This window comes from Meles meles, chromosome 5, assembly GCF_922984935.1.
Source record: "Meles meles chromosome 5, mMelMel3.1 paternal haplotype, whole genome shotgun sequence".
Lineage (NCBI taxonomy): Eukaryota > Metazoa > Chordata > Mammalia > Carnivora > Mustelidae > Meles > Meles meles.
In genome coordinates this window covers 26830859-27103725 of record NC_060070.1, presented here as the reverse complement: position 1 = coordinate 27103725, position 272867 = coordinate 26830859, and the positions used below count along the sequence as shown (strand labels likewise).

General features: G+C 41.3%; 1 protein-coding gene across 2 annotated transcripts; it reads right to left on the bottom strand.

The window, feature by feature from the left end:
* Positions 1 to 82294: 82294 nt before the first annotated feature.
* On the bottom strand, positions 82295 to 194864 carry LOC123942290 (prolyl endopeptidase). 2 transcript variants are annotated; one of them, XM_046006137.1, is made up of 15 exons: positions 194542 to 194864; positions 189329 to 189403; positions 170954 to 171087; positions 169695 to 169825; positions 167061 to 167270; positions 161805 to 161926; positions 144795 to 144900; positions 131845 to 132036; positions 127836 to 128033; positions 121939 to 122042; positions 94312 to 94448; positions 91570 to 91664; positions 88471 to 88602; positions 85911 to 86067; positions 82295 to 83194 (listed from the first exon to the last, which is right to left on the bottom strand). In XM_046006137.1, the coding sequence occupies exons 1-15, from the start codon at positions 194584 to 194586 to the stop codon at positions 82900 to 82902; spliced, it is 2133 nt and encodes a 710-aa protein (XP_045862093.1). In that variant the 5' UTR covers positions 194587 to 194864; the 3' UTR covers positions 82295 to 82899. The 2 variants fall into 2 exon arrangements, with proteins under 2 accessions (XP_045862093.1, XP_045862094.1); XM_046006138.1 differs by lacking the exons at positions 189329 to 189403; positions 194542 to 194864 and adding an exon at positions 173006 to 173100 and having other exon boundaries at positions 82298 to 83194.
* Positions 194865 to 272867: the final 78003 nt, after the last annotated feature.

The following is a 272867-nucleotide window of genomic DNA, read 5'->3' as shown; positions in this document are numbered from 1 at the left end:
CTTTTCATCTGGTTGTCTGTTTTACATCTGTTCATTCTTTTCTCATACAAGATGCACAAACTACTTCTATTTTCTATGGCTTTTTAAGATCTGGTACAAAATAGTGTATTTTTCCCCATGACATTTCTACTGACTGAAGACATCAGAAACTATTTGATTTAGGAGGATTCCCTCATTTCTATTTACATTATTTCTTTGCATTTTGTGGTATTTCATCTTTTCCCAAACCCCTCAAGGAAAGCAGCCCCTGCACTGACCTCTCGAGCTGATGCTCTCAAGCCTTCCTTCTCTGAGAGTATGCAGGCCTCAAGTTTCCTCAGGGCAGAGATTACCTGTTTTTATTTATCAGCTAATCCATAGGTAAACCAGGTGATTCTCTTATGGTAGGATGACATAGATAAGAATTCGTATACAAGGCCAAAAAACCAAAATAACAAAACAAAACAAAACAAAACCAAAAAACCACAACAAAACAAAACAAAAAAACCCCAAAACCCCACAAAACTTGTATAGTCTTAAGACAGGATGTTAGGAGAAACTTACTGTTCAAAACTGTATCTTTTCTCAAGACTCGGTTATTTCTGAGGTGAATGTGAATCATAATTTTTTACTTTAAAATTAGACTGAAGACAGCAGCTATTGTTAAAATCTTGTATGGACATCCTCACACCGCCAGCTACGTCCCTTTAGTCATATCATAATAACCATGATATCAACGATATAACCTAATATTCCTTTGCATTTTGGGTTATGTTCTGACAGTGGTTTTTATTTGTCTTTTCTAATAGAAAAGAGATTGATATGGGGTCCCCCCCCCCCAGGCAAGCATTTGAAGGCTATTACTGGTATGTTTCAAGACCAGGGTTTCTATTGTCATTGACGTAAACAATAAAATTATAAGACACACTTCTAAGTACTTTCGAACTGTGTGTCTGCAATTCATACGTCTGAGATTTCCTATTTTTAGTATATGTGCTGCTGAAGCGAGCACCATACGTCTGAGATTTCCTGGGGAGCTTTATTTTCTCTGTTCTTTCTCTTTCCCTGTTTCTCCAACTTTTCTTTTAAATGTCAGTGTTCCCAGGGTTCCATCCTTGGTCCTTTCTCTTCTCATGTCACACACTGTCCTTGCGCCTGCAGTTATCACCACCACCCACGTCCTCCAACTCCCACACCTCCATTCCCATCGTGAGCCTCACTTACAAACCTTCTTTTCTCCATATCCAACTGATTCTTAGTCCCGGAAGATGTTGCCCCTCTGATCTCAGTAGGAATTAGTGGTTCTCTGGAGCCATTGACTTGGTTTTAATTGAGGGTCTCAATGAAACATAGGGTTGATTGTTCCTCCCTCTGCTTTGCAACTGGGAAGTTCAGGGAAAATTTGTTGGCCTCTCTGTAGTTGTTGTTTAAATTCTGTGTGTTAACCTCACCTCTGGCTCAATTCTCTTCACCTCAGTTTTTCATCCATTTATTTATTTCCATCCTGACTTCATGTGCGTATTTATATAGTCTTGATTTGGAATAGGTATGAATCTAAGTAATTGACACATCACACAGAAGTTTATATCATGTATGTATTCCCCTTCTGAATAACTCTATCCTGTTGATCCATGTGGTTATACCTTAATTTCAACATGGTGGAAATGTATCCTCTTCCGAAAGTTCTCTGTCATGAGCTAATCTGACTAGTCTCCCAAACTAGTAATCATCTTAACTTACTCTTGGACTCCTTTCTCCCTTACCCACCATCACATCTAATCTTGTCATCATATCCTTCCAGTTTATTGTGGGCTTTCCTCTACATTCCCACTGTCACTATTCCGAGTGGACTATGGCAGCTGTTTTCCAGTAAGTCTCACTTAATTCTGTAGTCTGCTTCCAGAACAGCTTTCTCAAATATATATCAGATCTCATTAATGTCCTAGTTAAAACATTCCCTGCCCCTCATTGCCATGAAATAAGTTCCAAACAACTTTGTGATGAGCAAGGCTCTTTGTGACTTGAACAGTGAGCTCTTTTCTCTAATGGGAGCGTATTCTCCCTTCTAGTGGCCAACCATTTTCCTCAGTTGCCATTTGTTCCAACGTTGGTTTTCCTTGGAAGCAGACTCTGAGACAAACAGAGATTGGAGTCCAAGAGTTTGTTCAGGACATGGTCTTGGCATCCATACCTGTAGATAAAAAGGAAAAAAAGCAGAAAGGTACTGAGAGAGAAGTTGGGCTGTGACAAGTGGTATGTTAGAACTAGTGTGCACAGAAATTGGCAAATGTTATAAATCAGCACCCCCCCCACCCAGTGTCCAGAGAGCCCAGTTAACTTCTGGCTGCAGTGCAGTCTCAGGGAAGACCTCAGCTAAATCTACGAATTGTTTGAGAGCTGGATGGCCCTTCAGAGTTGTCCCCGAATTTGACGTGAGGAAGCCGGGCATCTATAGTCCTTTGTCATCAGTCTCTGGATGTAGACTTCTGCTGGAAGGGGGCGTGACCTTGTCCAAGGTCATGCCCCCTTTTAGCTGAGGTAATTCGAAAAGAGGGCTGACAGCTGAACGCTGTCTGTAGGCTCCCCCCAGGCCCAGAAGCTGGAGAAGCAAGTCCTTCAAGAGAAGCTTGCCTCAAGTTCCATATGGCTTCCCATTGGCAACATTCTGAGCACCACTGTCTCTGCTTTGGGAGCCACACGACAGAGTGAGGCTCAAGTTTAAGACTGACCTTTGGCTCTCATAGCCTGGCAGCTGTGACTGGGAAAGGAGTCTTCTGGTAGTCAGGTGGAGTCCCTGGTCTTCTCTCCAACCCTTGAACTAAAAATATAAGAATTATGGATTTTCATTCTCCTTTATCTCCTTTATCAAGTTATCCACCCGAGTCCCTTAATTCATCAGCTTTGCCATGCTCTTTTATGATAGTGGCTCTCAACTGGGGACGATTTTGCCCCCGAGGGGACAATTGGCAATGCCAGGAGACATTTTTGGTTGTCACAGCTGGGGGAGGGGTTACTACTGGCATCTTGCGGCAGACCCAGGGATGCTAAACAGCCTACGGTGCACACACAGGACAGCCCTCCCAACAAAGAATGATCCAGCCCAGAATGTCAGTAGAACGAAAGCTGAGAAACTGGTCCGTGGCAATAGTCCCTCAGTGGGCACTTCATTCCTGATGACCATGGGGAAATAATGAAATGTCTTGTTTCACAACTCTGCAGGTGCTAAGAGGGTCAGCGTTGTCCCGACCCCGAATCCTTCAGTCATAGCTGAATTGTCATTGCCTTTTACCTTGGCCAGGTCAAGTAATCAGTTTCAGATTCTGCCCTATTTCTCTGGGATTCTATTGCCTGCAGCCATCCCCATAGCAGTTAGGATGCTGTTGTAAGAAAAACCAACTCACCTTGACTTAAACAGAAAAGAAATGTATTGGGAAGATATGGAATAACTCACAGAAATACCAAGAGGGCTGGATTGTGGTATCCCCACTGAAACCAGGCAGCCCAATTCATCTGAATCCTAGGCATCTAAAATTATACCACAAAGTCAGTCCAGTGAGGACACTGCCCCTGGCGCTCTGATCATTGACTTGTACAGACTGTGGATTAGACAGGCTGCTCCACCTGTGGGGACAGTCTGCTGTTGCCCCTTGGGACTCGGAGTCCTTGATACTCTGGCTGCCGCTACTACTAGAGAAAATCCCCTACTGTTCCTGCTTTTCTGTGTCCCCTGTCAAAGTCTGCTGCAGGGGTATTGAGATGAGAGTGACAATCTGGCAGTTTTAGCTTGCATGCTAGGAGGTGGCCATGACCTGTGACCAGAACTTTTAAGGAGGGGAATTCCCCAGACACAAAAAGTTTGGATGGTAGGGCGCAAAACAGTGATAACTTACAGGTGAAAAGGGTGTTAATTCTTTCAGACTTTTGTGTACATTTCAGGCCGTTTTATTGTAAACGTCTCCAACACTAAAAGCTTGGATATATAGGTCTACTTTTCCAGTGTGTCATCTCAGGTTAACTTATGGGTTTCCGACTCTTTCATAACTTCTCTTTACTTTGTTACACACACACACACACACACACATACACACACACCCTCATACTTTGCTGTGATAGCCTACCTTCCTCAGTATAAAAATAGGTATGTCTCCTAAAGATCTTACCCTTTATTATTCAAATTCATTTCAACACGTCTTAGCAGTGCCAAAATAAACAATGCTGGAAATAGTTTCCTAATGCAATAAAGCTAGACAGCATGACTTTTCATTTCTGTCTTTGATTAATTGTGTGCTTTTCCCTTTATGAAAGATAAATCTACATGTAGCGCTCCATCAAGGCAGAAAAACAAAGAGACTCTTTTGAAAAGTTCTTGGTTTTAGTGCGACATTTTTATATATATTTTTTCTTAGTGTCACTTGATGAATCTTTCCACTCACCTTTTCTGACAACAGCTGAGGTGAAACGTTTTGTGCTTCATCAATGAGCTGATGATACCCTGAGACGAGGGCTCTGCGAGAGTTTCTGGTTAGCCTGTCTTATAAAATACTGACTTGTCTGGGAGACTCAGAAATTGCCAGGAAGGTAAGGCAATTTTTTTTAAGTGAATTTAATGAGGCATTCAGAAGGAAGGATCCAATCCAGGTCTACTTTGACTTTCATGTAAAGACCAGGGACAGCTAACCTGCCCATCACTGTTGGTGATGTTTTGGCACATTGGTAAGAACCCAATGTTACAGCTGAACATACCCAAACAGAGGAGTGCTTTTTCCTTCTTGCTCAAGGTGTCCTTCCCTACTGCTATCTGTCACCACTCCAGTTTTATAGGTGGAGAAACTGACTTGTAAGAAAAGCACACCACAGACTCAGAATTAGAAGTCAAATATTAAGAAACAAATGATCACATAAAAACCCAATGCTTTTCCATTTATAAAGACCAGTGGAGGGGGGCACCTGGGTGGCTCAGTGGGTTAAAGCCTCTGCCTTCGGCTCAGGTCATGATCCCAGGGTCCTGGGATCGAGCCCCGAATCGGGTTCTCTGCTCAGCAGGGAGCCTGCTTCCTCCTCTCTCTCTCTCTCTGCCTGCCTCTATGCCTACTTGTGATTTCTGTCTGTCAAATAAATGAATAAAATCTTAAAAAAAAAAAAAAAACCAGTGGAGGATGGAAGAAGGGAAATTCTTATCAGTCAGAAGCTGGAGATTACCCCAATTAACTCATCAGAATGGCAAACTTTCTTCTTTTTAAATAAACTTTTTTTTTAAGATTTTATTTATTTATTTGACAGAGAGAGATCACAAGTAGGCAGAGAGGCAGGCAAAGAGAGTGAGAGGGAAGCAGAGAGCCGGACGTGGGACTCGATCCCAGGACCCTGAGATCATGACCTGAGCCGAAGGCAGCGGCTTAAACCACTGAGCCACTCAGGCGCCCCAAATAAACTTTTTATTTTAGAATAGTTTTAGCTTTATAGAAAAGTTGCAAAGATGGCACATAGAATTCTTATATACCCCGCACCTAGTTTCCCTTGATGTTAACATCTAAAAATAGTATGGCATACTTGTCACGATTGATGAGCCACTATTAATATCTTGTTATTAATCAATACCTGTATAGTTTATTCAGATTTCCCTTGTTTTTAAGATTTGAAATATAACCGACATGTAAGATTATATTAAGTTCAGGTGTATAGTGTAATGATTTGGTATTTGTATATATTGTGAAATGATTGCCATAATAAGTTGTGTTAACACCATTAACACACATAGATGCAAATCTTTTTTCCTGTGATAAGAAATTTTAAGATCTACTCTCTTAGCAGCTTTGACATACAGTATTATTAACTATAGTCACTATGCTGCACAGTATATGCCCATGACATTTATTTTTGACGAGCTTCACCCATTCCTCCCTCTCCCTTCCCCCCGGATCCCTGCCTCTGGCATCCATCAATCTGTCCTCCTAGATCTATGAATATCCATCAATCTGTCTTCTTATATCTACAAATATGGTTTTGTTTTTGTTTTTGTTTTAGATTCCATGTGTAAATGATACATATGGTATTTGTTTTTTTTTTTTTTTCCTGTCTGATTTATTTCACTTAGTGTAATGCTCTCCATCCATGTGGTCACAAATGGCAGGATTTTCTTCTGTTTTAATGGCTGAATAATAGCCCGTTGTGTATGCGTATGCATGTATGTATATATCTGCCTGTCTGCTTTTCTTACAAGTTGGTTTCTCTGTCTATAAAACTGGAGTGATGATAGATGGGAGTATGGAAAGACACCCTGAGTAATGCCAAAAAACCAACCCTGGGCCTGTGTATATATGTATACACAACATTTTCTTTATTCATCTGTCAGTAGATTCTTAGTTTTCTCCTATGTCTTGGGTTTTGTAAGTAATGCTTCAGTAAACACAGGGTGTGGAGGGGAAGGAGCAAATCTTTAGTGTTTTTGTTTCCTTCAGATAAATACCCAGAAGTGAAATTTCTGGATCCAATGGTAGTTCTATTTTAAATTTTTTAGTTTCATTTAGTCCCACTGTTTTATTCTTGTTTTTTTTTTTTTGCTTTTGGTTTCAAATCTAAAAACTCATCACCAAGACTAACATCGAGGAACTTACTGCCTATCTTTTCTTCTAGGGGTCTTATGGTTTCAGGTCTTAATTTTTTATATGGTTTAAGAAAGTCATCCAGTTTCATTCTTTTGCAAGTGGCTGTCCAGTTTTCCCAGCACCATTGTATATTCCTGGTCATAAATTAATTGACCATATGTGTGTGGGCTTATTTCTGGTCTCTCTATTTTGTTTCACTGATCCGCTCGTCTGTATTTATGCCACGACTGTACTGTTTTTATTACTACTGTCTTGTAATAGAGTTTGAAATCAAGAAGCATGATGTCTCTAGCTTCTTTCTTCTTTTTCAAGATTGCCATGGCTATTCAGGGTCTTTTGTGGTTTCATACAGATTTTAGGATTTTATGTACTACTTCTGTAAAATGCCATTGGAATTTGATAGAAATTACATTGCATCTGTATATTGCTTTGGGTAGTATGGACATTTTAACAATATTAATTCTTCAAATCCATGAGCATAGAATATCTTCTATTTATTTGTGTCTTCAGTTTCTTTCATTACTGCTTATAGTTTTCATTGTGCAGAGGTCTTTCACCTTTTCAGTTACAACTAGTTATTTTATTCATTCTGATGTGTTTATAAATGAGATTGTTTCCTTATTTCTCTTTCTAATTGTTTGTTATTAATGGCATAAATGCTACAGAGTTTTGTATATTGATTTTGTATCCTGCAGCTTTACCGAATTCATTTGTTAGTTCTAATACTTTTTTTGGTGGAATCTCTAGGGTTTTGTTATATATAGTATCATGTCATCTGTAAATAGTAACAGTTTTACTTCTTACTGATTTGGATGCCTTTTGTTTCATTTTCTTGCTTAATTGCTATGGGCAGGACTTCTAATAGCATGTTGAATAAAAGTGGCAGGAGTAAGCATTATTGTCTTGTTCCTTTCATTGTTGAGTATGATGTTAGGTGTGGGTTTGTCATGTACAGCCTTTATTATGTTGAGGTACGTTTCCTCTCTACCCACTTTGCTGAGGGTTTTTATCCTAAATGGGTGTTGAATTTTGTGAAATTCTTTTTCTACATTTATGGACACTTTTTAACCATTTTGTTAATGTAGTGTATCACTTTGATTCATTTGCAAATACTGAATGAACCATCCTTATGTCTGTGGAATAAATCCCATTTAATCATGGTGTCTGATTCTTTCTATGTATTGTTGAATTTGTTTGCTAGTATTTTGTTGAGGATTTTCACATCTGCATGTTCACTGGGGATATGGCCTATGTTTTTATTTTGTTGTAGCGTCCTTGTTTGGTTTTGGTATCGGTAAAGCTGGCCTTGTACAATGAGTTTGGAAGTGCTCCCTCCTCTTCTGTTTTTTGGAAGAGTTTGAGAAGGAATGTATTTATTCTTTCTTAAATGATTGGTAAAATTCACAGGGAAGCCATGTGGTCTTGGACTTTGTTTGTTGGGAGATTTTAAATTACTGATTTAATCCCCTTACTGTTAACTGGTCTGTTCTGATTCTTTAGTTTTTATCTAACATTCTTTTTCTGCTCCAGGATCCTACCTGGGACATCATATTACGTTTAGTCATCATGTTCTCTTAGGCATCTCTTGGTTGTGATTGTTTCTCCCCTTGTTTTCGACGACGTTGACACTTTTGAGGAGTACTCGTAGGTATTTTGCAGAATGTCCCTCAACTGGGAATTGTCTGATGGTGTACTCTCATGAGTACATGCTAAGATCCCCTCCAAAAATTGACTTGGGTCAGTAGGGAGGAGGGATCTCCATGTGTTCAGGACAGGGAGAGGATACCTCCCATTCTTTATTCCCCAGTAGAGGAGGGGATGTATTAAGTTAGCAAACTCCAAAAAGACCATTTGAAGGGAAGACTGATAACCAACTTTGATAGTTGATGGTGTTTATAGATACTCATAATCTATAAGGGCAGCAGTATTTATCTTGGAATAATATTCAATGTCTCATTGTTGCTTAAGCTTTAGTTTTTAGAGCATCTGATGAAGTTCTATTGGTTGTGGGGGCCTGTTTCCCCTCATCAGTAGAGACTCAGAGCAAAGTGGTGACTTGCCATGGTCACACTTAAATACAAAGGAAAGACTCTGTGACTCCCAAGGAATATTTAATTAGAGACATGGATCTGAAGATCTATAAAATGAGGCCAATATTCAGGAAACATGAAATACACAAAGCTAATCCACAAGGATTTTCCTTTTTGATGTGGGGAAGAAGAAGCAAATATCAGGGCCTTATTCAACTACCAGCCAGGTGAAGTCTAGTGATACAAAGAACAAAGGTAAAGATAAAGGGAAAATGTGTTCAATATAAAAGATATATGTACTTATTTCCCTCTATACAGTAAGAAACACCTTCTTAACATTGTTGATTCATTGTGCATTGCTATTATACGACTCACGCAAGGTATTTTCCCTAAGAAATGTATACAACAATTTCTGTGCTGGAGTTCCCATATCACACCTAGAATGAGAGAGAAATTTCTAGAAAATGTAAATTCAAGAGGCAGGCTTTCTTTGAAGAAAGAAAAGAGTCTTTGCTATAAAGAAGGGATTTAAAAATGAAATTTTGAAATTCATATCTAAGTAGAGATATTGAAGAATCTGATTGAACAGTATTTGTAGATAAATATTTATCTTTTTCTTTTTGATGGTGTAGTCCTAACCCTTTAGGTTTTTATAATTAAGGTACATAAGCATAATTTTGAGTAAGAATTTGAAACATTTTGCCATGATGAATACTACAGTCCTCAGACAAAAACAAAACCAGTTTTGAGAGATGTTGGGGGAAATGCTTTGCAAAAGAGCTTGGTAATGGGTGCAGGTCTTAATTTCCTACTACCTATTCTCTTTACTTCAAAAGTTAAAAGAAAGCTCCTTACATTGATGTCATTATCCCAATCAGTTGACTAGATTTCTGGGTTCCATATTAGACTTAAAAAGAATTTCAGGGGGCACCTGGGTGGCTCAGTGGGGTTAGTCCCTGCCTTTGGCTCAGGTCATGATCCCAGGGTCCTAGGATCCCCATATCAGGCTCTCTGCTCGGTGGGGAGCCTGCTTCCTCCTCTCTCTCTGCCTGCCTCTCTGCCTACTTGCAACCTCTCTCTCTCTCTGTCAAATAAATAAATAAAATCTTCAAAAAAAAAAAAAATTTTCAGGAAATACCTGCACTAGCAGTTTAAAATTGTCTCCTTGGGGGACTGGGTGGCTCAGTGGGTTAAAGCCTCTGCCTTCACCTCAGGTCATGATCCCAGGATCCTGGGATCGAGCCCCGCATCGGGCTCTCTGCTCCACAGGGAGCCTGCTTCCTCCTCTCTCTCTGCCTGCCTCTCTGCCTACTTGTGATCTCTGTCTGTCAAATAAATAAATAAAATCTTAAAAAAAAAAAAAGATTTAAAATTGTCTCCTTAACAGAGACTACTCACAAAGCTTGAACTTTGTCAACCTCCTGGACTCTGTGGGTTAATGTTTTTAAAAATTTCAGCCCCTGCTTCTCCCAATATCCCTCCACTCTTCTCACCTCTCCTGTGACTCCAATCAAATGCATGCTAAGTCTTCAAACACGGCCGCTGTACTTCTTACCCTCTCTTTTTTTATTTGCCACTTTTCTGTTTCTCTGTGCTTCACTCCAGACAGTTTCTTTGAAATTCTTTTGCATTTCACGGATTGTTTCTTCAGCTACCTATCTATTGTTTCCTCTATTTCAACTATTATATATACTTTTTTTTTTTTTTTTTTTAGTTCTACACTTTCCACTTGGTTATTTCAAACTGCAATATTCCTTTTAAATTTCCAGCACCTTGGCAGCATTTCCAAGGTTGGCCCTTATCACCACGCTTGTGATAAGCAAAACTATGTGATAGTTTGTGTCTGGTAATTCCACTGTTTGGAGTTCCCTCCCATCGGCCTCTTCAGGCCTTCTGTTAATGTCTGTTATGTCTGTGGTTCACGTTGTTTTTTCTCTTCATGTATCTAACTATTGTTTTATTTTTGCTTGGCTTTGGACCTAAGCTGATGTTTTATTCCTGCAGAAAGCATCTTTTCTGCCAGCCCCTGAGGGTGCCAGTGGTCCATGGCCTGCAAACCATAGACTTGTAGACTTGCTTCCATGGTGCCGCCCTTTGGAGCCCCAGCCCAGGACTTAGCGGAGGAGCTCAGCAGCTTCCAACCCTGGTAGGTACTGGACTCTGATTTTTTTTATTCTCCTCCACACCATTTCCCTGCTCTCCCCAAATCATCTTTTGACGGTTTCCTCCAGACTGAGGATAGAAAAAGGTTCCACTTTCCTCTTCAAAGTTAGCCCTCATAAATCTATCTTTTATCTCTATGATGCTTTTAAGATTAGAAAAAAGTTCCAGATTTTATTGTTGTCTTCAGTGGAAGAATTGGTCCAAATGACCTCAGGGGGCTATTCCCAGCTGGAAGTAACTCTTTGCCCTTTTCATGACAACCCTCTGCTTCCTGGGTCCACACCAGCAAACTATCCTTCACTGAGGAAGTTATGTTCTTTTCAATTATTTGGAGAAGCCATGGTTCAGATCTGATTGGACCATAGTTGCTAAGAATCATGTCTACCACAGTCAGAAATGAACTGGCTCTGCCCTTCCCTGTCTGTCTTTTCTCCCCCAGGTCCTCACACAGCTCCCACCTCCCTCTTCTGTCTGTCCTCGCAGAGCCCTCCCCTGCTCACCCCACCTGAAACGGCCCCTGCCATCCTCTACCCCCTGACCCTGCTTTATGGTTCTTCATAACATTTATTCGCTTATAACATTATTAAATAAATGTTTTAAAGATCTTAACTGTCTGCTGCTGCCTCCCTGACCCCTGAGCTAGAGCGTGAGCCCAGTGGGGGGCAGGAATCTGTCTGCTAAGCTCACCATATTATCACGGAGTCTCTGTTTACTCAACTGAAATGTTTTGTCTCATTTTTGCAAAATATACCACCAGTGATTTGGTAGCACAAACCGCTTTTCACCTTTATTTTCATGAGAAGAAATTCAAGAGAGCTTTATTCTAGCTCTTTTTTTGTACTAATTTTTTGTTGGAGACTTCTTCTTATATCTAAGCTTTAAGCATTAAGCATTAAACTAACTGACAAACACACAAGACAGATATCTGAGTTTCTCAGGGCTTGGGATTTGGAATTTTTTTTCTTCCTCATATTTTTTGTCTTATTTCTCTTTTTTTAATGACTTTTTAAAATTTTTAAGTAATCTTTACACCCAATGTCAGGCTTGAACTTACAACCCTAAGATCAAGAGTCACACGCTCTACTGACCTGTGACTCTTTTCATGTCACATGGCATTCCAGGCAACACGTGCCCCTGTTTTATTTCTCATTTTGTTTTATGTTTCAAATATTTATTTGAACACTTAAATCTTATAAATATCAAAAACATTCACTGTTTAAAGTAATTATGTAAAAAATCCACTGTTTCCAAGGAACATGAAAGGATCATGCCAACTTGTGAAGGGCAGAGAATAAAAAGCCAGAAGGTGATATGAAGATGATTTCTTACTCACCATATACAAAAAAGAATGAATATTGCTTAAATATAAAAGAAAGCTTATCTGATCAGAGAAATGAAGGATGACTTTTCCAAAAAGGAAAACTATTTAAACCATGTACCTACCATAATAGTGGAAATGTAATACTGACCCTGATGATTGTACCATGTTCATTCTTTACTAAATTCTTTAAGCGTTTGGATGTCATTTTTTCGTATTAGTTTAACCAAAAGCACGGTCAGTCCAACCATCTGGACATTTTCATAGTGATGACACTTGGATGCCTCTCATCAAAATTAATAAAGTAAAAAATACCAAGTTCACTACATTACATTACAAGTCAAAAACAATTGGTCCAACAAGTTATGCCCAAGGGGGAACAACTTGACAAGAAAAAGGAACTACTTTTTCATGCAAAAACATGGATGAATCTTGAAAACATTAAGCTAAGCAAAAAAAGGTGGTCCCATACTATACCTATATATGGTGCCATTCATTTGAAATCCAGAAAAGGCAAAAAAAAAAAAAAAATCTGTAGTGGCAGAAATCAGATATTCGTTCCCCAGGGCAGGAGGAAGGGGATCTGAATGCAAAAGGGCACAAGAAATCTTTTTGGGTGCTAGCAATGTTTTATGTCTCAGTTGTGGTGATGAGCACATGGGTGTATACATGTGTGAAACATTTAGTATATATAAGTTAACAAAAGTTGATTGAAAAAAGATACTAAAGTCCATTTTCTCCCCAACTTTTACTCTATGTACTTCTCTCATCAAAACAATCCCAAGACTCATTTGATATAATGATTATTGCATTACCTATTAAAAATGTGTCCCTAATTTATTGTGTGTGTTAACACTCCCAATAATGATAATAATATTATTAGTCATGTTTTATTAAACTGCTGTTGATGTTATTTAGTAAACATCTTCCTTAGGATCTACCTGATATGAACATTCATGCCTGAACATGTGCTCCTTCAGGCTTCCAGCTAAAATTTCTCATTGGTTTCTTCTTTTTTTTTTTTTTTTAAGTTTTTATTTTAATCACCCAGTGCTCATCGTAGGTGCCCTCCTTAATCCCCATAACTTTTTTCACTTATCCCCCCACTCACCTCCCTTCTGGTAACCATCATTTTCTTCCCTAGTTAAGAGTCTCTTTCTTGGTTTGTCTCCCTCTTTTTTCCCTTTGCTCATTTGTTTTGTATCTTAATTTCCACATATGAGTGAAATCATGTGGTATCTTTCTCTGATTGACTTATTTCACTTAACATTATACTATCTAGCTCCATCCATATTGTTGCAAATGGCAAGATTTCATTCTTTACATGGCTGAATAATATTCCAGTGTAGGTGTACACACACACACACACACACACACACACACACACCTTCTTTAGCCATTCATGAATCGATGGACACTTGGGCTGTGTCCATATCTTGGCTATTGTAAAAAATGCTGCTGTAAACACAGGGGTATGTGTATTCCTTTGAATTAGTGTTTTTGTACTATTTGGGTAAATACCTAGTAGGGCGATTGCTGAATCATAAGGTAGTTCTATTTTTAACTTTCTCAGGAAACTCCATACTGTTTTCCACAGTGGCTTCACCAGTTTGCATTCCCACCAACAGTGCAAGAGGGTTCCTTTTTCTCCACATCCTCACCAACACCTGTTGTTTTTTGTGTTTTTGATTTTAGCCATTCTGACAGGTGTGAGGTGGTATCTCACTGTAGTTTTGCTTTGCATTTCCCTGATGATGAGTGATGTTGAGCATCTTTTCATGTGTCTGTTGGTCATCTGGATGTCTACTTTGGAAAAATGTCTGTTCATCTCTTCTACCCATTTGTTTTTTGGTGTTGAGTTTTATGAGTTCTTTGTATATTTTGGATACTAACCCTTTACTGCATATATCATTTGCAAATATCTCCTCCCATTCCATAGGCTGCCTTTTAGTTTTGTTGATTATTTCCTTTGCTGTGTGGAAACCTTTTATTCTGATGATGTCCCAATAGTTTATTTTTGCTTTTGTTTCCCTAGCTTTAGGGGATTCTCTCAAAAAAAGTTGCTATGGGTAATGTCAGAGAAATTATTGCCTGTGCTCTCTTCTCGGATTTTTATGGAATCATGTTTCACATTTAGGTCTTTAATCCATTTTGAGTTTATTTTTGTATGGTGTAAGAAAGTGGTCCAGTTTCATTCTTTTGCATGTAGCTGTCCAGTTTTCTCGGTACCATTTGTTGAAGAGACTGTCTTTCCCCCATTGGATATTCTTTCCTGCTTTGTTGAAGACTAATTGACCAGGGGTTTATTTATGCATTTTCTATTCTGTTCCATTGATGTATGTGTCTGTTTTTGTGCCAGTACCAAACTGTTTTGATTACTACAGCTTTGTAATATAACTTAAAGTCGGGACATGTGTGATGCCTTCAGCTTTGCTTTTCTTTTTCAAGATCACTTTCGCTGTTCTGGGTCTTTTGTGGTTCTATACAAATTTTCACTTTTAAAAAAAAGATTTTATTTATTTATTTGGCAGAGAGAGAGAGAGAGCACAAGCAGGGGAAGTGGAAGGCAGAGGGAGAGGGAGAAGCAGGCTCCTTGCAGAGCAGGGAAAGCCCAGTATGGGACTTGATCTCAGGACTGTAGGATCATGACCTGAGCTGAAGGCAGTAGCTTAACCAACTGAGCCACCCAGACAACCCAAATTTTAACATTTTTAAAAGGTTTTTATTTTTAAGTAATCTCTCCACCCAACATGAGGCTCAGACTCACAATCCTGAGATCAAGAGTCACGTGCCGAACCAACTGAGCCATCCAGGTACCCCCATGCAAATTTCAGGATTGTTTGTTCTATTTCTGTGAGAAATGCTTTTGGTATTTGATAGGGATTGTATTAAATGTGTAGGTTGCTTCGAGTGGTATAGACAGTTTAACAGTATTTGTTCTTCCAATCCATGACCATAGAATATGTTTCCGTTTCTTTGTGTCTTCTTCAATTTCTTTCATCAGTGTTTTATAGTTTTCAGAGTACAGATCTGTCACCTTTTTGGTTAGATTTATATCTTTTTGATGCAATTGTGAATGGGACTGTTTTCTTAATTTCTCTTTTTTTTTTAAAGATTTTATTCATTTATTTGACAGACAGAAATCCCAAGTACGCAGAGAAACAGGCAGAAAGAGAGAGGAGGAAGCAGGCTCCCTGCCGAGCAGAGAGCCCGATGCGGGGCTGGATCCCAGGACCCTGGGATCATGACCTGAGCTGAAGGCAGAGGCTTTAACCTGCTGAGCCACCCAGGCGCCCTTTCTTAATTTCTCTTACTGATGCTTCAGTATTAGTGTATAGAGATGCAGCAGATGGCTGCACATTGATTTTGTAGCCTGTGGTTTTACTGAATTCATTTTTCAGTTCTAGCAGGTTTTTTTTTTTTTTACTTGACAGACAGAGATCACAAGTAGGCAGAGAGGCAGGCAGAGAGAGAGAGGGAGCAGGGTAGAAGCAGGCTCCCCACTGAGCAGAGAGCCCGATGCGGGACTCGATCCCAGGACCCTAGGATCATGACCTGAGCCGAAGGCAGCGGCTTAACCTACTGAGCCACCCAGGCGCCCCTCTAGCAGTTTTTTGATGGAGTCTTTCAGGTTTTCTCTCTATATAGTATCATATCATCTGTAAATAGTGGAAGTTTTACTTCTTTGTTATTGATTTGGATGCCATTTTTTTCTTTTTATTGTCTGATTGCTGTGGCTATGACTTTCAGTACTACGTTGAATAAAAGTGGTGAGAGTGAACATCCTTGTCTTGCTCCTGACCTTAGGGGAAAGGCTCTCCATTTTTCCCCATTGGGAATGATGTTAGAGGTGGATTTTTCAGAATCTCTGGTTTATTCTTGTCCACTAAGAAATAATAGAAGGATGTGATGAGTTTCACAATTTTAACATAGTATGAAATCTATAATGTATATTTAAACGTGCACCAAAAGAGTATGGCAGATTGGCAAATGCTGATTTCCATTTAGTCTCTTTGGTTAGTTATCATTACAAGTAATCACTTATTGGGCATAAGTCCTTTTTCTCCTTACAGCTAGGAATTGGAATTACATTAAAAGAATAATAGACTAACAAGGGAAAAAGTAGATAGAAAAAACTCAAATGAAATTAATTTATACTGTGAATCTCAGAGTAAGAAACAAAGAATAAAACAAACTGGGCACTTCTGAGAAGTCTTAGAAATCACAGTCCGTGCGGGCTGGTTCTGTTGCTGCTTGTTAATAAGCAGGCCATTTTCTGCACTCTGATTGATAAAGTCATTATTTTTCTCTGTTGGTTGTAATTCTGCTGATGCCGGTACTCTTATTATAGCAGTCCTGTAACTCAGTTGGCTGGGTCTGATTTGTAGACTCTGGGTCTTTACTGATGACCTTTACTGACCTTGTCAGATTCACAGATCCTCATTATGGCCAAAGTCCAAAGTGTTTCATGAAACAAAATGTTTTGGCACAAGCATGTGATTCTGTGGACGCTGGCCCAAAGAGAGGTTGCTCTGTAATGAGAGATCATTGCTACCTAAACCAACAATTTCCCTTAAAAAGCCCAGTGTAAAATATGCACATATGTGTGCTTGTTTCTTCTCCAGTAGGGCACCTCTAGCTCCCTATTGCATCCTTTGTACTCCAAGGAAATTAGAGCATGCGTTGAATTCTGATAATGCCCACATCGACACACAAAAAACACTAAATCCTATCCATCTCTGTGCTGACATAGACTGAGGTCTTTTCCAGCCTTCACGGCAAAATTGAATTCCCGCATAAAAGAATTGTTTCATGCAATAAGATATAATCTCTTAAACCTTTTACCATTGGTTTCTTATCATTGAATTTGGAGAATTATGTTTGGAAAATATGAATGTGTTAGTGAAGAAAATGATGTTTTGAAACCCAGAGAAGCAGCTTTTTATTGGTATTCATAAAAACCAAATCCTCATTTCCTGGAAGAGCAAAGCAAATGACGACCTTCCCTGCAGTAACTTCATCAATTCGTTGATACATTTCCTTGAGTGTCCACCCACGGTGTGTAGAAGCCTGCTTTGCATGCTCTGGAGCATTAGGAGAAAAATACTGGAGGAGGTCTTCTGCCCCTAAGGAATGTAATTTTAATTAATATTAAATGAGAGACATGTAACAATACAATGTATGTGTATACATATGCATACATATCTACAGTATCTGTCTTCATTATCATCATCACTGTTGATCTTCCGCCGCTGAATACAGAGATAGACTAGGGGTGGTTGTTGTGTTTAGAACAAAGGGGAAGTAAGTGGATTAGAAAGTGCAGTTAACATAATTTAAAAAAAAAGTCTCTGTAGTACTGTCAGAGTCCTCCACTTCTTCCTCCTCAAGCCAATGCCTTAGTCTGACCATGTATTAGACTTTGTTTTTTTTTCCCCCAAAAGAAAAAAATATTAAAAAAAAAACAAACCACTTGACCAAGCAGTTAAAAGATCTGTACACTGAAAACTGAAAAATATTGTTGAAAGAAATGAAAGATGACACAAATAAGTAGAAGGACATCTCGTGTTCATTAAATGGAAAATTAAATGTTTTTTAAATGTCCATACTACCAAAAACACTTCCAATTCAATGTTATTGCCATCAGAAGCTCAGTGGCATTTTTTATAGAGTTCTTTTTTTTAACTAGCAATCAGAGTATTTATTATATAAAATAATCGAAAGCCAAAATTATTAGGTAGACTTTGAATAGACATGGGTGACTCTCCTACAACAAGGGTATAGAATGAGCTTGCGACATGACAGGAATGAAGGACTCACTTGGACCTTCACTATTCCCTACCAACCTTTCCATTATAGGAAGAACTGTAGTCTGCAGTGGACATTGGCAGAAGTTATGATGTCTTTCAGCGTACCCATTTGTTTTTTCCAAAGCAAAAGTCTGAAGACCAAGCCACTGTCTCAAGGAGGACCTCTGACACTTGGTGCAGAAGCCACCCCTATCTTTATAGGACTGTCCTATAGGAGACTTGTAGCTCTTCCCTGCCACGTGGCCTTTATGAGGAACATCCTAGTCTATCTGTACGTGTTTCCAAAAATCTTGAACCTTGAAAAAATAGGATTGAGGTCTCAATCTTTTCCTTCCAGAAGGCTTCTTGTCTTCTTATCACAGTAACCACCCATTTTCAAAAAACTTTAAGTTCTGTGTAATAAAAGCAGTGGAGGTGTATGTGATGCCTTCAGACTCACCAAGCCCTTACTAAATCAGAGTCATGTTCAACCTGCTTACCTACATCCTCTCCACCTCCCTCAGACAAGGAGTGTGACTCAGGGAAGTTTAGGATCAAATTTAAAGCTGCCTGCTACATGTTTTACCTGCAAAAATTATGCAAGATATGTACTCTCGTGTGTATATGTGTGTGTGTATATATTTAACGTCAAAATACTCTTTAAAATTTTGTTTAATGTCTCAAATACTTAAGTAAAATGACATCTTAGGAAAGGTCCCATGTTTACCCTGTGGTTTTGCCTAAATCCTGGTCTGTTGTCCATGTGGGTGTAAATTCTTCAGTTTGAAAAGGATGGAAGTAATCATTAACTTGCAAAAATTACAAAATAAGTGCTTTAGAGACTGTTGGGAGGAAAGAACATCACCTCTAATTGGAAATTATTCAAGGAAAACTTGATCAAGGAAAGTTTATTTTCAACTGGGGCATCACTGGCATAAACTTGAGTCCCCCTTGGGCAAGGATCTTTGATCTGTGCAATGCTTCTCCCTTCCCAGTCCTTCTGCACACATTTCAAGATGGCAGTTTGTATGGAATTTTCAAAGAAGGTCAAAGAATGGATATGACGGCATGATCTTAAAAAAGTGCAGGTTATATTTGTAGAAAGGATAGACTATGTTGGCTGAAGTGTGTCAGGCTTATGGTGTCAGGTTAGAGAGGTGAGGTTCACGTATGAAGGACACAAGCGATAGGAACTCTCTGATCATATAAGTCTTTGTGAGAAGAAAGACTCTCTCTCCCACCACAGAAATCATAGTACAGACTTCTCACCTTGCATCCATTAGGGTTTTTATTTTTAAAAAAGATTTTATTTATTTGAGAGAGAGAGAAAGCGAGAGAGAGAGCATGAGCTGGGGCAGGGGGAGGGGCAGAGGGAGAGGGAGAAGCAGATTCCCCGCTGAGCAGGGAACCCAACACTTACACCAGACTTGATCCCAGGACCCTGGGATCATGACCTGAGCTGAAGGCAAATGCTTCACCAACTGAGCCACCCAGGTGCCCCTCCATTAGGGTTTTAAATTTTGTTTTATTTTTTAGGAGGGTAAGCATATCATTACAAATCCATGGATTTTTTAAAAACTTAGTATAGCCATTGATAGGTATAAAATATCTTATTTTATAAGACAGCAAAATGGTGATATTCTAGTCTATCATGTCTTTGTCATGTAGTAACTTACATAATCCCAATTTTGTTTTTCACTCCTTCGTCCATTTGGTCACCCTGTGAATTAACTAAGTTCCCTAGAAACCAAAATTTGAAGCAAAGTTTGCATGCTAAAGTTTTATTGGGAGATGCAACTCAAGGACAGCATGAGTGAGAGAAAAAGGGAAGCAAGGCAGGGAAGGAGGAAAAGCAAATGCAAACAGGTATTTTACTGAGCTGGTATAGCTTCACAGAAATACACAACTAGTTGTTTGGTCACACAGGACAGCTTCTGGAGTTGCTGACACGCTACCTGTTGGAATAGTCCAAAATGGAGGAGGGAAGGGAAATCTATCTGCTGATGATTTCTCATATCCTGTCTCTCATTGGTCAAAATTCGAAGTTCACTTCAAAAGCTGTCAACTCCTGTAACCTTCCGGGTCGAACTCTCAGACTACCCAAGGCAGCGTTTGGGGATGCCGGAACCCAAGTCCTAATGTTTAAGACTATTATCTGGGCCCACAAGCACTTGGAGGAGGCAGCATGTTTCTGCTAGTGCTCTCAGGTTGGACCTGGGCACTAGAGCTCCTGGTGCCCCCCAGCAGCAGGAATGGCCGCCGCATGCTCAAAGCCCAGCTCTTACCTCAGGGGAGGCTGAGACAGCTGCTGTGTTAGAGCAGGTGACAGTGGTAGCGATGGGGATGTCCGCTGAAGAAGAGGCCACGCCTCAGGGGCAGGTGAGGCTGTGCAGATATGGGAAGGTGCTTGAACTCAGTTTTACCTTCTCTGGAGTATACGTCATACAAAAAAGGGTAGAATAATGCTTGGCTTTTCCCTTTCAAACTATTTTTTAGACTAGCGAATCAGTTCCAGAGAGCCTATGATTAGTGAGGTAATCAACGAGGGTTCTTAATTTTGTTTTGTTTTGTTTTAAGGGTGGGCATGGCATTACAAACCATGGATATTTAAAAAAAACTTCATTGATTTATTCCAATCCATTGAAATTTATATTTATCTTAAATACGTATTTTATAAATGTCCAAATTTTCCCGTTTTGGCAAGTGAAACCCACTGCAAGTTGCTTCCTGATTCCAGCAGACGTGTTTCTAGAAGTCTTTGAGAGCACTCTTATTTTTTGGTGTGATAAAGTATCTTACACATTTCCTGCCTCAGGCCTGGAATCAGCCATTTCTGGTGGGAGCCCTGGTTCATTGTGGTGCAAATGGTGTTGGGAACCAAGATCTGGGCACTAAGGGTAAAGTAGGAGAAAAGTGAAGGTAAACCCAAGCGTTGGGAGGATTCTTTTAAATACAAAGTTTCAAAAAATAGAAAAAACAAATTCTCAATAGGAAAATTAAAATTTTGACAAAGGCATAGAATGGAAATGTGTATATATTTTAAATCCAGCAGAAAATTCAAATTTTTACTTGAGTGAGACTCCTATTTAAAAACTCTTTAAAGAAAACCTTTTATTAAGTTGATCAACGGACATTATTTTGGTACCTTCTCTTTGCACATTTTTTAGGCTCTTCAAGTACTTACAGGTTCTTTAAAAGTGTACATGCGTCCTAAGAATGGAAGCTTGCAAACAGCCAGGAATCTGTGTACATACAGTTTACAAAGGAAGCTCAGTTAATTAGAACAGTAAAGCATGAATGGGCCCAGGGCGAATGCGGTGGAAGAGAAAATTTATTTAGCAAACAGTCCTTTACCTTCCCTGTGGCTGGGCTCTGCCATGAAGAATTCAGAGGTGAATGTATCTAGCTATCCATCTATCTATTTATTTTCATTAAATTTTTATTTTAATTCCAGTATAGTTAGCATACAATGTAATATTAGTTTCAGGTGTATAATGTGGTGATTCAACACTTCCGTACGACACCTGGTGCTCATCCCAGGTGCATTCCTTAATCCCCATCACCTATTTCACCCATCCCCTCACCCACCTCCCCTCTGGTAGCCATCAGTTTGTTCTCTATAGTTAAGAGTCTGTTTCTTGGTTTGTCTTTCTTTCTTCTTCTTCTTTTTTTTTTCTTGGCTCATTTGTTTTGTTTCTTAAAGATGAACTTAAATACGAAGTTCATCCCTCTAAGTATTTCTGGATAATTTGAAAGTAAGAGAAGAAAACAGAAAAGAAAAGAAAAATGTCTTTTGAGTTACCAGCTGCTGTAGACAGAAGAGGGAGAGCCTTAGAGCCACCGTGGAACCAGGGTAAGCCTTCTGGGAGAAAGAAGCGTTACATTTGGTCTTGAGGAATGAAGACTGAGGAATGAAGACTCTCCCAGGTAGAGAAAGGCTGTTGTTCTGGAAATCAGAGTACTTAAGCTATAGGAACAAGCGCATGTAAAGCCAAAGAGAAGGGAAAGGGAATGGCCCAAAGGAATGGCAAGTGTTTTGTGTGGGGTACGTGGAGCAGGCCTGTGATGAGGAGGAGAGGAAGGGTGGGAAGCTGGAGAGGCAGTAAGTCGTCAAACCGAGGACCAGGTCACATGTGCTGAGCCATTAGAGAATTAAATGAGATTGAGTTCATGTGGAAAATACCATTTACAAATATAATTTTGCCATTTCCTTCATAGATAAGATGTTGACCTTAAAATAATTTGGGGGCAAAGATGGATAGGGCCAAGACCCCCATGTTCTGAACAAGCCAGTGGACACTGGGAGGACAGGGGTTCAGGCTGGGGGTGTGGGACAGTAGCTGCTCCAGAGCCGTGAGGGTCCCAGAGCTTTCTTTACGGTAGCTCTCATTTCACCTAGTTCAGTTCCTCTCGACTTCCAGGCTGGACTCTGTCGTGACTTTTCACTAGGAATTCTCTTTCTGAGCTCCTGACTTCGCTGATGAGATTTGAGGGGCTGAAGCTTTTAGGGCAAGGATCCCTAGTCACTCGTGTCAGCTGTCTTTGGGTCCAGAACTCTCACCTGGTAGAGCTTTAAGCTGAGAAGAATCTGGGCTTACGGCAGGCTGTTAAGACTGATCTGTTTGGGGTGCCTGGGTGGCTCAGTGGGTTAAGCTGCTGCCTTTAGCTCAGGTCATTATCTCAGGGTCCTGGGATCGAGTCCCACATCGGGCTCTCTGCTCAGCGGAGAGCCTGCTTCCCTTCCTCTCTCTCTGCCTGCCTCTCTTGTGATTTCTCTGTCAAATAAATAAATAAAATCTTTAAAAAAAAAAAAAAGACTGATCTGTTTGGGGATAAGAACTCCCATAGGAAATTTAATTTAAGGTCTGACCAATAAGACCTTGTGGACGGTGTCACACTGTTTGTATTAGGATACATCTAGGCTTCATCATAAAGACACTCCAAAATAGCAGGACGTTAATAACAACCACATCAATAATAATAATAGTTTTGTTTTTTTTTTTAAGTTTCTTTCTCTCACGTAGTAGTTTCAGAGTGAGTGTGGTAGGTCAGTGTGGTAGCTTTGTTCACATGAGGACCCAGTTTGGCTCCAAGTCATGGCTCTACCCTCTCCTGAAGCCTCAAACTTCGATGTGCCTAGGAATTCCTCAGGGATTTTGTTAAAATGCAGATTCTATTAAATAAATAAATAAATAAATAAAATTCAGAGTCTATTTTAGAAGATTTGGGGCAGGGGGTTCCTAGGTGGCTCAGTCGGTTAAGCATCTGCCTTCAGCTCAGGTCATGATCCCGGAGTCCTGGGATGAAGCCCCTCATTGGACTCCTTGCTCAGCGGGGAGCCTGCTTCTCTACCCCTGCTCCTTCCCATTCTGCTTGTGTGTTTTTTTTAATCTCTCTCTCTCTCTCAAATAAATAAATAAATAAATAAAACCTTCTTAAAAAAAGAAGAAGAAGAAGGTCTGGGGAGGGACCCGAGATTCTGCATTTCTCACAGTTCCTTGATGAGGCAATGCTGCCGTTCCCAGACCTCACCAGGATAGCAAGACCCTCGGGCTTCTTATTGCATTGTCTAAGCTGAGCCCCACCTTCAGGGTCTGATCTGTAGGAAAGGGAAAGGGGGGGTGTCAGAGGCCCTTTTGATGACTCGGAGGTGGCACATATCCCTTCTCCCATTCCTTGGGCGAAATTTTCGCTCCGCGGCCGCCCATCACTGCAAGAACGTTGGGGAAATGTAATCATGCCAGGCAGCCATGGATACAGCTACAGTTTCATTACTTTTGAACAGTGGGGAGCAGACGTCCACAGACAACTCCCAGTCCCAGTCACCTCACTCTATCCAAAGTTCCCTCACGCACCTCCCGAGGCCTCTGGTGATCACCCAAGGAGGGGAGGCCTCCCCACAGAAGTGTCCAGGACGCTTTCCAGACCCCCAGGTCACAGCATTCTTTCCTTCCACACCTTCTTGAAAAATGCTGCCCCTGGAATTTCCTGAGTGCAGAGGAGAGAAGGCATGAGCAGATTCTCTTTCTCCCTCCGTGACTTTGAAAGTGAACAAAAGGACCAGATTATACCTTCTCAGGATTGACTTGTTTAATGCTTCCTGTTTGGGTGAGAATAAATTGATGCTTCAAGCCCAGTATCACATCATTCCAGCAGAGACGGTCTTGCGGGCCTGGAGCAACGGTGCTGCGGGTTTTCCCATCCAGCGAGTGAGATAAAATAATAAACGAGTCCAGGCCGTTGGCAAGATGCACAGGCAGCCTGAGAATGAATCATAATCACAGTGCATTTGCAATAAAGCCCCTGTTTATATGCAGACAGACAGCAACATGAGATGGCCCAGTAGCTCAAGGATGAAAATGAAAATTGAATGAGAAACTTATCGTTCATGAGGGATGATATGTGTCCTACTATTTTTATTTACCTGATTGAAAAGTGTCCGGCTTATCCGCTGAAGGAAAATTTCATTTTCTGATACTCTTCTCAATACTCAAGCAAATGAAATAGAATTAACTAAAAATGGAATGATATAATCTGCTTTAGCCAAAAGGCTAGAAGGGCAAGGAACAATCGAGTAAGCATTCCGTGGTTGCTCTAATAGGTCCTGAATAAATGAATGTGTAGGGAGAGATACTAAGCTGTTCCCTGAAAAAAAAAAAATTAAATATGTATATTATCCCCTCAAAATACAGACCTAGGGAACAATGAGTCTTTAGTTGGATTTTCTCCCCAGCATGGTATTTCTTTGCTGTCTTTCATTGAAATGAAAAATCTCAAAATAAGAAGAAACCCTGAAATATTATTTATGAAATCAAATAAGGCTACAGCGTTCTTCCATTAGCCCCAACAGTTGCTTCCAATTACTGTGACCAAATTTTCTCATCTATGTCTTTCAGAGAAACAATATTTGTATTTCAGGAGGAAAGCTGAGAATTGACTCATTTTCTGTGGCTGCTTGGGCCTGCAGCGGCACTCTTACAAGAGAAGGACGAATTCTTCCTGGATTCTGAGTCAAGAGCTGCAGGCTTAAATCCCAGCCACTTAGTTTGCAAATAAACATGATAACGATGACAATAGTGACGAAGCTGCTGCTGCTGATGGCAGGAGACAGCATCAGAGGAACACTGATGGAGGACACGCACTGTTCAAAAGCTGTGTCCTACAAAGGACACACAGGAGCCTTCGTTCTCCTACAGGCTCTTTGAGGCAGGTGATAGTAGGTTCCCGACTTTACAGATGAGAGGAAATAAGGCACAGAGATGTGAAATATCTCTCCTGCGGTCAGACAGCTAGGAGAGCAGACTGCATTCACCCGAAACCCGTTTCTTCTTTCTGGGCACGAATCCAGCTTACATTTCCCAGCCTCTTTTGTGGAAAGAGTAGCACTGGACTAAGTACCAGCTGATGGCACATGAGAGCCGTGTGCCATTTCTAGAAGCTGGAGTGCCCCTTCCGTGCATTTTTGCCGGCTAGATGAAGATGAGGACGAGGCACTGGCGGGGTGCAGAGCCAAAAGTGGAAGGAGTCTGGGTCCTCGAATCATTCCCATCAATCAGGAACAGCCTCCTTGGGGTATCACACAGATGAAAAACAAACTTCTCCTTTGTCTGAACTATTACACTTTTGGGGGGGTTCCTTGTTACCACAGGCTGGCCAGCACTGGCTAACACCCCAGGAAGTGAGGGAATCTGAATTTGAACCTAGACAGTCTGGCTGCAGAGTTCACCTTGGTTGTAATCACTTAACCTACTTCCTAATTTGGAAAAAATGAGAGTGACTGTTACAACCTGTCTCTCCAGGCTTCCAAGCTAATGTCCTGAGGTCTCCAGAAAAAGACTGCTTTCTGGATAGTTTCTGAGACAATTTGGGAAAGGGTTAGAAGTTAGAGGTATTGTGCTTGGTTTTTGGTTAATATTCTCCCCTGGATCAGAGACTTGCCATAGCTAGGGCCATGATACCTTCTCTCTCTGGGGACCATGGTCATCAGCTGGGTTCTCCACAGGCTCCATGATGCTCTTTCTGCCATTCCCCAACTCCAGATGAGATGTCTTCTGGCCCAGATGCAGTCCATCCCTTCTCTGTAATGAGTGCCACGGTCTTCCCTCTGGGGGGGGGGGGGGGTTGTCTATAAAAGTGCCAGTTCTCCTAAATCTAGTCTCTTCCATGATAGCTTTTTCCGATTTCCCCCTTGTCTGCTGCTGAGATCCCAGTGTGACATAAGCCAGCTTGCCTGACTTTTCACCTTCATGGTATTTGTCCTGCCCATACAGGGTTATTATAAGGATGATTTTAGGTATATAAAAGTATGTTGCAAATGTACAGTATAAAATTAGTTATTAGCATGTTTAAATTTTTAAATCTCGTGTAAAAGAGGAAACTTTATTTTGTTCAAATAGATATTAGTTGAGGAAATGACCCAAGTGCTTTTTAAATGATAGTTTCTAAAATTTGATTTTGCAGGTAAAATTAATTCAAACGCCCTGCATATCACATAAGTGTTTTCGAAAGAATTGAAGTGAGTGTGCTTGCGTGGCTTGGTCGGTTAAGTGTCCAACTCTTGATTTCCGCTCGGGTCGTGATCTTAGGGTTGTGAGATGGAGCCTGGCGATGGGCTCTGCCCTGGGTGTGGAGCCTGCCCAAGATTCTCTCTCTCCCTCTGCCCCTCCTCCCCGCACTGGCCAAAAAAAAAAAAAAAGAGAAAGAATTGAAGCGAAAACTGAAGATGATGTTGAAGTATAGAAGTAATTACCAAGGATCCCAACTGAAAAGTGTTAATAACTGCAAATAACACTTCCACTGGCAATTCTTAATGGCAAAGACTGCTGGTTCCTTTGTGGTTTCTTTTATGCTGAATTAAGGCATGGACGCAAACTGTTAATTACAAAAGGCTGAGATGAAGCCTTCTTGACACAGACCTTTAATTCTTATTCGCTCAACTTTGGCGAATGCTGTTCTGGCACATCATAGGCTCTAGCCATAGGGTTGAAAGAACTCCTGTATACCATTTTAGTTCCTGAGGAGAAAGCTCTTCTCTATATCCATTCTTTCTGGTTGATTTTAAGAAATCAGGTTTCAGCTTCCAGGCAAAGCAAATTCAGAATAAATAGAATAGAAACACCAGGATGGAGAGGATACTTTTATGTGCTTGAGTCAGTGCTCGGTACATAATATGTGGATTTGAATATATATATTTATTAAATATATTTATACATAAATATATACAAATATAAATATATATTAAATATATAAGATACATTTATAAAGATACATTTAATAAATATAAATAAATATATAGTTATTAAGTATATATTTATTAAATTTATTTATTATATAATAATTATATGTTGTCCCATCAGAACTTTAAATAAATTATTATATAATGTTATAATAATTTATTATATAATAAATGTATTAAGTATATTAACTATATCAAATATATCTTTATTAAATATATACTAAATATATGAATACACTTATTTATTCATTCATTTATATTTAAAGCTCTTTATGTTGGAGCAATTCTTGGTTTATAGAAAATTGCAAATATAGAACAATGAGTTCCTATATACTCTTCATTAACTTCCCCTACTTAACATCTTACAAAATCTATGATATATTTGTCAAATTAAGGAATCAACATTGGAATATTACCAACAAAACTGTAGACTTTATTCAGATTTAACTACTTTCCCACTACTATCCCTTTTCTGGTCCAGGCTCCTATCGAGGATGTCCCATTGCGTATAGTTGTTGTGTCTTCTTAATCTCCTCTGGTTTGTGACAGTTTCTCAGTCTTTCTTTATCAAGACCTTGATAGTTTTAAAGAGTACTACCCAGGTAGTTTCTAGATTGTCACTCAATTTTTGATTTGTCTGTGTATTCTCATAACTAGACTGAGGCTTCCAGGGATGAATACTGGGGAGGGAAAGTGCCATTCTCATCGCATTGTATCAAAGAATACACATGATGAATTTGGCTCATCATGGGTGATGTTAACATTTTTTGTCACCTGGCTAGGGTAATGTTTGCTAGATTGCTTCACCATAAACTTACTTCTCCCCCTTGCCTCGTCTGTCTTTTGAAAGTAGTCAAGGTGTGAGCAGGGGTAGGGGGAGAGGATTAAGCTTCACCTACTTGAGGGTAGAGTATCTACATACATTACCTTCCTTCCTCTGTAAGGAAGATCTGTCTGTTCTACATTTATTTCTTCAATCATTTATTTCTATCAGTATGGACCCGTGGGTATTTGTGTTGTGCTCTGGGTGATAATCCAATGCTATGTTAATTTCATTGCTCAGATTGTTCCAGCTTTGTCCACTGGGAGCTCTTTCAGATTCATCTTGAGTCCTTTCAAGGTACTCCCTCCTTTCACATTTGTATTTATTTTTTTGAGCTCTTCCTTCCTTGCTGGCATGAAAAGATGCTTCCAGTTTATCTTGGATTTTTGTGACCTAAAATCAGCTGTTCTTTCAAGAAAACCTTTACTGTTTCTTTACTGGAGAATTATACCTTATATTATATTATACCTTAAGTTATACCTTATATTTAATACTGGTTCCGTTTACTGGAGAATTATACCTTATATTTAATACTACTCTAGAAGCTTCAGCAGTGTCCTTTACAGAGAAAACTTTGGCACAAAGTGGATCCACATTGGCCCCAGACTGGGAGTTAAAGCACAGTACTGTCAAATGGCCTTACCAGGGGCTTCTGGGTGTGGATCTACAGGATTTGCATTATGTGTGAAGTACCAGAGACACCTCTTCTTGGCCTTTTAGAATTGGTATAGAGAAATGCAAATCCTTTTGCCTGAGCTCTCAACAGGAATTGAGATGTCAAAGTCAGATATGCCTTTGTGGTTGTTATCAATGATTGTTAGTCTTCCAGAATTAATCTTAATGCTGCCATCCCAATAGTTGCTTCAGTTAGAAATCTCTCTTCTCAGACATAAATTGTTGGAAGTGTATGTGCATGTTACAAACAAAATAGACTGGAGATGTCCTGCTGAGATTGTATATTAGAGAAAGGCTGAGTAACAGTGATTTGTCTGCTCCTAGCAGAGAGATGATACGGAAGAAAAATTGCTGACTGTTCTTAATAAGTAAATGACTTTGGTCAGAATGTTCCTTAATAAAAGTCAAGTTTACTATTTTTGTAGAAGGATAATCTATTGATATATTATTTTATGCTTTATTCATACTGTTACAGAAGATTCATATAAAGGATTAATTCCTACTCACTCTCCCTGATTTTGTGATATGATAAGAAATATATACTTGGTCTTTGTCTCCAGTTTCTGGCACAGAGCTCCTAAAGTCCTTGGAATTTCCTGAGTGATAGGGGTGAGAGGAGCATCTTTCTTTTCATAATAAGCCCCCTTCAGCCATACTTAATTTTATACTAAGAGATGACTCCTTGAGGGTGAGGGCTGGTTGTGGGAGGAGCCGCCCATGTCCTTAGAGGGTTAGAACCTTCAGCTGCACCCCTGACCTCTAGGGGGAGCTGGAGAGCAACCAATCACCAACGGTCAATGATTTCGTCAATCGCGTTTACCTAATGAAGTTTCCATTAAAACTCTAAATGATGGAGTTCAGAGAGCTTCCTGGTCAGTGGACACATCCATGTGCTAAGAGGTTGACACATCCCAACTTCACAGGTATAGAAGCTGCTTCACCCAGGACCCGTCTGGACCTTGCTGTTGTACCTCTTCACTTGGCTATTTATCTATATATTCTTTATAATATAATCAGTAATATAATATAATCAGTAATACCAGTAATACAGTAAATTAAGTAATGCCGAGTAAAACATTTCCCTAATTTCTGTGAGTCATTGTATAGCAAATTATCTAACCGTATAAACCTCTGATTTGTAGCCAAGTCAGCCAGAAGTCTGGAGGTGTGGGATTTGTGAACAGCATCTGGTAGGGGTGGCCCTGTTGTAGGGTTGAGCCTTCAACATGGATGGTCTGATGTTAAATCTCCCAGTCAGTGTCAGAATTGAATCACATTTTAAGACACCCAGTTAGGGGGCGCCTGGGTGGCTCAGTGGGTTAAGCCGCTGCCTTCGGCTCAGGTCATGATCTCAGGGTCCTGGGATCGAGTCCCGCATTGGGCTCTCTGCTCAGCAGGGAGCCTGCTTCCCTCTCTCTCTCTCTGCCTGCCTCTCTATCTACTTGTGATCTCTCTCTGTCAAATAAATAAATAAAATATTTAAAACAAACAAACAAACAAAAAAAAACACCCAGTTAGTGTCCAGAGATTTGAAAAATTGGCTGGTGGTAAATGTCCCACACATTTGGTGTCAAATGTGTTGTGAATAGAAAAATAGTTTTTTTTTGTTTTTTTTTTTACTATCCCACCCCTTATTCTCCCTCTGCTTCCTAAACACAGACACACACACATCCTCACCCCCATACATTAGATATTAGATTGTGCTCTGGTGCTCTGGGATCCATAGTCCCTGGAAGGAATGAAGGTATTAGGAACTGGGGACCAGACACTGAGGAGCAAGGATTTCAGCTAATTGTCTGAAAGAAGGAGAAAGAAGGGACTGGGAAGGAATCTCCAGGGAATTATATCATCCTTGAGTTGTCTGAACTGTGACACAGGGCATGTGCGGGGGTGGTGTGGGATGTCCATATCTTAGCTCGTGGACAGCAGGAAGCACCACTGAAAGGAACACCACTGAAGAGTGCCTGAGCCCCAAGACAGGAAGCAATAGCCACAGAATGAGAGCTTCTTGTGGGGCTCCTCCATAATTCTAGGGAGAGCGAGGAACCTTGACAATGATGACAGTATATATCAGCCTTGGTGAATGATGGATGTGGGCCACAATTGCTTTGATTAGAAAAGTAAAGACAAATTTCAGCATCTGAATGGGAAGAATGGCTGTCATGACTCATAGGATTCAGCTCATAGATGTACTCACAACTATGATTTACTACAGAGAAAGGATAGCAAACACAATCAACAGAGAGGAAAAGTGTGTAGGGAAAAATCCAAGAAGACCGGGTACAAGATTCCTAGGGTCCTTTCCCAGTGGAGCCACATAACATGACCTTAATTCTCCCAACAATGTGATGGACGACAGTGTGAATGTTGCCAACCACGGAGGCTCTTTAGAGATTCAGCATCCAGGGTTTTTACTGGGGACACCCTCTGCCTGGCAGATGCCCAAATCCACACTCCCAGAAGGAAAATATGTGTTTATCATAAACCACATTGTTTGTACAAATAGTTCAGACAGAGTGAGACATTCTTATCAGCTAATGGTGGGAGCCCTTCTAAAATCAAATGTCCCAGACAACAGCCAAGGGCCAAATTAGTAAGCAGGCCTTTCAAGAAAATAGCATCAGGCATAATATATTAACTTCCGTATGCACAGCGTGGTTTTAATTCTGTTTTGGCAGAACAAGTTGATAGAAGAACCTTTGCATAACTTTTCCTCCTCTTTGCAATGCATGGATAACACTGGTGGTTTTGACTGGCCTTTTGACTCAGTTATCCCCTCAGAACTTTTAATTTAGGGAAATCCCACAGAAAGGCTAATGCCATTGAAAGAATTTTTTCTCACAGTTCCTAAAAGAAGGGGGTAGAAGGGCATGCCATGCCCCACAAGTCCATATGGGGAAGCACCCAGTAGGGTTGAGAGGCAGAAGGCGTGGCCCAGAGCCTTTTGTTTTGTTTTGTTTTGTTTCCTGCGGGAAAGGCAAGGTAGGGTGGGAGGAATGGTTTAGAAGTAGCTAGTGTGGATAATCTCAGTGGGCCCTGGGCTGTAATAATGGTGGCCTGTGGTTTTCTGATACCTAGCCCTGGGTTGATTTAGGACAGGGGAAATACTGGCTTCGTGTGTGAGTTAGATGAAGGGCGTGTTTGGGGATATGGACTTGTGATTGATTGGTTTGTATATTAAAGGCATGTTTGGAGGTGAGATACTTATTATCTCTAGGAATTAGCCCTAGGAGCAACATTGTCTTCCTAGCCAACAAGGCCTTTAAGATGTCCAAACATCATAAAATAAAAAGGCCATGATTATTATACCCTTATTCCAAGTTCTTACTTGTATAATGACTACATGGACATTTAGAGTTAGCTCCAAGTATCTCTGCAATAGATCCATTTACAAAGATCAAGAGCATTTTTGGTACAGTTAGTGAAAAACAGGAATTGTCATAAACTCTTAAAAGGAAAATGATTTATGAACATTCAATGAAATGTTTTAGGAACATTTGAGAAGATGGCTGGAAAGAGAGGAACAGAAGCATTCTAACGAGGTAGTAAAGGTCTGTTTTATGAGAGTAAATAAGACCTATGTGAATACTGGCTAAATATTTGGGCTGAATGAACCAGAATATAGACTGAGTTGAGTTAGTGCAGAGGGAAGGAGAGTATGTCCCTGATTGTTCTTGGATGTGTACATTGAGATGCATCTGGGAATTACATTTTGCTTTGGAAGATGAAGTGTTCAAAATGATGTGGGAGAAAGAGGAGTCTTGTATCTTAAAGTGACAGAATGAGAATGACTAAAGAAGCCTAATGTGTAGGTAAGGTCAGTAATGAGGTTTATAGTGAAACAAGCCAGGAACAAATAGGGGCTGACTGTTAAGAATAAAGGAAGGGAAGACAATCCTTCATCCTAGGCAATGTGACGAACGCATGGCAAAAAGATAGAAACGAGGGGCGCCTGGGTGGCTCAGTGGGTTAAAGCCTCTGCCTTTTGCTCAGGTCATGATTCCAGGGTCCTGGGATCGAGCCCTGCGTTGGGCTCTCTGCTTGGCAGGGAGCCTGCTTCCTCCTCTCTCTCTCTCTGCCTGCCTCTCTCCCTACTTGTGATCTCTCTCTGTCAAATAAATAAATAAAATCTTAAAAAAAAAAAAAAAGATAGAAACGACCCAAACATCCAACAGTGAATGGATAAACAAAATGTGGCATATACCTACAATGGAATATTATTCAGCCATAAAAAGGAGTGAAATCTGGTAAGTTCATGGATAAACCTTGAAGACATTATGCTAAGTGAAATAAGTCAGACATAAAATGACAAAAACTGTATGATGCACTTATATGAACTACCTAGAATAGACAAGTTTACAGAGATAGAAAGTAGAATAGTGATTACCATGGGGCTGTTGGTGAGGAGGGAATAGGGAGTTATTTTTAATGGGTACAGAATTTCTGTTTGGGATGATTAAAAACTTCTGGACAGAGATAGTGATGGTAGTTACACAACATATGAATATATTGATGACATGAAATTATACACTTAAAATGGTAAATTTTAGGTTATGTATATTTTACCACAATAAAAACAAAAGTAAGAAAAAGAAGACTACAAATTGGATAACCCAGAAGAAATAGATACATTCCTAAGAACTTACAATCTTCCAAAACTGAATCATAAAGAAATAGAACATTTGAACAGACTAATTACTAGAATGAAACTGAATTGGTAATCAAAAAACTACCAAAAGATAAAACTCCAGGACCAGATGGGTTCACAGGTGAATTCTATCAAACATTTAAAAAGGAACTAATAACTATTCTCCTCAAACTATTTAAAAAAAAATAGTAGAGGTATGAAAGCTTCCAAAGTTCTTTTATAAGGCCAGCATTACCCTGATACTAAAACCAGACAAAGACCCTACAAAAAAAAAAAACAGAGAACTACCGGCCAGTACCCCTGATGACATAGATGTACAAATCCTCAACATTCAACAATACATTAAAAGGATCATTCATCAAAATCAAGTGGGATTTATTCTGGGGATACAAATCAATCAACATCATACACCACATTAACAAAACAAAGGGTAAGAATCATACATGCATGCATCAGTACATACAGAAAAAGCATTTGACAAAATTCAACATCCATTCATGATGAAAACTCTCAACAAAGTAGGTTTAGAGAAAACATACCTTAATATAATAAAAGGCCACATATTAAAAACCCACAGCCAACATCATGTTCAATGGTGAACACCTGAGAACTTTATTTTCTAAGATCAGGAACATGACAAGGATGGCCATTCTCAAACTTATTCCATAGTACTAGAAGTCCCAATTTCTTTTTTCTGAAAAGAAAGAAAGGAAAGGGGAAAAAAAAAAAAGAAACACACTTGGATGAATGGCCATCAAACATTGACTTTGAGATGAAAAGCAGGGAGAACAAGATGGGTTGTGGTGACTCAGAGATATGGGAATTTGATGGTTGGTAAAGCTGGTATCAAGGTCATAGACTGTTTATATGGACATGTCACCTTTCTTTAGTGCTTGGGCTTTCCGGATGGAATTAAGATGACAGAGGAGTAAGGGGACCTAAGTTTGTCTGGTCCCTTGAATATAGCTAGATAGTTACCAAATCAGTCTGAACACCTGTGAAATCAACTGGAGACCTGAGAAAGGAAATGCTACAATTCTACAAAAAGAAAAGCAACCACTTTTTGGAAGGTAGGAAGTACGGAGCCTTGAATCTGGGTGTCACATCTGAGAATATGGTGGAGGGGAAGGAGCTTGCATAAGGAGGCTACTGCAAAATGTTATAAACAGTGGAGCACAAAATTGAAACTTTTAGGAGTCTACTACTGTGAAGTACATCCCTGGATTAAAGGTATTCAGGTGACATAGTAGGACGGAATCACAGGTAGGGACAGCATGGTCTCAGGACCCCTGGAGTCGCAGGAAGAATGGGGGTGTTGAGTGTGGCAGAGTTCCCAGCACTGGAACAGGGAAGTGGGCTCCAAACAGTGAGTCTAGGTGCTGACTTTCTGCACGGTGTTGCCCTAAACCATGAATCGCTACACTATTGGGTGACCGCTCTCCAGGCAGGGGTCCAGCAAAAGGCAGAGGTATGGTGAGATCCCCCTCTCCCTCCAGCATGGGTCTGTGCTGCAGGAGTCTATAAAGTTTGTAGATTCAAAATGGAGTCATGTGCCCGAGATCAAAATGCTCAGTCACAGGATGGGTGAACACAGAGTTGGGAGGGAAACTGAGGAGACAAGAGTGATTGACTGCTTTTATGTGAGGGCTCACTGAAGAGTGGAGGGTGAGAACTTTTCAGATCCAGGGCTAGAGAGCCGGGTGCCACCATATTCATCCCACCCATAGTGCTAAAAACCTTCAGGGAGCAAAACAGCACTACATAGTGCAAGCCGGGGCCACTTACACTGAGCCTGGAACCCTGGCAAGGGGGATAGAATACTGCCCAGGCAAAGACACCTGAGAATCAGTGCAACAGGCCCCTCCCCCAGAAGACCAGCAGGAACAACCGGCTTGCACCAATTTATGGATCATAGAGGGCTGCAAAGCTTCAGCTCTTGGGAAAACAATATGTAGCATTTACTATTTTTTTCTTCAGTGTTTCAGTATTTTTTTTAGTTATTATTTTTTCAACTCCTTTTTCATTCTTTTTAAATTTTCACTTTTAAATATACATTATATACATGTTTTATTTTTGTTGCTTTTCATTGTATTTTATTTCATTTTCTTTTTGTATGTATATGTTTTTCTTTCTTATTTTGAGATCTAGTTTCTTTTAACAAGCAGACTAAAACACATCCAGGAACTAGTTTTTTGTTTTGCTTCTTGTTTTTTTTTTTTTTTTCCTTGTTCTGTTTTTTGTTTTTTTGTGTTGTCACTGTTGTTGTTGTTGCTTTTTCGCTTTCTTTATTCTGTCCTTTGCTGGACAACATGGTGAGATGGAGAAATTCACGCCAAAAGAGAGAATAGGAGGTAGTACTCACTTCCAGAGATTTAATCAATAGGGTATAATCAATTTAATCAATAGGTGTCTGAACTAGAATTTAAAAAAACAATTATAAAGATAATAGCTGAGCTTGAAAAAAGCATAGAATCCCTTACTTAGAAATAAAACAACTAAAATCCAGTGAGACTGAAATAAAAAATGCTCTTGCCAAGATGCAGTCCCAAATGGAGTCTATAAAAATGAGGATGAACGAGGCTGAAGAGTGAGTCAGTGCAATCGAAGACAAAATGATGGAAAAATAAGAAAGCTGAACAGTGCTTTGGCGCTGACTGTTTCATTAGCCCTAGTTAAGTACTGTGCGAATGCATAGTTTGGGTCTAAAGAAGATGGGAGGGAGTATTGATAGAATAATACAACTTCATCATTGCTTCTGAAATATAAAGCAAATGCCTTGTGACAATGGATCAGGAGATTGATGGGGGGTGTATGTGTGTGTGTGTGTAACAGGAAGACTGTTCACTTAATGGTAGTAATAAAACCACTGGGTATAACTGTAAGAACAATAAATCAAAGGACTAGCTGTTTTTGCAGAAAGAGTTCTAGATTAGGCATCCAGATGTGTGAGCACTAGTTTTCTGTCTTACCTACTTGACCTTGGACAAGTCATTTTGCCTCTGTTTCGTAAATTGTCCTTCATTTCAAGTCAAAATAAGGAAGTTATTCACTTTATTTCTATTTTTTAGTAGTTATCCTTAAATTTTAAAATTCATACCTGTTAATTTTGTCCAAGATTAATCAGTATCTCTACTTTGGGGGCTGGTAATGTTGATACCCAATCCAAAGGCTAATCTTCAGACTTTCCCACTAAAGTGTTGGAAATACCAGATGCTCACTTTGCCGGATCTATCTACCATCAAGGACACAAGTATGTTACAGAATCATCACGCATGGCCCTGAGAGGAAGCCTGCTGGTTGGGAAAGGGCTCCCGCCTGGAAACAAGAGACATATAAGGAGCAATGCTTCTTATAAACAAGAAACAAGAGACATATAAGGAGCAATATTCTTCCTCTATGCCTCTCTTCTTCCACAAGATACTCTTATGTTTGGAGCAGCCATCTTGCAATCATGAAGGGACAAGTTGGAGAACCCAACTTGAGGACTACAAATGGAAATTCAGTAAGAGCCTGGATCCTTGGAGTCATCCCTGAGCTACAGAAAAAAAAAAAACCTTGGACTGGTCTACTTTGGAATTTCTTATAATGATCCCATTATTTAAGCCACTTTTGTTTGGATATGTTGCTTTTTCCAGCCAAAAATATTCTACATGAGGGGTGCCTGGGTGTCTCTGTGGGTTAAGCTTCTGCCTTTGGCTCAGGTCATGATCCCAGGATCCTGGGATCGAGCCCCGCATTGGGTCCTCTGCTCAGCAGGGAGCCTGCTTCCTTTCCTCTCTCTCTGCCTGACTCTCTGCCTACTTGTGATCTCTGTCTGTCAAATAAATAAATAAACTCTTAAAAAAATATTCTACATGAAAAAAAAAAAAACATTCTACACGAGACAATCCACTTCCTGAAAAATATAAGAACCTTATAAAATAGAAGCAATTCAAAAGTGACTTCAACACACCTCCATTATATCTGCTTCCTAATCTGCTCTCCTGTGGACCTACAACTGCTTCCCTTCTGTTATGGTGGATGACTGGCCATGCTCCCGTATGAAGGCTACCCCTCCATTTGTGCATCAATGCCATCAGTTTCTGCTTACTCAAGGACATCAGTCTCCTTCCTCACTGTCAGTTTTTTCTTCACTTCTGATTATTCTGATCATCATACAAATAGAGGGTAATATCTCCATTCAAAACAGAACAGAACAAAACAACAAAAGTCTGCTTGACTTCATCTGCCATTGTAGTCACTCTACCATTTCCTCACTTACCATTGCACCAAAATCCTTTGAAATATCCATCTATAACTCACATTCTCCACTTACTTTCTCCCTTTCTGAGCCCTCTCCATGCAGGCTTTTTTCTTGGCCACTCTTCAAAGATGCTTATCAAAGTCACCAATGACTTCCATGTTACCAAATCCAATAACTAATTCTCAGTTCACATTTTTTAACCTACCAGGAACATTTGACATATCGTTACTTTCTCTTTGAAACAATTTATTCATGTGACTAACTTTACCCACCTCTTCTGTCTTCCTACATACTAGGGCCCCTCTTCAATCTCCTTTGAGAATTCCTTTCAACTTCCTGACCACTAAATGTTGGAGTGCCTCAGGCTCAGTATTCAGAGTTCTTCTGGTCTCCGTCTACATTACCCAGGTGATTTTATTTAATTATATTCCATTACTACAATGTGCATCCAAATATCTTGACTCAGAATGACAGCTCAGTATATCCAACTGTCTAGTAGACACCTAGGTTTGGTTGTCTAAAGGGCATTTCAAATTTAACATTGTTTAAAACTATACTCTTTATTTTCCTCTTCAAACTGCTTTTCTCATTCCTTGTCCTCAGTAGATGGTCTGGCCAAAACCTTAGAGTCATCCTTGATGATTTTTTTCTTTTTAAACTTTATTTTTTAATTTTTAAAAAGATTTAATTTATTTATTTGAGAGAGAAAGAGAGAGAGAACAAGCAGAGGGAGGGGCAGTGGGAGAGGGGGAAGCAGGCTCCCTGCTAAGCAGAGAGCCCAATATGGGGCTCAATCCCAGGACCCTGGGATTATGACCTGAGATGAAGGCGGATGCTTAGCCCACAGAGCCACACAGCCGCACTGCCTTTTTTTTTTTTTTTAAAGATTTCATTTATTAGAGAGAGGTGGGAGAGGGGCACAAGGAGAGGGAGAGTGAGAATCCTAAGCAGACTCCCCACTGAGTGTGGAGCCTGCCTGGGGCCTTGACACGGGGCTTGATTGCACAACCCAGAGATCACTACCTGAGCTGAAATCAAGAGTCAGACGCTTAACTCGCTAAGCCACCCAGGGGCCCCTGCTTTTTTTTTTTTTTCCTCCACTCTCTATCAGGTCAACTAGCAAATGCCTCTTGGTTCCACTTCTACTGCTGTCATCCTTATCCGAACCCCGATGACTTCTCACCCATCTCACTGCAACAGATTCTTAATCAGTTAAAGATGGTATCTGGTTATGGATAAATTGTTCACTAAAGTACTTTTTCTTGGGCTAGAATTGTTCAGGTAGTACAGGGTACTTAATGCCACAAATAAGTAATGCAGCCAGCTGGATGCAAGCTCTCTTTCCTAGTGGAGTCGCAAGGACTCGTGATGGCTTCTCTTTCCTGACACTGTTGTTCTTCCCCGCTTTTGTGAATAAGGGCAATAAATGTGTGGCCTCCACTTTGGTTTTCCTGAAAGATTGCTCCTAATTCTTAACAGTCCTTCACTAGGACAGGCATGTGCCCTCCCATTTTTCTTTCCATGGATACAGCACCACAGATGATGTGCTGAAGATGGTCTTGGTTTGACCTTGATTTCTCCCACCTTTAATAAACCTGAGGGAATCGGAAATTGCAGAGGGAGCAGCAGGCAGCCATAACCTGACCCTTGCTCGGCCCTTCACAGAGGAAAATACTGTGGCGCTCATTAAATATTCAGCAATCTATTCCCAGTTTAAAACAAACAGAGGTGATCTTTTCAGACCATCTAGTGGGTCTGCATTACAACTGAAGAATGACTTTCCTGCTTCATTAAACATTTAGGCTACTTCTTGGCTTGGTGCAGCTGCCTGTACTCGTGACAGCATATTGAGTGTGGCAGTGTAGACTCTTGTTTTAATGCAAGGAAACTTCAATTGTATCCTCACTGATGATCTTTGGCAAAGATGACAGGAGGGGAGACAGAAGCGTCAGAAAGATCGCTAAGTACAGAAAACGACCCAGAAAATTGACATGTGTTCTCAAGAAACAAACGTTAGAGCTATCTAATATGTCGGATGTATCTAATATGTATCTAATATGTAGGATGTTTGGTGTAAATGTTATTGCCATTTATTTGTTTTGAAATGCATTCTCTCTTGCTCCGTAGTTTGGATGAAAGCACAAGAGATTTCTAAGCCCTCAGCTAAAAGCCCAAGAGACTTCTAAGAGCTTACTTTAAACCATTCATAAACTTGTGCTAATATTCATGCTAATGATGACCTCAGATACTAAAAATTTCAGCTCTTCTAGGACCTTCAACTTGTTCCTTTGCATTTAGTGTCATCTGGCCCTCCATCAATAAAGATTTTTATTTTGCCATATTTATCGTTTTAAGAGCCCATCTATGGAGCACCTGGTTAAGCATCTGCCTTCAGCTCAGGTCATGATCTCCAGGTCCTGGGATCAAGCCCTATGTCAGGCCCCCTACTCAGTGGGGAGTCTGCTTCTCCCTCTCTCACTGCCTCTCCACCTGCTTGTGCTCTCTCTGTCTCTTTCTCAAATGAATAAAAAAAAATCTTAAAAAAAAAAAAGAGCCCATCTATAATGGTGGTGGTCAACTGCTGCTTTTAACATGTGTTTGAATGTCCCCCAAGGAAGTGCTGAGTGCACTGGAAGTCAGAGCGCCTGTGTTCCCACTGAACTAGTTATGATAAAAATAGGAATTCCTGTGTATTTGTGAAGAGCTTTAAAGTTGTGCTTATAATTTTTTAAAATTATAAAACAACTTTGCATTTCTTCTTCTAGTCCCCAACCAATGACAATTTAAAAGATATTAAATGTGAACTCATTGTAAATATAAGATAAAAAAAAAAGTTTTGTTTCCTTATACTTTCTCTCTCATCCATCAGTCTTCTTGTGCATTTGTAGCCTCCTTCTCATGCCGCCAGAGAACAGACTTCAAAAAGTCTTTGTTGCATAAATCCCACGGTGCTCCATATTTTACTCAAACTCCACCTTGGAACGGGGACTTTGTATTGGTTTTAATGTAGTTTGTCATAGAAGACATTTCATGGGTAACTCTGCCATGCTCTAATTCTTCTGTATTCTGCTGATCCCCACATATCATTTAGTAATGAAATTTCAAGCTGAATCTGACCTCAGAGATTGTCTAATCTAACTTACTCATTTTATCGATGTGAGTCTAAGGTCTAGATAGGCAACAAGCACAGCCAGAGGATTGTTTCAACTCCTGAGTTTTCTCCATCTACTTTCACCCAACTGGATAGGATTTTCCTATTTGTCCTCAGACCCCTCGCCTTTGTGATGCTTCACTTTGTTTCCTTAACAAGACCTCTTTCAGGGCACCCCTGTCTGGGTTGTACACATCTTTCTCCCATTCTGTTGTATCTCTCCGGGGCCATCAAATTGTGTGTATTTGTATGGGGGTGGAGTTTGATCCTTGACACCCAGATCTTGTAGTCATCTGCCTTAAACACATTTGTTAAACTGAGAGGAAACCATGTATAAATAATGCCCCACTTCCTCTGATGGCAGAGTCAAGAAATGTGCTGAGTCTTTGTCCTTGCCTCATAAGGCTGGCTACAAAGTTTTCTATCCATCAGATCTCCATACTTTGTTTCTATGCGCCATATGTAACTAACAATCAGAAAGTTGATACCAAGAAATGGCTTAAGTTTTGTCCTGCTTCCTTCCTTTCATGTCCAGATTTGCCATTTGGATTTTATTCTTTCTACTGAATTTTCGTGTCACAGATTTTTTTCACATTCTATTTAAAGTATGTGGCAAAAAGTAAATAATAATAAATAAAGTATGTAGCAAGAGTATTTGCTGGCTTCACTCCCAAGCATACACCTTCGGTAAAGGCCCATTTTCCCACTTTCTTTTGTGGTTTTGCATTTTGCTTTGTAGACTCTTGCTTCAGATGCTCTTGGTTAAGATCCAAATGGCAAGCCAGAACACCATTTTTTTTCATTTAGGTGGAGATGTAAAAATGGCCAGAATCAGCATCCCTTTCACTATACAGAGTTGGCTAACCCTCACACACCTGGCCCCTCGAGTAACACTTTTTTAAGACTTCAGCCTCAGCAGCAATTTCCTAAGCACATTACTCTCGCTGTCAGATTATAGGACAAGGGAGTAAAGTACATTAGCCACATTCCAGGCCCAGAGTGGTGTACCCTGGTCATCATCACAGGGCTTTGGCAGTTCCCAGCACATGATGTGAAGTGAGAGACCCTTAGGTATTTATTTAAGTGGACCTATTTTAATTTCTGATGTACTAGCAACATTTTCCCAATGAATATTTGGGTTGCTTATTTACATTTTGCTTGATTTCTTCCCCATTATATTTACCAACTTCCCTCCAATGGTGTCTTTTCTAGTTGTTGACTCCCTTAGCTGCTTCATTAAAAGAGTTATTCTGAATTTATCAAATACACAGCAGCTCCTGGATCCAGCATTTAGGAATGTCCATGGTCTTCAGTTTTGAATATGCTTCCTACTCGCCTTCATAGCGAACCCTTGCCACCTCTCTTTGTTTCATTGTGCTCTTCTGCTTCTTTGTAGACCTCTCTCTGCCTTCCATCTGGATGAAAATTCTGAGGATAGAGTGTGGTCTCAAGTTTCATGGCACAAAAGCAACCTTACCTTCCACTTATCTGGTTTCCAAAGCACATGTCTGTTCTCAGTCAGCAGCTTAGAACATCACATAGACCTGCTGCCAATTTCTACACCAACCACTGGAGTCTCCCACCCAGCTGCTAACAAAGCTTGCCGTAGGAAAGTGCCAGGTAGTCTGAGGCCCTTGCTGGTGCTTCAGTCTTGTCCTCTTGATCAGAAGCTAATGGCTGTGGAATACCTGTGTGGCTCAGTCAGTTGATCATCTGCCTTCAGGTCAGGTCATGATCCCAGGGTCCTGGGGTCTAGTCCCACATCTGGCTCCTTGCTCAGTGGGAAGCCTGCTTCTCCCGATGCCTGCTACTGCCATGCTTGCTTTCACTCTCTCTCTCTCTGACAAATAAATAAATAAATAAATAAATAAAACCCTTGAAGGAGGAGGAGGAGGAGAAGGAGAATGAGAATGACGAGAAGAAGAAGCTGCCAATGGATTTGGACCATGATGGTTGGCTCAAAGTGGTTTTATTGATGGTCATTATGAGAAGTCAATGTCAGGGAGCATTTCCCAGCACATGACTCAGGATTGTCTCTATGAGATGACACGTGAGAACTGTCCTTTAGGATCCACTCTTAGCACTTCTGTTGCATTTTGTTTTCCATTGTTTTGCAGCTAATTAAGGAGTTGTTCATCTCTCCTCTTGTGCCCTCACTAGGTTGTAAATTCCAGCCATGCATGCCCTGACTTACTCATCTCCACAGCCTCCTGCCCACAGCATCGTGCCCTGGGAGGAGTGGAATAAAATATCTGCAAAAGGAATTTCATAGAACCATGAATAAGAATGTACAGCCTCTTTCAGGGCTGGTCATGAATTGTTGGGGGTAGCAAAAGACCTTTCTGTAGCTGGGAGAGTTTTGAAAATCTGTTCTCAAGTTCTTAGAGCAGGGGATGCATCATCTTCTGAAAAAGGATTTAAAGGAAAGGAGATGGTGGGTTTTGATGGAGTCGTCTGAGGATATACACATGTTGGAAAGGCAGGAGTTGATGTGGCAAAGCCAGAAGCCCCTGTCTTGCTTCATCCTCAGCTAGCCCCTCTTTCCCTGTTATCCCTCAAGTTCCCAGTCTACGCTAATCTTTTTGGGGGACTCTTTAGCCTCGTTAATCAGGAGACAGGAAATGTGAGGCGGAGAGAGAAATTTACAGGAAGAGATGTGACATTCTGAAAAATGTGTGTGTATTGAAATATATTCAAATACGGATTTGCCTTTTCGGACTGGGAGTAACTAGGTTGTGTGGAGGAAGATTAAGAGTGTCAGAGCAGCGAGGCAAAGAGAGTCAACATCCAGCCTTTGACATCTAGAGGAGGACTTCTGGGTCTGCAGAAAAGCATTTGTTTGAAAGTCAAGCTTTGTGGCGAGAGAATTTCTTTAGCACCTGTCAAGAGCTGTCCTGTGGACCAGATCATAAGAAAAGGCAGGGATAAAGAGAAGTACGTGTATGACAGAGGGTAGGTGGCATGTGTGAATGAGGAGAGAAAACGAGGGGAAGTAGTCAGGGAGACCCAGGTGTCCTAACCACCCCTCTTTGGGCCAATGTCCAACAGTCAAGGTCAGTTGGTGGAGGCAACAGCAAAGGGCTTTGTGCCCTGAACTTCTGGATCCCTGGGAGGTTGGTAACATCCACTGGCTGGCACATGGACCATGGCACATCCCTGAAGGAGAAGTTGTCATGACAGATGGGCCCAACACAGCCCCCAGATCTCCACAGCCCACGGGGAGTTTGTGGGGGAGCCAGAGGTCTCCAAGAGGCCCACTGAGGAAATTCAGAGATTTGGGGAGAACTACCTGGAGCTTAAGAGTAAGAGCAAGTGGCCTGCACTCTGGAACCTGGTGGCAGATGACAGAATGCTGTCCCCGGGGGCAGGTCAATGAGCCTGTTGAGTCTCCAGAGTTAACCAGTGTAGGGCACGGAGCAGAGCTTCACTGTGATTAAGGACTGGCCCCTAGAAGGAAGGTGAGAGACCAGCTAGAGAAGAAGAGCTGCCCTCGGCCAAGTCATTCAATCCTTGAATCCATGTGGGATGTATTAGTCCTTTGGGGTAAATAGTATTTTTATTTTGTGGCTGAAGAAGCTGTAGCTTCAGAAGTTGAGAGTAATTTACCCAAATGCATCTGAGAGCCAGCAGCCTCAGAGCACAATTCAACCCTCAGCTCCTACGGTCCATCCAGGTGCTTACCATCACTCTCGGCTCCGTGGAAGGTTCTTATCCATATCTGGTTTCTACTCTGAGATGTCTTGCTTTGTTGTGAAAGAGGCCCAGAATTCTTCCAAGGTACATACTCCCAAGAGATAAAAGGCAATGTGGCCTGGTACTGTGGTAATGACTCAATCATTGACCTTTTAATAAAAATGCTGCTGTGTTCCTAAATGGAAAACGCCACACAGGATGAGACTGGCATTTGGGGAAACCCCTGATGAGTTGTCTCAGTTGATTCTATGACTCACTTATTGGGCGCTTCTTGGATTTATAGTTCATACTCCAAACTAAAGAGGAAATAGTTAAACATAGTCGAATGGAATCTTCCCACGTCATGCATTTTCCATTTTTCTCTGTTTTGCATATGCTCAGAGTCTGTGATAAAGACCTATCTCAGTACCTATAGTTTTCTCATTAACTAATCAGAGCAGAAAAACCATTGCTTCATCAAGATTTTGCCATGTTTTACATTTCAAGTGTTTCTTGGGAGTTAAAAAAATATATACACTTGTCCCCAGACATAACCAACATAGGCAGGCGTGGCAAAGGAGTCAATGCCTGGCCTGAAGAGGAAGTGCGCATGGTCTGACTGAGGACAGGGAAGCTTAGAGAACCAGGTAGTTAGAACCCACCATGGGTCAGTTCACGGACCCCCTGCTCCCCATCTCCTCTCTACCAGCATTTCCCCAGCAAATTTAACTGCAAAACACCTAAGTCCAGAAGTGGAGGGAGGTGTGTATTGACTATAATAAGTCTGATTAAATGCCACTTCTTTTATTCTGTTGGGAGACAAAATGGCTGCCGACTTCATCTGTTTAAATTGAACTTTAAATGTCATTGGTGTCCTATGTATTTTGCTTAAAATGAGGCTGAGGGTTACTGTGTGGAATTATACCAAGGCTTACATAAGTCAGACATAGAGGTTCTGGAATGTCTTGACCCCTATTAAAAGATAATAAACTTGACATAAATAATTTCTCACTGGGTTTTTTTTTTTTTAAATTGCTTTACTTTTATTTAGATTTGAAAATATTGGGAATGACTAAAACGGCATATTTAGCACTGGACTGACTGTATTTGTCTTTTGGGTGCCCACATGACACGTAACATTTCCTGCATCCCTGACCAGGCACAGTGCCCAGCCTGGGTTTTAAAAGATGAGGAGCAGAGCTTGGCAAATGCCTGTGCTGGATACTGGCAGTCATTGGGATCTTTAAAATAGGACATAAGACTTCATATCATGATTTCCAAAAGGTTGTATCCACACCACGAGGGACTTAAATTTAATGAGTCTTAGAAAATAAAATGATCACTTGGCTTAAGAAAAATTATAACATCCTTATCATATATGCAAATTCCACAGAACTTAGAATATACCAAGACTTCTCATTTAGCTGATTTTTTATTTAATGTAATTTTAAATAAATTAAGGTCCACTTAATAATTATAGTCGGATGGCTATACCGAAGTTGAGAATTATAGCATTATGAATTAGGAGACTAGAGAAAAAAAGTTCCCCCTCAGATTGAACAGCATTTTGGGATGTTAACCAGGGATTCCTCAGCTGACCTCCACATCAGAATCACCTGGAAAGCTTGTTACAGCGCAGATCTCACAGTCCTTCTCGGAGTCAGACCCCTGCAAATTTGTATTTTGAATGAGCTCCCCAGCTGATTCTGATTTGTAACGGAGATTAGTGTGTTCAGCTGCTCAGGGGATCATTTTATCACCAGTTCAACTGCAGGGCTCATTCCAGGCTTTGCTGCATAGATCACCTCTGCCTGAAGGCAGTGGGAAGCCACTGACGGATCCAAGCGGTAGGTGACCCAACCTCACGAGCTTTTTTTTTTTTTTTAAGATTTTATTTATTTATCTGACAGAGAGAGACACAGCGAGAGAGGGAACACAAGCAGGGGGAGTGGGAGAGGGAGAAGCAGACTTCTTGCTGAGCAGGGAGCCCGATGCGGGGCTCAATCCCAGGGCTCTGGGATCATGATCTGAGCCAAAGAGAGACACTTAACTACTGAGTCACCTATGCATCCCCTTACTTGCTTTTTAAAGCTTATTATGGTATTAGTTCATAGATAGAATATGAGGGGAGCCAGACTTGGATTTAGGGGGATGCATTATGAAACATGGTGAGGCTGGAGGGAAGTGGACACAGCTGAGGCATAATTAGAAGAGAGATTTGGTAGAAACGATGATGACTGGATTTTACAAGGAAATAGCAAGACTTCTTCCAGGCTCAGGGAATGGTATAGATGGTAAGGACTTTTCATTGAGATAGGACACAAAAGAACTTTATTTGTATACATCTTTCATTATGATTTGTCTCGAGTACTTTTCCAAAAGGTGGTGTTTAAATCATGTATCTAATTGAGGCAAAATATGACTATCAGAGTGTAGTGAAATATTCCAGAGGGAAAAGTAACTTTACAGTGGAGCAATCAGGCTGACTTCACCTTAACTACATGATCCAGATTAATGTTACCAGGGATAAGGCATCTCCACACCATGTACCTCTGATACGATGCAATGAGACGGGCACATCATTCCATCTGGGGTATTGTTACCAAAAATGCATAGCCTCATTCCAGTAATGAGAAAACACCACACAAACTAAAAATGAAGGACATTGTACAAAATAACAAGCCAGTCTTCTTCACATAGGGCAAGGAAAGAAGAAAAAAGAGGCACCGTCATAAATGGAAGACTACAGAGACATGCCAACCAAATCAAATGTGGGACCTGGGGCAGAAGAAGGACATTTAGTGGGGAAACTGGCAAAATCTGAGTACGAGTGTAGGTTATTTAATAGTACTATAGCCTGTGCTGGTTTCCAGGTTCTGATAATGATACTATCTATGGATAGTATCTATCCACTATGGAAGATATTACAATTATGGAAATCTGAGCAAAGGGCATATGGGTTCTCTCTGTACAGTTTAGCAACTTTTCTGCACATCTAAATTACAAAGTTAAAAAATTACAAACAACAATCATTTTTGCAGCACCTAAAGGTATTAGTAAAAGCTTTTAAAGGCTATATGGCTTCTGTGAGAAAATCACTGGTGGTTCAAACAATGTGTGTGTAAGTTACAAAATCTTTGTGAACTGGTTCTGGTTCCTGGGCATTTAATAATTTTCCTTCTTCACCAGTTTAGGCTGGTTTAGGCTGCAAAACCTCTGTATTTCTGCTGTCTTCATCCCTGCTCTCTGCTGAAGTTGCTGATCTCGTGGGACTGCTGGGGATAAATTCCTCATGACAGGTGAGGCCAGACAACTGCACTCCGAGGCTGAACCATTGAGAGCAAGAGTGAGAGGCAAACTGTCTGCGGGATCTGTTTTCTACCTTCCCCTCTGGAATCAATCACCTCTTCCCAGAACTGCCTCCCCACTCTGACCATTCTCTTCCTCCCCAAGTAAAATCTGAAACCCACTTTAACCCATTAAAAAAAATTTTTTTTTAATTTAATTTTTTTTTTAATCCCTAGGAGCTTTGTTATCACTTGGAACCAGCAAAATCAACTCAAGAAGTTCAGGAGTTAACAAGAGATGAAGCCCCTTCTAGTCCCCCCACCCCATCCACCCCCATCACCCCTCAAAGATACTGGCGTTTAGCCACTACCTGGGGTGAACTGGAGGGAATTTTAAGCAAGAGCAGAACAGTGTGGAGCTAGGAGCTACGGAGTTCCTGGTGTTTGTGGAGACCTGCAGGTACGTGCAGCTTCTGGGGGCTAAGTTTGCAGGGAACCTTGCTCTCTGGAACGGGCCAGTTGCTGGGACCAATGCCCGAGGGTCCCAGGAGAAGTCCCACGGGGTTCAGGTCCATTGTTTCCCTCAGAATTGAGGGTTGTTCTGTCTTGACACCGACTTTGTTTTCAGGTTGACCTCTGACTCCCTCTTCAAAATGGCCGGAAGCTCTTGCTTTGATACCAACACCATTAATATTTTGGAACCGGAGAAGAACATTGATTTCATTGCCAACCCAAATGTAAGTCACCTTCTAAATCACGTATTAGCATGAAGGCAGTTTGTTTACAGTGCCTGGGGTGATTTGGCATTAATCACTCCCACAAAGGGCCACCAGGACGGTTTCCCTTGTCTTCCACAGAAAGTGATGGCTTTCTTCGTAGCTCCCCCAGCGTTAAGGGGAGCCTGCTTGCTTCTGTGGACTCCTGCCTGCCTTCAGCGGATACAGTAACGAGTCTGCAGGAGGCCTTAAGTTTCTCAGCAGAGAGAAGCCTGGGATGTGGATTCAGGGCATTATTGGCAGGACATGGTATAAGCATGGCTTATAGGAGCCGAGTCAGGAGAGAGAGCGCTGTGCCCCAAGAGGTGAACTCTGACTTAAGGACCAGTGCTCAAAATAGTCCTCCTAGTCCTCGTCCTCCCAGCCCAAACCTGATAAACAAACTTTAATCTCAATTGCTCCCTGTCATTTTACTTGACATTGAGACTCTCCAGGTGGCTATTCCTGGATGTTGCTTATCCAAAGATTCATTTGCTCCTTTTTATTTCACTGCCAGAGTTAATTTTGATTTTACATTTATTTTTAAAGCTTTTTAAAAGCTTTAAAAGCTTTTTAAAGCTATTACTTATTTTTTTAAATATTTTATTTATTTATTTGAGAGGTAGAGAGAGACAATGAAAGTGAGAGAGCATGAGAGGAGAGAGGTCATTGGGAGAAGCAGACTTCCTGCTGAGCAGGGAGCCCGATGTGGGATTCAATCCCAGGACTCCAGGATCATGACCTGAGCCAAAGGCAGTTGCCCAACCAACTGAGCCACCCAGGTGCCCCAAAGCTATTACTTATTTGAGAGAAAGAAGGTGAATGGGGTGGTAGGGGGAGAGGGAGAAGCAGACTCGGGGCTCGATCCCAGGACCCTAAGATCATGACCTGAGGCAAAGGCAGACGCCCAACTGACTAAGCCACCCAGGTGCCCCAATTTTGACTTTATTGAAGTATACATACCGTAAAACTCACCGATTTCAAGTGTGCAACTCAAGGACTTCTCTGTAAAAATAAAAACTTCTTTTACTGGGTTGTGCGTCCATTACTGTAATCCAATTTTAGAACATTTTCATTGTTCTAATAAAATCTTTCATGCCCGTTAAGCCCCATAACCACCCACCCAACTCCAGGCAACCTCTTATCTATATTCTTGTGTGTTAATACAGACTTTTTTTGCATTTCGTATAAATGGAATCCTAGAGTACGTGGTCATTTGTGTCTGGCTTCTTTAACTTAGCATAATGTATTTGAGTTCATCCAGGAGGTAGTAGGTCAGTGCTATTTTTGTAAGGGTGGATTCCTACCATCCCAACCTCCAAATAACTTAAAAATGCTAAGACCACTTGTTCATTAAATGATCCTCACGCTTGTTTTCCTCTTCTGCTGGAGTCAGTTTTCCACCTTATTGGGTCTGACCTTGTTCCTGTCCCTGCTACCCAAAGCAATCTGACCGCAGACTGCTTTGGGTAGCATGGACATTTCAATAGTATTCTTCCAATCCACAAGTATTGGATACTTGTAAAATAAATGAGTAATAACTCATTTATTTGCATTGTATTCAATTTCTTTCATCAGCATTTTATAGTTTTCAGAGTACATTTTTTTTTTACCACCTTAGTTATTAAGTTTATTCCTAGGATTTTTATTCTCTGGTGGCATTGAAAATGGGATTCTTTTCTTAATTTCTTGGTTACTTCATTATTAGTGTATAGAAAAGGTATAGATTTCTGCACACTAATTTTGTATCCTGTAAGTTTACTGAACTAAACTATCAGTTATAATGGGGTTTTTTTGTAGAGTCTTTAGGGTTTTCTATGTATGGTATTATGTCATCTGCAAACAGTGACAATTTTGCTTCTTCTTTACCAGTTTGGATCACTTGTTTCTCCTAAGTGCTGCAGCTAGGACTTTCAGTTCTATGTTGAATAAAAGTGGTGAGACTGGACATCTTTGTCTTATTCCTGATCATAGAGGAAAAAGCTCTCAGTTTTTCATCATCGAGTATAATGGTAACTGTGGGTTTTCCACATTTGACTTTTATTATGTTGAAATATGTTTCCTCTAAACCCACTCTGTTGAATTTTTATCACAAAAAGATGTTGTATTTTGTGAAATGCTTTTTCTTCATCTGCTGAGGTTATCATATAATTTTTATCCTTTTTTTGTTAATGTAATGTATCATATTTTATGAATATCGACCCTCCCTTGCATTCCTGGAATTAATCCTGGAGTTTCATCATGGTGGAATTGGATCATGGTAAATGTTCCTCTTAACGTATTGTTGAATATGGTTTGCTAAGATTTTGTTGAGGATTTTTACATCCATATTTGTCAGGGTAATGGCCTGTAGTTCTCTTTTTTGTAATGTCTTTGTCTGGTTTCGGTATCAGGATAATGTTGGCCTCATAGAATGAATGTAGAAGTTTTCCTTCCTCTATTTTTTGGAAGAGTTTGAGGAAAAATAGGTATTAATTCTTTAAAAGTTTGGTAGAACTCACTTGTGAACCTATCTAGTCCTGGACTTCAGTTTGTTGGGAGTTTTTTCATTACTGACCAATTTCATTACTAGGAATCCATCTATTCAAATTTTGTCTCTTCCTGATTCAATTTTGGAAGATTATATGTTTCTAGAAATTTATTCATTTCTACTAGGTTGTCCAATTTGTTGCCATACAATTTTTTATAGTATTCTCTTTATAACTTTTAAAAAATTAACATATAATGTATTATTTGTTTCAGGGGTACAGGTCTGTGATTCATCAGGGTTCACCATAGCACATCCCCTCCCCAATGTCCAACCCCCCCACCACCCTATCCCTCCTACCTCCCTCCCCTCCTGCAACCCTCAGTTTGTTTCCTGAGATTGAGTCTCTCTCTTTTTTTTTTTTTTAAGATTTTATTTACTTATTTGACAGACAGAGATCACAGGTAGGCAGAGAGGCAGCCAGAGAGAGAGGAAGGGAAGTAGACTCCCTGCTGAGCAGAGAGCCTGATGCAGGGCTCGATCCCAGGGACCTGAGCCTAAGGCAGAGGCTTTAACCCACTGAGCTACCCAGGCGCCCTGAGATTGAGTCTCTTATGGTTTGTATCCCTCTCTGGTTTTGACTTTTTGTATTTCTGTGGTGTCAGCTGTTATTTCCTCTTCATGTCTGATTTTGAAACCTCTTTTTTTTCCCTGCTGAGTCTGACTTAGGGTTTATCAATTTCATTGTGTCAAAATTCCATCTCTGGTTTCATTGATCTTTTCCATTTTTATAGTCTCTATTTCATTTATTTCTGTTCTCATTTTTATTTTCTTCTTTTTACTTGTTCTGGGATTTATTTTTCTAACTTGTAAGTATAAGGTTAGGTGGTTTATTTGAGATTTTTCTTGTTCCTTGAGGTAGGCCTGATTGTTTTAAACTTCTCTCATAGAACTGCTTCTGCTGTGTCCCAAATACTTTGGGGCCATTGTGTTTCATGTGTTTTTTATTTTTTATTTATTTTTTACAGATTTTATTTATTTATTTGACAGAGATCACAAGTAGGCAGAGAGACAGGCAGAGAGAGAGGAAGGGAAGCAGGCTCCCTGCTGAGCAGAGAGCCTGATGTGGGGCTCGATCCCAGGACCCTGGGATCATGACCTGAGCCGAAGGTAGACACTTTAACCCACTGAACTACCCAGGCACCCCTGTCTACCTGTATTTTTTAATTTCCTCCTTGATTTCTTGGTTTTATTCATTGCTTAGTAGCATACTGTTTAGCCTCCACGTCTTTGTGTTCTTTCCAGATTGGTATCGCTGCTTTCACTTTTTGTGTCAAATCCCCCCAAAAATAATCCTCAAGGGTTATGAGGAGGAGCTTACCACCTTTGTTTTCTTTTATGAGTTTTGCGGATTCAGATTTTATGTTAAACCCTTTAATTTATTATAAGTTAATTTCTGTGTAAGGTATAAGGTCGTGGTCCAGTCTTATTTTTTGCACGTGGCTGTCCTGTTTTCCCAACACTTTATATTGAAGAGACTGTTTTTTCCCCATTGTATATTCTTTGTCATAAATTATTCGGACAAATATGTGTGGGTTTATTTCTGGGCTTCCCAGTTCTGTTCTGCTGATCTGTGTTTCTTTTTATGCTAATACCATACCACTTTGATTATTATAGCTTTGTAATACAGCTTGAAATCAGGGCACATGATGCCTCCAGACTTTTTTTCTCAAGATTGCTTTAGCTCTTTGGAGTCTTTTGTGCTTCCATAAAAATTTTAAGATTTTTCTTTTTTGTGTGTGTGTGAAAAATACCATTGGACAAGCACAGAGAGTCAATTATCATATGGTTTCACTTACTTGTGGAGCATAACATGGAGGACATTGGGAGATGGAGAGGAGAAGTGAGTTGGGGGAAATTGGAGGGGGAGACAAACCATGAGAGACTGTGGACTCTAAGAAACAAACTGAGGGTTTTGGAGGGGAGGGGGGTGGAGGGATGGGTGAGCCTGGTGGTGGGTATTATGGAGGGCACGTATTGCATGGAGCACTGGGTGTGTGGCATAAAAAAATATGATTGGAATTTTGATAGGGATTGCGTTGAATCTTTTGGGTATTGGATTCTTTGGATAGTGTGGACACTTAAAAAATATTAATTCTTCCAATCCAGAAGCATGGACTATCTTTCCATTTATTTGTGTCATCTTTAATTTCTTTCATTACTATCTTATAGTTGTCAGTGTACACATCTTTCACCTCTGGTTTTACCTTATTCCTAGGTATCTTATTCTTTTTGATGCAATTATGGGATTGTTTTCTTGATATCCCTTTCTGATATTATTACTGTATTATTTGTATATTATTATTATGTATAATATGTATATTATATATTAGTATATTATTATGTATTATTAGTATATTAGTGTATTACTGACATTATTAGTGTATAGAAATATAACAGATTTTTGTATATTGATTTTGTACCCTTTAACTTGACTAAATTTGTTAATTAGTTTTAATAGTTTTTTTGGTGGAATCTTTAGGGATTTTCGCTATATAATATGTCATCTGCAAATAATGGTTTTCTTTCTTTCTCCTTCAATTTGGATGCCTTCTTATATCTTTTTCTTATATAATTTCTCTAGCCAGTACTTCCAATACCATGTTTAACAAAAGTGGCAAGAGAGGGCATTTTTGTCTTGTTCCTTTTTTTTGTTTCTCATTGTTAAATATGATGTTAACTATGAGTCTGTTGTATAATGGCCTTTATATTGAGGTATGTTCCCTCTATACACATTTTGCTGATAATTTTTAAAATCATAAATGGATGTTAAATTTTGTCAAATGTTCTTTTTGCATCTATTGAGATATGTTTCTCTTTCATTTTGCTAATGTGGTGTATCGTGTTGATTGATTTGCATATATTGAGCTATACTGGCATCCTTGGAATAAATCCCACTTGATCATAACATATGATTTTTATAATGTAATGTTGAATTTGGCTGACTAATATTTTGTTGAGAATTTTGACACCTGTGTTCATCAGGGATATTGACCTGTAAATTTGTTTTTTTGTGGTGCCTTGTCTGGTTTTGTTATCAGGGTAATGCTGATCTTGTGAAGTAAGTTTGTAAGCACTGCCACATCTTCCAATTTTTTGGAGGAGTTTGAGAAGTGTAGGTAATAAATCTTTTGAGTATTTGGTAGGAGTCATCAGTAAAGACATCTGGTCCTGAACTTTGGTTGGGAGGTTTCAATTACTGGTTCAATCTCCTTGCTAGTACTGGGCCTATTCAGATATTCTATATCTTCATGACTAAATTTGGAAGACTGTATGTTTCTAGGAATGTATTAGTTTTTTTCTATGTTGCCCAATTTGTTGGCATATAATTGTTCACTGTAGTTTCTTACAATCCTTTGTATATCTTTGGTATCGGTTGTAACTTCTTTTGTTTCTGATTTTATTTATTTGAGCCTCCTCTTAGTCTAGCTAAATATTATTCAGTTGTTTTATCTTTTCAAGGACCAGTTCTTAGTTTCCTTGATCTTTTCTATTGTGTTTTCAGTCTCCTTCATTTCTTTCTGTTTGGATTTTTTTTTTTTTTTAGATTTTATTTATTTATTTGATATAGAAAGACACAACAAGAGAGGGAACACAAGCAGGGGGAGTGGGAGAGGGAGAAACAGGCTTCCCGATGAGCAGGGAGCCTGATACGGGGCTCAATCCCAGGACCCTGAGATCAAGACCTGAGCCAAAGGCAAACACTTAATGACTGAGCCACCCAAGCGCTCCTGGATGATTTTTTTTTAAATTTTTTTTAAAGATTTTATTTATTTATTTGACAGACAGAGATCACAGAGAAGCAGGGAGAGAGAGAGGAGGAAGCAGGCTCCCCACTGAGCAGAGAGCCAGATGCGGGGCTTGATCCCTGTGTCCTGGGATCATGATCTGAGCTGAAGGCAGAGGCTTTAACCCACTGAGCCACCCAGGCGCCCCGATGATTTTTTTTTTTTTTTGAGGATTTATTTTTTTAGAGATAAGGCACAGACAGGAGGGGCAAAGGGAGGAAGAATCTCAAGCAGACTCTGTGCGGAGTGCAGAGCCTGACAAGGGGCTTGACCTCATGACCTGAGATCACAACCTGAGCCAAAACCAAGAGTCAGATGCTTAAGCAGCTATGCCACCCAGACGCCCTGCTGCTCTGATGTTTATTATTTCCTTCCTTCTACCGATTTTGAGCTTCATTTGTTCTTTTTCTTGTTCCCTTAGGTGTAAAGTTAGATTGAGATTTTTCTTGTTCTTTGAGGTAGACCCCTATTGCTATGCTATGAATTTTGGTCTCTGAACTTCTTAGAACTGCTTTTCTATATCCCATGGATTTGGGTGTATTTTCTTTCTTTTTGTTTTAAATTATTTATTAAAAAAAAAGATTTTGTTTACTTATTTGAGAGAGAATGAGAGAGACAGCATGAGGGGGGGTTCAGAGGAAGAAGCAGACTTCTTGCTGAGCAGGGGGCCTGATGTGGGGCCTGATGTGGGACTTGATCCCGGGACTCCAGAATGGTGACCTGAACTGAAGGCAGTCGCTTAAACAACTGAGCCACTCAGGTGCTTAGGATGTTATATTTGCATTTTCATTTGTCTTGAGGTTTGTTGTTGTTGTTGTTTTTTAACTTGTAAATTTTAATTCCAGTGTAGATAACATACAGTGTGGTTTTTTTTAAATTAGTTTCAGATATATAATACAGTGATTCAGCAGTTCCATATATTAGCGTTCATCAAGATAAGTGTATACTTTATCCCTCAAGGTATTTTTTGATTTTCCCTTTGATTTCTTCATGCAGCTATTGGTTATTCAGTAGTATGTTGTTTAAAATTCACATATTTGTGATTTTTAAGATTCTTTATGATTTCAGGTTTTTTTTTTTAAAGATTTTATTTATTTGTCAGAGAGAGAGAGAGAGAGATTGAGAGAGGAAACACAGGCAGGCAGAGTGGCAGCAGAGGCAGAGGGAGAAGCAGGCTCCCCGCCGAGCAAGGATCCTGATGTGGGACTTGATCCCAGGACGCTGGGATCATGACCTGAGCCAAAGGCAGCTGCTCAACCAACTGAGCCACCCAGGTGTCCCTATGATTTCAGTTTTATATCACTGTAGTCTCAAATGATGGTTGATCCAGTTTTAATCTTTTTAAATATATCAAAACCTGTTTTGTGACCTAATAAATGATGTATTCTTGAAAAAGAATAGTGTATTTGAAAATAATGTGTGTTCTTCTGCTTTTGGATGGAATGTATTTATATATATATATATATATATATATAAATTATATATATAATATATTTTGGTTTATATATATTTGGTTTATATATATTTGGTTTATATATTTATATATACTATATATATACTATATATATAATATATATAATAATATAACAATATTATATATATAAAATATATATTTATATATATTTTATATATATTATATATATTATATATATTTTAATATATATTATATATATAAAATATATATATAATATATATATATATAAATATAATTTTTATATATATATAATATATATAAACCAAATGGACTTTATATATATAAAGTCCATTTGGTTTAATGTGTCAGTCAAGGCCAGGGTTTCCTTCTTTTCTTTTTTTTTTTTTAAGGATTTTTTTTATTTATTTGACAGACAGAGATCACAGTAGGCAGAGAGGCAGGCAGAGAAAGAGAGGGAGAAGCAAGCTCTCTGGTGAGCAGAGAGCCCAATGCAGGGTTCGATCCCAGGACCCTGAGATCATGACCTGAGCCGAAGGCAGAGGCTTAACTCACTGAGCCACCCAGGTGCCCCCAGGGTTTCCTTATTTTCATCTGGATGATCTATCCATTGATGTAAGTGGGGTTTGAAAATCTCCTATTACTGTATTACTATTGTTAATTTCTCTGTTTAGGTGTGCTCATATTTCCATTATACATTTAGGTGCTCCTATGTGGGCTATGTAGTTCATTAAAGGGTTTAGTATTGTTGTAACTAGTAGAATCCTGTATTCACCTATTTTTAAAATTAACATATAAGGTATTATTTGTTTCAGGGGTACAGATCTGTGATTCATCAGCCTTACACAATTCACAGCACTCACCATAGCATATACCCTCCCCAGTGTACATCACTCAGCCACCCCATCCAACCCACACCCCTCCACTCCAGCAGCCTTTAGTTTCTTTCCTGAGATTAAGAGTCTCTTGTGGTTTGTCTCCCTCTCTGGTTTTATCTTGTTTCATTTTTTCCTCCCTTCCCCTATGAACTCTGTCTTATTTCTCAAACACCTCATGTCAGCGAGATCATATGATAATTGTCTTTCTCTGTTTTGACTTATTTTGCTTAGCATAATAGCCTCTAGTTCCATCCATATCACTGCAAATGGTAAGATTTTGTTTTTTTGATGGCTGTATAATATTCGTGTGTGTGTGTGTGTGTGTGTGTGTGTGTATGTATGTATCACATCATCTTTATTCATCTGTTGATGGACATCTAGGTTCTTTCCATAGTTTGGCTATTGTGGACATTGCTGCTGTAAACATTGGGGAGCACATGCCCCTTTGGATCACTACATTTGCATCTTTGGAGTAAATACCCAGTTGTGCAATTCCTGGGTCATAGGGTAGTTCTGTTTTCAATTTTTTAAAAAAAATTTTAAAGGATTTTATTTATTATTTAACAGAGAGAAAAAGAGAGATCACAAGTAGGCAGAGAGGCAGGCAGAGAGAGAGAGGAGGAAGCAGACTCCCCTCCGAGCAGAGAGCCCAATGCCGGACTCGATCCCAGGACCCTGAGATCATGACCTGAGTGGAAGGCAGAGGCTTAACCCACTGAGCCACCCAGGCACTTCCTGTTTTCAACTTTTTGAGGAACCTCAATATTGTTTTCCAGAGCAGTTGCACCAGCTTGCATTCCCACCAGCAGTGTAGGAGGATTCTCCTTTATCTGCATCCTCACCAACACCTGTTGTTTCCTGACTTGTTAATTTTAGCCATTCTGACTGGTGTGAGGTGGTATCTCTCTATAGTTTTGATTTGTATTTTCCTGGTGCCGAGTGATGTTGAGCCTTTTTCATGTGTCTGTTGGCCATCTGGATGTCTTCTTTGCATAAATGTCTGTCCACGTCATCTGCCCATTTCTTGATTGGATTATTTGTTCTTCCTCTGGTGTTGCGTTTGATAAGTTCTTTATAGATTTTGGATACTAGCCCTTTATCTGATAAGTTATTTGCAAATATCTTCTCCCATTCTGTCCGTTGTCTTTTAGTTTTCTTGACTGTTTCCTTTGTTGTGCACAAGCTTTTGATCTTGATGAAATCCCAATAGTGCATTTTTGCCCTTGCTTCTCTTGCCTTTGGCATGTTTCTAGGAAGAAGTTGCTGCAGCTCAGGTCGAAGAGGTTGCTGCCTCTGTTCTCCTCAAGGATTTTGATGGATTCCTGTCTCACACTGAGGTCTTTCATCCATTTTGAGTCTATGTTTGTGTGTGGTATAAGGAAATGGTCCAGTTTCATTCTTCTGCATGTGGCTGTCCAATTTTCCAACACCATTTGTTGAAGAGACTGTCTTTTTTCCATTGGATATTTTTTTCCTGCTTTGTCAAAGATTAGTTGACCATAGAGTTGAGGGTCCATTTCTGGGCTCTCTACTCTGTTGCTTTGATCTATGTGTCTGTTTTTGTGTCAGTACCATACTGCTTAATGATGACAGCTTTGTAATAGAGCTTGAAGTCTGGAATTGTGATGCTGCCAGCTATGGTTTTCTTTTTCAAACATACCTCTGGCTATTTGGGGTCTTTTCTGGTTCCATATAAATTTTAGGATTATTTGTTCCATTTCTTTGAAAAAAGTTGGTGGAATTTTGACAGGGATTGCATTAAATGTGTAGATTGCTCTAGGTAGCAAAGACATTTTCACAATATTTGTTCTTCTAATCCATGACCATGGAAGGTTTTTCCATTTCTTTTGTCTTCCTCAATTTCTTTCATGAGTATTTTATAGTTTTCTGAGTACAGATTCTTTGTCTCTGGTTAGATTTATTCCTAGGTATCTTATGGTTTTGGGTGGAATTGTAAATGGGATCAACTCCCTAATTTTTCTTTCTTCTGTCTTGTTGGTGTATAGAAATGCAACAGATTTCAGTGCATTGATTTTATATCCTGACACTTTACTGAATTTCTGTATGAGTTCTAGCAGTTTTTGGGGTGGAGTCGTTTGGGTTTTCCGCATAAAGTATCATATCTTCTGCAAAGAGTGTTTGAATTCTTCTTTGCTGATTTGGATGCCTTTTATTTCTTTTTGTTGTCTGATTGCTGAGGCTAGGACTTCTAGTACTATGTTGAAAGCAGTGATGATAGTGGACATCCCTGCCATGTTCGTGACCATAGGGGAAAAGCTCTCAGTTTTTCTCCATTGAGAATGATCTTCGCTGTGGGTTTTTCATAGAAGTACCACTTCAAGTACCATGTAACCAGCAATACTGTCTTCTATGTGTGCTTTTGGCAGTCAGAGGTATAGCCTATAAGGGTGTATTTTTACTATGAACACTGTTATGCATGAAAATCACAGGAAAATGTTAGATCAGGAGTTGGACACTGATCAGCCTCTGTACTAACTTAAGAAATTGGGGGCACCTGGGCAGCTCAGTGGGTTAAGCTGCTGCCTTCGGCTCAGGTCATGATCTCAGGGTCCTGGGATCGAGTCCCGCCTCAGGCTCTCTGCTCAGCAGGGAGGCTGCTTCCCTCTCTCTCTCTCTCTGTCTACTTGTGATCTCTCTCAAATAAATAAATAAAATCTTTAAAAAAAAGGAAATTGAATGACTCTATGAGGTTTTGCTTGTAGATTAATGAAATGAGAAGTGGGAGTGACCCTACTAAAGTATAAAATGGGAACTAGAGCCCCTCATTTAATCATTCTGTTTGATTCCCTCACTGGGTGATAATAATTATGGTTGGTACTAGTGTGGCTTCAAATAGGATATATAGTAAAATTCTATGGCAATGAATGTTATGATTAAGAATATTTATAGGGATGCCTGGGTGGCTCAGTTGGTTAAGCAAATCCCTTTGGTTCAGGTCATGATCCCAGGGTCCTGGGATCGAGCCCCATGTTGGGTTCCTTGCTCAGCAGGGGAGCCTGCTTTTCCCTCTTCCTCCACCTGCTACTCTGCCTGCCTCTCTCTGTGTGTTAAATAAATAAATAAAATTTAAAAATATATTTGTAATAGAATTAGTATTATACAGCTTTTTCTGTTAGGGCTTCCATTGATAGATGAAATTGGCTAGCTATAAGTATTAGTGACAGAAGTTATGTTAGTGCCAATAGGGGTCCCAATAGGGAGTCAGAGAAGAACAGTAATTAAAAGTTGAGGTTGTTGTTAAGTTGATTTAGGAATATGAGGCCAATAAGGTTATTTAATCGGCTATAGGCTGTTTTGTTAACTTAAATTATATTGGTTTTTTGATAATCACGTCAGTAGTAGCAGTATAATGGTTAGAATGATTTCTAGCATTGCAGGAGGTTAAGGTTTTGTACATAGTACTGTAAGTACTAGACACCATGACTAGTAGAAATAATCATAGTGCAGCCTCACAGGCCGTGAATACTAAGAAGATAATAGGTTTTGTGCTAGCTAATGTAAAGTGGGTATTTAGAATTATTATGGTTACTATAATGAATGGTGAATGAATATACCCTTTAAACAAGGAAATGATATTAAATGAAATCAGTATATTAATAGTTCCATGAAGGATACAATGATTGGTAGAATAATGTTGATATAGGCAAGAGACGTTTGATAATTATGAAATCAGCCATAATTTAATGAGCTGTAATCATTGGTTTTAGTTTAAACGAATTATCATTTGGTTTCATTCTTTCTGGGTGCATTCATGGGTGAGACTTATGGCTGGTAATGAGATTGATATTAATGCCATGATAAGGATGGTTTTTAGACTGTTTGAGACAGTGAAGGTAGAGGTAGAAGAACAGCATTTCTAGGTCAAATAACAGAAATGTAATAGCTACCAGAAAAAATTTTATGGAGAAGCATTAGATGTGCTGATCCTATGGGGCCGAATCCACATTCATATGAGCTTTTTTTTTTATCCCTTCATGTGGATGTTAGTTGGGGAAGTCAGAATACAATGAATACAAGCAATGAGTTTAGTAGTGTGCTAATTGATAGGGTTACTATTTATTATTTTCCTCAGATATACTGAAACTGATTCAATGGAATTGTACTGTTTAATACTAAAAGAATAGGACCCTCATCAATAAATGGAGACCTATAGGAATAGTCCTACTACATCTACAAAATGTGAATATCAAGTAACTGCTTCAAATTCAAAGTGATAATTAGATGCGAAATGAAATTTTAGTTGTAGCGGGAGACAGATGATGAGGAAGATAGAGCCAGTAATTGCATGCAGTCCATGAAAACCTGTAGCCATAAAAAATGTCTATTCATAAACTCCATCTGAGATTGTAAATGATGTTTCATAGTATTCAAAGGCTTGTAATAAGGTAAAATAAATTCCTAGAGAGACTGTAATGAATAGGGCCTGAAGTTGTGTTTGTGATTTCCTCCAGTAAGGCTGTAGTGGGCTTAGGTGACAGATATACTCCAGAGCTGACACGATAAAGGTATTGAGAAGCAGTACTTCTAGAGGATTTAGGGGATGGATGCCAGTGTGTGGTCAGCAACCACCTAGTTTAGGTGTTGGAGGTAGACTTAAATGGTAAAAGCCCAGAGGAAGCTAGTAAAAAAGATTTCTGAAATAATGGAAGAATTACTCCATACTGAAACCCTTTTTGAACAATTGGTGTGTGGTGACCTTGGAATGTACTTTTTCAAATAATGTCTCCTCATCAATGATACATCATCAAGATATTAGTTGTTCATGCCTAGAGATAATAGGAAGATTGAGTTAAAGTAAAACCAATGGACCCAGTGTTATAAGGAGAGCTGATAGAGTGCCTATAAATGGTTGGGAGCAGGAGTTTACTATATAGTATGTGTGGGTTTGGTGGGTCATTAGATTTTAGCATGAAAGGTGAAGGATAACTAGTAGAGTGAATACATAAGCTTGAATTAAGCCCACAGTGAATTCAAGGATAGTAGAATTAAGAGTGATGAAGGTAATGAGAGCTATAGTGGGGCTAATGTTTATTAACGCAAGGCTTCCTCCTACAATTAAATGAATGAGTAGGTGTTCAGCAGTGATACTGGCAGTTAGCCATATAGCTAGTACTCTTCGTTGGATGAAAAGGCTAATGGTTTTGATAATTGCTAGTATTGGAATGGGTGGGATGGTTATTTGGGATAGAAGTTGGGCCTGACAAAAGCCATTAATTATTATCTCTGCTCAAGGTGGAATGGCTATTCCTAGATTCACTGAGAGTTGTGTGGTAGGTGTAACTGAGTGTGGTAGTAGGACCAGTAGGCTTGCTAAGCCAATAAATAGAATGAGTAAGAGGAGTATTAGGGTTCAGTTTTGTCCTTGATTGTGTCCTATGATTATGGATAGTTAATAGTTTTGATGTTAACTGAATTAGTCATTTGTTGATAGCAATTAGATTGTTGTTGATTAGTTGGATAGGTTGTAGGGAATATAGTAATTGAAATTACGATAGGTAACTCTCATTACTAGAATAATGAAAGAGGCAAATAGATTTTCACTTACTTTTTCTCTCAAGGGGTAAAGTACTACAGTGTCTTTGTTTTTAATTTGGGTTTGATGGGTCATAGTGATTTGAATTTTTTAGCTGAAATACAACATATAGGGTTATAATTACTGATATGAAGGTGAGAAATTACATTGATGTGTCTAGTTGTGGCATATCATTAAGGAGAAGCTTAAACTCTGTCTTTAACCTTTTAAAGGTTAATACTACTTAGCTTCTTTTTAAACTTTTTTTAATTTTAATTTTAATTTTTTAGTGGTGAGGGGCATAAGGAGATGGAGAGAGAGAATCTTAAGTAGGCTCCTGGAGGCTGATGTGGGGTTTAGTCTCATGAGCCTGAGATCGTGACCTGAGCCAAAATCAAGAATCAGACACTTATCTGACCAAGCCACCCAAGTACCCCAATACTACTTAGCTTCTTAATGACATTACAGTACAGTTGTGCATAATTTTTCTAAATGTTTAAGTGGGATTAATTCAAGAATGACTGGTATAAAACTTATTTGACCCACAAATTTCTGAGCACTGCCCATAATATAGGCTTGGATGTGTAGGTATTAAGGTTGTTTGATTTAATTGTCTGGAGATAGCTCATGAGTGCAAGATATCTGCTAATGAGATTAATATTTGGATTGTTATTTCTATGGGTAAGATAACTTGGCTGTCAACCTTTACTAGTTGTAGATCTCTTGGTTTTAGGTTGTGTGTGGATCAAATTTAAGCCAAAGAAATCAGGAAGTGGAAATCAAAGTTTAAATCTTTGTAATGCATATATTCATAGTCTCAGGATCATTGATGGCTTAGTTTTTCCAGTTAGGGATTGTTGAGCTTATCTATTATATTAATAATTTATAATGATGGCAAAGCAATTAGGGCTAGGATAATGAGTAGTAAGGTAGTTCATATGGTTTCTACTTCTTGCACACCTATTGTATTTGTGTGGGTAAATTTAGCTGTTAATACTAGTGAAATGATATAAGGAACTAGAGAGTTGATTAAGAAGATGATTATGTATGGTCATGAAAGTGTAGGAGTTCTTCTGTAATGGGAGATTTTGCACCTTGAAAACCTTGTTGAGTGGATATGCCATGGAGATATAAAGGACTTAAACCCATAATTTAACTTTGGCAAAGTTATGTAATATTTGCTAATATTTCACTATTGAGAAAGACATAATGGTTACGGTATTGGCTTGAAACCATTTTTAGAGGGTTTGATTCCTTTCTTATTTTAGGCTTATGTAAGAGGATTCTTCAAATATATGATATGGTGGAAGGCATCCATGTAGTCATTCAAGATTAGTGTTAGTTAATTCCACTATTGCTACTTCTTATTTGGATGCAAATACTTCTCAAATTATGAAGATAATATTACTGCTGTTAAGGAGATGAATGATCCTGTAAATGACATAGTGTTTCATGTTGTGTATGCTTCTGGATAGTCAATGTCAGGGCATTCCTGAAAGGCCGAGTGGGAAGAAAGTTAACTCCAATTCCTGATTGTAAAGAGGATTTTTGCCCAACTACAGTTGACTGTGTAGCTTGTAGAAAATAATGGGAACAGTGAACAAATCTTTCTATGATGGTGAAAATGTTTCTTTTGATAATATGTAGTAAAAATGTACTACCATATACTATTGTCCTGGAGAACAATGTCTAGGGATGAGTTGGTTAAAACAATTCCTGCTAGACCTCCTACTGTGAATAGGAAGATAAAAGCTGGGGCTCATCTTATGGCTAGTGATCATGTTGCCTCCATCAAGGGTTGCTAGTTATCTAAATACTTCTACTGCTGTCGGGGTGGCAAAATTCTAGTAGCTGATGTAGAATGTTCTCATATGTCAACATCTGTGCCTACTGTTAATATGCTGGGCTCATACAATAAAACCTAGGAATCCAATAGATATTATGGCCCAAACTATTCCTATATATCCAAAAGGTTCTTTTTTTTCCTTGAATAATATGTAATAATACATAAAATTATTCCAAATCCAGGGAAGATAAGAATATAAATTTGGGGATATCTGGAGACTCAAAATCAAAATAAGCATTGGTATCAGTGGGTTTCTTCTCCTACAGGATCAAAGAATATGGTGTTTTAGGTTATGGTCTCTTAGTAATACAGTAATTCTGGCTGCTAAGACCGGATGTGATAGTAGCAACAGGATGACTGTGGTTAAGAGGGATCCATTGAATAAAGGTGTTTAGTATTGAGATACAGCTGGTGGTTTTATTTTACTGATTGTGGTAATATGATTGATAGCCCCTAAAATTGAGGATACACACATATATGGGGAGAGAAGATGGTTAAATTGACTGATGCTTCTCATGAGCTAGGTTGCAGACTGGGGTGTGTTCACTCTTGACATGGTTCCTGTACCTGCTCCAACTGTCGATGATGTTAGAGCAGAAATGATAGTGGTAATAGTCAGAGACTCATGTTATTTGGGGGAATACTATATCAGGTGCTCTGATAATTAAGGGGACTGAACAGTTTCCAAATTGTCTAATTATAATAGGTGATACTATAAAGGAAATGATCATGAATGCCTGCGCAATTATGGTTACATTATAAATTAGGTTATCTCCCAGTAAACTTCCGGGCTGGCCAATTTCTACATGGATTAAAAGGCTTCAGACAGGGGCACCTGGGTGACTCTGTTGGTTAAGCGTCAGACTCCTGGTTTTAGCTCAGGTCATGATCTCAGGGTCTTGAGATTGAGCAGCCCTGTGTGGGGCCTATGCTCAGTGTGGAGTCCGCTTGTCCCTGTCCCTCTGCTCCTCCCCCTGCACTCTTGTGCTGTTAAATAAAATAAATAAATAAATAAATAATCTAAAAAAAAAAAAAGGCTTCAGGCAGTTACTATTTTATTTCATCAGTTCTATTCTAGTTCATGCACCAAATAGTAGGTATAGAGTGCTGGTATCTTTAGGGTTTGTTGAGAATAGTAAGCAGGTTATAAATATAAGTAAAATGGCTAAGTAAGCATTAACGTCTAAAGACAGAGGTTGAGTCATCTTTTTGCCAAGCTCTGTGGTGAATATCATACTGAATTATAAATTCAAAGAAGCAGCTTCAACTCTGCTGGGGCTTCTTCAGTTTTTTTTCCCCCTAGATGGTGGGAGAAGTAAATTAAAGCTAATTGATTCGGTTACTTAGCCATTAACTAAAATTTCATGGGGTGGAAACCCAACAATCTAGTAAGGTTTTAACTTAATTAAAGAATTTGATTTGTGTTCAATTGATGTAGGATAAAGTCTGGGCACTCCTTGTACTTTTTAGGAATTAAATGAATACACTTTCTTACGGCTTTGAAGGCTCTTGGTCTTGTCTTTTCTTTCTTTCTTTCTTTTTTTTTTTTTGGTCTTCTTTCTTTCTCTCCCTCTTTTTTTTTCTTGGTCTTTTCTAACCTAAATTCCTGCTCCAAGATTGATAGTATTGGTGTTAGTGGGAGGATTGTTACTGTTATAATTAGTAGTGTTAAAAGAGGTAACCATTTTGTATTTTCAAATTGTCCTTTTATTTGTATGTTGTTTATTGATGGAAATATAATTAGTGATGTGAAGTTAATTGCATGTAAAAGTACAGATTGAGTAGTGCTATAAAGGCTATTAATGTTGTTATAATAAGATCATTTTTTTGTCGGTTCCTGGATAGTTATCCATTTGGGCAGGAATCCAGAGAGAAAGGGGAAGGCCTATTGATAGTATGGTGGTAAAGATTAATGTGGTGATTAGGGATATTTTGTTTCAAATATATGAGATGATAGGGTTGTGGTGGATGAATTACACATAATAATATGAATGTGGTGAGTGTCATCATGATGTAGATTAATAGATTTTGGGTTATTATATTTGGGTTATAAATTGTGATAGGTGTTATTCACTTTGTGTGGGCAGCTGATGAATAGGCTGTGATTTTTTTCATATATGCATTTTGGTTAAGTCCACCTCATCTTCCAATTAGAATTGATGTAATAGCTATGGTTAGAATTAAGTTTGGATTAATGGATGATGAGATTTGGTATAAGATTGATATTGATGCAAGTTTTTGTCATGTTAATAAAATTAGGCCTGAGGATAATAGAATTCCTTGTATTACTTTAGGTACTCAGAAGTGGAAAGGGGAAAGTCCAAGTTTTATAATGAGAGCTATTGTTACAATGGCAGAAGGAAGGATGTTGTTGGATTAAACATTTTTATAATTATTCATTGTCTAGAGTATATTAAGTTAATAATAGCCATTATAAGAAGTATTGATGTGGTTGCTTGTATTAGGAAATACTTAGTAGATGCTTCTGTGGCTCAAGGGTTAAATTTTTTTTTCGTATTAAAGCTGGGATAATAGCTAGTATATTTATTTAAAGCCAGTTTAGATAGTGTCAGTGAGAGACTGTTATTACAATTATAGTTCCTGAGATAAGGTTATTATAATAATGGTAAAAATGAGCATAGGAAGATATTAACCAGTATTGGCAGGAAGAGTCCAATTGCTTATTTAGCTGACTTTATTATAGAATATTCTATAATTTTTAATTTTTTCAATTCCTAGGGGTATGTTTGATTCCTGTCATTCTAGGAATTAAAGAAATAAGATATTAAAATGTATATTAAAATTATATAATAATAATCACATTTAAATATCTATTATTTACTCTATCAAAGTAACTCTTTGTCAGAGGTATTTTTTTTTTTTTTAAGATTGTGGTATAGCACCTGATCTAAAGATAGGCAAGGATAAGTGTGACATACAAAGGGCTAGTGATAGTGATAATCTAGTGATAGAAAGTTTTTTCACAAGAGGTATATTAGTTATATTGGAATTGTGGGTAAGATGCCCAAATTCATGGAAAGGTAATGGTTAGTAGGTGAGTTTTGACAATGAAATTAATTAATTCTGGCATGTGGGGGCTATGAAATGCTTCTAGGAATATGATTGTTGTGAAAATGTTTATTAGGAGGATTTTGGCCTATTCTGCTAGGAAAAATAGGGGAAATGGGCCTGTTGTAATCCAGTGTTGAAGCCAGTGACTAGTTCTCTTTCTCCTTCTGTTAGGTTAAATGCTGCTCAGTTGGCTTCTGCTAGGATTGAAATTAATCCCATCATGGCTAATAGTCATGATGGAAAAATTAATCCTAAGTATTCTTGAGTAATGATTAATATTGATAGTGTAAACAATCCATTTATTAGTAGTACTGATAGTAAGATAATTGCTAGAGTTACTTCATATGAAATTCTCTGTGCTACATCCCAGATAGCTCCAAGTAATGCATATTTGAATTTGAGGGCAGTCCAGATCAGAGGATGGAAATTATAACTCAGCCTGATATAGCTAGCATGAATAGTACTCCTAGGTTTATATTGATCGGTGGATATGGTATAGGCAACAGAATTTATATTGTAGGGTTATGGTGAGGGCTAAGATTGGTTCAGTGATGGATACAGATATAGATGAAGTTAGTGTTTCATTGGTTCTTTAATGAATAGCTTAACTGCATCAGCAATGGGTTGTAAGAGACCACGAGGGCCAACAATGTTTGGTCTTTTGCAAAGTTGTATATATCCTAGAACTTTTCATTTGATTGGTGTGAGGAATGCTATGACGAGTGGGGTGGGGATAATCAATGAGATAATGTTGATTATAAATATTTTGTTAGGAATAGAAATTGAACTGAGTATAAAGGCTTAAGTTTTACACAGTTACTGAGCTCTGCCATCCTAACAAACCCTGATCTTGGGCAGGGTGGATATAAATTAAGATTATATAATCTATTAGTTTGAGGATGTCTCAAACTAATGAAGTGAGCTTCATTTTTCTTGTCCTTTCATATTGGGCAAAGTCCATAATAGAAAGAAATTAACCTAAATTACTTTTGGTCTGTACTCAGATCGTGTAGGATTTTAGTTATTGAACAAATGAATCATTAATAGTGGTTGCACCTTGGGCTGTCCTGATACAACACTGAGGTAGTAAACCCTATTGTTGATATGAATTCTGGAATTCAGTGTTATTTGATTGCAGTGTTATCTGAAGATAACTTGTTCTGTTGATCAATATCTTGCATCATTAAGTGATAAAATGTTTTGACTAGTAAGTCCGGATTTTAATCACTCAGAGGTTATTTTGTTCCTTAAGGTCACCCTAACCAAAATTGCTAGTCCACTTAAAGTCTTACTATCACTTATTACCTGATGTTGTTCTATAGGTCCCTTAAGTAATTTTTCACTTTTTAAAATTCTTTTTCTTTTTGCTGATCTGTTTGTATGAGTTTCACTGCCATGTCTTCCAGGTCACTGATTCTTTTTTCTGCTTCATCTAGTCTGCTACTGAACCCCTCTAGTGTATTATTCAGTTATTGTATTCTTCAGCTTTATGACTGTTTGGTACTTTCTAATATTTTCTATCTCTTTTTTAAAGTACTCTCTATGTTCATCTATTCTTCTGTCCAGATTGGTGAGCACTTTTGTGACCATTACTTTGAACTCTTCATCATGCAAATTACTTATCTTTGTTTCATTAAGGTTTTATTCTGGGATTTTATCTTTTTCTTTTTTTTCCTTTGGAGCATATGTCTTTGTTTCCTCATTTTGCTGGACTCTACTTGCTTCTAGTATGAGATGAAAGAGCTCTCTCTCCCAGTCTTGAAGGAGTGGTACAGGAAGACTGGAGATGTGTTTCAGTCTGCTCTCGGTGCAGTCAGTGTCCTGGGGGTGGAAGCCTACCAAGAACTGCCTCCCCAATTGTTTCAGCCACATGGGGCTCAGAAACACAAGCCCTCCACCCCTGGCCACAAGAGTCCGGTATTCAAGGGGCATCCTCTGTAGGAATTGTATGTACCTGCTGAATCTAGTGGAGTAGGGCCATGGGGGGTACAGGATAGATCTTTTTATTTTTTCTTTGATTCATGATTGTTCAGTAGCATATTCTTTAATCTTCACATATTTGTGAGTTTTTCACTTCTTTTATAATTGACTTCTAGTTTCATACCACTGTGATTGGAAAAAGATGCTTGGTAAGATTTTAACCTTCTTAAATTTAAGACTTGTTTTGTGGCCTACCATGATCCATTTTTAAGAATGTTTCATGTTTTCTTGAGAAGAATGTGTATTCTGCTGCTTTTGGATGGAATACTGACATGGTATATGTGTCTATTGGCCATCTGTGTGTTGTCTTTGGAAAAATGTTTATTCAGGCCCTCTGCCCATTTTTAAAATCAGATTATTTGGGGTTTTATGGTGTTAAGTTGTAGAAGTTCTTTATATATTTTAGATATTAACACCTGAGTGGTATATCATTTACAAATGTCTTCTACCATTCAGTAGGTTGCCTTTTTGTTTTGTAGGTGGTTTCCTTCACTGTGCAAAAATTTATTTTTTTTCCATTTTATTTATTTTTTCAGCATAACAATATTCATTCTTTTTGTACAACACCCAGTGCTCCATGCAAAACGTGCCCTCCCCATTACCCACCACCTGTTCCCCCAACCTCCCACCCCTGACCCTTCAAAACCCTCAGGTTGTTTTTCAGAGTCCATAGTCTCTCATGGTTCGCCTCCCCTCCCCAATGTCCATAGCCCGCTCCCCCTCTCCCAATCCCACCTCCCCCCAAAATTTATTTTGATGTAATCCCTTTATCTTTTGTTTGTTTCTCTTGCCAAAGTAGACATCTAGAAAAATGTTGCTAAGGCCGACATCAGTGACATTACTGCTTGTGTTCTCCCCTAGGATTTTTATGGTTTCAGGTCTCACATTTAGGTCTTTAAAATATTTTTTTTCTTTTCTTTTTAAAGATTTTATTTATTTATTTGATAGACAGAGATTGCAACTAGTCAGAGAGGCAGGCAGGAAGAGAGGAGGAAGCAGGCTCCCTGCTGACCAGAGAGCTCGATGTGGGGCTTGATCCCAGGACCCTGGGATCATGACCTGAGCTGAAGGCAGAGGCTTTAACCCACTGAACCACCCAGGCACCCCAGGTCTTTAAAATATTTTGAGTTTTTTTGTGTATAGTGTATAGTGTGAAAAAGTGGTCCAGTTTCATTCTTTTGCTTATAGCTGTCCAGTTTTCACCAGCACCATTTATTGAAAAGACCATCTTTTCCCCGTTGCATATTTTTGTCTACTTTGCCATAGATTGACTATATAAGCATGGGTTTACTGCTGGTCTGTCTATTCTGTTCCATCGGTCTATGTGTGTCTGTCTTTGTGCCAGTACCATACTGTTTTGATTATTACATCTTTATAGTATATCTTGAAATCTGGGATTGTGATACCTCCATCTCTTTTTCTTTCTCAAGACTGCTTTGGCTATTCAGAGTTTTTTGTGCTCTTATGCAAATTTTTGCATCATTTGTTCTAATTCTGTGAAAAATGCCATTGGAATTTTGTTAGGTATTGCACTGAATCTGTAGTTGCTATGGAGAGTGTGGAATATTCTTTCAATCCATGAGCATGAAGTATCTTTTCATTTGTGTTATCTTTAATTTCTTTCATCAATGTTTTATAGTTTGCAGAATACAGGTCTTTAACCTCCTTGGTTAAGTTTGTTTCTAAGTTTTTATTCTTTCTAGTGTAACTGTAATTGTTTTGTTCATTTCTTTTTCTGTTTTTGCACTTTTGGGGTATAGGAACACTACAGATTTCTGGGTATTAATTTTGTATCCAAAAATTTACTGAATTAATTTATTATTTCTAAAAGTTTTTTGGTGGTGTCTTTCAGGTTTTCTGTGTATAATATCATGTCATCTGCAAATAGTGACAGCTTAATTTATTCCTTACCAATCTGGATGCCCCTTATTTTTATTTTTTATTTATTTATTTTTTTGCCTTATTTCTGTGGCTAGGACTGCCAGTATAATATGTTGAGCAAAAGTTTGAAAGTGGATATCCTTGTCTTATACCTGATCTTAGAGGAAAAACCTGCAGGTTTTCACCATTGAGTATGATATTAACTTGGATTTTTTCATAAATGATCTTTTATTATGTTGAAATGTGTTACCTCTAAACCCACTTTGTTGAGAGTTTTGATCACAAAGAGATGTTGAATTTTGTCACATGATTTTTCTGCATCTATTGAAAAGATCACATTATTTTTATCCTTCAATTTATTGATGTGATATAAATGTATAAATGCATGTTGATTGATTTATAAATATTGAACCATCTTTGCACCCCTAGAATAAATCTAATTGGTCAGGGTGAATGATCCTTTGAATGTATTTTTGAATGAGGTCTGCTATATTTTGTTGAGGATTTTTGCATCTATGTTCATCAGGGATATTGGTCTCTAATTTGTTGTTGTTGTTGTTGTGCTCTTGTCTTATTTGGTATCAAGGTAATGCTGGCCCCATAGAACGTATTTGGAAGCTTCCCTTCCTCTTTTGTTTTTTGGGATAGTTTGAGGAGAACAGTTATTAAATCTTCCTTAAATGTTTGGAAGACTTCACCGTTGAATCTGTGTGGTCCTGGATGTTTATTTTTTGGTAGTTTTTGATTACCAATTCAATTTTGTTTCTAGTAATCAGTCTTTTCAGGTATTTTATTTCTTCTTGATAAAGTTTTAGAAGATTGTATGTTTCTATTTCTTCCAATAGAAATAACCAATTTCTTCCAATAGAAACAAACCAATTTGTTGGCATGTAATTTTTTATAGTATTCTCTTATAATCCTTTGTATTTCTGTGGTGTGGTGTCCATTGTTTATTCTCTTTCATTTGATTTTATCTTTTTGGGTACTTTCTGGTTTTTTTTCTTTATGATTTTAGCTAAGGGTTTCTCAATCTTATCCTTTCAATGTACTGGCTCTTTCATTTTTGTTCTTATTTTTTAAAAAATGTTTATTTCATGTTAATGCTAGAGCTGGGTATCCATCCTTTCTGATGGCTGAGTAATATTTCATTGTATATATGGACCACGTCTTCTTTACCCATTCATCTGCTGAAGGGCATCTCGGCTTTTTCCACAGTTTGGCTATGGGGGTGCATGTGGCCCTTCTTTTCCCAACATCTGTATCTTTGGGGTAAATGCCCAGTAGTGCAATTGCTGGGTCATAGGATAGCTCTAATTTTAACTTTTTGAGGAACCTCCACACTGTTTTTCCAAAGTGGCTGCACCAACTTGCATTCCCACCAACAGTGTAAGGAGGGTTTCCCCTTTCTCCACAACCTCTCCAACATTTGTTGTTTTTTGCCTTGTCAATTTTTGGCATTCTAACTGGTGTAAGGTGGCATCTCAATGTGGTTTTGATTTGAATTTCCCCAATGGCTAATGATGAGGAACATTTTTTCATGTGTCTATAAGCCATTTGTATGTCTTCTTTGGAGAAGTGTCTGTTCATGTCTTCTGCCCCCCCCCTTTTTTTTTGACTTGTTTGTTTTTTGGGTGTTGAGTTTGAGAAGTTCTTTATAGAACTTGGATACCAGCCATTTATCTGTAGTGTCATTTGCAAATATCTTCTCCCATTCCATGGGTTATTTCTGTTTTGTTGACTGTTCCCTTTATGCTAAGTGAAATAAGTCAAGCAGAGAAAGTCAATTATCATATGGTATCACGTATTTGTGGAACATGAAGAAAGCATAGAGGACATTAGGAGAAGGAAGGGAAAAATGAAGGCGGGGAAATCAGAGAGGAAGAGGAACCATGAGAGAATGTGGACTCCGGGAAACAAACTGAGGGTTTGGGGAGAGAGATGGGGGGATAGGTTAGCCTGGTGATGGGTATTAAGGAGGGCATGCATTTCATGGAGCACTGGGTGTTACGCACAAAGAATGAATCATGGAATACTATATCAAAAACTAATGATGTACTGTATGGTGACTAACATAATAAAAAAAATCTTTATTTCATTTACTTCTCCAATTTATCATTTCTTCCTTGTGCTGTGCTTATTCTTTTTCTGGTTCCTTTAGATGTAAGGTTAGATTCTTTATTTGAGCTTTTACTTGTTTCTTGAGGTAAGTTTGTATCACATATATTTTCCTCTTAAAACTGCTTTCCCACGGTGCATGGGTGGCTCAGTTGGTTAAGCATCTGCCTTTGGTTTGGTTTATGATCCCAGGGTCCTCAGATAGAGCCCCAGGTCAGGCTTAGCAGGGAACCTGCTTCTTTGTCTGTGCCTCCCCTATCCTCATGTTCTCTCTTTCTCTCTCCCTCTCTCTCTCAAATACCTGGATAAAAATCTTAAACACAACTTTTTGTTATGTCCCAGAGATTTTTGGACCATTGTGTTTTCATTTTCACTTGTCTCCATGTATTTTTTAAAATTTCTTCTTTGATTTCTTCATGGACTCATTGGCTGTTTAGTATCATGTTATTTAGCCTACACGTGTTTGTGTTTTTCCCAGTTTCTTCTTTGGTTGATTTCTAGTTTCATACCATTGTGGTTAGAGAAGATGCACAGTATGATTTCAGTCTTCTTAAATTTATTGAGACTTGTTTTGTGGCCTAATGTAGTCTCTTCTAGAGAACATTGCATGTGCACTTGAAAAGCGTGTATATTCTATTGTTTTTGGATGGGATGTTCTGTTTATATGTGTTAGGTCCATCTGGTCTAATGTGTCATTCAAAGACGCCATTTTCTTATTCATTTTTTCTGCCTCGATGATCTATCCATTAATATAAGTGGGTATCCCCTACTATTACTGTATTATCATAAATTTCTCTTTATGTCTGTTAGTATTTGCTTTATGTTTTTAGGTGTTCCAGTGTTGGGTACATAAGTTATTACAATTGTTATATCCTCTTGTTGGATTGATCTCTTTGTCATCATAAAATACCCTTTTTTTGTTTTTTGTTCGTCTTTGTCCTAAAGTCTGTTTTCATTGGTGTAAGTATTGCTACCTCAGCTTTTTTTTTTTTTTTTTTTTCCTTCCTCTGCTTCCATTTGCCTGGTAAATTCTATTCCATCCCTTCACCTTCAGACTGTATGTATCTTTAGATCTGAGGGGAGTCTCTTGTAGGCAACATAAAAATGGTTGAGGGTGTGTGTGTGTGTGTGTGTGTGTGTGTGTGTGTGTGTGTGTCTGTGTGTGTTTTAACCCATTCTGCCACCTATGTCTTATGATTGGAGCATTTAGGCTATTTACATTTAAAGTAATTATTGATAGGTATGTACTTACTGTCATTTCGTTGGTTGTTTTCTAGTTGATTTTGTTGTCCTTCTCTGTCCCTTTCTTCTTCTCTTGCTCTCTTTCTTTGTAATTGAGTTCCTGTCTGCTATATATTTCACTTTTTCTTAAAGTTTTGTGTATCTATTATAGATTTTGGGTTTCTGAGTACCATGAGGTTCATATACAACATCCTAACTATATAGCAGTCTGTGTTAAGTTGATTATCATTTAAGTTCGAACAAAATCTTAATATTTTTCACTCCCTCCATGTTTTATTTATATGCTGTCATATTTTATATCTTTTTATTCATAATTTTCTTATGTCTAATTATGGCTATATATTTTCTACTTAAAGATCCTTTAACATTTTGTAAGGCTTTGTTAGTGGTAATAAACTCCTTTAACTTTTGTTTGGGAAAGTCTCTATCTTTCCTTTAGTTCTGAATGATAACCTTGGTTAAAGTATTCTTGGTTATAAGTTTTTTTTTCCCTTTCAGCACTTTGAATATAACATGGCATGGCACTTTCTGTGACCTGTGAAGTTAATCAGCTAATAGTTTTATAGGGTTTCCTTTGTATATAATGTTTTGCTTCTCTCTTGCTGCTTTAAAAATTCTCTTAATAGTTAAAATATTGAAGATTAAAGGTAATGTGTCATGGTGTGGACTTCCTTGGGTTTAGCTTGTTTGAAACTGTCTATACTTCTTGAACTTAGATATCTATTTTTTCTCCTAGGTTAGGGAATTTTTCAGTTATTATTTCTTCCAATAAGTTTTCTGCCTCTTTCTTTCTCTCTTCTTCTGGGACCCCTATAATGTGAAAGTTTACTTGACGTTGGTAGGCACAGCTGGGGGGTTCCCAGGGTGCTTCACACAGGGGGAACACTGATAAGCAGCTGGATTTGAAGCAGGTGGTACTAGAGTTCTCTTCACTGGGAGTGCCCTTGCAAGCTGCCCGAAGGCCAAGTGGTATGGGCCTGGAGTGTTCCGGGATGCTTTGCCCCTCTCTCACCTTGGTGCAAAAGCTGGAGCTATAATGATTGCTAACCAGCGATTTCCAGTATGCATTGCCCCGTGGCCACCTTGGTGGGATGGTTAGGCTGGTGTGAGCTAGAAGCCAGGGGCCACTGACAGGCAGGCTGGTTAGGGTGCCTGGACTATACCCTGGTCTGTGCTTTCAAAGTGGAGGAAAAGTGTAGAACGTGCCTGGCAGTTCTTCTAACCTGGAGAGTTTTCACAGCTCCCTCACTGTGCGGAGGAGTTCTAGGGCTGGTTCTTTTATGTGCTAGTTACTTTTTAAACTGCAGTTCTTTTTTCTGTGCTCCAGGATAGATGAATGTTCTTCCAGTCCCTTTTACCATCCCTCCACACTGCCATTTGCAGCATCAGGGAGGGAGGGTTCCTTTGTTAATGTGTCTCTGTCTCTCTTGCTGTTCTCTTTTGCCACTCCTTTTTTGTTGTGCAAAAGCTGTTCAGTTGGCCTCAGTTCTTCTTCAGGAGTAACTGCTCTGTAAATAGGTGTAATTTTTTTTGTGTTCCGTGGAGGAAGTGAGTTCAGTGACTTCCTACATAGCCATCTTGGACTGGAATCCTTGTCGGTCTTGTCTTGTTTATCCATTCATCCACTCTTTGATTGGAGAATTTAGTCCACTTACATTTAAAGTAGATCAACAGGTGTGTACTTATTCCATTTTAATCATTTTCTGGCTGGTTTAAAATTACTTTCTTCTTTTATTCTGTTCCTTGGTGACTTGATGATTTTCGGTAGTGATGTGCTTAGATTACTTTCTCTTTCTCTTTTGTGTATCTATTATGTGTTTTGCTTTGTGGTTACCATGAGGCTTACATAAAACAACTTACACCAATAATTTAATTGATGATGACTAGGTTCAAACACATTCTAAAGCTCTACGTTTTTTACTTCCCTCTACCCCACAGTTTGCTTTTGATGTTTTTAAAAACTTTGTGTATCCATTAATAACTTTTTTTAAGGGAGTATGACATTTTTTATTCTGAAAGTTTTGAAATACAAGTTGAATTTAAATCAGATAGTAGTTTATTTATGACAAATTAACTACTTGCCTCATACTTTCAAGCAAAGTATGAAATGGGCTATTTAATAATTCAAAACATGAAAGTAACATCCTTGTAAAGAATGTCATTAATAACTTTTTGTAGTTATTCTTACTTTTGTCTTTTAACCTTTATACTAGCTTTATGAATTAACTCACCATTTTAACATTATTCTGATTTTTATTATATATTTGCCTTTGCCAGTGAGAGTTACACTTTTATGTATTCTTGTTACTAATTACCACCCGTTCCTTTCCTTAACTTTTAGCATTCTTGTAAGGCTGGTCTAGTGGCGATGAACTCTTTCAGCTTTTGCTTGGTTGGAAAACTCTTAATGTCTCCTTCAATTCTGAAGGACAACTTTGCAAGATAGAATACTCTTTTTTTTTTTTTAATATTTTATTTATTCATTTGACAGACAGAGACCACAAGTAGGCAGAGCAGCAGACAGAGAGAGAGGGGGAAGCAGGCTCCCTGCTGAGCGGAGAGCCCGATGTGGGGCTCGATCCCAGGACCCTGGGATCATGACCTGAGCCAAAGGCAGAGGCTTTAACCCACTGAGCCACCCAGGCGCCCCAGATAGAATACTCTTAATTGGTACTTCTTTTCAGCACTTTGAATATATTATGTCACTTTTTTCTGGCCTGCAAAATTTCTGAATATGAGAATATGCTCATAGATTTACGAGAGTTCCCTTGTATGAAACAAGCTGTTTTTCTCCCATTGCTTTCTAAGATTCTCCCCTTATCTCTAATAGTTTAATTCTGTGTCTTGGTGTCGATCTCTTTGGGTCCATCTTTTTTAGAATTCTCTGGGCTTCCTGGATTTGGTTTTCTGTTTTCTTCCCCAGATTGGGGAAACTTTCAGCCATAATTCAAATAAAATTTCTGACTCCTTTTCTTTCTCTCTTCTTCTGCAACCCCTATACTGTTAATGTTGGTCTGCTTGATCTTGTCCCATAGGTCCCTGAAGCTTTGTCATTCTGTTTTTCTTTCTGCTGCTCTGATTGGATGAGTTCCACTACCTTGTCTTCAAGTCTACTGATTCCTTCTTCTGTTTTATCTAGTCTGCTATTGAATGATCTAGTGTCTTTTTTAGTGTAGATACTGTATTTTTCAGCTCTGTGACTTCTATTTGGTACTATCTTATATTTTCTCCTTTTTTAAGTTCTCACTGTGTTCATTCATTTGTTTTCCAAGCTTGGTGAGCAACTTTATGACTGTTACTTTGAACTTTATCAGGTAAATTATTTATCTCTATTCCATTGAGGGCTTTTCCTAAGGTTTTATTCTTAGGATAAACAAGATATTCTTGTTTCTTCATTTTTCTTTGAATCTCTGTTGTTTTCCTTTAAATCTATTATTTAAATAGCCACTTCTTCTAGTTTTGAAAGGGTGACCTCATGTAGATGAACTTTATCACTCAACCCTGCCCTAGCTCTTGGCTGTCTCCCAAACCTCTGTGACTGTTTAAGCAGCTTACTCTAGTCTTAGTGGCTTCTACTGGTGGGGATTTGCCAAGATCTATCAGTGTCCCAAAGGGGAATATCTCAGTCAGCATACAAATTCAGGGTGATTGGAAGCCAGACACTTAGACAGCAGTTCTTAAAGTATGCAAACATATCTCTTTCAGGGCAAGACTGGGAGATGGGCACTTCTGTGTGCTGCTTCTGTATGAGCCTTGGGGTAATAGCCTGTTAAGAACTGTTTCTGTGTTTGCTACTGTTCCATTACACAAAAACACAAGCCCTGTGAACACAAGCCCCTCTGGCCACCAGAGGCAGGCTATCAAGGGATGTGGTATGGCCACAAATGCTGGAAACCCTGATGACCTCGGGTGGGACAGAGGGAGCATGATGATGACACCTGCCAGCCTCCCTGGTCTCCGGTTGGGATTATCGTTGGCCCTTAGAAGTGTTTTTAATGGGAAGTTTGCCCCTTGGGCCACAGTTATGAAGCTAAGCTAATAGGCCTCTTTCGCAGAAATATGGGAGGTCCATTTCAGACTACTGTCTCCGAGCTGTGCCCTGGCGGGGAGGGAGCTGGTAAAGAACTGTTTCTCCGTTCGTTGCCATCATAGGGGACCCATGAAGTCCCATTGGCCACCAGAGCCAGTGCTCAAGGGCTGTCCCTGAGGTGGCAGCTGCCCAAACCAGGGCACCAGCTGTGTGCTTAAGTGCCTTTCCTGGAAATACTAGGGACCAGGAAGGGGGCAGAGAGAGAATGTGCAGATGGCTCCCATTGGATCCTCTGGTCTTTAGAATATTTCAGAAGGGTGACAGATGTGTGTTAAGTTAGAAGCCTGCCCCTCCTTCAGGTCAGATTTTTCAGATGAGCAAGCAGGTGTCTTTCATAGGAAGACTGGACACTTTTCAGTCGGCTGCCTCTCTGCTGAGCTCTGGTGGGGTGGGGGGGCGGGTAGCGGGGGTAGCTCAGTCTGCATGAGCCCTTTAAGAACTACTTCTCTGGTGGGTGAAGTGGGTAAAGAGGTCACAAGGTACAAATTTCCAGTTATAAGTTCGTTCTGGGGATGTCCCATACAGCATGGTACCTCTAGTTAATAATACTATACTGTACATTTGAAAGTTGCTAAGAGAGATCTTAAATGATTTGAAAGTTCTATATTCTCATGAACTTTTAATCCTTTAAATAAAAAATTTGAGTAGACTACAGAAAATGAAAGTGTTTCTCAGTTTGGTATAGCCTGTGGGTCTCATGGGCACAAAACCCACTGGTTTTCAAAGCTAGATGTTTTGGGGGGCTCGTCTCTTAGATGCAGGTCTTAAAAGTTGGGGTGCCATATTTGGGGTCCTGACCCTTCACTCCTCAGGGAGAAGCTCTGAGTTGTGAGTTCCTTCATGACTGTGCCATGCTGGGGGTAAAGGGTGCTCATGGGAAGATTGGGTCTCAGCCTCTCCTGTCTGTTTCAATGTGGGCTTTTTTTCTCATTTGCCCAATTTGTAGGAGTTGCTCAACTAGTTTTTGTCTCTTCCAGAAAATGTTCTGTATATAGCTGTAGATTCAGTGCATCTGTGGGAGGAGGTAAGTTCAGGACTTTACTGTGTCATGGTCTGGAATGAGAGCCCTCTCGTTTATTATCTTGTTAGTACACCAGTGGTAAGAGTGCAGACTCCAGGGTCCAGCTGCTGGGGTTACTGCCCTGCTTCCTGGCTGGGGAATTTGGGCCTTTGCCAGATTGGGGTAAGGGTAGCATGTGGTTTGTAAGGTTGCTTGAGGACAAGCAGCCATATACAGAGTGTTAAGGGCTGGATGGCACAGGGGACTCAGTAAAATCATTTATTGTCTGTCTCCTCCTTCTGGAGTGTCAGCTTCACGAAGACAGGGCTTTATTTTCTAACCCCAGCCCCTGGAATGACTAGATGGAGAACATGGCTAAATACTCCTTATTCGTTGGCCAAGCCCTCATCCTGTTGGCCTGACCACCCCGTTCCAGTCTGACCTTTGCTTTTTTAGACCGCTCACAGCTTTCCCTCCTGTCTGTCACCCCTCTGAGTCTTCATGACCTTTCTGGGCAATGGCTGTATGGCCTGTCCTGGGAACTCCCTGCAGCTGGCTCAGATACAGACAGATTGGTGACAAGCCTTCTTAGCTGAAATTTAACCTTTTCAGCCTGCAGCACCATTTCTATGTAATTGGCTAAGTTTTAGTGGGAGTATTAGGAAACCGTAATTGCCACCTTTTACACTATTCCAGACGTGTATGCACTAACAGTCAGAAATGCGACTTTATTTCACTAAGGTAGCAAATACTGTGGCCTGTGTGGCAAGTTAGACTACCTGTACGATGTGTGTAGCTTCCCCACCCCGCCCCCCAAACACCATAGACCAACCTAGGACAGAGCAGAGGGGCAGAGCACTGGACATACAGGAGGGTGGCATCCAATAGGGAAGGCCCTGGAGATCTGGGAAGGGGCCAACCTCCTATGCTTCTAGTGTTCAAGGCTTAAAAAAGCTACCCTCGGTTTGTGGGCTCAGGTGTCCTGCTTAAATCTAGATGTGAAAACTAGCTTAGGAAAGAGAACTCACAATTAGAGGCCAATTTTTTTGGTAGGCACTTTTGTAAGTGTATTATAATGTTTACTCCTAATTACCACCTAAGAGATGAGAGTTGGGATTTGAACCTGGGCCTGAGTGACTTTTCCTGAAGCTGAACCCCTACTCACTGTGTCTTTTCACTTTCCATTGCTCAGTGGGAGACCTCAGTGGGAAAGTAGGGCTAGATTCTGTGCACGCTTGACCATGTTCTGGACCGAGTGGGAACAACTCAGCTGCCTGGATCTCAGACTACCCAGCTGGTCTAAGAAAAGGCTGCCTCTAGCTCATCTATGCAAAAGTTTTGTTTTGTTTTTTTTTCTTTTTCCTGCCATGCTGGTCGGCAGGTAGACGGCGGTTAACCAGTGCTTGCCTCTTTTGGCAGAGGTGATGTCGGTTCTACGAGCGCAGATAGCCAGGGGACACCCTTTTCCTTTGGGGGTAGGGTGGCAGCGGGGAGGCAACCACGTGCATCCTAGGCTCAATGATAGCCACGCTATAGGCAGCACTTACCGACACTTTACTAGAATACATGATTCTAGATGAGAAAAACCAAAGTAGCCAGCTTTCTGCTCTGATATGTAGTGAGGTACTTGACGGCAAACCGTGTGTCTGATTTCAGGCCACATTTTGAGACGTAAAGTGCCGAAGAAAAGCACAAATGTGTATGATTTGGAAGACAGGACTTCTCTGGAAAAGGACAAGTTAGTGGAACAATGAAGCAATCTTTTAAGCCTTTTAAAGGTTAAGATACTTCATACATAATCGAGAGGAGTTATTTTTGTCATCTGAAGCAAGATGAAGAAGAAACGGTTTTCTTCTCATAAATTAGATCAGCATTTCCCAAACTGATGCCTAAAGGAAGTATTTCAGGAGACTGAATGCCTTGAGATTGTACGAACAGTGGTTTGAGGAATGGTGTATCCTCCTCTTTAAGATTTGGGGTGGCAAAGGTAAGGGACCAAAACTGTTTTAGGTGTGGCTGTTTCTAAGAAGTGGTCTGTGGGGGAAAAACAGCTTGGGCAATGCTGAAACTTCTGATTTGAAGGTAAGTTTGGATAAACGTATCTGGATCATTCATTCATGTGGGTTTTCTATGCCAGGTGCTCATACGTCTAGGGATACTTTGTAACCAGATTGATGGGCCAATAATCTGAAGCTTCTGGTTCAATTTTTTTTTTTTTCAGCATTAAGTATCCAAAAGAGCCCTTGCTCCCATGACCAGCCGACTAGTTAAGAACAAGGCCCGTGAGCTGCCTCTAATCACTTCCTCCCCATAAACACAGGAGCTGGAATGGATGCACGCACCTTCTTCTCAGTGCTAATATTCTAGGGTTTCACTGTTTGGAAATGAATGTGTATGGAAAGGAGAACTACTTTTTGGGGGGCGTGGTATACATTTATTTTTACTTTTTTAAAAGATTTTAATTATTTATTTGACAGTACAAGCAGGCAGAGGGAGAGGGAGAAGCAGTCTCCTTGCAGAGCTGAGAGCCCAATGTGCTGCTTGATCCCAGGGTCCTGGGATCGTGACCTGAGCTGAAGGCACGTGTTTAATCCACTGAGGCACCCAAGTGCCCCGCGAACTGCTTATTCCAATAGAAAAGTGACGTGGTCCAGAGTGAGGGCCCCTCAACACACAGGAACCAGAAACAAAGCCTCCCATTCTTAAATAACATTTATTATTGTTGCGAAGAAGTCTTGTTCATGAGAACAGTTCTCACATTTGAAGATATATTGGTTATGGTTATAGTAGCAGGTTTCACTGAGTGCTCTAGATGAAGGAGGCCTGACTACGACTCTGAATTCAGCAATCTAATATTCACAATGTTTTGGCTGCCATTTAGCTATTTATCCAAACATGCCTTTTTAAATTTTTTTTTAAAACATGTGCCTGCACAGGGTGGAAAAAAAAACACCAAGGGCTTGCTAAAAAGGAGAAGCCTAAAAAAGATAAAATTCCCACAGCAGTTCTGTTCCACTGCAGTCTGTGAGCGCAGGAACGGTGTCCGTGTGGGGAAGCAGTACGCCCAGTGGTTTCTCCATGTGGACGGGGTGAAAGCCCTTGAGGTTTTCTGCGGCTGTCAGGAGGGAGCGGGAGAGTCCGTTTACTGAATCCAGTCGATGTTCAGGCACCGCGCTATGAACGCAAACATATCTGAGACCTCTTCTATCACTTTGGCTGTGGGCTTCCCGGCCCCGTGGCCGGCCTTCGTGTCCACGTGGATAAGCAGGGGGTTGCTCTGCTTCCGGCTCCGACCCACGACGTACTGAAGGGTGGCGATGAACTTCAGGGAGTGGAGCGGGACCACACGGTCGTCATGGTCGGCGGTGAGGAGAAGCATGGACGGATACTGGATGTCATCTGCCTCTGGGAGCTTCACGTTGTGCAACGGAGAGTATCTGAAAGGCAAAGGCAGTTGCGTGGGGCCAGACGGCAGAGGTAGAGTGGTGTGTCCACGGGGCTGATCAAGGAAGGTGGGTAAACCCTGTAGTTTACCAGCCTAACTTCACTAGCAATGACCATGGCTAACTAGTACCCAGGTGCCCACCGCCGTTCTGTGTGTGCAGTGCCGTGGAGGTCGTAGCTGGCTGGGCTATGGCAAACTGGGGAGCCGCATCATGGGTGTGGCTCCCGCTTTGGAAAAGCGGGTAAAGGAGAAACTCACAGGGCTGCTGAGATAACCCAACTGTGGGTGCACACTTGCGTCTCGAACTGTTCTGCATTCTTCAGATTGACTTTCTCACTGCTACCAAGTAGATGGGCTTGAAGCCACTGACCGTGGGTATAATTGGTGGCAGCCTTTCTTTTGTTGAAGCATATGGCCGCTTTTTGCCCCTTTATCATCTATAAAACGTTTACTGCAGGCTCAGCATGGCAGTCCCAGGAAGAACCCGGGTCCTGTCTGGGCCTCCGGCTGGCTCTCGAGGTTGGGCAGAAAGAAAACGGCCTTAGGCTGATGGTGACAAGTTGGTGGAGGAGCAGGGAGGCACCTTCTCAAGCACAGCTTTTCAGGTACGAAACAAAAGGGTTTTGAGAATAAAAGTCTGGTTGAATTAAACAGTACTTGATAGTAGCAGTTAAGTGGGGGGGGGTTCTGGATTTTCTTCATTTTACTCAATATGGACATCATGTTTCTCTGTTCAGTCTTACTGGATATAATCGGCTATTTTAGGAGAGTTTTATTTTGGAGGGTAAACAGTCAAAAACAGTAAAATTTCTGCTCAGTTAACCAAGTCAAGACTGGAATGTTCTGGAGTACGGCCTCCCCACGGATAAGGTGGGGGGTGGCAAGGGATGGGTTTTCTGATCTCATTTCAGAGTGTTCTTGGATCAACCCAGCCTTCTAGATCAAGGTTAGTTCTTGGGGAAAAAGGTTTGGAAAGCTGAGAATTTCTGTAGAAAATTTATCCAAGCTATTCCCAAATGTGGAAGTCCAGCTCCGTAATTGGGCGGCAGGGGGGAGGGCTTTAAGCTCCAGATGGTGCTTCATGGGACAAGCTGCTGGGTCTGAGGAGCTCCTGCCCAGTCGGGCGCCCTCTGGTTCGACTACTCTGCTCCTCTGGGAGCAGCGGGGGTGAGGAGAATACAGCCCCGTGAGAGAGAGGCTGGAAAAGTAAAGTCTAAAGTAGGAATATCACAGACAACTTGAAAGATTAAATTACTTTTCTTTCCCAAATTAATTTTAGCAGTATTAGGTTCCATTGAATATTTTGTTGCCTTTGATACACAATTCGGTCAGTATTTTGAATTGAGTTTAGATGAGACTCCCTAAGCGTGTATTTTCTTTACGTTAATTTGAACGATAGCTTCTTATTTAGCTTTTACTGGTATTTGTCGATGAGGTTATTTCAGTGATAAAACTTTGGTCATTTTAGTTGAAGAGCTAAAAACCACAAAAATCACATAAAATGAAAGAAAAAGCTTGATGGGAGAAATAGTTGTAATGAAATGTGGAGTCGACAGAGAAGACTGGGACAGGGGACACAGGCAGTTCAACTGCTGATGTCGGTCCCCAAGCCCCTGCACGTGGGAAGTGAAGACAGGGAACAGCCAGAAAGAATGTAGCTTGTGGTCATGAGAGTCTAAATGTCTGCCATTTTCCCACTGGTCTTGCTAGAGCAGCTGAAGGACAGGAATGTAGTTGTACAATATTTTAATAATGTGATTTGCAGTTTTAAATATATATGGTTATACTGAGAGAACAAAATAAATTTAATGTACCTGCACATATCTCTTTCCTTCTTAAAATCCCATACATAGAGGTAAAGTACACTGACACCTTTTTCTATTAGTTTTTGATTGCTATGGTAACAAACTACTACAAGTTTGGCAGCTTTTTAGAATAACACAGATTTCTTATCTCACAGTTCTGTCAGCCAGAAGTCTGTGTTGCCTCAACTGGGTTCTCTGCTCTGGGTCTCAGGGCTGAAATCAAGGTGTTGGCTGGCTGGGCTCTTATCAGGAAATTCTGCGGAAAAAAAAATCTGTTTCCAGACTCATTCAGGCTGTTGGCAGAACTCCGTTCCCATGTGGTTATAGGACTGAGGTCTCCCTTTCTTTAATGACTGTTGGCCGGGGGCTGTTCTCAGGTTCTAGAGCCCTCTTCCTCCATCTTCAAAGCCAGCAATGACAGATCCAGTCCTTCTCCGGCTTCTCGTCTGACCTCCCTTTCTGCTGCATCCCCTGCCTCCAGCCGGAGAAAGTGCTCTGTCTTTCAGGGCTTGTCATTAGACTAGGCCCACTTTAGTAATCCAGGATTATCACCTTATTTTAAGGTCAGCTGATTAGTAACCTTAATTTAATCTGCAAAGTCCCTTCACAGCGGCACTCAGCTTAGTGTCTGATTTGGAGACCAGGGGACAGGAATCCTGGGGTGGGAGGACATCTTTAGAATTCTGTCACATCTCTGCAGTTTGCTGTTTTTGTTAAAGGCCAGATCAAAACAAGGAAGACAAATAGGTATTCCCATCACTTCCCTACTTCTGCAGTAAATGATATGCAAATAGGAGACACCAAAAGGGACAAAGAGTCAAACACTTACCCTTCTGACTGTTCAGTAGTGTATCAAATCGTTAGCAACACGCACCACATGTATCACTATGAATTAAGACTTACTTGATAAGCCATTCAAAGTGCTGTTTGCTGTCCGAGCACCCATAATCGGTGGTCCAGGCGTGGCCGATGGTGTACTTATGGAACTTCAGCATGTCCATTACTCCCACTTGGGCAATAACACAACCGAAGAGGTCAGGGCGCTGATTTGCACAAGCAGCTGAAACCAAGGCAAAGAATGGAAAAGGAGGCAGTCTGTCATTAAACATCTAGATAAACAAAAGACAAATCAGCACTTTATGGGAGAGTTGGTTGGTGTGGAAAAAAAAAAACAAAAACCCATACATTTGGTGTTGGAAGTGTTGTGAGTAGGAACTGTTCGTACAGTCCAGGGCAGGGCCTGTAAGCCAGCACAGGCTCTAACCACTACTGGCACACGTTCTTGTCCTGTTTCAAAAATATTCATCTTCGTATACTTCAGTTACATAAATGTATTTCTTTGCTTGGGTAAGTCAATATTTACTGAACATCCCACCACGTGCCTGGCGCTGGAGTCAGATCAGTGAAGGTTTTAGTGGGAAAGTTAATGAGTGATTACAGTGTGGGAACCACTCCTGTGGGGAGTTCAGGGGCTGTGGGGTGTGAGGGAACCTGGGGTAAGGAGGTAGGGACGCTACGGGAGGAGGTCCCATCAAAGCTGGTGTGACGAACAGTGAGTCAAGGGAATCTGGACGTCTCCTACCTCTGGCAAAAAACCTAGTTCACACCCTGATTCTGAATTCGGTGCTTATTCCTAATACCAGATCCCGAGTCCTACCCTGGGAGACCCTGATTCTCTCAGATATGAGGGGCAGGAATCTATCCCTTTAAATAAGCCTTCAGCACCCTTAGAAGGGAAATCCATTTTTGCAAGTTGTTCAAGGAACCAGGTTTGCCAACAGATGTAAACCAATAAGCTAAAAATATAAAGGAATTACTGGATGAAACAGTCTGTTACTGAACAGCTCTCCCACTACTGGAATCAGATGGTATTTTCAATATCCTTTCCCATTAAATCTTAGGTTTATTTGCGCTTCGTTCTTCTCTCCTACACTTTGCATATGACCCACATGCAAATTCAGAACTAGCTGGAATCTGACCTCTTCTGGCAGCTTCCATCACCACACTCCAGGGCCAAGCCACCACCGTGGCTCACCAGGACAGAGGCCTCCAACCTGGTGCCCGCTTTTCTGCTCCTGCCTCCCTTAACACCATAACACGATCAGTCCAAGAGCGATCCCATTAAAAAAATAAGTCGACTTGTGACACTCCCCCGAAGGCTTCACATTTCCCAGAGCAAACCAGGTCTGTCAGACTGGCTCTGAGGTTCTGCCTGATTTTGCCTCCTGCCCCTTCTCCTGACACTCTCCCTCACTCACTGTGCCCAGCAAGCCAGCTGTGGGCCTCTACTCTGTTGCTAGAACACTCTGAGCCCTTGCTGGCCTCAGGTCTTTTGGTGTGTGTTGTCTGCCTCTGACTAGAATGAAAGCTCCACAGGGGCAGAGGTGTTAGTCTGTTTTGTTTGAAACCTATCAATGTCCTTTCTAAATTCCAACAAATTATTTTGAACATATATATGTTACCTACATGGGGATTTTTTTTTTTTTTTTAACTATATTCTATTGGGGTAAAGAGTAAGAACAGGTGTTCAGGTTTTACAATGTCTTAGTATATTTCAAGGATAAGGAAATTGAGTGCATATGCCCCCCCCCCGCCCCCCCTTCCAAAACAGTGGATTTTCACATGTGTTTTAAGTTGAGCCTACATTTGTACAATGGTCCCTCATATCCTAATGACATTGGATGGAGGGCCCAGTAAGCAAAGTCCAGGCTACCATAAATGTTCATTATAAGGTAAAACGTCATTAACTACCCCAAATGAGGAAAAGCTACTTAGAGGCCATACCACCAGGTTGAAGGAACAGAATCTAAAACCAGCATCACCACTTTGCAGCTGTGTGACACCAGGCAAGCGACTCAACCTCTCTGTGCCCTTGGGTCCTGGTAAATGGGACTCCTACCAGTTCCTGTCCCTCAAGCTGCGTGTGACAAATGAGAGCGCGCACGAGAAGGGCTCAGCGCTGCGCCTGGCACACAAAGAACTCAGCGAATGTGAATTAATACCATGAACGACTTCCCGCCTGTCTGCCGTGTGTTGGCGTGCTAGCTCGCTCTCCTTCGCCATGCCTTTCTCCGCACCCACACCACGGGTAATTCAACAATGTTTAGAGGTGATCACTTCTTACAAGTTCTGAGTAACACAATCACAGGGGTTCTCAGGCTCAGTCCTGAACCCTAGGAAGCTGTGGACCCAGTCTGTGGGGTAGGGGTCCCACCCAGTGTGCAGCCCTGAAGAAAACGGGGCAGGCAGGGAGGACAGCCTCTCGGGCTATCATGAATCAAATCTGTGTCCAGTGGGTTCAGCTCGGTCACTCTGTGTCATTTATCAGATGCCCTGATACAAACGGGTTTTGCTTTCCTTGCTCCCACCCATGAGCCAAAGAAAGTCAAGAGCTGTCTACGGACAGTGTATCCGAAAACCCCAGGAGTGTTAACTAGTAAGTACGATCGAATCCAGTTCTCACCCACTAAGAGGCCTCCGTTTGAACCTCCATTAATAGTCAGCCTCTTGGGAGAGGTGTAACCTTCCTTGATCAGATACTCCGCCGCGTGCTGAAAGTCATCAAAGCAGTTCTGTTTGTTTGCCAGGATGCCACCTGCAATGTGCCGAAGTGAAAGACGGTAAAGAAGCAAATCCTTAAAAAAACAGCAAAAGAAGTTTCACCTAAAGGGAATTCAAATGATAGGGCAGAGTTTCAACTATTGATTACTGACACACAGCAGGCTAATCCCACATTTAGAAGAAATGCCTCAACTGAAATTTTGTTATGCATCATGGAAACCCATTAACACCATAATCACGAGTCCACAGGGTGGATCTGATCACTTGTGTCTGAGAACCACAAGAACGACAGAAGTAGGAAAGCAGGTAACCAAAAAAAACCTAGATTTAAAAAAATTTTTTTTTAGGTTTTTTTGTTTATTTGTTTGACATAGAGATCACAAGTAGGCAGAGAGGCAGGCACAGAGAGAAAGGGGGAAGCAGGCTCCCTGCTGAGCAGAGAGCCCGATGTGGGGCTCGAGCCCAGGACCCTGAGATTAGGACCTGAGCCGAAAGCAGAGGCTTAACCCACTGAGACACCCAGGCGCCCCAAGAACCTAGATTTTTAAAGAGGCTAGGCTTGAGCTGTGCTCAAGCCTTTCTGTGTAGTAAGCAAGGACCCCGTCTCAGGGATGGATGGCTGTGAGCTCACAGGGGTGCTCCTCAGCCCTCCCGTTGGCAGGAGTTGGAAACGGTAAGGCTGAGAAACAAGGTGTTTGGTTTCACCCCTCTTTAGGGAATGTACTAAGCAGGAGTGAGGCAGGGAAGTGGGGGTGCAGAGCAGCCTGTTACAGTTTCTGAATCCTTAAATTAAGATCTGAGAATCTGGATTTTCTCATCTGGTGCATAAAACCACACAAAGAAATTATGTAAAGAGAGGAACATCTGTAAGGTCTTGGAATATCTGAAAGTAAAGGCCAAAAGCCAAAGACGTGTCCTCAACAGAAGAGACGTCTGAAGTAACTGCCTGGGACATGAACAAAAAACAGACATGGGTCTAATTAGATACTTGAGATTAACCACTTCTGCAGAAATCCAATTGAAGACGGAGCAGTGCTACCGAAGAAATTTTTTCATATCAAAACAAATGTTATTAAAATTTTAATAAGAAATTATCAGTGAATTAGAACAGCTAGAATTACTTCGTTTCCAGGAATAATATCATTTTGGGGATATGACTATATTTTTTAAAAGCGCATCAAATTTTAAACTCAATAAACAGAATGGAATTTAGATCTATCAATGTTTAGTATATGTGGGTCTAACTGGAAAAATTCATTTCTGGCTCCTTGACTGCCTAAATTTGGAGAAAGTTTATCAATCAGTCTAGAAACAGATAGTCTACTTTTAGACTCATTCAAGCTCCAAACTGCCCCCCCCCGGACTTTTGGATAATTAAGTTGGTTAATTAATACAGGGATGAGGAGCCCTGGCGCCTGTCACAGCACGGTGCACACCTAGTGGCCAGAGGGGGTTTATGGAGAAGAATCTGGGTTCTCCAGGAGAGGGTCATGGGACCAAGAGCCCATGCATGTATGTGTGTATGTATGTCACATGCATGCCACAGGTATGTATGCATGTACATGTGTGTGTGTCACAAATGGTTTAACGAGTAAATGATGTGTGTTAGGCGGTCCAGACTTCACATACGGAATTGGAACATAAATATATGAGATGTAGAGATTATTTTTCTCTGATCATCTCTTAATATCATAGTATGATTTTAGTGTAATTAAACTCTAATATCAGGTCAGGGTCAAAATTATACAATGACAATTGATTAAGTCTTTAGGGATGACACTTGGGAGCAGTCGCCCTAAATGTCGACAGGGGGCAGGCGAGGAGCCCAAGTGTTAACGAGAAACACTCACCCTCACTGAGATGCTCAAGTAGTTAGTATGTTGTCGGATGTCAGCCTTTGGGGTGCTTGATGCATGTTCAGGGGGTCAGGCTTGGCCTTTCCTACATCTTGTCATCTAACAGGTACCTATGAAAAATCTCTTTACAGATCTACCCTCATCTTTGCAGACCGGATTTGGTGTAGAAAACCACAGCCTTTGGCCTCCGGTTCAGGAACAAGTGGAAAAACGCAGGTCTGCTGCTCCTACTGTGGGAGAAGACCCCCTTTGCCTGATGCTGCCTACCAGTGCCAAGGCCTGGAGGCTAGCTTTGTTCCAGCAGGCCTTCTTCTCAGGGATGGCAGATGGTGAGAGTGGGGAGAAGCTTGGTGCTGGTGGGACTGAAAGTGTATTCCCACACCCTCCCGTGGCTATTGGTTAGTCAAGAATTCCAGACACAAGAGGCTGGGGGAAAGGATGTGCTCCATATGTAAAGAAAAGGAAGAGCTAAGACTTTAAAAAAAAAACGAAGACGGCCTGGGGAATGATGCTTCCTATGGAAGTAATATTCCCAATGAAGTGAACACACGCTTCCGGAGGCTGGAGAACGGAGGCTGAATCATGAAAAACAAGTGAGCTCTCGAGCCTTAAACTGCGCACGATGGAATCACATATTAGGAGGATGCCACTTCTCAGCAACTTCGGGGAAATCAGATAACGCAAGCAAAAGGATGCTTGCTCTGGGAACAGGAAAGCTCTATTTGGGACTGCTCCTTTTAAGAAAAAATGACCTGGTTGGAGACAGCCTTATAACGCTAACCAGAGGGCCTGGTCTTGACTCCGGAGAGATCGAATAAATGCCAAAAAGTGCCCTGCAGACCCGCTTCTGACTGTGATAAATAAAAATGTGCCCACATATGGCTAAAAACCCAATTCTGATGATGCTCTATAGGGAATGCTTCTGGAAAAGTGCGTACTTCATTAAAGTAAACAGAGAACAAAAGGAAAACACAATGAAAACGGAGCTGTTTCTAGAGGAGCCGTGATGCCTGCGACATGTTGGAACATCTCCTTATTTTTTCGCTTGTCTAGCCAAAACGCCTGTCTGCTCCTAATCCCGGCAGCTCATTCAAACACATTGGTGGCTATGCTGTGTTTGTGTTTCTGTAGAGAAAAGACCTCACCTTTATGCCACGTCTCTCCGTACTCGCCACCTCCTCGGATGTTGGCCACCGCAAGGACGCCACCCATGTGTCTCACAAAGATGAGCCTGGACACGCTGAGAAACAGTTCAGGTAATGAAGCTTCCCTTAACCACCTGGTAAGGACCACGCTGTCTCTCTCTATCCAAAAAAATGTATTCCCGAAGACACTCCACATGTAATATTACTGAAATGGGAGTCCAGTAGTTTTATATTACTTGATTAAATTGAAAAATATAAAAGTTCTGATTAATGTGTAACTGCAAAGTTCATACATTTTCATATGCATTCGATATATCTCGTTTTTCTGTGCTGGTACATATTTTACGATAGGAAGTGGGAATACACATGTCATAATGCAAAGAGAGAAAGAACCAGAAGCTCTCATTTTATGCTGAATCTGTCTTTTAATGTCGGAAACTGAGTATCTCCAACCACGTGACACAGTCCTGGTGTGAGAGGCTCTGGGCTTGCAGGAATCCTCAGTGGGGTCCCCGCTCCACGGTTTCTAGAATCTCTCCCCTCATTGTTCAAGCTGGAATAAAGCTGTTGCTGAAACTGGGATTTTAAAGAGGTTTTCCAGTTTTACAGACATTTAGACGCTTAACTAGGTAGCTAACCACAAGGTGTGAGAGGGGCTGAGGAGACCAAGGACACAGTCCAGAAAGGAAGCATGGAGGGCTCAGGGCTGGAGAAAGTTTTCTAGAAATAAGCAGAAGAAACTATAGCACAAAGCCATTAAGTAAGTCATTTGGGAAATCTGGATTTTGTTTTCTCTTCCTCTTTCCACTCTGACCCTAACGGTGCTAAATGACATCCATCATTTCTGCTAGCTAAAATTAATTATCATCCTCCCTTTTAGTAGCTGGGTAAACGCAGGCTTCTGTGACCTAGGGTTCTAGAAGGCCTTGAGTGCTGACTTGTTGGGTCTTGAGGACTCAGAAAAAAGGAGAATTAGGGGAAGCAATCATACCACATAACTGGATTGGCCAAAGAGATTCTCAGTCACTTGGTCTTCTCATCAACATTATTCATGTACTCCTGATGGTCTCTACAGAAGCTCCCAGCATATCTGCTGGGTTCTGGGATAAAAATGGTACAGGTACCCTTCCTTTCTCATCTCTCAAGTCCCAGTGGAGCAGGATTAATAACCACTTGTACAAATGAGCAAAGACAAGCAGTTTCAGCTATAGGTCTGCTCAGGAACAGGGCTGTCTCCATGCAAGACGCACTGAAGGGACTAAGGAAGTCGGGCTCCGGATGCGAGTCTCTTAAACCCACTCTCTGAAGGAGACACATGCTCACAGGCCCCACACTCAGGTGTCACCATGACTTGAAACTAAAGCTTGAATTTCATCACTTTGAGTGATAAAGAAGGGCAAACGAGGCCACGTTTTATTTTTTAAGGATTAGGTTAATCTAATGAACCAACGGGTACTGGTTTGCATTCTTAGACTAATCATCACAGAGAATAAACACGACGTGTGGTCTGACTGCACAGACATGTGGACATATGAATGAGAGGCCCACATGACTGCCTGGGAAACCAGCAAGAGGTGGGCAGCCTGTTTGCGGCTCAGGCCCCGTCCCGAATTCCAGCTGACGTGGAGGAAACACTGCAGAAGGCAGAATGGCCCTGCCCTGGGATGGGGAATGAGGAACCACCCCGCTCCACCCTTTTAATTGGTTTCCCTTCAATGTATTCGTGTGATGATCTTCCAAAAATAGTGGGCTCTGTGATGATTTTACAAGTTCATTGGGTCCTCACCAACTAAAGGATAAAATCCAACTTTGTAACCAGATATCCAAGGTGGCTCGCAATGTGGCTATAAGCTCCTGCGGGCCAGGGACCTTGTCCATACCTCATTAAATCCTCAACACTGAGCCAACCAAGGCTCAAAAATAAAGCAACAGTTTTCTTGTCTTTGTATGTGGGGTGGCCAGTTGGACCTACACTGATCCTATGTCCTGGTAGTCACCAGTCCATACATTTCTTCCCGAATAGGATCAGATTTCGTATGAGGCTCTATTCAGAAGTTGGCTCATGGCTGGTCTTACTGGTAGGAGACTCCTTGTTTTTACTAAAAATGTTCAGAGCAGATTCCACTTTAGACTGTGAATGGGATATTAAAACCAGGTTTGCAAATAACTGACAGAAGATAGTTATTTAAATAACAGCAAGTGTGGCAATGCAGATTTTCCTCCCTGAACCATACTTATTGGGAAATAATCACATGAAGAGTTTAAAATGGATGAAGTAATAGCCCATACAGAAAGTATACTTGGGGCTGAATGTTAAGATGGTCTATTTTAAGACTCTGTGGTGCTGAAAAATATAATCAGTAACTGAAAAATCATTCTCTCTGAAGAGAATGTTGAGGGCAGTGGCGGGACAGCAAATGACAAGCACTGCAGGGATGAGCTTCCTTCCGTCCAGACCTCGGCTGACCCTCCCCTTCCGGAGCCTCAGCATCTAGCTCTCAAACTACCTATTCAACGAAGACAAAAGATTACCTTGTGATTCTGAAATTCCTAACCAAAAGAGCATGTACTTAACATGCAATTTTGCCTCTCCACACAAAAAAACAAGAAATATACACCTACATAAATTTGAAACAATGAGTTAGTCTCTGACTAACTAGTCAATGACTAGTCTCTGGTTTCTTCCCACCGCAGGGAGAGGATCCCATCCACGCCGAAGTTCTGGGAGCGCTCCAGGCTTACCTGTAGTTGGGTGTGATGGATATGTTGAAGCCGCCATAGCCATATAAGAAAGCGGGATGAGAGCCATCCAGTTTTATGCCCTTTTTATGCACAATGAACATTGGAATCTTTGTGCCATCCTTGCTAGGGTAGAAAATCTAGAACAAAAGAGAGCAGAATGGATTTAGTATTCTTTAGCGCTTGCTTTTAGATGGGAGAGACGTGCCGGTAGTCCGCTCTCTCTTTAAGATGGAGAGCAGCACAACGGAGAGCCAGTGCCCCTGAGTATCTGATGCGAAGCATCTTTCAGTTTTAAGGAGACTTTGTGGAGTAGAGGAAAGTGTCGGAAGTAGGGAGACCTAAGTTTGAATTCTTACTCCACAAGGAGCTAATTAGGTTACCATGGCTAAGCCATTTATCGTCCTTCTGCCTTGGTTCCTCAGCCGCAGATGGGGCCATCGTGCTCACCACAGAACACAGAAAACAGGCCTTCAGTTCTCTCCTCCTTTTCACCCTCCCAGGATTAGAAAAGTCAGACTGGCCATCCTACCCAATGATTCAATCTAGGGAGACTCTTCCATGGAACAAATTTCATATTCAACTTTCTCTCCACACGTTAAGATACTCAACTCTTCATTTTTCTGTGTTCAGCTATTATTAAGTAAATGTTAGCAACTACGAAATATTAGGTGAGAGAAGAAAAACAACAACAACAAGGAAAGCCTATTATTCCCCGTTAAAAACATTTTCTCTAGCATTTTTTTTAAGTAGGCTCTGCCCCCAGCATGGAGCCCAACGTGGGGCCCGAAATCATGACCCTGAGGTCAAGACCCAAGCTGAGAGCAAAAGTCAGATACCCAACCGACTGAGCCACCCAGGCACCCCATTCTTCAGCACTTTTAATTAAGGCTCATCACACTTGCCAGAGTCTGGGCAACCTTGGGCAAGTTTGGTCAACATTATTCATTACTACTTAGGTAAAAGGAGGAAGAGAAAAAGGATAAGAAAGAGAAAACTTAATGCTGATCCAGTGATAAGCCACCAAAAACAGATAATGGTTTCTTCCAGACAGAAAAAACAGTAAATAGTTTTCTCTTTGGGCAAACATGGCGTCTTTACCCCAAATGATATCTGGAAAGTATTCCTGCTCAGAAATGTCTTGCTGACCTCCCATGTTACACTCAAGGACATAAGCCTTTGCACTTAGTGTGGTTTGGAGCCACAGTCTATCCAAAGCTTTTGACAGTAGTAGTTCTACTGCAGACGGCTGCCACAAAGCCCCTGGCAATCCACGGTGGGTGGGAGAGTCAGGGTGGAGGGGTAGGGAATGCAGCCAAAAGCACTACAGGGTGAATAAATGCCTGCACGCTTGGTAGTTTTCTGAAACCTGCCAAGAAATAATAGCAAAAAAAGCACTGGTTTCTGACTTTGGAGAGAAATACTGAGAGAGATGTAAATTTGACAGTTCGGGAATCATGGAGAATATTCCTCAGCATTCAAAACTATCAGAAAGGACACACACTTTTTACTGAAGGTGTTAGAGGCTGCCAGTTAGCAGCGTCTAATAGACCGTGACTGTGTGGGTGGTACGGGTACAGGCAGAGTGAGAGAACAAGCTCCAAGTCACTGGCTGGGGCTGATGAGTTCAAATACAGGGCCTTCACCTCAGACGGGCGGGGGGGGGGGGGGGGGGGGAGGCGCGGGAGGGATCTGGATCTCTCCAAGCACAGAAGGGGCAGGGGAGCAAACCGGCTCACACGATTCCACCTTGAAAGAATCCTCTGTTCAGAAATCACCTTCCCTCCAGCTTACACCTATCTTCAACCCCTGCCCGGCACCTCCTTTCTCTCCGGTCCAGCTCACCTGCCCACGACACCCTCCTGTGCTCCCTGCTCAGCCAGCGGGGCTGATGCACCCCTAATTTCCACTCAGCTGGCTCTCCTGGAGCACTGTTCAAGTGCTCCATCTTGGTGCCCTGTGACAATGTGGCCCCTGTGGTCCCACTTCTCTTGCTGCCCCCTGGAGATGTGCAATGCCTGCGAGTCAGTGGGCAAGTCTCCCTCCCCCTCTGGCTCTGGGACAGAGGAATCCTTTTAGAATACCAGCAGAAGCACAAAGTCCCCTTCACGCCCGTAGCTGCAAAAATACATCCAGGCTGAAGTTGGTGTGGTTCAGATGTTAAAATAACACCACTTTGAACCCTGTCCAAAAGCGAAAGGGCACTGTGAGGAGGACTACAATAAAATCACCTTCCAGAAAACTCCTTACAAGAAGGCTATTTCAGAGTTTATCACACCTCTGTACACACACACACAGTAGTGCTCTAGGCCATTTCCATTTATGGCACAGCGACTGATAATAAACCTTAACCTGACTCCTCAATGAAAGGGCAAATTGAATCCTGAGTCTTTTTGTAACCACGGTAGGAATCCATGTGAACATTTTAGAAATAGTCACTTTACAAGTAGCCCAGCCATTTTCCATCACGCATGGTCTCCTTCGACTGAACGGAAACTGCTTTCCTCTTGAAGCCACTTCCTTCAGAGCTTTTCTTTAAGAGACTCTGGGGCATCTCTCCCACCACTCTGGATCTGTTTGGCTCGGAAGAAAAGCTAGCAAACTCCTTATTTTCATTTGCTTCCCAGACCTCACCAAACCAAAAGGCTCCCCTTGAGAATCTCACTAGAGGTTCTTGAAGCTCACTGGCTGGGCCTGAGCATCTGTGACGAACATACTGGAAATCCAGCTTCCCGGACCACACTCCCAGAAGTCCTGACTCTCACGTCTCAGGGGGCAGTGCTCGAGGCTGCAGATCCAGTGATAAGCCACCAAAAACAGATGGGAACCAAGTTTCCCATCTATGCTGGTACAGGTGGATTTGGGCTCAAAAACTAGCCACACAGTTTGCTTTTATCACTTCCTGTATCCCTGTCAATCATATTGACTAAAACCACATGGCTTCCCAGAATCCTTGATAATTCAATATGGGACTCTTCCCCCAGTTCTCCTGCGATTGTCTTCAGTGCCTTTAACAATGAAATTGATGACCTGTCCAGCATCCTGTCCTTAGATGCCGAATGCCTCACCGTCCGATCTTAGCTTCCACACCCCCCTATCGACTCGTTCATGCCAATGTTTGCTGGGTGCCCACCAGGTGCCAGGTGCTGGATGTAGAGATGAATGAGAGCTGGATCATCCCTTCCCTCACGGGACTTAGGGTGTGCAGAGACAAGGCAGCAGGCACTACAAACACCCATGACCGTGGCTCTGTCTTTGCCCTCGGATCCTGAAACTCTCCGCAAGGAATGCTGATGTCTCCTCCTATGACTCCAACCTGTTCTTCCACCTTCCTTCCCTTCCCGACTCCCGAGTATCTGCCTTTTTCTTTTTTTAACTCTTACCACAACATTCAGTCCCTCATATTCTCTCTGGCTCTGTCAGCCTCACTTGGGCTCCAGACCCTTAGCCAGCCTTCTTGGTGTCATTAAATGCCTGAAATCCTCTAATTCTAACCGCAGTCACTGGATTCCTTCTCCTCCGGGTTGCGGGCACTCAGAAAATGCCAGCTCGCTTCACTGCAGATGAGAAATACCTGAACTCACGGGCTCTGAACTTATGCTTTGTGTTGGTTTTCTCCTTTCCCTAAATGAGTTCCTTACGTTTCTCCTCCTTTCCTTCCAACGTCTTTCCTAAATGTCTTTCTTATACCCTTTTTTGTCCCGAAATCAATTCCAGAGTCGCTGTTTCCAACACTTTACATCTTCTTTCATTCCTAACACCACCCATTTGCATCCGCTACTCTTTGTCTTGCCTGTTGTCACAGAGGCCATCTGCTTGGAGTTCTTAAAAAAAACCCTTCTTCCAACTTCACTCACCCTCTACAACCCGAGAAAGATTCAGCTTTGATTCTAGTCTTTGCCAACCCCACCACCATCACACTCCTGACCACCACGTCTTCTTTTTGCATTTTCTCCCTTTCCTTGGCATGCAAACACACTCAGAGTTCTCCTACCCTATATAACACAACACCAAAACCTTTTGCTTTGCCCTGTGCGCCCCTCAAGCTAAATTTCCACGTCTTTCTTCCTAATCACACATCTCTACATCACCTACATGCCTGCCGACCTCATTCACCACTAGTGGTAAAGTGGTGTCTTAACCACTTTTTTTTTTGAGATTTAATATTAGAGAGAGAACACAAGAGCGAACAAGCAAGGGGAAAGGCAGAGAGGGAGAAGGAGAGAAAATTTCAAGCTGACTCCCTGCTGAGCGTGGAGCCCTATGTGGGCTCCATCCCATAACCCCAAGATCATGATGTGAGCTGGAACCAAGAGTCAGATGCTCAACTGCCCGAGACACTCAGGCGCCCCAGCTTTACCACCACTCTTGAAGGGCATCACTGAGTGTTTCTGTCTTTCTCCTTATCCCTCCAACTTCATCTCTGTTCCGGTGCTGCGTGTCTTCCCAAGGTTTTCATAAGTTTATAGAGACACATCTACTCTTACATATTCACACGCACACAGGTCACGGACATGTGACGCATGGAGTCGCGTTAATACTGGCCTAAAACATAGACCCTCCTCACACAGCAAGGTATCATGGGGCTCCTTCCATGTTAAACCCCCCAGATTTACCTCATTAAAAAAAAAAAGCACACTCAAAAATTGAAAACCAAACTAAAAAACAAACCAAACAAAAACAGCTGCCTAAGCATTTCATTGTCTGAATGTACACAATGCATTTAATCATCTGCTTACTGATGGATATTCAGACTCTTGTTTTTCTCTTAACAATGATGGAGTAAGTCCCTTTTAGATAAATCTCATATATTCATGCTATGATTTCTGTAGGATATATGTTCTTAGAAAGAGACTGCAGATCAAATATATGTGCATTTAAAAATTCAATACATTCTGACAAATAATTCTCTAAAGATGGTTTATCAACTTAAGCCCCTAGTAACAGTGATTACCTAAGTGTCCATGTCTTATCTGCAGTGGATGCTACAAGGGATTTTAATTTTTGCTAGTCTAACAGACGAACTTTACCATCTCATTATTGCTTTAAGATTATTTTTAAATTCACAAACATTCTCATCTGTTTATTCATCATTTTACGTCTCTTTGTCAGAAAACAAAGCATTCCTGTTCTTATATTGTCACTTTTCTGATTAGTTTATAGAAACTCTTCCTACATCAAGAATACTAACCTTTTTCCTGCCAAGTTTTGTTTGTATCTCCTCTCCGTCTGTAACCCATCTTTTACCTTTCTTTGTGGAATCCTGAATATACACACCACACGGATAGGTAGGGGTTTCTCACTCCAATTTATGAAAGTTTTTGTCTGTATTTTCACTTTGAATTTTTACATTTATATTTGGAATCCATTTTTGCATATGGTCTTCCCCCAAAGACCAACTATCGCGAACCACTCACGGAAGGATTGTTCTTTCCCCCACTATTCAGAAATGCCACTTCTGAACTGGTTTCTTCCCAGGCCTCAACTGTTTTAATTTCTATCTGGCAACAGCTTCTTTGGCTTCCTGGGTGGAGTGGATCTTTGGTTCTTTTTCTTTTTCATTTCTCTAACTCCTTTTCAGCCTTCCTAATTGATCCATCACTGGGTCTTCTTCCCGTCACATGCTACTGTGGTGCAACCTTCTATACTTGGTCTTCCCTGCAAATCCCTCCTCTGCCCTCCTCAGAGAGCCCTAATAAATTACTCTGTGCTAAGGCCCTTCACATCCACACGTGGCCTCCCAGAGCAGTGTAACAACATTACTCCACGTCTCCAACCAAGAGCATTCAGCATAACAAGGCAACGAAGGTCTATGCCCTCTGGGAAGCCCCCACTGTTTCTCCACAGAGGACAGCGACGGGTCTTTTCCGAGCAGACCCAACACTGTGCCACTGGGTACAAAAAAGCTGGTGTCAATTCCTTCTCAGCCCTGGGGAGTTAATAAGATAATCTCAAATTCTGGAGATTTATAATGTTTTAGATACAAGGAGAGATTGTCCTTCTGGGACTTCAGAAGCTGGTCACCCTCTTATGCAAATGACAAACCTGAGATCCATGAAGATAAGGTACCTGCCAAGGTGACAGTGCCAGTTTATGGAAAGTTACCACTATGGTCTCCTAAGTCCCTGGTCCAGGGTTTTCTTCCTACTCTTATCACAAAGTAATTCACTCTACAGTAGTACTTCCTTGTAAATATCTTTATTGGGTGTAACTGTGTAAAATTTTGTAAATGTTAGAAGCTTTGGCACTGATTTAATAGGTTTTTATTTCCCTCGACAATAATCACCAGTCTCCAGGGAATCCAGGGGACAAATATTCTCCCAGAGATACTATGATTTATTTGCTTTTCTGTTGTTGTTGCCCTCTTCAAAAGGAGACTCATTTAAGCATGTCAAAAGCCATATTTCAGATATAGAGGTCACTATATTTACTGTTTTTTGAAGCAAAATAAGTCTGCATGGAAAAATGACCCTTTTCCAAACAGTCATCAATGTTACCGTCTTTAAGACAGATTATTAAAATCATAAAAAACCCAGTGTATCCTGCAATGCCATTCTACTAAAAAATGGTCTCAGTAGTATTTTTAAAAGGTGTTACAGACATAATTAACTTCACAAATGAAACTGCTTGAGACAATCATAAAGAAAGCAACCCCAACTTTCTAAGCAATGAATTAAATTTAAAGCAGCTTCCCATTTTGCATTTTAAAGGCCATATTCTAATGAATGATTATTTAACAGATAAGAGCTCACAGATCCTTGAGTGGAAGTCTCTGAATTAAAAACTATTGAAGGAAAGAGACAAAGGGTTTACACTTACATAAAGCATGCAATAAAAAGTGCCAGAAATGACACCCCCTTATTGTCAAGCCTGGCTTCCCAGGGACATCACCAAGTGTAAAGCAATGCTACTCTCAGACCAGGCTTTGGTGCGAGAAGAGTCACTGAATATGTGTCCAGCTTTCCTAACAGGTGAATCTGGTTTCAAATAGATGAAATAAAAACATCTTCCTTTAAAGGAAAAAGGCAGGGCAAGGAAACCTAAGAAATCAAGGAAACATTACCGTTCTTCAAGACAATGACATCATCAGTCATGAAGAGACCAGCCATCTCTACTGAGATGATTACTTTTCTTGAAATGAATACATTTGGTAGTAAAATCAATTTTGCTGAGACAGTCCAACATGGGCAACCACTGAAGCTTCTGAAAACAATCAGTCTTCAACTGCAGATTTGTTCTTGTTCGGGTGGGGTGCTATCTGAGGCGAATGCCAGCACGCTCATTATCCCCAGGAAAGGGACACGCTCAGCCATGAAAGACGAAGGCAAACTGCAAAGGGCAGGCCCTTTGGAGAGAAGAATGTCTGGTGATAGCAGCTCCTTCCTAATTTTAGGGCCTGACAGGTTTAAAGGAGAATGTTCGTGAAAGGGTGTTGAACTTCCCTTTTTATCCGAGTTGACAGAGCCCACTTGTGTGGCCTGTGCTAAGTGTGGTAAACGCATGTGATGAGGAGCAGAGCTGCTCAGAAATCTCACGGTCAAGGCGAACAGGGGTCAAAACATTCCATTGCCCAAAGAACCAGGCAGAAAGCAACCGCGGCATGTCCATTACCTTGTAAAGCAGAGATGGGGAGAGCTTTGTGGGGTTTCGAGGGGGTGCTGCACGTTGCTTAGGTTAAAGATGCCTGCCAAGCATTAGAAGGTCAAAATCCTATCTATTTTCCAGGCATTTGACTTTGGAGGAGTGGGGAGGAGTTTAAGAGTCACCTCTGGGCAGAAAATACAAAGGGAAATTTCTATTCCAGATCCTTTGGTTTGCTTTTCAGAGGATGGCTTGACAATTTTCTAACCGTGGAGCTTTAAAGACGCCCATGGGGGCACGTCAATAGCAGCGACTTCAGTCTATTTAAAATCCATTTTAACTTTTGGTCCATTTCTTGAGTATCAACAATGTGCTAAGTGCTCTGCAGAAATGCCTCAGCTCTCCAAGGCTGGGCCACCTGTTCTTTGGAATAATAAGCCTATTCCCAGTTCCAGACTGTGGAACAAGAAGTGAAACAGAAATTGAAGGTGCTTAACACAAGGAAGACAGCGGCCCATGTTGGTCATGGCACGGTGATGGTCTGGCTGGAGTTTGGAGGCTTTCAGGGCTGTGATGAATAAGCAGGACTCGACCACAGACCATAATCGCCATCTCCAGTTGCACTGATCTGACCTCTTTGAGGTCAAGGCCCACATAGTCAGACCTCCTCTTAGAACGGAAGGACCTACTGCCTGCACGGGGTCAGGAAAAGCTGCCTCTGTGCTTGTACCGGGCACTGCTTCTCTGGGTGCCCCCCCAGGACGCAGCATGCGAGGGCGCTGAGGCTCACCACGGGGGCACTGAGGCGGTACATCAGATGTCCCTGCATTTGCTGTGCTCTTTATGGAAACAGAATGGTGAGTCCATCATCTGCGGGTCGTGAGCCCCGCACGGTTCGTGTTCAGTGAACACTTGCTGAATGCATGAACCAGTTAGAACTGCATATTACCTCCTCTCTTTCTGACCGCCGCCCCCCCCCCCCCCGCCCCCCCCGCCAACCTATGCCAGCTTGCTTCAGGTCCTGAGGCTCAGAGCACTTTGGACGCCTCCCACACACCGTCTCCTCCCCGCCTGCCCATGTGAAGGCCCTGGCTTCTAACAGGATTCCCGCTTCCAATCAATCTTTGGGCATTTGTTACCAGATGAATCTCCCTGAGATTAAAAAAAGAGAGAGAGAGAGAGAGAGAGAGAGAGAACCTTCCTTTTAATCTAGGTCACTCCCCTCCTGACAACACACAATGCCTCCCCATTCTCTATACCATGAGGTCCATGTTTTAGACCAGCCATGTCTCTCTACCTTTTATCATCTACCTTTCTGAATCCTTCCCAACTTCAACTGTCCCCTCCACTGAAACTGCCGTTCGCATCTCCAGATCCCCGAAGACACCAGGCTTGAGAAACTAAACCATGACTAAAAAAAAAATTCACGGGCTCTTAGGAATTCACTTATTGACCCCCCCCCCCAAGCTCCCACCCAATGCACACATCCCCAACGCTGTATCTCAGGCAGGTTCAACCTTTGCTTGGCTATTTCCAGTAGTAAGAGAGAAACTGACACCACCACAAACGGCAGCTCATTTCACTGGGACCCTCTGTTAGAAAGTTCTTCCTTACCTGAAAATATCAAAACAAATGAAAACACAGGGAACAAAAGTCAGCCATGGCTCTGGAGACAGAACCTAGTGATAGTAAATTTCTATATAAACTATCAATTAAAATTCTGTACATTAAAAAAAAAAAATACTAAAGTGCCCACCAGTAGGTTTCTATATTTTTCACAATAGGATTTTCCTTAGTCCTTAGGTCAAAAACAGATGTTATTTATTTTACATGATGTGTTTAAAACACTTAAATAGTTCTTACCATGAAAAAGCACTATTCTAAGGGGTTTATAAATATTCCCTCATTTAATCCACATTATGAGGTTTGGGCCAGGGAGCGGGCTACTCTCTGCCCAGAGAAGCAACTTGTCCGGGTCATAAATCCTGGGAGTCAGGATTCGTACCTGGGCTGACTGACTCCAGACTCCACGCTCTCAGTCACTAGGACCAAAGATCAGCAACCCCCTGGCCCTCCCTCTGGGGCCCCCTCCCAAACCTCCTGTTCACAACTATTGTGCCGTCATGTGTTTGTATGTGCGTGTGTGTGTACCTCTCTGTATCTAGCACTGCCTGGAAGACAGTGGGCACTTGGAAAACAAGTCTGGGTCACTGTATAAACAAACACGCAAACTGGCCACCACGCTGCAGTCAAACAACACACAAGAAGTATTTTAAGGGGCGGTGCATTGAAAAAAACCTCTAAAACAGTCTAGAGTCTGGCATCAAAATGCTTACAAGCTGAAAAGGAATAAAATACAAATTAACTCGGGCTGAGGCACTCAAGAGATAAGGTCGCAAATTTCTAACTTATTACTGATGAAAAATACTTAACATCTGACATTTTATGTGTCGCTGTTAATCTATTAATTTAGCAATGCCACGGAGGACGAGCTTCATGGCTCCGAAGCGGTTTAGTTACGGTAATTCACCGCATGAGATTGCACCTGCGTCATAAAAACCCAGGAAGAATACTTGAAATCCATTTCAAATTCTCATTAATTGTGGCAGACAATTAACTGTGGCAGACCCCTTATTTATCTTACTGCCTTAGAAAAATAAAAACTAATAAGCAAAATGTTGGTGTGACAAACTCTGGCTAGAATGGTCAGTAACAGCAGGAACCAACCACACAGCTGTGAGGATATGTAGCTCCGAATGCCATAGAGGCCGGACTTGGAGAGAGACAGATGTTAGTGAGGAGAAGGGAGAGCAGTGTTTGTGCGATCAAGCAGCTCCTGGTGGGGGCAGGAGGGGCTGAGGCAGAACCGCATCACCAAGAGTGGCCCTGAACCAAGGGCAGCATGGACAGAAGCCTTTGAGTCGGGACACTGGCACCACTGTCCAATTACCACGTTTTCATTTGTATATCCCAGGAGACTGGGAGATGCAGCAAAACACTGGGAGGAGCAAATGCACACAAAATCATTTCACTGCCAAACAATGAATGACTGGAATACCGAAGAGGGGGACCTGGAAGGAAAACTCTCTGGCATAAAGACGTTTACGGGAGTTTCTGTGTTGCACACCTCCAACACTGCTAGTACACCAATCTGCTTCTACCTAGACTCTCTCGGACAAGGCAAATGCCAATCACCGAAACAAACCCCCAGGAGAGTCAGAGGCGGGAACAACACATCGGAGATGATTTCGGGTCGCTTAAAGGACAGTCGTTAGGAAGCTCATGAGTGCCAAGGTGCAATTCACCACCCCCCTCCCCCCACCCTGCTGGGGAACAGGGACCTAGAAGTGGACTCACGCGGGTGAAGGCAGGTGGCAGAGAGGTGGTCCGTGGGGAGACACGGAAGTAGAGGCTTCCAGGAGCAGCACAGTCAGCCACTGGGGGCAACTCATCGGGGGTTGGAAAACAGGAAGGGGAGCAAATGAACGCAAATCACAAGGTTCAGAAATCCTGCTGCAAAGCTACAAGCACAACTTCTTTGATGTATATTCTATGCTGGGCTGTGTGAAATGGTTTCGTATTTGTGCAGAAGAACGACAGCAGCAAAAATCTTACCAGTGGAACTGTATATCCTTTTTTCCTTTTTTGATGGCTACGAAATGCCTCCCACCACCTTGTTCACCGCAGCACTATCATGACAGAGCTTGCCTATTCATTTTTAAATGCCTTAAATGAGGAAACGGTGCAATTTTCAGTATGCAGACACACACCCCTTTATATTATCACTTGTAATCAAGGCATTAAGGTAGTGAAATATCCAAGTGTCCGGAAAACGAACATTTCAGATGAAGGATCGATTCATGCTTGTGGAAGATCCGGAAAAGAACACTGTGCTTTTCTGATGCTGTTCTGATGCTAGATGGCATCCAGGACGGAGAATGGGGACAGCTGACGACCATGAAGCGTCAGGGGTGTGTGCAGAAGAGGTGGCTACAAACCAGCATGCTGCGGACACAAACCGCCATCACGTGAATTCTGGGTACCGGCTCTCCCGGCTGGTAGTTAACAGGCAAAGCCGAGGGCTGCAAGGAGATTCCGCACTCCCAGACGGCTGGGCTTGGCGACTCTACTCACAGCCTCTTCAGTCTACTGCTCTCCTGGCCACCTCTCCAGGCCCTAAATGTTAGTGCTCCCTTTGGTCCTCCTGCCCCTCTAGACACACAACCGAGGTTTCAATCTGACCACCACCATGGCCAGTCTTCATGAATCTCCCTGACCCCTGACGCTAATTCTCTGAGTGCCTGGCAAATGCCACCTAGGTATCCAGCACAATCCCTTTCAAGGGCTCCCCACTCTCCATAAAATCTCACCCCATCTGGGTGCAAAGCAGACCCTATGGTCTGACCTGTCTGTATTTCCAGGCTTATCTCCTGCTGAGGTCCAGCCCTGGTGCTGGGGATATCTCTGCTTGTGTACAAGCTCTCCTTCCTCTGTGCCCTTCCCCTGTCTGCCCAAAGCCCCTTTCCTAGAAGCCCTCCCAGGACAGTCTTAGATGTTCCTCCTCCTCTGGGCTCTCATGGGACCTGGAGTCACCTTTCATATAGTTTCTCCCATCATCAAATTGCTACAAATGTTTGATCACATCATTTCCCCTTGTAAATTCTATCATTCCTTATAGTCCCAGCGCTGCCAGATAAAATGTAGCAGCTTGATAAATGTCTGTGAAAGAACTGCTTTTATTTATTTATGCTATCTTCTCATTTAGAAATTCCATTTTATTTAAATTAGTACTATTATAACTATCACTATCTTAGGCATCCCTCCAGCTTCTAGGAGGCACTGGGACTTTGGGGACCTCGCTTAGACAAACACAGCCTGGGAATACGTTACACGAAACACAAACAATGAAGAAAAGAACCATAGGTACAAGTCAATAAACTACTGAGGAGTGAAGTAGGAAAGGAAAAGTGAGAACATGAAATGTAAGAGGCTGTTTTAGAGCACATGTTAGAAAAGCCAAAAGCCAAAGGGAGAGAATTAAGCTTCCAAAGTCAGAAAGCATTAATTAAAAAATTCAAATGATCACATTCTCATAGAATGTAGCAAGGAATCCGGGTCAACTGCAGGTGGCCTGCAGGGTAAGGAGGCGGCAGAGCGAGTGGGCGGGGAGACCGAGGAGCACCTGCCAGGATGCACTGCCCGCCCGGGGCTGGCTCGTGCAGCCTGTAGAGTCCTCCTGCCCTCCTCTGACTAACTAGTTGGGCCGCATGCAAGGTGCTGCATCCAGACGGGTCCACGGAGGCGTAATGGGGGCCCGAGCGCTCGGGCAGAATTCCAAGAGGCCTGATGGCTGCAGACCTGCGAGAGGAGACTGCACGCGTGAGCTCACGCCAGGTGGAGGCTTCACTGGCAGTGCTGCGTGTTCTTTACAAAGTAGGAAAATACGTGTTACTTAGAACACTGTGTTCAGGACACAAACTGTTACAATTCTGAGTCCACCAGAAAAAATTAATGCCTGCAGAGAAAATAAAAGGTAATGATTTACTAAGCTTTGTAGAGCTGCTTATATTTTTAAAGAAAATATTTGGAAAATGAAAGCTTAAAAATAAAGGAATGTATTTCTATCGATAGGATTTCAGGTGCTGTGGTCAAGGATGGGCCCAGGGGCAGAGACAACTCCCATGCTCCCCCAAGGCCTCCCTGCTTTCTCTGGGGAGGGAAACGTGGTGTCACCAGGGCGGGTACTGTTCTAGCTCCTTCCAGCACTTAGAGGATGGCTGGCCATCACCATCTGCCAACTCTGAAGCTGGTTTGTCCCCATCACAAGGGGTTGGCCAATGACATGTGGCCGGGGGAGGGAGGACTGCGGGCCACCATGGGATGGGATGTGCTTTCTCTCTGCACCACAGGGACAGCATGGTTGGAGCCCCCTGGGAGATCCGATGGATAGTGAACAGGAACAAAATGTAAACTTTTCTGACTTTACACCTCTGAGACTGGGATGGTGCTTGTTAACTGCAATAGCCTAGCCCACCTGACTGACGTAGAAAAGAGCAATCGGGAAGGAACTCATTCATAAGAAGCAGAAAATTTCTCATACTCACTATCTGAGAGTCTTCTAGCGCCTAAACTGAGTACATATCAAAAATGTATATATTTCCAAATTTTAAAACTATTTTTTTCATTTCTAGTTGAAACTCAAAAAAATGGAGAAAACAGTAGGTAGATAAAGAAAATGTGGTACATACACAAATAGAATGGACTATTACTCAACCATCAAAAAGAATGAAATCTCGCCATTCGCAATGATGTGGATAGAACTAGAGTATACTATGCTAAGTGAAATAAGTCAGTCTAAGAAAGACAAATACCATATGACTTCACTCATATGTGGAATTTAAGACAAAACAGATGAACATAGGGGAAGAGATGGAAAAATAAGATAAAAAGAGATGGAGGCAAACCATAAGAGACTCTTAACTATAGAGAATAAACTGAGGGTTGATGGAAGGAGGTGGGTGGGGGATGGACCAGATGAGTGATGGCATTAAGGAGGGCACTCGTGATGATGAGCACTGGTTGTTAAATGTAAATGATGAATCACTATATTTTACTCCTGAAACCAATACTACACTACATATAAACTAACTAGAATTTAAATAAAAACATAAAACAAAACAAAAGAAAACAGAGAATTCACGTCTCACAGAAGGAAAGTAAGAAGCTGGTTTCCTTCCTGACAGAATGGAGGGAACATCCCTCCTATGAAGGCCAGGCCTTCCATCAGGGCTTGGGACCGTCTCACCTTCTCAAGCAATTTGGCTCCTGGGGTGGTTCGCTTCTACTGGCCAACCCATCAACACACAATAATCTGGTTTCTCCCCACTTCATGTCAGGCCATTGACCTTGTACATCCCTCTAACCTTATGCTTTTTCAACTTCTCAAGACTGTCTAAACACATGGTTCCCCACTTCCCTCTTTTCTGGACCTCCCTCCTCCCTGATCTTGAATACACTGCCACAAAAGCTATGGAAGACTCCATCTGTAAAATGTTCTATGAAGTTAAAGTTTCATTTTTTAGACTGATTTGTTTTCTTAGCACAGCTGTATTCTACAGCAAGAAAATGAAAAATCTGAAAAGCAATCTGAAGGAAGAGGAAGAAGGGGAGGGTAGGAAGACAAATCACGTTGTTAAAAGATGGAGAGGTTCAGTTAGCTTAGCAAGGATTATTTTTTCTTAAGAAACTTCTAAAAGTTTTAAAATATAAGCTTTCAGATTATAGCATTACACAAGACGGTTCTGACTAGACTAATAATGCAATACAACAATGTATGAAAAGCAAAGCTAATCCCTCAATCCCTCAATCACACCTCCCTCCCCCATAAGACACCACACAGATTTTCTCCCCTCTTCCTCAATATACTCTGTTCAGCCACCAGTCTGCCCCACTGCTCCTGAAAGTGCTCTTGTCAAGATCACCAATGAATACACCTGGTCAAATCCAAGAACTCTTCTTCTTTCCTTATTTGACCAACCACACTGAATGTTGTCTACCACTGTCTCCTCCTAATACCCTTTCCTTGACCTCTTGCTCCCCCAGGTCTATAGTTTGCTGGCTTTTCTTATACTTTCTTGGCTACTGCTTCTGGGGCTCCCCTGCTGGCCCTTCCTCCAGCAGCTAACCCCTGGCTGTGGGGCTCCTCACAATGCAGTCCTGACCCTCCCTCACTCTACTCCATGTAATTCTGTCCTTGCCCCAGATTTAAACAACACACTGAAGATGTCCATGGCTGTAACTCCAACTCAGACCTCTCCTTTTGAGCACGAGACTCAAATATCCACCTCCATACTTGATATTGTTACCTGGCTGACAATGTAACATGCACAAACTTGACACGACCAAAACATCCATCCTCCCAAACATGTCCTCCCCGACTCACTGCCAACAACTTGACACATGGTACCAGCTGCTCAGATTCCAAACCTCAGAGTCATCCTTGATGTGTTCCTTCCCCTCTCCCCTCCACGTGCAGTCTCTGAGTGTGTCCTGTTGATTCTTCCAGGTGTTTTCCAAACGCCCTCTTCCTCACGTCCACAGTCTCTCCGTTAGAGTAGGCCTCCTATGTCTTCCCTGGTCTACTGCTACAGATATGTTCCAGCAATCTCTACAGCAGCATCTGGCCCTTCCATCTATTCTCCACAAAATGGAAGACGGCTTTCTTAGATGACAACATGTCGCACTCCAGTATAAAACCCTGCAAGGACTCCTACTGCACTTGGGGTCCCTAACAAACCCAAACACACCCATGAGGTCCTGCCTTCCCCCTCGCTTACCACACCAGTCCTCTCTCAGGTCTTCTGTGAGGCCAAGCGGGTCTTTGGTCTAATGCATCTCAACTTGGTTAATTCCCCTGAACATCGCCTTTATGTTTCCACTGACATAACACAAGGGAACTCTGGTTGACCACCCAATTCACACTGTCATTCCTGGACCTAGTTATTTCACTCACGGCCCTTTCACCAACTTGCAAAATCTCCATGTTTATTTTCTGTTCACTTGTGTTTTTTGGTTTGTTGTTGTTTTCTTTCTGCATGTACTCCTCTTAAGGGCAAAGACCACAGCTCTCTTGGTCACTGTTTAACACAATGCCCGGCACACAGTAAATTCTTAATAAACACACAGACTGGATGAACGAAAGTGGTTCTCTTCCCTATCTCACTTCTCCACAACAAGGCTGACCAACTTCTGATGGCAGGTGAGGAAGACACCTGTTGGCAGCTGTAGATGGACTAGAGGAGGAGTGGAAGTCTAGGCAGGGAAGCAGACGTGGTGCCAGCAACACCCCACAACACTCCTTGGTCCCTCCTCTCTCTGCAGATTCTGAGCAATGGTTCAAAGTTGGCACTTCAACAGTCCAATCTGCAGACTCCCTAGCAAAGCACCAGCCACAGTTTAGAGTATTTATATTCTTCTCTAATCTTTTCTAAATATTTAAATTAGCTATATGGACATTAAACACTGGAGCTGAACTAGCTGTATCCTATGCAAAACATGGAAGGCCTCAGGGTCCTGACGAAGGCAGCATATACATGATAGTTTTTACGTGCACCCTAAATAGTTTTCTGTTTGAGAGTCAATTTCAGAATTACCCACTATCTGATCTGGGATCAAAGAGCATATTCTCTGTTTAAAAATGTTTACATGCAAATTATATGCAAATTAATATTGATATCCACTCATAGACATATACATGTAGACACACGAAAACAGCTGGAGCAGGGAGGACATAAGGCTGGTCAGCTATGACTTAACTCAGCAGAACCAACTAGCAGATGATTTTCAGTGTATAAGAATTTATATGGGCTGCATTTATCAGTACAGCTTGAGTAGATAATGTGCATTTCCTTCTTTTGAGACATTAACCAAAGTGAGCAATGAAGCTTTCTCTAGGGTCTTAATGAGGCCACAGCATTTTTCTATCAGTTCCTACATGACAACACAGAACCACCTATCTCTGGGTACTCAACTGCTGAACTGAGACAACTGGGAGAGGCCGGCCGAGCTCCTCAGGAGTGACAGCACCAGCTACATCACCGTGTGATAAGAGACAGCTCGTTTAACTTGCCGCACTGCAGCCTTTTCAGCTCAAGAATGGAAATCATGGGAGTCCTGACTGTGCGAAGGAGAGGAGGTGCTGAGGACATGGGCCGCAGCCTGACACAGGGGGTGCCCACATCCTTGCTCTACTTCCAACTAACAGCACACTAGCCCCTTTCCCTGTCTTTTGCTTTTAACTGAGTTTCCCAGGCCAGGAACAAGAAGAGAAGCTTCTATAGAAGTTGGGACTTGGTTGAGTACTCAAATTGTATAGAACTTCAGAAAATGCGGTAAGGAAAATGAATAGTGCAATGACAGAACATGGAGAAAAGAGAGCCAGGCGGAGGTAAGTCTGCATACGGTGGGCAAGGGCTTGGTTGGGAGTTAAGCCTTGAAGATACCGAGTATTTGGGGTCGGGACTTGAGGCAGCGAGGCAGCACTTTTGCGGGGCTGGATGAAAGAGGGCATCAAGAGCTGGGGAGAGAAGCTCACACTTGACATAGACAATGACTAGGAACCTGTGTGTGCCCCTGTTTAGTACCCTCACAGTGCCTTCTACCTGGCGATGTTTTGCCATCACGTTTGTCTCTATGACAGCATTTCTAATCTACCACTTACACTTGGTCAGCACTGGGAGTGAACAGAGAATGATCAAGTCTACTTCTCTAAACCCAGGTCAAGGTATACCTGACCCCAATCAAAGGGTTATACTTATGGACATGGAACATGTTTCCTTGCTTCTTCACAGACCAGTGAAGTTAGGCCGTAACAGTTTTCCTCCAGGGAGATAATGGGGTATCTGGAGCGCCAGGTCTATTTTTACTCATCCATCGGCCATCAGTGTAAGGCAGGCAAAGGGGAGGGGCGGGAAGAACTACGGAGCAGGTGGGGAGACCACACTAAGCTCCTATGTTCTCTCCTCCTCAGCTGCCCTAAAAGAGCAGAGCGGGAAGCCAAAGAACACCTGTCTAGGTGGCAGCCTACATACAGACATACCCCTGGGGTTTAAGTGGGAGACAGTCACAGAAAAGCAGAGAAAAATTCCTCCAACTCTCTCCCATTGAGCCTTCTCAGCACAGAGAAAATCTAAGCACTTTTAAGATTCCAGTTTCCAGATATCCACCTAATCCTATGAACTTTAAATCAACTTTACCCATTAAGAAGGCAGAAATGATGGACAGACACTGGAATGGGTGTACTTGTCTAAGAAAAAGCAATTGAGAAGGTTGCCTCCTTTGGGCAGAGAAGTGTCTTTCCAGGTTCACGGTACAAGAAGCCAAGGTCTTGGGCCAGAGCTTCCAAAATAAATCTGAGGATATTCTTCTGAATTTGAGTTTGAAGCAATCTGATATTCGTACTGGAATTAGTGCCAACCCGAGTATGATCTCGGGGGAGGTCCAGCAGAGATAAGATGACAAAAGCAAAGCCATAAACACTTCAAGTTTCATTTCACTTTCAAGTGGAGTTTCAAGCTGCCGTGTGGCAACCAACATTTAAGACTTACATAAAACTCCTCTGATTAAAACATAATGTATGTGTGTATATGTGTGCGAATATATCATATATGAGATAGTAAATGGATAAAGAAATGAGAATCTCCATTAACATGCAACAAGATTAGAAGTGAACACTAAAATAAATCATAATATTTATAAGCAGTTTTTAAGATGTATTTATGGGCCCTTAGTGTTTCCCCTTTCACACAAGGAGTATTTTTATTGTTGAACAGGTTCTATAAGAGTTTAAGTAATCGCTGCATACTTACATGATGCAGAAACATACTTTTAAAGCTAAGCAGGTGTAGGACTTCAGAAGCCTTTTAGTCTAATTTACTTTAAAGGTGAAAAAAAAAAACAAAACCTGAGCTATAGAGAGTGCAAATAATTCATCCTGATAACAAAGTGTGCAGATCAGCACAGCTCTGAATTCTGTCAATTATTTACATTGTTGCCTTGATTTTTAGTTTCCTCATCTGTAAAACGAGAGGTCTCAACCATATGAACTCTAATGTATACGCAACTGGAAAGCGTACAACTTTATCCGTAGCCCAAAAACATATTAGTGGCAGAACAGATCACCTAGGAAAAAGCGAAGAGGCAGCTATGAAATTAGAGCCTTGACGTCCTCCTCGGAGGCTGATCCATGCTGTGTTTCCATTCTAACGAGCAGGTCCGCAGGGATGGCCTGTGTCCACATCCTTCACAAGAGGGGTGGTTGGGAGATGGATTTCCCATGGAGTCAAACATCTGGAGAGCAACCTGGCCCTAGCTTACCTGGATTCCTCATCCTCCCAGAGATGACTCCTTACACTTCACCTCTATTCTAATTCTCAGAGTCCCATCTTGTGCCTTGCATTACACTTCTGCTAAAGTCAAGGCCAGAATTCAAGAAATACATATCCTCATGTTCTGGAAGCAATATTAAAGGTCTTTCTTCATGGGAGAAGCACCTCTTTAAAGGGTGTTCTCTCTTTGTAGTACATGATTTCTGCTGTCTGTAATTACAACATTTGAATATTCACCTTTTCAGTCTTTGTTTTCCTAATCCTGACCCTGAGGTTTAGGCACTGGCCACCAGGTGGTGTTTGGGTTCCTTGGTCTCAGGGTCGACACCAAACATTTCCTTTTTAGATTTTCATTTATTTATTTATATGAGAGAGAGAAAATGAGAGAAAGAGAGAGAGAAAGCACCACACAAGTAGAGGGGGCAGGGCAGAAGGAGGAGAAGCAGACTCCCTGCTGAGGAGGGAGCCTGATACCAGGTTGGATTCCAGGACCCTGAGATCATGCCCTGAGCCGAAGACAGACACTTAACCAACCGGGCCACCCCAGGCTCCCCATCCACACCAACAATTTCTACTGAAGTCCCATTTTGTCTTGTGTAACAGACTGCTAATCAATTCCCCTGTTTCCTCCCCCCCAAAAGGCCCTAATTTTTAGCTGCACACATTTTTTTCCTGGAACTAAAATGACATCTCTAAACCTCATTGCACTGGATGGGGTTAGATGAGTACTTTTTCACCAGAAGGTGAAAGCAGACAGAATACACGTCACCTTTAAGCAAACATGCTTCTAAGACAGCAGGCATGCACCTTCCCTCCCTCACCGCCCTGTTCTTTCCTACTATTGCCTTCCTTCTGCTAGAAAGTGGATATAACGGGGCTGCATGGTCAGAAGAGTTCAAGGACCACGAAGAGATGCTGGGAACAGAAGCCAAGTGCGATGAAGCAGCAAGAGAGCTGGACTGCGGATTCCTCACACCTTAGATACCAAGGATACCATCAGACACCCTGGACTGGTTCCTCCTGAGCTTTTCTCTGAGATGGAAATAAATGTCTCTCTTCTTTAAGTTGTGGTTGTTTTGATGGTTCCTGTTGCTCACAGCTGAATCTAATCTGAATCACATATCTTGAGTTCAGATTCATTTTTATTCTTTTAAAGATTTATTCCTTTATTTAAGAGAGAGACGGTAGGGGCAGAGGGAGAGGGAGAAGCAGACTCCACGCTGAGTGTGGATCCTGACACAGGGGTAGATCCCAAGACCCTGAGATCGTGACCTGAGCCAAAACCAAGACCATGTGACCAAATGAGCCACCCAGGCGCCCCAAAATTCAGATTCATTTTTCTTTTTCTTTTTTTTTTTTTTTAAAGATTTTATTTATTTATTTGACAGACAGAGATCTCAAGTAAGCAGAGAGGCAGGCAGAGAGAAAGAGGAGAAAGCAGGCTCCGCGCTGAGCAGAGAGCCCGATGTGGGGCTCGATCCCAGGACCCTGAGATCATGACCTGAGCTGAAGGCAGAGGCTTTAACCCACTGAGCCACCCAGGCGCCCCCAGATTCATTTTTCAAAACAAAATCATTAAAATGACAAAAGGTCATTTTATCCTTTGCCCACGTACCATTCATAGATACCACACCATTGATTCAGTTCTAACAAGAAGGAAGTTGCATGCTACTCTGTTTTCTATGGGATAACGAAATAGGACATTCTTTTCCCAAGATCGTTTTCTAGCAAGGAGCGGGAGCTAATTATTAGCAGTGAGTAACCTGAAACTGACCCACCTGCATATCAGCAAAGCTCAGTAACCTGCAACTTTTTATGGATCTCGAAAGCCGTAACTCTTAGAACCAGGTAAACAAAATTTGAATCTATTTAAATGGCTCTATTACATATAACAGCAAACTCAGTTTTATCTGTAGATATCGGATACATTGTAATGTACAGATTAACAAATGTAATATAATTTTTCATGTACAAATTACAAATTTTGTGTGTACTGAGGAAGAACAACTCCAATGAGTACCGTTGTCTCCTGCAGAACAGTTTACATGTCGCCGGATCTCTGACATTCAGGGCCTCTAATACAGTAAAGAACAATAAACCTAGATGGCCTTCCAGGAAGTGAATCTGAGCCATTCAAATAGCATCAACGCCTGTTAACTCATTAATGTCTCCACAAAATGAGCTGAGCAAACACGCCTGCTGCTGGGTCACCACCATGTTCCCCAGGAGGGCCAAGCAAGGGTTCCTTTTTTGTTGTTGTTGTTTGTTTTTTTTTTTCCAAGCAAGGATTTCTTGCTGGCCGCCCTCCTCAGGCTCTCAGTCACCAAGGTGGGTTCTATGGTCGTCCTGGCCCCCGTCTCCACTTCCTCAGTGCAGTTTCAGAGATGCTCAGAGCAAGGTCGGCACAGCCTGGCTTTCACCCACGTGGCCACAGCGAAGCCTCACACAGAAGGCTCAAGAAACCTCCCCAGGCTTCTCATTTCCGGGACCGACTGCTCAGTTCTCAAGCCACCTTGTGATTTGTACTCAAAGAGGGTTGTCTGCAGATGGCTGCATGTAATGTCCTTTTTAAAACAGGAAGAGGATTTACTTCCCATGCTATGAGGACGGGACTGACTTGGGTCCCCATTACTTACTTCTCTATTATTAAACAAAACAAAACAAAACTCTTCAGCAACTTTTACAGTCAAATTATTTTAACATGGCTGATAGGAAAAGGGGAAAGAGACCCAAACACGCACCCTCTGAATATGAACATTATACCCTCAGTCTAGAACCCTACATGACGGAGTGCTAACGGAGGGTGGGGATCTCTTCCTGTAAGAATATGCCGCGGTGAAAATCACGCCTCAGATCACCGGGGTGCTCCAGCACTAAATCACCAGCAACAATTTAAAGCAGTTCCCTTGTCATTTGGAAGCACGGTGACCCCTCAAAAAGCTCTTTGGGAAAATCTCCCCGCACTCAGTCTTCACTGGCATTTCTGAATATTTCTGCCCGGTACCTGTGAGAACACGGCGCTATGGAGAAGCCTTATCACCAGTTCAATGGTCAGCTCGCTGGGGATGTGGATGAGCCAAAATCCAAGAACTGGATGTCCCAAGCGCTCAGCACAGAAGTTAACGAATGTTAAAAGACCAATTAATGTTCTGAGAACGTGTTCTTTGGATGGCAAGGCCAACCACAAACCAGCTATCACCGAGGCTAGAAAAAAATACACTAAATTAAAGACAAAAATCCCCACACTCCCTCTACCTCAAGGCATCTTGGTAAACCCAAAGAAGTATTTAATTTTTAACATTTCTTTTCAGTTACCCAGCAAACCACCTTGGGATGCTCCTGGTGTTTCGTATGAATTACTGCAGGTAAACCTCAGCAAAGTCCCTACTAAGCATAAGAAAATAGGAATCAAGAGATTTCAATCTGTTAAATACCTATGATTCTTACTATTTTCATAATATAGTGTTTGCTTTCACCCATAAAATTGGACTTTCCTTCCCAATCTTTTGTCTTTTATGAAATGTGGAAACTGTCGCTAATGGGAATTTATTCATAGTACAATCCACTCACTGTTTTTTTTGTTTTTGTTTTTTCAGGTCCATAAATTTTGTCTTTCCTTCGGGGAGGGAAAAAGAAAAAAGCCAATCCCTCAGCCTGGCTGGACAAATGAGATACTGAGAAACCGAAAGGTGCACTTTGCTCCTCCTTCTACCACATTGCACTGTGGTGCAAACACCGGTCCATCCACAAATGACAAAAGGCAGCCCACTGCATATGGGATGCTGAGGGCAGGATTCCCTTCTTGAATTTGCTGTGAAATTATTAATTAACCTGCCACGAGAAGGCAGAAAGGCAGAGGCAGTCTCCAAATGAGGCTGGTGGTAAAACTGGTCAGGAGTCTCATGGGGAACTAGGGACAGCGGCAGCGCCAACCCTCCTGTGTCTTCAACACCGCAGCACTGACCAAAGGCTGAACCCTGCCTGGGCTCACCCGAGAACACCCTGGCGGTGTCTGACCTTTCAGATCTGTATGTCTCAACTCTCCAGTCTCACTGTAAATTTCCCATGGTCAATGTCCTATGTCTAGAAACTCTGTATTCAAACAGTACCACTGGCACTGAAGGTCAGGTCATACCTGTTGACGGACTAAATTTAACAAAAATGTCCCTGTTACTTCATGTTTGTTTAGAACACATTACTGGTTATAAAGGTAGACAGATTTTTTTCAGGTAAATCACTTATCACCAAACTTGTCTTATGAATGTAATTTCTAATGTTCAGCATTTCAGCTTTTTTTAAATTAAATTTTATTTTTTTTCAGTGTTCCAAAATTCATGCACCATACCCAGTGCTCCATGCAATGCCCTCCATAATATCCACCACCAGGCTCACCCAATCCCCCACCCCCCGCCCCTCCAAACCCCTCCATTTGTTTCTCAGAGTCCACAGTCTCTCATGGTTTGTCAGCTCCTTTTTAAAGAGACGGCACAGAGGTTCTAATCAATATAATGTGGATGTGTCATTCACAATAAAAAAGGAAAAAGACAGGATTAGTCATGTGCAGATTTGATAACCCCATCTAAAACTAAATTTTTATATGTACCCCTGATTGGAAGGGAAACAGTTTTCCAGGATCTGATTTTCAAAATTATATTCCTGATACAGATCGACTTTCTGCCTGCAGCTGCAGTTAGGAATGGGTAAAGGTACACAGTTTTGTTCTATGTCTGCCAGCAGAATATGACGCCATACCCTCCACGCCACCCCCCACACCCAAATTCAAGATGTGCTGGGTCCTGGGTGAATGTACAACACACAAGAACAGCCCTCTGTGGCCTAATTAGCCACGTGTTTCTTTGACCTTCTCTTTCTCCTTGTCTTGGTCTATCTTACCAGCTGTCCCAGCAGGTAGCTATACGTGGTCGTGACCACCATTAATTGCATTTGACGAACTATGCAGTGTAATCCGTGCTGCAGGATTTGCTCCCAACGATAATATGCCTCACAAAATGTGAGAAGAAATCACAGAGAGCCCAGAGGATCTTCTTTTTAAGTCATATTCAGAATGAATATGAACACCAGGGTCAAGAGGAATCAAAAGCGTCATTACCCTAAAGTGACTGAAAACAAAAATCTACCCCCTCTCCCGCCCAAATGCTGTGGATTCTATAACACACCATCAGGACGGTTTCCATTCATGCGCCAATCCCTCTCTAGGGCCTGCTTTTACAATGGTTAGGTCATCGCTGGCAACACCGCTGAGAGCCTAATCAAAATGTGAGGACATCTGTCACGCTCACATCGCACGTCAAGGTTCTGCTGATACACATGACTCTAAGCCACCGCACAACAGAATTGAAGTGACAGAAGTCTGTGGTGTTGGGATATCAAAGAGCATTTCCAAGGCACCCGTAAACGATGAAAGAACTCTGTTTTGGTAACTCAGTGCGAGATGTCTGCTGTGTGTAATCAATACGCAGAAACTCTGCTGTTGGCATTCTACGACTTCTCTGTCCACAGGCAGAGCTCCACTGTCAAAATCCGGAAATGAGGAGCAGCGCATTGACATGTGGGATGCACCTGTGCTCTGTCTAGCTACTTTTACATATTTACCATCTTTTTCCCTTTCTTCTTCCCTACTGCAGTGGTAAAAACAAAAGGTGGTCGTTGGGTAGCTGAACATCAGGGAAGTTTTCTCTGTGAAGCAGAGAGCCAGGCGGAGGAGCTCAGCCGTCTGACGCTGCAGACACCGGCGTCACCCAAGCCCGTCCCTTCCCTGGTTAAATGTGAGATGTCAGGCTACCCACGTGGCCGAGAGATTTCTACTCCGCTGAGCATGTGCTCAGGTGTAATGAGTTATCTTTTCATTTATAAAGGAGAACAGTACAAATTAGCTGGTAACTAGTTTCTCTGGGTATCACTTATCAAGAATATCACTATTGCCAGCATGGACAAGAACGGCTACTTGACAGGACAAACAACTCCAACCGTCCCCTCCCTGTGAGGAGAGTAACTTCCCCGTAAGCAGCTGCCTCCCTGGTGTTATTAGAGGTGCCTCTCCCTCCTCAAACCCCAAGGTAACGGCAGACTTGAGCACTAATTATTTGGGGAAAGCTGGAAAGGAGAAGAAAATAATGTGTTTTCTAATAGAGCTGAGGGGCTGAACAGTCGAGATGAGGGAATGACACGGGGTCTCTCTTAGGTGACTGTCCAATTCTAGGGCAGCCAAGGCGGGACGCTTGAGGGCAGAAAAGGGACAGTCAGCGGGTACCACTTGGGCAGCCCTGGCATTATTGATAGGGGAGGCGATGATGGTGTGTACGCACACGCCCTGGCCCCGGGGTTGCTGAGGCAAAGATTAGACACGGGCCCTGGGAAGGTGACATGTGACATTTGATAGGAACAGTTCTCCAATACATGGAGAAAAGGGATAATAGCCAAGAGTGACAGCCTAATAATGATTTTTAAAGTCTACTACAGGACTAGGTGAATTAGCGAACCACGTAAGTGCCAGATGGACTACTGGCTCCCACAGGATCTCTCTCCAGGCAATAGCTCACCTTGAAAATGGAGCAGCAGCAAGCCAAAACAGATACGGAAGACTAATAGTATGTTATATTATTTCGAATATTGACTGAAAAAATGGATTATATTCTATGTGCCAGACACGTAATATACATCATGTCATATAACCCTATAGGAATCCTGCAAAATAGAGATCACCTCTAAAAAAACTTGAAGAAAGGTTAAGTGACTCACCAACGTCACCCAATGAGTACATGCACATTTTAGGCCCAAAAGAGCTTCGTGACAAAGTCCCTGTGCACCTACCGAGAACATATGGATTTTATAAGTTTTTTTTTTTTTAAAGATTTTATTTATTTATTTGACAGACAGAGAACACAAGTAGGCAGAGAGACAGGCAGGGGGGTGGGAAGACGCAAGCTCCCCGCTGAGCGGAGAGCCCGATGTGGGGCTCGATTCCAGAACCCCGGGACCATGACCTGAGCCGAAGGCAGAGGCTTTAACCCACTGAGCCACGCAGGCACCCCCATAAGTACTTTTTAATATAGACCAGGGATCAGTCAACTTTTTCTCAGAGGGCCAAAAACTAAGTATTTTAGACTATGTGGGCCATATAGGCCTTGTTGCACTCACCCTATCAATGCACCAAGCCCACCACAGACACTATGTCAACAGATGGGCGTGGCTGTTCTCCCACAAAACCAGAGGCCCATTTGCCAAAACCTGATCTACAACAAGGGGTGACAGGCTGCAGCCCTGGGCCAGATCTGGCCCACCATGGGTTTCTGTAAACAACACTTTACTTATGATCTAGATGTAGCCCACCATCCAGACCACTTCTAGACAGATGACGGGTAACTCAGCAGGCTGAAGTAATGATACAGTTTCAGAGAAACACTGTGGGAGCATCCTCTCTTTGTTCTACACTCAGTTCCCAGTGTTCGGATTCCCAGTCTATGGTCTGTGTGGTCCGGTCCTCCAGGTAGGAGAGGCCTGATAAAACACCTGGTACTTGACAGGTGACCTCTCACTGCAAAGGGTCAGACATGCTACAGCCTCAATCAATAAGTGACTCAGTTTCTGGGAGACTGGGAGCCTCTGGGGAGCTGGAAAAGCAAAAACAGAGCTTCATCACCCGAAAGGACGGGCGGCCAGAGACGGAGCTTGTGGTGCCATGACAGTTAATCAGTTAAGTCATTCATTCCAATATTTTGTGGAGTGCCTTGTCTGTGCCAGGCACAAGTACACGGGACCATCAGATGGAAAAGATGGACTCAGAGCACCTGAGGAAAGACTTTGTGTAGAGCAGATCTGCGTTGTTACTTGGGACACCACAAGACCTGGGCTAGCCAATTCTCACGCAAGCAAGACAAACTGTGTTGCTTTGACAGCTCCTGCAGGAAGACCCCCCCCCCCCACAGGAGCTCCGGCTGCTCGTCGAGAGCAGCTGCTGGGGGAGCAGAAGCTGCATGCTCTAGGAGGGCGGGACCGTGCCCGGCTCCCTGCCCAGGGAGAGCAGGAGCGCCGAAAACACCTGCTCTCCGTATTACCCACACTCCCCCCACAACTCCTGACACACTAGGGTGGCGACAGTCTGGCTTGGAAGTCAGGTTTTCTAACTCTCGTAGATGCTCCATACCTGGATTGTCTGGTAGTCGGAAGCATCGATCCCTTTCACGGTAACCTCTCGGAAGACTCGGGGCTCCAGTTCCTCTTTAGTGAGGTCACAGTGAAAAATGATACCTAGAAGGAAGCGGAAGTCCTGGGTTAGTTCACAGACTCACTGGATACGAAGGGGGAGGGGAGGCGGTGAGGGTCACACGGCACAGCCAGATGCCATGAAGAGCGAGAGAGGAGTGTCAGTGAGGGACAGTGGTATTCTCTGTTGCCGAGTAAGGGTCCCTGCACCAACACAGCTTAGAATAGCCCAGTGCAGGGGGTGCCGTGCGAGTGTTTCCTCCTCATCATCCCCACCACATGGGGCCTTCCTTCTTACACCTGTAACCTGCGAGGACAATTTAGAAGATTCCACAGCATTCTGTTGAGTATGAGAAGAGGCAGAAAAATGTCACAGTGGAAACTTAACAGGTCGTGCCTATGCCAGGTCGCTTAGGAGTGCAGGTCAAAGAAAACGGGAAACTTCATGTAAGGCCGTTTCACCTTCGAGGTGAGTACGAAGGAAAACTCAAATGATTTGCCCACAGTCAACAGCCAGTGGAGGGTCTCTTGCTGGGAACTCTGGGGCTCCAGATACCCGACGGCCACCCGTCTGCGGACACACATGTGGATAGCAATCAGGGACTCAAGAGGGCCAGGTACCATTTTCGAGTTACTTTTAAAATTCTGATCATACCATGAACTGTGTGCAGCATAAATCAATGAATATACACCAAGAACGCCAGTTTATTTAATCCCTAATTAAAATTCCATTTCCTGAATTTAATGCTATCACACTCTAACACTAAGAACTCAATCAAAGAAACAATAAGTAAGATGATTGTTACTATTTGGAAACAATGACACTGGGGTGGTTTATGAAACAGAATTAGTCATTCACAGAGGCTGGTGTGGAAACAACCCGCCCACATAATAGTTTAAACATATGCTGTCAAATATATGAAAAATCAATTCACTGATCCCAATACTTGCTGGAAAACTAGAAACTAAAATGGTACTCCTACAGGGCACATTCAAATTGATTGATCATGTATTATAATGGTAGCTTGCTTTCTTTTCAACTCCTCTGAGCATGTGGTTCATGCGCGGATGAGAAACAATAATCTGCACCCCCAATACGTTTACATTCATTAATAGCACGACTGCTGATCTCTATGAATGCGATCGCAAGTCTCATGCTTACAGATGAATTACTTTAAGGTATTTTAACAGGAAGTATGATCAATATTGACAGAGAGAAGATAAGTAATACGACCAAAGTACTGCCTTTCCTAGTTTAAGTCATATTTGGATATCTGTTGAAATATGTCTTCGTACACCAAGTAGTTCCAAACTACACTCTGGGCATACACTTTTGGGGTGGGGGGGTGGCATACATTCTAATGTACCAGATACTGAATAGTGTCCTTGTCTAGATGAATGTAATCATGAGGGTGAGGCTATTTCAGAGATACGTTAATTTCCGAAAGGCTTCTAGATCAATATGTACTTACCCCCTTCCTCAAAACACAAAAAAATCTGAATCTTAAAAAAAAAAAAAAAAAAAAAAAGTGAAAAAAACCAAGCTGGGACCACCAAACAACTAACAAAAAAGACTGCAGACCAAGCGGGTGCCACTTGAGCCACTAACTCACCTTGGACCACGGCAGCCTGCACCCCAGAGAATGACACCGGCCCAGGCAGCCAGCACTCCCTCCTGTGACAGGTACTCCGTCAATGACCTTACACAAGCCACCAAAGGACTAGAAGACAAATTCCTCTTTGAAAGACCATGAATTGGAAATGTACTCTAAATGCCTGTTCATCTGGAAGAACTAAGACGTCACATCCTCTAACAGCAGAATGAAGTAGGCAAAAAGGGTCTGGCTACTATGCAGGGAAAGGTGCCAAGAACCTTCCCTTCTGTTCTACACCAAAGTGGCACTGTGGAGGAGGCTGAGTTAAACCTGAACATACAAGGCTTAATACATTTGATTAATACTTTCTCTTTACAGATCCATCTGGGTTAGCCTGGACGAACCCATCACACATTCACATAATGTGAATCCCTATTATCTAATGATGCTTGTGTCCTGTCTGATTTGGCTTGCTAAGTCCAAGGGAGGTGGGTTTGGAGAAGACACCTTAGAACCGTAAACTGGAGAGGACTGGTCACGTGATCTCTAGGAAATTCATTTCCACGTTTAGGGGTGAAGACAGAACTGGGTAATGGAAGTCCCTTAAGGCCAGAGGAGGCGTCTGGACTTGAGGAGTCTGGTCTCCCGATGAAAACAGTGGTTTAACAAAGCCCTATTAGTAACAGGAAGAAGGCAGGGATGATCGGCTCATATAGTCCCAATGATCCAAAATAAATATAAGGAGGTAAAAGAAATGGGAGTGGGAATTAAGAGCAAAGGAGAAACTCTGGGAGAGACTATGAAAGAAAAATCAGAGGACTTGAAAACTGGATATGTACAGAGAAGGCAAAAGAACTTTTTTCTCAAAGATGATCCATACAGACCCACCTGGGTGGCTTTTAATGTTATTAAAAGAAAAAAACCTAAATGGAAACTAAAACAAGTCTTAAAAATGTTTGCCCTCCTTGGTATTTACACAAAGGAGTTGAAAAGTTATGTCCACACAAAAATCTGCACATGGATATTTATGGCTGCTTTATTCGTAACTGCTAAAACTGGGAAGCTTCCAAGATGTTCTTCAGAAGATGAATGTGTAAATAAACCTTGGTATATCCAGACAATGGGGTATTATTCAGGGTTAAAAGAAATAAGCTATTGAGCCCTTGAAAAGATATGGAGGAAACTGAAATGCCTAGTACTAAGTGAAAGAAGCCAATACCATATGAGTCCAACCATAAGATATTCTGCAGAAAGACAAAACTGTGGAAACAGTAAACAGATCATTGGTTGCCAGGGGTTGGGGAGAGGAGAGAGGTAAACAGAGGGAGCATGGAGGATTTTTAGGGCAGTGAAGATATCCCATACGATACTATAATGAAGGATACATGTCATTACAGATTTGTCCAAACCCACAGAATGTGCAACAGCAAGGGTCAACCATAATGTCAACTAGGGACTCTGGGTGATTATGAGGTGTCAACGTAGGTTCATCAATTGTACCAACTGTCCACTCTGGTGGGGGATGCTGATAATGGGGGAGGCTGTGATGTGGGGACAGGGGTATACTGGAAATCTCTGGTACCTTCTCCTCGATTTTGCTGTGAACCTAAAACTGTTCTAAAAACTTAAGTCTTACTTTTTTTATTTTTTGCCTTTCCCAAACAGTCTGGCAAAGGCTTCTTTGCTCATCCCTGTTTCCCAGAGCCATGCACCTGGGACTTGCTATAAGGTGTGAGTCTGTCTGGAGCTAACCTTAGACAACCTTCTGAAGTTCCATGAATACAGAATTAATCAGCTCAACCACTAAGTGGTTTGGGCCACAGGGAATAAGTGCATTGTGTTCCAAATTGCCCTGGCTGCTCGTGGTCGCCCAAGTTCAACTCAAGGTACAAAAGTCTAAATAGCCTGGGTTCGGGGCGCCTGGGTGGCTCAGTGGGTTAAGCCTCTGCCTTCGGCTCAGGTCATGATCTCAGGGTCCTGGGATCGAGCCCCACATCGATCTCTCTGCTCAGCAGGGAGCCTGCTTCCCCCCCTCTCTCTGCTTGCCTCTCTATCTACTTGTGATCTCTCTGTATATATCAAATAAATAAAATCTTAAAAAAAAAAAAAAGTCTAAATAGCCTGGGTTCAAGACACAGTCTTCACTATGTGCCTCTCTGGGAAACAAGGTCAGCTGGCACCCACCGGCCAGATGCACATGTCCTAACAGCCGGAGCTGGAGTTATTGTTGGCCCCAAGGCTTTACTTAGAATTTGGTATCTGTTGTTTACTGCAGTAGTAGACAGCTAACCTTCGGAGACCAGGGAGAGACAGCCTCTGGTATGTATGTGCCTAGATGTATATATATACTCACTGACAGTTTCTTGCTTTTGAGAGATCTAGTTTAATGCTCTGATGGCTATTTTTACTTTGGACCAGCAGGCCTGAGTCTAGAAGCCCTATTCTCTGGTTTTAGACTAAAAAACTGCATTAAAGGGAGAAAAGAGAAAGGCTAAGGCAAAATGAGTAAGACAAGACAAAGGGGAAGAACAAAGCATCACGATGACAAATTAGAGCTTGTTCAGAAACTGCCCGGCAGTACAGAACTTTGCAACTTTTCAAACTTCACAGCCGTAATAGTCACTGATAGCGTTTCACTGCTTGGCATGGAACCCGTCCCTTTACACTAGGTCAGTGAGCCCTTTCTTGCCCAGGTAATGAGGAGCTTTTTCCTGAGTCACACAGAGTCCTTGCAGGAGGTTTATAGGCCCTTAGGGACACTGGCTTTTGTTAAGAATAGGTGAGTCACCCCTATCCTGTTCTCCTCATCGCCCTTTATCCATTTAAACTGTTTAAGCTATGGAATTTTCAAAGTAAAAATTCTGGAACCAGTGTAAGTTGGGGAAATAAATGGTGAACCCAAACAGCAGTGGGTTGAGAACGACAATCTGAAAGAAATGGATTTTTCTCGGTTCCTGTCCACTGGCTGCCACTGTTCCCCAGGGCAGAAGGGACATGGCATAGGACCGCCTGAAATGGGATTCCTGACCTGTCGGTTTCCAACTCCTGGTGCTGGGCATGGTTTCTACAGCGCTGTGGGCACTTCCCCAGACCCTCTAGGTCCTCTTAAAGGCACACGGGAAAGTAGAGCTTGCCGGCATTCTGGCTCTACCATCAGACCTACTTAGAGAAGAACATCACTCTCTTGGTTTCAGTAGCCCCGAGAGCAAGCTGTCATGCCATTAAGATTCCTCACGATTGGCTGCTCTGTGACACTCTCTCTCTCTCTCTCACACACACACACACAAGTAGATGGAAGCATCACCGCCACCTGGCTGAAGCCCATGATGAAAGAGCCGCTTCGGCACCTGCTTAGCTCACTCCCCTACGTCTGCTGACTGTGCTGGGACCAGTGACTGCCACAAAGCCAGTTGGGACGAAAGGGCTATGCAGGAGCTTGAAAAGCAAACGAGGGAAGGGCAGAAATGTTTTTGGCCAGACTGCTCTTAAGATAGGGTCTGCTCAGTCAACATTAAGCTGCCAACGGAGCCAGGCTCCTGGGACAGATCAGGGTATGTGTGTGGCTTTGGTGACAACAAAATCCAGGCAGCCAAGTGGAGAAGCAGGAAAAACCAAAATGACAAAATGAATGTGATCAACTGAGAAAAAGTTACAGAGAGAACTGTTTACTTTGGGCAAAATTAACCCATACCGCGGAACACAGTATCATAACTTATAAGCATGGCTTTTTTTTTTCCCTTTTCCCTTGAAACAAGGAACATATTTTCTCTATATGACGTAAGACTACACTTTTAGAATTATATTTTAATTCAGTTTAACAACAGCACAAATTATTCTCAGTCTGTTTTAGAAAACAGGTTTTTCATGTCAGATGAGACTATAGATTTTTCTTTTATGCTTTTAGTTACTCTGCACTGTGTGTATCCTGATCCGTACAGACCAAAGGCTGAATCTCAGGTTCTACGTGTTCACACTAATTTTTTAAACCAACCTAGAACACCAGTTGGTCCTGTACCCAGAAGGGAGACTCAGGATATAAGATGAATGAGTGTGCCGTTTTAGGCTTTCACATCTCCCTGTGTTCTAAGCATCTGTTTTACTGTTTTATTCCCATTATGTAATTCTGGCTATACTACAGCATATGGGATTTTCAATAACACAGCATTCCATTTCCATTTCCCAAGAGAAACCCAAACATTAGTCTGATTTTTCAGCTGAGTAACACTGGTGAAAAGACTCTCACCTGGAGATAAAAAGGAAGTAAACTGATAGAAGATTTCGGTGTCCTTCTTCTGACCGCTGTATCCCACAACGCTGCCGACCTCCAGGGGGAAGGTCTTGAGGAGAGCACCGGTGGCCAGGTCGTGAAGCTGCAGAATGTTCCTCACATCATGAAGGTAGCATAACACCAGAAAGTTAGACCTCACGCAAGCGACCCATTCTGAAAAGGTAAGGACAGATAAAAGCTAACATGGCTTTGAAAGTAGTGAAAAGCAGACTTTACTTCACCGAACAACACTTCTTTAACTCACCATTGTGCTACGCAGCAATGAGACTTGCAAAGTGATTTTATGACTGGATGTAATCGTTCATCTAATTCCAGCATATTCCTTTAATAAATGATTACTGCCATGTCCAGAAGAAATAAAATACTCTACAAAATATTTTGTGATACAAATAATCCTGCCTACTTATTTTGGGCCCAGTATCATGGTATAGGAGGTAGAACCATGTCTGTCAGGGCTGTTTTTCCAACAAAAATATACTGCACCCCAGGTATGTGCCAGATACCCTGCAAAGTCCTGGAGAAACAGGCAGGCAGATGATGTCACTTCTGCCCTTAAGACACAATCATCTAAAAATACAAGAAATAACATGCAAGCAGAGGTAAAACACACAAGAGCCCTTAAGCAAGCGCTGAACTCCACCTTGAGTACAGGGGTGCAAGGGGATGGGTGCCTAGGGTGGTGTCAGAGACAGGACAGCTCTCTGGGGGATAAGGTGGTGGAAGGACAGGCAACTCAAGGAAGGACAGCCAGAGCTGGGAATGGAGAGAGAGAAAAGGAATACGAACGACCAGCAGGGAGGGAGGGAGACTGGCAAAGAGAACATGTGAGACATCCATTTCCAAGAAGACAAAAAGTCGCTCACTGTTGGGTGGGAGGAGAGGGTGGTGGTGTGCAGGGGATCTGGTGAGCTGGACAGGGGAGGTCAGTGCTCACTGAGCCACTACGGGGGAGGTACTGTCTGGGCTGAAGGATGACATGAACAAAGATGATAGCCACGAAGGATGCAGAACAGTGGGGGGTCTATGGAAGGAGGGAGGGGAGACGAGGAAGAACACTACAGCCATCGTTAGCCAGTCAAACCACATCAAGCTGGAACAAAGTCGAGGGAGGGAAGACAAGAAACGCCATTTCCCAGAAGAATCATCAGGACGTGGTAATTGTGGGGATATGGACAGTAAGGCAGAGAGAGGAGGAGTCCTCAACTCCCGGGGTTGCGACGAGGTCAGGAATGGTGCTGTCAGTGACAGAGCCAGGACAGGAGGTGAGGGGGCTGATGGGGAGAGGAGAAAGCGGAAGGGCAGGCCCAAAGGACTACCTGTTCTGGTGTGCATCAGATCCGCCTGAAGTAAGGACAGCTTCCCACTGCCCCGCCCCATGCCCCCTGGAGGGAGAGATGCTATAGTACATGTAAGGACAGGGCGACAGGCAATGTAGCTCCCACACGTGGAAAAGACAAGCCTTTCATACTGTGAGGTGTGGTGCAGGGAGGGTCCCGACACCTATTCTTACAACCCGAAAGAAACTAGCAGTTCATGCTTATAAGATTATTAATTATATATGAACAGGACATTAGCCAGAGGCACTCCTGAGGATCACCCAGGGCCTCCGCGGTGCTAGGCTGTCTGGATTACCACAGCAAGCTTTTCTGCTAAGTGAGGACAGAAGAACTCTTACATCTAAAAGCAATTTGCTCATTGTCCAATGCAATTTGTTTAAAGTGCTGCAATCAAGCAATATATTTCAGGTGGCCTTAATGTTTTAAAGAAAGTACAGGGGAAAAACTGACGTAAATTATTTCTGTCAAAGAATAATCACTCTGTGTTAACTATGAGCATGTCAGAATTATAAAACAGACGGAGTGAATAAGGAAAAGACAAGGGGATTTGTCGACTGTCATTAATAAAAGCTCTGACTTTATGGCTGCACTTTATGACTCATCTCTGGTTTTTATTCTCCATAGGGCATTCTGTGCTAATGATATATAGCAAATGCAACAGCGCTTCTCTCTGGATTGATGAGTTCTGGCAAATATTGAAGGTTTCCTCTTTCTAAAGAACTTATAACCTTAGAGAAGGAAGATTATAAAGATATATCACGTCCCCCCAAATCTCCAAGCATCGATTTGCATCTCATTCGATCTGCAAGTGAAAGAGAATGTCACCTTAAGATGTAAGTAGAACCACTTCTTCAGGACTTTAAAGGCAGAAAACTCACATGTTTGGGGAGATGTTTCTATCTCCGACAGCTCCCTATATAAGGATCACTGGTGCAACCTGACTTGCTCCTGAAAAACACCCAGGTCACCTCGCTACATGAAGACTTACGCCACTAAAGGCTCACCTGGACCCACCAAATATGATGGGGCAAAATTCATGCGGCACTTAGGAAGCACTCACTTCCTAAGTTCAGCATTCCTGAATGTTGGCTCTTGCCACCCTTGGGGGGCATATTCTGTCTCGGTTTGGCTTGAAGCCATCAGGCTACTGAAGTTACTACAAAGCAGATTCCTCATATGAAGATGTTGAAGGAAATGGCCAAAACCGTGTTCCTTGGTTCATGGATCCCTCATCCAAATATAAATGACGGTCAGGCGGTGAATGAAGATTCCGAGGAGGCAGGTGGAGAAATGTCCTTGAAGAGATCCCCTGTCATGTTCTGCCCCCACCCTCCCTACCCCCCACCAAGGGAGAAGCCCAGCTTATGAGAGAGCCAAACCTGAGAAGCTAAAAGGACTATAACGGAACATCTAGAAGCCAGAGGAAGGGCCTGGGATACACTGCCGCCTCAGAGTTCCAGATGTGGGTTTTGCAGGAGAGAGCAGGCATGGGGTTTGTCTCGGGCCCTGTCCTAAAGAACTTCCCAGAAGGATGTGGAGACCTCAGTAGAGAAGAAAGGGGTGGAGGGCACTCAGATGCCCAAGGGCTGAGGAGAATCTCAAGCAAACGCCCACAGTAGTGCTTCTTCCAGGGCCAAGGTACTGCAGAAACAAGGGCCCAATAGGAAGCCCTCCCTGAGACAGTCTGTCGTCTGTCCTTTCCCTTCTACCCCTATGCAAGGCCAGGTTTAATGTGCCAAGCCCAGGGCATACCGCCTTGAGCTAAGGCGGAAAGAATCCCCTACTTTTCTTGGATGTGAACCTGGACCTGTCTGATTCTAGTACTTTAATTCACTGTGCTTTAATTCACTGAAAGTCACAGCAAGAACTGCTTTATCAGACAGGGCTGCTCTGCCGATCTCAAAAGGAACTGTTTTCCTAATTTTGTAACTTATACCTTCACAATTTGGGATGGCCTCAGGTTTTACCCTATTCAACCCATCAGCACAAGTTCACATCCTACAGGTAAAGTCTTCCTTGGCTCGAAGGTACCAGACTCCTTTTGTATAAAAAATGGTAGCAAACTTCGCAGATCTTAGTCTCATCAAATTAGCTTTCAGGCAATGAATAATTTATAAAGCAGCATATCATTTTTGAAAATCACAAAGAAAATGAGTAAGAGGGAACTTAGGGGCACTCTGAAACAATTGCTAAAGGGAGGTTCTCAAGAGGTTAATGTAGCTCCGTGCACACATGAAGTTTCAGTGACATCTGACAACAATTTCTTCTTTTCCAACGAGAGGACTGTAGACCCACTCCGAAATCTACAAACAGCCAAAGGTTATTCAAAAGCCTAAAAGCTAAGGATTCTGATCTAAATGGTTTACTTCACAGAGAGGCAACTGATATTAAAACAACAACAATACATTACCGCTGGGAAGCCTGGATTCATACTCCACAATTTTTTGAAGACCCTGCGTGACATACTAACCAAACAGATGCTGTTCAGACACTTCGCTCTCGATGACTGAAGGTTGAAGGCTCTTTACCTTGTAACCAGTCTCCAGAGAAGGAGAGCTGTACCAGTTTTTGGCCTTCTCACTAAAAAAAAAAAAAGCACACAGTGTCCCAGTAGCACGGAATCTTACCTAAGACGTCCTTCTCGTGCTCAGGAACAAGCACTTTCCACTTCGACTCCTCGGGATCTGTGAAGTCGATGTTGATCAGGCGATAGTTCGGCGAATGGCGATTTGTCTTGAACGTGAACACTGTCCCCTCATTGGTCACATAGTCATATTCTCCTTCAAAGTTGTCGATCAGTTTTACCCACTTCAGGATTCCTGGTGAGAGACCAAAGAGCCCTGTCACCTCTCCTGTGCTGAAAACAGTGTGGTTTATTTGTGTGTACGGAAGGGAGGACAGGAAAGTCTGTCCTCACAAAGCAGACACAGTATTTGGAAGATCTAAGGCTTGAGACAGAGCAAGGACAAGCGCAGGTGAATTTTAAGGTTTTTAAAAATGTGAAGAAATTTTTTTCCTGAAAACCCTGGCAATGAAGGAGACTGAAGGCTCTCTCTTCTCAGCATCCTGCCCCATGTAATCTGGGAAATCCTCCTCTACCTGAGTGTGTCTATCAGAACACTACCTTCTACCTCAACCGCCACCACACCATTCCGCATCTTCACCCACCTCTGGGTCTTCTGGCAGTGGCTCTCCCCTGGGATGATTTCACACACGTGCACATACACAGATACACACAAGACACACATATACACACAGAAGGTATCACTAACACACACAACCAGGGTTGATTTTACACTAAATGCCACTTATAAAATAAAAAAAATAAAATAAAGAAAAACCACCCGGAAGACATCTATTTCACAATGTGACTGACACAGATGTTCAGAATACCTTTCAAAAGTTTTATAAACAAATGAGTTCTATGATTTCTAAACTACTGAAAGGCAATGCCAGATCGTAGCTACTCTCTAACTAATCTCCTACCTTAAATTTCTCAGTGAAACTGCTAATTTGGATGGTTTGTTTATATTCCTTGAGTCTTTCAAGGCTATTTTACATTATCTCATTCATCTCCATAGCATGATTTTTTTGTTGAATTAAATTTATCAAGAAAAATATACTCTGATGTAGAGAGGTTTTTTTTTTTTTTTTGAGACATAACTGAATTAAAACCCCAGCTCACCTATTTAATGGTGTGACCTTGAGTAATCTCTTTATCCTCCCCTAAGCTTCATTTCCCTCAACTATAAACTAGGAAGAGGAAGTTTATTCAAAAATTATTATAAAGTGACTACTAATACCCCACAACAAAAACTCAGTAAATATTATGTTAAAACAAATGACTAGAATTAAAATAATAAGCAGTAAAACAAAAGCTATAGCTTTCTTATATGCCAACAATAACCAGTTAGAAAACATGGGATGAGGACGGCTCTCTCTTACAGCACAAGCAAAATTAATACTTAGAGAGGCAGGGCACCTGGGTGGCTCAGTTGGTTAAGTGACTGCCTTCGGCTCAGGTTATGATCTTGGAGTCCCAGGATCTAGTCCCACATTGGGCTCCCTGCTCAGCAAGGAGTCTGCTTCTCCTTCTGACCCCATCCCTGTCATGTTCTCTCATTCTCTTTTAATAACAAAATCTTAAAAAAAAAAAAAAAAGGAATGCATTTAACGTAAAATGTGGAATCTATATGAAGAAGGCTCTAAAACTTCCCTAAGGCATCCTAAAAGCAACAACAAAAAAAATACCCTGAATAACTGGAAACACATACCGTTATCTCTAGATAGGAAGACTCAGTATTTCAAAGGTGCAAATAATCCCAAAGGAAATCTATAACTTTAACATAATTCCAATCAAAATTCAATTGAGAGTATTAGGGAATTTGACAACCTCATTCTAAAGAGAGAGGGGGAAACAGACCACCTGCCGAGCAGAAACCCGGACGCAGAGCTCAATCCTACAACCCTGAGATCATGACATGAGCTGAGGGCAGAAGCTTAACCCACTGAGCCACCCAGGAGTCCTGTTAGCAATGCTTTTTACTTTAAAGTCTACTTTGATATTTAGACAGCTATGTGATTTTCATGGTAACATTTTGGGCTGGTTGTCCTCTGTAAAATGATCCCAATTGCGTTATCATTTCTGAAAAGATTTTCTTTTCCAGGTCTCTTCACCACTCATGCTTTCCACTTCTTGGAGGGATACATTCCAGGTAATTTCCTTACATTCATATTCTAATTCATTAATTCTCTCTTCAGCACTGTCTAATTTCTTCAACCTAATAACTGAATTTTTTAATGTTAATAACCACATTCCTTATTTGCAGAAATTCTACTTAGTCTTCTTCCAGTCTTTGTCATTTCCTGCTCATACTTCCAAGCTTCTTGTTTGTTTATTTTTGTAAAAGCAAAATCACATTATTTATTTTTAAAAGTACATTTAATGTACTTATTTTACATTAGGAATGGGATAAGTCCACTCTGCTATGTCTGGTAGTTCTATTGCTCATGCTGGTGATTTTGTCTGATTTGTGACTTTTTTTTTTTTTAAGGTTTCATTTATTTATTTGACAGAGAGAGAGAAATGAGAAGGCAGAGAGGCAGGCAGAGAGAGAGAAGAGGAAGCAGGCTCCCTGCTGAGCAGAGAGCCTGATGCAGGGTTCGATCCCAGGACCCTGAGACCATGACCTGGGCCGAAGGCAGAGGCTTAACTCACTGAGCCACCCAGGCGCCCCTGTGACATTTTTTTTTTAAATTTGAGATTTTTGACTGTGAAATGATTCCCCTTGAAACATTATCTGTGGCAATTCTGGAGGCCCGGTTTAAGTGGCACTCCTCCAGAGAAGACTTCCTTTTGGCTTCCATTTGCCTGTTGGGAGGCAATGAACCTAGGAACCCTTTAATTAAATTCTTGGCATGAGGACTTTTGGACCTCAGAGGAGCAATCCAGACAACTGTACCCACGTCAGTCTTTCTCATGTTTTAGGAGAATTCACATCCTGCTGCTACCTCTCCCTCACTAGTGCAAAGGTAAAGGCAGGCAGGTTTTCCTCCTCTCCTCACTCCCCATTTCCCCACTCCCAGGTTTATTTCTTAATAACCATTACATTGACAGTATCCCTTATTAGGCTTTCCAACATGGAGAACCAGAGGCTTTATCCGCCATCCCCTTGCCCTAGGTGGCCATCAGATGGGAACTCAACCCCCAAAGCCCAGGAGGAACATCCAGGATTCCTGTGTTCATTTTGTCTTTGGTCTCTATGGTTTTTCTTATTTTGTGTACCAATTTAGCAATATATTTAGAAAGATATTTTATAAACTTCTTACAGCATTTCAATTATTTCAACTGGGAGGTTACTCAGAATATATAATCTGCTAAACTCCTTCAAAGAGAAATCCTTACAATTAATTTTTATAAAGATTAAGCTGTGCATTCAAATTATAATTTTTTTCAGTGACAAACTGCTAATCTCAAAAGCAGGTAACCAAAGGTAACTTCATTTTTTAATTTACAAAAAACAGTGCTTTAAAAGGGGAAAAAAACCCCAAAAAATATTCCTTAGAAGAGTAAGTAAATAACTAAAAAATTAGTGGGTAATGTAAAAATTGCAGACAATCAGAAAGGTACATTTGTTTATAGTAAGAATGACGAATCACAATTTTCTTGACTATGACATTTGTAGACATAAGAGTTTTGGCTCAGGAAAATGTCAGATTCCTTAAATTGTTCCCCTGACAATAAAACATTTCCTGATGTGCAACCTTTATTTCTCAAAGTAACCATCTTACGGTTTCTACCTGAAAAGGTCTTGCAGCCATTGTAGTGATATTTATTATGACCCTAGCCACCCCACCCCCAACACAAAAAGTCACTGAAATACCTACCAAAGGCACAGTAGACACTTCCTTCATTATCTCTATATAATCAGGTGAGCCTGAAGATGGGGCACATTTGTTTTAAATAATCAAGGCTCCAGTGAACATCGAAAAACAGAGTGTGTGGTCGTTATCTGCCATCAAATTCTGGAATATTAACCTCAGTCATTAATAAATACTACAAGTCATAAATTCATTCAAATTCGGGTTATGTGGCTGGATTTATACAAAGGTGGTTCAGAGTACTGGCCCTCATGGGGCAGCATGTTTAAAATGGAGCTCAAAATCCCTCTGCTCTCCTGAGCTCCTTGCTCCTCAGGGCTCTGGCACAAAATAATTCAAGAGAAATAGTATTTTAGTTGAACAATGGGGCTCACTCAGTTTTGCTATTCACAAGTCAGAACTCTATTGATTTAAATAGAACATAGAAAAATTACTTTTAAAAAAGAAACATGGCTTAACTCCCAAACATCTCAGTTTTTTGCCAACCTTTTCGTAGATTCTTTTCTCTGTAAGTGACATTATTCACTCTGAAGCCAAAAGAATCCAATTCCCAAACTTCTTCACATTAAAGTTAAAATTACTTTTTATAGACCTGATTCTTAGTGGGGGAATGATTTGTTTACTGAGTGAAGATTAGTTTCAAATAATTCATCTTATGCTTTCCCTAGAGCAAAGTCATTACTTTTACTGCTTTCTTTGAAAGCAATGGTATTAACTATGTTTCATAGAAAATTTTTGTAAGCTCTCTAGCAACAGGAGCTACAAAGTGCTTTTATACTTTATGAAACACTATGTAACAACATAAACAAATGGAAAGTGTGGTCTTGCTTTAAAACCGAAGGGGGGAAGGTGACTGTTCCTGGCCTGACAACTTCTTTCTACCTCCCCTGCCTCACAGTGATGGTTAGAACATGGGCTTGGGTGTATCAATTGACTTGAGTCTGAATCTCTACCTCAGGAAAGTGAACTGGCCTCATATCCCAGGCTTCTGGGGATAACAACATGTGCTCCTCAGAGGTTGGTGAGAAGGCTACATGAATTCTCGACACTCTTCACTCAGAATTTGGCACACAGAAAATGTTAAACAGTCAATACTTACTACTATTCCAAATAATCCCAGCGTTCTTCAAATGACAAAAATAAGCTAAATGTGGCTTCTGAACAGCATGATTTGCTAATAGTGAACTTTAAAATCTAATTTCCATCTGTCACAACACACAGATATTTTCCTAGAAAAAGTCCTTAAAATCACTCATTTTAAAATTAGTGAAAATACTAATTTTATCACTACTACTTATTTTACCTCAAAATCCATATTTTGCTTATTTTTATGCTATCTTTTGATGTTCCAATTCTTTTTCCCTTTCTTGGATTCCCGCTCTGAAACGCATTGTTTTCTAATGACTCCCTGGCTCCCAGAGAGGCCCCCCTCCCCTGTTCATCTGGCTCTTCACACTCAGCAGAGCTTGCTAAAATTTGGACAAGTCCTTTGTTTCAAGTTTCTCAAATGTTTATCTCCCCCTTTCCACTCCACCCCCAAAAGATGCCCCAGCACCACAAGGCATGACCCGTGGAGTCACTATGGTCCCGGCTACCTAGAAAAAAGAGGTGTGCCCTGCGTTAGCCAGAGATGGCTAAAGGAGCCATTTAGATGTCTGATAAATACTGAGCTCCTTTTATTTTTAACATGTAATCTGGAGTGCAGATGCATTTCTTATTCAGAAGAAAGCCAATTTCTTTAATGACATGGAAGTACTAAAACAACATGCTGATTGCTGGAAACTTCATCAGCCTAGAAGGCTCAAACTTTCAGCAAAAAAGGAAAAAGCAGAGAGACAGGTTGGTGAAAGTCTGGACGAAGTAAGCGTGAGGTGGTATTTCCTTACGAAGATCAGTATGTCCGCACCACCTATCTTTTCCGCTGAAGGCTTCATTCATGCTGCAATAGGGAGCAAAGACCATTTTGTGCCTGTCTGGAGGACGGTGACGTTCGTGCCAGGAGTACGTTATGCCACTAACAAGGATTTCAGGCTCTGATAGATCTTTTCACCTAATAATTGCTTCCTAAAGATTCTACTTAAAAACCTCTAATACAAGTTTAAATTCATTCAGAACTGGGCCAAATGGTCAGAGTCTCTTTTGTTGGTCACCCTATAAAGGAAGAAATAAAGTCTCTGACCTTTCACAGAAAAATGGAAAGAACCAAAAAGAGAGGGAACAACAACAACAACAACAAAACCCAGAGGGGAGCGGGAGGGAGCTGAGTGTTTTCAACTCCAGCTGTCCTACCTCTGAGCCTGGGTCTGTGTGCCAGGTCACAGCACCGCTGGGCCCGGACATTGGGCCCAGCAGGCGGGGAGCACACCGGGGGGAAGGATAGCACGGAGTGGGGTGCTGCTATGTGTCTGCTTCATAACTAAACAGGTAACATTTATACAATCCTGCATTTCAGACTTAAACATACATATCTGTTGACAGTGTGAAAACAACAGAAGCAATTGAATTTAAAGTCGTAGTCTCATACTTTCCCAGTAAAACTATTCAGAAATGTACATTAACTATATTGAACACTAAGATAAATTTGTGTAAGAGTATGTTGAAAGCCATCGTTTATATTTTCAGGGTATAAATTAAATTTTAATGAAATTTCTTAAAGTCCAAATATTTGGAAAAAAGAGCAGATCTAAGGCCTGATGTTTAACAGAAATAGAGAAAATATGTGAAAATTTATTCCCAATTTAGTTGATATGAAGTAACTTTACATACTACTGACTCCTGAACAGTGCAAGGGTAAGGAACACCATCCCCCGCAGAGTCAAAAATCCACGTATAACTTTTATCTCCCTCAAAACTTTACTAACTTGACCATTGTCGACTGGAAGCTTTCCTGCCAATACCACCAGTCAATTAACATATATGCTGTATGTTATATGTATTATATACAGTATCCTTACAATAAATAAGCTACAGGGAAGTGAACAGTAAAAAATCGTAAGAGAAAATACCTTTACAGTATAATACTGTATTTATGATCAAGAAAAGAAAAAATCTGTGTACACATGGATGTGCAAAGGTCAAATTAGGGCTGTGTAAGGGCCAACTGCATATTCAAAATAGGATAAAAAACTTAGGAAACTATATACATATATAATTCAAAAAACTATTGAGAAAAGTAGAGAAAATATAACTAAGAAAATCTAGGCATGGATCATTTTCTTCCAAGGTTCAAGATGATTAATTTCAACTAATCTACAGGCATCAATCACATTAAGAATCACAGGAGTCAAGACTCAGCTCTCTTTTCTACTGCAGAATGATTAAATTATCATACCAGCCTGGGGTCCTAAGTGGTTTCCTCATTTTTGGTCTTAAACAAGGAACAGAAAAAGAGAAGCAAAAATCTCCTGCTTGTACAATATACAGGACTGGGGAAACATGGTCTGCACCTAGTCATCATTCTCAGAGTTTAACAAAGGATAAAATTCAACTAAAAAAAATTTAGGTGACCAGAAAAGTAAAGATTCAAAATGCTTCCAAGAAAATTTAACCGTTACTGATGAAAGTTGGCTTATAAAGCAGGGCCCTCTGAGCGCCAGGAGCCACAAAGGGCCACTGATATTCAAGAAAAGCTGGACCCCACCTTCTATGAGTCTATGTTAAAGAAAAAAAATTATCTCACACTTGTTGAAATGGTAAAGAAGACTGTATTTAGGACTGCTGAGATAGGTGTCCAGACTATCACAATAAGAGAGAGGTCAGACTTAACTCCAAATACAAAAAAGACGGCTAGGGATTTATAGCCAATGAGCAGAACGGACAGAGGGGTAGTCACTGAGAGGACACATGGAGTAGAGGGATTCTTGTGAAACTGACCCAAGAATATTCTTGGTGACGGCAGGTCAAAGTCATCAGCATGTGGGGGACAGTGGCGGGGGAGGGGAGGCATGACGAATTTGACCAGATATCAAGGGTGATCAGATATGGAGGTAGGGGATTCTCTCTAAATTGATGTAGTGAGATTCTTGTTACAACTAAGCTATGTTGGTCCAATGAGGGAGGAGGAGGCCAAGGAAGCAAGGTTGAGGCATAGCTAGGAAGAGGACTTAGCGAAGCCTGAGTAAAGTCTGGTCAAGGATAGAGTCCTTGTTATCTATCAGGCACTGCTCTAGGTGCTGGGCAATCCAGAAAGCAAGACAGAGAAGGTCCCTGATCTCATGCAGCTCACAAATACTCAAAGTGTTCTTATTGTTTTTGTTTTATTTTTGTATGAAGAGAAAAAGAAATCAGAATTTGGCAAAGAGAACAGTCAACTGTAGAAGGAAAGGCGTCAACTGAAGGCATGAGAAAATGTGCTCACGGCTAAGACAAAAATCTCTCCTTCCGTAAAGAAAGTAGAGAGCAACTCAGAACATGTCTCCAGCAGCCGGCACAAAAGGGGGTGCGATGTTCTTTGGAGGGCACCTACTTGGCGGTTTTGAACACCTAGGAAATCATATATATGCCTAGTGCTGTCTCTACACAGTGGTGAATGAGGTGAGTCAGAGGACTTACCTGGACATAAAGGTTAGGAAAGGAGCAGCCAACCACTCTGATTGCAGTTCTGGGGAAAAGCTATGGCCCACAGTTTATAACAGATATCATTCTTACGCGAAAATACTAAAGATGTAAATGGTGGAAAGGAGGTTCTCCAAGGAGAGATCCGGCTAACAGAGTGGCAAGATGGTCAGCAGGTTGGAGAAGAAAAATTGGAATTTACAAGACAAATGTAAATGACAAAGGAATCCAGTTTCATAGGGAACTCCTTTAACTCTCAAGACTCCAGGATTTTTTTTCCCCCCATCCTACTATATTTTTGCAGTTTTGTTTTCTCCGTGTCCTGTTTTTTCTATGATATTGTATAGCCATCAGCCACTTTTTTGCGCTTTTTGTGATTCTCATTTCAAAATGCACAGGGGAAGAAGGTTTTCTTGGGAGGCAAAGTTGACAGAAAAGTTAAAAAGTGCTACCTAAGTTAAATTATTTAGTTTTCCCGACAAGCAATTCAGCGATGCCCTTATAATTGAAGAATTAATTTGCATGAAAATGCTGATCATTTCCCCTGCCTTTAAGGCAAGAAAGATTAAAATCATAGCAGAAAGGCTTTAGGTTAAATTTCAGCAATATAAAATGAAAGATTTCATAACAGATTTAGTTTTTGGTCACCGGCTATTCAAGTTTAACTCATCTAATAGTTAACTAGCACATTTAGCATTTCAGTTAAATATTAGTTATTGTTTAAAAAATATAACAAATATAACTTGTTTAAATATATAATAAAATATATAAAAATATAACTTGTTTAAAAAATATAACAAACATGGAACAGGTAAGGAAATAGCAAGAAAAAGATTTCTGACATATAAACCTCCGAAATTTCAATTATCAACCTGTAAAAATTAGACACCTCTCCGCACAGTCTTGCACTTAGAGACACATCTATTTATGTTTTTGTTAATGAAAGGACTTTTTTTTTTATTATGAATCTGGTTTTGCAGGAAACAAGTCAATACTAAGATCTGTGTTTAGAGCAGCTTTGACATGGAAGGTTAAGTATTTATTCTAGGACTTCCTCAATCTGTTTTCCTGCACAATCAATCAAAGTGTGCTCATTCCAAATACTCCTCTTTCAGTCAAGAAACAAAGGAAAAAAGAATTCCTGAGAACCTACTATGTGCCAGGAACCCTGCTAAGCTGTGTTCCACACTCTTCATTATGCCTTACAATTCCTCCTGACGTAGGTATTCCTTCCCCATTGGTAGTCACGGAAATAGTAAGAGAAAACATTCCCACCCCAGGCTCACCAGTTAGTCTTGGAGCAGAGACTAAAACTCACATCAGACTTGAAAGTGTTCTGGTTATTGTCGCAATACATCCAACCCTGGTCAGTACGGATTATTTAAAAAATTTTTAACGATCACTATCTTGATCTGCTAGGTGTCTCCTGTTATAAAATAACTATACTTAATGTCTTCAACAGTTCAACTGACAGTACTTGTCTCTTTAAACAGTAATAATCATATTACTGACTCCTAATGAACCAACTGTCAATTCAAACAAATGAAAAAACCCTCTTTAATACTATCGTATGCAAATGGGATACTATGCAGCCACTTTTTAAAGTGCCTCAATGAATTCCAAATACTGGTCAGTTTAGTCACCTTATTAAAAAATGAAATCAGGTTAGTACGGTCAGACTTGTTTGCTCTCCCTGTGGTTTTCCATGAGCTCACTCGGATGGTCTTTTGACATGTCTGGAGTTAATCAATCAAATACTGACCGAGGTGTTACTGCAAAGGTGTTTTAAAAGGTGTGATTAATGACCATAATCAGTTGACTTTAGGTAAAGGAGATTATCCTAGATAATCTAGGCAGGCCTGATTCAATCAGTTGAAACGGCTTCTCCGGGAATTGAGGTTTCTCTGAGAAAGAAGAAATACCGCCTGTGGATGGCAGCTTCATCCTGTGCCTGAGAATTCCAGACTGTTTTTCCTAGTAGCCTGCCCTACTCATTTCAGACTTAGCCAGCCAGTCCTCAAATCACATAGGCCTATTTCTTACAAAACATCTCTTAATGTATGTCTCCTACTGGTTCTGCTTCTTTGGGTAAACCCTGATAGATACCGTCACAAGCCATCAATAGCTCAAAACAACATATACCTAGGAGTAACTCTAATAAGTAGTATGTGGTTATGGGGCACCTGGCTGGCTCAGTAAGTAGAGCATGAGACTCCTGATCTCAGGATTGTGAGTTCAAAGCCCTATGTTGGGCGTAGAGCTTATGTAAAAGTTAAAAAAAGTTTAAAAAAAAAAAAGTGGTTCCACTGAGAGATCAAATACCAAATAAATTTACAGGTTTACACATAACCCTAGTCCAACATATGGCTGAACTTCTGTTCAGATCATGACAAAATACCCTTAAAATTCCTCTGGATGATTTAAAATAAAAAGAGAACAATTAGAAAATGATAAGAGCTAATGTAAGAGCACTGGGCTCTTCACCTAGACTGTGAAACAGCCATCTAAGAAGCAGAAACAACAGGGGCGCTTGGGTGGCTCAGTGGGTTAAGGCCTCTGCCTTCAGCTCAGGTCATGATCCCAGGGTCCTGGGATCAGGCCCCGTATCGGGCTCTCTGCTCAGCAGGGAGCCTGCTTCCCTTCTTCTCTCTCTGCCTGCTTCTTTGCCTACTTGTGACCTCCATCTGTCAAATAAACAAATAAAATCTTTAAAAAAAAAAAAAAAAGCAGAAACAACAACAGTCAGGTAACTCAAGGAAGATCCAAATGGGAAGGCCGGCGGGGAGCTGGCTTGTTTTGTGAACAGGAGCTTCCCAGCTGCATGCATTATTGCCATTTACAGTTCCTTAGACGCTTCCCTTCTTTCTCCTTCACGTTCTTTCAGGGCTACAGTGTCTGGCATTTTATTTGTGATGGCCTGGTGTACCTCGGCGTCATCTTCCCTCCAGAATCTCAATCTCCAGGTATCATACCCTCTTCTCTAATTCCTCCATAATATAGCAATGATAAATTGGGGGACTAAAAAGTATGTTTAAAAAAAAAAAAAAAGATAAAGACCAAGAGGTTTGGAAGAAAACAGGCTATCCTTGAGTTCTGCTAGCTCTTTGTAAGTTTCACTCAATTATTACTATTATTACTATTATTAAATACTATAAAATTAGTATTATTACTATTACTATTATTATTATTATTATTACAGACGCAGCAATATGAGTTCAGTATACCGGTCTATGGAAGAAATTCTCTTCCTTGTATTTAGAGGAAATCAAGCAATTCGTGTTTTTTGATTTGTTAACTTGCATCACTTAATAACAAGTCTACCTAATAATTTAAAGATATAATAACAAAGTAATAAAAAGAAAATGAAACTGGCGCTCTCTAGAGGAAGAATGACGGAACTGGAATTTGTAATAAAGTGGGGAAAGGCGAGTCCTTTCCACTATCTCAGACTCACAAAGGAATACTGTGAGGGTAACAGCAGAGTAACAGCTGTCCCTGTTTCTTCCAGATCTCATTCTTCAGAAGTTCAGTTCCGTGTCGACTAGACTGGAAACTCAAGCGAGCAATTCTTAGGTGCCGGTTTTGCTCCTGTCAAAGAACATGACAACTGGTGTGGTGGTTGCAACTTCCTTTTGGGATCAAAATGGGTGTATTTTTTTTTTTTTAAACAGAAAAAACCCTACAAGTATCTTTATTAAATGGATATATATGTCACACCTGAATCAATCTGCTGACTTCATCCTGCTGCATCTGGGAATGGTGCTCTGCAGTATCTAAGAATGTCGGGATGTGAATCTTGCTCAGAGAAGTTTAAAAATGATGCAATGCCCGATCAATAAAAAAAAATTGTCTATTTTCTTATCATAATGTAACATAATGAAGTAATCTAACTAATAATTTGAAATGCACTCAAATTATATAGTTTGAAAATCTGCATCACATTCTCTAAAATATATTTATTTTAACCAGAGCAGTGTAATTAGTTTCCTGTCCTATCCCAGTGCCAGCCTATCTGTGCAGTTTTGGGGTCTGGGTATTCTTAGCATGGTAAATTATGCAGCTGGAAAGCTTTAGCGCTCGATAATGCTGCTGCTATGACCTAGAGGCTCGAAGAGAACAACATTTAAAATGAGCCACCGCCACGATCTGTAGCTGGCTGGTCCTATGCTTATTACTCTCATGATGTATAAGGCTCCCAGAAAGCAAAATCAGGCTGTTACTGTGCATGTGGCTCAGCTAGGAAACCATCTTATAATTACCTGTTAACCTCACTAATTCTCACTGGTCTTTTCCTTTTGCCTGTGACAGTTTGCACCATTACATCTAGACAATTACAGTGCTTTACAGACCAAAGAGCTAGATTCTCTTTTACATTCTTCATCTGCAATAATCAACAGACACATCCACATTCATATGCAAAATATATGGTTAACCTCAATTTATGGAGAAAAATGCTAAAGCCAACAAAGAGCTTCACTCAATTTTTTCTCATTTTATGCAACAATACTGAAAGAAAAAATATGAACTGAGGGTTCATACGGCTGAACGGAAGGACGTTTCTTGGGAAATCAATTAGAAGATCAAAATAATTGCTTCTTAATGGAGCTTTCTGAACTAATTGCCTGTTTGAAAGATAACTTACCACTGATGCCATTGGATTCCTGCTGTAGGTCACAGTACCAGAGTCGGTTTACTGGATCACATCCCTCCCTTATTGATAATAAGACATAGCGACCATCGTCAGACAACTAGGAAGGAAATAAAAACAGGGCAGGGGGCTGATTAGAAAATCTCTTTTGTGAAACCACTGTTAACTAAAAAATAAAGGTTAACCTCAAATGTCATATGGTTACCCCAAATTTATGACTGGCAAAGAAAGTCAGAAAGAAGATAAACATTAATTTTAATTTATATTACTCTTGCATCACAGTTTGAAAAAAAAAGCATAGTGAAATACTTAAATGGAAAATATCAACAGATATAACTGCATGTTTTTTATTTAAATTTATAGTCTGGGCTTTAACTGAATATTCTGAATATCAATATCCCTGACCTTGAAATTTCATCTTGGGTCACGTATTTTAAAATTGTTGTAAATGAATAAGAATTAGCAAAACAGGCAGGACGCAAGGAAGTTCATCCGTGGTGCAACCTGGGTACGTGATGCGGTTTCTACTGAGCAGCTCCTTGGGTATCTTTAGTCGCCTCTACAACACGACGTCAAAGACCAAAAGCCTGTGCTTCTGTGGATTTCATTGGTAGTATTAAACAGGAGAATCTCAGGTAGCAAAAACAACCTTGGTAGACTGATATGACAAACAATATATTATGATTTTGAGTTGCCAAAATTAAATAGAAGTGGTTTCAAACTCTATATAAATGCACACACATATCCTTTTGGAATTAACCTTTTTTAATTCAATGTAATTTATAAAATTAATCCATGTCAACATATGTATATTTAATTCATTTTGTAATTGCTATGCAGTATTCTGATCTAGAAATATACCACAATTAATTGATCCTTTTTCCCACGAATAAATGTTTTATTTCTATTTTCTTCCTATTACAAGCAACACGTCACAAAAATTCTGAACACGTTAATTTGTGGCCAAGTCTATAAAGATAAGTGCAACTGCTCAGCGGCAGGATATGCACATATTCAACCTGTGAGGTGGTGACAAATTATTTTCCGAAATGGTCGTACTGACTTACATCTGACATGTCACAGTGAATGACAGTTCCTGTTTTTCTACATCCTACTACAATGGCTAACTTTACCTAGCAACTCGGCTAGACCGCCATACCCAGATACTTGGTCAAACATTATTCTGGATGTTTCTGTGAAGGTGTTTTTTGGATAACATTGACATTTAAATTGGTGGACTCTTAAAGGTGATTACCCTCCATAATGTGAGTACGCCTCATCCAACCACCCCAGAGCCTTAACAGAAAAACAGTGACCGTCCCAGGCAAGGAGGAGTTCTGCCAGCAGACCACCTTAGACTCAAACTGAAACTCTGGATTTCCAGCCTGCCAACGTACCTTTAAGACTTTGGACTTGTAACGCCTTCACGACCATGTGAGCCAACTCTTAATTTATTTATTTTTAAAGGTTTTATTTATTTATTTGACAGACAGAGATCACAAGTAGGCAGAGAGGCAGGCAGAGAGAGAGAGAGGAGGAAGCAGGCTCCCCGCTGAACAGAGAGCCTGATGCGGGGCTCGATTCCAGGACCCTGGGAGGCTTTAACTCACTGAGCCACCCAGGCACCCCTAGCCAACTCTTTAAAAATAAATCTCTCTATATATACATACACATAACCTGTTGGTTCTGTTTGTCTTCAGAAGCCTCACACACTTACCAACAAGTGTTACTCTTTTATATGTTCATTCCACAAATATTTGCTAAGCAGCCGTTATGTGCAAGACATTTAAAGATACATTAGTGAACAGATCGGGAAAAAAATGTTCTAGTGGAGGAGACACATATGGAATTACGTAGCATATTACAAAATGACGAATGCCATGGAGAACATGAACAGGCGTAGGTAAGGGAGGGCAGGATGTGGGGGTTGGGGAGGGGAAGAACTGTACTTTTAAATATGGTAGTCAAGAAAGAAAATGTTTTCTTTCCATTGTCTCCTGCCTTGCATTGTTTCAGGTGAGAAGTCATTTCCAACCGTTTTCTCACTGTAAGTGTTTTCTCACTATGTGCTTGCTGCTTTTAAGATTTTTTTTTATCATCATCTTAGGTTTTATGCAAATTAATAAAGGGCTTTGCTGTAGGACCCTAGATTTGTCGACCTTGAGATTTGTCGACCTCGAGATTTGTCGAGCATTTCGGAACCATGGGTTTGTCTATTTTCTCAAATTCGTAACACTTTTGACCTTTTCCCTCCTCCTATGTATTTTTGTATCCCCCCTCACCCCTACTGTAGGACTTCAAATACGCAATGTTAGATCACTTAGCAATGTCCCACAGGTTGGTGAGGCTGTGTTCATTTTTTATTTTGTTCTGTCTTTTTTTTTTTCAATTGTCCTGTTTCCAAATGCACTGATATTTTTGTAGTATCTAAATTGCTATTAAGCAATGAAAAAGCAGAGACTTTTTCATTTTGGATGGTTTATTTTCACATCTAGAAGAATATTTGGCTCATTTTTATATTATTTCTTTGTTCATTATATTAACATTTTCTCAAATCCTTTAAAAATTATTTCATAATAGCTTTTAAAAATCCCTGTCTGCTAGTTCTACTACCTGTCATTTCTGAGTCTGTTTCATTGGCTACTATTTCTCCTGGTTATAAGTCACATTTTTCTGCTTCTTTATACATCTTTCAACTTTTAAAAATTGGATTCTACACATTTTGAATGTTGTCTGGATCTTTTGACTTGTTTGCTTTGTCTTCCTTTAAAAAGTTTTGAGGCAGTTATTTTGTTAGTGGATCAGCTTGATCCATTGGAGGCTTGTTTTCAAGCTTTGTTGGGGAACATCTACAGTCCCACTGCAAAGGTGGGCCTTTCTGGGGTTGCTGGTAAAGCCCCTGGGTGTTCACAAGGTCTTTCCATTTTGGTCAGAAAGTGGCAGCTTCCGACTTGTTAACCCTTTGGTAGTTGTTGGCTTACAGCTCCCTGGTAGTTGTTAGCCTGAATCATGAAGTCTCATCCTATGCATGTACTACTTAAAGGTCAGCAAGGACACAAAGGGAGACCAAGGTAGAATTCTGGGACTCTTCGTAGTAGTTCCCTGCCTGCAAATTCCAGTGGCTTCAGTCTTCCTGAATTCTTTAGATACTAAGTCGGGGAGACTACAATACTCTTTGGGCTCCTGTCCTTGTGCCAGACTCCAGAAAATATCTCCAGAAAGGCAGAAAGATGGGGCCGTCACAGGACTTGCTGCTCTTACAGATGATGGTCCAGCAATGCCTACTGACCACATCTGCAAAGGACTGCTTGATTTCGTGTCATTTTCTCACTGTTTATAGCAGGAGGGATGCCCTAGGACCAGTCACACTGCCAAGGCTAGAGGCAAATACATCATTATGTTTTCATTGTTTTAACTAATTTTTAATTTTTTATTAAATAATTACATCTTTAAGAGTATATTCTTGTGTGTGCTTGAAATACACAGAAGAATTAAAAATATAATATGGAATTTCAAAGATGATATCCATGATTCATAAAAAATATAACAATGACATATTTCCTTCCATCTCATTACAAAATAAGGTATTTTTACTGTTTCTGTTCCATTGAAGCTTCTATGAACTACCCGCAGCCTTTGGGGCATGCTTCTTCTCTCGTATGCACAGGTGAAACTGTCAAACATTCACTCTAACTTGCTGCACTGCTCTCATCAAGCCCACATGCACTCATTCCTTCCACCAGGGCAATGTGACGACCCCGAGCTAAATGTCACCTAGACGAGAGTGTCTGAGCATGGACTACTTCAGATTTTACTGCCTAGCAGCAGCAAGTGCTTAGATTTGCAGGAATTAGATTCCAGCTCTCCAAACGAAAATACCCATTCACTCTCTGTCTACAGTTTCATTTTGGTAGACCACCTTTTGCCACCGAATTGATTGCTAGTCAATCAGATTCTTCTGCATTTATAAATCAATCATAATGCCCATGCTTGTCTAAAATGCCCAGCATTTTTAAACACTCGGCAGCGCACTGGATGTTGTAAGTTGAACATCTCTTTCTCAGAAAAAACTGTTCTAAAGAACAGAGATAATCTGTACTTGAGAAACAGAAGTGGGATTCCAAGTAAGTTACAGTTTTACCAAAAATTCTGGAAAATCCTGTTTAATTTGGCTGCTCTTTCCTGGTGACATTTTTCTGTGTTCAGAAGCAGTTCCCCATCACAAACATGAATCGCATTTTGCTGTATGGGTCTTTGCCACAAACGACACGTAACATCGAATGCCTCCAGTGCATTCTCTTCCGTCTTTTTCCAGGCTCCTCATAGTCTTTCCAGAGATCATCAGTTTTGGGAAAACCTCATATAAATTTCTGATTTCCATTAATTCTTTTCTCCATTCTCATTCTCACTGTATTTCCAACTTACCCGTCATCTTGTTAAGTGAGTCTCATGCAAATAACGTTAGACTTGACTGAGTTTTAAAAAATCTAACCCAAGAATCTATATTCCATTTCCATTAATAGTTATTGCTGACATACTGGCTTCCATATTTTTAATTTCAAATAGTCTATTCACTTTGCTCTCCCCTTCTTTCCTCTTGGTAATGCATTAATATAAATTTCTTTATGAACGTTGTCCCTTCTTTGACTGCTTTGGTAGTTATGTATACCCTATTTCTAGGCTCTTATATGTTTTCCTTAAGGTTTTCATATACAAAGTTAATGAACTTATGTCCAGAATTTTAGTTTCACCTTATTTTTAATTGATCCTTTATGAATATCGTCAAGCAATCTTATGATCATAACTTCATCAAATGTAATGAAAGCAGCCTCATTAATACTTCATAGTTTTGTTTTCTTATCCTTTAAATGAAGATGGAATTTTTATAGCTTAGTGATTAAAGTTATGATATATTGATGATAAATGATGGTTAATTCAGTTGCAGTGATCCAGCCGACGGAAAGACAGGGCAGTAAAACTCACTGCAAGAACCACACCAAACCTTTGATGACAGGTGTTGAGAGCACATCTAATGAGTTTTTCTCAGCATTTCTGGCTGGACTAAGTATTGTGGCAGTTTATATTTAATCTGAGGTAGAAAGCCGCAAGGTACATTACTGTTGGGATGCCAGTTCAGTCCGTCTTTTTCACTGTAGCTCTCGTCATCACAACCCAGTGACAGTCCATAGTCACCAAGCAAATTTGCTAAACTGGAAACAATTCTGAATTTTCAGATGTTCAAAGTCTCAGATTTTGAAATCATTTTTAAGTGTCACTGCTATCCCCAAATACAAAGGTTAGAAAGACACCTTCTTCCACTAAAATCGTAATAATGTATACTTATTAACCTTAGCTTCACATTCAGACTATTTAAAGGCAATTTTAAAAATGAATTTTGGAGGGGCACCTGGGTGGCTCAGTGGGTTAAGCCTCTGCCTTCAGCTCAGGTCATGATCTCAGGGTCCTGGGATCGAGCCCCACATCGGGCTCCCTGCTCAGCGGGGAGCCTGCTTCCTCCTCTCTCTCTGCCTGCCTCTCTGCTTACTCGTGATCTCTCTCTGTCAAATAAATAAATCTTTAGAAAAAAAAAAATGAATTTTGGAAACCACTGGGAGGAGGAGAGAAAAATACTGTTAACGAAGAGGGCACTTGCATCTCAACAGAAAAAAAAGTGACTTTTCTGGGATGCCTGGGGGGCTCAGTTGGTTAAGCATCTGCCTCTGACGCAGGTCATGATCCCAGGGTCCTGGGATAAAGCCCCAAATTGGGCTCCCTATTCAGTGGGGAGCCTGCTTCTCCCTCTGCCTGCTGTTCCCCCTATTTGTGCTCTCTTTCTCTCTGACAAATAAATAAATAAATGAAATCTTTAAAAAAAAATATGTGACTCTTCTGAAATCCAGATAAAAAGAAAACAGATTAAAAAATTGAGCCAAGGGCCCCATCAGGCCTTCAAAAATACTATAAATTCATAAAATATTATTGTTTTTTCTTTAAATAATATGATGTCAACTAGAATAACTGTGTTCTCTGGAAGCAATTAATCTGATTCAAAAGCACAGACTTATTGCAACAACGTAGGAGTAATACTAATCCGACCAATTATAAAAGACGTAATTCTTAAATCTTTGCTTTTCACAGCTTTCTTCTACTTTATGTCTATATTGTTTAAACAAATTTTCCTTACGTCAAATGATCTTATTTCATGAAAATCGCATTTTATGTAATTAAGTATTAATTAACAAAACATTTCTAAGAATTACTATAAATCAAATATTTACATTTGTGGATATTAAATCCAGTAACTCTACTCCGAACACCACCAACAGGGATGAAAGCTATCATTTTTTAAAAAGATTTTATTTATTAATTTGAGAGACAGAACACAAGAGAGAGAACACGAGGGTGGAAGCAAAGGGAGAGGGAGAAGCAGGCTCCCCGCCGAGCAGGGAGCCCAATGTGGGGCTCCATCCCAGGACCCTGGGATCAAGACCTGAGCCAAAGGTAGATGCTTAACCAAATGAGCCACCCAGGTGCCCCTTAAAGCTATCGTTCTTTTTTTACTCATAAATAACCATTCTTTACCATTTAGCTTTACATTATTCATGACCAGGCAAACCTCAGTGGAGAGAAACAAATGAAAAGCCACCCCAGTCAGGGCCCCCTTGCTTCTGGGGATGGGGAGGGGGAGCTGGAGACAACTACGGTCACCATAGTGGCTAGTTTTAACAGGACATGATTTCACTTATCAAACTTATCAAACACAGCTGGCCACTATTCGGGGAGTCCGAGATAAGGCCATTTATTCCACCAGTGTTTACCGGGAGTCGGCCACTGCTGAACCAGGTTCTGAAACACACAGATCAACAGGACAGGGTCTTGAGGAGCTCATGCTCAGAAGCGAGTAAGGGATGGACACACACATGCACACAGAGGAACACTAGAGAGTAGTAACAGCAAGAAGAACGAAGTATGAAGGGGGTGCAGAGAAGGGCAGCTAACAGGGCTGGGAGGTGGAAGGGGGTGCAGAGAAGGGCAGCTAACAGGGCTGGGAGGTGGAGGGAGAGTGGGCACTGAGAAGGCTTTGGGGGAGGGTCCTTAAATGATTTTAAAAGGGAAGTAGAGTTTCTTTCAAAACGGTTGCTTGAATTCTGCCTTCTTACACGTGCTACGGTGGTGCAGCTATCTGGTCCCCAGAACTGTGCTGACATATACTCGAGCTGCATATGTTCACTCCCAAGAGCACAGACTGCAAATGGACAGGAGCACGCGCAGGGGAGGCTGCAGTCGGCTGCGCGCCGGGAGTGGCCCGTGCTGGGCTGAGAACCTCCAGGCCTGTCCTCAGGTTGGAGAGGACCGCCTCTCCCAAGGTCACAGATCCTTCTGGGTTCTTCCCCCATGTAATGATGGATTAATTCAAGGGAATAAAGCCTCAGTCAGGAAAATGCTGAATGCGAACGCAGCTCGAGAGCTCCCCGGAGGACTGGCCGAGGTCTCCGTAATGACTGCATTACAGCTCACCTCCTTCCTCTCTGCCCTCGCCCCCCAGCACAGGCTTTGAAAGCACTCCCATTCCACTTCCGGTCTGCGTGCCAGGGAACCTGACCTGTAACAGCATTCAAGGCCATCACAACATCTCATACATAGGCAGTGTGTAACCTAGCACAGCCCACAACTACTCAGCCTCCTGGGCAGGCCTAACAAACAATGCAACTTCTCCCAGGGCATCAGCTAGAAATGAAACCAGAGTCAGCCCGTGCGGAACGAGATTTCAACTCGACTGCTGATAAGGTGCTTACATTAAAAAAATGTGGCTCAGGACTAGGAGTTGGCTGGGAATTCTCAGCCTGACCGATTCAGTGTTCAAGCCCTGACTGAGGAAAACTCCCCCAAAGGGAGGCCAGACGAGTGTGGAAAGAAGTGCTCCCCTCTGATCTTTTGGTTTCTCAGCTTGGCGTATTTTGTGCTACTGGAGAAAACGGCTGTAAATGTTGGCTTCTGTTTTTGAAGAGGGGACCCAGTAATGGCTGTCACACTCATTGACACTTATCAAAGGGCATAAGGTATGGGATTATCAGACTTCATACTTTCATTAAAGAAGCCACATTAATTACTAAGACGTTTTACTTGTGTGTATTGTGGCGCTAAGCTACAGAGGTAATAATGTAAGGAAGCCCTTGACGGACATCATTCACGCTGTCGGATGGAGTATGTACTTCGTGCTTCATTCTGTTCGGCTCACATATGCTGCTCCGACAAATACAAAATTCACAAGAATCAGCACATTCAGGATGTAACCTCTACAAATCCAGGAGTTATAACACCACAGAATTTTAAAAAGATAAACAGCAACTGGAATACACCTGAGGGGAATCTAGTTCCAAGTAATGTTTTTATCAAATGTCTTCAGTTGATGCCTCACATAGGTGTGACAGTGATCCATTCAGACCCGGGTCTGGATCACAGCTGTTCCATATTTACAAGATGTATCAGCTTTAACATCCATTCATTTTTTTTTTTTTAAGATTTTATTTATTTGACAGAGATCACAGTAGGCAGAGAGGCAGGCAGAGAGAGAGGAAGGGAAGCAGGCTCCCTGCTGAGCAGAGAATCCTAACTCGGGGCTCGATCCCAGGACCCTGAGACCATGACCCAAGCTGAAGGCAGAGGCTTTAACCCACTGAGACACCCAGGTGCCCCCATTTTTTTTTTTAATGAATTTACAGAAATGAGTGTGAAATAGAATATGACAATACTAGCAGTTTTTCTGGAAAATGGGATCTTTATAGTTTATTTTAAATGGGGCATCTGGGTGGCTCAGTGGGTTAAAGCCTCTGCCTTCGGCTCGGGTCATGGTCTCAGGGTCCTGGGATCGAGCCCCGCATCAGGCTCTCTGCTCAGTGGGGAGCCTACTTCCTCCTCTCTCTCTCTGCCTGACTCTCTGCCTACTTGTGATCTCTGTCAAATAAATAAATAAAATCTTTAAAAAAACAAACAAAAACAACAAACCTATGTTATTATTATTACTAGCACATAAAAATTTTAAATTCACTGAATTTGACTATTCTCAGTCTCGATACTATACAATAAGAACAGGTGGGCCTTCTAAATGACTTGAATCAACTAACTTTTCTTTACGCATCTCATGTTAAGAGAAAATGAACAAAGATCATTAAATGTTGTAAACTCCTAATCATTTGTCTACAAAGTATTTTTCTTTTCTTTTTTAAGATTTTACTTATTTATTGGAGAGACAGAGAGAGAAAGAGTGAGAGACAGTGCGGTGAAGGGCAGAGGGAAAAGCACACTCCCTGCTGAGCAGGGAGCTCGATGTGGGACTTGATCTCAGGACCCTGGGATCATTACCCGAGCTGAAGGCAGACGCTTAACCAATTAAGCCACCCAGGTGTCCCTACAAAGGTGTTTTTCAAAATAACAAAGACACATAGCTAGTATTTATATGTGTGTGTGTGTGTGTGTGTGTGTGTGTATAATATGTGGACTTGCATCAAACATATTATTTTTCTTTTTTAAAAAAAGATTTTATTTATTTGACAGAGAGAGAGAAGAAGGCTCCTTGCTGAGCAGGGAACCCAACACAGGGCTGGATCCTCTGGGATCGTGAGCTGAAGGCAGATACTTAACCAACAGAGCCACTCGGGTGCCCCAAACACATTATCATTTTCAAAGAACAACTCATAAGCTATTTTACGCAAGAGCTACTGAACTCCAGTCATGTGGTCTTGTGTTAATAACCAAACCTCTACAGACACGAAATTCCTTTGGTATATATAATTTCCACTTAGAATCTAACAAGAAGTGAAGAAAGTTTTTTTTTTTCCCCATAATTTGAATCTACACACACTTTTTCAAATTGAGGAAAGTATTCCTTTTAAATATTAGGACAAAAGAATTGTGTATATAAAAAAAAAGTATCCTAAAAAGCAGTGAGACTTAAAATTGTCTGGAACATTAACAAAAGAAATGAAAACGGATTTTAATAGCTTTGGGAGTTAATCATGTGCCTCTCAGAGCAGGAAACTTTATCAGTTTTATTTTATAGTCTCTTTTGGATTCCTTTCATAATAGTGAATCCTAACATTACCTCTTTAATATTAAGTATGTTTCCAAAACCTAGCTAAGGAAAACTTTTAAAGGTCAAACTAACTAATCATTACAACGACGGCTTCTCACTTAGAGGACTCACTGTGGATTTGTACAACTACAGGAGTGGTGAAGTGCACAAGGACGGGGCAGTCATAGGCTCAGGTGACGTGGGTTAACGCAAGCATCTCCAACAGGTGATTAGTTCACTCAGTCAGAGCACTTTCCCAGGACACTGTGATCCTACAGCAATGCAGGAAAACAGAAATGAACCCAAATCCCGTATGAGGCATTCCTTAGTATGCCAGAAACAGATCTGACAGAAAAATTTTAGGGGGGTAAACAATCAAACCTGCATTCAAACTAAAATGAGTAACACTAGGTCTTGACATGACAGAGCTGCCATTGTTCTCTGGCAGAGCAGCTGGGTTGTTTAAGAATCTACTGTTTGTTTTCTTTTCTCCCTTACTGACGAAGGGGGTCAGGTGAAGCGACTGATGAGCAAATGCAACCCTCCTACCACCAAAACCAACTCTCCCCTCTCAGGAGCTGTTTCCCGTATACAGAGCGGCCCTGGCTTCTAGCTTTAACTCACAGGTGGGTCTGCTGCGTGGCTTCCTGACTTCCCTTCCCCACCATGTGCTGGATGTTCCTGCGCACTAATCAGCACGATGGTATTACCATGACCCGCGGTGCTGGAGAGAGAGAGGACACGGGTGATGAGCCCGGTTGGGGATCCACCCCGGGACGCACAGAAAAGACAGCCGCTCAGCCGCCCCCGCGACAGGCACAGGGGATCGGGGTCCGGGAGCTGGGGCAGAGCGCGAGGCTCTCACAGCACAAGGAGATGAAGGCTCACCAGTCACACAAGCTGCACGCGCCGGCTCTGCCCTCAAAGCTCTGGTCAAGAGGACAAAGTGTCTTTAAAACGACAGACAAACGGAACATGATGGATTGTGTCATGGGCCCCTAAGCCCCTTAGCAATACTGTGAAATGTTCATAAATAGAAGAGCTGACTACAACAAGAACAGCTTCCAAAGGGCCGAGCGTGCCCATCTGTGCTCCCCAGGATTGCGTGGCCCTCACACCTGGTGGGGAGGGAGGGGACACCAAGCCTATGACTTCCTGGGCCCCCAGGGAAGAGGTGCACGAAGCGTGCTGACCACGAAGAGGGCTGCTGAGCAAGGGTTCTGCTCAAGCCGAGCTGTGCAGTGAGTGAGGGGCAGGTGAGGCGGAATTCCCTGAGGGACACCGAGACACCCAGGCCGCCTATGTTTTGGAAGGCAAAGCTGGGTGCACACCAGGCCTCGAGGGTCTTCACGTGCACAAACCTCACACTAACGTTCACTGTGTGCCCATAGAGTCCAACACTAGGCAGTGATTTCACATGTTAACATATACATAAAATACACAAACGACTGAGCAAATATACACATACTTGAATGATTAGGGACCACAAGTAAACATACAATGTAGTAGATATGTGATAAATGTGAAGATTAGGATTACCTTTGTGAAAAAGCCCCCTTTTCAAGAATTAGTTATGACGGAATTCGGTTTTCGATACAGAATTCAGCTAGACAGTCACAGAGAGGCTGGGCATTTTATCCGTAATCCTTTCTAAAGGTACTTGACACATTTTCAGAATCTTCATTCTAGAGCACCCTCTGCTGGGAAAAGTGCCTCAAAATACTTGATTTCCCTGTTTCCAGCCCCCCCCACACACCCGAAATACTCCGAGAATCACTTTAAAATAAAGGGAATTTTTTTTTAATCCAGTAGAATCTTCAAAAACATGACAATTTCTATTCTCCCACAATCCTGCCTTCCAGGTAAAGCCTTCTGGTCTACATTAAATAACTGACACCTCCTCTAAGCCAAATGCTAGATGGGTTTCACGTTACCTCAGGGGCATGAGGGAGCTGCAGGGCCAGAGGGAGGAGGCTCTCGGCAGGCAGGTGAGGAGAGCGGCGTTGGCCAGCACCCACCTTTCTGGGATGGAGAAACCCATGGAGATTGCTTCCCTCAGAACAAGAGACACCAGGAAGGTAGCCTCCCTCCAGCCATCTTGAAAGGTCCCTGCAGAAAAAGGATGGATGACGGGAGCTATGGAGGGGACCCTGCTGGGAGCAGCAGCCTTGGGAGGCAACACAAGTATGAGCCAGAGCATTTACTATCCACTGCAGAGAACAGCACGCAGGTTCCCAGAATGGAGGGGCTCTCCCTACGCAAGGATGCCTTCAAGAAGCCCGCACCAAGACACCAGGCATGACTGCGAGCGGACGGTAGCAACTAAACACAGACAAACAGAATCCCATTTGCCTCCTCCAACTCCTCCTCCCTGCAGGACCGCTGGAGAACCAACCCACGATGAGTAACCAAGGGAAGAGAACTGGAGACTGTCATTGCTCAGAATGGCCTCACCTGTGAAACGTCAATTCCAGAGGTCCCGTCTGATCATCCTCCCGAGTCTCCTCCTGCCCCTTCGTGTCCCCTCCTCCTTTTCCCAACCCCGTCTGCAAGCAACCGCTGATCTGTATTGTGCCTTTAGAGACTAGTCTGCATTTTCCAGAGTGTTCTATAAATGTCATCAAACACTCCATACTCCTGCATTCTCCTTTCTTCTGGCTTTCACTGAGCATAAGTATTTTGAGATTCATCCCTCGTTGCTGAATATATCAACAGTCTGTTCCTTTCTACTGCTGAGTAGTATTCTACTGTAGGGATGTACCACAGTTAGTTCATTCATGCGCTTGATAGTGGATATCTGGGCTGTGCTAATGTAAGGCAATCTTGAATAAAGTAATAAAGTCTTTGTATGGGGAAAAAAAAAACCCAAGCAGGGGGTTCAGTAGTCCCTATTCCCCGTCCAGTCCCCCTTATGCTGGGGGGAGGGAAGCAGCATGTGGATGTTCTGTAACAGTTCTAATACCCCAAAACGTCCAGAAGCTGTGGGTTCTGCTAGATGGAATCAGTCATCCTGGGGGCAGAAGCTGTCAAGGGCAATGATGGCAAAACTAAAGCTGCTTCCTGGTTCTATGTGGTGGACTGCTCCAGGCAGGAAGACCTGTCTGTGCAAGAAGGCAGAGGAGGCCTCTGTGAAGGAAAAGGAGTCCTAAGGAGACAGTGTCTAGGATACAAAGGGAAGGCCTCAGTGAACCTGGACTGCAGCAGCCAAAGGGAGGGGTACGGTGGGTCGCTGGAGAAATCCACGCACATCCACACACTCGCCATTCACCCATCCGAAAGGCTGCTCTCACATCCAGCAGCTACCTCCTCACCAAGGAAGCCTGAGTCAGGGTCAGTGAGATGTTGTGCTGAATCCTCTAGCCATAGACTTTCAGCTGAAAAAGCCCCAGGGGAAATGAAGCAAAGAGATCTGGAGAGAAGGGATGTGCCCAAGGCTGCACCGACAGGACGAGGACACAATCTCGGAGTTTCTGTCACAGTACACCATCACTCTAACACTAGCTCTCCATTCAGACACTGTTGAAATGTGGAAAGTATTAACAAAACACTGGGTTCAAAATGATGCTCTCCAAAGTAACTACTTGGAAAATACCACGCATCAGTGTGTGGTTATGAAGCGACCCACCCGGCACCTGGAGGGGTGTCACCTGTTGTAACAAGACCACCCAAGCAGGTGGAACACAGTCTCAAGGAAGACCACGCCCAGCCTCGACTTACTAAGCCTGCTGGTTCTTGGACACTTGCTCTATATATTTCACTATTAAGGCTCTGATCCAATATAAAGTTCCTTGGGACTCACCATAGATGTCCCTTAAGTTTTTTTTTAACACGTTTTTTACTTCTGTGCAGTATAGACGTATCCTTTCAACAGTCCTCGCTACTGTGTGTACAAGCCTTCTTTCCTTCTAACCAGAGAGGCTGAGTGCACGGGGTTAGGAAGACACAGGCTGTGGGTCTAACACATTCAGCAGGCAGTTCCAGCCAGGCACTTGCAAGGTAATCTCTTCGACGGGCATTTTACTTCCTCCATGCAATGGAATGGAATGATCACCTCCTTTTCGAGGCTTTGGTAAAGACTGTATCAGACAATTTACATAGAGTGAACATCTTTTTAATAAATGGTAGAAAGATCACATCAACTACTTAAATCTGCTTTTCTTTTCACTTTCCCGTAGAATCGAATGTGTATATGTTAAATACATATATATCTCCACTATATTTTTATTTTTTATTTATTTTTGTTGAGAGTGAGTGAGTGAGAGGGGCAAAGGGAAAGAGAATTTCAAACAGACTCCACGCCCAGCAGAAGCCTGACACGGGACTCGATATCATGACCCTGAAATCATGACCTGAGCCAAAATCAAGAATCGGATGTTTAACTGACTGAGCCAGCCAGGTGCCCCTCACTTCAAAACTGGCTGCTCACAACAATGCTATGAAAACACCCCACGTATCCATCGACAGATGAATGAATAAAATATGGTGTTTACCCACAATGGATTATTATTCAATTATAAAAAGGAAGGAAATTCTGACATGTGCTACGACATGGATGAGGCTTAGGACTTTGTGCTAAGTCAAACAGCCAGTCACAAAAGGACGAATACTACATGAGGACAATTATATGTGGCACCTAGAATAATCCACCCCAGGGAGACAAAAAGGAGAAGGAAGGCTGCCAGGGAATGGGGGAAGCAGGGGAGGTGGAGAGTTATTACTTACGGGGAGAGTTTCAGCTTTGCAAGATGAAAAACGTTTTGGAGGTGTATGGTTGGTGATGGCTGCACGATGATGTCAGTGTATGTAATGCCACTTAACTCTACACTTAAAATAATTCAACCAGGGGCACCTGGGTGGCTCAGTGGGTTAAGCCGCTGCCTTCAGCTCAGGTCATGATCTCAGGGTCCTGGGATCGAGTCCCGCATCGGGCTCTCTGCTCAGCAGCGAGCCTGCTTCCCTCTCTCTCTCTCTCTGCCTGCCTCTGTCTCCTTGTGATCTCTCTCTGTCAAGTAAATAAATAAAATCTTAAAAAAAAAAAAAAGATTCAACCAGTAATTCTGTTATGTGTATTTTACCAGAATTTAAAAGTTAAAGCAAAAAACAAAAAACACCTCACTGCTACAACCAAACATTAAGAGAGATTCAAGCAACTTGAGCTGCACACGTATTCTACTATAAAGCTTGTTTCCTTTTAGTCCAATACACTAAATTATATAAATATTCTGGCATTTATTTTCAATATCCATGTTACTGTATCAACCAAATACACCTATCTTAATTAAAATAGGTCTGCTGTAATGAAATCATTAGCTTTGAAATATAAAAATTTCTCTAGGAAAGTTGGTCTTTGATTTTATGAAGAATCCGGGGGAATAAAATTGATTATTAAAACATCTTATTTTAGATTTTCCACTTCAATACCCTCCCTCCAAAAAGATAAAAAAGAAAAACACACAATCTAACATTAAAACGTCATTTGGTAGCATATTCATCTCCCTAATTTTTTCACACAGATGACAGTAAAAATCTATATTATTTTATAAACCAATACCTATTAACCATAGTAACCAGAAGACTTAAATAAGAGGAGAAGCTGAACTCAGAAGGAAACGGAAGAAACAACTTATAAATAGAGTCAGAGAAGCCATTAAAAACAAATAGGTGAGAAAAATGACAGTAGTAACTACACAAGGACTGCGCATGGAGAGGCACTTCAGTGAGAAGGAAAAAACGTGAGAAAAGGACAGTTTCAGGTCACAGAACTCCTAAAAATTCACACACTGCATTAAAGTCTGACAAGTTTTTTCTATTAAGGGCCAGAAATTTTTTCTATTTTCAGCTTTGTGGGCCATGGGGTCCTTTGTGGTGACTCAACCCTGCTATTGCCATTGGACAGCAGCCCCAGACAATACAAAACGAAGGGTTCGGCTGGGTTCTGATAAAGCCTTATTTACTAAAGCTGGCAGCAGGCCAGATGTGGTGTGAAGGCAGGCAGCAGTCTGCCAACCCGTGGTCTAGCGAAACTTATAAACAAATAAATATAAGGACAATCTGGAATAAGGTGTATCAAGGCACATGAACTAAAACACTGTGGGTTCCAATTCTATCTCCAGTGAACCAGACCCAGGAGCCCAACTTCAAATATTAAATGTTCCTTTTTTTTTTTTTTTTAAACCAAAGTTCTAAGTAAGGGGCTCCAGGAGCTTTATAAAGATTTTCTAGTGGATTTCTCATTCCTATTAAAAATGGGCCAACAGCCCAACTGTATCAAAACATTCAGAATGCTTTTCTTTTAAAAATACTTCTTACTACCCAGAAATGAACTAGTAAGAGTTAAGTTTTTACTCCAAGTCGCTCTAAGTTTTTTCACAGCTGATTCTCAAGATACAGAATAAAATCTGGGCCGGTAACCTCAAAGACTTCAAATACAGTTTGGTTATGGCCAAAACCCCCAAGCAATACTTGAATGTCTTTTAGATGGGAGAAATCTCAAAATGCACATTTTAATGTAAAAACAAGTGAACAATATGAAGAGGAAAGCTGTGTAAAAAAGGAAAACATATACTCCCTCTCTCCCCAGTTTCTCATTTGTACAAAGAAAATTTTGACGAAGGATACTTTCCTCACCTCTGAGACGTAGGATTCTGAATTTCAAAATGTTCATGTTTTGCTTTATGTGATTCTGCACTTTCACTTTTTTTTTCTTTTTACCATAAGTATGCATTACTCTACTAAGGTTTTTATGTTGAAGTTGCAGTTAAAAGGTTTATCATCACCTTCACTATTAAGAGTCAATTGGAATACCAATACTTTTAACAAAAGTATTCACTCACGGGACTCATCACATCCTTAAAGATCACACAACAAGAACATCCAAATACACAATCCATGTGACACTGTGTTTGCGGGGCAATTTCACAGTAGCACCATACCTCAGCTCCACCCATCCACTTAGGCTCATCCGGAAACTCAGCACACAAAATATCTTCCAATTGATCAGTTCCCAACACGTGGTAACAGAGCTTTTGATGGAGGTTGGTGGATGTCTCCGTACCTGAAGGAGTTAAAAATGTTTACTGAAGTGCAGTTGGCAATTTTAAGGAAAATCTGTCCCACCCATACTGCACAATGCTAGAAATGTTTAAAAAGTTATTTACCTGGCCAGGGGATACAAAGTTAATATGCAAAAGTTAACTGCTTTCTTATACACCAGCAACGAATGCGTGGCATTTGAAATTAAAAACATAGCATCATTAAGGATGTAATATATAACATGGTGACCATAGTTAATTAATGATACTGTATTGCATATTAAAAGTTGCTAAGAGAAAAAATGCTAAAAATTCTCATCACAAGAAAAAGAATTTGTAACTATGTATGGTGATGGAGACTTCTATAGTGATCATTTCATAATATATATAAATATTGAATCATTATGTTGTATACCTAAATCTAATATAATGTTTTATGTTAATTATACCTCAATGAAAAAAATTTATTTTATTTATTATGTTATGTTAGTGACCATATTGTATATCATTCGTTTTTGGTGTAGTGTTCCATGATTGTTTGCGTATAACACCCAGTGCTCCATGAAATATGTGCCCTCACCAGGCTCAACCATTCCCCCACTCTGCTCCCTTCTAAAACCCTCAGTTTGTTTCCCAGGGTCCATAGTCTCTCATGGTTTTCTCCCCTTCCAAACTATCCCCCCTTTATTTTCCCTTCCTTCTCCTAACGTCCTCCATGCTGTTCCTTATGTTCCACAAATAAGTGAAACCATATGATAACTGACCTTCTCTGCTCAACTTATTTCACTTGGCAAAAAGATTTTTTAAAAACCACAATATCATTTACATTAGTACCCCCCAAAATTAAATGGTCAAGTATAAATCTAACAAAATATGTGTAAGACTTATATGAGGGGAAAAAAAAAAAACCCACGGTGCCTGGGTAGTTCAGTGGGTGAAGCCCGGCCTTCAGCTCAGGTCATGATCTCAAGGTCCTGGGATCGAGTCCCACATCGGGCTCTCTGCTCAGCGGGGAGCCTGCTTCCCCCTCCCTCTCTGCCTGCCTCTCTGCCTACTTGTGATCTCTGTCTGCCAAATAAATAAATAAAATCTTTAAAAAAAATACAAAACTGATCAAAGAAATCAAAAAGAACTAAATAAATGGAGAAAAGCTCCATGTTATGGACAGGAATACTCAATACTGTCATGTCAATTCTTCCCCACTTGATCTACAGATACAATCTAATTCCAATAAAAATCCCAGCAAGCTATTTTGTGGCTATCCACGAGCTTATCCTGAAGTTTATATGGAAAGAGAAAAAAAAAAACCAGAATGGCCAAGATAATATTGAAGGGAAAGAACCAAGCTGGACGACTGATAATACCTGACTTCAAGATTTACTGTAAGTAATCAAAACAGTGTGGTATTGGCAAAAGAACAGACAGGTGAATCAGTGGAGCAGAGCAGAGAGCCCCGAAACGAACCTACATAAATACAATCAACTGGTCTTCGAACAAAGGAGCAAAGGCAACCCAGAGGAGCAAAGTCGGCCTTTTCAAAAATGGTGGTGAGAGTACTGGACACCAACATGCAGAAAAATGAACCTAGACACAGACTTTTTACCTTTGAAAAAAATTAACTCAAAACGGATCACAATTCTAAATGTAAATGCAAAACTATAAAATTCCCACAAGGTAACATATGAGAAAATCAGGATGACCTTAGATCTGACAATGACTTTTTAGATAAAATGTCAAAGGTATGATGCATGAAAGAACCAATTGAAGCTAGACTTCATTAAAATAAAAAAATTCCGGGGCACCTGGGTGGCTCAGCAGGTTAAAGCCTCTGCCTTCAGCTCAAGTCATGATCCCGGGGTCCTGGGATTGAGCCCCACATTGGGTTCTCTGCTCAGCGGGGAGCCTGCTTCCCCCCTCTCTCGGCCTGCCTCTCTGCCTACTTGTGATCTCTCTCTGTCAAATAAATAAATAAAATCTTTAATAATAATAATAATAATAATAATAATAAATAAATTCTGCTCTGTGAAAGACACTGTCAAGAAAATAAAGCAGTTCACAGACTGGGAGAAAATACCTGCAGAAGACGTATCTGATACAGGACTTTTACCCAAAATTTACAAGGAACTTTTGAAAATCCAACCCTATTAAAAAATGAGCCAAAGACTTTTAACAGAAACCTCACTAAAGCAGATTCACAGGTGCGCCTGGGCGGCTCATTGGGCTAAGCATCCAACTCTTGATTTTGGCTCAGGTCATGATCTCAGGGTGGTGAGATCCAGCCCTTTGTCAGGCTTCGAGCAGCTGAGTGTGGAGACTGCTGGGGATTCTGGGTGTGGAGACTGCTGGGGATTCCCTCTGCCCCTCCCCTGTGCATGTGTGCACCTTCTCTTTAAAAAAAAAAAAAAAAAAAAAAAAAGACATGCAGATGGCAAAGAAGCATATGAAAAGATGGTCCACATCATATGTCACCAAAGAAATGCAAATTAAAACAATAATATACCACTACACACCTATTAGAATGGACAAAATCCAGAACAACAGCGACACCAAATGCTGATAAGGATGTGGAACAACGGGAGCTCCTATTCATTGCTGGTGGAAGCAGTTTTGTAGTTTCTTACAAAACCAAACATTCTAACAATACGATCCAGCAATGACGCTCCTTGGTATTTACCCAAAGTATGTGAAAATTTATATCCACACAAAAACCTGAACACAGATGTTTATAGTGGCTTTACTGATAACTGCCACATCTTGCATACTACTGACATACCCTTTAATAGCTGAATGGATTAAAAAATAGGTGAGAGGGTAAATAAACTGGGCTACTGGAAGACAATGGAATCCTATCCGGTGCTAGGAAGAAATGAATTATCAAACCATGAAAAGACAGGAAGGAAATTTAAATGCATATCACCAAGTCAAAGCTGCCAGTCTAAAGGCTACACAGTGTATGGTTCCAACTACAGACATTTGGGAAAAGGCACAGCTATGGAGACAGTAGAGAGATCCGTGGTTGCCAGGGGCTAGTGAACAAGGAGGACGGACAGGTGGAAGAGGGTTACGGGATGCTGCTAATAGGGGAGGCTCCGCATGTGTGGGGGCAGGGGCTGTACGGGAAATCTGGGCTTTCTGCTCCATTTTGCTGTGAACCTAAAAATGCTCTCAAAGATAAAGTCTCTCTCTCTCTTTTTTTTTTTTTTTAAAGTTAAGTATTGGTTGGGTATCACCCTGGAAGTAATTCACACCTATTTGCTGATTTCAGAAGATGTTATGAGATTGAACTATTTTTTTCATTACAGAAAGGTACTAAGCTTTCAGGACGATGAAAAAGAAGAGAACACCATAATATAAAAGAAAGCTTTTACAGCACTTGGTGGCTTTCCATGGTTTTCCGGGAAGCACATGGTTGGAATTGCTTAGCCTCATTGGTAAGTCTCTCCACCACACAACCTGAGAGGCTGCTGAGGTCCTCTGGACAAGAGGGCAGCAAATTACTGCAGGGAGCAGATGGTACCTTCCTGAAATCATCACCGTAACTAAGCTTTACTGTTTTTGCCACTGAAAGCTGAGCCTAAATAATAATTTTCCTGTTTTTCACAAATTAATAACATTGCTCTCTAACAAGAAATGGCCAGGGGAATACTTCTTTGGTCTCCCAGAACTTAAAGTAGCCATCTCTAACTCAGCACCACTCTTAACACAGGCAGCTACTTCAGTGTACAGAGCACTGAGGTCTTTCTTTAGCCAACATCCTCAAATAAAAAGCCTACTCTTAAATCAGCCCTTCTTGTAGAATTAAGAAAAAAGTATTGCTTTAGTCTAACCAAAAGGTAGCAAAAGCTGAACATAGCCGAAAGAGATGAAAAGAATTATAGTCTTATTCCCAATTCAACTGGGGGAAGTCAGAAAAGCAAGCTAGCTATCTAAAGACAAGCAAGATACAGCAGGTCATGATAAGGGGACAGCATGTGTAGCAGAAAGTGCTGGCTCAGCTGTGCTTCTTGCCAGCTCCAGGCCTCCAACAAGTAACTGAGCCTCTGTACCGCAGCTCCAAACCTCCCACAAAGGGACTGTAAAACCCATGTGTAAAGACCAACCAAAACAACAGGAAAATGCTACAGGCCCCTGTGGAGAGATGGGGTAGCATGAAGAAGGTGACTGTTGACAGCTTGTAACAGCAAGGTACAAGGTAGGTGGGCCTTTCTCTCTGGAAAAGTGAGGAGTGAAGGGGGAAAGAAAGAGACTGCTTGAACACAGTAGGACCTTTGTATCACAGAGAAGAAGAACAAAGGTGTGTCCTGGAAGTTCACAATAAGAAAAGTGTCAAAATCAATCAACCAAATGACCTGTAACTTCTAATCAGAGGAAGAGATGTGATCACTACAGTAGGAAAATCTATTTATTTTTATTTATTATTATTTATAATTTATAAGTTTATAAACTTATGTTAAATATTTATATTTTATATTGTATTTATATATTATATTATATATAAATTTATAATTATAAATTATTTATAATCACTCAATATCATTAAATAAAGCAGTTTCATGGAAAAAAAATCCTTCTTCTCCATGACCCCTTGGGAGATATAATATATTTGAAAAGGACTGATTGCAATAAAGGCCTAGTTATTCCTGGTTCCTTGTATCTGTTTCTCCACCCCTTGAACAGGGGCTGGCTCTGTGACTTGCTTTGGCCAACAGAATGCAGCACCATGATGTAGGGCCAGCAGCAAGTACAGGTATCAAAGGCTTATGCCTTTCACCTCTCCGTGAGCTGCCAGGCAAACCAAGCAGGCTTGCCTGCCGGAGGAGGAGAAACCGCAAGGATTGGAGCCAAAGCCCCTGACATGGGAAAGAGCCAAGCCAAAGGCCAATGGGCCCACAGTTGAACACAGACACATGACAGAACTCAGCTAATCTAGAAGAACTACCTGGCCAACCCAAGACTCCCAAACAAACAAAAAAAAGGATTATTATTCTAAGACACTAGTTTTGGGGTGATCTGTCATACAACAATACTGATACAACACCCTTTGAGGAAACCTGGCTCTATACCAAACAACTTCTGCGTAGGGTTTAGCTTTTCAAGTTATGTAAAGTCACACTTGTATTTCATGAAAAAGGTGCTTTACCTGCCATCTTCACTTACCATCACTTTTTCCATCCTGCTGGGGATAGGAGTTATAGAACATCCCCTTCCCATCATGGGTCCATGCCATACAGCTGAACTTGACTCTCTCGAGGACATCTGGAAGCTCTTTGGCACCATCAACTTTCATGAACTTGATTGTCACCCAGTCTGAGCCACTGGCGCTCAGGCCGTAGGCAAAATATTCCCCATCTTCACTGAAGGCATAGCCTGTGGGGCACAGGAGAAATTCTCACATAGTGCCCATGGGGACACAACCCCTAGCTTTGCCCGCTGCCCTCCGTGCTGCCCGACACATTCTCTGCCATATGTGCAATGGAGGGAGCAAGAAGCCTATCCCTAGGACCTCTGGGGACTGAGCCCGGGCCGCACAGGAATTCGCTTCAGGAGCTTGGACAAGTGCTCTGGGTCTTAGGTTCTTCGTCTGTAAAAAGGACGTACTGGATTGGACTACTAAGATGCTTCCATCATTTATATTGCTATAATTTAACGAGCAGTTCAGTTAAAAGCAGAGCTCATCTGAGACTTTCAGCATATTTTATTTATACTCTAAAGAGGAGGGGAAAAGAATAAGGAAACTGCTTTTACAGCAATGACTGGATTATGACACATACCATGTAACAGAACTAAATGGAAGCCATTAAGTAATTTTTGGAATGGATTCCAAACTATTTGAAATCGCTCTTTATACCCTCATTTTCTAAGCATCGCTGGCACTCAAGGATTAATGTCGTCCACACCACCTGACCAGCACAAGCCCAGGTAAATAAAGTCCGAGGGTTGCAGTGAAGGCTCACACAGAGCCTATACCAAAGAAACCACAAAAAAGACAGAAAAGCAACACAATCTATGAACTGTTATGAGTGTCTAATTCTTTAAGTCCATGACAGAATGTTCTAGTCACTATGGAATGTGTGTTGAGAAATTTTCTATGTTTATATTTGCTTTTATAAAGCATATATAGAAAGCATTTGGTACCAGACATGGACACTACAGATTTCCTCTTATAATATTTGTTAAACTGTACCAGGGGTTGAAAATTATACTCAGAAACCCAACTATTTTCAGAGGCTTCCTACTGTTTTACATGGAATTTCTATTAGTGGTAAATAAGTTTAAAATTTCACAAGACCTACTTACTAATCCTTTAAAATTGCTATGAAGTATTCAGGCTCATCTGTATATAAATACAGAGAAGAGTCTAGAAGGCAATGCAGAGACTTAGTCTACATAAATTATTTATATGTAATTAGAAAATTTTCAGGAAAAATTTAAATAAAAATGTTGATTTGAAATATATAAAAAAATCATATACTATCAAAAGAACCTGTATGTTTACCCACACTGTAACTTCCCTGTATCATTTTCAGAACACTAGAAGACTGAGGCCAGGTCCCACGTCTAATTTTCCTTTTCAGCTATCAGGACCCATACGTGGCAGGCATTCCGTTAAAGTTATGGAAATGAACTTTTAGAGACCCTCTTATAATGAAGTTCTTCTGGATGAGTTACAAGAACTTTAATTTTAACAAAGGTTTGTTGTTAAAATTAAACAATATCCTACACCGGGCTTATTACTGCACAGAACCACACATTCATCTACAACCGCAAGCTCAACTCATGGAAGAATATTCTTAGCTGCCTGGCATCTTATTTTCAATACTGATTACTTTCAACACTAATTAGATAAAGTATCATTTTTTACATACACAGCCTACTTAGGAAAAAGAGGGGAAGAACCACTAAATGACTGAGTGGCTTTATAAAGGGAGTGATATGAAAACAGGGTCCTTTCATTCTCACCTAATCGATTACAGGACTAGAATGTTCTAATCGCTCGACTCCACAGGGCTGAGACTTGGCCTGTCCTTTCTCTACAAAACAGAAGACGCTATGGGGGAAATGCTGAGCCAACTTCACCAAAATCTAGGATGCTAACAAGAGATGATTCTCAGAGTATACAATTATTAAGCTATAGAACCAGTGACTTGCCAACCTCCTTCCTTAGAACTAGTGCTAAAGGCATAAGCCTGGGGTAATCTTTAGGGCCTGTGGAGAAGGTTATCTCAGGGTGGGGTTATTTAGGAGACACATGGCAACTACAGGCAAAACTCAACTGATTCAGGTTTTAAATTTGCCATCTTCAGGGAACAGGGTGTCAAGTTGTCTAATTTCTTACAAGACCGTGGTTTTCTACTTTTAATTCTAAAACAAATAAATTTTAAAACTTTGATCACTTCCTCTGCACCAAGGAAAGAGAGCTTGTAAATATTCTTTCCTGTTGTACATTCACAGCTGGAACATTCTTCAGAGCTTAGATTACTTATAGAAGACTTTTTTCCTAAACACAGAGAGGTCTCAGGGATGTTAGAAGCAATGGCGACAATTCTTAAATGTCTCAGAGGCCCTAGAAGCTAATTTGGGCCCAGTGTGAGTTATTCTCCAGTTCTGCTTCATGCCACCAGACATGTGGCTACTCATGTATTCTAAAGACACTGCAAAAATTAGCTTTCCTGATATTGCATGTGCACCTGTTCTCCAATATGGTCCATCCCATCTGGTATTTCAGAGGTGAGGGACTAGCGGCGAGCGGGGGCCCCAGGACTGCTGTGGGCTTAGCCGGGTAGCACTCACCTCGGAGCGCCACCGTGCCATCGTCAGACAGGATGTTGGGGTCGAGGAACACTCTGGCTTCACCTTCTAAGGAATCCTGTACATATAATACTCGTTGGTTCTGCAAACCTGTATTGTAAAAATAGAAATACCTGGGGAACAGAGATGGTCTTTATTGAGCCGTGGAGTTTTCCATCTGTAGGGTACAATCAAGGCACAAAGAAAAGGAAAAACATACAAATGTTCATTTGCAAACGGGCCAAGCCAGGGACATGTGGACTAGGATGGGAGGTCCCACCAGCTCCGTGTAATTAGAGTTTGGAACCTGAATTAAGTATTGGAATAATTTACTGTAAGCCTGCATATTAGCTAAATGGGGACAAATCAAGACTGCTTCATTTGTTAGCACTAAAACGGATAATCAAATAAAGCAGTAACTTTTTCTTTTCAACGGAGAAGAAAGCAGATCTTCTAAAATGAAACGTTGGATCCTTCCCTAGACAGGCTGCTCAGGCCGGTGTCAGCAAGCCTGCTCTGTATTGGGCAAGACTGCAAATGTTTCAGGCTTTGTGAGCCATAGAGTCTCTGTTGCTTTAATTCAATTCTATAGTTGTACAAAAGCAGCTAAGGATGATAGATAAGTGAATGGACATTTCTGTGTGCCATTTCAATTTAACTACCAAAACAAGCAACAGGAAGGGTTAGGCATGTAGATTGTACTTTGCTGATGTATGTGTGCGTGCGCGTGTGCGCCACGAGAGAGAGGAGGGTCTAAGAAGTTCTCAAGTAAATTTGTGGTGGTGGTTCCACCAAGACTTAAAAAAAGAACAAGAGACTATCTTTACATTGGTGTGAAAGAGAGAGGAGCAAAGAAGGGACTAGGTGCCACCTCCTGGTCCACTTCCACTCTGGGATGAAAGAAATCCATATAATAAAAGCTTTTCTAGTAGTTGAAGCCAAAGAGAAGTTAAGAGGCAAACAAATCTCCACTGCTATCTACAAATCCTGCTAGCCCAATTATTAGCCATAAGACAACAATAATTTCCTGTAATCTAGATTTGCTTTCCTAGGAAACACTTCTACTGAATTTCTTAATCATGATTTTAAGAATACGGACAACAGACCAAAAAACAGTATTCTCATACTCAAGCACAGAAACTAATCAATTTCATAACGGACTGATTTTATAAACTGATAAGTTATTTAGAATTTGTATTTTAAGATTTAAGAAAGCATTCTATTAGAAAAGTAACAAGAAAATGAAATAAAACCTCACATACCGTTTTCCTTTCTTGAAGTGGCAACTATACTTGGGATAGTCATACAGTTCAGTCATTCTCTCTTTGTATAACCCTCTGATAGGACATTGCTCAAGGAACGGCACAGTAATCTTGTTCTGGGCCTCGACAAAAGCCTATGGAGAAAATTTAAATGGACAAAGCAAGTTAGATATAAAATTTTCTACGTGGAGTGCTATCCACTGATACATATCCATGAAAGCGTATTCTTCCCTCAATAAACACTAACTAGTCCTTACATGGCACTATGTACTATTAACTCATCTAGAACTCACAATAATCTTACGGAGAAGGTTCTTTTATTAGCCCCGTGTTACAGATGGGAAAACGGAGTCTCAGAGCAGATGAAAAACTGCCCAACATCATACAGCTAGGAAGTCCCAGAGTTGGCTCCTGCATCTACCCTCTTAACCAACACACTCTACTGTGCTAAGATCAGGCAGGCAGTGAGCTAGGTCCACATCACACCAAGGTCCTGCTCTTCTTAGTCAGCGGCCTGTGGTCCCCCAAACCATCAGAGTTATAGAAAGAAATACCTAGGTGCTATTTTACCAATTTTGTTTTTGACGTACCATCTTTCTAAGACCCACTACTTTGTCATTTGTCAACTTCAGAGAACCTTACTAATATTTGAAACTAAAGAATTTTTTTTAAAGATAATTTTATTTATTTATTTGCAAGAGAGAGAGTGCAAGTGAGAGAGTGAAGGAGAGCACAAGCAGGGGGAGCAGGAGGCAGAGGGAGAAGCAGGCTCCCTGCTGAGCAAGGAGCCTGAAGTAGACTTGGTCTCAGGACCCTGGGATCACGATCTGAGCCGAATGCAGCCGCTTAACTGACTAAGCCACCTAGGCGTCCCTAAACAATATTTTTTAAAAGTTGGAGAATGGGGTGGGGGTGCGGTGCCCAAGTGGCTCAGTCAGTTAGGTGTATGCCTTTGGCTCAGGTCATTATCATAGGAACCTGGGATTGAGTCCCGAGTTGGTCTGCCGGCTCAGCAGGGAGCCTGCTTCTCCCTCTCCCTCTGCCTGTTGCTCCCCCTGCTTGTGCTCTGTCAGATAAATAAATAAAATCTTTAAGAAAAAAGTGGGAGAATGGTGGCATTAAATGAGAATATCTATAGCAGTGGTTTGCAAGAAAGGCAAGAGACTGTGTGCAAGAAGCCAGGGGACCCTGGCAGCAAAGGCAGGGCATGGGGCAGGTTTTACAACAGATCAACTGTTTCCAAGCATGCCTTATTTGTAACTAAGCAGTTAGAAAGTTCTTTGTACTATAGAACCTTGGACTCGGAATAATTCGTGTCTGGCTATTAGTAAGAAATGAAACAAGAGTAAGTGTATCAGCTCTAAATTCAACTGAAGGTTTAACCCCATGTCTGCAAACAAGTAAGTCCTCAAAAGAAAACTTCAAGAAATTAGGAACACAATCCATTTTGAATGGAAGACAAAACTGCGTTTTTATCAGACTCTACTTTTGGATGGATCCTCAAGGGCCTCGCCTAACTCAAAACGATCTTCAGATGGGATCTCCCACACAAACCAACAACTCTGCTCTGGAGAACCATGATTCTGTGCTGAGGAAAAGCTATCCTAAAATGCATTAATACTTAAAACGTGCCTGCAAACAACAGAGAAAGAGTGGAAAGTTATGACTAAAATGATGAACAACCTTTTTTTGCAAGAGGATCAATTCAAGAAAAATAAAACTATTATGGGTCACATTTCTTATTTCATCCAGACAGAAAATAAAATGTACTGAGTCGCAAAGAAATATACTTCCAGCTGCCACCCACTAGGGACTGGCAAGCTTCGCGCTGGCCTGGGCGAGCTAGTAACAGCTTCTATAATTTTCAAGAGTCGGAAAGCAAAAACGAAAACCCAGCAGAGACCCCCTACATGGCTCACAACATCGAAAATATTTAACATGTGGTCCTTTATAGAAAAAGTTTGGTCTGTTATAGAAAAAGATTAGTGCACGGCTGTGAAGCCCCTCAGGGGCGGCCTTGCGGAGATCCCAAAGTGTGTGCGAGAGCCTCACCTGACTTCATGATGGAAGGAAATCCCATGTCTCCTTTCCAGACGTGGAAATGGAGGCCTGCGGTACTGAAGTCAGCTGGTCAAGGTCACACAGTGACTTAGTCATGGCACTGAAGTGGAATTATGGTTGACCTTTGAACATCACGGGTGTAAACCAGGCAGGACCACTTATTTGTGTATTTCCTCTTCCTCATGATTTTAATAACTATTTACTTTTCTCTAGGTCACTTTACTGTAAGAATGCAGTATATAATACATACTAACGCACAAATATGTGTTCATCGACTGTTGATGCTATTGGTAAGGCTTCCAGCCAACAGTGGGCTATCAGTAGTTGAGTCTGGGGGGTAGTCAACCTTGTGGGGGTGGGCCCCTCCATCTCCTACATTAAGGGTCATGGTACCCTATACCAGTACCCTATACCAGTAGGAGCGACTGCAGGCCTGATTCCGGATGTGGGCTAAGAAAAAGCAGACAACACTGGGGAAAGGGCAGCTTGGCCTCCAATGATTTCCCCGACCCGGGGCCAGGCGGGGCTGGACAGGCACATCAGGGTACTGGAGCTTCAGCAAGGACTTACTGAGAACCTCACGTGTATCAGCACTAGTCTTGGCATTGTGGGTAGAGGGGTGACAAGTTTAGGACCCGCTCTCTACCATCGTGGAGTGAACATTCTACCAGGAGACACAAAACACCAGCCAGAGGGTTACAGAGAATGCTGAGTCCCAAGGACATACAGGCAGGGCCATCGCGTGCATCTGCAACCAGAGCTGGCCCAGAAGTGTCTGCTGCCCGGCCGGCTGAGATGAGGCAAACAGAGAGACTGAGAGGGAGAGCTGTAAGCAGCGGGACTTCACTGCGACAGGTTTGTTACATTTTACAAAAATATCAATCCGCTATGGTTTGGAAATTTAAAAACCATCATTTACCACATATCCTGGGAAGCCCTGAGGAGGACAGTTATGCCAGGGAGGGTAGCCAGGAGGCCCTTCTGAGGAGGTTCTGAGGGAAGGTCTGCTAGGGGAGAGGGAGCAGCCATGCAAAGACAGGAGCCGCATTTCAGACTGAGGAAGAGCAAATGCAGGGCCCTGGGGGGTAGGAGCCTGACAGGCGTGAAGGAGAGGAGGGAGGTCAGTGAGGCTGGAAATGAGTGACAGGGAGCCAAGACCCAGGACGGAGCTGACTATGTAACACCTGGAGAGCAGTTAGGAAGTTTGAATCTTCATTCTAGGTGAAAACAAGCTATGATTAGGAAAGGAGATAGTTCTCTATCTGGTTTTTCTTTAAAAACAAAACAAAACAAAACAAAACAAAAACTAGCCTTACTTTGGGTGAAGTATAGACCAGGGAGTTAAAGTGGAGGTCAGGATGGTGGGCCAGTGGTTGGTGAGAGCCGAGGCCAAGTGAAAGGTCTGGTCGCTAAAATGACCAGGAACAACCACTGTAATGGGATGGGGACAGAGAAAAATGGGCACAGTGCATGTTAGTGTGTAGATATGATGGCTATTCCCACAAGGGCCTCACCAGAACGTTCTAGATAGTTAGGGTTCCCACCCTGGGATCCCGGCATGCTGGGTCTCGGCTGGTGCCTCTTCTTCCACTGAGAGGCCTCTTAGGAGAGCACCCTACAGGCTTGGTTTCCCTTATCCTTCTGGTTTGTGATTGTCTGAGGCTGATCTAGATCTTATCCTGGTCCAGTAGAACCATGGAGGGTCCAAGAGACAGAAGTGGCTCAGTTCATTTTCTTTGGAAAGGTGGAATGGAACTGCATTCTTCAACCGCTTCTCCATCTCACATGGCTTCTGTTTGATGCCTCACGACGGTGACAGCCGCAGCCCCAGAAGCCAGCTCACACGGGAGCAGACACTTTGGCTTTTCTCATTTCAAATGTTCATAAAACTGAGACGCCAGGCATCATAATGCCACTAAATAACAAAACAATTCAAGGATTATTGTGACCAATTTTGTCACCCCCAACCCACAGATGTTAGTTAATTAATTCCTCTAAATAGAGAACAGAGACTCTACACTTCCAAGTCAAATATCTATACACAAAACCAAATAGTGATCAAATTCCTCAAAGTCTCAAGTTCTTCCTCTCTACAACTTGGGCAAATCCTTCTCATGATGAAGGTGGCAAGTTTTCTGTAAGAGGGCTTGTGAAATTTGGGGTTCCCCGTGCTGTCAATATGATTTCTGAGATTTTAATCAGAAAAATACCTTCTTGGTGACTGATGGATTAAATAGCCTGGCTTCCTGGTCTCAACGTTAGAACAAATCAGGGAGAAAAAGAGTAAAGACCGGGAAGAAACTGGAGGATTTCCACAATGATGAAGAAGCAGGGAGAGGAGAGTTAGAATTCTCGTTGTTCCTCCAGAAGCCTCACTATCCATAGTCACTCTCCAGAATTCTGTTAGAGCGACTGGATTCTGGAAGCCCATCAGTGACGCCTGCGGCTGAGCCTCTGAAGACCAACAGTTTATATTTTATCGCCGTGAATGGATCTGAACACGTCAAATAGCTGCTCAAATACTAAGAAACCCTCCTCACATCTCCTTTTGCCCCAAATGTCAGGAAGCTCCACCAGCAAAGCAACATTTCGGTTCTGCACAAGAAGTTCTGGAGACCTGCTGTACAGTCCCACGCCTGTAGTCAACAGTATGGTACATGCACACACAGCAATGGTCAGAGGGCAGGTGCTGTCTGAAATGTTCTCACACTCATGAAAGAAGAATGAAAAGCCACCTGGCAAAGGGTCACTCCGGAGAGAAGCTGGAGATTCTTTACCGCACCTGTCTTCAGAAAGAATTTCTTCAGCCTGTCCTCCCATGCCCTGTATTTTAACCATAAATACCTCAAGTCCTTTCATAAGTACAATGCATATGTGTATGAGCAAAATGACGCGTATGTTTAGTTACTCATTACAGATACACAAAACACCACAATTAATATAAGATTAAACAGATGGATCAGGGATAAGGGTTAGTACTGCAGGAGAACAAATAAAGGGGAAACTGCTTCTGGGATGGGGCAGGGGGGCAGGGGAGTGGGGCACACAGGTGTCAAGAGGACTCGGGCCCGGCTATCAACCTCTACTCTTCCCAAATAAATGAAAAAACTAGGGATGGCGCTATACACATCGCACAAAGTTTGAACACATGGATGTGTGTGTGTATAAATATATATAAATGAATGCAAATATACACAAATTTAACACATATATATATATAAATACAAATATACATAAATGAACGACCCAGTTAAAGCAACTCTCACGGGTTTCTGGGGAAAACAGCTGGTGTCAGAGCAAGGCCTGACAGAAAATCATAGTCCCAGCCCAGCGAAGGGCTGAGCTCTTTCTGGAGGCCAGAGGGAGAAGCTTATGTGGGTCCCCTGTCACTACTGGAAGTGTAGCAGAATTCAGAAATGACTCTCCAGTGCAGGGATACGCCTGTAAAAAGGAAGCCAAGTGGTGGCAAAGCTCCTTCCTGAGGCTACAGGATCCAGGGCCAGGAAGCCACCCCAGGAGGGCTGAACGGTCACATGGAACACTGAAGGCAGGTTATTTCGAGCAGAAAATTAGATGCGGCTACTTCAGGAAACACATCGAGAAACTGAGAATGGAATAATGCACTTTACAAGGTAAATATGAGGAATGTATTACAAAAAAAAAAAAAAAGAGCAAGAGTGAAAGAGAGAAAAGTGGTTCATATCTTCCAGTACTCCCTGAACACTTGTGAAAATTAGCAGTATCTCAGACGACAAAGGAAATCTGAAATCTCAAGAATGAAAGCTGGTTTAGGTCACAATTGTAACCACAATGACATTAACTTCAACTAAGTAAGGTGTCTTTCTCTTCCTGGCCCCCAAAACCCATCACTCATTCCCAAGGAGGAGAAACACTGAACTCAAGTGGAGAACCCCCAAATCCATTGGGCTCGCCTTTGCAACATTAAAATCCCAGACCGGGTCCACCTCTTCCTCTGGGCCCGTCTGCCCTCAGGTGAGGAAGGCTCGCGCTGAGCTTCCAGCGGCACATGGTTCACAGGGCAGGTGGGCCTTCCAGTAGCCCGGACACGTCTCCTTCCGCCTTCTCTACCTGTCCTATATGTGCAAATCGGTTTGACCGCACAGTCCAGCCTTGTTCTGCAATCTAGTCACTACCAGAGAGTCCATTCCACACTGAACTTTAACACCATTTGGCTCAGTCCTTTGGTACACATGCTACTAAGCAGAAGCCTGACAAGGACACAGGGCACCTCAAATCCAAACCTAACTAAAAACCTGATCATGAAGAGATTAAATGCATACACATCCTCTCTTGAACAACTATTTTCTCAATGAGGGAATCCAAACTACAATAAGAATATTTAGAAAACAAGAAAAATGAGGCTATTAAGAATGAAAATTCGGGGCGCCTGGGTGGCTCAGTGGGTTAAGCCACTGCCTTCGGCTCAGGTCATGATCTCAGGGTCCTGGGATCGAGTCCCGCATCGGGCTCTCTGCTCAGCAGCGAGCCTGCTTCCCTCTCTCTCTCTCTGCCTGCCTCTCTGTCTGCTTGTGATCTCTCTCTGTCAAATAAATAAATAAAATCTTTAAAAAAAAAAAAAAGAATGAAAATTCATGAGATGCAGCAAAACATTTGGAGGTGATAGCTATTTCTTGTTGGTACCTTGGAGGAGGCCCGCTGAGAGCATGGGGGAGGGGCGCATGACCTCTACTGGCCCTCCGAGCACCCCTACCCTAGATCCAGGGGCTGATCTGGGCACAGGTGAGGTGCTCTGTATGTGAATAAAAAGGCTGGGCCTGGAAAGTGACAATTAGGTTTGCAGGAAGTTTGTGGTTTACCCTCTCTCTCCATCCTTCAGGTCTTACCATGTCTGGGCGCCAGTAGATTGCACCACCGTCTGTCCTAGATAATGTGCCTTACACTACTGTCTGTATTCCAACATGCTAACTCCTTTCTACATTCTTATGTAAAGAAATCTTATTCATTTTACAAGCAGAGTCTTTCCATCATGTCTTCTCTATGGACGACAGTTAATAAAGTAGTCACGAACCCAGGCAAAGCAACCAGCTATGAGAACTGAGTAAAATCTCAATAGGCAAGGCCCATCTTTCCCTACCCCATGGAAGAGGCTACTGGAAAACAAAACAATCAGAGGAAAGCAGATGATTTATGAGACAGAGAGGGACAGGCCTCCGGAAATACGTACACTCCTGGACTGAGCTCTGCCCAAAGGCACGTACACCCTGGCCACCAGTCATGGGAGCCATGCAGCTCCTTTTTTTGTACAAGCTAGTAAGCTGGGCCTCAGGCACCACTGATAAGGAGTCCTAACGTAGCTCTTCCAGGGGTCCTGCTGTTGGCTGGGCAAGGTGAGGTCAGCTGAACAGAGCAGCCCAGAAGAAGAACTGATCAGAAGCTCACCCAGGTCCTGGCTGGCAAAGCCTGAAAAAAAGGTTTATCTACACGAATGCTATCTCATCAGTATATGAGAAAGAGAAATTAAACTAAATGTTCAAATCAAGAGGTTTTAAAGTAACAAAAGAAAATAAGAAGAAATTAATGAACCAGAAAACTAAAAAGTGTAACTTACAAGTCCTTGAGCTGCTTCTTTAAAAAAAAAACAAAAACAAAAACAGATTCAACCAAAGCTCTGGCTAACCTAATCAAGGAAAGGGGAGATGGTACAGAAATTCAAAATTAGAAATGATAAAGAAATATACACAGAGTAAATCCAGTAATGTAAGAAATACTACACATAACCCAATGCTGGTCAACTTTAGAATCATGACAAAATGGGATAACTTTCTAGGAAATACAAAGGACTAAAATTGATCCAAAAAGAAAGAAGACCTGGACAAGGTAATAACGACGAAAGAGGAAAAGAGCCCAAGAATTAATTGCAGCAAAAGAACTTGTCCCCGAGAGCTCTAAATTATCACGCAGGTCATTTCCATGCTATTTCAACTGCTCTATGATAAAGGCAACGGCAAGTGTTTATTAAGCACTGACTTGAGTCTACCACTTTGCCGCATGTTTCAAAAACAGCAGTACTTAATTTTCACCACAACCATACATGGTAGTTTTCTCCAAATTGTAGATCAGAAAATTGAAGTTCAGAGCTGTTAAAAAATATGACCAATGTCACATGTGAGGAAATTGTGACATAAAGATTCAAACCAGTCCTTCTGCCTCCACAACTGCTCATTAAATGACCCTATACTATTGCCTTCCCGTGAATAAACAGGTTCTAAGATCTTTACGGGTTCTCGTTAGTTGCTGGGGGAACAGGGTAGAAAGAAAATTCTAGAAGAGAGACAAGTTAGGAAGCTAGCGAATGTCTAGGAATGCCTGCCTGAGCCAGAGCAGTGTCAGCAGAGATCTAATTTAAAAAAAAAAAAAAAAAAAAAAAAAAGAGCAAGGCATGAGATTTTACAAAGGCAGAACTGAAACCCCCAAGAATCACATGTATGACTAAACAGACAGCTGATTCGAGTGGCTACAATGATGTACAAGGTTAAACAGGAGAGTCCCAGATGTCCTTATCCTAACACATGCCTTGGTTTCTCCCAATGAAGAAAGTAAGAACCACAAACACTGCCCCTCCAATCTAGAAAGATGCTAGCAACAGTGAGGCATCTACTAGAACTTCGGCTCCTCGAGAGTGGACCCCATAGAAATCAGAGGAATTATGGCAGTTTCCCTAAGCTTTCTGGACCTTAGTTATCCAGTGAAGTGTTTGGGAAAGAGATTTCTACAGCAATCAGATGCCCCAGAATTACAGCTCAGGCACTCACATTTCACTAAGTGCCCAAGAAAGGTAATTTTTTTTATGACTAAGTGCTTTGTTCCCTGGACATGCAGCGTGGGGTGGTGAATGGATTTTAGACACCTAAGTTTGGGGGCAAAAAAGAGAGGCTGGGAGAAGTCAGTTATTTCATTTCTTCAGCTGTTAGCTCTTCACCGACAGTCTTCCCAGACACCCCAGCCTTTCTTTTTTTTTTTTTTTTTTAAAGATTTTATTTATTTATTTGACAGAGAGAGAGAGATCACAAGTAGGCAGAGAGGCAGGCAGAGAGAGAGGAGGAAGCAGGCTCCCTGCGGAGCAGAGAGCCCGATGCGGGGCTCGATCCCAGGACCCTGAGACCACGACCTGAACCGAAGGCAGCGGCTAAATCCACTGAGCCACCCAGGCGCCCCACCCAAGCCTTTCTTTTTCTTTTTTTTTTTTTAAGATTTTATGTATTTATTTGACAGAGAGAGATCACAAGTAGGCAGAGAGGCAGGCAGAGAGAGTGAGAGGGAAGCAGGCTCCCTGCCGAGCAGAGAGCCCGATGTGGGACTCGATCCCAGGACCCTGAGATCACGACCCGAGCCGAAGGCAGCGGCTTAAACCACTGAGCCACCCAGGCGCCCCCCACCACCCAAGCCTTTCTTAAGGGAACACTGTAGATGATTAAGACCAAAGCCAAGTTAATTGACCACAGGGAAGATATCAGTGTTAAATGTATTTAAACAATTTAAAGTATCTCGTCAGTGGTCTGGGGCCTGCTTTTCTAAAATGGAGCTTTCCCTGATGGTGAACACAGGGGGTTAGTGTCCCAAACTCTACTCAGATGTGGCTCAGCCTCCTTTCAGCACTGACCTGTAGCAGCTCAAAGGTTAAGTGGCTTGCCCACCTGCAAATCACTGGTTCACCTGTGCTGGCATGTAAATTCCCTGCCCACAGGGGCCACATCTGTCTCACACAGGTCAACGTAGGCTAGGGGGAGCTGGAGAGGGGACAAACCCCCATGGAGAGGGAAGAGAGGGTGAAACCCAGAGCCCTGTGACATTTGGGACAGCCAGCGTCCATTCTCCCTTTCCAGTGTCCTTCCCTCTTAACAGATAGTAACTCCAGGTGGCTTTTGACATTACAGATGCCAAAGAGGATTGGTCCCTGGGGCTTCTACCAAATTTCTCACAGCCACAGTTCAGCCAAGGAAAGACTGACCACATATCTGGAGTTTGGTCAATCAAACCTCCTGTCCTGGGACAGTCATGACACAAGGGACAGAGGGTTGAATGAGTAAAGATCACTGATGCCATTAACAGTGCTGGGTGAAAAGTGGAAATTCCTGCCACAGAGTCCTACGACTAACAGGTTCCAGCCTGTTCCAAGCCTAGCCCTTCAGTCCACCCCAGGAGCTGTCCTCATCCTTGCCATAAATTCCCTATTTGCTGAAGTTGGCCAGAATCCATTTCTACTGCTTGCATTAAAACCCTGGTTACGGAAGGCATGAGGAGAGAGAAAAAGAAAGGAGCCAGCAGTACTTAGAAAAGAGGATGGTTCAGTACCAGCAACTTCCTCAGACTTTTTTTTTTTTTTTTTTTTTTTTAAAGAAAGAGAGTGGAGTGGGGAAGGCATAGAGGCAGAGAGAGAGAATCTTAAGCAGGTTCCATTCCCAGCACAGAGCTGGACACGGAGCTCCATTTCATGACCGTGGGATCATGACCTGAGCTGAAATCAAGAGTCAGACGCTCAACCGACTGAGCCACCCACGCGCCCCATTTCCTCATACTTTTGATGATTATCCCATCCACAGATCAAAAGGAAATTGTTCCCTACTTACATATTTCATCTGTGGACTTATGAGAAGTACGTTTACAAACTACGATAAGGGTAAACATTTCCATAGGAGGTGGTGAGATATTTAAGACCTTACAAGTCTTGGAGATTGACATAATAATATGTGGTAATACATTTACCTAAGGCACTTCCTGCTTCCACCCAAGAATAGACAGCATAGGAGGAATTCTGAATCCAGGCCCTCACACGAAACATCAATGAATGAGTGGAAGGTTGTTTTACGGGCCAGCTTTGCCAATGGAGTTCACAAGGCCCCAATTAAAAGGGGTTCCACCTTTAAGGTAATCTTTGCCCTTTGTTGAATCATCATGCTTTAGAACACAGAAGCCTCACTTAAGAGGTCACAGTTCCCTGGAAAAACACCAGCGTCCAGAACGTCAAGCACATTTTTCTGAAAGACGTAAGCTTCCAAAGGAAAATCCTGCTTAGTTTCCTGGATGAAAACAAAGAGAAGAGTCTCGAGGTTGGACGTTCTGACTAAGGAGCTGGAGCACTCGAGTCTGAAGGTCCAGCGCTCAGGCCTGTTAAGCAGCAGCGCCCCACGCTGCACCATCTTTGCACAGACCTCTGCTGCGTATGGAAAGCGAAATCTTCTGTGCATTTGCTGGCTTGAAGGCCATGAACACCTTGGAAGCCAGATGAACAGATTATGATCATACTCATTTTAGAGATGAAAAAAAGGAATCTGGGCTAGGGTAGCCTGCCATGGTCAGAGCACAAGAAGATGGAAGTAAAAGAGCTCTGATTTGTGTGTTGACTCCAGTCCCATTTGGCAAATGCCCTCTGGCTCCACATGGCCTCCCAGCAGAAGGGTCATGAGGAAGACCAGCACGCCCACAGGGTGAAGGCACTAGTCGCAAAGAAGATAGTCACGGCCTGTCCTGAAGTCTCCAGAGAACACAGCAAACGCAAACCAGTCTTTCACGCTTTCAATTAATTTCCAGTAAACTTTATCTGCTGCCTTCTGGCTCAGAGGCAGTGAATTCGCCCCTCACAGCACGGGAAGTCCTGGGGATAGGCTTCGACTCTGTCGGCTCTACAGCCTGGCAGCACAGTGGCCCGACACACAAATGCAACTGGGCAGAGGAGTCTTGCCACCCAGCTCCAAGCTGGCTCTTCCACAGGTTGGCTCTGGCTCCAGACTAGGAAAAGCAGTGCCCAGGGAGATGGAGGCCAGACCACTACCAGAACAGAGCAGGAACTCCTCACACTACAGGCTCTTGCCGTTAATCCTCAACAATGAAAACAAAGGCAAGCAAACAAAGAAGAGACCTCACAGTAGGCAGGAGGGATGTCTGAAAGCAGGTGATGACCTCCCTACTGACCTCTGTGACACTATAGTACCTACACTGAAATTCTAGCCTCCTTCAATATCCTAGAGATGATCAAACGTCCTTTAAGATTTAAATCTTGCCCGTCAGGGAAGGAAATAGTGCAAGGACAGGGGAAGAGAAAGGTGACATGCCCAGCTGTCTTACACTGGAAGACTGAATGACTCCTGCTCTCCTCTCTATGATTCCTAGCCCCTTATCCGCAGGTGTAACGAGCTAGCACCCTGAAACTAACCCTTCCGGCCAATGGGGGAATGGGAAGGAAGAGCAAATAATGTCCTAGGGAAGAAGACCTATGTTGCATATTCCTTTGATCCTCTCTGAAACAGATGGTAATTTTATTTCATTTTATCAGAAGGCATGAGTATAAATAAAAATGACTTTGGTTTTGTTGTTGCTGGTTCTTACTAGCATTCTTCTCTCATGTTCCACCAAGGAAATGGAGCTGTTGTTACTCTCATTTTGCCTACGGCAGCTCTCGGGGAGAAAAAAAAATTGGTCATTAGATATACACAGCTGATATTCTATACTTAGTTACTCCTGTAGCAAAGTCCCAGGACAGAGTTTTGGTGAGAGTCAGATCTGACAATTAGTTACAGTTAAGACAGCTAACCCTTGAAAGATATAAATGCTTCCTTCCTCTGTGTATCTCCCCTTCGGTAACTGAGTAGCAATTTCTGGAAATATGCAACTAAGAAGCTGGAGCCACAAAACATGGCCTGAGACCCAGAGACTCAAGAGCTCACGAGGACACTACTTCTATCTGGAACTTGGGGTTGCCAAACCAAGCCCAAGGATGTGAAGAGAGGAAGTTACCACTATCGGGAAGGGGAGCAAACAGCGCGGTGTGGACTGACAACACCATAGCGGGTGGAGAAGCCAGGACCAATACTCGTTCACTAGTCCCAGTGAGACCACCAGCTTAGCCGTGAAAACAACGGAAGCAGAGCAGTCCCCCAGCCAGGATACACACACGTCTCCATGACTCCTCCAGACATGTGGTCCACATGCACAGTGAAGAACATGGGGTTGGGAAGTTTCTGGATTTGACAAGTGGGCCATGGTGCTCATGATGGAGGCTGGTCTGTACTGATGGGAACAGTTCCTGGGAGCGGTGACAAAGGCAGGTGGCTCAGCTACGTCAAGGGGTGTGGAGAGTGGCTTGTGGTCAGGCGGAGGAAGAGAGGGAGACAGCCCATGGTAAGATCTGAAATAACATCTGAGCAGGCACCTCCCAAGGGGCCAGGACACCAACGGAGAGGAAGAAAGGGGTTGCAAAAAGCTATGGCAGAGCGTGGGGCTTGGGGATTGCTTGTTTGCCACCAGAACCAAGAAAGAAATCTAGAAAGTTAAAGATGAGGCTGTCCGCCACTGCACTTACTGCCAGTGCATGGAGGATGGGGAAGCGGGGCCTGGTTATGAGACTGAAGGTTCAAATTAACCTCAGGGTCAAAACACTGGCGTGCAGGGAGACTGCTTTGAACTGCCTCCCACGATGTGCGTGGGACACGCTGGCAACGCCTGTTGAAAGCAGAGTATGAGCTAACTGCCTGCTGGGCCTTCCTGTTCGGTCCTCCAATCATTTTAATGACTGCAAACCTCCCTCCCCAGCACTCCACGCTGAGAACTTCCAAGGTGACCCTGGTGTTCCACTTATGCCAGTGAGATTTCACTGTGGTTCAGATGCTTCAAGAGCAGGCCTAGGTCTCTATAAAGTACGTTTAACCCAGAGCTGTCCCTTTATCTGATTTTTGTGGTTGAGTTCCTCTTCCCATATAGATTCTCCTACAATCGTTTTTATAAAGGTCATTTGTAACGTTGCAATTGTTTGGAGCACTGGAATTTTGCATCCTTCTCCCACTTAATAATCTAGCAGAAGCACTTTTTCAGATTAGTAAACAATCTCTACAGCCCAGCATCCTAACAGATGCATCTACTAATTCACTGAGCGGATTCAATACGTTCTACTAAAATATTACCCTACTGCTGAAAATTCTTCACTATTAGAAATAACGCCCCAAACTGACCCTTTTTGAGATCTCCATATTTCCAAAATAGCATTGCTACTCTCCCAGGAGGTGTGAAATCTCTTTCATTCCCAAGTGTTTGCTTTTTGTTGCTATCAGATGGGTTAATTTCTCATTATTAGTGACATATATGGGAGTTAAGTTTTTTATTGTACAAATTATTTTGTACATAGTCTACTGAATCATTCTAATAAATTTGCATCTGTTTCCCTTAGATTTTCTAGACACATGATCATATAATCTATAGTGAATGATAATTTTCTTTTCTCCAAATTTTGGTTCATGTTTTACTGTACTGGTCAAAGCTTTGTAAACATCTAAAAATCGTAGTGACAAGAGACATTTTAGCCTACTATTTAAGTTGTTTTTGGATGAGACATCATCTTGATAAAGCACTGTTATTCCTGCTTTATTTTTAGATTTTCTATAATTTTGGATATTAACTATCTAAGCTTTATTTAATCCATTTCTATATTAATATTAAATTCTTCTTCATTTCCTATGATAAATTCTGCTTTCTTTTAAATCTACTAACACTTATTTACATTCTTTATATTCACACAAAGGACTGGTCCATAAATCTTCATTGTCTAATACACAGCACTAGCCACGTGTGGATGCTGAGCATGTGAAGCGTGGCTGCTCAGGACTGCTATGCGTGGGAAGTGTAAAATATGCACCGTGTTTCAAAAACCTAGTCTTAAAAAAAAAGGAAAATATGTTAATATTTTATAGATTACCTGTTGAGATATTAATATTTTGAAAATACTGATTACATAAAATACAGTACTATATAATGAATTCCACCTGTTTCTGTTTACTTTTTAAAATGTGGCTACTAGAAAAATCTGAATTAGGTATGTGGCTGGTATTCTATATCTACTGGACAGCCCTGGTCTGATTCCTCTTTACCAAGTATCTCAAGTTTTCATGTCAAGGTCGGATTTACCTCGGAGAACCATGTGAGTTGTGCAGCATCTTCTACAATCTGGAACGTTTGCTAAAATGGGATTATATGGGCCTTGACAGCTTGAAAGGATTTGTCTAGATTCAACACCCTCCTACTCTTGTTTCTGAGAATTTTTTAAGCTACAGGTCTGTTCTGATATTCTTTTATAAAAGATAAAGCCTCAAATGCCAGGCATTGTCAGAAATGGATAACCCACATTAAATACTAGATTAAATCAAAGATCTACTGATAGCATTTCAGATTTTAGTATAAAAGAGCTACATATGTTTCTCATTTCCTGGCTGATTTTTATTTGAAAAAGCAGCCTTAGGGGTACGCGGGTGGTTCAGTTGGTTAAGCAACCGCCTTCTGCTCAGGTCATGATCCCGGGGTCCTGGGACAAAGTCCCACATCGGGCTCCCTGCTCCGTGGGGAGCCTGCTTCGCCTTCTCCCTCTGCCACTCCCCCGCTTGTGCTCTAATAAATAAATAAAATCTTAAAAAAAGAAAAGAAAAAGCCTCTTTTTTTTTTGTTTTGTTTTGGAGGCTATGTGAAGACAGTCCTCTTCACCAAGACCTGACTAGTCCACCTTTGTGTGTATGTGTACAACTATGAGCAGAAAATGTTCACTGGAAAAGCACACCCTACCCTTTTCAGTCTGGGACCGAAATTTAACTCCTTAGAAACCAGATGACATACTACTTGTCCATAACCAAACTGTGTGGAGCGGAGTGAGAAGGGTGTGCAGGGACACTGCAGAGGGGAGGCAGAAGCTGCAAAGCTCCTCTGACATCTGAGCAAAGCCATATGCACACGTTAGCCCGGGCATGGGGGCCGGCCCATGGTCCTCGCAGAAGGCCCACAAAATCCCACAGCAGGCACACACAGGAATACATTCCTACAGCTTGCATTCCCAAAGCTGTAATGCCCAGAGTCTTTTTTCTTTTATTATTTTTTAATGTAAAATTGATAACCACCTGGGTCCCCTGGATGCCACTCCTGGCTCCACATCTCCTAGCCCAGTGACCTTGGACATGTTACTTAATCATTCAGTAACTCAATTTCTTCATTTGTAAAATGGGGAAAATAAAAAGATCTACTTTAGACTTTGAGAATAAAATGAAATAGCGTATGCAAAGCTACCAGTGAAGTGTCTGGCACACAGGAAGCATCCAGTAAATGTACACCACGAAAATAATAGTGTACACTCATTAGCTGTTAAGATCACTAGCGAACTTTCATCTACTAATAAGTGGCTTGGCAACGACGGGACCAGCCAGTATCAATTAAGGAACAGCCAAGTTTATATGTTATGTTCATTAACACATAAACTAAAACTGGGTCATTCTGAGCTTGCTGAATCCCTCAATCACCATCAAAGCTCGAATCAAGGCTGTATCCATTACCCCAAACAAAGACATCATCGGAGAGACAGTCGTTGGGGACACTCTTCTCAGAGAAGCTCAGGAAGCTCACTCCCTTCCCCGCGGCTTCTCGTTCATTACAGACTACGCCGCTACCTGTGACTCCCTACCTCAGGCTCAATCCCCGGCTCAGCTCAAGCTAATGCTGGGTGATTGAGGTGGTGCGTGGCAGGGTGGAGGCGAGGAGGCAGCCCCACACCTGCTCCCTGCGCCGTCTCGCCTTTCCTGCAGAGCTGGAGCCTTCGCCCACTCCTGAAGATCTCCATTGGTTTCTCATTCTGGAGTCTCTACTCATCCACCTCTATAACCAGCACTTCACGAAAACCCAAACACCAATCATTCTCACCCATGAGACCTTTGTCTTTCTCAAAAGGTCAGGAAAGGGAGATAAGAAGGATTACAAGTGCTAGGGAACACCACTAGAAAAATCTCAAAACGGTGCCGTGCTTATTTCAAGGACAAAAGGTAGGGAGAGGTTGTAAGAGCTTCTGTAGTGGGCGAGAAAGGACAGACATGCTAGGAGGAACAGGAGAGGGTGACAGAACGGGAGCGTATTGAACGCTGCTTTTTGAAAAATGGGAAATGTACTCTGGGATTCCAAAGAAGCTCACATGAATTCCTGGAATAGTGAACATATTAGAAATAGCATACAGATTCCCATGTACTAAGTAATACATAAATATAGTTATAAAAAGGAGTCAAGGAACTTGAGACGGATTGGAGAAACATGATCTGCTCACCAAACAAACTTATTAACCACATACAGTAGATGGATGAGTCCCAAATGACAAGTCCTCGGCACTCCAAAGAGAACAGAATATCTGTATGACATAGCACTCAGGTGGGACTTCATTAATGAAATGAGGCTTCAGCTCAAAATACTATGTGTTTCAGGGTACCTGGGTAGATCAGTCGGTTAAATGGCTGACTCTTGACTTTGGCTTAGGTCATGATCTCAGGGTCCTGGGACGGAGCCCCACATCAGGCCCTACACTCAGCAGGGAGCCTGCTTGAGGACTCTCTCTCCCTTACTCTCTATCCCTCCCCACACTCATGTGCTCTTGCTTGCTCTCTCTCTCTCAAATAAATAAATACATCTTTAAAAAAAAAATACTGAGTTTCTCCAAAAGAATAGGAAAGCTTTGTATTTTCAGACAGAACAGAAAATTCTTCCCTCCACCCCCTTACTTCTATAAAATATAAGAATGTTCTTATATTTACAATTTGGTTTTTGTTTTATTGTTGTTCCATTAAAATCAATAAGTAATCCACGACTAGCATTCACTTTTTAAGACCTGATATTTGTTCAGTATACAGTTGAGCTTTCAACAGTATGGAACTATAAATGTATTCTCTCTTCCTCATGATTCTCTTAATACCGTTTTCTTTTCTCTAGCTTCCTTTATTTTAAGAAGACAATATACAGTACATATACAAAATGTGTGTTGACTCTTCGTGTTATTGGTAAGGCTTCTTGGCAACAGCAGACTATGAGGAGTTAACTTTTTGGAGACTCAAAAGTTATAACTGGATTTTCAGCTGCACTGGAGAGAGGGGTCAATGCCACCAACCCGAAGGTTGCTCAAGGGCCAACTTTACAGGATTTCCTTTTCCTTTGGAAAAAATGTTTTAGGCAACTTTCCCTTCACATTATTTTATGTTTTCATTTTTACCTGGCATTTTACTTCTCATAGTTTCAAGTACTTGGTTCATCGGTGTCACCATACACCATAAACATTACTGCAAACGTTTTTTTATTTTCTCTGGGACTAAAAAGTTCTCATCTTTCACCCATGAATCGTTGGACAAAAAAGTGGTAGCACCAACAGGTTCCTTTACCACCCCACGGAAGAAAACACAGGAAGATACCAGGAAGGAAAAAGTCATAGCTACTGATGGCTACGGTTTGGCGCCAGGTACCAAGACCACCTCATCTTTAATTATAAGCCCCAATTACCTTTGTCTGCTCGCTGTCTGGGTCTTCAAGCCAAGCATAAGGGTCATAAATCTTATGTCCATGATAATCCTGTACCTGTAACAGACAAAATACGGTATTGAACAATTAGTGTCTAACCCCCACAGCGTTAGTATTTTCTGAATGTAATAGAGAAAACAGGAGGACAGGCAAAAATACCCCAATTGGCTCACTGGCAATGTGTCTGCCCAAATTACCACATGAACCAAAGCTGGCAGGTTCTCAAAGGTGTCAAGCCACCCGCCATGAAAAGCATGTTTGAGCTGGAGAGGAAAGAAAGATGAAAGGTCAGAATAGGGAACGGCTCTGTCTGTACAACACAAAACAAAGGCCTGCCGCTGTGCTAAAGAAACTTGGAAATGTGTGGTCAGTGGCAAAGCCCAGAATCGCACAATGCGGCCGGGACACAAGAAGGGCACGTTTGTGAAGGAGTTACCACACACGTGCTCACTGGCTTTTCGTCTGTTCCTGCTAAGCTTGCTAACGATTAGAAAATCTCCCTACAATATATTATATGATAGGTTTGGTCTTTACCTCTCAACTGCCAAAAAGCAAGTCACCGATGTGCAGTGTAATGATTCTAGTTGATACCAGCTAAAAAAAGCTGACTTGGGCACAATGAAAGAACATTCCTAAAACCGAAGCCTTTCTTCCCTTTTGTGTATTGTTATGAAATGCTTATAAAAAAAGAGGCACAAAGGCATCACCCAATCAGACTAGTCTGGTATTTGAAGAAAGACAACAGCTTAGTGCAGGCAGGGTCTGGCTGAGGGGAAGGCTTCAGGAGCGTCCATGGGAACTGACCATCAGAAACACGTTCAAGCTTCTGAAAAGCCCACATCCTGTGCCTGGCCTCAGAAACTGAGCAAGGCTGCCAGAGCCGGCAGGAGTCACCACTCCCCAGGTGATCATGCTTAAAAAAAAAATTCCCAAAGGTAGAGGCCATTATGAAATCTCTCCGTTTCATACTATCCTGATACATTTCACTGAAACCACATGGACAACATCTTTCCAGGAAATCTCTCTGAACAACTCCAACATTCTAGTTCCAGTTTCTCAGGAAGGTTTTTGGGAACAATACCAGGGTCTCAGATGAATTTTTAACTCCGAGCTTTGTGTCCTAGCTTCGTCTCGAATATCAGAAGGTATGGGCTCCTCCCTAATAACGGAGGGAAACAATGTCCTGGGAAAGGAAAAATCTGCTTCTTCTACTGCTGGTCACAGTCCCACGTGGCTGCTGGCCAGGTGAGAAGAACCTCCTGGTGCTAAAACCCCAGGCTTTCTGCAAAGGGCCTTCATCTCACTGCATCTGGTGAGAGCCAGGTGAGAGAACACCTGGAGAAATGCACACCTGGAGGAATAGGCAGCTGAAGCCGAACACTCAGAAAATGTTCTCATTAAACCACTGACAAATGCAAGGGACATAACACCAGACTTTAGTCTCATCTCTCCGGATGAGTTTTCATAAAATTACCAACTTTCAACCTTTATGGGAAACCTCTCTAAATTGTAGCTGATTGTTACCACTGAACGAAAACTTATCTTGGTATCTGCAAGGCTTTCACCTATTACATCCCTTGAAGTGGTTTTCAGTATGCTTAAAATAACCACCTTCTCCTCTCCGACAGTAAGAAATCAGAAAAAGTTGAAGTTGTAAAGGATCTTCCAATCCAACATTTTTAGGAGCCACGACAGACAAGTGGCAACATGCCCGGGGCCGCACGGAGTTCAGAACCAAGGCTAGGACTAAAAGCAAACTGCCAACAGCTTTTCCCCAAATATTCCTTGGAGGTGACGCGCCAGGTTTAAAAATGGTCCTAATTATGATGTTACTAAAACTCAAGACGGTTCCATCGACTTAACTTGTCATAAGAAAGCAGAAAAGATTAACAGGAAATCATGCTAGTTTTGCCTAATACTAGGTCCAAAGCAATAACATTTGCTGACTATCCACACTGCTGTGCCTAGTGTTTTAAGGCACCCTTGTAAGAGGGTGGATGATATTCCTAGTTTACAGAGTATGGAATGCAATTCACAAAGGCGAGCAAGCATAAAGGGCTACAGATTTCCTGTTCCACTTGGAGGCTACGGTGGACTACAAACACCAAGCCACAGATTTCAGCCACAGTTTCTCACTGAGAGGCTCTTGCTAACTCATTTTCCAGGTGAGGAAACTGAAGTCAGATAGTTAATAAGCAGTCGAACCATGACCCTCTATAAGCCAATCCCAAAGTCCGTGCACTTAACCTCTTGCTAATGAACCAGGCCAGGTGTAAACTGGCAGGTCCACAGCTGACTCAGAGCCCAGTATGCCTCCTGAATGTTTACCTCTGAGGAAACAGCCCCATATCCCTGGCACCAGCATTATCATCTAAAACAGACTGAGGTCATCTGTGCAGTAGGCATTTTTAACCAGGGGAGGAAACAGATTCTCCCCAGGACAATCACAGGAGCCAAGAGCCACCACCCTACTCCCCTGCCCCACTGCTTCTTCTACAAGACCATTCCCTACAAGTGGAGTGATCTTACAGCCACATCCCCTGAATCCCCCAAACTCAAGTTGGGCAGTGTCTGACTCCACCCGATCTAAGTTTGCCAGCCATACCTCATCTCCCCCCAAAGACTTTTAAAAATAGAGCCCTGACCAGGCACTGTTACTATTCAATATTTTAGTTGTACTATTCAGTATCTTACCTGCTGACTTCAGGGTAAATTGCAGAGTCCTGCACCCAGCAGGCAAAGCCCATCAGATCTGACCTTTCTTTTTTTTTCCTTTCCTTTCCAGCTCCCATCCAAGCTTGTCCACCCATGGATGGTCACAGTGGCCTTCCTGCCATTCCACAAACAAGTCCAAGTCCACAACTGTCCAGCCCTACATAACTATGATTTATTTTGGCCACACAGCCAGGAGTGTCCTGTGATTCATTTTGGCCACAGAGCCAGGAGGGCCCTTTCTACCTTATCCGACTGGCCAACTTCCAGGCTCAACGCACATATGATCTCTTTGCCCTGTGGAAATTAAACCCATTCTCCTAGGTGTTCTCCACTCACCCCGCACACTCTTCTAACCCCTGGAGCATGCCTGAATATTTCCTGACAGCAACACGCTGGGGGAATGGATGATGGCATTACACTGCAAGTGCCATGGTTTCCAAATTTCTGCTCATTAGGGCAGAAATCCACCAAAAATGGTTGCATACTCCAACCCCACAGTTCAGCCAAAGACTGCTGATGTTCAAGTGACAGAAAGAGCTGCAGTAATTTCTAGCACCTGCTGGAGAGAGACAACCATCCTAGAAATCAAGGCTACCATTTGAGTAAACGTGTTAAGTCTAGCCTAAGGTTTAGTAATCAAGGCTCTGTCACAGGAAAAAGATACCCCACGTAGGCTATCAGGGCTGGTATAAGTACACTACGAGAGCCACATAGCAGAGTCCAAGCTGGACCAGAGCTACATTCTCCGGCCATGAGCCTTAGGGTTTTCATGTAAGAAGAAACGAGAATATTAAAATCCATGCCACCTTTCGAGTTAACTGTTCATTACTGTTTTAATTGTTCATAATCTTTCCGATGTCTTCATAGAATCCTCGCTTAACCCTTTCTAGAACTGCAGGATTTTGGTAACCCAAATGGAAAAACTAAGCAACGAGCGATCCCTACTAAAAACAAAACAAATCTAAAACGACACTGATCAAGCCACACGGTAGATAGTTCTTTATATTTTTATCTACCCTGAAAACTCAAAGATCCCAAAGAACCAAAATGAGATATTCACACGTCTTCTGATTACTGAAGTCTGGCCCACTGCGGGGCTAGACTGTCATGTGAATAAATGAATGATGATCTTCTTACCGCAAACATTAAGTTCTAAGCCCTGTGGCTAGCCAAGTCAGCACTAATATTTCATATATGAGAAAGAATGCCCTTAACAGGTAAGTGATCTCCCCAAAGGCATCCAGCTAGTGAGCTGCAAAACCAGAACTAGCACTCAGGTCTTTTCCTCTTTTCCATTCCGGGCAGGATCACTTTACTCTCATACACAAAGGAAACAGAGGAATACAGCTTCTTGGGCCGTTAGAGTAAATTTAATAATCAAGCAGCTGAATAGACCGAGAAAACATGGTTACCAGATGGCCACTGGTCAAAGAAACCATGAATGCACAGGGCCACTTGGAAGTCTTAATTTGAAACAATATGTCCTTTACTCTAAAGTCTCAGTACCTTTTAACCCAAAGGAAATGAGCTTTGAAGTACAGACTTTTTGGCATAAATCAGGTCAGAGTAAGCAGAAAAAAACTGGATGTATATACACAAATTTTTTTTATTCTGATTCTATTTTAAGTTATCTGAGAAATTTGGCTATTCCTAAGAGAATCATGCCCACGAGGTCTGGATTCACTCCAGTTCCTAAGATGCCAAATTAATTTTTACACAAAAAGGGTGTTTGCCCAGATTTCCACCCACTAGATCTCAACAGTTACCCTGAGATAATCTACAGCTTATGTAAATGACGGCTAACCCCTCCACTAAGCAAAACAAACTCATTCGGAAAAAGGCCATCCCCTCTCCCTTCAAAAGGCCTCCCCTCACCCCCATTAACTCCTTTTCTTGTTTAGGAAAACTTGGATCCACACTGCAACCCTGTGGGGTCACTACTCCATCCTTCCCATGACTCTGTCTCGTCTCTGCATCCCCGGCGGCCTGGGGCAGGGCAGACACTCAATACACGTTTTAAAATCGAATGAATGAACTTCAACTCTTAGGGATTTTAAGTCTGGAAGTTCAAAAAGTTTGCTTTTGTTTTAAATTTTACACCATCCACACACATGCACACTTTGTCCTACCATATTCAAGCAAGAGCCTCCTCCAGTCAAAAAGCGGGGACACGTTCCGTCTTCCCAATCCCGGAAAACGCCCATTCCTACCTGGGCGTCTGCCCTTGACCCCATTGATTTTCGGAGGCGGCCAAACGGCGGCTGACCCCAGGCTCCGCCGCCACCAGGCGGCCAAGGACGGCCACCAGGGCCCCCGCGGCTCGGGAGGAGCCGGGCGCCCCCGGCCCGTTTCTCGCAAACAAAGGCCGAGGGGGAGGGGAGGGACGCAGGGGGCGAGGGGCTGCGGGGAGAGCACTGCGGGCGGCGGCAGACGCGGCACCCGCGGCGGGCAGCCGGGCGGGCGCGGGCTGGGGTACTCACGGCGGTCTCGTCGCGGTACACGTCGGGGTACTGGAAGGACAGCATGGCCAGGGGCGGGCGGGGGGCAGCGTGGGGGCGCGGGCTGCGGGCGCGAGCGGACGGGGCTGGCCGCGGGGCGAGGCTGGGACGCTGGCAGGGGCCGAGCGGGCGGCGGCGGCGGCGGCGGCGGCAGGCAGCTCTCGGCCAGAGCTCCCACGACCGGACCGGCGGCGAGGCGGCGAGGACGTGCTGGAAGCAGGAAGCAACTGCCGGCGAGGCTGGGAGCCCCTCCCCGGCGGGCGGGCCCAGCGGCGGCTGCGGCGGCAAGAGGGAGCGGGCGGCGCCGTGCGTGCGCCGGGCCGGGCGCACAGCTCCCTCTGCAGGAGCGCCGGCCGCGCCCGCGCCGCCCGGGCACACGGGCCACCCCGCCGAGGCCGCGCTGCAGCCACGCCGGCTCGCCGCCCGGGGCCACCGCGCCGGGCACCCGCCGGAGACGCGCCCGCGCCGGCCGGGGACACGGTGCGGGGCACACGTCCGGTCACGCCGGGCGGGGGTCACCACGCCTCCTCCCTCCCGCCCTTCCGAAGTCCCTCGCTGTCAGTTTAGCCGCAGCCGCGCCGGCGGGAGAGTGAACAACCGGGTTTGCTTATTAATCGATTCCCCCTTCTTCCCGTTCCCGGGCGTGGTGGGGCGGCAAAGGGAGACCTTGCCTCTCCCCAGCTGTGACAGCGCACAGGGTGCCTAATTTTGAGTGCCTACGACTCCGGTCTTGGAAGAGGAGTAATGGCTTGTGATAACGGTGAAGGAAACACATCTCCCTTAACTCCAACACCCCTAGTGGGCACTGGATGGTTGGGTATCCAGATTATAGAGGTGCTTGGAGGGTTTCGTAGGACAATGGGTGAGCCCTTATCTGAGCTTTGCCAATTGAGAGGGGACTGAGGTGGGAGCATCTAGGGTCTTTTGATCATCCTGCCAGTTCCTTAATTTCGTTGCTGCTGATGTGTTTGTTTATTGAGCACCTACTGTCATCCCTGTAGGAGAAAGAGCAGCAGCCAAGATGCTTGACCTCAGAGTCATGACATTTTAATAGTTCTTTTTCTTCATCCTTGGGCTAGCTCTTGCTTTCTGGACCACCGGAAAGAAGCTTTATAGCTCCCACCAGGAGAGCTGTTGTGTGTCCCATGTGGTACGTACAGGGGACTTCTTAGAAAGTGCTGGGAGGGTGGCATGGGTGTGACCAGAAAGTCCTTCCCTCCTAAATTCTAAGTGGACGTGGTAAGGGTTGTCAACGCATGTGTTCTGTTTCTTTTGCATTATCCCAATTCTGTTTCTCAGCCATACTTCAGTGTTTCTGTTCATGGCAAGGTGTTTGATAACCATGTTTTGCATCCATTTACAAACCAAGCTCCATGCACACACATAGTGCCCTGCAGTCCAGCATTCCTGATCCTGGTCACCAACCCATGCCTTGCCTGCCTGTGTACTGGCCCAGGGGCTGCCAGGCATGGCCACATGCTTCTGCCACTTGTGGGAGGGTTCCTTAAGAGCGGCTCAGGAACACCTGACCTAGCTGATCCCCTAATAGCAAGGGAAACAATAACAGTTGATTCTTCCTATATGGCAGGAAATTATCTTACTTGAACTTCAGGAGATAACGAATATCCCAATTTTATAGCTGAGGAAAACGGGGGGGGGGGTGACCTTTGCCCAGGATTTAGCAAATAGTTATTTAAAAAAAAAAAAAAGTCAGAAATAGAGCTAGTATTCAAACCCAGATCTCTCTGATGCCAACACTCAGTCATAATCATAAATAAGTAGGAGCTCTCTGTGGTCTATAAGGACAGCCATAAACAGGTGGAAATTTCCCAGGGTTTCATTTTAGCAAGAAAGGTAGAAATTAGGGGAATTGTGGTACCCAAAGGACAAGTCAAACTTCAGGGATCATTTTCCTTTCCTGTCTAGGCAGTTACTCTGGTACCCAGGTTCTCCGGCCCTGACAGGCAAGGGCTTGCTTGGAGCACAGACAGTGTGCAGTGGGCAATCTATTGCCAGCAATAGATTGTCTGCGACTGGAATGATGTGGAGTGGAGAGGAAGACCCATTCCCCTCTTTTTTTTTTTTTTTTTTTTTGCTAGACTGATTGTATACTACCTACCTTTGCAACATGTTTGATAGGGGGTGTCTGCTTTAATCCTCCTAAAAAAAGTCCATTTTGCAGAAGAGGAATCTCAGCAGCTTTAAAGGAATTTGTCTGAAGTTCTCACATTGCTAAGACAGAGCCAAGGTTCAAATTTTGCGAAGCCCATGCTCCACCTTGTCTGTAGAAAACGAAGAGATGGAAATGGACATGGAAATTCCACCTCCAGAATGCTCTTTGACCTCTGACATTGCACCCTACTTCCAGGGGAATTACAGAATTACCTCTGCAAAAACTCATGCTCTAACCTACAACCATTCCCACAACACAAGTCCCCTGGGGGTTGAGGCTAGCAGAGACACAAAGGACCTCCAGGGAGGCCGGCAGCCTGACCTCTATAGCCTGACCTCCAACTTTGTAGCCTACTCTTTTTTTTTTTTAAAGGGAGAGAATTCCATTTCTATTTATTTTTTCTTTTTCTTTTTTTTTTAAATTAACATATAATGTATTATTGGTTTCAGGGTTACAGGTCTGTGATTCATCAGGGTTCACCATAGCATATAACCTCCCAAAGCCATCACCCAGCTACTCTCATCCCTCCCTCCTCCCTCCATTCCAGCAACCCTCAGTTTGCTTCCTGAGATTAAAAGTCTCTTATGGTTTGTCTCCCTTTCTGGTTTTGTCTTATTTCATTTTCCCTCCCTTCCCCTATGATCTTCTCTCTTGTTTCTCAAATCCCTCACATCAGTGAGCTCTATGATAATTGTCTTTCTCTGATTGACTTATTTCACTTAGCATAATGCCTTCTAGTTCCATCCACATTGTTGTAAATGGCAAGATTTTTGGGTTTTGATGGCTGCATAATATTCCTCTGTGTGTGTGTGTATGCACGCGTGTGCCTCATCTTCTTTATCCATTCATCTGTTGATGGACATTTTCATAGTTTGGCTATTGTAGACATTGCTTATTGCCCACTCTTTTAACCAGAGTTACTGTAGTAACGAGGCAGGTTAGTGATATTTACTGCTGCTTGGCTGTCTCAAACCCACTCCAAGGACTTGTCACAGCATTCTTCCCGACCACACATAGGAATCTCTAAGGAAGGATTTCTGGCAATTAGCCAAGGAGTTAAGTGATGACTGAAATCCATCCTACTCTCTACTTGCCATACTGTGCATGAGGCACTGACTGCATTCATCTGGAAAAAGGGGTGTCGGTATTCTTACAAAGATCCAGTGGCAGGAGGCTGCATCTGCCCACGGGATACATCTTTCTAATTCACACAGGAGTGCCCCTTAAGACTGATTCTTTAGGGGGCACCTGGGTGGCTCAATGGATTAAAGCCTCTGCCTTCGGCTCAGGTCATGATCCCAGGGTCCTGGGATCGAGCCCTGCATCAGGCTCTCTGCTCAGTGGGGAGTCTGCTTCCCCTTCCTCTCTCTCTGCCTGCCTCTCTGCTTACTTGTGATCTCTGTCTGTCAAATAAATAAATAAGTAATCTTTAAAAAAAAAAAAAAGACTGTTTCTTTAGGTGCTTGTTGGATAATCCTTTCATTTGACTCTGGTTTCCAGGTAGCTAGCTGACCTATTAATTGGTGGTCAGTAGTCATTTCCAGCTATGTTTCCTTAAAGATTTATATAACTTTTTCCAATATGGCTTTTAATAAAAATTCTTATCTATTCCTGTATAGCTAATCTCTGCAGGACATCATGAAGTGTGAAATAGCATCTAGTGTAAACTGAGGTTCCCTTCCTGGCCCTGCCCTTATTTCCCTGGCTTTGAATGAGTCCTTATATCAGCAGTATATATTCTTTAAAGATTTTATTTTTTAAAATAATCTCTGTATCCAACATGGGACTCCAACTTACAACTCTGAGATCTAGAGTCATGTGTTCTACCAACTGAGCCAGCCAGGCACCCCACATCGTCAGTACTTTTTATCTGTACATGAAAGAATTGGATAAAGTTTCATCTGTTCTAAGTAAGAACTAAAGCAGAGGTGGAGAAGCCTCAAAACTGTCTCTGGAATTCAGAATGACATCGTCCTGGGGAAGTGCTATCCATATCTCCTGGGCAGAGAGAGGGGAGAGTGAGCAATGATTATCTACTGAAGGGCTTTCTCCACAGTCTTCTGTTTTCAACCCATCCACAAGCGTAGGTTTGGCTCAGAGGCCATAGCTGGGCCTTTGATACTCACTAAATTCATAGATCTGGTCTTTCCAGAAAACTGTAGCTGTTCCCTTCTAACACCCTTCTCTTGATAGAGGCATGTGGTTTAAAGGCTGGGTGTCTTGCATTTTAGCTGTGAAATCTCAGGTCTCCACCTCCTCCTCCCCTCTTCGACTTAATGCCTGGGCTAGGGCCGAATTAAATCCAGGTTTTAAAAAAATTGGGGTGGAAAGAGTGGATCAAGAATTAATCTGCCGTATTTTTCTACTTTAGTTCATGAAACTTATCTATACCATTTTTTAAAAAATTTTATTTATTTATTTGACAGAGAGAGAGATCACAAGTAGGCAGAGAGGCAGGTAGAGAGGGGGAAGCAGCCTCCCTGCTGAGCAGAGAGCCCGATGCGGGGCTCCATCCCAGGACCCTGGGATCATGACCTGAACCAAATGCAGAGGTTTTAACCCACTGAGCTACCCAGGTGCCCTATCTATACCATTTCTAATAAAGCTCCCAAGTTAGGAGTGTTTCCAGACCAGTAAAGAGGAATCTTTTTTCCTATTCTGTTACTAAGAGAAAAATCAGGTGCAGCCCCCTGATTTTAAACGAAGTTTATTTTATAAAAATAAATGAAATTATATTATGAAATTATATTATGAAGTAAAATGAAATGAAGTTATTTTATTGAAGTGGGGAAAGATGAAATAATCTATTCATCTGTTTCAAATTTAGAACTTAAAGCTATTCAGTAAATACAATATGTAATACTCAACTGTGTCCGTTATATTATTGGCTATAAAAGCAGAAAGAAGATTAAGGAAGAACAGAGAGGTGGGAAAAGGGATATAGACAAAGCAAGATGGAGATACAGCATCCCAGATTGACTAATATTAAGAAATGTGAAGATAAGCACAAAAAGATAACATGGAATCAGACAATAAGCACATGAAAACACATAAAGAAAATCAGAGTGGAACACACAGAAAGATAGTCTTGCACAACACCTCATTTTACAGTTTTTAAAACATTAATGTTAAAAATGTTAAGTTCTGGGACACCTAGGTGGCTCAGTTGGTTAGGAGACTGCCTTCAGCTCAGGTCATGATCCTGGAGTACCAGGATCGAGTCCTGCATCAGGCTCCTGCTTGGCAGAGAGTCTGCTTCTCTCTCTAACCCTCCCCCTTCTCATGCTCTCTCTCTCAAATAAATAAATGAAATCTTTTTAAAATAATGTTAAGTTCTTTGGAAATTTTACGACTCTGGAGTAATTAATGGTGGACCCCTTGAGGTTTGCCTCATTAATTTAAACCAAGCAGGGTATCTGACCTCCACACAAGAGGTTGTTCACCCTGTTCAGCACCTCCATTTTCTCTGGAGTTCCTGAGTAGCAACCAGACTGTCTTTCCATTTCCTACGGCTTCTGTCATGTAGTCCTCACAGGTATCATCCTGAGTCCGTGAATTCTAAAGAACTAAGTCTACATTGAAGTTCACTGGGCTGGTCATATTTGACATTTACAGTTTAACCATTTCACTATAGACTAGTGTAGTATTAGAGCCTCTAATAAGTAATACATGCTGGGAAGCTTTAGTCTTCAGTCCATTACGCTCTGTGCTTTTGGGGAATCAGTATCCCATAAAACCCAAAGAGTTGGGTTTCTGGCTGGTTTAGGGTTTGCCCCAACTCTTAGGACAATCTAAGATCTCTACATCTCTCCAGTTGATAGCTCAAATTCTACTAGCTGACAGAGCTCCCAGCTCCCAGCTGGACTTACCATTTTTTCTCCTTTTCGAAGGGAGCAGGGCCATGATGCCTCACCCTATTGTTTTTATAAAAGTACTACATGGAGACCTCCAGTTAGGGCAATAAGGCAGACTAGTTAGGTCCTGCTAAAGAAAAGAAAGAATTGTTAAAGAATTGCCACACTTCCAAACAGACTGGCCATTAAAAAAACAAAACAAAACAAAACAAACAAACAACTCGGGAGAGAGGGAAGCGGTAAGGTCACCAGGATAAGGAACTCCAAAGGGCATCACTCACATTGCCTTCTATGTAAATGGTACCCTCTGGAGTTGTACAAAGTAGTTTCCTTATAACATATCCGAGAGAGATTGCCTGAAAACAAATGACTATTTCTGAATTGTCTGTCACAAGGGGCCATTTTTGAAGGAAAGCAACCTAAGGTAAGCCCAGAGGTTTTCTCCAGATTAAATCAACCACGATTTAACTCCCAATCCCAGATCATGCAAGGAAACAATATTGGCTTTCCGTCTGTTAGCGTTCAGCGACATTTTCACACTTCCTTGATATCCACTGTGTTGCAAGGGGCTGTGAGCCCGAAAATTACATTTCCGAAATGCCCTTGTCAGCAGGCTACCTTCTTCTTCTTCTTTTTTTTTTTTTAATTTTTATCCATTTATTTGACAGAGAGAAATCCCAAGTAGGCAGAGAGGCAGGCAGAGAGAGAGGAGGAAGCAGGCTCTGCTAAGCAGAGAGCCCGATGCGGGCGGGGCTCGATCCCCGGACCCTGAGATCATGACCTGAGCTGAAGGCAGAGGCTTTAATCCACTGAGCCACGCAGGTGCCCCAGCGGGCTACCTTCTATTAAAGGAAGAAAACAGAGATGACTGGGGGAGGTGGAGAGACACCACTTTTCTCTCTTGGATTAGGTTCCGACAATGACAGGCACCCGCAGATCACGGCAGGCTGCTCGGATAGCTACACAGTTGGATAGGTGGTGGGGAACCTTTGGCCCCCAAAGCATCAGCGGCAAATTTGGCAGTTTCAAAGGGACTGTGGCTCCCAGGCTCTGCCAGCAAAGTGTAGGCTGTGGGCTTCCTAAGGAGTATGACAGCAATTAGTAACGGGGGTTGGTGCAGCATCAGTGTCACTGTTCTCCTGGGGACCACATGAACCACTTAACCTTTTCCTCTGCCAGGGATGCTTGGGTGGCTCAGTGGGTTAAAGCCTCTGCCTTTGATTCCAGGGTCCTGGGATCAAGTCCTGTATCAGGCTCTCTGCTCAGCAGGGAGCCTGCCTCCCCTCTCTCTCTGCCTATCTCTCTGCCTACTTGTGATCTCTGTCAAATAAATAAATAAAATCTCTTTAAAAAACAAAACAAAAAACCAAATCTTTTCCTCCTTCAACCTCAAGAGAAAGTCTGACTTCTGAATCTCTAGGTAATATTGCCCTTCCTCGTTCAATCTTCCAGGCCATCCCACTTGTATAACAAATTTCTTTTACTAAATTCCTTCTACTAGCAGTAGCTACCATGGTTCTTTTTATTTCTTCCCACCTAGACGTTTTGGTTTTTTTTTTTATTTTTTTTTAAAGATTTTATTTATTCATTTGACAGAGAGAGAGATCACAAGTAGGCAGAGAGGCAGGCAGAGAGAGAGGAGGAAGCAGGCTCCCCGCGGAGCAGAGAGCCCGATGCGGGGCTCGATCCCAGGACCCTGAGATCATGACCTAAGCCAAAGGCAGCGGCTTAATCCACTGAGCCACCCAGGCGCCCCCCACCTAGACATTTTTTAAATGATGAATAAGAATAAGAAAAAAAGAACAAACAATATATTTAGACCCTCTGAGGGTTTTATGTACCGGAAAGACCAAATACATATTATAGAATGCTATGATATGTAGTGTTTTGAGACAAAAATATCATCCTCCAAATAGTAAATTGGAAGACTATATAAAAATGACTGACCAGATTTGGAAAAACAAGATATAACTTTTAGAAATTAAAAATGAATTAAGTCATGGCTGGGTTAAATATCAAATTAGAAAGCTAAAAGGAATTCATTAACTTAAAGGTAGCTTTGAGGAAGTTATACTAAATGTAACACATACAAAGAGATGGAAAATATGAAAGAAAAGAAGAAATATGAAACATGAAAGGAAGGAGGAAACCATTCGATCATCTCTTTACATTAAGAAAACAAAATTCCATACCCATTCATTAAACAAACACTCAAGGAAAAATAGGAATAGAAGACAATACCCTTAACCTAATTAAGGTAAACAAAAAACAGAAACAAAGACCAAAGAATCCAACCCTACCACAAACATTTTATCTATTTGTTTGTTTATTTTCATCACAACAAAAGCCCTCCTTAATCCCCATCACAGATTTACCCACCCCCCCCCACCCCCGCCCCACCACCGCCGCTCTGGTAACCATTAGTTTGTTCTCTACAGTTAGCAGTCTGTTTTTTGGTTTGTCTGTCTCTTTTTACCCCCTTTACTTGTTTCTTTTGTGTTGTAAATTCCACATATGAGTGAAATCATATAGTATTTGTCTTTCTCTGACTGACATATTTCACTCAGCATTATACTCTCTAGCTCCATCCATTTGCCATTATGTAAATGACACGATTTCATTTATTTTAATGGATGAGTTTTTATTATTATATTATATTATATATATATATATATATATATATAAAACCACTTCTTTATCCACTCATCTATCAATGGACACCTGGGCTACTTCCATGTTTTAGCTATTGTAAATAACGCTGCTATAAATATAGGGGTGCAAGTATCCCTTTGAATTAGGTTTTTTTAATTCTTCGAGTAAACACTTAGCAATGCCATTGCTGGGTCATAGGGTAATGCTATTTTTAACTTTTTGAGGCGCCTCCTGTTTTCCGGAGTGGCTGCATCTATTTGCATTCCCACCAACAATGCACAAGTGTTCCTTTTTCTCCACATCCTCACCAACACCTGCTGTTCTTACATTCTAGATCTGAGGCATTCTGACAGGTGTGAGGTGCTATCTCATTGTAGTTTTGATTTGCATTTCCCTGATGATGAATAATGATGAACGTCTTTTCACGTGTCTGCCAGCCATCTGTATGTCTTCTTTAGAAAAATATCTGTTCATGTCTTCTGCCCATTTTAAGTTGGATTATTTATTCTTTGGGTGTTGAGTTCTATAAATTCTTTGCCTATTTTTGATACTAATCCTTTTTCTGATATGTTATTTGCAAATATCTTCTCCCATTCCATAGACTGCCTTTAGTTTTGTTGATTGTTTCCTTCACTGTGCAGGTACTTTTCATTTTGATGTAGTCCAAATAGTTCATTTTTGCTGTTATTTCCTTTGTCTTAGGAGACATATCTAGAAAAACTTTGCTTTGGCCAGTGTCAAAGAAAATACTGCCCGTGCTCTCTTCAGGGATTATTATGGTCTCACAACCTACAGTTAGATCTTTAATCCATTTTGAGTTTATTTTTCTGCATGGGTAAAGAAAGTGGTCCAGTTTTGTTCTTTTGCACGCGGCTTTCTGTTTTTCCAACACCATTTGTTGAAGGGCCTGTCTTTTTCCCATTGTAGATTCATTCTTCCTTTGTTGAAGATTAATTGAGCATATAATTGTAGGTTTTCTGGGCTTTCTATTCCATTGATCTTTTCGTGTATTTTTATACCAGTATCATACTATTTTAATTACTACGACTGTGTAATGTAACTTGAAATCTGGAATGGTGATAAGTAATATTTGTTTTTCTTTTTCAAGATTTCTTTGGCTATTCAAGGTCTTTCATGGTTCCATACAAATTTTAGGATTGTTTGTTCTAGTTCTGTGAAAAATGCTATTGAGTTTTGATAGGGTTTGCACTAAACATATATATTGGTTTGGGTAGTACTGACATTTTAACTATATTTGTTCTTCTAATCCATGAGCATGGAACTGCTTCTATTTCTTTATGTCATCTTCAATTTCTTTCACCAGTGCTTTATGGTTTTCATAGTACAGGTCTTTTACCTCTTTGGTTGAGTTTATTCCTAGATTTTTATTGGTTTTGATGCAATTATAAATGGGACTGTTTTCTTAATTTCACTTTCTACTGCTTCATTATTAGTATATAGAAATGCCACAGATTTTTGCACACTGATTTTGTGTCTTGTGACTTTACAGAATTCACTTATCAGTTTTGGTGGATTTTTGGTGGTGTCTTTAGGGTTTTCTATATATAGTGTCATGTCATTTGCAAATAGTAAGAATTTGACTTCTTCCTTACCAATGTGGATGCCTTTTGTTTATGTTGTCTGATTGCTGTGGAGAGGACTTCCAGCACTCTGTTAAATAAAAGTGATGAGAATGGACATCTTTGTCTTGTTCCTGACCTTAGGGGAAAAGCTCTCAACTTTCAACCTTGAAGATGATGTTGTCTGTGGGTTATTCATATAAGGCCTTTATTATGTTGAGGTATGTTCCCTGTAGACCTACTTTGCAACTTTATCATGAATAGATATTATATTTTGTTGAATACTTTTTCTGCATCTGTTGAAATGATCATATGGGTTTTTATCCTTTCTCTTATTGATGCCACCTATCACATTGATTATTTTGTGAACATTGAACCACCCTTGTATCCCAGGAATAAATCTCACTTGATCGTGGTCTATGATTTTTTTAAATGTATTGTTGGAATAGGTTTGCTAATATTTTGTTAAGGATTATAGCATCTATATTCATGAGAGATACTGGCCTGTAGTTCTTTTATTGTGGTGTCTTTATCTGGTTTTGGTATCAGGGTTATACTGGCCTCTTAAAACAAATTTGGAAGTTTTTACTCCTCCTCTATTTTTTGGAATAGTTTGAGAAGAACTGGTATTAACTCTTCCTTAAACGTTTGGTAGATTTTGCCTGTGAAGCTATCTGGTCCTGGACATTTGTTGTTGGGAGTTTTTTGATTACTGATTCCACTTCATTTCTAGTAATTTGTCTATTAAATTTTCTACTTCTTTCTGCTTAATGTTTCTAGGAATTTATTTCTTCTGAGTTGTCTAATGTGTTGGCATATAGGTTTTCATAATATTCTATATAATTGTTTATATTTTTGTGGTGTTGGTTATTATTTCTCCTCTTTCATTAGTGATTTTATTGGGTCCTTCTCTCTCTCTCTCTCTCTCTCTCTCTCTCTCTCTCTCTTTCTATGAGACTGGCCAGAGGTTTATAAATTTGGTTGTTCATTTCAAGAACCAGCTCCTGGCTTCAGTGATCTGTTCAATGTGGTTTTTTCCCCCCATTTCTATATAATTTATTTCTGCTCTAATCTTTGTTATCTCTTTCCTTTTCCTGGGTTTGAGTTTTGTCTATTCCTTTTCCAGCTCCTGTTGTAGTGTAAGCTTAGGTTGTTTATTTCAGATTTTTTCTTGCTTCTTAAATCTTTTTTTTTTTTAAAGATTTTATTTATTTATTTGACAGACAGAGATCACAAGTAGGCAGAGAGGCAGGCAGAGAGAGTGAGAGAGAAGCAGGCTCCCTGCCGAGCAGAGAGCCCGATGCGGGACTCGATCCCAGGACCCCGAGATCATGACCTGAGCCAAAGGCAGCGGCTTAAACCACTGAGCCACCCAGGCGCCCTTTTTCTTGCTTCTTGAGGTAGGTCTGTGTTGCCATAAACTTCCCTCTTAGAACCACTTTTGCTGCATCCCAAAGATTTTGGACCATCATTTTTTTCATTTTCATTTGTTTCCATGTAATTTTTGGTTTCTTCTTTGATTTCTTAGTTGACGTATTCATTGTTTTTTAGTAGCATGTTACTTAACATCTTTTTTTTTTTTGTGTGCTCTTTCCAGTTTCTTTATTGTGGTTGGTTTCTATTTTCAGAGTGTTGTGGTCAGAAAAGATGCATGGTAGGACTTTGATTTCTTTGAATTTGTTGAGACTTGTTTTGTGGCCTAATATGTGATCTATTCTGGAGAATGTTTCATGTGCACTTGAAAAGAATGTCTATTTTGCTGTTTTAGGATAGAATGTTCTGAATATGTCTGTTAAGTCCATCTGGTCCCCTGTGTCATTTAAAGCCACGGTTTCCTGGTTGATTTTCTGTTCAGATAATCTGTCCATCAATGTAAATGGGGCATTAAAGTCCCCTACTAGTATTGTATACTATCAATTATTTCCTTTATGTTTGTTATTAACTATTTTATGTATTTGGGTGTTCCTGTGCTCAGTGCGTAAATATTTACAATTGTTATATCCTCTTGTTGGGTTGTCCCCTTTATTATTACATAGCATTGTCTCTTGTTACAGTCTTTGTTTTAAAGTATATTTTGTTTGATATAAGTATTGCTGCCCTGGCTTTCCTTTGACACCCATTTGTATGATAAATATTTCTCCATCCCCTCACTTTCGACCTGTGGGGGACTTTTGATCTGAAGTGAATCTCTTGTAAGCAGCACATAGATGGGTCTTGCTTTGTTTTTTTTTTTTTTTAATTTTTTATTTATTCATTTGAGGGAGAGAGAGCACAAGCAGGGGGAGAGACAGAGAGTGAGGGAGAAGCAAATTCTCTACTGAGCCAGGAGCCTGACACAGGGCTCAATCCTAGGACCCTGGGATTGTGACCCAAGCCGAAGGCAGATGCTCAACCATCTGAGCCACCCAGGTACCCCGGGTCTTGCTTTTTTATCCACTTTGTCACTCTACACCTTTTGATTGAAACATTTAGTCCATGTATACTCAAAGTGATTATTGATAAATATATATTTATTGCCATTTCGTTAATTGTTTTCTAGTTGTTTCTATAGATTTTCTCTGATCCTTTCATCTCTTGCTCTTGTTCATGGCTTGTTGGCTTTCTTTAGTGATATACTTAGATTCCTTTCTCTTTATTCTTTGCATATGTATTATGGGTTTCTGATTTGTGGTCACCATTAGGTTTGTATATTAATTTTCTACATATAGTAGTCTATATTAACTAAACCCATTCCTTACTCCTCTCCCCATGTTTTAGGTATATGATGTCATATTTTACATTTTTTTGTTTATGAATCAATCCCTTGACTGATGTTTATAGAAATACTTATTTTTACTGCTATTATGTTTTTACTTTTCATACTCTTATTTACAGTCTTTTCTTTCCATTCAAAGAGTTCCCTTTGATATTTCTTGGGGGGGTGATTTAGTGGTCATGAACTCCTTTAGTTTTGTTTGCCTGAGAAACTCTTTATCTCTCCTTCTATTTTGAATGATAACCTTGCTGGATAGAGGATTCTTGGTTTCAGATTTTTCCCTTTTAGCACTTTGAATATATCATGCCACTCCCTTCCAGCTTGCCAGATTTCTGCTAATAGCCTTATGGGGTTTTCCTTGTATGTAACTGTCTTCTTTTCTTTTGTTACTTTAAAATTTTTTTCTTTATCACTACTTTTTGTCATTTTAATTACTATATGCCTTGGGTTGAATTTTGGGGCAATCTCTGCCTCCTGCATCTGGATATCTGTTTTCTTCCATAGATTAGGGAAGTTTTTAGCTCTTATTTCTTTAAATACATTTTCTGCCCTCCTCTCTCACTCTTCTTCTTCTGAAATCCCTATATTGTGAATGTTATTATGCATGATAGAGTCATTGAGTTCCCTAAGACTGTTTTTAATTTGCATAATTTTCTCTCCTCTCCTTGGCTCAGCTTGGTTACTTTCTATTACTTTGCCTTCAGGGATGTTAATTGGTTCCTCTGCTTCCTCTAGCTTGCTATTTATTCTATCAAATGTATTTTTAATTTTATTCATTGTGTTCTCGATTTCTGCATTGTCGTTTTTTTAATCGTTGTGTCAAGAGTCTCACTGATGTCCTTTACTCATCTCGTCCAGTAAGTATCTTTATGATCATTGCTTTAAATTCTGTATCAGACATATTACTCATATCCATTTTGCTTAGATCTCTTGGCTGTGGTTTTGTCCTGGTTCTTTCATTTGGGACATATTTCTCTGTCTCCCCATTTTGTCTAACTCTCTGAGTCTCTGTGTTAGGGAAGTCAGCTACTTCTTTTGCTCTTGACGATAACAGCCTTATGAGGAAGAGGTCCTATAGTACCTTGCAGTGCTGTGTCCCCTGTCCCCTTCAGAGAATGCCTCCTATGTGTGTTGCATGGGCTCTGCTATTGAGTCTTATCTTCTTTTTCCTTTGATCCAGTTGTCTGCACAGGCTCTCTTTGTCTATTGTGGGCCATTGCCAGTAGAGGTGGGGAACATTTTAACAAAACGTGGTGGTCTGCTTGCAAAATGAGACTTGTCCCTACAGTCGCCAGAACTGAGGTCCTACAAAGTGCATGGGTTGGGAGAAGAGTGTTGGTGCTGGGTTGGTTCCCGCAGGGGAGGGAAATGGTGCCTGCCAACTCCTTTGTTCCTGGAGGGCTCACCTGTGATCCCTGTCTCTCAGGACCATGCTCTAAGATGAACAAATCACTCTACCTCTTGTCTTCCCCCAGTGTTCTTTAAACTGCTGGTTCTATGCTGTATCTTCACAGGCTGTTTCTTATGCTGTCTTGTTCAGGGTGGAGACTCCACTTCTGAATACCCTCCAAGGTTCTCCTAGAGCCAAGCTTGCCAATTGCTAAAATTCCAGGTTTAAGTCCTGCTTGTAATCATTTTTGAAATTCGGCTCCTCTTGCCTTCAAAGGCAAGCATTATGGAGATTTTTCTTTCCCATTTGTGGGCTCCCCAGTGTGGAAGTCTATTTTCCCACCTTCTCCACCCTACCAGCTCCCTCCCCACCGTGGTAGGCCAAGGTCTGTTTTGCTCTCAGACTGTGTCTTCACCCTTCCTACCTTCTTTGATGTGGTCTCTTCTTTACTTTTAGTTGATGAGTTTGTTCTGTAAGTCTTTGGGTCATTTTCTGGGTTATTTACACGTATGTGAGTGTTATCTAGGTGTATCATGGGACAAGGAAAGCTTAGGGTCCTCCTACTTTGCCATCTTCCCATCTGACCTCCACAATCATTTTAATTATGGAAGCATTAGAAGCATTCCCTGCATGATCTCAAAAGAAGAATAAGCACCCACTATCACCACTCCATTCCACATTTTACTGAAGAAAATAAAACCATCATTTTTATATGATATGATTCTTTACTTAAAAACAGAAAATCTGACAAAAATTATTTTAAAATAAGGAGGGTTGCTCATTGAGGCTGGACATATGATAAACAAGCGAAAGTCAATTGTATTTCTGGATACAAGAACAAATAATTAGAAAAATTAATTTTCAGAAACCCACCAACAGTAGCAAAAAAAAGTATAAAGTATCTGGGAATAAATCTAAAAAATATGTGCAAGATCAGACCATAGAAAATTGGTATATTTTCCAGAAGATATAAAAGAAAAACTAATAGAAACATATCCCATGTTCATGAATAGCTATATTTAATATTAAAAAGATGTCAGTTGTCCATAAGTTGATTTATAGATACAATGCAACCACAGTTAAAATATCAATTCTTTTATATATTTATTTTTGGTGAAACTGGACAAGCTAATGCTATAATTTATATGAAGGAGGTAAAGGGTAAGAATCCAAAACACTCCTAAAGAAGGAAGGAGGGTTTTTCCTATGAATAATATAAAGTTACAGTAATTGAAATGGTATGAAATATAAGCAGGAATAGAAAAATTGATCAATGAAGTAGAATAGAATAGCCAAAAAATAATTGCACAAATACATATCAAAATATGTGGCAGTGGTACTACATTAGTGGGGAGTGGAGGAACAATTTAATAACAGAATAAATATTCAAGAGGAAAAAAGAAAAACTGTTTACTACCTCACCTCACACCAAAATAAAATCCAAAAATAAATCAAACAAAAATATCCCAAAATAAGCTACAGAATGGTTAAAACTTATATTTCAAAAGCAAAAATTTTAAGACCTTTAAATATAATATAAATGAATATCTTTCTTACCTGGAGCTAGGAAAAAATTCCATAAACATGGCACACAAAAAGACCACCATAAAGAACATATTGATTAATTTGACAACACTGAACTAAAGAACTTCTAGACATCAGAAGACCCCTTACAGAGAATGAAAAGACATGACACCAACTGAGAAAAGATATTTGTGCCCATAAAAATAACTTCCTTGTGGGTTGGAAGTGAATAAACATCTCAAAGGGAAGTAGGCAAAAGCATAAATCAGAATTTTATAGAAATGGAAACACATATGGTTAATAAATACTCAGAGCCAAACAATAATATTACTAATCAGAGAAGCAAAATTCATGATTACAATGAATCATTATACACTTACTCAACTGGCAAAACATAAGAAACATGCCAGTGTTAAATACAGGAGAGGATAAAGTTCTTGTACAAAGGGAGGGCAAAGATGGTGGAGGAGTAGAGGACCCTCTTTCAACCGGTCCCCTAAATTGAGCTTGATATTTCCAGACCACTCTGAACACCCAAGAAATCAGCCTGAGATATAAGAAGATATATCTGGATATCTACAGACAGAATATCTCTGGCTGTTGGTTTCAAGGTATGAAGTGGGGAGTCGTGATTCTGCAGGTGGATATTGGAAGATAAACAGAAAGTGGAGCGAGCCTCCAGGATCCTGCCTCAATAGAACGCAAAAGCCTCCCATGCTGGGGACTGGGCACAGACTTGCAGATTGGTAGCAGTGGAGAAAGGACTTTAGAGCAGCCCCCCAGACTGAAACCTGGAGGTGCAGGGGCATGCTTGTGAACTGGGGGCAGCTGGTGGTTTTAGAAACACAAAGGGCAGAAACGTGCCTGGACCTGGAAGCAACAGCTGGGAGTGCTGATGTAGGGTGCACAGTCCAGGATGCTGTGGTTTTCAGCAGCACAGACAAAAACAGAGGCAGTGTGGCCTGGAGGGCTCACTGGAGAACAGACTATGATCTCTCTGTTCTGAGACAGAGGTTTGGATATGGTCACTTCTGCTCTGACTCAGGGAAAGCCCCCAGAGAACAAAAGACCCCCCCAAATTGGTTTTCACTGAGTCCAATCCCCCACCCCCAACAGGGGGCAGGGCAACTCCGTCCAAACAGGGTTGCCTGAGTAACAGTGTGGCAGGCCGTTCCCCAGAAGACAAGCTGGAAGAATAAGAGACTGACAATCCTACGGTCCCTATAAAACAGATGCATCTTTCCTTGGTGGTGGTCAATAATCTGGACTCTGTACATCTCTCAACCACCCCTCAACAGAATGACTAAGAGGAGGAACCCCTAACACAGGGAAAATTCAGAGACTGTGACCTCTGCCACAGAAATAATGGATATGGATATAAGCAAGATGTCAGAAACAGACTCAGGGTAACAGTTATGCACACAATAGCTAGGATGGAGAAAACCATTAATGGTAACATAGATTCTCTAAGCGCAGAAATGAGAGTTGACTGGCAGAACTTAAAAATGCTATCGATGGGATCCAATCTAATCTAGATATTCTAACAGCTAGGGTAAATGAGGCAAAGAACAAATTAGTGATCTAGAAGACAAACTGATAGAAAAGAAGGAACAGGAGGAGGCCTGGAACAAACAGCTTAAACTCCATGAGAACAGAATTAGAGAAATAAATGATGCCAAGAAACATTCCAATGTCAGAATTATTGGGATCCCTGGCAGAAGTTCGGGGGGGTGGGGGGAGGTGTAGAGAGAAAGAGGACTAGAAGATATATTTGGGCAAATTGTAGCCAAGAACTTCCCTAATCTGGGGAATGAAACAAGCATTTGTGTCCTAGAGGCAGGACCCCTCCTAAGAGCAAAGAGAATAGACCAATGCCTAAGCATGTAATAGTAAAACTCGCAAATCTTAAAACCAAAGAAGACATCTTAAGGGTCATTAGGGGGAAGAGATTCCTTACATACAGAGGGAGGAAAATCAGAATAACATCAGACCTTTCCACAGAGACCCAACTAGCCAGAAAGAGCTGGCAAGACATATTTAGGGTACTAAATGAGAAGAATTTGCAGCCAAGAATGCTTTATCAGACAAGGTGTCATTTAGAATGGAGGGAGAGATAAAGAGCTTCCAAGACTGGCAAAAATTGAAAGAATGTGTGACCACTAAGTTGTGCCTGCAAGAAATATCGAAGGAGGTTCTATAAAAGTAGAAAGACCTCAAGAGTGATATAGAACAGAAATTTAGAGACAATCTATAGAAACAAGGACTTCATGGACAACATGACAACAATAAAATCATATCTTTCAACAATCACTCTCAACATGAATGGCCTATGAAACGGCATGAAATGACATAGGGTTGCATATTGGATGAAAAAAAAACAGGACCCATCCATATGCTATCTACAAGAGACTTATTTTGAACCTAAAGATACATCCAGACTGAAAGTGAAGGGATGGAGAACCATCTTTTATAACAATGGACCTTAAAAGAAAGCTGGCAGAGCAATTCTCATATCAGACAAATTAGATTTTAAGCTAAAGACTGTAGTTAGATCCAAAGTGTAGAGATACACTATATCATTCTTAAAGGGTCTGTCCAACAAGAAGATCTAACAATTGTAAATATCTATGCCCCCAACATGGGAGCAGCCAACTACATAAGCCAACGGTTAACCAAAATAGACATATTGATAATAATACGTTAATAGTACGAGACCTCAAATTCCACTCACAGCAATAGACAGATCATCTAAACATAAAATCAACAAAGAAACAAGAGCTTTGAATGACACACTGGACCAGATGGACCCCATAGATATATACAGACCATCCTAAAACAACAGAATACTCATTCTTCTTGAGCATATATGGAACTTTCTCCAGAATAGACCACATACTGGGTCACAAATCAGGTCTCAATTGATACAAAAGACTGAGATCAGACCCTGCATATTCTCAGACCACAGTGCTTTGAAACTGGAACTCAATCACAAGAAAAAGTTTAGAAGAAATTCAAACACTTGGAAGCTAAAGACCATCTTGCTCAAGAGTTGTTTGGGTCAGAGCGCCTGTGTGGCTCAATGGGTTAAGTCTCTGTCTTCAACTCAGGTCAAGATCCCAGGGTCCTGGCATCCAGGCCCGCATCAGGCTCTCTGCTCAGCGGGGAGCCTGCTTCCCCCTCTCTCTCTGCCTACTTGTGATCTCTCTCTGTCAAATACATAAAAAAATTTAAAAAAAAAAGAATGTTTAGGTCAACCAGGAAATCAAAGAAGAACTTAAACAATTCATGGAAACCAATGAGAATGAAAACACTTCTCTCCCAAACCTATGGGATATGGCAAAGGTGGTCCTAAGGGGATATACATAGCCATCCAAGCCTCGCTCAAAAAAATAGAAAAATCCTGAATACATAAACTATCTTTACACCTTAAAGAACTGGAGAATCAACAACAAATTAAGCCCAACCCACACATAAGAAGGGAAATAATTAAGATTAGAGCAGAGATCAAAAACCAGAAATATATCATGAAACTAGAAGCTGGTTCCTTGAAAAAATTAATAAGATCTATAAACCACAAGCCAGATTTATCCAAAAGAAAAGAGAAAGGACCCAAATTAATAAAATTATGAATGAAGGGGGAGAGATCATGAATAACACCAAGGAAGTAGAAACAATTATCAGAAATTATTATCAACAGCTGTATGCCAGTAAGTTAAGCAGCCTAGAAGAAACGGATGCATTCCTGGAAATCTATAAACCACCAAGACTGAAAGAGGAAGAAATTGACAACCTGAATAGACAAATAACCAGTAATAAGATTGAAGCAGTGATCAAAAACCTCCCAAAAACCAAGTCCAGGACCTGATGGATTCTCTGGGGATTTCTACCAAACATTCAAAGAAGAAATAATACCTATTCTCCTGAAGCTGTTTCAAAAAATAGAAACAGAAGGAAAACTTCTAGACTCTTTCTATAGGCCAGCATTACCTGATCCCCAAACCAGGCAAAGACCCCATGAAAAAGAATTTCAGACCAATATCCCTGATGCATATGGATGTCAAAATTCTCAACAAGATCCTAGCTAATAGGATCCAACAGTACATTAAAAGGATTATCTACCACAGGCAGGTGGGATTTGTCCCTGGGATGCAAGGGTGGTTCAACATTCACAAATTAATCAATGTGATAGAACACATTAATAAGAAGAGAGAGGGCACCTGGGTGACTCAGTGGGTTAAGACGCTGCCTTCGGCTCAGGTCATGATCTCAGGGTCCTGGGATCGAGTCCCACATCAGGCTCTCTGCTCAACAACGAGCCTGCTTCCCTCTCTCTCTCTCTGCCTGCCTCTCTGTCTGCTTGTGATCTCTCTCTGTCAAGTAAATAAATAAAATCTTTTAAAAAAATTATTAATAAGAGGAGAGAGAAGAACCACATTGTCCTCTCAACTGATGCAGAAAAAGCATTTGACAAAATACAACATCCTTTCCTGATTAAAACTCTTCAAAATATAGGGATAGAGGGAACATTCCTCAATTTCTTTTTTTTTTTAAGATTTTTATTTATTTATTTGACAGATGGAGATCACAAGTAGGCAGAGAAGCAGGCAGAGAGAGAGAAGGAAGCAGGCTCCCTGCTGAGCAGAGAGCCTGATGCCGGGGCTCGATCCCAGCACCCTGGGATCATGATCTGAGCTGAAGGCAGAGGCTTTAACCCACTGAGCCACTCAGGCGCCCCAACATTCCTCAATTTCTTAAAATTCGTCTGTGAAAACCCACAGCAAATATCATTCTCAATGGGGAAACACTGAAAGTCTTTCCCTTAAGATCAGGAACACGACAAGGATGCCCACTCCCATCACTATTGTTCAACATAGTACTAGAAGTCCTAGCAACAGCAATCAGACAACAACAACAACAACAAAAATAAAAGGTATTCAAATTGACAAAAAAGAAGTCAAACTCTCTCTCTTCACAGACGACATGATACTTTATGTGGAAAACCCAAAAGACTCTACCCCAAATTACTAGAACTCATAGTTCTAGTAATTCAGTAATGTGGCAGGATACAAATTCAGTAATGTGGCAGGATACAAAATCATTGCATAGAAATCAGTTGCTTTCTTATACACTAATAATGTAACAGTAGAAAGAGAAATTAGAGAATTGATTCCATTTACCATAGCACCAAAACCCATAAGATACCTTGGAATAAACCTAACCAAAGAGGTAAAGGATCTATACTCTAGGAACTACAGAACACTCATGAAAGAAATCAAAGAAGACACAAAAAGATGAGAAAATACTCCATGCTCATGGATTGAAAGAATAAACATTGTTAAAATGTCTATGCTGCCCAGAGCAATCTATACTTTCAAAGCCATCCTGATCAAAATACCAATGGCATTTTTCAAAGTGTTAGAACAAACAACTCTAAAATTTGTATGGAACCAGAAAAGATCCCAAATCACCAAAGTAATGTTGAAAAAGAAAAAAACAAAGCTGGGGACATCACATTGTCTGATTTCAAGCTATATTACAAAGCTGTGATCACCAAGACAGCATGATACTGGCAGAAAAACAGACACATAGACCAATGGAACAGAATAGAGAGCCCAGATACGGATCCTCCAGCTGTGGTCAAATAATCTTCAACAAAGCAGGAAAAAATATAGAGTGGAAAAAAGACAGTCTCTTCAATAAATGGTGCTGGGAAAATTGGACAGCTACACACAGAAGAATAAAACTCAACCATTCTCTTACACCATACACAAAGATAAACTCTAAATGAATGAAAGACCTCAATGTGAGATAGGAATCCATCAAAATCCTAGAGGATAACGTAGGCAGTAACCTTTTCAACATCGGCCACATTACAGCAACTTCTTTCAAGACATGTCTCCAAAAGCAAGGGAAACAAAAGTAAAAATGAATTTTTGGGACTTCATCAAGATAAAAACTTCTGCACAGCAAAGGAAACAGTCAACAAAACAAAGAGGCAATCCACAGAATGGGAGAAGATATTTGCAAATGACACTACAGACAAAGGACTGATATCCAAGATCTATAAAGAATTTCTCTTCTCCTATCCCCCTACCCCCCCATGTTGCTTCTCCATGTCCTCATATCAGGAGAAGAGTAAATGAAACAAGATGGGATTGGGAGGGAGACAAACCATAAATGACTCTTAATCTCACAAAACAAACTGGGGGTTGCTGGGGGGAGGTGGGATTGGGAGAGGGGGAGCGGGCTATGGACATTGGGGAGGGGAGGCGAACCATAAGAGACTATGTACTCTGAAAAACAACCTGAGGGTTTTGAAGGGTCAGGGGTGGGAGGTTGGGGCAACCTGAGGGTTTTGAAGGGTCAGGGGTGGGAGGTTGGGGGAACAGGTGGTGGGTAATGGGGAGGGCACGTTTTGCATGGAGCACTGGGTGTTGTGCAAAAAGAATGAATACTGTTACACTGAAAAAAATAAATAAAATGATAAATATTTAAAAAAAAAAAAAAGAATTTCTCAAACTCAACACCCGAAAAACAAATAATCAAGTCAAAAAATGGGCAGAAGACACGAACAGACACTTCTACAAAGAAGACATACAAATGGCTATCAGACACATGAAGAACTATTCATCATCACTAACCATCAGAAAAATTCAAATCAAAACCATATTGAGATACCACCTTAAACCAGTCAGAATGGCAAAAATTGACAACGCAAGAAACAACAAATGTTGGAAAGGCTGTGGAGAAAGGAGAACCCTCTTATACTGTTGGTGGGAAGCAACCTGGTACAACCATTTTGGAAAACAGTGTGGTGGTTCCTCAAAAAGTTAAGAATAGAGCTATCCTATGACCCAGCAATAGCACTACTGGGTATTTACCCCAAAGATACAGAGGTAGTGAAAAGCCATATGCATCCCAATGTTCATAGAAGCAATGTTCACAGTAGCCAAACTGTGGAAAGAGCCAAGATGTCCTTCAACAGATGAATGGATAAAGATGTGGTCCATATATACCGTGGAATATTACTCAGCCATTAGAAAGGATGAATACCCAAATTTTGCATCAACATAGAGGGGACTGGAGGAGATTATTGCTAAGTGAAATATGTCAAGCAGAAAAAGTCAATTATCATATGGTTTCACTTATTTGTGAAACATAAGGAATAGCATGGAGGACATTAGGAGAAGGAAAGAAAAAATGAACGTGGGGAAATTGGAGAGGGAGATGAACCATGAGAAACTATGGACTCCAAGAAACAAACTGAGTGTTTTTTTGTGGGGGGCTGGGGGGATGGGTTAGCCTGGTGATGGGTATTAAGGAGGGCACGTATTGCATGGAACACTGGGTGTTATATGCAAACTATGAATCATGGAACACTATATCAAAAACTAATGATGTACTGTATGGTGACTAAAATAATTTTTAAAAGTTTCTTATACAGTGCTGGTGGGAGAATAAATTGGTAAAATCACAATATCAAAACCTAATATCTTTAAATACAAAGCAAATATTAATGGAAGAAAAACAGGGTTAAATCCATAATCATTGCAGGAGTTTTTACTTTCTCAGTAATTAAAGAGCCAGCAGATAGAACAAGTAAAAATAGATTTGAACAAAATGATTGACAAACTAGATGTACTGTTTCTAGCTAACAACTACAAACCATGCCTTCTTTTTACAGCACAAATAAAATATTTTTAAAAACACCAAAGCCATAAAGCAAGCCTCAAAATTTTTAATGAATCAAAATAATATAGAATGTTTTCTAATTATAATGAAATTAAATGGGAATTCTTAAATAGAAAAGCCCAAGTTTTAGAAATTAGGAATTGACTTCTAAATAACCATAAGCCAAAAGAACAAAAAGTCATGAAAATAAACAACTTATTTAGAACTGTACAATAATGAAAACTGGAACTTGTTGTTTGTAGGTAAAGCAGAACTTACAGAGAAATTTATAGCCTTAAGTGTTTGTATTGTAAAATAAGAAAACCTGCAGATTAATGAGGAATGACCTATTTTGTGAAATTAGATAACTCCCTTTAGATAGAGAAATGATATAAAATAATGATATAAAAAATTCATTGAGAGTAACTAAAGAGCCAAAATTTAATGCTTTAAAAAGGGTGATAAAATGGACGAAACTCTGGCAAGATTTAAGGAAAAGAGGAACAGAGAATAGAAAAATAGCAAAATCAGGATGCCAGAGTAGACAGAATTATGGATAGTATAGACCAAGAAGATGTTATAAATAATTTTATGCCAACAAATTTGAAAATTTCAGTGAAATGGGAAAGTTTTTAGAAACGTACATCTTTTGAATATGGACATAAAAAGAAAAAGAAAATAGAATTGACTTGTAACTACTAAATAAAGTAGTCGAAAAAAAACCCAGATGATTTTTCTGTTTACCAGACATATAAGGAAAAAATAATCACAATCTCCCACAAAGTAGTCCAGAGTATGGAAAAAGAGAGATTATACCCCAACTCATTTTATTAGGTTCATGTACCCTTGACATAAAAATCTGATGATAAAAGCATGAGAAAAATCAAATTATAAAGGCTAAAATCACTTGTTAACATAGATTCTAAAATATTAACAACGTATATAAAGGACAATCCACCATGGCCTAGTTGATTTATACTCAGAGTTCAAGGCTGGTTTGACTTAAAAGAAAAATTGACTGATAAAATCTGCCACATTAGGATAACAAGTGAGAAAAATAATGTGATCATTTTAAGTTTTGTAGAAACATGTTTATTAAAATTCAATGTTCATTCATGAGTTATAAAGATAGCATGATTATGTATATATGTAATTTTCAAATTCTATGTATAAATTATTAGAATTAATGGAATCTAGAAGGCTACTGGTTACCAGATGATATATAAAAACTAACTATATTCTTATGATATGATATATAATAAACAATGCTAAAACAATTGTATATTAATATGGAAAAATTTAAATTGGACTTATGGCTCATATCATATATAGGAATAAATTCCAGATAGATTAAAGACCTAACAAGAAAGAAAGAAAAATAGACATTCTAGAAAAGAGAATGGGAAAAAAATTATCTTGGTTTTAAGACGGGAAGGTTTTCTTAAATAAGAGCACCAACCATAAAAGAAAAGAATAATAATTTTTACTATGTTAAAATTAAGAACCTCTATTCATCAAAATATACCATAAAGTGAGTGAAAAGTCTACATTAAGATGATACCTATAACATGTATATCTCTCAAAATCTAGTATGCCAATATACCTTAAATATTCTGAGAAGTCAATAAGAAAACATTTATCAACTTAGTAGAAAATGGATAAAAGGTCATATGAATTCTTCATAAAAGAAGAACTCTAAATGTCAGTTAACACATGGAAAGTTGTTTAACTTCAGTACTAATTGGGGAAATGCAAATGAAGACCCCAGGGAGATACCATTAGACCCACTAAACTAGAAAAATTAATTCTGAGAATACCAAATACAGGAAAGGACATAAAGCAAGGGGGAGGGGCTCTTCTCAGGTACTACATAGGGAGTGCAGACTGGTAAAACCACTTTGGAAAACAGGTTTGCTTTACCTTGTAAAATTGAACATGCACATGCACGACAACTAGCCATTTCACCATTCTCTTCTATTTAGAGAAACATACACATGAGCCCCAGGATACACATACAAAAACGGTTCAATAGTATTTGTGCAGAATATCAACAAACTTGAAACAAAACATATGACCATTAACTTAGATTGAATAACTAAACTATGGTGTATGCACACAGGGGATTGTATAATACATATTACTTTAAAATAAGTAAAAAAATTAATATTTGCTTAACTTTAACATTGCTGAAACTTGGGTAGACATTTCTTTAAAGCTAGAGATATTAGTTCTCAAAAGAGCTCTTTGAAATTAAGTGTGTAATATGAAGAAATGAAGTGTGTAATATGAAGAAATGAAGGTCTGTATTCCCCACTCCGACCACTTTTTGTAGAGGCAGGAGTTGAATAAATAATTAAATGTAGTTTGAAAAATCAAGATGTCAAAATTTTTATGGAGTGTTTGTGTGTGTATGTGTGTTCTTATATATAAGTTTAAACCTCCTCAGATAGTATTTATTGATTTCTCATTCTGTGTCCACGCAGCTGAAAGTCATGCTGGAAATAGATTGTTTTAAATTCATGTTTAAATGAGCTTGAATTTCCTTGCATAACCCTGATATCAGAAACACAAGTTGCCTATGACCCTGCAATTGCACTACTGGGTATTTACCCCAAAGATACAGATGTAGTGAAAAGAAGGGCCATCTGTACCCCAATGTTTATAGCAGCAATGGCCACGGTCGCCAAACTGTGGAAAGAACCAAGATGCCCTTCAACGGATAAATGGATAAGGAAGATGGGGTATTATGCCTCCATCAGAAAGGATGAATACCCAACTTTTGTAGCAGCATGGACGGGACTGGAAGAGATTATGCTGAGTGAAATAAGTCAGGCAGAGAGAGTCAAGTATCATATGGTCTCACTTATTTGTGGAGCATAACAAATAACATGGAGGACATGGGGAGATGGAGAGGAGAAGGGAGTTGAGGGAAATTGGAAGGGGAGATGAACCATGAGAGACTATGGACTCTGAAAAACAACCTGAGGGTTTTGAAGGGGCGGGGGGTGGGAGGTTGGGGAACCAGGTGGTGGGTAATAAGGAGGGCACGTGTTGCATGGAGCACTGGGTGTGGTGCAAAAACAATGAATACTGTTACACTGAAAAGAAATTTTTAAAAAAGTGAAAAAAAAAGAAACACAAGTTGCCCAAGACTACTACTCTGAGCGTCTGTTTTGTCAACTCATCTGTCAGATAATGGGGAAAATCTCTTCATTAGATATCCCACTAAGCTGGCACCAACTCAGCATGTCCTTTGGGGGTTTTGGTGGCCAGAGACTGGTCTGAAGGGGTGAGCAAAGCTTAAAGTTACATGGGGCACCTGGGTGTCTCAGTTGGTTAAGTGGCTGACTCTTGATTTTGGCCCAGGTCATGATATCAGGGTCCTGGGATCAAGCCCTACATTGGGCTCTCCATTTGGTGGGGAGTCTGCTTGAGACTGTCTTCCTCTCACCTTCACCTCTATCTAAGATAAAATAAATCTAAAAAAAAAATAAAAAAAAAAAAAAGCTTGAAGTCACGTTATGGGACAAGATCCAAGAATGAGGTTAGAGCTTGAAGTCTGCCAAATCTGAGAAGTCCAAAGACCAAAATCAAAGTTAGAGTAAGAGACCCAGAGTTTGTGGCAGGGAAATTAAAATTAGAGCTTGTGTGAGTGGTGAAGTGTAAAACAGTCAAAGGTTTCTCCAAAGAAGACATATAGATGGCCAATGCACACATGAAGAAAATGTTCAGCATTACTCACTAATCATCAAGAAAATGCAAATCAAAACTGCAATGAGATATCAGAATGGCTAAAATAAAAAATATAAGCAAGAACAAGTGTTTGTGAGGATGTGGAGAAAAAGGAACCCTCATGCACTGTTGGTAGGAATGCAAACTGGTGCAACCACTGTGGAAAACAGTATGGATGTTCCTCAACAAATTGAAAATACAATTACCATAGGATCTAGTAATTCCACTACTGGGTATTTTCCCAAAGAACCTGACAACACTAATTCAAAAAGATATATGCACTCCCCTATGTTTATTGCAACATTATTTACAGCAGCCAAATTATAGAAGCGGCCCAAGTGTCCATTGATAGTTGAATGGATAAAGAAGAAATATATAATTCATAGCCATAAAAAAGAATGAAATCTTGCTACTTGTAACTACATGGATGGATCTAGAAAGTATAATGCCAGGTGAAATAAGTCAGGGAAAGGCAAATACCATGTGATTTCACTTATATGTGGAATTTAAGAAACAAAATAAATAGAGAAAAGGAGACAAACTAAAAAACAGACTTTTAACTTCAGAGAACTGATGGTTACCAGAGGGGAGGTGGAAGGGGGATGGGTGTAATAAGTAATGGGAATTAAGAGTACACTTATGTGATGAGCACTGAGTAATGTATAAAATTGTTGAATCACTATATTGTACACCTGAAACTAATGTAACACTGTACATTAACTATACGGCAATTTAAAAAGGAAAAAAAGACAAGGATGCAGAGAGGGGCAGGAAGGCCGTGGAGAAGATGTTGAATGATTGCTGAATGCTCATAGTACATAGAACTTTCATAATCAGCTATTACTTATGCTTTATTTCAGGGTCAGCAAAGGAGCAGGGCATGGCTAGTTCCACAGGGCATAAAGACTTGGGGGTGAAACACTAGTTAGTGTGCTGACCACAGTGTATGTAAGGAAAGCTCCATTTTTATAAACAAACAGATTCTTATAGCTTGCCCATAGGGAAGCTTCTTTGAACCCTCACTGAACAATCACCCAGAGCTTCAGGGTGTCTTTCTGTTTGCATTTCTTTTTAAGAGCTAGTTGCTGTCTGGTGAAGCTCTTGAGTTTATACTTGGATCTTAGCATTCCAGTGTTGCCTTCTCAACACATGCTGTCCACTGAGTTCGAGGAACAGCAACTCTGGCTGCTCCCAAGACCTCCTTCCACAGTTTAGATGAGGTTCTGAGCTCAAAGAAAAGCTTTCATAGTAAATACGGCTAATTTGTCCTCTCTTTCCAGCCCATCTGTGAGTTCAAACAAAACCAAAGTTCTTGTAACACATGAACTTCTTCAGAATGAAGCAATGTCTTCATACTCTCTCTGCCTTGGGGCAAGGAAGAATATTCTCCCAGCCAGGTGGTTGGCAGTAGGTGCTGGGATAAAACTTTGTGCTGAGGTCCACAGCACCACAGACTTGGCAGGCTTCAAAATCTCACCAGGTTCTTGGATCTTGTTCCATAATGTGGCTTTAAGCTTTGGTCACCCTTCCAAACCCAATCTCTGGTCCCCAAAGCCCCCAAAGGACACTCTGAGTTGATGTCAGTATGGTGGGCTTTCTAGTGAAGGGATTCCCTCCCTCCCCTGGCAAGCCAATGTCTAGAAGGAGTATAGAAGAGAGAGCTGTGTCAGGATCTCACCTGAGCCAGAAGGATTCAGGGTGCCAGTTTCACATTCCTGGGGCACATCTGTTGTGGTCCTTCTCTCCTTTCCCCAACATCAGAAACAAGGCCAACTGCTAACTTTAGTTATATAGTCCATATACTTTGAAGAGACGGTAGAGACTAATTCCTAATTTTCATACTTGTAATATCTACTCACCAGAAGTATGGGCTCACTCCGGGTGGTTTCTTTGTCCTCTTAAGGCAGCCCCAATTTCACAGTCAATCCCTACCCTTCATTCAGTACAGCCTTTAGTTTATCCTGGCAGCTGCAAAATTCCTAAATCCCAGCTGGCAGGGGTTCAAAATTCACTGCTCTGCCCTCTGCTGGCCCTCCTCAGATTTGGTAGCTCTGCTTTTACTCCAAGTTGGGGTGCCTCCCATAGTTTAAGTGCTAGACTTGTGATGAGAACTGGGCCACTTTCCTACACCATATGCAAAAATAAATTCAAAATGGATGAACGACCTAAACATGAGACAAGAATCCATCAAAATCCTAGAGGAGAACAGAAGCAGTAACCACTTTGACATCAGCTGTAGCAACTTCTTGCTAGATATGTCTCCTGAGACATGGGAAACAAAAGCAAAAATAGACGACTAGGACTTCATCAAGATAAAAACCTTCTGCACAGTGAAGGAAACAATCAACAAAACTAAAAGGCAATCTTCCGAATGGGAGAAGGTATTTGCAAATGATGTATCTGATCAAGGGTTAGTATCTAAAATATATAAAGAACTTATAAAACTGAATACCCAAAGAGCAAATAATCCAGTTAAAAAATGGGCAGAAGATGTGTATAGACATTTTTTCCAAAGGAGACATACAGAGGCCCAAGATGCACATGAAAAGATGCTCAACATCATTCATCATCAGGAAATGCCAGTCAAAACTACAATGAGCTATCTCCTCATACCCATCAGAATGGCTAAAATGAACAAAACAGGAAACAACAGGTGTTGGCAAAAATGCAGAGAAAGAGGAACCCTCCAGCAATGTTGGTGGGAATGCAAATGGGTGCACCCACTCTGGAAAAGAGCTTGGAGGTTCCTCAAAAAGTTAAAAATAGAACTACCCTGCAACTCAGCAATTGTATTACTAGCTATTTACCCAAAGGATACAAAAATGCAGATTTGAAGAGGTACATACACCCTGGTGTTTATAGTATCAACAATAGCCAAATTATGGAAAGAGTCCAAATGTCCATTCACTGATGACTGGATAAAGAAATACATACACACACACACACACACACATATTATTTCTTCATATTATATGTATATGTACATATATATGAGTATTACTCAGCCATAAAGAAGAATGAACTCTTATCATTTGTAAAGACATGGATGGAGCTAGAAAGTATTACACTAAGTGAAACTGGTCAGTCAGAGAAAGACAAATACCATATGATTTCACTCATAAGTGGAATTTAAGAAACAAAACAGATTAACATGGAGGGTGAACAAAGGGAGGCAAACCAGGAAACAGACTCTTATGTATAGAGAACAAATTGAAGGTTGCTGGGGGGGAGGGGTTAAAGGGTGACGTGTTTTATGGCGTGCGCTTGCTGTGATGAGCACCCAGTATTGTACATAAGTGATGAATCACTGAATTCTACACCTGAAGCTAATATTATACTGTATGTTAACTAACTGGAATTTAATACAAACTTGAAAAAGAAAAAAAAAAAGAATTTTACCCTAGATCAATTGCTTAAACAAATCCAAGTACTCTTGGGTCCTTTCTCTTATCTGGTGAAGTTTCCAAATCATAGAGAACTTGGCAATGCTTATGCTGTTGTCTGGCTTCTGCAAATGTTGCATGAGGTTCCTGGAAAGGGAGGCTTTCCTTCTTAGGGCTCATGACTTCATCCCTCTAGTAGTTTTCTTCTAAGCCCAAAGTCTGAGGCTAATTTTACTTTCTAAACCATTGATTCTCTCTTGGTCCTTATAGATGTTGCCCAATACTTCACCTAGATCCTTAAAATGGAGTTAGATCTCCCTTGCTTGAGGTACTATACTCTGGAAACTTGCAGTGATACCATTTGCTTCCAGTTTATTCTGATCTAGACTGTTTCCATGAAAACACATGTGCATACCACCTACAAAGGCCAAGAACACTCAACCTGTGCACACAACTCATGACTATGTGCCTCCATTCTGGAAAGAATGTAGAAATTGTAAAAATATATTATCTGCTATCAGGCAATCTCTCATCACAATATAGTACAAATACAAGGTATATTATTGAGAATTTACCTAGAAACTCAAGATTGCCAGAAAAATCCAAAACCTCAGTAGAATAGGATTTGCTTTGCTCTCTGTCCCATGTTAGTCTTCTTAGACTTAGCTCTTCAGAACCCATTCTCTTAGAATACTTGAGTGTGTGTGTGTGTTTACACCTTTCCATTGTTGAAATCAGCTCCATTCTAACAGGCTTTCAAAAATCTGAGTTCTTGATCAGATTTTTAATCTGCTGGATTACAGGATTTGGCAACCCACTAAAATCTCCTACCCTCCATATTAAACCTTGAGCCCCAATTCTAAACCCAAAGTGAGGTTGTTCTATCAGCCAAAAATATTTCTCATGCATTTGTGTTAATTATCAGGGGTATCCATTCCTCATATAGAGCTCATTGTTTCAATTGTTAGAATTTTTCCAATTATCACTCCTGGAAAATAGTGTACTTCTTGTGCATATGGAAGTACATCTAGGAAAATGGGAAAACAGTCATTTTCTGGATAAAATGCAAATATTGGGTCAAAAGATTGTCAGTTTTACCTCAAATAACAAAAATAGAAGTTTTTCTTATAGAATATAGTCACTTAACAAAGAGATATGCACAGGTAACATCCATGTACAAGGGACTGAATTAAAACAATGTAATTAAAAGAAGATAAAAAAATAATGTCTTATTCTCAAACGTTCTCTCACATTATTAGGATTTTGCTGACCACTTCAGGATAAGGTCTTTCATGTAATAATAATAATAATTAATAATAATAGTAGTAATAATAAATAGTATGCACCACATTCCAGGTACCATCCTGGGAGCTGGAGATTCAGTTATGACTATGACAAACATAGTTCATGTTCTCATGGAAGGAAGATCTGGAGGAGGGACTCGTACAGTAGGACCTACTGGATAAAGTGCTGTGGGAGCACAGAGGTCACTGAACTCAGTCTTGGGGGAGACAGACAAGGGTTTTCAAGGTAGTAATGTCTAAGCTGCAATTGGCAGAATGAATAGGTCTTAACCAGGTACAAATCAGGAGGCAGGGGAGAGGTGGGAGGGGAAGCTGAAGGCTGTGAAGGGGGAGTGTCTTATGGAAATGAGGAGAACTGAGGGAGAGAGAGGTATTTGAGGGAAGGGATGTGAGAGTTCAGTAGGGTGAAACACCTAGAGGTGTTTCCAAGGTAGGGAGTGCAGAGAGATGAACCTGGAGAAGAAAATGAGTCAAATCATGCAAGTCTCCTAGATTCATTGTTGGTAGGGAACTAGGAGAGTATGCACTGGTTTCATAGCAAATAATAGTGCGTGAAAGAAGTAATGTCATGGATGTGACAAAAACAGTAGGTGGCAGGATAGGCCTTGCTGCAGTAACAAAGAGGTCCTAGAAATTCAGTGGCTTTAAGATCAAGATGTTTATTTGTTTCTCACTTTGCAGGACTGAGTGGTTTCAAGCTAGCAGCCAGGACTAAGAAAGGTGGAAGGCTGGGATTTACTCCTGGACGAGACCCAAGCTGATCACACCGATGCTGTTATTAAAGCATGGCTTCCAGTGTCAGCACCAAGGCGGCCGAAAGAAGGAAAGGAGATAGTGAGTAGGTGGCGTTTATGTGTCAGGCCTGAAAGTCGCACAGAGTGCTTCCTCCCACATTCCATTAGTCAGAACCCAGACACATAGCTAGGCTTACTACAAGGAATCTGGAAAATAAAGCCCTTTCAGCCAGGAAGAAGAGGATTTTGGGGGAGCAGCTGGCAGGCTCTGCCACAGTCATGGAGGGAAGGGCTGGTCGACTGAATTAGAATGGTTGCTCGCACTTCCCCTCAAAGCCCTCTGTCTGCCTGCTTCTGATTCTCTCGTGGTCCTTACCTTCCTCCCTTTTCTAACTCCTAGCCAGAGGAGGATTATTGATTCTAGCTCTAAGCCCCAGTTTCTAGGACTACACTGATACTTTGATCCATTTCCTTTGACTCTCAGCACAGAGCTGTTTGCTTGCCCTGCTCAGCCTGCTTCAAGCAGAGGCCAGCCCTGCTGGGCACTGGGAGCAAGCAGAAATGCTGGTTGGGGTGCATCAGTAGGTGGCACTCTGTGCCAGCGAGACATCAGCCCCCAAACCACACACACACACACACACACACACACACGACGAGCGCAAGAATGTAGTCATGCTCAGGAGAACACAGCATTGGCCCACTTGACCTACTTCCTCAAGACTCAACTTTCAAAAAGGGTAACCACACCCAGGCTGGCCAGTGGATTGTTAAAAACAGGGATGTCAACATGCTCTGAACCGAGTGCCAACAAAAATATTTCCTTTGTGTAGATGCTTTCTTCATAGTGCCGTCAGGAAGGGCAAAGAAGTTCGACCTGTCTGGGTTGGAAAGTACCGTGAACGGCTCTCCTTGGGCTCCTCTTGGGAGTTAGAGAAAGAAGCGTGTGTGTTGTTTTAATGGGAGTTGGAGCTACAACTTTCATGGCCACTGATGAGGCCTTTTTGCTATTAGGAAATCCCAGGCCTCTCCATCAAAGGCCTCATTGTCTGGTTATTGCTTTCTTTCACTTGTGTTACCCTGGTAAGATATCCTTTCACTCAGTAATGGCTTCTGGGTCACTTTTTGTAACAGGCAAAGGTGTGGGTGAAAGTGGCAAGATGCAAGATAACAATTTGCAGATCCCTTTCCTCATCGAGGGTTTCCTCATCTAAACTGACGTTCAGCAGAGAGGAGAAGAGGTGGAGAACTTGTTGACAAAGAATTTGTTTTTATCTGTTTATGTCCCCTGGGTCTGTGTCCCTTTTATCCAAGTTCAGATGTTTCAAAATCAAGTATCTGTTCATAGAGACATATCTGATTCATAGAGACTTCTGCGGCATGGTGAGTACAATAGGCGCTATCTAGACAAAGAAAGTCTATATGTTAGACTTTTTATTTCTCTCTTCATTTCAGATACAGGGCTCATAGAAATGCAGGTAGAGAGCTGATTTTCCTTAAAGCCAATGAAGGTGTGATAGTGCATGACAGATTAATATTCTGATGTTATCTAAAAACTTCACACAGTAGTTGTTGACCATCTAATTCTAAGCCGAATATAAAATTCAGCTAGTCGCAAGAACATAATAATTCTCTCCTTAGTAGTGCTCATTTCTTATTGTTAGTCTTTCTCTTTCTTTCTTTGTTTAACCTTTCCCTAAAACACCTTTTTCCAGAAGCCCCCTTTCAACTATGTCTACTTTACCCAGATTGTTTCTTTGTATCCCAGATGTGGCCAGGCCCCGGGATTAGAAGAGACCAGGTCGTGTGTGCTGAGATCCCCAAATCTCAGCAGCTTAAATCAACAAAAAAGTACTTCTCCTTCATGGTCCATGTCCAGTATGGATCAGTCGGGAGGTTCTGTTCATGTGTATACACTCAGGGACCCAATCCGGACCTATGGAGGCTCCATCCTAAGGTATGTCCCCTGATCATCAATGTTAGGGTAGACAGAATAGAGTGAAATCCACTGGGTTTTACAGCTTGTGGCTGGGAGTGGCGGGTCACCTCTGTTCATATTTTATTGGCCAAAAGGTCACAAGCAACTGCTTATCAATCAGAAGCAAAAGATGGGCTAAATGAACAAACATTACCTTCTATTTTTGTCTTACACTTTCGAGCACTTTGTTGGACATCTCAAGGTGGTAGGAAGAGTAGATGAATAATTTTCTCATTTTACATATAAGGAAACCAAGGCTTAGAGAAATCAAATATTTAAGGTCAAACACCTTCCCTTTAGATTATCATAGCTTCCAGGTTTAAAAAAAATTAATTACCTACAATTTTTCAACATCATATTTATAATATTTGGATTACCAAGGACCAATGCCATGGCACTAGCCTGGAGTTCAAGGAAATAGAAGCCAAACAACTTTTCTCCAGCTCTGTTGCCACCAGCAAGCAAGACAGCTCAACTTCTTTAAAGTCTCACTTTTTAGCTAATTCTAGGAGTCACAGAGGATATTTACCATGTGCCAATAAATACGGTCATCTAGGCATCCTGCGGTCCCTCTGTCTTTGCCAGACTCCCTGGTGAGGATGTCTCAGTGCCTGTGTTGAAGGAACTTATGCCCCTTCCAAAAGGTTCATGGTACCTGGGAAGTGGGTTGAGACCTCAGAGAAGTTGTTTCCTTTCACCTAGGAAGGCGGTGCCAACAGTGTGACCAGCCCTTTTAATTTTTATTCACTCTTTGTTTCAGCTCTTTCCCTGTAGACTCAAACATGAGCCTTTAGTCACTCTGAGACATACATTAACTGGTACATAGGCTCACTCACGGCCTTGTGGTCAGATGTGAGGACCTCAATTCTATCCTCTCACAATATTAACTTTTCCAGAAGGCCCTTCAGTCACTCATGCAAACAGACCCCTGGTAGGCCCACCTCACCCATCTTCCAGACATACCCATGCTTGTTTCAATGTCACCTCTAATGGACCTACTCGCTGTAGTATTTCTGGAGAGGCACAGACTTGTTCTCTCATGATTCAGTAAAGAGCATTACTCGTTAATGTAATGGATTTAAATGCATCAGTATTTCATGACATTGCAAAGAAAACCACGCTTCTCAGGTGCTCTGGTTCCTAAGCAAGAGAGAAAACCTGGTATAGAGAAAGAAACACTCAACTCCAAGGCCCAAACCTACATTCTCGTCTCAGGTCTGTCCCCTTTGAATGGCATCGGGAAGGTCGCTTAACCCCGCTGAGCCCTTGTACCATTCACCAAATGAGGGAGGGAGTATGGATGATTTTCTAAGGACTTTTTCGACGACGGGAGTTTGTGAATTGTGGAAACAAGATTTATTATTTGCAATTATAGTCAACAGGTGGCAGCAAAAACCCAGTGTTTCGTGTGTTAAGAAAAAAAGACTAAACTTCAGAATTTCAGAGAATGCTTAGTTAATATATTCATTTTAAACGTGATGAGCAAAGGAAAGCTCCACATTTAAAGACATGAGAGAAAGAAAGAAAATATGTACAATATATGTTGTAAAATGAATTGAAAAGTAGGGCCTTTACAGTGAAAATATCTTGTAAACAGCTGAATTTATACTTTCTTTCATTTTAAATGTGGTTGTGGCTAAGGTCTGAGGATACTCTACCATCCAAAGTGACATTCAGAACAGGTCTTTCATATCTTTATCTTTCTTTTTGCATGTTATGTAAAAGTTTGGCATTTTTGTATCGTGTAGGAAAAAAGTTAATATGTATAGTAATATACGATATCATCATGTTATACATTTTATCATAGCTCAACTCTCATTAAACCCCAAAGAGCTATTAAAAATGTAAAACCTTATTCGTTTATTAAGTTTTGCTGATTTTAACAGTTCGAAGTTAATGGGCTGTTTATGGAACTTTGACATTTTTACTATCTGTAAGTTTTATTGCAGTCAACGAGAACACTGATTTAAAAAATACATATGGATAATTCATTAAAATGTCAATGCAAAAGTACTAGTGTTACTGGACTCATCTCATTTAATATAATAAATAATAAAACAATGACATATGGAACTGGGTGAAAAGCCCTGACGATCACTGCAGGAAGTCTCTTAAAGGACTTTACAATTTTAATAATGCGAATATGGAGATACATGTGACTCCTTGAAAATTAAAGACAGGATGTGCAAACTATAATCTTGAGCTCCTCCTGAATTACACACTTGGTCATTCAGCTGCCTACTTGACCTCTCTACTTAGGCTGTGTATGGACAAAACAGACTTACCATGGACAAAAGGAGAACTTTATGTAAACATGTAACTTTAAGTGACTCAGGTAATCAGGCCCCTTGATCGGGGAGCTTTACTTACATTATTTATCAGCAGTGTTTGAATCTTTATAACATTCTTTTTTTTTTTTTTAAGATTTTATTTATTCATTTGAGAGAGAGAGAGTAGGCACACAAGTGGTGGGGGGTGGGGGGCAGAGGGAGAGGGAGAAGCAGGGACCCAGATCCAATGCAAGGCTGGATCCCAGGACCCTGGGTCCAGGACCTGAGTCAAAGGCAGACACTTAACCAATTGGGTCTCCCAAGCACCCCTCTTTATAAAATTCTTTTTTAAAAGATTTTATTTATGTATTTGACAGAGAGAGAGAGATCACAAGTAGGCAGAGAGGCAGGCGGGGGGGCGGGGGGAGCAGGCTCCCCGCTGAGCAGAGAGCCCGACACGGGGCTCAATCCCAGGACCCTGAGATCATGACCTGCTGAAGGCAGAGGCTTAACCTACTGAGCCACCCAGGCGCCCCTTCTTTATAAAATTCTTTAAAGCAACCATCATCAAGTTTCTATAGAGTAACCAATAGACAAAGGAAGACTAAGGAAATATGAGGTACAACCCTTGTTGGTGGATCAGGAATATAAGATTCTTAAAAAAAATTCTGAGAGGGGCGCCTGGGTGGCGCCTGGGTTAAAGCCTCTGCCTTCCGCTCGGGTTGTGGTCCTGGGGTCCTGGGATCGAGCCCCGCATCAGGCTCTCTGCTTGGCAGGGAGCCTGCTTCCTCCTCTCTCTCTATGCCTGCCTCTCTCCCTACTTGTGATCTCTGTCTGTCAAATAAATAAATAAAACCTTTAAAAAAAAAATTCTGAGAAATACTCCTAAATTTTTACTGAAGCATATCCTTCTTGGATGAATCACAAATTCCTATTTTACAGCTGAAGAGATTGAATGGTAGAATGACTTCACATTAGTTTTTTAGGACGTCAACTAGCACTTACCTTGATCCACGTGCCACTATTCTCATACTACAGAGAGGGTAGGACCCAGGGTCTATAGCTACACTGCCCAGCAACTTCCCCATTAGCTACATGTGGCTATTTAAATGTAAATTAAATACAATTAAAGTTTAGTTCCTCCATCACACTGGGAGGAACATTTCAAGTGTTTAGTAGCCCTATCAGGCTAGCGGCTACCAGGTTGGTCAGCACAGATACAATACCTTTCCATCATCACAGAAAGTTCAGGATCATGCCGGTCCAGGATGTGGAATACTATAGCCCTCTCTGTGCTCAGGGGTCATCTTTCCTATATCTCATGCCCAACTTTTACAACTGGCTTTGAAATTGCGCTCCTTGACGGATGATTTCTCTTTGCGTAGCAAAGTTTGGTGTTAACTATCATTTGTATGCTACAAGAAATAAAAGATCATGCTATCTTCGAAAGAAAATGTCTCTTGATGAAATCCTTTTCTAAGGTAACTTTGCATTACTTAAAATGGAAGAATTCTTTTTCTTCTATATGTAAGGAGTTTACTATTCTCTCTTCTAGCTATTACTGGACAGTTGTGCCCCAAACAGAAAAGTTAGGCAGTAGCATAATAGATTACCCTTTGACCTAATTCATCTTGGACTGTTCCAGCTTCCTGTATATGAGAAGTGCCAGCGCAGGACATTTAATCACAGTAGACTCGGTGATATCTGGTTCTCGATCCATGAGCGAAAGTTATCAAGGTGACTCTTCTGCTTTAGAACAGTGGTAGTAAGTCAGCCTACCCAAATTAGCTATTTATTGACATTTTTAGGGCCTTGAGTTATGGGAATATGTTTAAATTGCAGTGTTTCTCCCCACTGAAAATATTATATATTACATCATAAAATCATAAATAAAATATTATATGCATTATAAAATACACTACATTATTTTGTGTTTGCATGATATTCTAGAGTATTTAAGAAAACAATTGTCCCCTTTTTATAAACAAAAATAACTTAGAGAGAAGCTCTCCATAAGGATAAATACATCATTGCCTGATGGCAATATAATTCTAATATTTCAGATGTAGTGCTTGTGTGAGCACACTCAGGCAGAATCTTTGTATCCAGTATTTGATACGGTGCATTTTTTTCGTGACACCTAACAATGGCTGGCTTTATTTATAATTTGCTTGAAATATTAAAGAGTAAAAAAATAATTCCAACAATTCTAAACTATCACATCTTTGTATTCAGAATACTGGATCAGAAGTCAAGAAACCTGACTTGTCTCTAGTCACTGTACTCTTGAGTTAGGGTGTTAATAATCTAGTAACCTTGCCTAAGCACCCTGATGTCCATACTCCTTTGCCTGGGAAAGCAGGAGGGGTTTAGATACCATGCTGGGCATATAGAATTATAAAGGAATATCAGCCCATACCTCTAATCTGTATGTTTGTTTGTTTGTTTGTTTGTTTTAAAGATTTTATTTATTTATTTGGCAGACAGAGATCACAAGTAGGCAGAGAGGCAGGCAGAGAGAGAGAGGAGGAAGCAGGCTCCCCGCCAAGCAGAGAGCCCGATGCGGGGCTCGATCCCAGGACCTGGGATCATGACCTGAGCTGAAGGCAGAGGCTTTAACCCACTGAGCCACCCAGGTGCCCCTCTAATGTGTATTTTTAAAATAATAATAATAAGCTCATCAAAACAATTACTACCTAACAGAGTGCTATCTCCATGTACAAAAGGTAGAGAGCAAAAGGCTTTAGCTATCTATCCTATGGGCAGAAGGAAATGTAAACACCCAGACCTCTTCTCACTTCAACAGTCAATTCTGATTCATGCCTGGCTTAGTGTCAGTCCTAAATGGGACAGTCGTGTCTGGGCCATGTTCGTTGTACAATGGTTAATACACACAACCATAAAAGATTATAATAACCATAAAAGGTCTTGATTAGGGCATTTTAGTTACACAGATAGCCCCAGTCACTCCAGGAAGTGATGGGAGAGCAAAGAATAATGTTCTTTCCTTAAAGCTAGAGTCTACATTTCTTTGGGGTCACTGAAAGTTAGGGTAAGCAGTTTCTCTCTCTGGAATGTTCCTGGATATATGCTGAAAACTTACGTGCTGAGACTTTCAGCGTCTAGAAGTCTAGATAGACCTGCTTTGACACTCCAGGCATAGAGACCAGCTTCAATGCCCCAGGGATACAGAGCAGTTTTACAGCAAAGAATCAGGAAATATCAATGATTTCTAGAGTAGTATAGTAGTCTCCTCTTGTGCAGGTTTCTCTCTCTGTGTTCAGTTTCCCACCACCAACCAACAGATGATTCTCCTCACTTATCCACAGAAGTTCAGTAGCAACCCTACAGTATATCACTATGCCGTCATTTGCCTCACTTCATCTCATCACATAAGAACTTTGTGATATCATTATCATCTTTATCATCTCATGTCATCACAAGAGGGGTGAGCATGGTACAATAAAATATTCTCAGAGAGAGAGAGAGAGACACTGCATTGACATAATTTTATTATTCTCTATCAGAATTGTTCTATTTTATTATGATTTTTGTTAATTCCTTACTATGCTTACTTTATGAATTAAACTTTATCATAGGTATGTATGTATAGGAAAAAACATAATATATATAGAGTTTGGTACCATCCGCTGGGGGTCTTGGAATGTATCCCTATGGATGGGGGGGGCAAGGGTATATTCAGCTATACTGATATCTCTATCACTTTAAACTTTAAGTTATTTGAAAATAGTGTGCAAGGATACCCTATTTCTGGATATAAGACTGATCCTTCCTTAGGAATTAACTGATCAAAAGCAACGGCAGACTAAGAGAAGACTGGTAGGTTATCTGAGAAATAGCTTACTTGTATTCAATTGGTATTTTGTTGTAGGGGGTCTTCATAGATTGAGGGCATGGCAAAAGGGGGCTTGGTTCTGACCTCTGGCTCTGCCTCTCAGGTCTTCATTAGCTCATTCATAAAATAAAGGGCTTGGGTGAGAATATTTCCAAGGTCTCTTCTAGTCGTCAGATATAACTCCTTTTTGTCTTATTCAAATTTATTGAAAGAGTATGTCATTAAAGAATTTTTTAGAGTGATACTAATCCATAAAGACTGGTATATATTTCTCAATCAGAATTTTCATGCTTAAAGAAATCTTAAATCTTTAACATTAGTATATTAAATGGCTCCTCCCATATCCCTACTTTTTATTTTTAATTAAACTTTTAGTTTTAGAATAGGTTTAGATTTATAGAAAAATTGTGAAGAGAGTAGAGAGAACTCTCATATTCCTTGCACCCAACTTCCTGATTGTTAATATCTCACATTACTGTGGTGCTTTTGTCATAACAAATGAGCTGATTTTAATATATTGACATTAATTAAAGTCCATATCCATACTTTAGTCAGATTTCCTTCATTTTTACCCAATGTCTTTTTCTGTTCCAAGACGGATATTATTCAGAATGCTACAGTAGATTTAGTGTTATGTCTCCTCAGGCAACCCTTGATTGTCACAGTGCCTTAGACTTGGCCTTGTTTTTGATGACCTTGTAGAGTTTTAGTGAGGTATTTTGTAGAATGTACCTCAACTGGAATTTGTCTGATGTTTTTCTCATAATTAGACTAGAACTAAGGGTTGTGGAGAGAAAGACCACAGAGATAAGTAAAGTGCCTGTCTGAGCATGTTACCTCAAGGGTTCATGTTCTTGGCAAGACTTACCCAGTTGGTGTTTGCCTTGATCATCTGGGTGAGGTAGGGTTTGTTGGATGCCCCACTATAAAATTACTCTTTTTCCCCTTTCCATTATTTACTCTTTGGAAGAAAATCACCTTGGGAAGCCCACACACAAAGAATGGGAGGATTTAACTCATTTTCAAGTCATCATAAATTAAATTTTAGAGTAAAATCTCCACAGTTCTGAGACCATTATGTATGCTTAGCTGCAAACAGTCTTGTCAGTTCTTACTAACCTGGAACAAAACAGCTTGGGGGGGGGGAGGGGAGAGAAGAGCAATGACTTGTTCTTCTAATATTTGTTCTCCCTTCTCCTGTGGGGAATTTGTACTAATTCACAAGAGGTACAAAACAACATGATTCCTTGCCTTTCTGTCCCCCAAAGTCAGGCAAATTAATCTATTATTTTAAAGGTGGAGGAAAACAAACTTTTTTTTTTTTAATTGCTTTAGCAAAGGATTGAGGAGATCTAGATCAACAGCATATACCTCAGTTCCAGCTATGTGAATCTTAATATTTACATTACAGAGTTTCTGTGCTTCAGTGCCCTTAAAACTCCCTTTTATCTCTACCCCTTTAGGAACAACGGATTCCTAAAATGGAGTGTGCCTGCCCAAACAAAACATTTTCAACATAGTATCTTATCTCCCTTTTCAAATATGCATTTTTATTATAATAAAAAATTAAAACAATCCAGTTCAAGGGGTGCCTGGGTGGCTCAGTGGGTTGAGCCGCTGCCTTCGGCTCAGGTCATGATCTCAGGGTTCTGGGATCGAGTCCCACATCTGGCTCTCTGCTCGGCGGAGAGCCTGTTTCCCTTCCTCTCTCTCTGCCTGCCTCTCTTGTGATTTCTCTCTGTCAAATAAATAAATAAAATCTTAAAAAAAAAAAATAAAATATAAAAGTAGACATTCTCTTTGGCTCCGGATATGGTAGAGTTTACTCCATTATTAAATGTTGGATTCTTTTCGGCTTTTAGTAACAATCCTGATTTTGTTCCAGTAAACCAATTTACTGTAACATAACATACAGAAATTAGGAGAGGGAAAGAATTTGTTTAAAATCTTTGGCTTGGCCTGTTCATTCGTTACTTACTTGAACAAATAATGATTGAATGCCAAGCATGTGCTAGGTGCTAGCACGTGCGTGGGAGTATAAATGATGCAAAGGCATATTATCTGTCCTTAAAGGAACTTACAGTCTCGAGAGAATGGCAGACTTCCATAAACAACAAAGAAGTAAATAAATGTCTTCATGCAGGCACATTTGTCACATAGAGAACTTTGAGAACCTAATTTTTTTTTTTTTAAGATTTTATTTATTTATTTGACAGAGAGAGAGATCACAAGTAGGCAGAGAGGCAGGCAGAGAGAGAGGAGGAAGCAGGCTCCCTGCAGAGCAGAGAGCCCGATGCGGGACTCGATCCCAGAACCCTGAGATCATGACCTGAGCCGAAGGCAGCGGCTTAATCCACTGAGCCACCCAGGTGCCCCGAGAACCTAATTTTTGCTTTGTTAATAAGACATTGCCCTACTCATAATGTATTTATTAGTTTAATTTGCTTATTGATTTGGAACAATACTAAAAACTCTTCAGCTTATTTAAAAAATGAGTGAGAACAGATCCTTTTTAACTACATGAGACACTACCACTATTTTTCTGAAAGTACATGTGGTAATTCTGGTTTTGTATTTTTAAGGTGATGAAAAAAAGATTTTTTCCACTGATCATGTCATGAAGGGAGGATATTGAATCTAACATCTTAATCTTTTCAAGCATATCGGGTGTACTACACTTAAAACCTTTGATGATGAGAGAATTTCTATAGAATAAGTTTGGTGCCTAAACCATTCTAATAGCTCCTTGTCTAGACTGATATAAGAAAATGTACCTTTGCCAACAATCACTCATTCACGAAACAAGAATCAATTTTACTGTAAATGATTTATGATTAAGTCAGCTTTGAAGTATTGTATCAGAAAATTCTAAAACACATACATACAAAATTCCATAGAATTCATGTTCATTTATTTACAGACCCTTTCAATGTGTATAGAAATTATTTCATGCTGCTTCTCCCTCTGACCTTCTCCTCGCTCATGCTCTCTCTCACTGCCTCTCTCTCAAATAAATAAATGAAATCTTTAAAAAAAATTATTTCATGGGGCGCCTGGGTGGCTCAGTGGGTTAAGCTGCTGCCTTCGGCTCAGGTCATGATCTCAGTCCTGGGATCGAGTCCCGCATCGGACTCTCTGCTCAACAGGGGGCCTGCTTACCTCTCTCTCTCTCTGCCTGCCTCTCTGCCTACTTGTGATCTCTTTCTGTCAAGTAAATAAATAAAAAAAAATCTTTAAAAAAAAAAGAAAAAAAAATTATTTCATGATTGTAGTCTTTTGTATGTATAGAATTTACCCTAGCTTTTACTTTATGTCCATAAATGTTTTTCCATGTCTACCTATCACACTATTTTCATGGTTGCATAATATTCATAGCATTGATATTTTCTAATTTAATTATCCTCCATTGTTGGAAATTTAGATTATTTCAAGTTTGGGATAAATATGGTATGCTTCCCTAAGCATCTCTCTTTATTTAGAGAGACTTTCCAATAATGATTTTCTCCTCTTCAATGTGTCCTTAGAGATGTGTCCTTAAGACATGTTTCTGAAAACAAGATATTATATTGTCCAGTATTTGGTATGCATTTTCAGGTTGTTCTCCAGAAGAAACGATACCTATGCACAAAGCTTAGAACAGTAAGTGGATAAAACTGAAGCCCTGCCAGTCCTATAATGATGAAATTCCATCAGTGCTAGGCAATAAAACTCAGATTTATTTCACATTTTACTGGTAAATCTTAGACTTACTTGGAAATCTCTCCTGACTGATGTAAGACACATGACATCAATCCATAGATCATGGCCCTAATGACAGGACTATGTTCACAAAGAGCAAAAACCCAATGCACGCCATCTAAGAACCTCCTCTGAGACCCTTATGGCCCTCTTATCTTTCCTACCTTCTTCCCTCCTTCCCTGCCTCTGACTCTTTGTTTCCTTCTTCCTCACTCTCCACCCCACTTCCTGCCTTCCTTCCTTCTTTCTCTTTCTCCCTTCCTCCATCTTCCCTCCCTCATTCCTTCCCTCTGTCTGTCTAGCTCTTCCTCTTTCTTCCAAATTTGTTTCCCTGGGTATATATCCAAAGGAAACAAACTCACTACGTCTAAGAGATGTAGTGTACCCCCATGTACATCTGTACCCCCATGTTCATTGTGGCATTAGTCACGATACCCAGGACATAGAAACAACCTTAGAGTCCACTGATGGATGAATGAATGAATAAAGAAAATATGGTATATATACACTGAATGTTATTTAGCCACAAAAAAGAAGGAAATCCTACCATTTGTGACAACATGTATGAGCTTTGAAAGCTTTATGTTGATGTGAAATAAAACGGAGAAAGACAAACACTGTATGATCTCACTTACATGTGGAATCAAAAAACAAAACAAAACAAAAACTGAACCAAACTCATAGAAAAAGAAATCAGACCTATGTTTACCAGAGGCAAGGTGGGGTCGGGCATGCATTGGAAGAAGGTGATTGAAAGGTACAAATTTATAATTATAAAATCAGTAAGTACTAAGAATGTAATGTAAAAATGATGACTATAGTTAATACTCTACATGGTATATTTGAAATTTGCTGAAAGAATAGATCCTAAAAGTTGTCATCACAAGGAAAACTTTTTTTTGAGAGAGAGAGAGCAAGAGCACGTGTGTCCCTGAGCACAAGCTGGGGCTGGGGGCCGTGGTGGGGAGGGGTAGAGGGAGAGGGAGAGAGAGAATCTTAAGCAGGCGCCACTCCTAGTATGGAGCAGGGTGAGGGGCTCAATCTCACGGCCCTGGGATCCTGACTTGAGCTGAAATCAAGAGTTGGCCACTTAACTGACTGAGCCACCTGGGGGGCCCTGGAAAACATTTTTTTAATTTTAATTTTTGTTTTTGTAGTTATATGAGATGATGGATATTAGCTAAACTTATTGTGGAAATTGCAAAATATGTAAATAAAGTCGTTATGCTGTAGACCTTATACGGTGCTGTGTGTCAATTATATCTCAATAAAGCTGAGAGAAAAGGTAAATAAATGAGGTTCTGAACTGCTGAAACTGGAACAGGACCAACACAGGGGAAAATAGAATAATGAGCACCAAAGTCATATACCTCAAAGACCTTGGACTCACTGAGAGTACCTGTACTTTTTTAGTTCTCTACAGGGAAGAGGAGAGAATTGGTGCCATCTTCCAGCCCTGGATGCCTTTCCTAATAAGAAGAGTGAATGACTCTCTTACAGGGGGGATCTCCCACATGACCTCCCTCTCCCTCAGTGCACACACGTATGGTCACTGGTGCCACTCACAAAGAGACGCAAACTAACACAAAGAGAAAAGAGTTCTAGGATATATTGTGAGCAAAACAAATGCCTTCATAAAGTGTAAACAATATGAGCTCAGATTGCCCGCGACATTCCGTCGCTACGAAAATACAAGAAGTCTCCCTTTCCAGAGGTAGTTTTCTACAGAGAGCTCCAAAGTGAGTCCACTAGGTCTCACCGTCTGAACTTTGACAATTATGTGAAATCAAGGACAAAGAAGGGGTTATCGATAATAATAATTTATCAGCGGGAGTGTGTTCTCTACCTTTCAATGTGTCTTGAATCCTTCAAATGGCACCATTGTTTCCTTAGATGGAAACCCTCTCCCCACCCCCCCAACGCCCCCCAGAATCTTTGTTGCCTTCCTTGAAAAACATTTAAAACAAACAAGCCCCTTTCTCTTCCCATAGACAGTACAAGCAATATTAATGGTTATCTACCTGGGGTAAGCACAACAGTCTCATTTTTCCTGACTTGAAAGGGTCATCGGTACTGTCAAGCCCAATTAACTTGTCTTACTCTTGCACAAAGAAGGAAGGTTACCGAAAGGCCACATCTTGCCCTATATCTTGGCTGCTCTGGTACAATGGCCTGATCAAAGGCCATCAAAGCATCAAGCCAATAAAGACAGACCCTGCTTTTTTTGGATCCTGGCATAGTGCCACACATGGGAGCCTGTGGGTTCTTATTGAAAGGCTCAGACGCCAAGGCAGGATTTTATACATACACGGCCTCCTCCCAATTTTATAACAGGGTTATAAATAATTGTGGTATATTTTAAATGTTTATGGTTAATAAATTAATGCCTTTAATACAAATGCAATGCCATATAATTGGACTTTTCATAAGGTAATTATGGGATTTGTAAAAAAATATTTCAAACGCACTATAGGTGGGGTGCCTGTAATGGGACAGAAGCTTATATCTGAAAGATGAACATCTCCGTCCATCAAAGACTTCCTTTAGGGAAAGGACCAAAAGTCCACATTTGAAGCCCTGGGCAAATGGGAAATGTGAGTTAATTACAAGTCAGTGGCTCCACTGGAACCCCCCTCATAGGTCCTATATGTGCATCTTTGAAGCAGGTCACAAAACTCAGATCACTGGTCTAGTCCACAGAACCGACGGCAGTGGCACAAATCCACTGGACACTCAAAAATATGTGGGTATATTTGGTTCTGTCTTATAGAGTCTAATGCTAGAAGGAAGTAAACAAAAAAGTAACTTTTTTGTTCTCCTGTTTTTAGGAGAGCTTGACTCTAAGTCACCCTAGATACTTAGCTACATATGTGCATGCCAGTGTGGTTCATTTTGATGTTTATAAATTTGAATTTTTGAAGCAAAATTAAATGGGACTGGAATTATTTGATCTGGAAAAAAAGGGGAATTTGGCAGGATTTCCAGATGTCCCATATGGCTGGGGTTTGCTGGCAATTCTGCTTTTAAAAGAACACACGTGTGCACACACACACGCAGTCACTTACATGTACTTACACACAAAGTCTTTGAGTCCAGATTAGACGCCACAGGGCATTATTATTAGCCCAAGTGTTGCCAAAATACATACTGTATTCTCCAGATTTCATCCTAGCAAGGATGAACTTTGATAAGAGTCTTTAAGTATCTAAACATCTTCTGTATAAAGTCGAAAATCAGATTTTTTTATACTTCTAAGAATATAAACAAATAAATGGATTTAAACTAGGTTGGACCAGGAATACACTCCAGACAGAGAAACTGTTAAGCTTCAGAATATATTTTCAAGACAATTTGTGGAGTTGTGTCCTCTGGTGGACAAAACTAGATCATTTTCTCTGATGTCAGTTGTTTGACCATTAGGCGGACACGGAAGAGGGGTGAATGAAGAGAAATCATTCACGGTCTCTCAGAACTTAATTTTTCTAAAGATTTTATCTATTTATTTGAGAGAGAGGGAGAGAGAACACGAGCAGGGAGGAGGGGCAGAGGGAGAGGGAGAAGCAGACTCCCCACTGAGCAGGCAGCCCAATGCTCGATCCCAGGATCCTGGTATCATGACCTGAGCCGAAGGCAGGCTCTTAACTGACTGAGCCACCCAGGCACCCCATGGTCTCTCAGAACTTTAAAATTATAATATATAATATAAAAATAGAATTTAACTTTCCTAAAATCTCTCTCTCTTTTTTGGGGGGGGGTTTCCTTTCTGATGATTGTAACTGGAGAGATGAGTCATGACTTGAATTTTGACAGTACCTGAATTATCTCTTTTCTTTTGATGAGATCAGAGTTGGAGTTCGGTTGTCCTGGGCATTCTGGAAGTGAAAGTTCAATCCTTAGGAAGGAGGGAAAGCCAACAAGAAATGACCCCAAGATTATTACAGGCCACTTGAGCTATAGTACAGAGATGGCAAGTGGGCATGACAGAGTTCTGCAGAACTTTGTGCCGACACTCTTGGTATGCCTTGGAGTGCCAGTCGATTATCTTTTAGAACACAGAAAGCCCTTACTGTACATAATAAAGACAAAGAACAGATTGTTGGGGGTGGAAGCTGAGCATAAAACATACTGCCTGGGATCCCTTCGTCTTCTTCCCTTGCCTCTCTCCAAGTTAGGGGGCAGAACTGTTGTTCCAGATAAGTGCTGACACTGAGGTGTTCACGTCTTAACAATTTTAGTCGACATTTTTGGACAAAAGAGGGACTTCTAATCTAGCTAATCAGTGGATCTGCTGAGCAAAAGATTTTGAGACTGTCTTTTGGTATCAGTGTCTACTCTGGGAGGTAGAATTATGGTCTTGCAAAGATGAACACCAATTTCTGCAACCTAGGAATATGTTCCCCTTCCTGTAAAGGGAAATTAAGGTTGGAGGTGGAATTAAGGTTGCTAATCTCCTGACCTTGAAATAGAGAGATTTCCAGATTAGTCAGGTGAGCCTGATGTAATCACAACGAACCTTACAAATGGAAATGGGATGCTCTAGAATAGGTTAGAGCCATGCACTGTGAAAACGAATGGACTCATGTCTGCTGGCTTTGGAGACAAAGGGAGAGGATCTGGAGCCAAAGAAGGTGGATGGCATCCAGAAGCTGGAAAAGGCAAGGAAACAAATTCTCTCCTATAATCTTTAGGAAGGAAATCTTCCTTGTCAACATCTTGATTTTAGCTGGTGAGACCTATGTTGGATTTCTACAGAACGGCAAAACAATGAAATTTGCATTGTTATGGGACACCTGGGTGGCTCAGTTAGTTAAGCATTTACCTTGGGCTCTGTCATGATCCCAGAGTCCTGGGATCAAGTCCTGCAATGGGCTCAGGAGGGAGCCTGCATCTCCCTCTGTTTGCCACTATCCCAGCTTATCCTCCCTCTCTCTCTGTGACAAATAAATAAATAAAATCTTTTTAAAAATGAACTTGCAGGGGCACCTGGGTGGCTCAGTGGGTTAAAGCCTCTGCCTTCGGCTCAGGTCATGATCCAGGGTTCTGGAATCAAGCCCCGCATCGGGCTCTCTGCTGGGAAGGAGGCTGCTTCCACCTCTCTCTCTCTGCCTGCCTCTCTGTCTACTTGTGATCTCTGTCTGTCAAATAAATAAATAAAATCTTCAAAAAAAAAACACAAAAACTTGCATTGTTTCAAGCCACTAAGTTTGTGGTGATTTGTTACTACAACCCTAGAGACCCAATACAACTACCTTGCAATTCCAAATGACATTCCTCTCACCACACTAAGAAGTCCACTGGAGGAAGAAAACCAGACCCATGATTATTTAGTAGGCTATAGCCATGCGCCATTCACCCATGGCAACGAAAACTATTTGCAATATTCCATTCTTCCATTTCAAAACAGAGACACTGATCACCCTATGGCAAGATATACTTGCCTCTCCCACTTCCACAACAAAAGCTCTCCTCATTGGCTCCTAAACTGGTGATTTCATTTTCCTTTTCGTCCACAGCACATATGATAGAAGGTTTTTCCATGCATGACCCATCTTGTTGGGAGTACTCAGGGTCAGGCTCAAATACTTGTTAAGTGTGCTGTGACTCCAATTGTATTCTTTTACTTCTAAATTCAGGATAGGGAATACAGTGAGAGGTGAATTTTATAGAACTAACTATACAAATGTGAAGTGCAAATCACGCACAATTACCTACAACCTGCATTCTAATCAGAAAGTAAATGACAGTTTAGGCCAATGGAGCCTGTGATTTATTTTCTTATCCTTTTAGATCTTGGGGGTACAGCTTAGGTTCATTGAACTCCCAAATATGTAACAGTGAGAACTGAAAATTATCTTTGTGGAAGGGATAAGGAGTTTGTCCACCAAATTATTCTTCAGTTCCTTTCCCATTAAATGAAAGTGTAAATTCTTACACTGTAGCGCGAGGCCCTGGAGGCAAGGATAGGAATGCTTTTGGATCATGTCATGTCTTTGGGAAATGAAATACTCTGAGACATGAATTAGGAATAGATCTATCTACCCTTTATTCCTACTGCAAGCTGTATACAATTATTCTCTTTAGTGTTTTTTGTTAATTGATAGCTAGTGTTTATTATGTATTTACATGAATTAATACACTTAATCCTCCCATGTTACAGATGAGAAAATGAAGCAAGGAGGGATGAAAGAAATTGCTCTGGACCAAGAAGTTAGTACTTGGTGCAATCCAGATTGAAATCCAGGCCCCTGGGACTTCCTAGCCTTTGTCTTTAACCATGGAACTTTATCCTACCTCGAAGCATGCCTTCTACTTAAGAAGAGATAAGCTTAAGACACAGTGATCCTGGACAACGCATCTTCACATGGGCAGATGCCCTCAACCCAGAATGTTCCTAACTTTCTTCTCTACCTGTGCAAACCTTACTTAACCCTCAGAGCCCAGCTCATTCCACTTCTTTCCCAAGACCTTTTCCCTTACCTCTGCGAGCAGACCTGTGGGAATCAAGTACTCGTGGTGGGATCCTTGGCAACACCCTGCACCAGACTTGCCCACCGTAGGCAGCTGCTGGGTACTGGAAATCCACCTGGTCCTTGGCTCAGAAGAGTGAGTTTGAATCTCCGCTTTCCCACTGACTGGCAGTGTGGTCTGAGATTTTGTGGCCTCATCTGTCAGGAAAAAGACAAAAAGAAAAGAAAAATAATATTCATCTCACAGATCTGTCATGGAGAGAAAATGAGCTATTGTTTATAAAAGTACTTTGTAAATTAAAGTACCATTCAACTATGAGGGTAATAGGATTAAGTCAAGTCAATTTTGTGCTGCGTTTCTTGAACCAGTCCTGAATTTGTTGAACTGCATCCAATTTTGTACATGAGCACATTATCGTGGACGCATTATAGCGCTATTGAGGAAAGGCAGCAAGATCAGAATTGTTTACCCTGGTGAAGAGAAGGCTGAAGTGAGTTTTCAAAACAAACTCCAAGTGTTTGTCTATTCAATAGACAATTGTGAGCAACTCCACAGAGTCTCTGGCCTCAAATTAGAGCAAAAAGGGATTTGGTCCAGACATAAGGAAATGCTTCATGAACATAAAGACTGTGAAACCTACTATTAAGGGAAATTGTGGAGACAAATAACAGCCACAAATAAGTTACATTGTGCTGCCAAATTGACCAAGGAGAAAAAGAAACATGTTTATTTTTCAAAATGTGGATGTTCGGAAGCAATTAAATATCCTCCCTCACTAAATTGACATATTTTTGGTCTAGATGGCACTATAAAATTAGATTCTTTAAAGGGGATTTAAAATATAAGAGATGGCATCTCTTCTGGGGAACCAAACAAAATGAAGAAACTGTTAAAAATAGAACTATTCAAGATGACATTTTTGTGGACTACTCTCACGACTCATGTAAAGAGAAACCGTCTCAGTGAAATTCAAGTCATCCCGTAGATCCCCGTTCTCTCTCTTCCTTCAATTACCTCCCCACCCCTGCGACAATCACTGTCTCTATTTGAGCATCCATCACCGTTATGCTTAAGTTGGGGACCACAACGTCCTACTTGTCATAGCAAGTGGAAGTCAGAGCGGCCCTAAGTAACTATTTAGATGTTGGACGCAACAGGTGAAAACCCTAATGCCATCCTAGGCATAGTTTCAGTTGAGCTCTACTTTGTATGAATCTTTCAAAAGGTTGGGACCTTCCTGAGGCAACTGAATACTGACAGCTAATGTAACCTGAGTCCAGTTAAAGGTCACTGACCGCGCTCCATGCTCTACAATAAGCTTATCGGGGCCATCTCTTGAAATAATAGTCACTTCCAGGTCTCCTTCATCTTCTTCACTCTTTGCCTTCCTCCCCCCTCCCCCACCAAAGCCCACCCTTCCCTCTCAGGCATGGATCCTTCAGCAAGGTTCTCTCTTTTCTTGGGCTTTTCCTGTTGCCATCACAAAGCCCTCAGTGTTCTTTATGGAGCCTCTTCCTCTAATTTTGAATTAAAGGCCATTCATGCCTCAGAGGGAAAAAAAAATCTCCTAATTTAAATGTCTTCCCTCAAAAAAGGAGAAGATATAGTTTTAAGATCAATACTAAATTAATATATATTGAGGAAAATTTCTAGACTGAGCCATGTCCTTATTTCCTAATTTCCTCAGGGATTCTGGGAGTGAAAAGTGTTTTTGCTAACATGTGGAACCTGTCACGCAAGGTGGCGTTCCTTTGCATCTTCTGGGTAACTGACGCAGGGCTCAATTTTCCTAAAATAGAGAAGTAGATTAAACGACAAATGCTCCTGTTGCCTCTGCCAAAAGGATTACCAAAATGGACACGTGTCATCCCTGTTCCAGGTTTTCTGACGCTTCAGATACTTCTTAATTGTGAGCAACTGCTTCCCACGTTCCAAGATCAACAGTTATGTGGACATAAAAATGATCAGCCTTCTATTGTAGTGTACGGGAGTAGCCGATTGTCAGAAACAAACTTATCTGCGGAATATTGCCAGACTCTTTAAGGAAACATGTTATAGGTCTTGGTCATGGCTGGGACTACCTCATGTGACGGTTCAGGGTTTATTCCAGAAGGTTTATTGGCCGCTGTACTAAGCAGTTTCTTTGCAGGGTGTTGACAGTGCTAACATCCCACTCTGGACTTGAGGTGAACGAGCCCCAGCCCCCTAGGCTCTGCGGTCAGGAACTGTCCTGAGAACAGGGAAACTGGGTTCGAAGGAGAAGAAGGGGAGAGCTGTCTGGGTCTGCTTTTCCCTCTCTCTCTGCGATCTCTCCTGCTCTCTCAAACAAACAAACAAATAAATAAATAAAATCTTTAGAAGAAGAAGAAGGGGAGAATCATTCTGGGGGGACGGCTGGTGAACTTTCACCAAATGAGGTTATTAACTGGTTGAATTTGAGGTCTGAGGAATAAATCCTCCGGGTGATGTGAGGGACACTGACATGTTTTTGCCTGACTAGAACCTTTTGCACAACTTTCCTGCGTTTGGAGAGTTTCCCGCTCTCTGAGCCCTGCTACCTCATGAGTAAAGGTGGTTGCTTGTGTTTCCAGCATCTCTTGTAGGGAGGGCCCCGAGCACGTTACCCAGGCTCTACTCACCTGATACGCTGTGCAACGACTTCGATTCAGAGCAAGGAGCATGGGGAGTTTTGTCAAATCCGTTTTCTGGTGGGGGTGGCCGCGGAGACATTTGATTTGGGGACAGCAGTGACACTGTTCCTGGTGTCAGTTGCTGGAGCACAGCGCACTGAAGAGGAAGTTTGGTTGCTCATGGCCAATTAAAAGAGTTTCCTTCCCGACTTCTGACTTGGTTTGGGTTTCCTTTGCTTTGGGCTTTGCAGTCAGAACACAAACAGAAACTGTTTGTATGTTTATTTTTCCCCTCAGGCTCTTCCTAGAGGTGAGGGTTCTAACTTGGGATAGGGGTTTTGGTTAACTTTTTGATCAGCTGTGTCTTGGTAATGGTTTTTGTGGGCCAAAAGCTCTATTTGTATCTCAGTCATCATTGGACGGTGAATCCATTTAGGAGTTTAAGTGAAGTTTATTATCTTTAGAGTTTATTTAAGGCAGTAGTGTCTGAATAACTTTTTTTTAAAGATCTTGCATAATTAAAGGGCTTCACTGGATTGTGTTCTTCACAAAGTCCCACTGCTGGTTGTTAATTCCTGTGTCAAATTTCCTCTCATCCCTCAGGTTTGCACTTAAAAAGGGCTGTGTCGGGGCGCCTGGGTGGCTCAGTGGGTTAAAGCCTCTGCCTTCGGCTCAGGTCATGATCCCAGAGTCCTGGGATCGAGCCCCACATTGGGCTCTCTGCTCTGCAGGGAGCCTGCTTCTTCCTCTCTCTCTGCCTAGTTGTGATTTCTCTCTGTCAAATAAATAAAACATTTAAAAAAAAAAAAAAGGGCTGTGTCAGCCAATGCCCCCCATACCTCTTGCCAACTAGCATGAGCTGGACAGAATTTAAAGACAACGCGGAACACACACCCTGGGTGGGAAGACCTAAGAACTCTCATTATGTTCTGTCTTGTTTAATTTATTTATGTTTCATCATAATCTATGACTGCTCTTCCCTTTGAATCTTTCATAGATTCCAGTCATAGACCAGGCTCATAACTTGACCCAAATTATTGAACATAAGGAGCATGCTCTTCCCTTTGAATCTTTCATAGATTCCAGTCATAGGCCAGGCTCATAACTTGACCCAAATTATTGAACATAAGGAGCATAACAGGCATTTAATAAACATTGTTTAAATTGAATTAAATGGGATTGAAATTTGCCCCCACTGAGACATAGGCCTCTAGGGAGTGTTTGATTGCAAAAGCCAGAAACCTACATGATTAGCTAAAGCCAAAAAAGGAAATTTGCTGCAAGCATGCACTGATTTCTTTATGAGGGAATGAATGACAAGTGGAAACTTACCAGGAGTGAGGGAGGAGACTCTTAAGAGCGGTAAGTTTTCTCAATTCTGAAAATATGCTCTATTCTTCTCTTTCTCTCCCATTCTCTCTTTCCAGACTGACTTTTTCGACTTGTCAGTGTAATGACACAAAACAGTATTCCCAACCTCATGTGAATTCCTCTTTCAAGTTCTCATTATATGTCAACTATAGCCATTCTGTTTCCATCACAAGCAACACCTGGGCACTGGCTTTCTTTCAAGCATTGGATGGACATCACACTGTCAAGTGGAATTCTTTCTCATTGACCTTGGATGTTGTCTCACATTCTTTTCAATATAGAGCTCCAGACAGTCATGGTAACAACTGGTAATTGTTGTTTGAGAACGACCATCTCTGGTCTAATACCTCTTCCACTGGATATTCCTCCAAATATGTTAAGGTCAGTTATAGGGTTTTCCATGATTATGTTGCTCTAAGACTCAGTATCTCTAATTTTTTGAGTTATGTGACATGGTTTTGAGCCTGCCTTATTCTCCTGGTAGCCGTGGAGTTGCACCAGAAGCTCATTTAATTTAGAGAAATTCAGTGACATCTGTGTTGCACCTAACAACAACAACAACAACAAAAGTGTTGGGGGAAGTTCTTTTATCCTTCCCTCTCTAATTTACAGTTGCCATTCCCCAGTGATTCAGTGTGAACCAGGGAAAGGGAACTCATAGACAACATACACAGGGCAACAGAAGGAGTTCATTTTTGGCTCTTGTCCTTTACATGACCTAGGGGCCGGCAATATAAAACCAAATTAAGGAATTTCCAAAGATAAAGTTGACCATACATGATTCGTAGTGACTTTGGAACGTGTACCCCACTCTCTTCTCTTCTGAAGGTGGTCCTATTTGCCTTTCTTTCACCTACAGAATAGTCTTTGGAATTCAAAGCAGGACTCCCGATTGGTCTTGGCAGAGATGACAACGTGGTTCTCATCAGCTCTAGATGCCATTATTCTACTATGACCACCTCAGCAGTACAGGGCTCACTGAAATCCCAAAGGCCTGCCATTCTTCACACTTAAAATAAAACCCAAATAATGTGCCTACTCAAAATGTGAATTCAAATATACTAGGTTTAGCCAGCCTCTGTGCTCCTTAACTTTGCATTACCTTACCCCACTCAGTAAAAACCATACTCCAAGGGTGTGAGTTTCCTATAATTTACGAGATAACCCAAGGAAAAGCACTTTGGAGGGGGCACAGACCCAGGAAGATACTCAGTGAATGTTAATTCCTCCACCCTTAGTAGCTGCTTTTCTGTGCGTGGATGCAGGTCTTTACTTGAATCACTCTTATTTTTTTTTCTTATTGTTTCTTGTCCATAGTTCAAGCCTGCTGCGCTCTTTCTGGTCCAGGTCCCATCATCTAATCTATCTGCTATTCCTCCCTGCTTTGCATGCTTCTGACTTGCCAACTGGCTTTTTGACAGCACTTTTTTTTTTTTTTTTTTACCTTTTCTCACGCTCGAACTGCGTGGGAGATGGAAAGGTAAGACACACGTGGAACAGAATCTAATGCCTCTCACACTGCTTTACAGAGTGCCACTTGGTTAAAGACATTACAGCATGCTATTCAATGGTTTTTTAAAAAAATCACATGTGTTGTAATAGCTTTCTAGGTTCAGCTGGAGCCTAGAAACGCCTGTCCAGGAGGCTGAACTCCTGCTTAGGCTGCCATGTGAAGAGACAGAAACTTAGATAACTTTCCTGTCTCTGTAAATGCTCAGCTTAACCAGAGACGAAGTATAGTAGCCAGTCCCCATGCATTCAGCCAACCCTGGGCTTTCTCATCCCAAACGAGGTTGACTGTGTAGCACCAACCAAATGGATCTCTCTTCTTTTTCTCTTCCTTGTTCTTGATTCTTTATCCTATAAAAGCTTCTGCCCCATTTTGCAGTTCTTAGAAAGGAGACTGCTGTTTGGAATGTAAATAAAGTTCATCTGTATCACCTAAATCGTCTTCTTTAATTTTTTTTTTTTTTAAACACATGTAGTAAGTTGAAACAACAGAACACAACCCCCATAGCTGGTCTTCCTTAGCGAATTCGCTCAAGTAACAGAAGGGAAATAAAGGAACAAGAGTTACCACTTTGTTGCGATTCAATCCCTCAAGCTTGAGGTACACCGAGTTTCAGAATCGGCTTCACTGCGCCTCCACCTCTGGCTCTGCTTCCAGCTGCTTCCGTTATAGCCACACCTGTACTAAGCCTGCAAATACAATAAAGCAGGAAGGTACAAAAAACCCCAAATCACATAAGGCTAATCATCCAAGTGATTAAGGATGACAATACCATACAGAAAATGGAAGCCCTTCAAGAGATTTGAGGTAATGCAAAGAAAGAGAGAATTTACTTGTACTATTTCAGGAAGGCTTTTGATACAATGTGATACCAAAAAACAATGACCCAGTGCAGGGTAAATAAGAAGAGAAAGAGAAAAAAAACTGATGTTTCAAAAAGGGGAGAGAGCTGTAAAGAGGACAGTCAGTGACTCAATTTATACGCATAATATAAAAATAGAAAAGAGAATTGGAGGATTAAGCCCCAATATGCCCTTCTCTCCTTGCAATTTCCAAAGGTGAAGGTCAGGATTTGACAAAATCACAGAGGTTAATCAAGAAACACACATGCAAACACACACACATATATGCATATACATAATGTTTTACATATGTATTTATTATATTTACACACACACATTATACATAATGCTACCTACAATTTTTTGGCTTGATCTCTAAAGTACAGTAAAGAGGGGTAATATGGACAGAGAGCTGCTCTACAATAGGGCATGTTCTGGACCCAGAATATTCCAGGTTTGAGTCCTTACTTGACCGCTTGCTTGCTGTTTATCTTGACTAAAATTTTTTGAGTCTCAATTTTCTCATGTTTGAAACTAACACAGTAACAGAGAAGTGACAACATATTGTGTTCCATAAAGTCCAGGCAAGTTATTCATGATCAGGAAATACCTGACCACTGACATTATAGCTCTTAGTCAAATATCTCCTCATTCTTACCAAGATTCACAAATATTATCTCCTTTCAATTATTTAGTAAACAAAAAAGTGAGCATAAAGAAAAATTCCATTTTTAGAGCTAAGAATTCCTGACTGTGCTGTTTGTGTTTATTTCACATACTCTTGATTTCAGCTCAGGTCATGATTTCAGGGTGGTGAGATGGAGCCCCTTGTCTGGCTCCATGCTCAGCCAGGAGTTTGCTTGAGCTTCTCTCTCTCCATCTCCCTCTGTCCCTCCCCCATGCGCATGCGCAAGCACACTGGCCCGCGCGGGCTCGCTCGCTCTCTCTCAAATAAACAAATATTTAAAAAAAAAAAAAACAACTTAGGGGGCGCCTGGGTGGCTCAGTGGGTTAAGCCTCTGCCTTCTGCTCAGGTCATGATCTCAGGGTCCTGAGATTGAGCCCCGCATTGAGCTCTCTGCTTGGTGGGGAGCCTGCTTCTCCCTTTATCTCTGCCTGCCTCTCTGCCTACTTGTGATCTCTGTCAAATAAATAAACAAAATCTTTAAAAAAAAAAACAACAAAACCCGGGGCGCCTGGGTGGCTCAGTGGGTTAAGCCTCTGCCTTCTGCTCGGGTCATGATCCCGGAGTCCTGGGATCGAGCCCCCTGTCGGGCTCTCTGCTTAGCTGGGAGCCTGCTTCCTCCTCTCTCTCTGCCTGCCTCTCTGCCTAGTTGTGATTTCTCTCTGTCAAATAAATAAAATATTAAAAAAACAAAAACAAAAACAAAAAAAAAACCCCAAGTTAGAAAAAGTAAGGTGGCCCAATAACTAATTCCGATATGTATTTTTACATATCAGAAAACTTTAATTCATTGTGTAATGCTGTGGTGGGACCATCCCCTGGGGTTCTCTGTCTTAGACTGAGTTTTATCAACCATCAGGTCAAGTTCAGTGTTGGAAATAGAACCTCCAGGTATCTTAAGAATACAAGAATTTTGATACAGGGCAATGGGCACTTTTAAAATTACTGGAAGGGCTGGAGGCCACCATTGAAATTACTGAATTCAAGAGCAAAGTGCAGTGACTCTCCAACACCCACCCTCCTCTTGACACCTTTGCTTGTGAGCAGCGAAAAAAAAATCAAAACTACAGATCATCTCTGCTAACATTAGTAGAGAACAAGAGAGCTGGTAAGAAATTTCAGTGTTGGGGCTCCTGGGTGGCTCAGTGGATTAAGCTGCTGCCTTCGGCTCAGGTCATGATCTCAGGGATTGAGCCCCGCGTCAGGCTCTCTGCTCCGCATCGAGCCCCGCGTCGGGCTCTCTGCTCCGCGTGGAGCCTGCTTCCTCCTCTCTCTCTGCCTGCCTCTCTGTCTACTTGTGATCTCTCTCTCTGTCAAATAAATAAAAATAAAATCTTTAAAAAAAAAAAAATTCAGTGTTTCTCAGAGCGAGTGTTCACGGTGGCCCGCTCATGATGGTTGGGTTTTAACTACTGAGCAGAAGCTACTTTGTGTTCTGGGTAGTCAGAGGACACAAACACTAAGTCAGTTTTTTCATTTATCCAGCTTTTTAATGAGAGACACTAGGTTTGATGTAACCACTCTGCCTATTCAGTATATAATTTTCAAGAACGATGAAAACATATTAAAAAGCAGTGATAGCACAAAAATACTCTTTGCCACTAGAGAGGGAAACAAAAAAACTGGAATTATGTAACTGCCTCTCTCTCCCTTTTCTTACAGAAATTTTCCAAACCTGCAATTTTGGGGGCCGTTAAAGTGAAGTTGAGGGGAACTTCAAGATAATTAGCCTGAGCAGAGACTGGAAAGTACCCTTAGCTCCGTTCTGTGTGGAGCTTAGCGGGTCTGACGCAGGCAGCCTCATTTAAGCTGAAGTCGAAAGTTGGCCTCCCAATAATGAATTTTACCAAAATTTACAAAATTATTGAATTTTAAATAATAATATTTAAATAAGTAAATTTTAAGTAATAACAAAAATTTCCTTATTGGATATAGATTATTCTCTGATTTTAATATCAAGACATTTATACTAAATTCTGTTTCCTCACTGGTACCCTCTCCTCCGCTCTGCCCTCCTGTACTTGGTTTTCCTCCCACAAATGAGTTACTGTTTTTTTTTTTCTTTTTCTTTCTTTCTTTCTTTTTTTTTTTTAGTTAACAAACATTACATGACCTGTCACCCCTCTCTCTAATGAGATTCAGGTGAAGGCAGGCTTAGGGAGGGCAAGGAGGGAATCCACGTGAGCATATAAATTTGCATCTCTTCCTGTTGTCGCTTCGTGCACTTTCCAGCAAGTAAAGGCAATAGGGCAGAGGCCCGGGAGGTCAGCCGCTCGCTCTCTCCATCTGGTGCAAACGCATCCGTGGTTCTCAGAGCCGTTTGTTTCTGACGGTTACAGCTGCTGGATCAACACTTATTTTTTTCAAAATGACTCAGATCTTTATGTTCTGTTTCTTTAGGGTAATACCTATGACAAATATTAGGACCTGATGGTTCCGGGCTAGGAAGAGTGGACGTGACAACTAGCACTCACTTTTAGGAAATAGGATCTGAAGCCTGTAACTCTTCAAGTCTCCTGACTCAGCCACCCAAATCCTAGATACCTACGTGCCCTATTCCCGTAAACATCCAAACTTTCCCCCAGAAACATATTATTATATTAGGTAACACAAGTTGAATGCTCTGACAAAAGTTTTGGTCTATGTGTCTGTGTGCTAGGACCATGAGGTGTAGTTGTGATCAGTTCTAAGTATGGTTGGTTTTGCTGTTAATGCTCCTATCCATTGGGACTTAGACTGTGCCAGGAACTTCCTTATAGGTTTATGTGGGACAATCCTGTGAGATAGGCAATGTTATTATTATTCCCATTTTACAAAGGAAACTGATGCAAGAGAGGGGTTAAGTAATTTGTCCAAGGTCACACAACAAGGTCAGAATCGAAACCTGAGCCTTTGGGATCAGATTCTTTCCTGAAATGTCTGTTAAGGTTACTGTTGCCCTCCTGGAAACCCAGCTTCAAAATGTTAGATCTGGGAGAAACCTGAGAAATTTCAGAGCAACCTATTCATTGCAGGTATGTGGAAAACGAAGCCAAGAGAATGTTATCTCTTAAAATGATTGTCCCAAGGCTCCATATCTGGGTCATGGCAAAACCAAGACTACCACTGGTGTTCTTTTTTCTCTTACATCACACTTTGGCTTTTCTGTGCCCATTCTTCTTTCTTCTTAATGAATCATCTAGCCTTACCCACTTCCTTCCTAGCTTTTTTGATCTCTGTCCCTTCCTTCCCATCCCCAGTGCGGTCACCAAGTCCAGGCACTGGTTGCCCTTGCCTAGAAGATCGTGGTGGACTGACTGGCCTCAGGACTGCCTGTCTTTCTTCCTGCAACTGGGCAGCTATGAGAACAAAGGTAATTAGAATTACAAGCTCCACCCTTCAAAAAAAGGTGTGTCTCTCCCATTCAGTCACTTCCGTTGCCAAGTTTCTTCTTTGTAATTGGTACTTGTTATTTTTTAAAACATCTTTAAACATGATTAAGTCTCAACAATTCCTTGCAATTAGATGCAATTATTAAAACATAGCTTATGCTAAGCTGAGGTTTATGTGTTGTGCTGTGAGAGCCATACATCCTTACTAAAGTATTCTTTAACCTTAACAAAAACTCTGTATTTTGTTACCTTTGCCCAATGTCAAAAAATTTTTAAAGACATAAAATATGTTCATTACAGACAACCCAGTGCATATAAATAGTTACAGAAGAAAGAAATTAAAATACTTAGAATCATATTCATCCAAATCAGAGCTAATGCATTGTTGAACATTTTTCTTTTATTTATAAATATTTTTAATGTATAAATCTGGGAAAACCTCATTTTTCTCTGGTAATAGTAAACTTCTCATCAGTTTGGATGGATGGATGAAGTGAGAATATAGATCAATATAACCGATACATAGTATTTGCTCAATAAATGGTAGCTATGAGCTGTTTTTATATTTAACTCTTCATTCTGGAATTAGTTTTAATGTCAAAAATGAAATAGGGGAATAGCTTGATTTTTTCTCAAACGGTTAAGAAATTGATTCAATTTTTCAAGATTAAACTTTCAATTTTAAGATAACTGTAGATGTGCATGCCGTTGAGATAAGTAGAGCAAGTTCCTCCCAGTGGTGAACATTTTGCAAAACTATAATACGATACCAACCAGGACACTGATATTGATATAATCAGGATATAGGACATTTATTTCTACCATCACTAGGCTCCGTCTTGTTGGTTGTTGGTCCTTCATAGCCACACCCACTTCCCTTCACATCCCATCTACTTCCTCAACCCCTTTCAACCATTCGTCTGTCCTCTGTTTCTATAATTTTGTTATTTCAAGAATGTTATATAAATGCAATCATATAGTATATGACTTTTTTGGATTGGCTTTTTCACTTAGTGTAATTCTCTAGAGAATCATTTAGGCTGTTTGCTGTTTTGCTGTAACAATTCTTTCCTGTACAGATGACTTCAGGAAGAATAGGTCCATTTATTTTTATTTATTTTTATAGATTTATTTATTCATTTGAGGAGGTAGGTGGGAGGGGCAGAAGGAGAAGGAGAAAGAGTATCTCAAGCAGACTGCCTGCCGAGCACAGAATCCCAGTAGGGCTCAATCTCACAACCTTAAGTTCATTACCTGAGCCGAAATCGAGAGTAGCAACAATCAGACACCTAACTGGCTGAGACATCCGGGCGCCCTGAGAATAGGCCCTTTCAGAAGTCACATTGTCTCCATCAATTATCCTCTTTTTAAGTCCCACGAAAATATTTTGTCATTTTCCTTATTTAGCCACTGTATATTATTTGTTAAATTTGTTTTTGTGTAATGTATACAAATATATGTATTTTGAATCACCTAACGAAATTTATCAGAAATGTATTTTGTGAGCATAGTCTGCAAAAATTCTTTATTTTAAAAGGTACCATTTTCTCAAATACTCTGAAATAGTTAAGTTTACTATTTACAGTGGTTGACTTGCGCTGGTTTTCTGTACTAAATTCCTATTTTGAATTTCCTGTCAGGACATGGAGTGATCTTCAGGGCACTGTACTGGCTTCCCATCCCTAGAGATGCACCTCGTCCCATGCGGGCTTTATTTTAATAGACATTTAGTTACACATCCTATGAAGTAAGAAAGAGAAATGAATGAATCTTGCTGGAAAAAAAAAGAACTTGAAGAACTACACCTGTGCAATGACACGTTCTACTATTATATCCTAAAGATATAACACATTCCTTACACTGGCAATGAGGGAAAGATAATTTATGTGGTGCTCCCTAAACACTGTGTTTGTTGCACCAAATGATTGGAGAGATCTATTTGTTTTTCACTTGAAATCACTGTGAATCTTATTACACCAAAGACATAAATAGACTCCATATTTCTGGGATTCTCTTATTTGCCCTGATGACATATGGTTCAAACTACAGAATTTGTATTTTTATAAATATAAGTATATAAAATCAAATTTACTAATGTATAATTACACACAATAAAATATGCCATTTTAAGTGTAAAATTCAAAGGCTTTGACAAATGTATATATCTGTGTAACTACCAGCACACCAAGAGAAAAAACATTTTCAACAACCCTGAAAGTTCTCTTGTATCCCTTCCCAGTCACTTTTTTCAGCCATCCCCAGCCTCTGGCATCCACCAATTAGTTTTCTGTCATTATAGATTAGCCTTGTCTTTTCTGATGTTTTATATAGATGGATTCATACAGTATGTACTCTTTTGTGTCTGGTTTCTGTAGCTCAGCATAATGTTTTTGATGTTCATCCATGTTAATGAATATGTCAGCTCTAGAATTTGTATTTTTATTAGGGCTACTCTTGCACTCATTCAAGAAACATCTGCTATGTGCTAAGCACTGTTCTTGACAATGAAACAACTGTGAATAAAAAGGAGACAAATTCCTGCTCTTGTGGGGCTTGCATTTTAGCAGAGATAGGAAACAAAAACTTCCTATATGTACGCAAAACTGGTATGATTTCTATAGACAAAAATAAAGCAGGAAAGAGTATTAAGGAATGCTTAGAGATTTTAGAAAATATTACCTGGGAAAAGCACCGGACATATATTTTTGAATGTAGAAGAAGATGAAGGAGCAAGCATAAAGATATTTAGAAGAAGAGCATTCTTTGCAGAAGTATAGGTAAAATCTTTATAAAGAAAGAGAGAGAGTGGGGGGGGCAGGTGAGGAGGGGCAGAGGGAAAGTCTTAAGCAGACTCTGCACAGAGCATGGAACTGGAGGTAGGGCTTGATCTCATGATCCTGAGATCACTACCAGAGTCAAAATCAAGAGCTGGACACTTAACCGATGGTGTCACCATGGAAGTGCTCCTATTTTGGACATAAGTTAAAGGTAGAATCAATAGTATTTGACTGAACGTGTAGTGTGAGAGAAAGAAAAGAGTTACAGATGTGTCTAAGGGTTTTGGCCCGAGTAATTCGAAGTATACCGTCAAGATTAGGAAAAGAGAGAGAGAGAGAGAGAGAGAGAGAAATTAGTCATGGTATGAGAAACAAAGACAGGAATTTACTTTAGGCATGTTAAATTTGAGATGCCCATTTTTGAGTGAGCAGATATGAATCTGGATTTTAAAGGAGAGATTAGGATTGGAAATGCACATCTGAGGTCAACAGTAGTGTATAGATGGTTTTTGAAGTCAGGAGATTTGATGACATAAACAAGTGCTTGGAGAAGAGGAGAGGTCTGTGGATCAAGCTATGAGACAGTCCAACTCCAACTTTTAGATATTATGAAATGATGATATGCCAGTAAAGGAGACTTAAAGGAGTGTCTAGGGTAATGAGGATCATCCAAGAGAGTGTGTGTCCTGGAAATCAAGCAAAGACAGCGAATGGAAGAAAAGGAAGTATCAACTATGTCAAATAATGCTGGTAGTTCAAATAAAATAAAGACTGAGAAATGGCTTTTGGGTTTCTCAGTTGGCAGGAAGGTCATTGGTGACTCTGCAAATGATTTAGTGAAGTGATTGGGCGTAAAATCCTTACTAGAGTGAATTTTGAAAAGAATGGGTGAAAAGAAATGCGACAACAAACAATAGATTGGATGGGAAATTGGGATCAAGAGAAGGATGAGGTTTAAGATGGGAGATTTTTTTTTCCTAATGGGAATAATCCAGTAGAGAGGGAAAAGTTGATGAAGCAGAGAAAAGGGGTACTAAAGTGACAGAGAATGGAATCTTGTACAAAAGTAGAGGGCTTGGCAATAAATAGAAAAATAGAACCACTTATCTAGAGGCAAGGCAGAGTAGATAGTCCCAGGTATAGACAGGTGAAAGATGGAGAGTTTGTGGAAATTGTCTTTGCACAGCTTCTATTTTAAGAGTTAAGGAAGGAGCAAAATTTATAAGTGGAGAACGAGGATGGAAGATGAGATATTGACTATTTGAAAGAGGCAAGGGAAAAACCTAAGAGAGAGAATGGTGTAGGCCAGTGAGTGCATGGACTAAGGACACATAGCACTATTACTCAGTTTCCCTAAGAGTCCACTTCCATCTCAGGATAGTGTCATGCTCAGACTTTGAAGTCTACACTGTTGTCTGTGGGTGTTGCTCCTGCTCTCTGAATGTACCTCTATTTGATCTGAAAATATGTAAAGACACAATATCTGATTCCCTCCCCCTTGCTAAACACCCAACATATGACAGTGAGACACAACAGGAAAACAAGAGATGCTGCCATTTTAAAGAGTGTGGGACAGGAAACATTAAGAATCACTGGTCCATAGCAATTCTGAAATCCAGCAGGGCACATACCACAAATTTTTTCTACTCCAGGGGCAAGGAACAGACATTTATTGAGGCAGAAATTTCTTCTCTGGGACCAGTTCTCCTTAGGTCTTTGTTCTTTTCTTTGAAATCTTGGCTACACAAAGACCATCCTTTTTTTTCCCCCATAAGACATAACCATGTTTGCATCTCAGCCTGATTCTTGACTGTTTTATTAGTTAGGAGTCAAAAATGTGTTTTCCTTTTGACCTATTTGTCCCTTTCATTTCAAGCTGATATACATCCTTTAAAAACTTGGTGGGTTTCTAAATGATCACATTATAACACACTTCACTGTATAAAAGCCTTATTCTGCTTGGAAATCTCCTTATCCTGATTCACTCTTCATTAACTACCCTTTCTAGCTTTTATGATAAAACAGGTGACAATTTTTCAGCTGACTGACTGACTAGTACATAGCGCGGGTCCCTGGTTTTCCAGTCCCCAAGAGCAATTTCTTCATTGCCCTTCCATTCTTTACTAATAGTCTTACTAAGGCTCTTCTATCTTCTGACTGGTCCCACAGACAATGCCACCAATTTTAAGTTTCTATTATGTCAGCAAAAAAATTTCTAGGAACAATTTTCTATTTGTTAATTGCTGCATTGTAAATAGCCCCCAAACATAATGGTTTAAAGCACCAACAATGTATTCTTTCTCATAATTACATGGCTTGACCACACTGTTCTTTCACATTCCATGGTGTTGGCCAAAGCTGCTATCATCTGGGGCTCAACTGAGCCAGTGTCTTAGCAGGGACAACTGCAAGCCCGGGCTCTGTCAGCTGTCTCTTCTCTATATGACCCCTTCATATAATGTCTCCATGGACCCACCAGCAAGGTGAAATTCAGCAGGGAGCTGAATTTCAATTAATAGCTTAGGAATCCTCAAAATGCAAGTAGGAAGCTGCCAGTCCTTCTTAAGTCTTAGGCGTGGTCCAGCACAGTATTACTTCCATTGTATTCTGTTGTTTAAGATGAAACACATATCATCCAGGTTTACTATGGAGGAGGGTATGGAACACTGGGAGGTATGATTTACTGGGAGCTGTCTTTGAAGACCCAGATACCATACCAGAAGGGGTGAGCAAAAGAGAGGAACCAAAGAAACTGAGAAAATATGTTAATTGAATAATTTTAATGATGAACCATGGAATTTAAGTTAAATAGGGAGAGAATAAAAGGTTGGTGGGATGGGGAGGATCAGTGTTAAGGTAATAGAATTACTGGGTCCTCATAGAGTTGAAAAATCTTTTATTGAGATATGAGAGTGATCTAGAAAGTAAGGAGGTATTGCATAGAGAATGAGAAGCTTAAAACTGGATTATGGAGGGATTATGGAGTGGTTGTAGGTACTGGTGATGCCAAAGACTAAAGTCGTGGTTTTCATCCTTGGTTACACATTGCCATCACTTCAAGAGCTTTAAAAAATTACCAATGCCTGGGCCTCTTCCCAAACAAGCAAATTTAGATAGATTTGCTTGTTTGGGAAGAGGCCCAGGCATTGGTAATGTGTGTGTGTGTGTGTGTGTGTGTGTGTACATATGTATATTTATATTTATATTTTAGAAAGGGGGGGAAGGGGGAGGCAGAGGGAGAGACAGAGAGCATCTAAATAGGCTCCGTACCCAGCACAGAGCCTGATGGGGCTTGATTTCACAACCCTGAGATCATGACCTGAACTGAAATCAAGAGTTGGATGCTTAACTGACTATGCCACCCAGGCGCCCCATCCCTCACCTCCTTTTTTAAAGACTTCCAGGTGAGTCTAATATCCATTTAAGATTGTGGACCACTGATTGTAAGTAAGGCACTTCAGAAGTCTACCACAGTATGTACCAAGCATTATCCTAAATCTTTACTTACATTTCCTTACTTAGTATTCACTAAAATCTATGAGATACATACTATCATTCTTATTCACAGATGAGGAAAGAGCCTCAGAGGTTAACTAGGTCTGCCTGGCACCAAAACCATGAGCTTAACTTTCTAATTTCTTTTCTCCAACAAATGTGTGGATGGGGTAGAATAAAAGCTACTAAAAATGTTCTTAGAAATATGTTTAATTTCTGCTCTTAAGCAAGTATTTATGCATATCGATCATATACTATTTCTTTAGATAAAAATTACTTTATAACCAGCTGATATTTCTCTCTTCTTAGTTCAAACCTCATGAAATTTGACCCTGATTAGAGAGAAGGGACCCCAGGAGCATTCACACAAAGCACCTCCACCCTATACACACACATAAAAGTTCTGCCCAAGGGCTATTAGAGAAAATCTGAAAAAACAATTTTGTGGTTAGCATACATCTGTCCCTTAAAAAATTACTCTTGGAAACAAGATGGGATCGGGAGAGAGACAAACCGTAAGTGACTCTTAATATCACAAAACAAACTGAGGGTTGCTGGGGAGAGGGTGGCCGGGACATTGGGGAGAGTATGTGCTATGGTGAGTGTTGTGAAGTGTGTAAACCTGGCTATTCACAGACCTGTACCCCTGCGGATAAAAATACATTATATGTTTATAAAAAATAAAAATAAAAATTACTCTTGCACACATAAAAATACAAGTTCCTCTTATAGTCCTTTAAACAATATGTTTTTATTTGCATTTCCCTATAATGAGTATTTTTAATGTAAGGCATTTTTAGAAAGGAAGAACTGGAGAGAAACTTAGAACAGCAAATAAAAACCAATAAATATAACCTGCATAAACTCCTGATTCCCTAGGGACTATAGTCATTTTGAGTTAAACAGAACTCAAGAGTGCCATTCGACACTAAAATTTTCATTCAAAAGGACAAAGAACCTAAAGTTTTAGGGGCACCCATGTGGCTCAGGTGGTTAAGCCTCTGATTCTTGATTTTGGCTCTGGTCATGATTTCAGGATTGTGAGATTGAGCCCTCAGCTGGGATCCATGCTAGGCGTGGAGCCTGCCTAAGATTTTCTTTTCTAGTAGTGTCTGTCGCTAGTTTTGGTATCAGAAAATGGTCTCATAAAATGTGTTTGGGATGTTCCCTTCTTTTCAATTTTCTTGGTAAGAGTTTGAGAAGGAGTGGTGCTAATTCTTTAAATATTTGGTAAAATTCACCAGTAAAACTATCTGGTCCTGGGCTTTTGTTTGTTGGGAGATTTTGATTACTGATTTAATATCCTTACTAATAATTGGCCTACTCAGATTTTCTATTTCCTTCTGATTCAGCCTTGGTATGTTTATGTTTCTAATAAAAATTCCATTTTTTCTAGGTTGTCTGGTTTGTTGACATTTAGTTTTTCAGAGTATCTTCTTATGATCCTTACAGTTTCTGTGGTGCCAGTTGTAATATCTCATTTTCCATTTATAATTTTGTCAATTTGATGCAGTCTCTTTTTTCCTTGGTTAGTCTAGCTAAGGGTTTGTCAATTTTTTAAAATGTTTTCAAAGAACTGACTTTTCATTTTGTTAATTTTTTTCCTATGTTTTTCTGTGCTTTATTTATATCTGCTCTAATCTTTATTATTTCCATTCTTCTGCTAAGTTTGGGCTTAGTTTGTTCTTATGCTAGTTCCATAAGTCATAGAGTTAGGTTGTTTATTTGGAATTTTTCTTTCTTCTTAATGTAGGCATTTATTGATATGAACTTCCCTCTTTGAACTGCTTTTGTTGCACCCCACAAGTTCTGGTACATTGTGTTTCCATTTTTGTTTGCCTCAAGAAATCTCTTAATTTCTTCTTTAATTTCTTTCTCTTTTTTTTAAGATTTTATTCATTTATTTGACAGAGAGAGAGAGAGATCACAAGTAGGCAGAGAGGCAGGCAGAGAGAGAGGAGGAAGTAGGCTCCCCGCTGAGCAGAGAGCCCATGTGGGGCTCAATCCCAGGACCCTGAGATCATGACCTGAGCTGAAGGCAGAGGCTTAACCCACTGAGCCACCCAGGCGCCCCTCTTCTTTAATTTCTTCTTTGATCCTTTGGGTTGTTCAGGACAGTGGTGTTTAATTTCCATGAGTTCATGAGTTTTCCAGTTTTCCTCTTATTATTGATTTCTAGTTTCATGCCACTGTGGTCAAAGAGTATACTTGGCATGATTTCAATCTTCTTGAATTTGCTAAGACTTGTTTTGTGAACTAACATGTTCTCTCCTAGAAAATGTCCCATGTTCACTTGAGAAGAATCTGTATTCTGCTGTTGTTGGATAGAATGTTCTATCTATATGTCATTTAGGTCAATTTGGTCAGTATTGTTCAAAGCTGCTATTTCCTTATTGATTCTCCATGTGGATCATCTATCCATTATTGAGAGTGGGGTATTAAAGTCTCCAACTACTATTGTATTACTGTACTCCATTTCTCCTTTTAGCTCTGTCTGGTTTTTGCTTTATGTATTTTGACATTCCAATGTTGGGTGCATAGGTGCATAAATATTTATAATTGTTATATCTTCTTGATGTATTGACCCCTTTATCATTATAAAAGGAAATTCTTGGTCTCTTTTACCATTTTTAGTTGAAAATCTATTTTGTCTGATTTAAGATTAGCTACCCTTGTGTGTGTGTGTTTTTGTTTGTTTGTTTGTTTGCTTTGTTTTGTTACTATTTACCTGATATGTCTTTCGTCACCCTCTCACTCTCAGTCTATGTGGGTCTTAGATGCCAAAGTGAATCTCTTGTGGGCAGCATATTGTTTCATCCTGGGTTTTGTTGTTGTTGTTGTTTTTAATCCATCCTGCTATTCTGTGTCTCTTAGTTTGAGAAGTTAATCCACTTACATTTAAGGTAATTTTTGATAAGTAAGGATGTACCACTGCTATTTTGTTAATTGTTTTCTGATGTTTGTAGACCCATTTTCCTTCTTATCTTGCTGTCTTTTTTTTTTTTTTTAATGTCTTTTGGTAATTAGTATGCTTTGACTTATCATGTCCTATTTTGTATTTACTACAGGATTTTCCCTTGTGGTTTTGCTCTGCAGGCAGGGGAAATCACAGGCTGTGTTCTCTGTTCCAGTGCCATTCTCTGTAGGGCTGTTGAATGGGTACACAGCTTCCTGTGGACTCTGATTAGGTTTCCTAGTTGGATAGGCTAAAAGCTGTATTCAGTGATGGGGGAGGGTGTGAATTAGATTTCCTGCCCTAGTGCAGCTGGAGAAGCAGCTCTAAAACTGGTAAAGGTCTTTGATGTTTTGACTCAAGCCAAACTGCACCCCAATTTCCCTGACCAAACAGGGCCACTAGCTTTGCTCTGCAAACGACTGGCTCTGACTGCCAGCCTCTCAGCTGGGCTAAACAAGTTCCAGGAGTCATCACCAGCTCTTCTGCTCAAATGGGGCTGAAATGCACTCTCTGCAGCAGATGGGGCTATGATTCAGCTCCTTGCCTGGGTGTGGGCAAACTGGGCTCTCAGATTGCCAACTCTCCATGTTTAAGGATCTACATCAGGCAGATCTGCACTCCATTGAGTTCCTTGATCAGAATTTGCCCCTGACTTGGTTCTGTAGATGAGCAAACTGCTGGTTGGGGTACTCCTTGGGCACTGCAGGTATGAACATGGTCTGCCAAGATCCATATGCTGGTTGTTGCAAACCCCTGTCCCCTTCCCCATCATAGTCACACCCCCAGTGGCTGAAGCCCAAAGAACCCCATGTAATTCCTATAGGGCAAGAGCACAGTGGAGGCTCTGGAAAAGCAACCCACAATGTTTTGGCAGTGCTGGTGGTCTCTCCTGGATCCTCTTTTCCCATGGAGAAGTCAGAGGCTCAGGGGAGACCTCTCTGAATGTGGCTGCTGGCCTGGAGAAGGGACAACTGCAGTCAGCATGGGGCTGCTTCTCTTACCCTTCTAATGCAGTCTTAGTCACTGTGGTGCTGTGGGATGCTTCAGCCTTGCCCTTGTGTTCTAGGATTCTCTCAGTGGTGTCTCATTCTTGAATGGTTGTTAGTTGTTCTTATGAGGAGGAATGAAGTCAGGAACAATCTAGGTCATCATGTTGGTGATGTCACTCCTTAAGCCAAAAGCTTTTGTGACACCAATCTACCCCATAATTTGCATGTTTCTCCAACTGAACCACGAACTTCTTGAAATCAAGAAGTTTTTTTTTCTTTTTATCCTCCTTCTTCTTCCTCCTCTTTTCTAACATTCTTACCTTGCTGCTAGGTATAATGCTAGGCCAATAGCTGGCATCTGACTAATATATAAGTGTTGAATGAACAAACGAATGAATGAATGAGGGAATGAATGGATAATATATTGGGGGCTTGGAAACATTCCTAACCATTAACGATCGTACTAGGGAAGAATGGCTGGGTACTTTCACACACATACTTCCACTGAGTCATCACCATTATTCCATGACAGAAGTAGTATTAATATTAGCACATAACATAGAAGAAACTAAAGCTTCGAGACTGTCAATAATGCCTGAGTTTACATGGTTGGGGTAGTCGTGATGCAAGAGCAGAGCTGTTTGTTTTAAGTTCTTAGCCCTTTCCACCACTCTGAACCACTGCTGTTTCGGTCAAGGCTTTTTCTTTGGCACAGCTGATGGGAAAACAACTTAAACGAGTTGAGGATAAAAGAAGGCTTTTTTTTTTGGAAGAATCACAAAATAACGGGAAGGTCTACAGAAGCCAGGTTTGCTCTGGGAATATCAGAAACAGGAACGGGGGGAAGAAACCATCAGGCTAGACTGTCTTTGCTCAGGCTTCATTCTCTTTTCCTGAAGAGACTCTCTCTGCCTGTGTGTTGGGGGAGCGAGGCATGAGGACCACCAGCAGCCCCAGACTCATATCTTTCCTCCTTCATGACTGGATAGGCCCCCGTGTATGTATTATCCCTTTAAATCTGATTGACCCACTGATTTAGTGTGCATCACAGAAAATTTTTCTTGGAGAAAGAAAGGCAAACTATTCAACAGCTCTAGGATACTGACAACCTGTTGAAGAGGCACAGTACTGGCCTGGGTGATAAATGGCCAGCATTGTACCCTGAAGAAGACAACAGTGAAGGTCTACCACGTCCTCCTTCCCTTAAGCCAATATGACTCCCATCTATTGCCAGATCTCTATATTCATCTAAATAACTAGTTGGCTATTATTAATGGACAGGTGTCTAGAAGGTCCACTTATAGTTTAAAATTATCTACGATGGGATTTTTTAAAAGATGCACATGCACGCACGCATACACACACACACACAGACACACACGGGTTGGGGGAGGGGTAGAGGGTGTTGGAGATGCAGACTCCCCGCTGATCGATCACGGGACTCGATCCCAAGACCCTGAGATCATGATCCGACCCAAAGTCAGACACTTAACTGACTCAACCACCCAGGTATCCTCTAATATGCTATTAACAGATAACCAGGTTCTTAATGTTTTAAGAATGACACCGATGATTTTTTTTTTTTTTTTTGTATAATTGGCCTTTGTCTCTGAAATTGATGAAGTCAGCTACTGGTACTAGAGAAACATGATTGAACTAACATTTTCACTGTGCCAGTATTTTCTAATCATGTTAAGGTTGTGTCGTACACAGGGCAACTACAGTGGTTTTCCACTTTTTTCTTTCTTTCTCTTGCCATTAATCTTGCTCAAATAAAAATGTATCCAGTTTCTCAACATATAAAACAGTTAAAAGCAAGACACTTGTTTTCTCTGAGGGAATTCAGACTGGGGTGTGTCACGTCTGCAGTTTTGCTCCCCTGCAATGGAAAGTTTTACGTGGTCTCAATGGAGGTTCCTCAGGATAGAATCTGTACCCCCCGGTGGAGTGGGAGGGCCCTGTCCTGGAAGCCAGAAGATCTGGTTCTGCTGGTAATTAGTTGTGCAATCTTTGGCAAGACATTTAACCTCTATCTTTTTCCATGGATAGAATGGGGATAATAATATTGCCCTTTCCAATTTCTGGGGTTGTTGTTAGGATCAAATGACACAATGGATTAAAAAAAAAAAGTGCTCGGCAAATGGTAAAAATCACTATAAACATGTGAAAGGTCTCATGGCACTTACATACCAGTAAGGTGCCCATTTATTTATTTATTTATTTATTTATTTATTTATTTTTAAAGATTTTATTTGTTTATTTGACAGGCAGAGATCACAAGTAGGCAGAGAGGCAGGCAGAAAGAGAGAGGGGGAAGCAGACTCCCTGCTGAGCAGAGAGCCCGATGCGAGGCTTGATCCCAGGACTCTGAGATCATGACCCGAGCCGAAGGCAGAGGCTTAACCCACTGAGCCCCCCAGGTACCCCTAAAAGGTGCCCATTTAAAACCTTTATGTGTCTCTAGGAATTTTAAGATAGTTGCATATAGGAATATTGACATAAAATATCTTTTTAGCATACATAAGCAGGCAATGTCAATTTTATGAACTATCTAATGTTAGCCAGGAGTTCTACATGTAGGTGCTTGGTCCTAGAAACACCTCAGGATACGTCTATGGAAGAAAAGATGGAGAAAAGTCTGAAGCATAAAAGTAAATTGTGTGAGCAGTAATGGCAAATTCTATAAGCTCGTGGGAAAAGACCACTTGAATTAATTGGGTATCGCCATCAATCACAGGCTGTTGATTGCTCTAGGAACAGGGTGTAAATCCCATGAAATGAAAAGTGGGACTGCAAAATATAAATCTATTTCAAGCCACTGTTAAGAAAGGAAATGAGTAGCACTGTTCAAATGTTGTAGTTCCTCTTGCCAAATGCAACAATTAGACCCACATTTCCATGAATTAACCTGTGAAGTGAATAAATCTTCTCTTCAACAGTTTCATGTCATTGGTTCAAATGGCGGAGCGTTTCTTACATAAGGAACTTAAGAGAATAAATCCATTAGGGAAAGTAGGGGAATTTATTGTACTCCAAGGCTGTGCTTTTAAACAGACCCCGACTCTACTGGAACAAAAAATGGCCTTGTGTTTAAGGCTCGTCAATTCCAGGTTTGCAATCGGCATTGGAAGAAACCAACAAACTTATTTATATAAATGTGGATTTATTCCACATTTCTTCACACTAGAAACTGTGCAGCTTTGTGTTTGTACCTCACCAAATGCTTATAGCCTGTTCCCAGGAGATGAGTAGAGAAAGACGGTGTTCCCAGGTCAGCCACAGCCATTTAATTTTTATTTATTTTTCCAGTAAAATCTGTACTTTCTTAATTTCTACAACTGTGGTAAAAATAAAATCTGTGAGCTGACACACCATTTCTGTTGGTCACCTCAGAAACTTCCTGAACACATCATTTATAAATGATATCATTTCCTTCAAATGCACACATTTTTTTATCCTTTCACTCTGGAGGCTAAAAGGAATCCCACTTTACCTTTTCCATAAATACCAACAGCTCAATGGAAAGCTGTTTGTTTTTCTCCAGAAGCACATTAATGCTAGCTACCAACAACAGAGGCTTTTCAAAACTCAGAATGCAAGATTGGAAGGGCCCAGCTTTGCCTTTCCCTCCAGGGGGAAAGCCTCAGGCTGTTTGTAAGAAAGGATTTTCCTTTTAATTTTTAGGGCCTCTTTTTTTTCATTGATATGCACCCCCAACTCAGAGTCAAAAGGGCTCCGGGTACACTTTAAAGTTAGGCTATTGGAAAGGTGAACCACGTTACACTATAGAATAAGCATTGCATACAACGGATTCCTTTTCACATCAGAATAGATCAAGATAAATTTTTTCGCAGCCCTCCCCGCCTCCACCATTAGGAGATTATTTTAAAAATAAATTTAAATGCGTGAATGAAAATAAATTATTTTTCTTATCATTATTCAGGAATATTCAGGCTTTAGCCAGAAAACTTTGTGCCCCATGCCAGGAAGTCCCAGCTTTCAGGCAGGAGTTAACTTTGATCCCTAGGGAACAAACAGCCTCTTAAATGCTTTAGCTATCTCAACAATCAGGAGTGCTAAGTTTATAGAGTTAAGTCTGTGCCTTGTGGCCATAGCCAAGCAAAGCCAAACTGGACATACGCTGGTCATTCCAGAAAAGCAAGTTCTATCATGGGTGGACAGGCAATGCTCAATCTTTATGAATCTGCCCTGTTCTTTACTACCTCAAGTGTCTCCGTAACAATTCCTGTTGTCTTCCTTTATTTTTTTATTCTTAGTTTTGGAATAATCTGGAATCTTTTCTTTTAGCTTCTCAATTCCTAGGGTTGTGTTTCCCACCAATTCTGGGCCTGACAACAGTTTTTCATCAAAATTCTGAAAGGTATTCAGAAAATTCACAGTCTAACAAAACCAGCAAGTTGCTAAAACCCAGAGCAAATCAAACAGACAAATTGATCTTTCCAAGGATATACAGCTACTTTCTGCAAAGTCACGGGAAAAGCTCATATTCTGGGACTATGCCAATCCACTGTTTTTGTCCAACATACTAAGCCAACCTATAAGAAAATTTGTGGGTGTAAAACTGCAGTCTTTCTCAGTAAATATAGACTTTTCTCCTCTGCTTGTCTCTCTATTCTAGGGGTTGAGGGTAGAGATCATAACTCATTCATCTTTTCATATCCAGCATCTTATATAATGTCCAACATACAGTGGGTGCTCAATCACATTGTGTATCACTCCCATTTGTTGTTAATACATCTCATGGGGCATCTGGGTGACTCAGTCCGGTGAGCAACTGACTTTTGATTTCAGCTCAGGTCATGCTTTCAGGGTCATGAGTTGGAGTCTCTCATTGGACTCCATGCTCAGCTCCGAGTCTGTTTGTCCCTCTCCCTCTGCTCCTTGCCACACACACCCTCTCAATAAGTAAATAAAATAAAATAAATAAGGGGCACCTGGGTGGCTCAGTCGGTTAAACCTCTGCCTTCGTCTCAGGTCATGATCTCAGGGTCCTGGGATCGAGCCCTGCATAGGGATCTCTGCTCAGTGGGGAGCCTGCTTCCCCCTCTCTCTCTCTGCCTGCCTCTCTGCCTACTTGTGATCTCTCTCTGTCAAATAAATAAATAAAATCTTTAAAAATAAATAAATAAATAAAATCTTTAAAAAATACATCTCTAACTGGCTGATGAGTATGTCTCCTCAACTTGATTAGAGCTCTTCAAGGGCATAAACTATACCCTATTATTTTAAAGTTATTACAGTTCCCAGCAGTATTTAGTACATGTGGGCCGTCCTAAAGATTGAAAGCATAGAACAATGTCATAGAATGACATGACCCCAGCTTTCTGAAGGACAGTGGCAGGCAGAATGGTGGCACTCCGAATATGTCCATGTCCTAACCCCTGGAACCTGTGAACGTTGACTTACATGGCAAAAAAAACTTTGCAGATATGATTATATTAACACTTCATTTAGGGGATAATTGTGGGTGTTCCAGGTGGGCCCACTGTAATCATAGTCGTCCTTATAAGAGGGATGCAGGACAAGTCAGAGCCAGAGAAGAAAGTGATGTACTTTGAAGATGGGGAATGGGGACAAGAACCAACCAATGTAGGTGGTCACAAGAAGCTGAAAAAGGCAAGGAAGGAAAGAGATTTTTTTCTTCAGAGCCTCCAGAAAGCACCAGTCCCCCCAACATCTTGACTTTAGGTTAGTAAAATGATTTTGTACTTCTGACCTCCAGAACTCTAGGAGAATAAATTCATGTTGTCTTAAGCCACTAAATGTGTGGTACTTTATTATAGCAGAATCACAAAAGACAGATACGAGTACCATGAAGGTAGTTTCTGCAAACTGAGGAAAGTAAAACGTACTTGACAAACACATCGAATAATAAAATTGGAAGAGAATTTGAAAAATGATCCCTTCTGATCACCTGACTTAAGGCAAAGGACAGTCTGTTGGACCGATGGTAAATGTGTGTGCATTTTGGAAGGACAACGACTACATTTTATTTTGCCTTTTTTTTTTTTTTTTCCAGCCCTGCAGGAGATAGAATTCTGCTTACCTTTCATTCATTTGAACCACATATAATTCGTTTTTGGTGTTTGCCCAAAGAAGAAAAAAATGTGAGCTGTGTGACTTGTAGGCAGGCAACTTCACTGGCAATCTTTCTAATATAGATTGAATCTGGACATGGCAAGTAGGGGCGATCAAGCAAAACAATCCTATAAAGAGATGGTTGGGAGACCAAATATCTAGTTTTCTTTAAGCCAATTCACTTCTGCTGTGGTCTTGCCCTGACCTCAATTCTACTTTTTAATCCCACACTTCATGGTGTGTGTGTGTGTGTGTGTGTGTGTGTGTGTGCGCGCGCGCGCACTTGTGTTATTCATCTGAACTAAGCTTACCCTTGGCTTAGGAAACATGTGAATTGGAAAGCTGTTCTCAAAATGAGCTCCCTCCTGGAGGATTTCCCAAAGCTTGGCCTGCTTTAATTACTTAACCAAGAAGTTTTCAATGAACTGTTTGGAACCTGGCATTCACAATACACTTGCCTTGTACTGAGCGATAGCTTTATGACAGGAAGCTTTGTTAGCTGGACCACCCGGGGAATGGGGCTT

Excerpts from the sequence above, each read along its gene's own strand:
- LOC123942290 (XM_046006137.1), bottom strand. The coding sequence starts at position 194,586 with ATGCTGTCCTTCCAGTACCCCGACGTGTACCGCGACGAGACCGCC. Across the intron at positions 169,826-170,953 it reads CACTTCAAGAAAGGAAAACG|GTATTTCTATTTTTACAATA; the intron begins GTATGTGAGGTT and ends TCTGTTCCCCAG. Across the intron at positions 128,034-131,844 it reads GCACGAGAAGGACGTCTTAG|AATGGGTCGCTTGCGTGAGG; the intron begins GTAAGATTCCGT and ends TTACCTTTTCAG.